Genomic DNA, 288,358 nt, shown 5'->3' on the forward strand with positions numbered 1-288,358 from the left:
ATTTAGAGAACAAGAGATGGAATAATTTTTAAATGATCTGATCTTAAGTGTGGTAACATCACAGAAAGGTTTCTAAAAAAGTGAAATAATCCTAGAGGATAGCCTGAGATGCAAAAAGAAATGGCATGTTTAAAAAAAAAGTAAACGTGGGAGAAACATAAACAAACATTTATGGATTATAACTATAACAATAAAATAATATCTAAACAATAATAACGATGCCTAAATTCAGGGGTAAAATGGCAAGAAAGAAACAAAATTTCCAATGATAATAACATATAATACTCATTGGGTTCAAAACATTTAAAGTGTCAAAAGCTCCTTGTATATGTTGAAGGAAGGCACATATAATGCTTAAAGTATGAACTATATCCAGAGAAAACGATAATTCAAAAAGATACATGCACCCCAATGTTCATTGTAGCACTCTTTACAATAGCCAGGACATGGAAGCCACCAAAGTGTCCATCGACAGATGAATGGATAAAGAATATGTATACATATGTACAATGGAATATTGCTCAGCCATAAAAAGAATGAAATAATGCCATTTGCAGCAACATAGATGGACCTAGAGATTATCATACTAAGTGAAGTAAGCCAGATGGAGAAAGATAAACATCATATGATATCACTTATATGTGGAATCTACAAGAAAATGATGCAAGTGAATTTATATAAAAAACAGAAATAGGGGCTTCCCTGGTGGCGCAGTGGTTGAGAATCTGCCTGCCAATGCGGGGGACACGGGTTCGAGCCCTGATCTGGGAAGATCCCACATGCCGTGGAGCAACTAGGCCCGTGAGCCACAACTACTGAGCCTGCGCGTCTGGAGCTTGTGCTCCGCAACGAGAGGCCGCGACAGTGAGAGGCCCGCGCACCGCGATGAAGAGTGGCCCCCGCTCGCCGCAACTAGAGAAAGCCCACGCACAGAAACGATGACCCAACACAGCCATAAATAAATAAGTAAATAAATAAATAAATAAAATTTAAAAAAAAAAAACAGAAATAGACCTACAGACATAGAAAACAAACTTATGGTTACCAAATGGGAAAGGAGAGGGATAAACTAGGAGTTTGGGATTAGCAGATATATAAAATAGATAAACAACGAGGACCTACTGTATATCACAGGGAACTATACTTAATATTTTATAATAACCTATAAGGGAAAAGAATCTGAAAAAAATAGATATATATGCATGTATAACTGAATCACTTTGCTGTACCCCTGAAACTAACACAACATTGTAAATCAACTATACTTCAATAAAAAAGAAAAAAAAAGGATAGAAAAAAAAGTACAGAATATTAAATACTTTTAAATGTTATAGGTAGGGAAGTTATCTGCTTCACACCATGAAAGAGTACCTTCCACCGTAAACAACTATAAAACTGGGTGACATATATCAGGCAACTCTTTTTAGATGTTTGACAACAGGCAGTATAGGACTGTGATCCCACAATAAAGAGGAAAAAAGGGAGCCCTGCCCTCCCCTTTGCTTTCTGCCTGAGGGAAATTTTGGGACCTTGGGTGGAGAGATGGCACCCAAGCAGAGCAAACTGGTGTTGCTGAGCTGAGGAGGCAAAGGTGGGATTTCTAGGCTGAATAAAGTGGCTGGAATTTGCGTTAGGATACCCAAGAGGAGGGTGTAATGTAAAGGGTGGTGGTTTAGAAAGTTATGAATTAACCATGAGCTTTTGGCCAAGAACTGGGCTGCACATGCATAAAAAAAGCAAAAGCAAAAGACACACCCCCGCAACAAGGCCTAAGAGAGATTGCCTGTTATGGGGATAAAACCTGAATAGAGATGCCAAATATTGTGCTAAGTGATGTTGGTGTTTTAGACCAACCAGAGTGGAGATATCTTGCTGAGCACCGTGGTTATTCATTCAAGATCCCAGAAAAGCCAAGGCCTAGGATTAAAGATCACGCCCTAGAGCGAGGGCTAGGCCCTGGACTAAGTTTATAACCAAAATAATACACCCAAAAAAGTGTAAAGCCAAGTTGGGCAGGACTAGAACAGTACCTATTAATAACTGCCTACCAGAACATGACTCAGTACTTTTTAAAGCATTCCCTACTATGTACCATCTGTGATGTTCAGCATACATTAAAAAATGACTAGACACATGACGAAGCAGAAAAAAATGAGGCCCATAGTTAAGGAAAAAAAAAAAAAAGACAGTCAATAGAAACAGAATCCACAATGACCCAGATGTAGGAATTAACAGATATAGACATTAAAGCAACTATTTTGAGTTTTTTAAAAACATAATAAAAATATGTTCACAAGGAATGATCAAACTGGGAACATCAGGAGTGAAATTAAAACCACAAAAACTAATAAATATAAAATCTAGAAGTAAAAGTATATGAAAAATTTCACCAGATAGGCTTAATCACCAGATTGGAGTCTTCAGAGGAAAGGATTATGGAATTTAAGGACAGATGAATAGAAGTAATCCCACCTCAAGAACAGAGAGAAAACAGATTGTAAACAAAATAAGCAGAGCCTCAGTGGTACGTAGAATGATGGCAAGGAAACTAACATATATAAGCACATTTGTTGCCAGCAGATCTGTTCTATAAGAAGAAGTTCTAAAAGGAAGTTCTACAGGGTGCAGGATATGAGATGGAAACTTGGATATGAAAATATAATGAGCTCCACAAATAGTAAACGTTAATTCTAAAAAATTACCCTTTTCCTAATCTTATTTTTTTAATTGAAGTATAGTTGATTTACAATATTATATTAGTTTCAGGTGTACAGCATAGTGATTCAGTACTTTTATAGATACTAATCTTATTTTTTTTAAAAATTCAACTCTCTGTTTAAATACAAAATTAATAACATTATGAGGTGGGGTTTATTACCCATGTAGTTGTAAAATATATGATAATAATTATACAAAGAATAGGAGAGGTTAAATAGAATTTTACTGTTAAAAGATTTTACATTTTACAGAGGTAGTACAATTACCACAGTAGACAGTCATAAGTTAATGAAGCATATTGTAATTCCTAGAACAAACACTTAATAAATGCAAAATAGTATAATTAATAAGGCAATAGAGAAATTAAAAGAAAAAATCAATCAATGCAGAAAAAGGGTTTCATGAAATTAGATACCCATTCATACTCAAATCAAGTGAATGTATAAAAAACCTACAACTAATATCATATTTAATGGTGAGAACTAAACACTTTTCCTTCTTTCCAGGAAGAAGACAAGGATGTCTGCTTTTATCACTTCTATTTATTATCATCCTGGAATACAAAAAGAAGAAATAAATGGTATACAGATTGGAAAGGATAAAATAAAACTATCTTTATTCTCAGATAATATGATTGTTTATGTAGAACACACCAAAGAATCCATACACACAAAAAACACCCCCACAAAACTTGTTAACTAATTAAATGAGTATAGCAAGAGTGCAGGATGTAAAGTCTATATACCAAAGTAAACTGCTTCCCTATATATAGCAATTGGAATTTAAATTTCAAAAAGCAAAACCATTTATAACAGCACCAAAAGAAATGATGTGCTTTGGTATACATCTAACAAAATATGTTATGCAGAAAACTATAGAACATCAATGAGAGAAATCAAAGAAGGTCTAAATAAATGGAGAAATATTCCATGTTCATGAATTGGAAGGATCAATATTTTTAAGGTACCCATTCTTCCCAAATTGATCCATAGATTCAATGTAATCCCAAATAAAACCTCAGCAAGCTATAGGAGAAAACTATAAAATTATAGGAAAAAAATCTATGTGACCTTAGGTTTGGTCTCTTTTAGATACACACCACAAGCTCAATCCATGGAAAAAAAACATTAATAATCTGGATCTTATTAAAATTAAACCTTTTGCTCTGCAATGAACATTGTTAAGTGAATGAAAAGACAATCCACCAATAGGGAGAAAACATTTACAAATCACATGTCTGATAAAGGACATCTAGGCAAAATATACAAAGACTATTGATATTTAAAGCTTAACATTAAGAAAACAAAAAACTGAATTTAAAAATGGGCAAAAGATCTAAACGGACACCTCACCAAACAAGATATATAGATGGTAAACAGGCATATAAAAAGAGACTTAACATCATTTGTCATTAGAAAAAGACAAATTAAAACAACAATGAAGTACCACTCTTAGAATGGCAAATTTACAAAAAATGGTTAATACCGATTGCTGGCAAGGATATAATGCAACAGGGACTCTTCTAATTTCTGGATGAGAATGCAAAATGGTACAGCCAGTTGGGAAGATAATTTGGCAAATTCTTAAAAAACTAAAATGTTTTTTAAAACATTTAAAAAAACTAAAAAACTAAATGTCATGGGTTGAATTCCCCCAGTCCCCATCTCATGCTGAAGTCCTAAACTCCAGTACCTCAGAATATGACATTATATGGAAATAGGGTCATTGCAGATATATAGTTATACTGGAGTTGTATACTGGAGCTATAATACTCCAGTATTAGTTATACTGGAGTATGATGGGCCCCTAATCCAATATGATTAGTGTTCTTGAGAAAAGGAAATTCAGAGACACGTACACAGAGACAGGCCACCATGCAGGCACGAAGGCAGAGATCAGGATCATGCTCCCACATGCCAGGGAATGCCAAAGATTGCCAGCAAACCACCAGAAGATAGGAGAGAAATAGAATAGATTCTCCCTCACAGCTCTCAGAAGGAACCAACTCTTGCCAACACTTTGATAATCAGGCTGTTAGTCTCCAGAATTGTGAGACAGTAAATGTTTATTGTTTAAGCAATTCTGTTTGTGGTTTTTGTTATGTCAGCCCTAGGAAACTAACACACTAAACATAGTCTGATCTTATGATAGTCAATCATCCTATGATAGTCAATCACATTTCTAGGTATTTATCCAATGATTTGAAACTTTATGTACACTCACACACACACACAAATCTGCACTTGAATGTTAATTACAGCTTTATTAATAATTACCCTAAGGGACTTCCCTGGCAGTCCAGTGCTAAAGAATCTGCCTTCCAATGCAGGGGATGTGGCTTCAATACCTGGTCGGGGAACTAAGATCCCACATGCCCGGGCAACTAAGCCTGCGCACCACAGCTACCAAGCTCGGATGCCTCAACGAGAGAGCCCATGTGCCGCAAACTACAGAGCCCATGCACCCTGGACCCCGTGCACCATAACTACAGAGCCCACGCACCCTGGAGACCGTGCACCACTAGAGAGAGAAAACCCGCATACCACAATTAGAGAGAAGCCTGCATGCCCCAACGAAGAGCCCACGCCCCGCAACTAAGAACCAGCACAGCCAAAACAAAAACAAAAACAGAAACAAAACCCAAAAAGTTAAAAAAAAATTACCCCAAACTGGAAGTAATCAAAATGCCCTTCAATAGATGAATGGGTAAATAAACCATGTTACATATTTGGAATGGAATAGTATTCAGCAATGAAAAGAAATAAGTTATCAAGCCATGCAAAAACATGGATGAATCTTAAAAGTATATTGCTACATGAAAGAAACCAGTCTTAAAAGGCTACATACTACATGATTCCATTTATATGACATTGTGGAAAAGACAAAACTATAATGATGATAAATGTATCCGTGGTTTCCAGGGATTTGGGAAGAGAGAGATAAATAGGTGAAGCACAGGGGAGTTTATAGGACAGAGAAACTATCCTGTATAATATTTTAATGGTAGAGATATTGAGGCAGGAGATAGATGGGCTCCAGGCTAGACAGTTACAACTGGCCTCTTGTTCACACTTCCTGGGGTGAGAAGAAGATGGGCTCCAGGCTGGACATTCATTATCAGCCCCCTGTTTACATTTCCTGAAGCAAGAGACAAACAGAGTCCGGACTACATATTTATGACCGGAATCCTGTCTGTATTTCGAGATCTGCACTTCCATTAAGAAACAACAACAGGAATAGTGTAGATAACTGGACATTTGACACTTTATGGCTGGGACAGAGAGGAGCTAAACTCTGTTAAAAGATCAAGAGGTCATACATTTCCCAACCTTGGGGCAAGAGAGACACTACACATGCACAAAAGTTTTCACGGGGTCAAAAAGGCAGGGGATGCCAGACCATAATAAGTCTTGCCATTGTCCCTCCCAGAGGCCTTTGCGATGAAATCCATCTTGACTGAGGGTTGCGTGACCACCCAGGGGAGAGTCCAGAGACAAATTAGCCATAGGGTCAAAATAATACGGTTGGCCAAGAAGAAGAAAAAGACCCAGAAGGCTGCCCCCTTATAAAGGATTTAAACTTCCCAAAGGTGCGGCTCTCTCTCTGAGTTTGCCCGTGCGTCTTTCCACATGTACTTTGCTTTTCCAATAAATGTTTACTTTTCTCTTTACCTTCGGCCTCCTCACCTGAATTCATTATTGACAAGGCAAGCAAGAACTGGGGGTTTAGGCCCTAGCAGCTGGCCTCTGTGGTCTAGCAGTTAGGACTCCCGGTCCGGGAAATAAGATCTTGCTTCCAGCTGCCGCTTACTGCTGCGTGCTTCCAAAATCAATATGACATTATGCTTTTTAAAAATCCACAGAACTTTATAGCAAGAAGAATGAGCTTCACTTGATGCAAATTTTTAAAAAATCACTTTGGGATTCAGGGGAATCCCATGATGGAATGTTGACTGTGACAAAAATATCTAACAGTATCAGAAATATCTAAATTAACCTCAGTGAAAGGGTTGAGTGAAAATGTACTGACCTAAGTAACTTTGGAAATGAATGGAGACTTAAAGGCAAAAAAGACTACACAAGCACTGTACTCCATTCAGCAAAGCACATGTACATCCCCCAAGGGTACAGGTTAAGAACAGGGAGATCAGCTCCGTGCTTTGTGACCACCTAGAGGGGTGGGATAGGGAGGGTGGGAGGGAGGGAGATGCAAGAGGGAAGAGATATGGGAACATATGTATATATATAACTGATTCACTTTGTTATAAAGCAGGAACTAACACACCATTGTAAAGCAATTATACTCCAATAAAGAGGTTAAAAAAAAAGAATTCTGAAACCTTTATAGATGCATACTGAAGTTCAACCAGTAAGTAAATAGATGTAATGGTACGAGACAGGTTTCTCACTGTAGGAGATGGGGGTTACCCACAAGCAAGGGGGAGGGGGCTAAGATGATCCACGTTGCATTATAGTTGGAGAATTCAGTGTGGACTTATATGGAGTTTAGTATGGATATAGATGGGTTTGTGCATATATACATGGGTTATATAAACATATATCTCCTTCCTCTGAAAACTCCAGAGGTCCTAGAAGCAACCTCTCCCAGTAGCAACAAGCACACCCAGGATTCAGATGTTCACTTCTAATACCATTTTCAAACAAAAGGAACTAGGGATGCTTGGAGAAATGGCTGATTCTAGGACTGGGGCCAGAAATATTACAAGTCTGGAGAATCTCGTAGCGCTAGAAAGAATGCAGGTGCTCAAAGACAACCCACAAGGGAGGGTATCAAAGCAACACAGGAGCCAACTGAAAGAGCTCGCAATGACCAAAGCTGGAAGAATATGGGCAATAAAATAAAGTCAGGGGATTAGAACCCAAAGTAGAAAGTAAATGTCCATGAATCTACACTGACATAAATGACTGAATACATAAATAAATGTGGGAAGAGACATGAATCTCCCAAGAAGAATAATTTGAGATAATTTATGTAAAGACTTTAAGGAGTATTTAAAATGTATGTAAATATTTTAGTAGATAGAGTATAACTCCCCACTCCTTCAATGTGAGCTGCACATTTTGCCATCCTTCCAAAGACCACAGGACAGTGAGGGAGGTACAAAAGAGGAACTTCAGGGTACTTCCCTGGTGGTCCAGTGGTTAAGACTCCACACTTCCACTGCAGGGGGCATGGGTTTGATCCCTGGTCAGGGAACTAAGATGCTGCATGCTGCGTGGCATGGCCCAAAATTAATATAAAATAAAATTAAAGGATACCTATACTATCTCTGACATATATCAGTTCACAATTTAAAAAAAAAGAGGAACTTCACAAAGGAGAAATCTGACAAACACTACATCAACACAATTGATCAAGGTCAACATGAGCAGTGATAAGTCATGTTAACAGTATGTACCCTTGAGATGATGTGATGAGAATGGCACTTTACCTCTGTGGTCTTCCTCCCCAAAACCCACAACCTCAGTCTAATACTGAGTAAACATCTGATAAACCCAAACTGAAGGACTTTCTACAAAATACCTGACAGGTACTCCTCAAAACTATCAAGATTATCAATAAACCGGCATGGCTGAGAATCTATCACAGCCAAGAGGAGCCCAAGGAGACATGATATCTAATGTGATGTGGTGTCCTGGATGGGATCCTGGAACAGAAAGATAGTGGGCAAAAACTAAGAAAATCTGAATAAAGTGGGGTCTTTAGTTAATAATAACGTATTCATATTCTTTCTCTAGTTGGAAAAATATAACATACTGATGTTAGATGTTAACAATAGTGGATCCTGGGTATTGGGTATACAAGAATTCTCTGTACATCTCCACAGCTTTTTTGGTAAAGCTAAAATTATTCTAAAAATAAAAATTTATTCAGAACAAAAACATGACACTTGCTGTAGGCTTTTTATAAGGCACACTTGATAAGGTTAAGATAGTTTTCTTCAAACCTAGGTTTGTTGTTTATCTTTTAGTCCTGAATGAGCATTGGATTTTACACAACACATTGAATTTTATTATGTCACTATATTTTGTTGACATGATATTTTTTATTAGCCTGTTAATGTGGTGATGAGTATTTTGCCTTCGTGGGATAAATTCTCTGTAGCATGCCATGCTGTTTAATAGCATTTTACCCACATTAGAACTTCTTTCAAAATTGGAGTCAATCCTCTCCAACCCTGCCACTGCTTTATCAACTAAGTTTATGCAACATTCTAAATCCTTTGTTGTCATTTCAACAATCTTCACAGCATCTTCACCAGGAGTAGCTTCCATCTCAAGAAACCACTTTCTTTGCTCATTCATAAGAAGCAACTCCTCATCCATTAAAGTTTTATCATGATATTGCAGCAATTCAGTCACATCTTCAGGCTCAACTTCTAAGTCTAGTTCTCTTTCTAAGTAATCTGCAGTTACTTCCCCCACTGAAGACTTGAACCCCTCAAAGTCATTCATCAGAGATGGAATCAACTTCTGCCAAATTTTTGTTAATGTTGTTATTTAGACCTATTCCCATGAATCACAAGTGTTCTTAATAGCATCTAGAATGGTGAATCCTTTCTAGAAGGTTTCAATTTACTTTGTCCAGATCCATCAGAGGAATCACTATCTATGGTAGCTGCAGCCTTGCAAAATGTATTTCTTCAATAATGACATTAAAGTTGAAAGTACTCTTTGATTCATGGGCCACAGAATGAATGTTGTGTTAGCAGGCATGAAAACAACATTAATCTCACTGTCCAGCTCCATCAGAGCTCTTGGGTGATTAGGTGCCTTGTCAATGAGCAGTAACATTTTGAAAGGGATTTTTTTTTTTTTTTTTCTGATCAGTATGTCTCAACGGAGGGCTTAAAATATTCAGTAAACCATGTTGTAAACAGATGTGTTGTCATCCAGGCTTTGTTGTTTTATTGAGAGCATAGGAAGAGCAGATTTAACATAATTCTTAGGGCCCTAGGATTTTCAGAATGGCAAATGGCATTGGCTTCAACTTCAAGTTACCAGCTGCATTAGCCCCTAACAAGACAGTCAGCCTGTTCTTTGAAGCTTGGAAGCCAGGCATTGAGTTCTCCTCTCTAGCTATGAAAGTCCTGGATGGCATCTTCTTCCAACAGAATGCTGTTTCATCTACATTGAAAATCTTCTGTATAGTGTAGCCACCTTCATTGATTGTCTTAGCAAGATCTTCTGGATAACTTGCTGCAGCTTCTACATCAGCACTTGCTGCTTCACCTTGCACCTCTGTTATGGAGATGGCTTCTTTCCCTAAACCTCATGAACCAACTTCTGCTAGCTTCAGACATTTCTTCTGCAGCTTCCTCATTTCTCTCAGCCTTCACAAAATTGAAGAGAGTTAGGGTCTTCCTCTGGGTTAGACTTTGGCTTAATGGAATGTTGTGGCTCATTTTATATTCTATACAGACCACTAAAACTTCATATCAGTAAGAAGGCTGTTTCACGTTCTTATCATCCATGTGTTGACTGGAGTAGCACTTTCAATTTCCTTCAAGAACTTTTCTTTTGAATTCACAACTTGGCTAACTGTTTGGTGCAAGAGTTCTAGTTATCGGCCTATCTTGGTTTTCGACATGTCTTCCTCACTATGCTTAATCATTTTTAGCGTTTGATTAAAATGAGATACGTACAATTCTTCCTTTCACTTGAGCACTCAGAGGCCACTGGAGGGTATTAATTGGCCTAATTTCAATACTGTTGTGTCTCGGTGAGTAGGGAGGCCCTAGGAGAGGGAGAGAGACAGGGGAACAGCCAGTCAGTGGAGCAGTCAGAACACACAACCTTTACTGATTAAGTCTGCCATCTTATATGGGTGTGGTCTGTGGTGTCCCAGAACAACTATAATAGTAACGTCAAAGATCAGCCATTGATCACCATAAAGAACATAATTTTAATGGAAAAGTTTGAAATATGAGAACTACCAAAATGTGACCCAGAGGCATGAAGTGAGCAAATTGGAAAAATGACGTCAATAAACTTGCTCACTACAGAGTTGCTGCAAACCTTCACTTTGTAAAAAAACATCATATCTGTGAAGTGCAATAAAACGAGGTCTGCTTGTATAGCCAACCTCACAGACCTACTTATCGGCACAGCACAGACTGGAATTTATTTTCCACACTTACATTGGCTCTAAATTGTCAACTGAGTGAGTGGATTATTCTTGTTGCTGCTCCAGGCACCTAGCAGAGAACAGGGCATAAACCAATACAGACGGTCCCCAATTTAAGGTGGTTCAACCTATGATTTTTTGACATCATGATGCTGTGAAAACAATATGCATTCAGAAGAAACTGTACTTCAAAGTTGGCATTTTTATCTTTTCCCAAGCTAGCAATATGTGGTACCATACTCTCGTGATGCTGTGCAGCAACTGTGAGCACAGACCCCAGTCAGCCACGTGATCACGACAAGGATAAACAACTGATACCACCATTCTGTTTTTTACTTTCAGTACAGTGTCACAATAAGTTACATGAGATATTCAACACTTCATTATAAAGTGCTTTGTCTTAGATGATTTTGCCCAACTGTAGGCTGATGCACGGCTTCTGAGCACATTCAAGGTAGGCAAGGTTAAGCTTTGATGTTTGGTAGGTTAGGTTGTATTCAGTGCATTTTCGACTTAAAATATTTTCAACTTATGATGGGTTTATCAAGATGTAACCCTGTTGTAAGTCAAGGTAGATCTGTACTTACTGACCTGTTGTCCCACTGGAAAATGCTTTAATTTGAGGTTTCTGATATTATGGGGTACAAGGGAGGCAAGGAAGTAGTTATACTTTCAGAAACGTGATCCCCATGACCATATGCACATATATGAAGTCCCTTGGCCCCTCTGGGCTCATATACCTCTAGGATGGAAGGCACGGCTTGAAGGTACCTTCAGGAAATGTGTAGAAGAGTGGGTGCTGCATTCACAGGACCAGTGGAGGTGGTGTGCCAGTGGGAATCTTCCGACTGATGCTTCTTATGTCTCCTCTATTCTGTTGTTGGGTTTTATTTTCCTTGTCTGACTCCTTTTTTGCCAGTGGCCAATACTGTGTAGTTCATTCCTTCACCATATGCCAGCTCTGTGTGTATCCAGACGGCCCCAGATGGTGTGGAACTCAGGAGCCAGATGAAGTGATGAGCATGCCTGTCTGCTCACCAGGAATCCCTACTCTGGTGTTCCCGTCTCCCGGCAAACCCCTCCTTTGAGGCAAGCCCAGGTCAGCAGTCACCTCTTCTATGAACCCTTCTCCAGAAAGAATGAATCCTTCCTTCTTCTAGGATCCTGTTGCAGTTATCAAAGCCTATACGGATTATTTATTTATATGTGCATCAGTTAACAGGTGTGAATTTGCTACAGGACACTTCATTGCAAGGCTGACATAATTCTTTGTTTTTCCATATCAAATAACTGCCTTGGTTGCCCTTTACTGCTGCTGGGGTAAATTCAAGGGCAGTCACATTTTGGTAAGCCTTTCCCTAGTTTTTGGCGCCATCCAGGAATCCTGGGCCTTATGCAGTTCAGAGATGTGGGCATTGCCTCTGCTGGTCCACAGTGATCTCAGATCCTGGTGGAGCTCAGATTCTCTGGGGCCTGATGAAAGAGAGCTGCAGAACCCCCTAAGTGGGCACAGGGATCCCCTCTGCACTCAGCCTTCTGCAACATGCTTGCTGAGAGCAAAGGGGATAGTGTCTACACATCACTTTTGAAGGCCCTCGTCAGCATTCTCTCTCCCATCCTCTTCCAGAACCATGGCCCCTCCTCAATATCTAGGATGTAACTAAGCCCCTGACCCCTTTGACTGGTGTCTGCTCTGAGCTTCCTCTTGGCAATTAATTCTCTCGGCCTCAGAAAAAAAAACAATGCCTAGATCACACCAAGTTTTGACTGTCCTTCTGGCAAGCCGTGGGGAGTTAACTTTTCAACATTTTCAATCGCCTTTAAAAGAGAACGAGATATAAAGAGGATATACACTGGGAATTCCATCACACACTTTTGCAGAGTCTCCTCCCTGTAGAACGCCTCCCTGGCGGACTTCGCCTCTCCTCTTGGCATCTCCAGAACTGGCTGAGAAGCAGGCTGGTGATGCCCAGCAAATGGATGCTGAAAGAACATCCACGACCGGCGGGAGGTAGGAGGGGCCTGTCTCAGGTCTGTCTCGTCTCCTTGGAGGGAGTCGCGAACCTGTGGGAGCCCGGTTCCCGGGCGCTGCACCCCGCCCCGGCGGGGGGTAGGAAGGGCCCTGGAGAACCGGACCCTTGAGGGTCCCGGCGTTCTCCCACCGACCCGGCGCAGCTTCTGAGAGCGTCAGCGAGCGGAGTGGGGACAAAGGACATAAGGGACCGGCAGAGCCCAGCCTTGGACAGCCTCTGGAGCGCGGGGACCGCTTGGTGGAGACAGAGGCGGGGCGCACCTCCCCGGGAGCGCTCGGGCTACTGTCCCCCACTGCGGCCGCCTAGGAGCCCGAGGGCGGGCGGGCGCGGTGGTGGGCCCGAAGGGACGGGTGGGAGGGGCGCGGGGGGGCGGGGGGGCGGGGGCGGGGCTCGTCACGTGGAGAGGCGCGCGGGGGTGGCCGGGGCGGGGGCGCGCGCTCGGCTCTTTAAAGGCGCGCGAGCCGAACCGCGAGAAGCGGCTCTGCGGCCGCAGGCGCAGGCCCGGGCCGACTTCCGAGACGCGCAGCTCCAGCCCCAAAATGCGCCGCTTACTGTGCCTGGTGCTGGCCGCGTCGCTCCTGCACGGTAAAGCCGCTGGTCTCCCCGCCCTCCACTCTTCGTCCGCGGAATCCCGGGCGCATCCCGGGTGGCTTGGGGCGCCCCGCGCCGGGCCCGGGTTTGGGGGTTCGCTCCCGCCGGGGACGGCGGGGGTCGCTGTCGGCGGTGACGGGGGAAGGCGAGCCTTGCGCGTCTGGGCTGCGCTGCTTGGGCGGCCGGGGGTGCGGGCAGGGTGCGCGGGGCGCATCCCCTCTGGCCTTCCTTGAGCAGCCCGCCCGGTTCTTCTCTCCTCTCCTGAAGTGTCCCTGCAAGGCGAGTTCCAGAGGAAGCTCTACAAGGACCTGGTCAAGAACTACAATCCTTTGGAGAGGCCCGTGGCCAACGACTCGCAGCCGCTCACCGTCTACTTTTCTCTGAGCCTTCTGCAGATCATGGACGTGGTGAGTCCCGGCCCGGCCCTGCCCGCCGCCGCGTGCCTCGGTTTCCCCGGTCGCCTGGGAGGAGCCTGGCGCGCGCCCCGGCCACCTGTGCGCGGGTACTTCAGACCCGCCTTGCCCTCGGTTTAGAAACTCAGGACGAAAGTGTCTCCGTCCCGAGCCGGGAATCCTCAAGAACAGGTCTGAATGATCACGTATTAGTACCCCTTATGGTATAAGTATTGGCATGCAGTCCGACATTTGGAGTCAATTTAGACATTTCTAGGCTTTTCTGCTGCCCGTGGTATGCACCTTCTCTGGCTAGAGGCCTGGCCCTGGGCTTTGCAGCTGGTTCATCTGTCCAGGCAAAGGGCCAACTCTGAGCATTTAGACCCCCTCCCCAATTCCAGTAATGGGCATTCTTTGCCTTCCTGGTGAGGGTAGTGCGGGTCGTCTTGCTTTGAGGATGAGCAAAGCTCCGCCGCCGGGATACACTCGTCTGCTCCTTCAGGCAGCTGCTTTCAGCCCCACGGGCTTGCGCACTTCAATTGGCAGATCTGTGTAATATCTGGGTAAGTTTGTTCTTTCGCTCTTCTAGACTGCTTTGGATATTCGGTTGTCACATATTAAATATGGATATTGGATATTCAGTTGGCACATCCTTATACGATATAAATATTTTACAAAAGTGTTTAAGTCATTATAAATGGATTTCAGTGTCTAGCTTGTACAAGGCATTCATTGGACTGTGCTCTGGAGAAGTGTACAGGTGTGACGCTGTTTCAGGGAGGGAAGAATGTGGTAGGAAGGGAGTGTGAGAATAGCTACAATAGGTAGAAAGTGCTAAGAGCCTCCAGAGGTGTGCAGATTAGAGGTGGAAAAAGACAGGTAAGATTTCATAGTCCTGAAAATAAAGAGTGCCCGTTCTCTTACACTGATGTATGTTGCATCACTTAACCTAGTTAAATTGCTGTGATGAATGGCTTGCTTTCCCACATGACACCTGTGTTAAATATGTACTTCCTTCTACAGATAGACCCTATGCTTCAAAATATTGAACGTGCGTGCGATGACGTGGGCAGGTTATCACAGAGGAGAGCTGTAAAGGCAGACAAGTGCTGTCTCGTGGGTTACCAGGGCAAAAATTCCTGTTTACAGAGCTTGGGCTTCAGGAAAGGGGAAAGGATGGAGATATGGGGTTAGGGGAAGAGGGGCTGGGAAAGCTGCCCCGGTGTTAAGCGGAGCCGTGGTGGAGAAATGGAGTTACAGGGGCTTTGGAGCAGCACAAGCCTGCGGCATTTGGGGAGGCAAGTGCTTTATGGAGCAGCTTCTCTGTTACTTCAGAGAGCTCAGGATTTGTGCTTGGGACCTTTGGTAGGTTCTGGCTCTGCTCGTTTCTGGCTGGTTGTTCTGAGGAAAGTTTCTTAAACATCCTGAGTCTGTATTTTCCAGTTAATACATTGTTCTCACTGTGGATCTAGCCGGGAATGCATTTGACTTCCCAGCCCAGCAATCCTGTGAGCTCATGGAGTGGCCTTGAGCAAATTACTTTACCTTTCTAAGCCCTGTTTCCTCATGTGTAAAATGAGAATAATAATACTCACTTCACAGGGTTTTGAGAGGATTAAATAAGAGAAAGTGCTTGCCACACACTGGTGATTCACCGAAGGTTTGCTTGATCTTCATTATGTAGCTACTCAACTCAAGGGTTGGGATGTCAGTGCCTAGAAAGGTCTTGCCCAAGGTTGGTCTCTTGCCCAGGGTTGCTCATTGGTTAGAGGCAGGGCTGTGTGGAACATCCACATTTGCCTTGCAAGCCCTTTGCATCTCCTGCCTCCTTTAGAATCTGTAACTTCTTTTGCAGAAAGAAGTCAGCTTAATTTATTTAAACTGCCTGAGTGTAACTGACTGAATGTAACTATCCTGAGATCCTGGGTGAAAAGGAAGTCTCTCTATTAGAAATAATGAAATATGCAAACATTTGTATTCCAGCAGGACTCGGCTCTGTCTGGTTTTGAAGCAGAGCCAGGGCTTTCCAGCCAGACTCTTGAGACCCTGGACAGAGATACAGTGACTCATAAGTGATTCATGTGGCAGAGCCCTAACTGTTGTCAGGTTCTGTTTACAAATTTTGTTCCAGGGGTCCTTTGCCCATTCTGACTGGGCTGTTCTAGAGAACATTTTTTCTCCCAAATCTTGTTATTGTTGCCCTTTCTGCCAGCAGAGATTTCCTGGTGGGAGTAATAGGGAGATAATGTGTGATTCTACATATCTTATTTTCATGGAAGATCATTTACCTGTTTATCAACTTATTCCACACACACTTATTGAAGGACTTGTGGACATTGCTAGGTTCTGGGAACTTATACCTGGTTAAGGGATTATTTCTACTTCTAGAATTCACAGTCTATCTAGGGAGACTGACGTGTAAATCCAAGATTACATCACGTGTAATTGAACACAAATGTCTGTAAAGTGGTACAGACACACATAGTAGGAAATATTTACTTCCAGCCAGGATGGCTAGGAATTAGATTTCTAAAGGTGAGTAGAAGTTTGCCAGTTGGAGAAAATAAGAAAGGCTTTCCAGGTGAGACGAACAGGATGAGGAAAGATGAGAGTGGGGTGAGGACAGCACACCCTCAACAAGGTGTGTTCTGTGGAACACTGGCTCCCAGTTGATCTTCGCTGCGGGTTTTGCTGAAAAACTTTTCAGAAACTTGAATGTGCTATGTGTATTGAGAATGTTTTAAAGGAGGGATATCATGCTAACAAAACTACTAACTTTCTCTTAGGTACCCTTTTGTAAGAATGATGTTCTAGAAACACACCTTGCAAGGATGGGGTTATCTTTTGGTGGGAGGCCTGAGGTGAGTTCATACTGTAGACAGAAGAGGTGTTGAATGTGAGGTGTGTCAAGTGGCTCTGCAGAGTTTACATTTTGCCCTGGACTCTCGCCTGGGTATCTCCCAGGACATGAGGCGGAGGTGGTGGTGTGCTAGAGGATTTGTGAAGCTGCAAGACCAGCTTGCCATTGCATATTTTCCTAGAAATGGAAACAGTCCAAACCATTATATTTGTATTTAATCCAACAAGTATGAATTATAGACTAGAATGAAAAAAATGTGCATAAATTTCTAAAGACAAAGCCTGTGTTTTTAGAGGGATAGTTTTACCAGGCCCCCTTGGTGAGGCACGAGGTGAAGCATGGGAAGGGGTGGTGGATTTTTAATCAAGAGGAGGGATGTTACTAGATCTGTGTTTAGATTGAGGATGCTAAGGGCAGTGTATGTGTGGGACAGATTAAAGAGAAGAGAAAGTGTAGGCAAAGGATGAAGAGGTCGAAACTAGAACGGTCACTGTGGGAATGTGGAGACGTGGACAGATTGCAGAGGCATTTTGGGTATACTATCTATGATATATAACTGTGTATGTGAACTTCATGTAGGTATATAGATAAATTTATTGAGTGAAAGTACCTAAATGCATACTCTGACTTATGGTGATTATTAATTTACCTCATGGGCTTGTATCTGGGCTGGGAATGAGATAATACCTAAGAAATCATTTTGAAGTGATGCAAGTGTAAGGTTCTTAAACTACCAACAGTTTCCATAATATTTCTCCTTTGTGCATGCCATTTAGTCATTCACCTGTACACATATATCTGAAGGCCATTCCGAGTGTTGATTTGCATAAAATAAATGTGTACAGTTATGAAAGCATGGCCAGAAGGCAAGGTATTTAAAATGAATAATAGGAATCAACACAATATTATACGGAAATGTATAACATATAATGATGCATGGATGATTTTTGTTCTTTTGTACATTTGGGATTGCAGAGTCAACTTTTTAGAAGCTTTAGTCACAAGACAGCAGAACAAAGTGGTTGTGCATTTGGGGTTTGCTACTGCAGAGGGCAGGCATGGGTGTGGAGCCCAGTGTCTGAGGGCTTGTGTGTTATCTGAAATCCCTTGGCCTCTGCTCTGGTTTGTCAGACTTATGATTTTATATTTACTGTTCACTATGTAAAATGCTACAACTCTAACTTAATATTACCAAATATTTGCTGTAAAAATTGCACACCTTGAAGACAGTTTATGAAGAAAACCCAAGGTGCAGTTATGTAATTATCCTAATAATGTTTTTATAAATGGTATTTCTTACAGCTACAGATACGTGTTTTGTGCAAGAAATCAAATTAAACAAAAAAAGGACTGCAGCGGGGAAAATCACCCAAATCACCATCACTCAAGGCCTTCTGGTGCAGTTCAGGCTGTCTTTTCTCTGTGTTTTGGGATGTTTAGAGAAATATTTAAAAATTGAAATAGCATAACACCATTATGGTGCCTTAAACAATATTAGCAGGCATTACTTTTAAAGTGACGTAAATAGGCCAAGTAATAAACTGAGTTTTAAAACAAAATTGTGTTCTTTCCCCACTATTACATAACTCTCACTATCACTGCATATTCAATCCCTGTTCCTATTTTTATTTTAGAAATCTCTCACAAAGTATTTATTGAAATGATTCATGATGTTACTTCTAAACCTGGATGCTTTTAAGTTTTATCCCAGATTTTGTATGTGAAAAATCACAGAGATAATTTGAAGATCTTGACACTACCTCCCTCTAGTTTTATGTTTGCTTCTGACCAACACACAGGCTGTAGCTACCAGCAAGCACAAATCACCTTAATCCAGTTAGTGACTGAGTAGAGGAGGACCTGGGCTTCCGTTCCTGGGAGGGCTGGTTAGTTTCTGAATTTTGCATATATGTTTTAGGGTGTGCAAATAGAGAATTTAGCAGGGTCTTTCTTTTCTGTGGACCCTGCACCCCTATTTGTCCTGCTAGCTGTTGAGTCTGCCAAGATCTGTTTAAACTTTTGGCATTGTAGGCGTTGCTTTAGAAATCATCACATGGCTCTGGAAAAATGGCCCCAGATCCTGTTATTTTCCTAAACTTCCCTTTTCTGGACCTTGGCCCTGCTGTTCATCATTGCCCTGCTAGTTATCTGGTGCCTTCATGCACATGATCATTGCATTTTTCTAATTATTCTCACCGGAGGGCTGGTGAGAACTACCTTGTTCATCATTGCTGGTAGCAGAACTGAAATTCTAAATTAAAACTTGTTTACCATGCACCTTTGTAATTGATCCAGATTTATTAAGGTAGAAATCGTATCCGTCTTAAACCTCTTTATGGCTCTGGAACATAAACGTACAAAATTCTTTTAGCTTTATAGGCTGGGGATTATGGGCACTTTTAATAAAGGAAGCTCTCTTGTAAATGTTGCCTTTCAAGTCTACCCCTGAAGATATTCCCCAGAGGCTCAGTTCTCTCAGAGCTCCTGATTCATCCTTGACATGCTGTTAAAGGAAGAGAAGTGGTCTTGTCATGGAGAGATGCCAGTGAAAATCTCTGCTCCCTTATTGATTTATCAGGATTAGGTAGTGTTTTACTTCTTAGAGAAGACGAAAGTAATTTGGAACTTTCTGATTCCCATGCTCTTTATTTCAGTGATTTCCTTATTCCCACTCTACATTAGCTATAAACTGTTTTAGCAAAAAGAGCCCTCAAAGTAAAAACCAAAACCATTGTAAAAAAGTTTGCATGTGCACATTTATTTGTATATAAACACACACACACACACACACACACACACACACCCCTATGACTCTTATCTCTACTTTTTGAATATGTTTTTGGATATCATAAGACATCACATAATATGCTTAAGTTTCCAAGAGAAAAAGCTAGAAGTTACAGCAAAAGCCATGGAGTCATAGCTCCCAGAGAGCCAAATAATTGGCTGAAACTAACATGAAATTAAGTAAGGAATTGTTTAAAATCCTGCAGGGGAGGAGGCTGTGGGAGAGGCCTGGACACAGGGCTGACTCCATGCTCTGAGTCAGGTAGTCAGGTAGTAGAAGGAGGAGCTGACCCATCCCCCCTTGTGTGTGTGTGTCTGAGCAAGAATAAATGTGTTTGTTTTATTTTGTGGAGAGAAGGCAAGTGGTCAGGTTGAGTTCCAGGTGTTTTGAAACGTCAGAATCGTAAAATGGTTTTCTACTCTACTGCAGCCGTCTTTAGAAGCTCACACATACAGTGTGTCATATGGAGGGGCTCAGATTAAGCAAATTAATCCGAGGCTGCTCACTGATTGATTAAACTCAAATTGATAACATTTACAATTGAAATCACTGTTCTGGAAACATTCTTTTATTCACTGTTTTTTCTTAAGATGTTTTATTGACATTTGCAGTAACCTTTAATATGCTGGCTAGCTCTTAGGCAGATTTCATTTTTGAAGTCATCTTCAACTTTGAATTGCAGTGTAATATGTATCCACCGTGTAGCACAATATCAAAACCAACTTGGTGAATTATCACAGTGAACCCAGGCAGGTAACCACCACCCAGGACGTCTCTTCCCCACTTTTTTCCCACTGGAAAACCATTAACATGAAATCAAGTGCAAGGGTTTAGTTTTGCCCTTCTCCAGAACTTTATACAAGTGGAATCACACAGCACACAATATGTATTCTTTTGTTTTCTTTTACTCACTTTTATTTTTGTGAGAGTCACCCAAGTTCTTGCCTGTTGCTGCAGTTTATTCATTTTTATCAAGTGGATATAACATGATTTGTTATTCTGTTGATGGAGATTTAAGTTGTTTCTAGCTTTTGTCTTATGAAGGACACTGCCATGAATATTCTAATTGCTCATGTCTTTTGATGCACATGTATTTGTATTTCTATCACGTATGTATATATATAGGAGGGCACTAGCCAGGCCATAGGATGCCATATCTTTAACTTTTCCAGATGAAGCCAAACCCTTTTCAAAATGATTATACCAATTAACATTCTCACCAGCAGCATCTGAAAAATTCTTCTTGTTCTACATAATCACCCACACTTTGGATTTTAGTCTTTTAAATTTACCATTCTGGTGGGTGGGGAGTGATACTTCCTTGTGATTTTAATTAGCAGTTTCCTGATTACCAATAAAGTCGAGGACATTTTCATTTGTTAATTTTCCACTTGGATATCATCTTCTCTTACAAAGTGTTACAAAGTGTTTATTCATATCTCTTGCCTATTTTTATCTTTGTGTGTGTTGTGTGTGTGTGTGTGTGTGTGTGGTTTTGTTTTTTCCTTATTGGTATTTGTATGAGTTTTTCTGTATTATGGACACGAGCCCTTTGTAAAATATTTTTGCAAGTATTTTCTTTGACTCTTTGGCTGGTCTTTTCACTCTTCATGTTCTTTCCCTCTTTTGTAAACTTTTAATTGAAGTAGAATATGCTTACAGATAAATGGTATCTTTTGATGAACAGAAATTCTTAATTGCCTAATTTTGTAATTCGTTTCTTCTATGTTTAGGGCTTATGTTATCTTTAGAAAGTCCTACCCTTCCTCAAGCTCATGAAGATACTTTCCTATATATTTGCTTTTACAGGCTTTTTGTTGTTGTTGTTTTACCTTCACGTGGAAATCTCGACTGATGATTATTTTGTTTTTCAAGGATAATTTAAGGGTTGTTAGTGTAATGACTGCACAATTGGTGAACTTTCTCACATTTAGACATTGTATTATCCACTGTGTCTGCCCCCAAACGGACATTTCAGTTATTTAGCGTGTGCATAATACGGAGAAAATGTAGGGGCTATGCCATTTTTAATATGACGCAAATGAACCTATCTACAAAACAGAAAGAGACTCACAGACATAGAAAACAGACTTGTGGTTGCCAAGGAGGGGGTAGGGGAGGGATGGATTGGGAGTTTGGGGTTAGCAGATGCAAAGTAGTAAAAATGAATAAAGCAGGGATTACAAACTATAGCCCACAGATTAAAAATCTGCCCACTGCCTGTTTTTGTAAATAAAGTCTTACTGGAACACACACACACACAAATAAATGTCAGCAGGGCACACACAGCATTTACAGAGCCAACAGTAAAGGATTTCTGAAAAGTCCTGGGCCCTCTCCACATTTCCCATTGCTGACCATTTCCCAAAGACCTTCAGCTGCCTCTGTTTCTGATTATGACTCCTATTTTAATACTCTGTTTATAGTCCTCTTCCTGGATTGATCAACTTTACCCATTTTCTGTGAATTCCTGTTATGACAGATATGAACTTGGCTCATTCACAGCTCTCCGCACCTCCTCTCTTAACTTCTGTTCTCACTTCTTCCACTGCTCACTTTCGCATCTTCAGAAGGGCAAAACGGGTTAAGGGCATCAACAGGATGGTGACAGATGGAAATTAACCTTCTGGTGGTGAGCATGCTGCAGTGTGTACAGAAGTTGAAATGTAATGTATAGGTCAAACTTATATGATGTTATAAACCAATATTGTGATATCAATTATATGTGAAATCTAAAATATGACACAAACATATCTAGACCGAGAAACAGACTCACAGACATAGGTTGCTAAGGGGAAGAGGGGTTGGCAGAGGGATAGATTGGGAATTTGGGATTAGCAGATGCAAACTATTACATATAGAATGGATAAATAACAAGGTCCTACTGTATAGCACAGGGAGCTATATTCAATATCCTGTGATAAACCATATGGAAAAGAATATGAAAAAGAATGTATATGTATAACTGAATCACTTTGTTGTATAGCAGAAACTAATACAACATTGTAAATCAACTCTACTTCAATAAAATAAATTTTAAAAAGTTACCTCAATAAAAAATTAAGAGTAATCTTAACTATATCTACAAACTAACTTGGTGAAAAATAAAAAAAGACAGTCTTAAAGCTTCTTGTTATTTCTGTCACCCGGAATTCAGTTTTCCTTTTCTGTAATCACTCCTGTTCTGTCCCTACTTCTCTCGAAGTCCTTCCATCTCCATGTTGGTAACATTTACATTCCATTCTTTAGCCATATTTAATTTCTTTGTAATTTAAAGTTGGCTTGATTCAACTTAAAAAGAAAAAAAAAAGCAGCCCTCACGATTCTGTGACAGTGTAAGCACTGTTCTCTGCAAAACCATTTTTCTAAGCCCCTGTTTCCTTCTGTGTGGGTTTAGTGCTGTGGCTTCCATGCCATTCAGTTGAGTGTTCCTGTTGTCAGCTGATCTGGGGTCAAGCTGAGACGCTCTCCCTTTTTATCTTCTTCACCAAACCTTATTGTACCTTCCTTTCCCGATGTCTTTGGTCACGCTGTCCGTCCTCTGTGTCTTCCTTTTGCTGTTCCCTCTGTCCTTTGTACATTTGCCCCTCTTTCTCTGAGGATACCGCTTGGAGGGTTGTCCTTTCCTTCTTTATTTTTGTAGTTCATTTGTTTTAAACCAAACAATGTTATTTCTTCTAGGGTAGGGTTACTTTTCTTCCTTTCTTTTAATTTTGCTTATTTGTCTTTCTGTTTATTTTTACTATTTGTTTGGCAAGACTTCCTAAAGTGCCTTCTGATTCTTAGTATTCTCTTCCTGTTTTTAAATTGGGAACAGAAACATTGATAGAAGTGCTATATCGGATGGGGGCTGTTACATTTTTGAGGACCCTAAATGCTCAAGGACTGAATGCTTTGCTTCAAGGCACCTCTTTTTTTTAATAGATCTTTATTGGCGTATAATTGCTTCATATTACTGTGTTAGTTTCTCTTCTTCCTTAGCTTCTTTGTTCCCTAATTCAGGGCTGTCCAATAGAAATGTAATATCAGCTCCAGATGTGATTTTAGATTTTCTGGTGGTCACATTTAAAAAGGAAAATGGTGCAGGGAACATTAATTTTAGTAAGTATCTTACTTAGCCTAGTATTCCTAAATTATTAAAGTTGCAATGGGTAGCAAACATAAAAAATATTAATGAGATAGTTAATGCTTTTAGGGGAGGGCAGAGCTAAGCTGTGGAAATCCTGTGTGTTAGGCTCACAGCACTGGCCACACATCCACGACTCGAGCCACGTTTTGGAGTGGCTACCATATTGTACTGTACAGCGCTCACTGATCAGATCAGTTTGTTTGAGTTTTCACTCCGTGGAGTGAGGAGAAACCTGGTTGCTCATTATTGTCAGAAGGGAGTTGACAAAGCTTTCTCTGAATTCACCTGTGACAGCTCCACTCCATACGCCCTGCCCTCCTCCAGACTCAGGGCACTTCTGAACTCTATGGGTTTCTACATGGCAGACCTGCTACCTCCATTCTGAAGCCCCCTCCCCAGTGTTCAGCACAGGACTTCCTTCATCTGCTTTTGCAGTTACCAAACCTCCGTCTGTGTGTGTGTTCTCTTCTTGTAGTGTATTGAAATACCTTGTCTTTTTATGGCCCCATTCCCATTCTCTTTGTTTTGGGAAGTTCATACCTGTCGACTGAAAAAAATGCACAAGCTAAAAGTTGAGAATTATGTTTTATTTGGTGGACAGGACTGAGGATTTAGGCCCGGGAGGCAGCCTCTCAGGTAGCTCTGAGCGACGTCTCGTCTCTGAAGAGGGAAGGGAGGAGCCAGGGTATATGGGAGTTTTTGCAACAAAGACCAAGTGGTCAGAACATCAGAAGATTACTGTTAATTAAAGAAAACCAGACATCTCAAGTTAAGGAATTCAGTGCTTTTCTATGTATGGGAAGATGCGAGAGTCTGGGCTCACTGAAATCATTCCTTTGATATGCACCTCAGCTCTCTGGGGCCAGTATCCTGTGCTTTCTCATCCTGAGTCCCCTCAGGGTGCATGTTTGGGGGTGGCTGCAGTGACCGACTGCTTGATGGCGGGCATCCTGTTTCCATCCCACGTTCCCTCAGGGCTCGCCACCCAGGGAGGCTGTAATATGATGGCTTGATGGCTGCAACATCCTCTGTTTCCTGATCTGGCAGGCAACATGTTTTCATTGACATACTGTTTCCCTTCTTTATTTTAATTTGAGTGGTCTTGGGGGGAAAGGGGAAATAGATCAGTATAAGCTGACATCTTAAGCTAGAAACTTAAAGGATACTCTTATCAGCAAATAAGCAAATGGGCAAAATATATGTTATTTTCTCTTTTTGATTAATTATTTGATTCACAAATCCATGTCAGTATTTCTGCAATATCATTTTGATATATTTTTTTAAATTTCTGAGATATACATTTTAAAGTAATAACTAGAATTATGACTTATAACATTATACCAAAACATATAAGATTTTTAGAGAATTCATGTGATGTCTGAAACATTTATATTAACATATTTCCATACAAATTACCCAAGGAAAGTTTAGTATTAGTTTTTTTATTTGTTTGCTTTTTTATACTGCAGGTTCTTATTAGTCATCAGTTTTATACACATTAGGGTATACATGTCAATCCCAATTGCCCAATTCAGCACACTACCATCCCCACCCCACCGCGGTTTTCCCCCCTTGGTGTCCATATGTGTGTTCTCTACATCTGTGTCTCAACTTCTGCCCTGCAAACCGGTTCATCTGTATCATTTTTCTAGGTTCCACACACATGCGTTAATATACAATATTTGTTTTTTCTCTTTCTCACTTACTTCACTTTGTATGACAGTCTCTAGATCCATCCACGTCTCAACAAATGACTCAATTTCGTTCCTTTTTATGGCTGAGTAATATTCCATTGTATATATGTACCATATCTTCTTTATCCATTCATCTGTTGATGGGCATTTAGGTTGCTTCCGTGACCTCGCTATTGTAAATAGTGCTGCAGTGAAGATCCGGGTGCATGTATGTTTTTGAATTATGGCTTTCTCTGGGTATATGCCCAGTAGTGGGATTGCTGGATCATATGGTAATTCTATTTTTAGTTTTTTAAGGAACCTCCATTCTGTTCTTCATAGTGGCTGTATCAATTTACATTCCCACCAACCCTCTCCAGCATTTGTTGTTTGTAGATTTTCTGATGATGCCCATTCTAACTGGTGTGAGGTGATACCTCATTATAGTTTTGATTTCCATTTCTCTAGTAATTAGTGATGTTGAGCAGCTTTTCATGTGTTTCTTGGCCATCTGTATGTCTTCTTTGGAGAAATGTCTATTTAGGTCTTCTGCCCATTTTTGGATTGGGTTGTTTCTTTAATATTGAGCTGCATGAGCTGTTTATATATTTTGGAGATTAATCCTTTGTCCGTTGATTTGTTTGCAAATATTTTCTCCCATTCTGAGGGCTGTCTTTTCATCTTGTTTATGGTTTCCTTTGCTGAGTAAAAGCTTTGAAGTTTCATTAGGTCCCATTTGTTTATTTTTATTTTTATTTCCATTACTCTAGGAGTTGGATCAAAAAAGATCTTGCTGTGATTTATATCAAAGAGTGTTCTTCCTATGTTTTCCTCTAAGAGTTTTATAGTGTCCAGTCTTACATTTAGGTCTCAAATCCATTTTGAGTTTATTTTTGTGTATGGTGTTAGGGAGTGTTCTAATTTCATTCTTCTACATGTAGCTGTCCAGTTTTCCCAGCACCACTTATTGAAGAGACTGTCTTTTCTCCATTGTATATCTTTGTTTCCTTTGTCATAGATTAGTTGACCATAGGTGTGTGGGTTTATCTCTGGGCTTTCTATCTTGTTCCATTGATCTATGTTTCTGTTTTTGTGCCAGTACCATATTGTCTTGATTACTGTAGCTTTGTAGTATAGTCTGCAGTCGGGGACTCTGATTCCTCCAGATCCGTTTTTTTCCCTCAAGACTGCTTTGGCTATTCCTGGTCTTTTGTGTCTCCATACAAATTTTAAGGTGATTTGTGGTAGTTCTGTAAAAAATGCCATTGGTAATTTGATAGGGATGGCATTGAATCTATAGATTGCTTTGGGTAGTATAGTCATTTTCACAATATTGATTCTTCCAATCCAAGAACATGGTATATCTCTCCATCTGTTTGTATCATCTTTAATTTCTTTCATCAGCGTCTTATAGTTTTCTGCATACAGGTCTTTTGTCACCCTAGGTAGGTTTATTCCTAGGTATTTTATTTTTTTTGTTGCAGTGGTAAATGGGAGTGTTCCCTTAATTTCCCTTTCATTTTTCATCATTAGTGAATAGGAATGTAAGAGATTTCAGTGCATTAATTTTGTATCCTGCTACTTTACCAAATTCATTGATTAGCTCTAGTAGTTTTCTGGTGGCATTTTTAGGATTCTCTATGTATAGTATCATGTCATCTGCAAACAGTGACAGTTTTACTTCTTCTTTTCCGATTTGTATTCCTTTTATTTCTTTATCTTCTCTGATTGCCGTGGCTAGGACTTCCAAAACTATGTTGAATAATAGTGGTGAGAGTGGACATCCTTATCTTGTTCCTCATCTTAGAGGAAATGCTTTTAGTTTTTCAGCATTGAGAATGATGTTTGCTGTGGGTTTGTCGTATATGGCCTTTATTATGTTGAGGTAGGTTCCCTCTATGCCCACCTTCTGGAGAGTTTTTATCATAAATGGGTGTTGAATTTTGTCAAAAGCTTTTTCTGCATCTATTGAGATGATCATATGGTTTTTATTCTTCAATTTGTTAATATGGTGTATCACATTGATTTGCGTATATTGAAGAATCCTTGCATCCCTGGGATAAATCCCACTTGATCATGGTGTATGATCCTTTTAATGTGTTGTTGGATTCTGTTTGCTAGTATTTTGTTGAGGATTTTTGCATGTATATTCATCAGTGATATTGGTCTGTAATTTTCTTTTTTTGTAGTATCTTTGTCTGGTTTTGGTATCAGGGTGATGCTGGCCTCATAAAATGAGTTAGGGGTGTTCCTTCCTCTGCAATTTTTTTGGAGGAGTTTGAGAAGGGTGGGTGTTAGCTCTTCTCAAATGTTTGATAGAATTCACCCGTGAAGCCATCTAGTCTTGGACTTTTGTTTGTTGGAAGATTTTTAAACCCAGTTTCAATTTCATTACTTGTGATTGTTCTGTTCATATTTGTTTCTTCCTGATTCAGTCTTGGGAGGTTATACCTTTCTAAGAATTTGTCCATTTCTTCCAGGTTGTCCATTTTATTGGCATAGAGTTGCTTGTAGTAGTCTCTTAGGATGCTTGTATTTCTGCAGTGTCTGTTGTAACTTCTCCTTTTTCATTTCTAATTTTATTGATTTGAGTCCTTTCCCTCTTTTTTCTTGAGGATAAACAATTTTGTTTATCTTCTCAAAGAACCGGCTTTTAGTTTTATTGATCTTTGCTATTGTGTTCTTTGTTTCTATTTCATTTATTTCTGCTCTGATCTTTATGATTTCTTTCCTTCTGCTAACTTTCGGTTTTGTTTGTTCTTCTTTCTCTAGGTCCTTTAGGTGTAAGGTTAGATTGTTTACTTGAGTTTTTTCTTGTTTCTTGAGGTAGGCTTGTATAGCCACAAACTTGCTTCTTAGAACTGCCCTTGCTGCATTCCATAGGTTTTGGATAGTCATGTTTTCATTGTCATTTGTATCTAGGTATTTTTTGATTTCCTCTTTGATTTCTTCAGTGATCTTTTGGTTATTTAGTAATGTATTGTTTAGCCTCTATGTGTTTGTGTTTTTACGTTTTTTTCCCTGTAATTCATTTCTAATCTCATAGCATTGTGGTCAGAAAAGATGCTTGATATGATTTCAATTTTCTTAAATTTACTGAGGCTGGATTTGTGACCCAAGATGTGATCTATCCTGGAGAATGTTCCATGCGCACTTGAGAAGAAAGAATCCTCTGCTGGTTTTGGATGGAATGTCCTATAAATATCAATTAAATCTATCTGGTCTATTGTGTCATTTAAAGCTTCTGTTTCCTTATTTATTTTCATTTTGGATGATCTGTCCATTGGTGTAAGTGAGGTGTTAAAGTCCCCCAATATTATTGTGTTACTGTTTGTTTCCTCTTTTATAGGTGTTAGCAGTTGCCTTATGTATTGAGGTGTTCCTATGTTGGGTGCATATATATTTATAATAGTTATATCTTTTTCTTGGATTGATCCCTTGATCATTATGTAGTGTCCTTCTTGTGTCTTGTAACATTCTTTATTTTTATGTCTATTTTATCTGATATGAGTATAGCTAGTCCATCTTTCTTTTGATTTCCACTTGCATGGAATTTCTTTTTCCATCCCCTGACTTTCAGTCTGTATGTGTTCCTAGGTCTGAAGTGGGTCTCTTGTAGACAGCATATATATGGGTCTTGTTTTTGTATCCATTCAGTAAGCCTGTGTCTTTTGGTTGGATCATTTAATCCATTCACGTTTAAGCTGATTATGGATATGTATGTTTCTATTACCATTTTCTTAATTGTTTTGGGTTTATTTTTGTAGGTCCTTTTCTTCTCTTGTGTTTCCCACTTAGAGAAGTTCCTTTAGCATTTGTTGTAGAGCTGGTTTGGTGGTGCTGAATTCTCTTAGCTTTTGCTTGTCTGTAAAGCTTTTGATTTCTCTATCCAATCTGATGAGATCCTTTCTGGGTAGAGTAATCTTGGTTGTAGGTTCTTCCCTTTCATCACTTTAAGTAGATCATGCCACTCCCTTCTGGCTTGTAGTTTCTGCTGAGAAATCTGTTGTTAACCTTACGGGAGTTCCCTTGTATGTTATTTGTCATTTTTCCCTTGCTGCTTTCAATATTTTTTCTTTGCCTTTAATTTTTGCCAGTTTGATTACTATGTGTCTCGGCATGTTTCTCCTTTGGTTTATCCTTTATGGGACTCGCTGCGCTTTCTGGACTTGGGTGGCTATTTCTTTTCCCGCGTTAGGGAAGTTTTGGACTATAATCTCTTCAAATATTTCCTCTGGTCCTTTCTCTCTCTATTCTCCTTCTGGGACCCCTGTAATGCGAATGTTCTTAAGTTTAGTGTTGTCCCAGAGGTCTCTTAGGCTGTTCTCATTTCTTTTCATTCTTTTTTCTTTATTCTGTTCCGCAGCAGTGAATTCCACCATATTGTCTTCCAGGTCACTTATCCATTCTTCTGCCTCAGTTATTCTGCTATTGATTCCTTCTAGTGTATTTTTCATTTCAGTTATTGTATTGTTCCTCTCTGTTTGTTTGTTCTTTAATTCTTCTAGGTCTTTGTTAAACATTTCTTGCATCTTCTCGGTCTTCGCTTCCATTCTTTTTCCGAGGTCCTGGAATATATTCACTATCATTATTCTGAATTCTTTTTCTGGAAGGTTGCCTATCTCCACCTTTTTTAGTTGTTTTTCTGGGGTTTTATCTTGTTCCTTCATCGGGTACATAGCCCGCTGCCTTTTCATCTTGTCTGTCTTTCTGTGGATGGGGTTTTTTTTCCACAGGCTGCAGGATTGTAGTTCTTCTTGCTTCTGCTGTTTGCCCTCTGGTGGATGAGGCTATCTAAGAGGCTTGTGTAAGTTTCCTGATGGGAGGGACTGGTGGTGGGTAGAGCTGACTGTTGCTCTGGTGGGCAGAGCTCAGTAAAACTTTAATCCACTTGACTGTTGATGGGTGGGGCTGGGTTCCCTCCCTGTTGGTTTTTTGGACTGAGGCAACCCAACACTGGAGCCTACCTGGCCGCTTTTGTGGGGCTAATGACAGACTCTGGAACGGCTCACGCCAAGGAGTACTTCCCAGAACTTCTGCTGCCCCGACTTGTCCCCATGGTGAGCCATGACCCCCCTCCTGCCTCTGCAGGAGACCCTCCAACACTAGCAGGTAGGTCTGGTTCAGTCTCCTATGGGGTCACTGCTCCTTCCCCTGGGTCCTGATGTGCACACTACTTTGTGTGTGCCTTCCAAGAGTGGAGTCTCTGTTTCCCCCAGTCCTGTCGAAGTCCTGCAATCAATTCCCAGTAGGCCTCAACGTCTGATTCTCTAGGAATTCCTCCTCCCGTTGCCGGTCCCCCAGGTTGGGAAGCCTGACGTGTGGCTCTGAACTTTCACTTCAGTGGGTGGACTTCTGTGGTATGAATGTTCTCCAGTGTGTGAGTCACCCACCCAGCAGTTATGGGATTTGATTTTGCTGTGATTGCACCCCTCCTACTGTCTCATTGTGCCTGCTCCTTTGTCTTTGGATGTGGGGTATCTTTTTTGGTGAGTTCCAGTGTCTTCCTGTCGATGATTGTCCAGCAGCTAGTTGTGATTCTGGTGTTCTCGCAAGAGGGAGTGAGAGCACGTCCTTCTACTCCGCCATCTTGGTTCCTCCCCCTCTCATTTTGATATTTAATGGGTTCCTTCAAACTGATAGTTTGGAGAAGACTTGGGCAAAATTGTGTCTGTCATTTTCTTAAATCAGTGCAGTTCCTTGGAAAGGTGTATGAGCGTGTCCTTCAAATGGTTTTTAGTGAATTGAATATATGCCTACAAGGTATTATCTAAAAAAAAATACAATTAGAAGTTGTAGTGTCCTAGTCCATGGCTACACCTTTGACTTAATCAAGAATGAGCATTTTACATACTTCTTACATTTATGATTTATTTAAATGTAAATGAATGTTTCCTTCAATGTAGCCCCTGTAGAAGGAGATGCAGTTATTCTAAGAAAGCTATTAAAATATCAAATAGTTTTGGACTCCTGTTAGGATTAAAGCCCAATTATTTGAAAATTTTTGGTAGAGATATTCTTCTTTTCAGAATGAGTTTATTTATTAGGACTGGCAGGTGTACCTCAAAGCAGGGTCTCATGATGGATGTTGATGGCTCACAAATGAGATGGAGATGGATTTTCTGTTTTTATTTTTGTTTTGGATGCTTATAATCTGACACTGGAGAAAAATAAAAATTCCCGTGTCCTAAGCAACTTAAAACAGTTCTGTACCGACTATTTTCAAAGACAGCCTTAATGAGGTAATGAACTTTTTGGTATGTTAGTTTGAAAAAATTATAGCTTATATATTAGTAAATGAAACATTTTATGGGTCTTAAAAATCAGTTGGTCCAAAACTTTAAAACTTGAGAAAACATTAAAAAACTATTTTACAAGGTTTTTTTTTTAATCCAAAAACATTACTCTTAGATTTTTTTCATTAAATGTTGTAGCTATTCAGCAAATTATGACTGAATCGTTTAGAACAATATTTTATATTTGCCTAAAATATCTGGAGATTGAGGATCAACAGAATTCCTTGATGGCAACTAAAGAATAACAGGCATGTTGATTAAAAAACAGACAAAGCCCAGAGAATCCCGATATTTGCAGACATTCAAGTGCTTCTGGCTAGTCTTCAGGGGCACATTCTATAGACAAAATTGCATGCAGCATAGATATTTAGAAATAGGAGAATATCTCCGAATCAGGCTTATCCTCTGTATTAGTGGTCTTGTGTTTTTAAGTTCCAGAGTGAATGGAAACTGCACCAGAGGCTTTTCTCTGGAAGTCTTTATACCCGGGAGCAGTCTGTACTGACATCTGGTCTCAGGAATGAGAGGCATTGAAGGCAGCTCTCTGTCCAGGAGTTGGACTGATACCCAGCTGCAGGAAGGTCCCCCTTACCTCCTTTCTTTCCCTTGGAGGGCGTCAGGCCAGTTGGACCCCTCCTCCTGTTCCATGTATGGAACAATTAATGTGATGGCCACTGCCCAGGACGCTTCTTTGTCAATAACAATTGGGCATGCATTAGAGCAACAGTGTGCAGATGGCACCTTCATTGTCGATGACAGGAAAAATTATAGGCAGTGGATTAAATTAAAAACTGAAAGGGAATGAATACTCATGACAGGAAATGTGTTTCCTTTCCAGTGGTGGTTTGCATCTGCAGGGAGCAGCTGGTCATTGATGTGTCATCACAAACCAGCTTTCCACCGGCTCCCTCCATTTTTTTTCAGATGTCACTTTAAAAGCACACAGGGGCTTCCCTGGTGGCGCAGTGGTTGAGAGTCCGCGTGCCGATGCAGGGGACACGGGTTCGTGCCCGGGTCTGGGAGGATCCCACATGCGGCGGAGCGACTGGGCCCATGAGCCATGGCTGCTGGGCCTGTGCGTCCGGAGCCTGTGCTCCGCAACGGGAGAGGCCACAGCAGTGAGAGGCCCACGTACCACACACACAAAAAAAAGCACACAGAATTAGACAGAAATACTTTTAAAGAGCTTGAAACTTAATCTCAAATAGAGGAAGGGAATAGTACGATGGGATATGTGATGTGGCTTTCTCTGGATTGGAAGGATTGCACCTATTTCAGAAAGGCTGCTCTTTTGGAGGAAAATGAGACTCTTTCTGAGTTTATCTTCATCGTTGTAGGAAATCTGGAAAGGGTGGTGGGTGTCGACCTGATCTCGGAGAGGCAGCATTGAGCGGTGGTGTGAAGAGAGATCTTAGTTCCCTGCCCAGGAATTGAACCTGGGTAGCCTGGATGAAAACCAGGAATCCTAGCCACCAGACCAGCAAGGGCTAGAGGTTAGAAGCTATTTTTTTCCCCTGGCTCTTGCCCCCAGTGAAAAATGCATTTCTCAGGGAGGCAAAAACTGTAAAAGCAGCTACAAAGTTTATTAGTAGAGACACAGCACGATGGGAGAGCACACAGAGAAACAGTTTGTTTAGTGAAGATAGGAGCAAGGCAGAGAGAGAGAAAGGGTGTGGGCGTCCTCCTTAATGAGGAGGAGCTGAGGAGGAGCACAGTGAAGAGGTGGTTAAATCATTCATATAGGGCAGTTCTTCAGGTCCTTGTTTACCTTTGGCCAATTATCTGGTTTCTTTTTCCACACTTGACCTGCCCTAGGGCCCTCCCCAACATGCGTGGGAAACTTTTTTCCTAGATGGATTCCAGCCCAGAGGCCTGTGACGCTGCTGCCTTAGCATCACATATTATGGGGTGGTGCCTCCTTCCTGTTTGACCCCAAGGAGGCTTTCTGCCCATGTGTAGTGTCTCCTTTGCTCCAAGGAAGGGAAATATATGACCTATTGATCCTTTACTCAAACAAGGTTTAGCCCCTGTCTGTTCCTGCCATGACTGTTATCTTAAGGTGTCTGCAGGAGATAAAGCCTGGCTAGCTACCCTGTTTCTGTTGTTACTTTCATTTCGGAGAGCAAACAGGAGGCTGGTTGTAAATATCTAACCTGGAGCCCACCTATCTGCTGTCTCAGGAAATGCAAACAGGAGGCTAATTGTAAGTATCTGGCCTGAAGCCCACTTTTTTCTGGCCGGAAGAAATGTAAATAGGAGGCCAGTTGTAAATGCCTAGCCTGGAGCCCATCCATCTCCTGCCTCAGACCTGGGCTGGGGGGTGTTCAGGGCCTGTTTCCCTTGCTAATAGGTAGATTTTTAGGTGTATATCAGTGTCTGTATTTGAAAAGCGCCCTAAAATGGCATCATTTCTATGCGTGTAAATTTAAAGTTTTCAGACACTTTCACACACCTAATTTTTGTCTCTTCTTTGATCCTATGAATGAGGTGTTATATTATTAGGACCATTCTTGTATAGGCAGAGAAGATTTTGGGACTTGAACCCAGGCATTCTTCATATTTTTTGTTTGGGGATATTTTTGTTTGTTTTTTAGTTTTTAAATATGTTATACAGTATTCAAGATAGCCAAATAGATGACCAATGAGATTTTATTATTATTTTGAATAATTTTGGGGGGTATTTGATGTGTCTTATTTCCTTCCAGTTATTTTTGTTTCTGATGCTCAGATTATCAAGGTGACTCCTGTCCTTTTGGTAGGGTCATTATGATCCTTGATAGCTGCTCTGCTTTCTAGAACAAAATAAAATGAGGTGTCCCAAGGCTGTCTTGTACCTCCCACGCCAGACCTGAATCTGATTTTATCAAGAAGCCTGTCAATGGGAAACTAGTTGGAAACCACGGATTGACAGCAGGCATTGGAATAAATTCTGACCTGAGCCTAGTAAGTATCTCAGAAAGAGATAACTGAGCAAATGGGAAGTAAAAATATAAATAAATGATCTTTTTAAAGAAGCTTCTAGAGTTCAAGGAAGACATGAAAACTTGGATGTAAAAGACCCACTGAGCACTTCAATTTCAGCGCACCAAGGATAAGAAAAAATAATCTTAAATTCATCCAGAACAGAGGGAAATCATTTGCCAAAGAATAATTGCCAAACTGGGTTTTGAGAAGACAGTAGGCTAGAATGTCAGAAATTGATAATTATCCCCAAATTTCTACAAAGCCAAGTAGAAAAATAAACAAAATTTTCAAATATGCAAGGATCCATCCACATTTTACCACGCACAGATTATCTGAAAGCATTGCTAGATAATGTATTCCAGTTATGCAAAAACCAAAACAAACCCTAACCAAAGTAAGTGGGGTGTAAGAAAAACTAGTCAGAGGTCAGAAAAAAATTTCCATCAAGCTTAATTGTGTCAAACAACAACCATCCCTGAAATGTTAATAGCAATCTGTAACCCAAATATGTGTATTTCTCTCTCTCTCTCTCTGTATATATATAAATGAAAATACATGTTTTCAGAATTTTTAAATAACCACTATATGAGCAGAAAGATGTTCTAATATTTTGAAATCTTGAGGGGAAACTGGAACAAAGAAACTTGAACATTCCAGTAATATTTAGAAATGGTTTTAAGAAGTACAACGAAATACTGTGGGAAAACAGCAGCACATGATGACAGAACAAGCCCAGTCTCATCCATAATCACTCTATTGTGAAATGGGTAGACACACTTACTTAAAACCAGCAGCCCCAGGTTCACTTTTAAAAAGTTCCAGATGTGTGCCACTTTCAAGAGAAGGACTTAAAAGTACTCAGAAAGGCAAAAATACGTAGACAGACAGACATACACACAGACAGTGAGTTTGGTAACACTGCAGTGAGCCCTGTCAAATGTACTGTTATTCACCTTATTCTGTTGATTGCACACCCACATTGGTGCAGTTTATGGGAGCTGTAATAGTGGGGCCACCAGGTGCTGAGAAATTGTAGATGGTTTACAGACTGTTGAGAGCTCACCAGACCCCCACATCAGGATCATGCGGTGGGTGGACTGCAGGAGCTCCATCCTTCCCCCACCCCAGACAGGAAGTCAGGTAGTGGCAGGAGAAGAGGGAGGAATATGGTCCAGGCACTTTCCCTGCCGGCAGGGAGCAGCCTGAGATGGCTCAAAGACTAGTTTAAAGGGTACTTTCTATAAAGAGATTTCCCAATCCCTGCCAATCAGAATTAATCTTTTTTACTCCTGTGATGTCAAAACACTTTACTTATTGACAGGTTGCTACTAGGAAGTTTGAGAGAGAAACACAAGATTTGGAATCATAAGAACAGAGTTTCAAACTGGATCCAACCCTCCGTAATTGTGTGAGCTCAGGAACCCCGCCACATCTCTTGGGTTCTGCCCCTTAAATTATACTGCTTCCTGTGATAACATCACAGTGCTGTTGTGGGTAGTGATACTTTTTTAAAAAGTTGTATTTTTGTTAATATGATTCTTGCACATAGGTTAAACACTGAAATAGTTATACAAGACCTATTTATACCTCTCTTTCTGTTTACATTTTCCAGAAGCATCTGATTCCAGTTCTGGGTGTTTCTTTGAAATTTGCATCTGTGTCTCTAAATAAAATGCTTATAACAACTACTGCTTTTTGGTTTAAAGTTGTGGTCAATATCTAAGGACTTCCCAATACTGAAGGTGAGGATTTAGTTGTCCTTTCACCCCACCCCCCGCCACCACCAGATAAGTAATATACTTCCTTTTTTCATTCCTTATCCTCCCAATGAAGTTATATTATCATTTTTGGTTAAATTAATTTACAGTGTATGTATTAAAATTGTTATGAAATCACTGTTCACATGAGCCAAGTAGTGGGCTATGATTGCATTTATCTTGTCGTATTACTTTTTATTTTTCTTCAGGGTTAATGCTATTTTCTTTTCCTAGTTGTTGAATTTTTCATATAACAATCATTGTTTCATCCCTAAACTTTCAAGTAGAAGTGTAAGTTGCTCTCCTTGGTTCAGACACATGTGGTTCTGTATCATCCACATTTTTAGTGACCTTATCTTTAGAAGCATTTGTCTTCGTGCTTGTAACTAAATTGGCAAACGTTGAACTGGTATTTTCCTTCACTATCGGGTTCTGTCAACAAATCTCAGACACCAACTGGTGTCTTACAGTTCAGTCCAATTCTGACCCTGACTACTCTGTTGGCATCAGACCCCACAAAGTAAAGGGCATGATTCCCAACGAGGTGCTCTTGCTTCAGACACCAGCTGCAAGTGGGGTCTTCAGGCTGTCTGCACGTCTGTCTGGCTGACTGCAAATTTGGGACTTCCCTAAATCCCAGGTTTTGATAATTCACTAGACTGACTCACACAACTCAGGAAAATGCTGTGCTTACAATGATCATTTTATTATGAAGGATGCAAATGAGCAGCCAGGTGAAGAGTATGTAGGGCAAGGTCGAGGAGGTCTCGGAGAACAGGAGCTGGTTTGTGCCACCCTCCTGGTATATGGTGCCACCCTTCCAGCCAGGAAGCTCTCCCAAGAGCTAATATAAACAAACAGAGTCAAAAATATAAGCAAGGCATAAAAGGGCTTTGAAGAAACAGACATACAGGGAGCTGATGAAAACTTCCAAAACTTAAAAAAAATAACTTCAGAAATGTAAGAGAAGCAGTTGCATCAATGTGAAAAGAACAAGGTGTATCAGGACGCAGATACTACCAAAAAGGAGCAGTCAGAGTGCAAAACAGAGTTCTTGGAAATTGGAACATTGGAATGTAGAAGACAAAGAAACAACAAAATTCCAAGGAAAGAATTCTTTAGCTTATCCCCAACCAAACTAATCATCAAGTAGAAGGGACGAAGATAAAGCCACATAAAACCTGGAAAACATATTCTTCTATGCTCCCTTTCTCAGACTGCTCCTGATGGACACCATCCACCAGAATGAGGACATACATCTTGAAAGGAAATCACATGGGTCCCTGAAAAGGATATACCTGGAGAAAAGCAACAGGAATTCTCTGCTTGAGTTGTGGTATAATAAAATATAAAAAAAACTGTAAAATATTATATATATATATTTTTTCCTTTGTCCCAAGTTCCTGACATAACACAAAGCTTCAGAAATGCTTGGAATTTCCTGATAGGAATGTCTTCATTATGCTAATAAGGTAACTTATGATGGGTTTTCCTGAATAGCTTCAGGATGGATGCTTTCATCAAAAAAACCCTAGAGGAGGTTAGAGGGCTGGAACTTTCAGCTCAGCCTTCAGTGAGAGGAGGCAGTGCTGGAAATGGAGCCCAATAATGTGGCCAATAATCTAATCAACCGTGTTTACAAAAGAGAATTTCAATAAAAACTGTAGCTGGCAAAATTTGGGAAATAACTTCTGAAGTTATGTATTTTCTTTAAGTTTTGGAAGTTTTCATTTGCTCCCTGTTGTCTGTTTCCTGTTTTTTATGTTAGAGGCTTTCTCATAATGCTAGGTGATCCCTTGATTGGAGCTGTGTGTGTGTGTGTGTCCATGTCCATGAGGGTCTCAGAGAGAGTGGTAGTGTGGGCTTCACTATAGCATGATCTGGCTGGGAAGGTATCAATATTATTTTGGAGACCTTAGTATGATTAGATCTTTTCTTTTAGGCTGATCAGTTTGCCCAGAGAAAATTTTTCTAGTTTGCCACTGGGGCAACCTGAGCCTGGCAATTGGAGTTCTGAGAGCCAAGAGGAGACAGGGGCTGGAGGAGTTGGGTATTCTTAACCCCACCTCTATTTGTAGTGTGTTACTTCCGTTGTAGCTCTGCCTGTGTCTGGTGTACAGAATCCCCTGGTCTGTCTTCTCCAGAGAGTAAGATTCTAATATCCTGCCAGGCAGGGAGGAGCAGCTGCCACTCATGCATATGAGTATATTGGGGCATTTGAATGATTCTTATAAAGACTTGATGTCAGCCCTCCTGTTTTAACGTCATCTGCACTTCTGCTTTCATGGTTACCTGCTCCCTCCAACTTGTGAGCTGTTCTGGGCTTCATCTCAGTCTCCTCCGCGTGGACTTAGACCTGTACTTGGAAGACTCCGTCAGTCATCATTTCTTGTACATTTACTTTTCAGATTCCAAGTTGTTTATGTTGTCTCCTTTCATGTTTGTTTTGGTAAGTTTGAAATTATTCCTTAATGCATTTCTTTGTCACGCATGTTTTTTTGAATTTTGGGAAGAAGAGGATGTATGCTTATGCCCAAATCACATTTTTAATAGGAATCCTCTGAATAGTGATTCTTAACCAGGACTCTGTACCAGAACCCCATGAAAAGCTTTGTCAAATATGACTGCTTGAGGGATGGAAGTGAAAATGGTGGGGTAAGGACCCCTAGAAATTCTCTCCTTCACAAAATCAAGGAGAAAACTTTTGTCAAAAATTTCCCAAACTTTTCCAAAACTTTGGAAATTAACCAAACGTATGCAGAAATCCAGGGGAACATTAATTCAAGAAAATTAGCTGACCTTTGGTAAGAACAGTGAGCTTTGTAACTTGCCCTCTATTCCATCCAGGGTACCAGCCACCACAGGGAAAAGAACTCATTGCCAGAGAAGAGTTTTCTTTGATCTGTATGATGCATCATTAGAAAACCCCACTTGCAAGGCTGTCTTTAACAGACCTAATCCAGTCCATAAAGCTTCTTCTAGTCCATAAAGCTTTTCCTGGGAGCATCTGTTGAATTTTTTCCCCACTCTGTCTCCCATTTCCATATTTCTTCTGTGTGACCATAATTTTTCTGTTTTCTCTTTTTTCTCTTTAACTTTTGACCCCCTTCACCCATTTCTTCCACCTCCCACCCTCCCTATCAGGTTTTTGTTTTGTTTTTTTAGATTCCACAGGTAAGAGAGATCATACACAGTATTTGTCTTTCTGTATCTGACTTATTTCACTTAGCATAATGCCATTGAGGTTCATCCACATTGTCACAAATGGTAAGATTTCATTCTTTTTTATGATTGATATATGTATATATATAGTGAAATATACATATCACAATTTCTTTACTCATTCATCCATCAATGGATAGTTCAATTGCTTCCATATCTTGGCTGTTATAAACAATGCTACAGTGAACATGGGGATGCATATATCTTTGAGTTAGTGTTTTTGTTTTCTTTGGGTAAATACCCAGAAGTGGAATTTCAAATGGTAGTTCTATTTTTAGTTTTTTGAATAATCTCCATGCTGTTTTCCATAGTGGCTGTACCAATTTACATTCTTACCAACTGTGTACAAGAGCTCCCTTCTGTTCATCCTTGCCACTACTTGCTATTTCTTGCTTTTTTGGTGATAGCCATTCTAACAGGTATGACGTGATATCTTATTGTGGTTTTGATTTGCATTTCCCTGATGATTAGTGATGGCACCTTTTCATGTACCTGTTGGCCATCTCTATGTCTTCTTTGGAAAAATGTGTATTTAGACCTCTGCCCACTTTTTAATTGGTGATGTATATATATTTGCTATTGTGTTGTATGTTTTTCGTGTTGAAAATTTACTTTTCCATTTTGAAAAGTAATTGCTTAAGCTTGGAGCTGCCTGAGGCAATGGATGACACTTGGGGAAAAAAGATTAAAAGGAAAAGTTGGGGAATTAGATGCCCATAGCGACTTTGAAAATATCTCCAGAAAGCATGTGTAGGCTATGCACATGTTCAGGAAAAGACCTGAGAAGACCCTCACTTCTCACCTCTGATTGACCTTGAGGCCGCACACAAGCAGGAAGTAAATGCTAAAGCAATGTAGTCAACTGCCTGGCTGAGTGCTGAGGATGTGCCCCAGCACACACAGAAAATCCCATTGACAAAGACTGGGAGCCTTGTTGGTTCCAGGCATTTAAGGAAATTTCTGCTCATTCCATCATTATCTGAAAACTAAGCTAATCAAACAGAGACTTCAGTGGCCACACACAACAAAGAATACTCTTTACAGAATTAATTCAGAAAAATGACTACATAAATAAACAACAACAAGATCAAACCTGGGTGGAGAGAGAATATGATTTCCAGAGTTGTCATGTTATAGAATTATAAATGTCCATTTTCAGCAGTGAAAGAAGAGTTTGATCCATACACAGAAATAAACAATAGAAACTATCCTGAGGAAGCCCACACATTGGATTTATTAGACAAAGACTTTAAATCAGCTATTTTATATCTTTTCAATGAATTAAAGGAGATCATCTATAAAGAACCAAAGGAAAGTTCAAGAATGATGTCTCATCAAATACAGAATATCAATAATGAGATATAAATTATAAAAAAGATATATATTCTGGCATAGAAAATTCCAAAAACTGAAAGGAAAGCTCACTAGAGTGTTTCAACAGCAGATTTGAGTAGGTGGAAGAATGAAACTGGGAACTTGATCAATCAATGGGATTATCCAGTCTGAAGAACTTAAAAAAAAAGAATGAAGAAAAAGAAATCTCAGAGACCTGTTAGACACCAACAAATGCAAAATGGGAGTTCTAGACGGAGCGGAAAGAAAGGTGAAGAAAGAATATTTGAAGATATAATGGTTGGAAACTACCAAATTTGATGAAAAACATTAACCTACACATCCAGAGTGCTCAGTGAACTACAAGTAGGATAAACTCCAAGAGATCCACATACAGATGCTCATAATTAAACTGTTGGAAGACAAGTACAGAGAGAATCTTGAAAATAGTAGGGGAGAACTGACTCATCCCATTCAAAGAATCCTCAATCAGATTAACAGCTGATCTGTGAACAGAAGCAATGAAGGATAGAAGGCAGTGGGATGACATATTCAAAATGCTGAAAGAAAAGACTTTCAACCAAGAATTCTATGTCTAGCAAAACTACCTTTTAAAAATGAAGGATGAATTAATACACAGTCAGCCCTCTGTATCTGTGGGTTTCACATCTGCAGATTCAACCATCCTCAGATTGAAAACCTCAGGTTGAAAATGAGATTGAAAATCTGAAATAAAATTTCAGAGAGTTCCAAAAAGCAAAACTTGAATTTTCTACATGCTGGCAACTATTTATATAGCATTTACATTGTATTTACAACCATCTGCATAGTATTTATGTTATATTAGATATTATAAGTATTCTAGCGATGAATTAAAGTATCTGGGAAGATGTATGTAGGTTATATGCAAATACTACACCATTTTTTATAAGAGACTTGAGCATCCTTGGATTTTGGTATCTGAGGGTGGTCCTAGAACCAGTTCCCCTGGATATCAAAGGACAACTGCATTCTCAAATTTTAAAACTCTGAGAGAATTCACGTCATATGTCATCAGGTAAATGCAAATTAAAACAACAGTGAGATACCAATAACACCTATGAAAATGGCCAAAATCCAGAACACCTACAACACCAAATACTGGCAAGGATGCGCCAACAGGAACTCTTATTCATTGCTGGTGGGAATGCAAAATGCTACAACCACTCTGGAAGACAGTTTGGTGATTTCTTATGGAACTAAACATACTCTTACCATAACATCCAGCAATCCCACTCCTTGGCATTAACTCAAAAGAATTGAAAACTTAGGTTCATACAAAAACTTGCACACAGGTGTTTAAAGCAGCCTCATTTAGTATTACTGCCAAAATTTGGAAACAACCAAAATGTCCTTCAGTCAATGAATAGATAAACTGTGGTACATCCAGTCACTGGAATGTTATTCATCACCAAACAGAAATGAGCCATTAAGCCATGAAAAGGCATAGGAACCTTACATACATATTACTAAGTGAAACGTCAATCTGAAAAGTCTTCATACTGAATGATTCCAACCATATGACTTTCTGGAAAAGGCAAAACTGTAGAGATAATAATATCAGTGGTTTCCAAGAGTCAGGGGAGGTAGTGATGAATAGGCAGAGCACAGAGACTTTTTAGGGCAGTGAAACTACTCTGAATGATACTTAAATGATAGATATGTGTCATTATACATTTGTCCAAACTCATAGAATATACAACGCCAAGAGTGAACCGTAATGTAAACTATGGACTTTGGTTGGTAATGATGTGTCTATGTAGGTTCATCGGTTGTAATGATTCTAGCACTTGGGGGGGGGGGGGCGGTGTTGATAATGAGGGAGGCTATGTGTGTGGGGGCAGGTAAATCGCTGTACCTTCCCTTCAGTTTTGCCGTGAATCTAAAACTGCTCTAAAAAATAAAGTAAAAAAAAGCTGAGATAACTCTTGCTAGTAAACTTACTGTACAAGAAATACTAAAGGGAATTCTTTAGGTGAAATGAAAGGTCAGTAGACAGTAACTTGTATCCGCATGAATAATAAAGAGCACCAGTAAGGTAACTACTTAGGTAAATATAAAAGACAGTATAAATCTTTGTTTTGTTTATCACTTTTTTCTTCCTATTTGACTTGAAAGGCAACCCAGTAAAGCAATAACTATAAATACGTGTTGATGTGCATACCATATACAAAGTTTGTGTGGTATAAAGAAAGAGGGGAGAGAAAGCAGAACTATAGAGGAGCAGAGTTTTTGTGTAATATTTATTTAAGTTAATGTCAATCCAAACAGGATTGTAATAAATTGTTAATTGTAATCCCCAGGAAAAATAGCTCAAAAAATATATGGTAAATGAAATGACGAGATTAAAACGGTAGTCTAGAAGGTTTTTTTTTTTTTTTTTTTTGGCAGTACACGGGCCTCTCAATGTTGTGGCCTCTCCTGTCGCGGAGCACAGGCTCCGGACGCGCAGGCTCAGCGGCCATGGCTCATGGGCCAAGCCGCTCCGCGGCATGTGGGATCTTCCCGGACCAGGGCACGAACCCGTGTCCCCTGCATCGTCAGGCGGACTCTCAACCACTGCGCCACCAGGGGAAGACCTGGAAGGTTTTGATTTAACACATCAGAAGGCAACAAGAGAGGGATTCAGGTAGAGGGAGCCACATAAGACATTGAAACAAATAGCAAAATGTGAACATAAATCCTCCTTTTATCAGAAATTACATTAAATTTAAATAGTTAAACATTCCAATTGAAAGACAGAGATTGACAGAATGGGTTAAAAAAAACGATCTGACTATATGTCTCTACAGGAGTTACTCTTTAGATTCCAAGATGTAAATACACTACCATTTGAATTGCTTTTGCCCTATAGATAAGGTATTGTCTTTCTCTTGCTGTTTCAAAGGTGTTTTCATTGTTTTTAGCTTCTGGAAGTTTGACTCTGATGTATCTTGGTAGGGATTTCCTTTTTTTTTTTTTTTTTTTTTTTGGTAGGGATTTCTTTAGATTTATCTTCTTTGGGGTTTGCTCACTTCTTGAATCTATAGATTGTGTCTCTTATCAAATTTGGGAAGTGTCAGCCATTATTTCTTCATGTACTTTTTTAGTTTCACCTTCTTTTTCATCTAAGACTCCAATTATACAATTATTAGATATTTTAGTCCCATAGGTCCCTGAAACTATGTTAATTTTTTAGTTTTTTTCTCTGTTTTTCAAATTGGGTAATTTCTATTGTTCTATCTCCCAGTTCACTCATTCTTTGACCATTCTGCTGTTGAGTCCCTCCATTCAGTTATTTAGGTTATTTTGTTTTTCAGTTCTAAAATTTCCATTTGATTCTCCTGTATATCTTCTATTTCTCTGCTGAGACTTCCTATTTTTTCATTTATTTCTATTATGTTTGCAGTTGCTATTTGGAGCATTTTTTGATGTCTGCTTTCAAATCTCTATCGATAATTCTAACGTCTCTTGGTCGTCATCTTGTTGACATCCATTGATTGTCTTTTTTTTTTTTAATTCAGTTTTAGATCTTCCTGGCTCTTTTTCTGGTAAGTGATTTTCAGTAGGAACCTAAACACCATACTTATTTTGTTATGAGACTCTGGGTCTTATTTAAAATCTCTGTTTAAATAGGTGGGACCTTGGGAAACTCCTCCTGAGGGCAGAGGGGTAGGTGAGACTTATGGCATGAGGTTAGTCAGGGAAGGTTAGGGAAGGTAAGGTAAGGGCAGGTAAGAAGAGGTAGAGAATGACTCATTCTGGTACTCCATGAAAGTTCTTGAACTAGATTATAAGATGTCAAGAGGGTACTTCCTTCCCCAGGAATCTCTCCTTATTTCATAACCTAAGCCTCTCTAATAACCTGTATCTATGGAATCCAGGTTAGGGCAAATGCATTACTTCATTAAACTGAACAGAAACTGGTGGTTGTTCTAGATGATAATGAATATAAAAGTAGGTGCAGATTAATTTTGATCTACAAGTGAGACTGTGATCGTCTGTAGTCTGGGGTGAGGAGGTGGGGGGTTGTGGGATAGAAATTCAGCTGTAGCTGTTGTGTAGATACAAGCACAGGCATCCCCTACATTGCATACTTTCTTCCTGTCTCCCAGCCCCCCCAGAGTTTATAATGAAATATTGTCCCTGACATGTTAAGTGGCTCACACTTAACCAAAGGAATGACTTGAGAACTTTATGTAAACTATTAAATCACCTGAATTATGAAAAAGTTCCCGAAGTAATTCCCTTCCTGATTTGGTGATAGGAACATTTTTCTTGGTAATTGTCATGTGCCTTATGGCCTGAGTCACTTCATTGTACTTCTCAGAAGCAAAGAGGTCTGTGAATAGTCTGAATTTGGGTTATTTAGCTCCTCATTGCTCCCTGTAAAACAGGAATCCGGATATGCTCTGGATTAGATGGGAAATGGACTTTGGGGCTGGGGAAGGTAGAGGTGTCGAATTTTCCTTTCTGAGTGTTAGAACTCTATGGTGATTAATTGTTGGTGAATTGCCAAATTATTTCTGGGCACCAGTAATTTATTAGCTTCCTACAAGTCTCTAAAAGATAGAGTCTAATGATCCATAGGGGACTCGTTATTTATAGATTTTACAGAAAAAAAGGATTCTATAAACCCGTTTGGGAAGCACAGGCTTAGTCAGATTCTCCAGGACCTCTTAGAGCCCTTGTGATAAATGGTGTGAGCTAGGAATCTGAGAGAGGACATGGTAGGTGCTTTCTCTTTGTTGATGTGTATTGTTTGGGCAGTACTCTTAGCCCAACAGGTTTCCAAGGTGACCCTGTCCTGATTTGACAAGGGGAGGACTTTATTTTTTTTTAATTTTATTTTATTGAAGTATAGTTGATTTACAGGGTTGTGTTGTGTTAATTTCTCCTGTACAGCAAAGTGATTGTTATAAATATATACTTCTTTTTCATATTCCTTTCCATTATGGCATATTACAGGATATTGAATATAGTTCCCTGTGCTATATGGTAGGTCCTTGTTATCTATTTTATATATAGTAGTTTGTATCTGTTAACCCCAATTTCCCAATTTATCCCCCATCCCTGCTATCCCCTTTGATAACCATAAGTTTGTTTTCTGTCTGTGAGTCTGTTTCTGCTTTGTAAATAAGTTCATTTGTATCCTATTTTAGATTCCAGATATAAGTGATATCATATGGTATTTGTCTTTCTCTTTCTGACTTCACTTAGTAGATTTGGTTTTTTAAATACATATTTTATTTTAGGACAGTTTTAGATTTAGGGGAAATTTGCAAAGATTTACTCATTTGCCCCACACCCAGTTTCCCCGGTTATTATCGTCGTACATTTGTATGCTATCTTTTATTATAATTAATGAACATATATTGATTATTTTAACTCAAGTCCATGCTTTATTAGGATTTTCTTGATTTTTTACTTATTGTCATTTTTCTGTCCTAGGATCCCATCCAGGTACCACATTCCATTTAGTCATCTCTTTAGGCTCCTCTTGGTTGTGACAGTTTCTCCGACTTTCCTTGTTTTTGATGACTTTGACAGTTTTGAAGAGTGCTGGTCAGGCATTTTGTAGAATGTCCCTCCGTTGGAATTTGTTGGATGTTTTCCTCATAGTTAGACTGAGGTAATATGTTTCGGGGAGGAGGACCACAGAGCTAAAAGTACCATCCTCATCCTGTCATATCAAGGGCATATATCGTCAATATGATTTGTCATTGTTGATGTTGACCTTCATCTTATGACTTTAGGTAGGTCAGGCCTCTCCACTGTACAGTTACGTTTTCCCCCCCGCCCGTCTATACTGTAGTTTTTGCAAGGAAGTCACTCTGTGCAGCCCACATCTAAGTAGTGGGGAGGTAAGCTCCATCTCCTTAAAAAGTGGAGTGTCTACATAAATTATTTGGAGTTCCTCTGCATGAGAGATTTGTCTGTTCTCTCCCTTTTATTTATTCAATTATTTATTTATGGCAGTGTGGACTCACGGATATTTATCTTATACTCTGGTTATACTTCAATACTACTTCATGGATTTTTGTTTCTCAAATTGTTCCAGCTTTGGCCACCTGGGTACTTGTTCTGTTTGTTCCTGTGACCCTTTGATGTACCCTCATCGTTGTGAATTTATGTATTTATTTTTTGACCACTTTCTTACTTTCTGGCACTCAAAGATGCTCCAGGTCATCTGTTTATTTCCTGCCCAACACCTGGAGTCAGCTGTTTCTGAAGGACACCTGATTCTTTTTACTGGAGAATGATTAGGAAACAAAATCTCGGTGCTTGGTGTGTGTGTTCATTGCTCCTGGGGCATGTTTCTAGGCCCTCTAAATTGACGGAGTAAGGGACAGGTGTATGTATACAGTATGTATACGAATGCATGTATATGCACATATCTATGGTATTTCTATATATAACACTGGAATCTATATTAAGCTAAATGTGAATTTTGCCTTATGTCTCCAACTCTAATCCATTACCATATAGGTAATTCTAACCTCCTCCCACCCCAGTGGTGAGAAATCTGACTCCCACGATCTTCCACCCACTTACGTAATTGTTCAATTCCAGTATACATGCAGTGGTTTTAGAATTGTTAGGCCAGACCTCTGTGGAGAACAGCTTCATCATCTAGAGTGCAGTGCTAGTGTACGGTGCCTTACAGACTCCCTTATTTTGGAATTTACTTAGGTCAGCACCCTTTTCCTCCAACTCCGTCAGGGAGGTTCATACTTTTGTGATGTATTTAGATCCATTTCTCACATTTTGCATTCCATCCTGGAGCCTCTGACTTCCTAAATGATCTTCTTTTAAATTTGCATACATTAAGGTTTACTCTTTGTGCTCTACAGTTATATGGGTTTTGACAAATGCTTTATGTCTTGTGTTCACTATTGCAATATCATACAAAATTGTTTCCCTGCTCTAAAAATCCCCTGTGCTCCATCTATTCATCCTTATAACCTCACACACAGCACAACTGATCCATCTGTTTACCATCCCTAGTTCTGCAGTGTCTTATAATTGAAATCATACGGTATGTTGCCTTTTCAGCCTGGCTTCTTTCACTTAGCAGTATATGTTTAAGGTTTATCTATATGTTTCGTGGTTTGATAGCTTATTTCATTTTATCCCTGAATAGTAGTAGTTCATTATAGGGAATGTAATGCAGTTTATCCATTCATCTACCGTAGGACATCTTGGTTGCTTCCAGGTTTTGCCAGTTATGAATAAACTGGCCATAAACATGAACAGGAAGGCTTTTGTGTGGATAAAAATTTTCAAACCATTGCGTAAATATCTAGGAGTGCATTTATCGGATAGTCTGGTGATACTATGTTTAGTTTTATGAGAAACTGCCAAACCGTCTTCCAGACTGGCACACCATTTTGCATTCCCACCAGCAGTAAATGAGAGTTCTTACTGCTCCACATCCTCTCAGCAATTGGTATTGTCAGTTTTTTAGATATTAATCATTCTAATAGGTGTGTGGCAGTATCTCGCTGTTTTAATTTGTAATTCCTTAATGACATGTTGAGCATCTTTTTGTATGCTTTTTTACCATCTGTGTATCTTTGTTGTTCAGGTGTCTGTTCACATCTTTTGCCTATTTTTTAGTTAGGTTGTTTGTTTTCTTCATGTTGACTTTTCTTCCAATATTTCAGATCCAAGTCCTTTATCAGAGATGTTATTTTGAGAAACCATCTCCCAGTCTGTGGTTTGTTTTTTCATTCTGGTAACTGTCTTTCACAGAGCAGTTTTTAAGTTTAATAAAATCCAACCTAGCAATTTTAATGACTTTATTTTTTGCGTGGATCATCGTCCCTTTGGCATTGTATCCAAAAGCTCATCACCAAGCCTCAGATCACACATACGTTATCCTATGTTTTCTTCTAGTTTTACATTTAGTCTTATGATCCATTTTGATTTTATTTCTGTGATAGGTATTAGGTCCATGTCTATTTTTCTAGCTATTTATCCTGCTTGGTGTTCCCTCACTTTCCGGGATATGTGATTTGTGTCTGTCATTAATTTTGGAAAGTTCTCAGCCATTATTACCTCAATTATTCATCTGCTCTGCTCCTTTTTATTTTGGTAACACAACTATATAGAGTTATACATTTTGAAATCATCCCAGAGTTATTAGATGGTCTATTTTTTTCATTCTTTTTCCTTTTTTGCATTTCAGTTTCAAAAGTTTCTATGACATATTTTCAAGCATATTTTCTGCCAGTGAAGGGGCTTCCTAGTGTGTGGAAACTTTTCCTCCTTCACAGCTACCTCCTAGAGGTGCAGGTCCTGTCCATATTCTTTTGTCTCTGTTTTTCCTTTTTTCTTTTGCCCTACCCAGGTACACAGGGAGTTTCTTGCCTTTTGGGAAGTCTGAGGTCTTCTGCCAGCATTCAGTAGGTGTTCTGTAGGAGTTGTTCCACATGTAGATGTATTTTTGATATATTTGTGGGGAAGAAGATGATCTCCACTTCTTACTCCTCCGCCATCTTGAAGGTTCCCCCTACCCATCTGTTCTTGCATGTTGTTTATTTCTCCTTTAGAGCCCTTTAACATATTGATCATATTATCTTAAATTTAGTGTTTGATAATTTCAACATCTGTGTCATATTACAGTCTTTTTCTGATGCTTGCTTTGTCTCTTCATACTTTTTTTCTTGTCTTTTAGTTGCCTTGTAGTGTTCTGTTATAAATCAGAAATATCCTATAAGGTAATAGAAATTGAAATAAATACACCTTTAATGTGAGAATTTATGTTAGTTTGGCTAGTAGTTGGGCTGTGATGTTTGCTGTAGCTTTCTGTGCCAGAGGTTTCAGATTCTTCTAGTGTCTGTTTTTGTCTCCCCTCTTGATTTTGGTCTTTGCTCAGTACCCCTCCTCAGAGGGAGTCTGCAGCTTTTTCAGTGGTTCCCACTGCCCTTATTCTGGAGTGTTAGTGTGGAGGGATGATGTGGGGGAGGGGAAGTGTTCTATAGGTTCTGTAGTGTTAGAGTTAAACCTCAGCCTTTCCGTGGGCCTGTCTGTGCTTATGGGCTGTGGCCTTTACAAGTGTTTCCCTCCTATGATGGCTTTCGTCCCCTCCTTCGCATGGGATAGAAAGGCTCCAGGGCACTGGTGTGGGAGGAATGGTGGAGATCAAGCTCTGGAAAGGTTGGAGAGTACCCTTTGCTATGGAGAAGGCTTTGGGTGGCCTGTTTCCTAAGTGTTACTCCTTCCTTTCCTGTGCCAGAGTTACAAGGGGATCTTTCTTGCATATTTACCTTGAGAACTTGGTGGGGCTCCTGGAGATGAAATCCATGAGAGTGTAGGGTGTCCCCAAGGTTGTGGCTCCCTGGAGGTTTCTTATTCTCACTCAAGTTTATCCTCAGCAAACAGAGACTCATCAAAATGACCATGTGGGTGTTACTGCAAGTTTATGGCTCTAGTAGCCTCTGCCCCCGGTAAGCAGATCTTGTCTATGACTCTGTGAATTCGCCTGTTTTCAGATTTCAGTGTGGCACTTTACACTGCAACATCAAGCTCTCATGGGTCCAACCAAAGTCACTGATTTTCAGTATGTTCAGGTTTTTTTTTTCTTGCTATAAGAGCTTAATTGTAAGCTCTTTACATATAGGAGCTGAAAAAAATGATTAAACTTTGATTTGTTTTTGAGTCATATTTATCTTCTTGAGTAACTTGTTGAGCTTCCTTAAACTGAGGGTTAGTTCAGCAATTCTGGAAATTTCAGTCATTATTTCTTTAAATTTTCTCCTTCTGAAGCTTTTTTATTTTATTTTTTTAAAGGTTATTTATTTATTTTTGGCTGTGTTGGGTCTTCTTTGCTGCCCGTGGGCTTTCTCTAGTTGCGGCGAGTGGGGGCTACTCTTCACTGTGGTGAGGGGGCTGCTTATTGCAGTGCCTTCTCTTGTTGTGGAGCATGGGCTCTAGGCACGTGGGCTTCAGTAGTTGTGGCACGTGGGCTCAGTAGTTGTAGCTTGCAGGCTCTAGAGCACAGGCTCAGTAGTTGTGGCTCATAGGCTTAGTTGCTCTGTGGCATGTGGGATCTTCCTGGACCAGGGATCGAACCTGTGTCCCCTGCACTGGCAGGCAGATTCTTATTCACTGCACCACCAGTGCCCCTGACAGTGTTCTTTTCGGTTTCTTTGTTTTTGAAGATTTTGTGTTTGAAGATTTCTCTTCCATTTTTGTGAGCTTCCATTTGCATTTAAGAAGATATTTCTGTGATTTTCTCCAGCATTTCTAGGTGTTTGGTAGCAGGACAGTGTTCAGGTCATGGATTTTACTGTTTTGCTAGAACCAGAAGTGTGTCTCCTATGCATGGTCCCAGGACACTTTCTGTTTCCCACGTGCATGTTCTCCATTTCAGCTCAAGTTGTGCCCTCCTTGTGGCACTTCTGTGTCCACGTCCCTAATTGACTTAATCTCTTTGTGTTTTTCCTCTACATACTGTGGTTATCTCATGCCTTGCCTTCATGCCAGTAACTCAGTTTTCAGCTGGGTCTGTTTTGTTCCTTTCTGGCTCTAAGTTATTAGCCATGTAACCGTATTGTTTTGGTTCTCAGTTCATTTGTTTAGCTCTGCAGTCTCCCTTTTATTTCATTCGGTATTTTATAATCTCATATTTGAAATCATGTTTAATTTGATCCAAGGCTTTATTGAGTTATATAGTAGAAAGAATTCATGGGAAGCATGCTTGTCTTAATTGGGCTTTTTTCCAGATTATATTTTGTATTTTAGTTGTGTTTATCTGCTTGCCTTCCTTTCTTCCTTGCATTTTAAATTATTTATGTATTCATTCATTCATTCATTGCCAAACTATGTTTGTGAATCTGTCATTCCAATTTTTTCATCTTGCCCATGCCTTATGAGGGTGTGTCTACTCATAGTTTTTAATTTTCTGTGCTATAATTTTTTTCATATATATTCTTTCCTTTTATGTGATCTTTATTTTTGCTTAATTTATTAAACCAATTAATCTACATTGCTTGTAGAAATATTATAAATGTCAAATAACAAAAAAAGAAAACATTACTGCTTTCACTTCCAGCTCCTGCCTTCTTTCATGTATCTCATCCCTTTCCCTTCCCTTCGACCTTTTGAACCCACCTTGGCACCAGTTCCACACCGAGGGCTGTGTTGAGATCCCCTATCGCTAGCTCCTGTCTTCAGAGGACCTCGTTTTGATGGGACTTCCCACAGCCAGGTTCCCAAGAGAGTTTGTTGGAGAAGCCTGGTGCTGAAGCTCCAGCACTGGTTTCCATGACCCAGGCATTTGTAGAGTCCAGCTCTTGCGTGCAGTTGCTTACCTTGAGTCCTGCCAGAGATAACTTGTTATGTGTGCTGTGTTTGTGAAGGGGATGCTTAGACACTGATTCAGTCAGGATGATGGCTTCAGAATAAAGGGAAATTTATTGTTTCTGTCCAGAGAGAGTTCAGATGAAGCTTGAGTGTTGGTTTACCAGTGTGACTGGAGTCCACCTCTTTCCCCCTCTCTCCTACATCCATAATCCCCCGGCCCCTCCACCCTTCCTCCACTTTCCAGCGCTGCTGACTCAAGATAGAGTCTCTTCTCTGGTTCTGCTCTCATGATCCATGCCCCAGGCTTCGTTCTTCCAGATTTGGGTCCTCTTGGGGGAGACAGGGAGGCTCTTCCTCTAACAGAAGTGGAAAGAAGCCCTTTCAGTCCTAGTAAAAAGTGCACTCTCGAACCCCTTGCCCCTCCCTGGGGAGGCTGGGGCAGACTTTTCACACTGTACTTCCAAAACACAGACTCTGAGCAACCCCCAAATGAGAACAGAGATGGGGCTGGGCCCCTGGGGCCAAGAACCAGGAACGCCTTGTCTTAGGAACACCAAGCCTGCACCAGTGGCTCTCAAACTTCTAAGCTTCTGGACCCCTCTACTCTCATAACAGTTATTGCAGATCCCTGTCCCCCCCCCAAGTTTTTTTTACATGGGTTACATCTATCAATATTTATTACCATGTTTGAAATAAAAACTAAGAAAACATTTTCAAGTCCATGAATTCATTCGAAATAATAACCCCGTGCCTTGTTACCATAACTAATACTTTAAGAAAAACAACTATATTTTCCCAGGAAAAACACATTTAGTGAGAAAAGTAGCACTGTTTTATATATTTGCAAATCTCCTTAATGCCCAGCTTCATAGAAGACAGCTGGATTCTCTGATCCACTTCTGCGGTCAGTTTGCTGCATCGTATGTCACGTGGTCTCTGCAAAGCTCTACCAACCGTTCATGAGTAAATGAGGGTGAAATAGGCTAATAACTTCTCATGATTGTGAAAAAGGTGTGGCTTCACTGATCCTCTGGAAGCATCTCAGAAACTCAGAGGTTCCCAGCCTGTAGTTTGAGAATGTCTGTGCTGTACAGATGGCAAAGGGAATCATTTTCTGTGACCATCACCAAAGTGTTTCCTTAGGACATTGGGAGCAGAGTCACCTGGCAGCTGAAACACTGGTGTTGAGCTATGAGATGAGAATAATAATAGTACTGACTTCGCTGTGTGGTTGTCACAAGACTGTAATGAATTTGAAAAAAAAGTGTGTGTGTGTGTGTGTGTGTGTGTGTGTGTGTATCACATTCAGAAGACTGCAAACTCTATTTAAGGTTTAGCTGTGTTATTTTCAAATATCATTTACTGTTATCCTCTGTAGTGAAAATCATGGGTTGGTTCACCTTTTGCCCATTTTTCTGTTGGATTGTCTGCCTTTTTCTTATTGACTTTTAGGCATTTATTTCTTATGCTGGATATGAGTCTTCTCTCAGCCCTAATATCTCGCTGACTCAGGGAAAATCACAGCCTCTCAATTTATTTTTCTGCCCCCGTGGGTGGCAGGGTGGCGGGGACGAGGTGGCAGGGAAGCTGTGGCAGGGGCACTGGGTGCGTGGGATCTGGCTCTGCAGACCTTGCAGGCCCTGGTCACCTGGCTTTGCCCTCAGGGGGCCAGCCCAGGGGTGGACCAGAAGGGTGGCCATCCTCTGTGCTTACAACTCAGGAACTGGTCGATAGGTCCCCTCTTTTTTTAAATGGAAAATAGATTTATTAAGCATTAAATAATGTTCAGCTAACTTGTTATCCTTGTGGATACATGTTAGGTCCCTTCTAAAGCAGCTGGACAATTGGCAGGAAGGTTCCTCCTTAGGTTGAATTGCACTCTCCTGTCCGAGGCCACAGGTCTGCCCAGGTTGCCGGCTCCCTCCCGGAGCCCCTGGGCTTGTGCAGGAGGAAGGAGGAGGGCATGGGGCAGGGCAGGCACTTGGGGGTTGAGTGGGGAGCAAGATCTAGAAGGGTAGGGATGCACACAGTGGGCGTGAGGGGTTGTGGCTTTGGTGTTGCAGGGTCATAGGAAGTAAAGGTGATGTCTTTTCCTCAGGATCCCATCCCCATCACTCTGGTGAAGTCCTTCTTCCTGTCATCCTCTGAAGGGGCTCTGTTCCTGTCCTCTGTGACTTGTCACCATTTGTAATTATAGGTGTGTCATTGTCGAATTATGTTATCCCACCCTCCACCCATATTTTATATTCCATGAGCTCAGGGACCGTGTCTGTTCAGTTCCCACTGTGCATGTCAGGCTGGCATAATGCCCCAAACAGGAAGTGCTCCAGAAATATTTGTCAAATGAGTGAATGAATGAATACGCAAATGAACACTTGGCTGGACTGTGGGTTGTACAAAGGGCTGTGTGCTGCCCTAAGGACTTGAGACTGGATTGTTTGAACAGTACAGCTGGAGGAGGGCAGAGAGCCTGTCTGGAACTGAGCAGAGTTCAGACCCTGTGAGGGCCCTGCCTTCCATCAGCTCAGCTGCTGTAGCCAAAGTACCATAGACTGAGTGGCTTAATGACACGCATTTATTTCTCACAATTCTGGATGCTGGGGAGTACAGGATCAAGGTACCTGCAGCTTTGATGTCTGGTGAGAGCCTGCTTCCTGGTTCATAGATGGCTGTTTTCTTACTGGGTCTTCACATTGCAGAAGGCATGAGGGAGCCCTCTGGGGTCCCTTTATTAAGGACAATAATCCTGGTCATGAGGGTGAACCCACCCTCATGACCTAAACACCTTCCAAAGGCCCCATCTCCTAATACCATCCCCATGCAGGGTAGGTTTCAACATAGGAAATTTGGGCAACACAGACATTCAGTCTTTGGGGGGAAGGACATTCTTCACAGGGGGGTGGGAAGGAGGTGGGACACCTTGTCACCATGCAGACTGAGAGCTGAGACTCAGCCAGTGGGTGGCCCTGGGATGGGGGTGGTGTGAGGGGCCCACCTTGGGAACACAGACAGTAGCCTCTCTGCTCTGCTGGTCCTGCAGGGTTTTCCCGCATCTCCGTGGAGGCTCCCCCACCCGCATTGCTGCTCCTTCCGTTGGAGGCTGGCTGCTGCTTTGCGTTGATTACAGTTTGAAATGCCTCCTCAGTCCCATGCTGCCACACACCACAGAAATCTCATTTCCCTCTAATGAGGTTTCAGCTAACATGTTGGAAAGAAGAAAGCCTTTTAATTAGATTGGTCGTAATTGAGCTCCCAAACCACAGAAGCCTTTCTCTCAGAAGATAAAGACATGGATGCAATTAAAAGAAAGCCACGTGAATGGAACACTGGCTAATTTTAAGTTGATTAAAAACAACTCCTTAATAAGTTGAGGCAAGGGACATATGTCCTATAAGAGTTTATCAGTGCTTTCAAATAGTACTGGAGACTGGACTGGAACTAGAGCCCTCTTGCAATTCAGATGCATGGCTCTGTCAGCGACTGTTATCTCTGCACAGAGGATGGAGAGAGGTTAGCTCCACAGCTTTTTCTACCAAAACCCCTGGCATGTGTTATTTTGAAAAAGGGGATGTATTTTTCTTGTACAGAATTGGCAGCTTCTTCTGGACACAGCCCCTGGCCTTGGACCCTTGGGACTTGGTCCCCTGTCTTTCCCTAGGCAGCCTGATCCCCTCTGTGAGATTTACACCCACCTTCCTGCCTCCAACTCTCACCTCTCAGAGGCACCCAGGGTGAGCTACTGGGACAGGGGCATTGATGCATCAAAGAATCTCTGCCAGCTTCTTACGCATTCAGCACATTGGTATTTGAAGGAGAAGCAGCATCCATTTCTCACTTGTGTCCCTGCCCTGAGACCATGCCCCAGTAGATGGTGTTCTTTCTGCCACTGGGTCTGTTTTTGTGACTGCCATCAGGGAGCCAGGCCAGGTAGTTCCTGCTGGAGGGGCTTATGGCCTCAGCCTCTGGGTATCTCAGCATTAATAAGTACTTTCTCCTGGAGAGGGTGAAAATTGCTAATTTACAGAGTCTTTTAGGTGGGAATTGAACACGAAATAGTGAACAGCAGTCTCAGCAGAACTATTGCATGAAATGGGCTTGTTTGTCTCCGTGTGCACCGTGGCTTTTGCTAGGCCCTTTTGGGCTTTTCCAGCCATGCTAAAAAACCGGTTGCATCCCAGGTGGAAAGGCCCCATGTTGACTAGCATCTTCTTTGGGTGTCCAGTGCAGGGGCAAAGCCGCGGTCAATCTGCTCTCTGGAGCTTCCTGAAAAAAATGCAGACTTTGGCGCCCAGCTTGGAACCCACTCTCAGTTTGGAAATGTGGAAAGAGGGGCTGTTGACTCAGATCCAAGTGTGAATGGTTCCTTCATAAAGGAACCACCTTTCTGACCCTTAGTTTGCTCACCTAGACAGGATGTACCCTGCAGGTGTGTGTCGAGGGCCTGGGTGCTGCCAGGCTGATGGAGGATGGGAGGAAAGGCAGGCAGACCCTTGGGGCTCAGGGAGAAATGGGGCCCACGCAGCACTGTTAGCACAGGTGCCGCAGCTGTCACGGGGCGGGGCGGGGACTCCCTTCCCCGGGGGAGGGAAGCCTATTTCAATTTGCTTAAAACTCTATCTATTCTGCTAATAAACTTGACTTTAAAAGATTGGAATCTGCATCCAGTCTTATTTTTTAAGTATACAAATGATAAATAATGTGTAAGGAAAAATAAGATAAACGATTAGCAGGTATCATCTCGGGATGGTGGGGTTGCAGGGTTTTAATTTTCTTCTCTATACTTTTCCATCTTTTGTAAGAGCTCTGTAATGAATGTGTATTACTTCAGCATAAATAGAAAAGCTGTGCTCTGGGGAAATGCTGGAGTATATTTGGAAGTGCTCCATGAATTCTATTTTCCACACATGCCGACCGTCCCAACCATCAGATTGGTATATGAATAAGGGTATCATTTCTTCTTATGTAAATCATATAAACCGTATTTTTGACTTTTTTTTTTTTTCCTTTAAAGGATGAGAAGAACCAAGTGTTGACCACCAACATTTGGCTGCAAATGGTAAGTTGCGACCATGGCTTCCTGCTCTTGCTTCCACGATGCCTGTGCTGGAATCACAGTGAAGGTCCCGTAGGACAAGCCAGGACTGTCCTCCCACCTTCATGCATGCAGTGAACCAGACCACCCCGCCTTTGCATGTCCTGCACTACACCCTGCAAGGCAGAAATATGCATAAGTTATAAGATGCAGGTCTGCATGTGCATGTCCACAGTCTGTACCCTAACTGGTCCCTAGGGCTAGGGAGTGTGTGCCCTGCTCCCCCTGGCTCCAGCCATGCACGTCTGAATGCGACAGAGTGACACCTAAGCCAGAGGCCTTCACACTTCCTGCTCCAGTGACACCCACAAGAATTTTGAGAAGCTGTATTTTTTCATTCATGTATTTTAACCTTGACATCTAAAGTTCTAACCTCAGACTAATTAACTACAAATTATGTTACTTCCATCCAATTGTAAAATGGACATTTAAAAATAAAACTGTCAGTCTCTATTTTAAATTGAATCTATTTAAATGCCATATAATTTGACGCCCATATCATTAATTAAAAAAAATATACACACAAGCCCTTCTTTAACTGGTTGATATTTTACATAGTCCCATTTTCTCTCTGCACTTATATTTCTATTCCACTTTCCACACAGAATTTTATCCAAATGTGATATAACTTTATGTTTGAAACTCTATTATTAATCATTCTGCCTTGGTTTTCTCAAATGTAAATATTTACATAAAAATTATTCCTTCAGAAAATAAGTGTTAAGAATTTTTCGTCTGGATCGATTTAGGATTATAGTGATTAATGCTACATAATTCCTCAAGGTGACACTTAATTACAAATTTTAATAAATAATTATTAAACATAAAAAATTGGAAATCTACCTCTCTACAAAAGATGGGGCTTTGGAAGAGATTGGTTCAAGGTGGCGGAGTAGAAGGATGTGCTCTCACTCCTTCTTGTGAGAACACCAAAAGCACAACTAACTGCTGAACAATCATCGACAGGAAGACACTGGAACTCACAAAAAAAGATACCCCACATCCAAAGACAAAGGAGAAGCCACAATGAGATGGTAGGAGGGGCACAATCAAAATAAAATCAAATCCCATAACTGCTGGTTGGGTGACTCACAAACTGGAGAACACTTATACCACAGAAGTCCACCCACTGGAGTGAAGGTTCTGAGCCTCACTTCAGGCTTCCAAACCTGGGCGTCTGGCAAGGGAGGAGGAATTCCTAGAGAATCAGACTTTGAAGGCTAGCAGGATTTGATTGCAGGACTTCAACAGGACTGGGGGAAACAGAGACTCCACCCTTGGGGGGCACACACAAAGTAGTGTGTGCGTCGGGACCCACGGAAAGGAGCAGTGACCCCGTAGGAGACTGAACCAGACCTACCTGCTGGTGTTGGAGGGTCTCCTGCAGAGGCAGGGGGGTGGCTCTGTCTCACCATTAGGACAAGGACACAGGCAGCAGAAGTTCTGGGAAGTACTCCTTGGTGTGCAACCTCCCAGAGTCTGCCATTAGCCCCACCAAAGAGCCCGGGTAGGCTCCAGTGTTGGGTCGCCTCAGGCCAAACAACCAGCAAGGAGGGAACCCAGCCCCACCCATCAGAAGACAAGTAGATTAAAGTTCTACTGAGCTCTTCCCACCAGAGAAACAGCCAGCTCTACCCACCACCAGTTCTTCCCATCAGGAAACTTGCACAGGCCTCTTAGGTAGCCTCATCCACCAGAGGGCAGACAGCAGAAGCAAGAAGAACTACAGTCCTGCAACCTGTGGAATAAAAACCACATTCACAGAAAGACAGACAAGATAAAAAGGCAGAGGGCTATGTACCCGATGAAGGAACAAGATAAAGCCCCAGGAAAACAACTAAATGAAGTGGAGATAGGCAACCTTCCAGAAAAAGAATACAGAGTAATGATAGTGAATATGATCCAGGACCTCGGAAAAAGAATGGAGGCAAAGATCGAGAAGATGCAAAAAATATTTAACAAAGATCTAGAAGAATTAAAGAACAAACAAACAGAGATGAACAATTAAATAACTGAAATGAAAAATACACTAGAAGGAATCAATAGCAAAATAACTGAGGCAGAAGAACGGATAAGTGACCTGGAAGACAAAATGGTGGAATTCACTGTTACAGAACAGTATAAAGAAAAAAGAATGAAAAGAAATAAAGACGGCCTAAGAGACATCTGGGACAACATTAAACGCAACAACATTCACGTTATAGCAGTTGCAGAAGGAGGAGAGAGAGAGAAAGGACCCGAGAAAATATTTGAAGAGATTATAGTCGAAAACTTCCCTAACATGGGAAAGGAAATAGCCACCCAAGTCCAGGAAGCGCAGCGAGTCCCATACAGGATAAACTGAAGGAGAAACACAGCGAGACACATAGTAATCAGATTGGCAAAAATAAAAGGCAAAGAAAAATTATTGAAAGCAGCTAGGGAAAAACAACAAATAACATACATGGGAACTCCCATAAGGTTAACAGCTGATTTCTCAGCAGAAACTCTACAAGCCAGAAGGGAGTGGCATGATCTACTTAAAGTGATGAAAGAGAAGAACCTACAACCAAGATTATTCTACCAGGCAAGGATCTCATTCAGATTCTATGAAGAAATCAAAAGCTTTACAGACAAGCAAAAGCTAAGAGAATTCACCACCAAACCAGCTCTACAACAAATGCTAAAGGAACTTCTCTAAATGGGAAACACAGAGAAGAAAAGGGCCTAAGAAGCCAAACCCAACACAATTAAGAAAATGGTAATAGGAACATACATATTGATAATTACCTTAAACGTGAATGGATTAAATGCTCCAACCAAAAGACACAGGCTTGCTAAATAGATACAAAAACAAGACCCATATATATGCTGTTTACAAGAGACCCACTTCAGACCTAGGAACACATACAGACTGAAAGTCAGGGGTTGGAAAAAGATATTCCATGCAAGTGGAAATCAAAAGAAAGCTGGAGTAGCTATACTCATATCAGATAAAATAGACTTAAAAATAAAGAATGTTACAAGAGACAAGGAAGGGCACTACATAATGATCAAGGGATCAATCCAAGAAGAAGATAGAACTTATAAATGTATATGCACCCAACATAAGAGCACCTCAATACGTAAGACAACTGCTAACAGCTCTAAAAGAGGGAACCGACAATAACACACTAATAGTGGGAGACTTTAAAACCTCACTTAAACCAATGGACAGATCATCCAAACAGAAAATTAATAAGGAAACAGAAGCTTTAAATGACACAATAGACCAGATAGATTTAATTGATATTTATAGGACATTCCATCCAAAAACGGCAGACTACACTTTCTTCTCAAGTGCGCATGGAACATTCTCCAGGATAGATCACATCTTGGGTCACAAATCCAGCCTCAGTAAATTTAAGAAAATTGAAATCATGTCAAGCATCTTTTCTGACCACTACGCTATGAGATTAGAAATAAATTACAGGGAAAAAAACGTAAAAAACACAAACACATAGAGGCTAAATAATACATTACTAAATAACCAAGAGATCACTGAAGAAATCAAAGAGGAAATCAAAAAATACCTAGAGACAAATGACAATGAAAACATGACTATCGAAAACCTATGGGATGCAGCAAAAGCAGTTCAAAGAGGGAAGTTTATAACTATACAAGCCTACCTTAGGAAACAAAATTTTCAAATACTCTAACTTTCCATCTAAAGGAACTAGAGAAGGAAGAACAAACAAAACTCAAAGTTAGCAGAAGGAAAGAAATCATAAAGATCAGAGCAGAAATAAATGAAGTAGAAACAAAGAAAATAGCAAAGATCAATAAAAGTAAAAGCTGGTTCTTTGAGAAGATAAACAAAATTGATAAACCATTAGCCAGACTCATTAAGAAAAAGAGGGAGAGGACTCAAATCAATAAACTTAGAAATGAAAAAGGAGAAGTTACAGCAGACACTGCAGAAATACAAAGCATCCAAAGAGACTACTACAAGCAACCCTATGCCAATAAAATGGACAACCTGGAAGAAATGGATAAATTCTTAGAGAAGTATATCCTTCCAAGACTGAATGAGGAAGAAATAGAAAATATGAACAGACCAAACACAAGTAATGAAGTTGAAACTGTGGTTAAAAATCTTCCAACAAACAAAAGTCCAGGACCAGATGGCTTCACAGGTGAATTCTATCAAACATTTAGAGAAGAGCTAACACCCATCCTTCTCAAACTCTTCCAAAAAATTGCAGAAGAAGGAGCACTCCCAAACTCATTCTATGAGGCCAGCATCACCCTGATACCAAAACCAGGCAAAGATACTACAAAAAAAGAAAATTACAGACCAATATCACTGATGAATATAGATGCAAAAATCCTCAAAAAAATACTAACAGAATCCAACAACACATTAAAAGGATCATACACCATGGTCAAGTGGGATTTATCCCAGGGATGCAAGGATTTTTCAATATACTCAAGTCAATCAATGTGATACACCATATTAACAAATTGAAGAATAAAAACCATATGATCATCTCAATAGACACAGAAAAAGCTTTTAACAAAATTCAACACCTGTTTATGATAAAAGCTCTCCAGAAAGTGGGCATAGAGGGAACCTACTTCAACATAATAAAGGCCATATATGACAGATCCATAGCAAACATCATTATCAATGGTGAAAAACTAAAAGCATTTCCTGTAAGATCAGGAACAAGACAAGGGTGTCCACTCTCACCACTATTATTCAACATAGTTTCTGGAAGTCGTAGCCATGGCAATCAGAGAAGAAAAAGAAATAAAAGGAATACAAATTGGAAAAGAAGTAAAACTGTCACTGTTTTCAGATGACATGGTACTATACATAGAGAATCCTAAAGATGCCACCAGAAAACTACTAGAGCTAATCAATGAATTTGGTAAAGTAGCAGGATACAAAATTAATGCACAGAAGTCTCTTGTATTCCTATACACTAATGATGAAAAATCTGAAAGAGAAATTAAGGGAACACTCCCATTTACCACTGCAACAAAAAAAATAAAATACCTAGGAGTAAACCTACCTAGGGTGACAAAAGACCTGTACGCAGAAAACTATAAGATGCTGATGAAAGAAATTAAAGATGATACAAACAGCTGGAGAGATATACCATATTCTTGGATTGGAAGAATCAATATTGTGATAATGACTATACTACCCAAAGCAATCTGCAGATTCAATGCCACCCCTATCAAATTACCAATGGCATTTTTTTACTGAACTAGAACAAAAAATCTTTAAATTTGTATGGAGACACAAAAGACCCCGAATAGCCAAAGCACTCTTGAGGGAAAAAAACGGATCTGGAGGAATCAGAGTCCCTGACTTCAGACTATACCACAAAGCTACAGTAATCAAGACAATATGGTACTGGCACAGAAACAGAAATATAGATCAGTGGAACAAGATAGAAAGCCCAGAGATAAACCCAGGCACCTATGGTCAACTAATCTATGACAAAGGAGGCAAAGATATACAATGACGAAAAGACAGTCTCTTCAATAAGTGGTGCAGGGAAAACTGGACAGCTACATGTGGAGGACTGAAATTAGAACACTCCCTAACACCATACACCAAAATAAACTCAAAATGGATTTGAGACCTAAATGTAAGACTGGACACTATAAAACTCTTAGAGGAAAACACAGGAAGAACACTCTTTGATATAAATCACAGCAAGATCTTTTTTGATCCACCTCTTAGAGTAATGGAAATAAAAACAAAAATAAACAAATGGTATCTAATGAAACTTCAAAGCTTTTGCACAGCAAAGGAAACCATAAACAAGATGAAAAGACAACCCTCAGAATGGGAGAAAATATTTGCAAACGAATCAACGGAGATAGGATTTATCTCCAAAATATATAAACAACTCATACAGCTCAATGTTAAAGAAATAAACAACCCAATCCAAAAATGGGCAGAAAACCTAAATAGACTTTTCTTCAAAGAATACAAACTGTTGGCCAAAAAGCACATGAAAAGCTGCTCAGCATCACTAATTATTAGAGAAATGCAAATCAAAACTACAATGAGGTATCACCTCACAGCAGTTAGAATGGGCATCATCAGAAAATCTACAAACAAGAAATGCTGGAGAGGGTGTGGAGAAAAGGGAAGCCTTTTGTACTGTTTGTGGGAATGTAAATTGATATAGCCACTATGCAGAATAGTATTGAGGTTCCTTAAAAAACTAAAAATAGAATTACCGTATGACCCAGCAATCCCACTACTGGGCATATACCCAGAGAAAACCATAATTCAAAGAGACACATGCCCCCCAATGTTTATTGCAGCTCTATTTACAATAGCCAGTTCATGGAAGCAACCTCAATGCCCATCGACAGATGAATGGATAAAGGAGAAGTGGTACATATGTACAATGGAGTATTACTCAGCCATAAAAGGGAACGAAATTGGGTCATTTGTAGAGACGTGGATGGATCTAGAGACTGTCATACAGAGTGAAGTAAGTCAGAAAGAGAAAAACAAATATCGTATATTAATGCATATATGTGGAACCTAGAAAAGTAGTACAGATGAACTGGTTTGCAGGGCAGAAACTGAGACACAGATGTAGAGAACAAACGTATGGACACCAACGGGGGAAAGTGGTGTGGTGGTGGTGGTGGTGATGTGATGAATTGGGAGATTGGGATTGACGTGTATATACTGATGTGTATAAAATGGTTGACTAATAAGAGCCTGCTGTATAAAAAAAGAAAAAAAAAGAAAAAAAGATGGGGCTTTATTTTAAATTCATTAATGTATTCATAGATGACATTTTTATTGCTAAAACTGAGACATCGATACAGATTTCACTATCAATTCTATAACTTTTAAAAATAGATGTAGTAACGTATAGTTCAGAATGAAAGGTACTTTGTAACAACAGGTTTATTCAGTTCCTTGAACTTCTTACAGATTACATGCCAAAAATAATGAGTTTTCATCAACGTGTATCAGTGGACAACTTGATTAGTTTCTCCTTCAATTTTGCTGAAAACAAAGAATTTAAAGAATTAAAATGCATCTGACCTTTGAAAGTATTTGTCACCCAAATTTTTAACAAAATTGACATAGACACTGGTATTTTGAATGGACTTTTTCTTGCTTCTTGGGTCAGTGTCCCTAGGTAAGAGTTGAGAAAAGGGAAATAGGTCTTTATTTGTGAAGTGGGAGGGGGATACTTCAACATGGAGGCAAAGGATGCTCCCAGGCAATTCTTGGGCAGGTGAGTTTTAGTTGGCTACAAGTGGATATTGAGGGATAGAAAACAGAAAATGGATTTACTTCACACTGTCTGCTGTTTGTCCCAGGGGTACCCTTAGCTACGTCTCAGACCCCTTGCAGAACTTTCCTGTAGTGAATAAAGTAGGAACCTTTGAGAGTCTCCCCTGCAGGATTTAAAGCAACGTTCTTCAGTGTGTGGATCCCACCTGCACACCTGTGCCCGCCGACTCCAGCTTCCCTCCTTTTGCCAGGGGTACAGGGTCTGTGTTCCCCTGGAAGCCAGCCCTTCCTCAGTGGGCTTGGCTCTGTCTCCTGGCACCTGCTGAGAGCTGGGCTTTCACAACTGCCCCTATCGCCTGGAGCATCATAATAGTGTCTGTGAGCCACTCATTAGCATACAGACATGATGCAGTCTGTCCCCATAAATCCGCCCGGTGACTTCCTGCTTCCTCTTAACCTTTATGGCAAGGCTCCCCTGAGCAGTGACCCCTGCCCTACTGTCCTCAATCTCTCCACTTGCATTCTCACTTAAACTCACCTTCATCTGGCTGTGTGTAAGCAAAGCACTAACCCCCAGGTTACTACATATTATGAGTAATGTCTTTAACCCAGTTTATTTTGATGAGAATTTTCAACTATACCAAGAAGTTGAATTTATAGCACGCACCCATATACCTGCCTCCTGGATTCTATAATTAGCATTTTACTATACTTGCTTTATCCCATATCTGGGAATCTATTCATCTAGTTTATTTTTAAATGCAGCTCAAAGTAGAATAGGGGACAGTGGTGCCCTTTCACCCACATATTTCATGGAGATCTCAAGAGTTCAGAGGGTTTTTTTTCTTTCTTTCAAGGTAAAGTATTTGCATACAATGCAATGCACAGATTCTAAGAGTGTATCTGTCAATAAATTGCCAGTAATGCCTTCAGGTCTGCAGCCCCCGCCCCCATCCCCTGCATTCAGGACCGTCATGTAAGGTATAGCTCTGGGAATCCTGGGGCATAATGCAAATGTTTCCTTTTTTACATAAAACTGCTTGTTTCCCAAGCCCTCTAAAGTGCAGAGCTGCTGTGGACAATTTTCTCATGGAGAGAGAGAGACACTGAATTTGCCCCTGGCATGTGAGGTCATGTTTCCCTGAGTCTCTGTTTCTTAGCCCTCAGTAAGTGATTGATCTTCAGCAATGTATATTATTTGGTGATTTTTACAAGGGTGTTGGTTTCCAGGAAAAATGTAACTGGATTATTACTTACTGCATTGAGTTCAGGTTCTCCATAAATAAACATCCTTGCTTTGGAGGATGTCACCAGAGGCCTCTAAATTTCTTTCAAGCACAGTGTATTTCTAATTAAGACTTGCATTTGCAGAGGCACCTGCAGCTTCATTTGTTTTAAAACTCACTTTTTAATCTCATGTACCTATTCAACTAATCTTTTCAAGCACCTGCTTTGTGGAAAGCATTGAACTAGGCCATGTAAGGGGGGCCCAGAAAAGGATGAGACCCAGTTTCTACTTGCAAACCATTTCCAATCCGGCTGTGTAATTTACGCTCTAAAGAAGATTCAAATATCAAGACCAAGTACCTCCCTAGAGAATTGGCAGGAGGCAGGCTAGCTGTGTAGACCGTGGAGTTGGCAGGTGGGAGAAATCTCTGCTTTACAGAAATGGGAGGGAGAGGAGGAAAGGCACAAACTCTTCTGAATGTGATGATCAGGGAGCCCGAGTGTCTCTAGGTGTGACCTTGCTAATTAGTGCTTCTTTTCCAGGTGGAAAACAAGTTGGGTGCCTTCGTAGCGCATGTCCTTATAAAGCTGGGTGGCACATTTATCTGGCACCTGTAGCTCATGGAGCAGTTGTAACAGTAGCTCCCAGCTGAATTTTAAGGAATCACAAGTATCTTGGATTTAGAGCAGACCTTAAAAGTTATCTAACCTCTGCCCTACCCAGTGTTTCCATCTGGAAAGCCACGGCATTCCTATTGTGGCCATAGCATGGCCAATGGGGAACTCAGATGTCACCCCGACAAGGCTTGGGAGCTGCCCCAGAGCCATGTGTAAGACGACCACCTTGATTCCTGCTCTTTGTGTTCTCCCAACTGGTGACCAGCCTCGCCTGCCCCAGCTATGGGGACAGACAAGAAGTGAGGCTCCATGCTGAAGACGGTCAAGGCCAGAGTCCCCAGGGAAGGAGGGCAGAAATGTGGACAGGAGGGGACAGAGGACCCAGGAAATTGCTCTCAGCAACTGGTTTTTCTCTCCTCTCATTTCATGTTGCTGAATTCCTGTTCTGAAAACCTGAATCCACATAATCTTTTCTCTAGGTATTTCAACTCTGAGGTCAATATTATACAAATGATGGATTTTCTATACATTCAAAAAGAGAAACAGAGAAAACGTTCTCTTTGACCTACAGTTTGTTGATTGTGTTTTCCTTTCTCTTACCTGCCCTTGATTTGTAGGACTTTCCAGTTATTTAGATAACCTGAAGGAAGAGAACGTGTCTGATCTTTCTGTTTACCTCTATCTTCACAGGACGAGGAAGCAGTTAGTGTATTTTCTCGGCAGATTAGTTTTATCATTTGGGGAGGCCTGTCAGACATAATCTGATTTAATCTACGAGAAGCCATTTCAGTTTCTAAAGAGACATTTGAGCCATCCAGAGACTTGTAGTTGCTTTAAAAAAAATCTGTTGTCTTTAATTTTGGAATTTTGACCATTCTTCTGGTTTCAGGTTTCCCATCCTTCTTATGCTTATCTTTTACCTCCTAATTCTAATGATGGATTAGATTCTAAACCATATTTATTTCTAAAATGCTTACTTCTTCATTTCTGCATTCTTTATCACTTTTCTCTGACAAATAGAAATGCCATACGTTATTCTCATAGATGAGATGTCGGTGGCTTGCTTAGGGCCATAAGAGTAACCCACAGGTAAGGGTGGTGTTTCAATCACTGTGTCCCACTGAAAGAAGAAAGTTTTAGGGCAGAAGGAAGGAGGAGGCCCACTCTCTTCCTCTGATCAAAACAGTTGACGGAAAGAATGTTCAGAGCATGTGTGTGTGAGGTGTTTCCTGACACCAGGCACTTGGCGTCTGCCCATCCAATAGCTGGTTCTGTGATTCTCGGGACTCGACCTTGGTGTCCAGCAGTTCAGTTTTATTCTGAGTTAGCGTGCAGTCCCTCGAGGTAAGGGCTCAGTCCCACAAACCGTCCCCACTTGAGACACAAACTGCAGATGGGGGAGCCAGGCAACCCACACTTCTGTCCAGCTGAGTTCAAATTGGACGTTCCCACCACACCCCGCTTGGGTACAGTATTTTCCTAGAACAGCTCCTGGAACTCAAGAGAAACCTTCATCTATGTTTCCAATTTATTATAAAGGATGCAGCTCATGCACAGCTGAAGGAGGAGATGCCAGGGCAGGTATGAGGCGAGAAGTAGAACTTCTGTCTCCCCTCCCCAGCCACTGTGTCCCTGCACCTTAATGTGGTCACCAGCCTTGTTTTTTGTTTTTTTTTTCCTGCTCCAACAGCATCATTTGTTTATTTATTTATTATTAATTTTTATTGGAGTATAGTTGCTTTACAATGTCAGCCTTATTGTTCAGAGTTTCATAACCCAGTCTCCAGCCTCTCTTCTCTTCCCAGAGATAGGGGTGGGGTGGGGATAAGGGTTCCCACCCTCTAATGCAGGGTTGATCTTTCCGGTGACCAGAGGCATTCTGCTGGCCTGAGGCTGACTAGGGGCCCCACCCTAAGCCAACTCATTAGTATAAAAAATATGCTTAAAAGACATCTGATCACTCAGGAAGTTCCCAGGGTTTTAGGAGCTCTGTGCCAGGAACCAAGGAAAAAGACCAAATATATTTCTTCTTATACCATACTGTATTTTTTTTTAATGAAGTAAACTTTCCCTTTCTTCTCTTTCATTCACTTGCTCTCACTCTTTGCTTTCTTTCTTTCTTGCATTAAATATTTCCATGCAAGTGTGCACACACACATTTAAAAAGAGTTTCCTGTGGGCCCAAGGCAGGTTGTAATAGGGCCAGTTCTCAGACCCCTGAAAGAGTGGGATTCTTACTGTGCATCTTAGATCAAGGCCCCCTTCCTCCCCTGCGTTTCCCCTTAAGCATCCCATGTAATCGTATCTTGATGACAATGAGAAGGAATCACACAGAAATAGGGAGAGAATGCAAAGTGCAGCCTCTTCTGACGGGAAGCTCTGGGAGGGTTGGCGTTTCTAGGTTCATGCCTGTTTCCAGGTGCCCATGTGTGGAAGCCGTGCCAGCTGCTGTCTGTTTGCTCAGTGCCTCTGCCTTGCCGGGCCTTGCAATCTGAGTGGACAGTCAGTACTTTGGAGGATAGAAACTCCCCCCCACCCCACTTGTTTATGGGCCCCTTTCTACATCCATTCTTTTTTTTTTTTTTTCTTTTTCTTTTGTGGTATGCGGACCTCTCACTGTTGTGGCCTCTCCCATTGCGGAGCACAGGCTCCAGACACACAGGCCCAGTGGCCATGGCTCACAGGCCCAGCCACTCCGCGGCACGTGGGATCTTCCCGGACTGGGGCACGAACCCGTGTTCCCTGCATCGGCAGGCGGACCCTCAACCACTGCACCACCAGGGAAGCCCCTCCACATCCATTCTTAAGAAATCTTCATGCAAATCCAGGACAACGCAGCACCAAGGTTCCTGCTCCATCCACCTCCTGACACTGAGCTGGCCCTTGCTCTCTCCACCTTTGGCTGCAGCTCAGTTATTACAGTTCTCATGTCCTCTGAGATTTTGTGAAAGGGAGGGTTCCCTCTTCCTTTTAAAGCCATCATGTATCACGTGCCTCCCAGGGCCATGTGACTTACCTGCTGTGACACTATCTCATTGCATCCTTACAGAGCCTGATGAGGTGTGACACATATGAGCAAACTGCAGCACAGAGAGGGTGGTTTACCTGCTAGAGCTCAGTTCTTCTCTGCCGGAACCTTGGTACAAACCCGCCTGTCTGATTCCAAAGCTCCCGGTAGCCCCCCTTTCTGCCGTGAGGGTGGGAGAGACCCAGCTTGGCTTTGGACTAAGGAAGAGCCCCAGAAGGGCAGTGCCTTCAGGGATGATGAGCAGCCCACCTTGTTGGGGTGCAGAATCTGCCTGTGCAGACAGATTGGATGGGAAGAACCAACCACGGTAGAGCCCAGGAGTCACCCAGCTTGAAGTCAAATAATGCCGTTCTGAATCCTGATCCAGTGACCAACAAAAAATATATCACTTCTCTGGGCCTCAGATTTCTCTTGTAAATAGGGATAGTAATGCTGGCATCCTGGCATCCTGGTGAGCATGGTACACATAGCAGACACTGAGTGAGCAGGATGGCCGGGATACATGCCCTGGGGCACAGGGAGCTGGGGAGACAGGAGGGGTGAGGAATTGCCAGGGAGGCTTCCTGCAGCTCAGATCAGGTACCCTTAGGAGAGGTTTGAGTTTGACCAACAGAGTGCTCCCTCTTCCCTGCTTCCCCTTGCCCTGTGGCCATCATTTCAGCAGGCAGAGGAGATGGGTGTCTGCCTGTCACACCTACCTTCCTGGGCAGTTCTTGGGGCACTGGGGCCCTGAGCAGCATGGTGGGGAAGGTGACAGTGTAAGGCTCTGTGATAATCAGCTGCCAGAGAAGCATCCCAGGGCTGGATATGAGGACTTGGTCAGGAAAGCACAGATGTTGGGCACATAAAGGCTTATGCCCAGAGCAAGGGAGAGGAAAGAAGGGAGCGCTGGGCAAATGGGGCAGAGTTGGAGCTGCTGGAGTGGACACAGCATGGCTGGTACCCAGGCCTTCCTGCAAAACCGCTCGAACAGGTTTGGCTCTTTCTGGGTGCTGCGCTGTCCTGTCACAGCAGGGTGAGGGTGGGAGAGACCCTCCCCAGCTGCACATGTCTAATTAGAAACATCAGCCTGGTGGATCTCTATCCTAAATGCCCCAGATGATACTTCAGCACGTTAGGTAGCAATACACCCTCCTTTCCATGGTCCATGGCTGTGAAATGCTGTTACTTGCCTGCATATTCCTTCTTGCCTGACTTCAGGTAGGCCCAGAACTGGGATGCTTGCCTGCCCTTTCCAGAGGATGGTGGGATCTCTGGGACATGCCCTTTGACCCCTGCTGCAAGTTTCAGTAGCTCTAGACCCACAGCCCCTTGGCTGCAATTCTCAAATCTCAGCAACTCTGAACGTGACAGGATTTTTGGTTTGTTTTTGTTTTTATAACTTTACATCAAACTGATATTGATATGCATTTATTTTCTCAGTAAAAATATGCATGTTTTGCTGCAGAAATAATGATTGATTATAGGGAGCTGTCCCTGGACCAGCTTGGGGTGTTGCATCACATACCTTTTTAATCTGAGAAAGTTTGAGCTCCAGAGCAGGTGGCCCCAGGGGGACTGAATACAGGATGGGGGCCTTTACTGGGTCTGCTCTGATTATGCACACCTGTAGGAGCTGATGAGTCCAAACCCAGCAGCCCTGCGGTCCTGGCTGGGTGGTGCTGGTTGTCCAGCAGTGCAGGTGGGGTCCTACCTGGGCAGTCTTTACAGAGCTAGTGGACCCCAGGTAGCTCTGGGGTGCACAGTCCTGGCGCGGAGGACCCCAGACATGGGCCTTCATCTCACAAAGATCCCTCAAGAGCCAATTTCAGGCCTAGCCCCAAAGAGATGCACCTGTGTTCACGTGTTTATAAATATTTCCTGTACCCTCATGTGCTGATTCATTGTTTTACTGCCAGCACCCATGTTTGCATTTTTGAGTTGTGGTGTCAGAAGCACTATTCCTACATGAAAATAATAATTCAAATCCAAAAACAGTGCCTTAGAAATTTCTGAGAGGTACCCCCGCAGCTGCACGAAGTTGTTTCATGGAAATAAATATTCTTCATTTTTCCAGCTTGGTTCTTGTTCTAATTGCAATAATGAATTTATTTGTCCAAAGTGTCTTTACAATGGAAAACTTTGAAGGCAAAACAGTTCTTCATTTGGCTAGGAAAAAACCCATCTGCTATGGGAGGGGAAGGCTCGGGGGCATTCAGTGAACTGGAATTAACTTTAATGCTACCCTCTGACTGTGGTCATGGTGACAGCAGGATCTTAAATGTGATTTTTTTGCTATTCATGGTCATTTTGTAAGGGGTTATTTAATTCCCAGTTTCCATATATTTTACAGATAGCAACTCAATTATGTAAATAAGTGTCTGGAACTCTTTTTGGTTTTGAACTTATCTAATAATCTCTTATAAGATATATTAGCAGGCAAGGAAGCAAAGTGCTGCTAATGCCGCCCTCTGTGTTTGTCAGTCTTGGATGGATCACTATTTACAGTGGAATATGTCAGAGTATCCAGGCGTGAAGACGGTTCGTTTCCCAGATGGCCAGATTTGGAAGCCAGACATTCTCCTCTACAACAGGTAAGCACGGTGGACAAAGCAGAAAAATGAGTTTATTTTTGGACGTGTTTAACAATCAAACATATTTGAGTATTTTATAGCAATGCCAGTACATTATCTGTAACTTGGGACTGTGGATCCCCACGAGGCTTTGTAGGAAGCAGCTCTGTCCCACGTCCAGCGTTCTCTGTCCTGGCACGCAGGCCTGCAGCACCCAGCACACTGCCCCCGACGGCCATGTCCACAGGGCTGTGCATTACAGGTGTGTAGGTACTTGTGTGCATGTTGGCACTGAGACATTTTTGCTTGTGGCCATACCTTTGCCCCTGAATGACAGCAGTTACAGTCACAGCATGAGAAGTTGCTGGTCAACGGGACGCATGGCTGGAGTCCACTTTCTGGGACCCAGGTCCTCATTTGATGCAGTGTCCTTTGGGCATTGGGAGAGCCCTGTGGGGCAGCTGAGCACAGGAGACTGTCATCTCTAGCCACACTCAGAAGCTTGTACCTGACAGAAGACAGACAGATAGCAGTCATGTTCTAATAAATGTAGTCCTTCTCCTGAGGTCAGGAAAGGAAGGATTCATTAGTCATCCAAAGCTGTCTGATTTGTAGAGTGGAAGCCCAGAAGGCAGATATCCAGGTAGGGTAAATTTCTAGAAGCATTAAATTATTTGCTAAACTGCATAGTCACAAAAGGGAACCCAGCGCCTTTCTTTCTAATAAGGCTTAGGATGGGATAACCAGCTTAATATACAAAAAAGATATTTCCTAGTGATGGCTGCTGCCTCTGGTCCCACCTGGACAAGAAGGAAGCCAAGTACCCTCCTGACTCAGGAAACAGTGCTGCCATTGGCCACTGCCCACGGTCACCCCCCCCGGGACCAGCTGATGTGTTTGTCCTGCACTGGCTCCTTCCAGAAGGCTGGGTATTCCGAGTCTTGTTTTCCCTTTTAATTGTTTTTCTTTCTTATTGACATCACATTTCATTTGAATCCTTGGGCCTGTCTCTAGAAGACTACACCTCTTCTGATTTGCTGCCACTCTTCAGTTTCTTAAATTAGTTCAGGCAGCTGAGCTTTGAAAGATGTCTCAGGTCAGAGTAAGTGATCCCAACTGAGTAGAAGCACAGGAGTCCCCATGCCTTCTCCTTGGCTCATCTGTTTCCTGGGGGTGGCTATGTTAGTTGCCCAGGGCTGCTAGAACAAAATACCGCAGACTGGTTGACTTAAACAACAGAAATTTATTTTCTCAGAGAAATTTATTTTCTCTTGGAGGCTGGAAGTCCCAGATCCAGGTGTCTGCAGGGTTGGTTTCTCCTGAGGCCTCTCTCCTTGGCTTGCAGATGGCCACCTTCTCCCTATGTCCTCACAAGGTCTTCCCTCTGTGTGTGTCTGTGTCCTCATCTCTTCTTATAAAGACATTAATCATGTTGGATTAGGGCCTATTCTAGTGACCTCATTTTAACTTAGTTACCTCTTTAAAGACTATCTCCAAATACAGTTTCGCTCAGAGATACTTGGGCATGTGGATTAGGACTTCAACCGATGACTTTTGGGGGAACACAATTCAGCCTATTACAGGGGCATTGCCGTTGACTGCTTAAGGACAAAGGGTTAGGATTGAACAAGTCTGGGTGTAAATCTTAACCATAATGTTTACTATGTCTGTAAGTCTCAGATTCCTCCTTTGCCCGGTGGGGGAAATGCCAGCCTCGCAGAGTTTGGAAGGATGACTGCAGATGTACATGGCATGCTTGGGTGGTACTTGGCAAAGAGTAAACATTCACTAATGGCAGTCATGTGCTCACAGGCCTGATGATGAGGATTTCTGCTTCAAGTAAGACGGGTTTGACAATTTAAAAAGAAATACCAATAATGTTTTCCATTATTCTCAATTCAGTTTTTTTATCTGAAATCAAGAATAAATACTATAATATGGTAGAATCTTAAGAATGAGGCTTTAAGAGATGGGTCTTATGGCTTATCTGTAAGACCTTAGACACCAATAAATAAAATGTTTGGAGTTCTGGGGCTTCCCTGGTGGCGCAGTGGTTGAGAGTCCGCCTGCCGATGCAGGGGACACGGGTTCATGCCCCGGTCCGGGAAGACCCCACATGCCGCAGAGCGGCTGGGCCCGTGAGTCATGGCCGCTGAGCCTGCGTGTCCAGAGCCTGTGCTCCGCAATGGGAGAGGCCACAGCAGTGAGAGGCCCGCGTACCAAAAAAAAAAAAAAATGTTTGGAGTTCCTAATATTTTGGCTAATGAAGAGTTACCGAGTATTCTATACATACCTGAATTTCAAGGAGCAAAGATACAGCGGTCTCCGTCTGATGGATGACACCTGGGACCCGGCCCCCAGGAGTAATGCTTCCCCTTCTTCCTCTCCTGTATCCCCTGAAGCTCCAAATAGCCATCTTCCTCCTGCCTCTCAGTCCCGTATCCCTATTGAATGAGTCTGCCAGCCTCTGCCACGGGATCTGTAGAGGCTGCCTCCTCTTCTGCGTTAGTTTTCTTCTGAGAAATGAGATACAGGATTTTTTACCTGAAGTAACTGCTAACTATATGGCTGCGCGTCCACGTGAGCGCAGCGAGGGCTAAGCAGGTTACGGAAGCTATTGAAGCCAGTCGTAGACACGGCGCCAGTTATCTTTTGCTGCTTAACAAATTAACACATGACCCTGAGCTTAGTGGCTTAAGGAAGAAACACAGCGCAGATAATTTCTCGCCATGCTGTGGGCTGGCTGGGCCCGCGTGGCTGCTTGTCTGCTCCGTGAGATGCGGCGGAAGGCAACGGGCCGGGGCTCAGATGAGCTGGGATGTGGGGAAGCACTGCCAGGGCTGGCAGTGGTGGTGATGGTGCCGTGGGTGGGGGCTCAGCCGGGGCTGCACCTGTGCCAGCTCGGCTGTCTCCTCCCTCCCCGAAGGTCTTCCACGTGCCTGGCAACACAGGAGAGGCAGGAAGTGGGGGCTCCAGGGCCCTTAGGGACTGAGCGTGAGAAACCAGTCAGCCCTTTACCTGGTGGTCCTGTTGGGCAGAGTAGATCTGGGCGCAGCCTGGAGGAGGGAGGAGAAATCAGCTGTCCCCTTATCCAGGGCACCAGGGAGGGAGGCGGGGAGGCTGCCCTGGGGAGACCAGCTGTCCAGGCTGAGAGGGGACAGTGATGACACAGGAAGGTCAGAGTAAAGACTGGGAGGAGTGGAAGGACCAAAACAGATGCGCATAATGAAGGAGCACTCAGCTCAGGGCGCCCTGTGGGGCTAGGAGGAGGGGGAGACGCAGGGTGACACCGTTATCCCTGCCTCCATGGGCTAGCCTCCCTCCGCTGCCACTCCTCCTGCCACAGTTGTGTGTGGGCCCCCCGCCACCCCCCACCCCGCAGCCTCCTCTTCCACCTGCTGTCCGTCAGCTCAGGGATGTGCCCCGACTCCCACTGTTTACACGTGCCCCCTCTCGGCATGGGACAGTCACCCTTCTCTCTGCCCCCAGACCTCAACTCGACACCCCTTTGGCTCCAGACACCTCTCTCTGTCACCTGATCTCCTAGAAGGGCGTTCCTGTGCCCAGTAGCACGCAGGTTCTGCCCCCTCTCCTGGGCACCTGGAAAGCACCTGACTAATATTTGTGCACAGATGAGATGGAAGCACGGAGGGAGGGCCCAGGTGTGAGGAGGAGCAAAGGGGATGATCTTTGTGATGCCAGTGCCGCTAAGGACAGCAAAGGGAAGAAAGGAAGGAGAGAAATCATATTGGCAGCCTGGAAAATGTGAGACTGGGTGACTGAGTCCAGAAACTGACACAGGAAGTAGCAAAAACAGGCCTGAATTCAGTAAGATCCTAACCTTCCGATACTATTCTGTTATGGAGGATTTTGAGAGATGTTGAACTTGATGCTTTCCACCAGCCAGAGGGTCTCAGAATAGTACGTTTCCTCAGTGGGTGCATGTGATAGTTCATTATGTGTGTGTGATGGGGCTGGGCATGCTTCCTTGAGGAGGGGACGTGCCGTCCTTCTGTGTGAGCCGTGATTTGGAAGGGAGCATTGATTCAGGTCAGGGGGAAACATCACCAACATGTATGTTACATTTCTGCTTCTATTCCAGCTCAATTTTGTAGTCCAAGTGCGAGCCCCACGTGGTTCTTGAGATAGAATACATTTCCTGTGCTTTGAAGAGGCTGGGTCACTGCAAAACAGCCATCTCTGCATCATTTCTGGGATGCACTGCTTTAGTTCCCTGAGGGATGGTGAACAAGTTACCACTGCTGGCCAGCTGGCTGGGTGGCTCTGAGGAGAGGATGGGCACTGATAAAACCATCCCTGCTAGATGCTGAGCCCAGTGGTTTCTTGGTTACTTTGTTCTGCTTTACTTTAAGCTTGCAGTTCAAGGATTTGTCTGAACACAGTCTTGCTCAAAGTGAGTAGCAACTGTGGATGGCTTGTTACGATTTCCTCCCCTTTTTTGGTTTTTATCTTCTGTATGATTACGCTTATTGATGTTCTAGAATAGGGGATACAAATCAATAAAATGGTTGCCTCTGGGAGGGACATTTGACTGGAAAGGGGCATGAGGGAACTTTCTGAGATAATGGGAGTGTCTGTATCTTGACTTCATGGCGATTATGGTCACATGAATGTAATCTGCATCAAAATTCAATGAACCAGGACCTCCCTGGCAGCGCAGTGGTTAAGAATCCGCCTGCCAGTGCAGGGGACATTGATTCGATCCCTGGGCCAGGAATGTCCCACATGCCGCAGAACATCTAAGCCTGTGTGCCACAACTACTGAGCCTGCACTCTAGAGCCTGCGAGCCACAACTGCTGAAGCCTGCGTGCCTAGAGCCCATGCTCTGCAACAAGAGAAACCACCGCAATGAGAAGCCTGTGCACTGCAACGAAGAGTAGCCGCCACTCGTCACAACTAGGGAAAGCCCACGCACAGCAACGAAGACCCAATACAGCCAAAAAAAAAAAAAAACAAAAAATAAAATTCAATGAACCACACACCAAAAATCTGTGCTCTCTTCTTGTAAATTATAGATCAATTTGAAACGTGTAATAGGTTGAATAGCAGATGGTTCACAAATAAAGAGAAGATCAGTGAACTGGAAGGCACATTTAAGTCATTTACACAGAATGTAGGAAAGGGATGCAAAAAGATGAAAAATAAGAGAAATGTCGCGACTTGGAGAATAGAGTGAGATGTCCTTAAAATGTTTAATTGAAGTCCAAGATAGAACTAATAGAGAAAATGAGGGAAAAGCAGTGTTTAAAGAAATAATGGCTGGGAATTCTCCAGAAATTATAAAAAATACGAACCATCAGGTAAAGGAACCCCAACCAATCCTAACTGGGACAAATGGTGTTTATTGCAGTTCCTGTCTTTGCAGAACAAATCATTCCAAAATTTAAAATAAGAATCCTTGTGACTTCCCCCCCTCACTGTGGGTCAGGGATCTGGGGAGGGGTCCAGCCCGGTACTCTGACTCCAGGTCTCGTGAAGTTTCAGCCCAGTGCTGGCTGGGGCAGCAGTCAGCGAGGAGCCTGACTGGGGCATCCCAACAACCAAGATGGCTGGCAAATTGATTTTGGCCCTCAGTTGGGAGCCTTAATTCTTATGCACATGGGCTTCTTAATGGACTGCATGTCCTCCTGGTGTGGTGGCTGGCTTCCCTCAGAATGAGTCATGCAAGAGACTGACCAAGGGAAAAGCTACAATGCCTTTGGGCGGAATGAAAGGCCTGGCTGGTATCAGCATCGCTTTTCAGAGGAAAGCCTGAGCTCCAGCAACGTCTTGGCCACCCCTGCACTGTGCAACCATGGGCGGCTGCCTCAGCCTCTCCAGGCTTCTCAGTTCTTGAGCTGTTTCTTCAGAAAATCCCATGACAATAATGGAATCTTTGTTGATGAAGGTAATTTGCTGATGTTTTTGTTGGCTCTGTATTTTTAGGACAGCGAGGGGTGTCAACCATCTCTTTCTCACAGGCTGTGCAAAACCACATTTGCACGTCTGCAGGCACCTGTCTGGCTCTGAGGCTGCAGGCTTCTGGCTCCAGCCCTCTTTCTGTCACATGTTCCCTGACCCTGTGGCTGATGGCAGACCCTGGGGAGAGGGCAGTGCATGCAGTGTGATCCAGCCCAAGAGGGCTTGTAATTGTGCTGATCAGTGAGTCACCAGTGAAATAGAATTTATTCTCTTCCCAAGTGTCTTAAATTCCCTTAGAAATCAAGACAAGGATTCAAGTGCACATTGTCTGAGAGAGGACGTGAGACCAGGGAGGGAGGGAAACCAATATAGGATGCGTCAAAAAGCTACTACTGTGGGCAACAGGGCCCATTCCCACTGGGGACGTCCAGGATGTTTATCTGCCAACTGCCTTCTGTCCTAGATTGACAGCTGCTTCCAGGGGTATCATTCTGTTTGCCTGTCCCATGCACAAACCAGAGCCTCGGTCAGGGCTGCCGATTCTTGGCATGGGCAGCTGTCAGGGCCTCAGGCACGGGCAGGACAGCTGTCAGCATCGTCAGCTCAGTGCAGGTGAGTGGCCCACTGAAGTTCTAGTTGTCTTCACCTTGGCCTGATTGGAGGTCCAATCCCAGCTCCTGGGGGAAGGGCAGCAGTGATGTGAGTGATGGGAAAGCATCTTGGGACTCAGGCAAAGTGGAGGAGGCAGGCAGGTGGCAAAGGTAACATAGACCAGCTGGGACCTGCATCCTTGTGAGTGGAAGTTGCTCCCCTGGGCAGCATGCGTTGTCATGGTATCACAGTGGTCCACGTGTGGGATGGGATCTTGGGGAGTGAATCCCTTAGACTCAGTGCTGTTGCTGCTATTGGCTTCACAAGGAAGTTCCCAGGTTGATGCTCCCAGGCCCATCACACAGCCGTGGCTGGTCTGGGGGTGGGGATCAGGGCAGGAGGCATCACTGAAAGGACGTCAGTGGCAGCTCTTGTTACGGCAGGAAACTCCAGTTGAGCAAAGGTAATTTTCAGCTTTGGATCTTAGAGAAGGAGGCTTTAGGGTGTGCTGTGATAGCATCTGCATTATCAGATCTTCTGACCTAACCTGGAGGGAGGCTGTTTGTAGATAAGGTGAGGTGAGAAGAGGGCGGAGCAGTTTTTAGGAAGTGAGTGGAACCTGCCAACTTTGTCCATCCAAACCTCCCCCTTCTCACCCCTGCCACTGTTGATGTTTGTTTTTCGTTTGTCTCTTCACTCAACCAATATTTAATGAAGGCTTACATGCTGTTATCACCCAGTGTTCTAGGATCTGAGGACATCGCAGCGATCAAGATGGACAGCCCTCTAGGAGAAGGGAGAGAGGGAGGGGAGAGCATGCATCATGCTCTCATGATCAGCCCCAGGTTTTTGGGGCTTTGATAATTGGGGAGAGAGCCTCACATGTGCTGGAGCCAGAGGTGGGGTGTGAGACCAGCAGAATGGCTAGAGGGAGGCTGTGGAAGAAGTCAGAGCATCAGGGAGGCAAATGCTCTTGGTAGAAAGAACAGGTGCACAGGCCTGTCAGGAAAGGTTGTGAAAGGCTTTGAAATGCAAAACATCTTCATCATAAAATAAATAAAATGGTGAAGGAGAGAAAGATGAGTAGGAGTCTATGACATCTCCGTGTGAGGTCACCTGCACCCTCTAGGTTAGCAGATGCTCTAGTAGACTCAGTAGGTCATGGTCTTTGACTTACCTTTCACCTTTGTAAGTTCTAGAACCTGTAGTGGTGGAGATAATTCCAGTCCATAGAGAAGCAAATGGATTCTGTCTGGTGGACTCTTCTGTGAATAGACGGAATCAGCATTCCTGGTCACCAGTGTCCATGTCTGCTCTTTGGTTGCTCCTTAGAATTGGTCTTTGATGCCGTGCTGTTGCCCTCATTACCTAATGACTGAAAAAAAAAATCTTTGACACATGTTCATTTTATATTTGTGTAAGTATCATGATTTTATCTTTTTAAAATGTATCTTTTTTTGATCAACCTGAGGCGGGAACGTGTCATCTAGATCTGTCCTCGGAGCAGAAGGGGCCAGGGTGGCAGGAGTGGCAGGGGAGAGGCTCAGAGACACTGGAGGTGCCGCCCAAGTCTCCCAGGTCTTGGCTTTACTTTGAATGAGACAGGAGAGCCTCTGAGCCTCTTGGTAGAATTGCATTTCCTTTTTTGCTCTGAATAACTGTCAAAATCCTAATTCATATTCTCCTTTTGACTTGCTAGCAGCTGATTCCCATCCCATGGTTATTTGTCTGGAAATTATTATCTGTTCTTCTCTGCTTGCACACTCTTCCCAGCTTACGGCAGTGGACGTGTTTGACCTCTGTCATTTCCTCCAGCATCTTGGTAAAATCAGGGGACGGAGGGCACGTGGACGTGCGTCCTCATTCAGCTGCTGGGATCTCAGAGACCCGGCTGCCTCATACTGACTTGGAGCCCAGCCTTTCTGCACAGCATGGACTGTCACTAGCCGACCTTTAGTGCCCCTGCTTTGCTCCACTCTTTCTGCAAAGGGCTGGGTGGCTTCAAAGTCTGTGTTAGCATCCACGTTTCTCAGGGCAGGAAACTGGTGCCTGGAGAGGTTCAGCCACTTGCCCGAGGTTACCCAGCAGGGCATGCTTGACTCTGGAGTGTGATGTACTTGCCTCTAGCTGTGCTTTTAGAGCTCTTGTGTTTTATTTTTCTACAAGTTAGACAAAGTGGAATCACTCCTCTCGCTTCCTGAGAATTAACTCCACTTTCAGACCTTCTCTGGCCACTCTGTCTCAGCCTTTTTTTCTTGCACTCTGGAAGGCGTGAGCCTGTCTCCTCCCAGTTTCAGAGCCGCTGGGGGATTTTCATACATCGCTTCTTGCTGATCTTTCCTCAGCATCCGACAACCGAATTTTCCTGGATCAAATCCCTTGCCAGCCAGCGTGGAATGACAAAATGCAAACTGCTGGGTGAGAGTTAGAGTAGAATTTCAAACAGAGAGCCGGGCGCTGCAGCCAGCTGGGTTTTCTAGGGATAGCTTTGTATCCAGGGCTGCCCCGGCAAGACTCTCTTCCTACCTGTGGCGCCAGGCCAGCCCGTGGAGTCCCCCACCCCCTGCACCCTGAGGGCTGCAAGACCCATCCAGCCCAAGAGCCTGGCTTTGGGAGTTGAGCTTATTGATCTTCGTGATATCAGACATGGAGCCAACTCAGCTGTAAGGGTCTGTGTAGTAAGTGAGACAGGAATTCAATGAGGAGTTCAGTCATCCTCAGGAGCCTCCTGAGGGAAGGGAGAGGCCAAGGTCAGCCCTCACGCTGCCTCCCTCTCAGCCTGCTGTGGGGTCCCTGTGGGATCTCCACTGCCTACCCAGGCTGTGGGCCATCTGTACAGAGGAAGGAGAGCATAGGAAGTGGTGACTGACAGGGACAAGACATGGGGGCAGGGTGCTGGTCCTCCCCCGAAGCCCGGGACTTCAGCTGTGCAGGGGCTGGGTCAAGCTGAGTGTGCCTATGGTGTGTGTCAAAATCTGGAGGAACTGGGCTGTGGGGCAGGGTCTCTGGGCGGTGTGTAGCCGATGCTGTCTGTGCAGCTCAGGGGAATCTTCTGAGGACACACCTTCACTGCCCTTGAGTCGTTTGTAATCAGTTACACATTACTTCATCCTGGTGGGCTGATCTGATCTGATTCCTGATTGCAGTGAAGCCATGTGGAATTACTCTCCCTCACTCGCAATTAAGGAAACTGTTTCTGAGACACAGGACCAAGGCCTTGACTCCCAAACCTTTGACTTTTCCCGGCACTTGACAGTCTTGTCATGGGTGTAAGACAGGGGCTCAGAAGATCATCTTACAGAACAGATGATGTGAGTCAGGGGTCGGGCAAGATCTGGAGGAGAGAGACCCTCATCCAGTGGCGGGGGAAGAAGTTGTTCCTGGGAAGGGGGCCAGACTGGACCTGTCTGCCAGGGGCAGTCCTGGCGCAGCTGTTAACTGTGCCTCTTTCACTTCTAAGAGTGGCCCAGCTTAGATAATAATGTATGTGGTCCTCTCACTTAGGACAAGTGGCTACAGGGAGACAACAGTTAAATGAAGACCTGGAAGCCAACAGGATAGGGCACCTCAGGGGGAAACACTAGGTGAGGCCATGGCACGGAGCTCTTAGCGGGGGACCGTGGGTGACAGTCTTGAAAGGGAACAAATGTTGCAGGACCCCCAAAACATTGCTTTTATTTAATTCAAGGGAGGGGATAAAGAACAGGATAATAGGCCAAGATGAAGTACAGTAAGGCATTCAGACCAGTCCAGCTGGGCTTCTCCTCCAGGACCCTGCCCTTGATGTCCAGTGCAGTTGTTGCCTCTGGGATGCTGTGGGCCTCAGAGGACTTGGTGTTTCTCAGCGTTACATCACGTGCAAATCCAGTTTAACACTCAGGTTCCTCCCCTCTGGCCAGCGAGCTCTGTCAAAAGAACCACGTACTATTCACATCTTTGATTCCTAAAAGTAAATGTGGCAAACAGCACATGGAAGGCATCAAATTAGAGCGAGTGGATGCAGTGTTGGGGGCTGTGACCCTGGTACAGTAGGGAATCACTGGAGGCCTTAGTGTTTGGCACTCGCAGCTCTGGATTAAGAGATCCATTCCCAACAGCAATAAACAAAAAATAAGTGAACTCTGGTTGTTTGGGGCAGGGGTGAGGGGTATGGGTCATAAAATGCAAATATCTAGAGTTTATCATTCTCTTATCTCCTTCACTTTCCCTATCAATCTATCATGAAGGATCATCCAATTTAAACTACTCAAGTTATCTTTTAGCATGATTTATGGTGTTTTATTGAAGATAGACTATACCTTCTTAATCAGATCTTTTTGTTACTCTCATTATGTATCACTGCGGCTTTGGGTTCCATACTGGAAGATTACACATGCATTCTATTCTAGTTTTTTCTCATGCTTTTTGCTTTTCTAATGCTTTTTGCTTTTCATTTTGTGGGTTTTTTTTTTTTTACTTAAATTTTTTTAATGGTGCAAGGTAAGGGTCTAACTTTACTTTTCTTTAAAGGGTAGAAAATGGTTCTAACATGATGTCCTAAACATTCTGTCTTTTTCCTCCTGAATTGAAATGGGATACTTGTATTCCTCTATTCAGTATCAGTAGCCTACTTAGTGCTAAGGAGAGAAACAAAAAGAGACATATATTTTGAATATCATGCTGAAATATTAAAATATCCAAAATACAGGGAAAACCTTTAGAATCCCTCAAAGTGAAAAATTACAGTAACAAGAAACAAATTTGGGCTAAGTTAATAAGGTCTTCCTCAAATATTAGAGGGAAATTATTATTATTTTTTAACATCTTTATTGGAGTATAATTGCTTTACATTGTTGTGTTAGTTGCTGCTGTATAACAAAGTGAATCAACTATACGTATACATATATCCTCATATCCCCTGCCTCTTGCGTCTCCCTCCCACCCTCCCTATCCCAGCCTTCTAGGTGGAAACAAAGCACCCAGCTGATCTCCTTGTACTGTGCGGCTGCTTCCCACTAGCTATCTGTTTTACATTTGATAGTGTATATATGTCAATGCTACTCTCTCACTTCATCCCAGCTTCCCCTACCCCCTCCCCATGTCCTCAAGTCCATTCTCTTCCTCTGCGTCTTTATTCCTGTCCTGCCCCTAGGTTCTTCATAACCATTTTTTTTTTTTTTAGATTCCATATATATGTGTTAGCATACGGTATTTGTTTTTCTCTTTCTGACTTACTTCACTCGTATGACAGACTCTAGATCCATCCACCTCACTACAAAATAACTCAATTTTGTTTCTTTTTATGGCTGAATAATATTCTATTGTATATATGTGCCACATCTTCTTTATCCATTCATCTGTCAATGGACACTTAGGTTGCTTCCATGTCCCGGCTATTGTAAATAGTGCTACAGTGAACATTGTGGTATATGTCTCTTTATGAATTTTGTTTTTTTCAGGGTATATGCCCAGTAGTGGGATTTCTGGGTCATATGGTAGTTATGTATTTAGTTTTTTAAGGAAATTCCATACTGTTCTCCATAGTGGCTGTATCAATTTACATTCCCACCAACAGTGCAAGAGGGTTCCCTCTTCTCCACACCCTTTCCAGCATTTATTGTTTCTAGATTTTTTGATGATGGCCATTCTGACCAGTGTGAGGTGATACCTCATTGTAGTTTTGATTTGCATTTCTCTAATGGTTAGTGATGTTGAGCATCCTTTCATGTGTTTGTTGGCAATCTGTATATCTTCTTTGGAGAAATGTCCATTTAGGTCTTCTGCCCATTTTTGGATTGGGTTGTTTGTTTTTTGGATATTGAGCTGCATGAGCTGTTTGTATATTTTGGAGATTAATCCTTTGTCAGTTGCTTCCTTTGCAAATGTTTTCTCCCATCCTGAGGGTTGTCCTTTCGTCTTGTTTATGGTTTCCTTTGCTGTGCAAAAGCTTTTAAGTTTCCTTAGGTCCCATTAGTTTTATTTTTGTTTTTATTTCCATTTCTTTAGGAGGTGGGTCAAAAAGGATCTTGCTGTGATTTATATCATAGAGTGTTCTGCCTATGTTTTCCTCTAAGAGTTTTGATAGTGTCTGGCCTTACATTTAGGTCTTTAATCCATTTTGAGTTTATTTTTGTGTATGGTGTTAGGGAGTGTTCTAATTTCATTCTTTTACATGTAGCTGTCCAGCTTTCCCAGCACCACTTATTGAAGAGGCTGTCTTTTCTCCATTGTATATTCTTGTCTCCTTTATCAAAGATAAGGTGAGCATATGTGCGTGGGTTTATTTCTGGGCTTTCTATCCTGTTCCATTGATCTATATTTCTGTTCTTGTGCCAGTACCATACTGTCTTTTTTTTTTTTTTTAATTAATTAATTTATTTATTTTTGGCTGTGTTGAGTCTTTGTTTCTGTGCGAGGGCTTTCTCTAGTTGCGGCAAGTAGGGACCACTCTTCATTGCGGTGTGCAGGCCTCTCACTATAGCGACCTCTCTTGTTGCAGAGCACAAGCTCCAGACGCGCAGACTCAGTAGTTGTGGTGCACGGACCCAGTAGCTCCGCGGCCTGTGAGATCTTCCCAGACCAGGGCTCGAACCCGTGTCCCCTGCATTGGCAGACAGATTCTCAACCACTGCGCCACCAGGGAAACCCCATACTGTCTTGATTACTTTAGCTTTGCAGTATAGTATGAAGTCTGGGAGCCAAATTCCTCCAGCTCCATTTTTCTTTCTCAAGATTGCTTTGGCTATTCAGGGCCTTTCGTGTTTCCATACAAATTGTGAAATATTTTGTTCTAGTTCTGTGAAAAATGCCAGTGGTAGTTTGATAGGGATGGCATTGAATCTGTAGATTGCTTTGGTTAGTATAGTCATTTTCACGATGTTCATTCTTCCAATCCAAGAACATGGTATATCTCTCCATCTGTTTGTATCATCTTTAATTTCTTTCATCAGTGTCTTATAGTTTTCTGCATACAGGTCTTTTGTCCCCTTAGGTAGGTTTATTCCTAGGTATTTTATTCCTTTTGCTGCAGTGGTAAATGGGAGTCTTTCCTTAATTTCTCTTTCAGAGTTTTCATCATCATTAGTGTACAGAAATGCAAGAAATTTCTGTGCATTAATTTTGTATCCTGCTACTTTACCAAATTCATTGATTAGCTCTAGTAGTTTTCTGGTAGCGTCTTTAGGATTCTCTATGTATAGTATCATGTCATCTGCAAACAGTGACAGCTTTACTTCTTTTCCGATTTGGATTCCTTGTATTTCTTTTTCACGTCTGATTGCCGTGGCTAAAACTTCCAAAACTATGTTGAATAATAGTGGTGAGAGTGGGCAACATTGTCTTGTTCCTGACCTTAGTGGAAATGTTTGCAGTTTTTCAGCATTGAGAATGATGTTGGCTGTGGGTTTGTCATATATGGCCTTTATTATGTTGAGTTAAGTTCCCTCTATGCCTACTTTCTGGAGAGTTTTTATCATAAATGGGTGTTGAACTTCGTTAAAAGCTTTTTCTGCATCTATTGAGATTATCATATGGTTTTTCTCCTTCAGTTTGTTAATATGGTATATCACATTGATTGTTTTGCATATATTGAAGAATCCTTGCATTCCTGAGATAAACCCCAGTTGGTCATGGTGTGTGATCCTTTCAATGTGCTGCTGGAATCTGTTTGCTAGTATTTTGTTGAGGATTTTTGCATCTATGTTTATCAGTGATATTGGCCTGTAGTTTTCTTTTTTGGTGACATTTCTGTCTGGTTTTGGTATCAGGGTGATGGTGGCCTCATAGAATGAGTTTGGGAATACTCCTCCCTTTGCTATATTTTGGAAGAGTTTGATAAGGATAGGTGTTAGCTCTTCTCTAAATGTTTGATAGAATTCGCCTGTGATGCCATCTGGTCCTGGGCTTTTGTTTGTTGGAAGATTTTTAATCACAGTTTCAATTTCAGTGCTTGTGATTGGTCTGTTCATATTTTCTATTTCTTCCTAGTTCAGTCTTGGCAGGTTGTGCATTTCTAAGAATTTGTCCATTTCTTCCAGGTTGTCCATTTTATTGGCATAGAGTTGCTTGTAGTAATCGCTCATGATGCTTTGTATTTCTGCAGTGTCAGTTGTTACTTCTCCTTTTTCATTTCTAATTCTATTGATTTCAGTCTTCTCCCTTTCTTTCTTGATGAGTCTGGCTAATGGTTTATCAGTTTTGTTTATCTTCTCAAAGAACCAGCTTTTAGTTTTATTGATCTTTGCTATCGTTTCCTTCATTTCTTTTTCATTTATTTCTGATCTGATCTTTATGATTTCTTTCCTTCTGCTAACTTTGGGTTTTTTGTTCTTCTCTCTCTTAAGTGCTTTAGGTGTAAGGTTAGGTTGTTTATTTGAGATATTTCTTGTTTCTTGAGGTAGGATTGTATTGCTGTAAACTCCTCTCTTAGAACTGCTTGTGCTGCATCACATAGGTTTTGGGCCGTCGTGTTTTTATTGTCATTTGTTTCCAGGTATTATTTGATTTCCTCTTTGATATCTTCAGTGATCGCTTGCTTATTAAGTAGTGTATTGTTTAGGCTCCATGTGTTTGTATTTTTTACAGTTTTTTTCCTGTAATTGATATCTAGTTTCATAGTGTTGTGGTTGGAAAAGATACTTGATACGATTTCAATTTTTTTTAATTTGCTGAGGCTTGTTTTGTGACCCTAGGTATGATCTATTCTGGAGAATGTTCCATGAACACTTGAGAAGAAAGTGTATTCTATTGTTTTTGGATGGAATGTCCTATAAATATCAATTAAGTTCATCTTGTTCAATGTATCATTTAAATCTTGTGTTTCCTTATTTATCTTCATTTTAGTTGATCTGTCCGTTGGGGAAAGTGGGGTGTTAAAGTCCCCTACTATGAATGTGTTACTGTCGATTTCCCCTTTTATGGCTGTTAGCATTTGCCTTATGTATTGAGGTGCTCTTATGTTGGGTGCATAAATATTTACAATTGTTATATCTTCTTCTTGGATTGATCCCTTGATCATTATGTAGTGTCCTTCTTTGTCTCTTGTAATAGTCTTTATTTTAAAGTTTATTTTGTCTGATATGAGAATTGCTACTCCAGCTTTCTTTTGATTTCCGTTTGCATGGAATATGTTTTTCCATCCCCTCACTTTCAGTCTGTATGTGTCCCTGGGTCTGAAGTGGGTCCCTTGTAGGCAGCATATATACGGTTCCTGTTTTTGTATCCATTCAGACAGTCTATGTCTTTTGGTTGGAGCATTTAGTCCATTTACATTTAAGGTAATTATCGATATGTATTTTCCTATTAGCATTTTCTTAATTGTTTTGGGTTTGTTATTGTAGGTCTTCTCCTTCTCTTGTGTTTCCTGCCTAGAGAAGTTCCTTTAGCATTTGTCATAAAGCTGCTTTGGTGGTGATGAATTCTCTTAAACAGTTATGCACCCAGCACAGGAGCACCTCAATACATAAGGCAAATAATAATATCTAGTGTATTCCAAAATGTAGATATCACATGGCTTCTGTTCTCTCATCACAAAGCTCTAAAAGTGGAATTTATCAACAAAGCAATAGTAATACAGTAATATGTATATATGTATGTATAATGTCCACTTAATTTTTTTAAGAAAACACTCTTAAATTAATCTTGGCTATAGGAACTTTTAAGAAGTGTCTTTTAAAGAATGAATAACAATGAGTATGAACATGTCAAGACCAGAGACAGATGCCAAAGTCGTGTCTAAAGATAAAAAAACAAGGAAGTTTGAAATTTGATTAATTAATCCTATACCTCAAAAAGTTAGCAAATGCATATCAGAAGAAACTGGAAGAAACTAGGATGAATTAGTAAAGACATACCAGAAATGATTTTTAAAAGGCATAAAACAAACACACATTTAAAAAAAAGAAAATTCAAAACTAAAATCTAGTTCTTTGAAAACGTCAAAAAAGTGAATGAATGAAAGAACATATGTATAAATTGAACATCTGGTTGAAATGGGTGCTTTTTGAGGGAAATAAAAATTACTAAATATACCTAAAAAGTAGAAAATCAGAATAGACATAAAAATACATAAAAATGGAAAAGGTAGGCAAATATATACATTTAAAAGTTACATTTTTACATTTGAATTTTACATCTTCAAAGAATAGATAAATATACATTACATAAATTGTTCTAGAACATGATAAAAGATAGAAGATTTATAAAGCTAACAGATATCAAACATGACAAAGACATCTGAATAGAACTATTGACAAATCTTAAGTGTAAATATGAATGCAGATACCCTAAAAGAATACCGACAGATGAATTCCAGCAGTGCACTAAGTGAAAAATACCAAATAATTTTTATCCCAGGTAGGCAAGGATGGATTAACTTGGTAGAATTACTAATGCAAGTCATGTTAATTTGTATCCATGTTAAAGAAGGAAACAAATTAACGGACAGAAAAAATATTAAATTCAGCTCTAATTCTTGATTTAACACATTATAAACCAAGACTAGAAGAAAACTTTCATAATTGGATAAATACAATCCACAAGAAAACTGCAGTAAACATAAACTAATAGTTGAGAAGTTAGGTCCACATCCAAGTCAGACATAAGGCAAAGATGCCAGATATCCCTCCTGTCAGCAGTCTGCTGGAGGGTGTAGCCAGAGCACGACAAGAAAAAATTGAAAATAAGAGATCTAAATATAGCAGGAAGACACAACACTGCTGTAACTTCTAGTTGATTATTGACTTAAAAATAGAATCTGCTGACAAACTTGGAGCTAAATAGAGTTGAGCAAGGAAGACGAGATAATAGCTGAGCTACACATCAGTGACTAACAGAGAAGCAAAATGGAAAACAGGATCTCATTTACAATAGTGAGCATAACCGTGAAATACTAAGGGACAAATCTGGGACAAATGCACCAGCCCGTGAGAGCTGAATTTAACAATTATTCTGTCTCTGTTAAGATTATGTCTTTGCTTCCTTGTCTAACATGGATATGTAGTGAATTGCATTAGTAAGTCTACCGGTTTCATCCACCTTTGCCTATCCAGGATAAAAACTCACCAAAGCATCTGAAAGAGTGTGCAACCAGAAGTACCATTGCTGTGGGGGACCAGGTTTCGGGACCAGGGTCTAGATCCGCTCTGCCCCCATGTAAGCCATGTCTGCAGTCCTTCTGCACCAGGTCAGAGTGTTCATGAGGAGACATTCAATGGGCTTTAAAAACTCCCAGGCTGCTCAGAGGTTTCTTTGGTATGGTCCTCTGAGTCCTTGCAAACCATGTGGGTACTCTCAATCTTCCGGCTCATTTTGACTTTTCTGATTTGATTTTCTGGCTTCTGCTCTGCTTAAGAAACTCCCAAGTACTTGTTAGCAATGGGGGCTTCATCTCTACCTCCCTCAGGGTGCGATACAGCAGGTTTGGAGTACAGCTGAGGAATCTGCTACAAGTGGTCTATGGACCAAACTTTGAAAGACTCTGACCTGCTGGGCACAAATACCAACTTACATATCTTTAATTAGGTGGAAACTAGGAGGAATTTGGGGGGGGGGTTGATGTCATGAATTTCAGCCCATACAATAACCTTAATTAAATTCTTGTCTCCCTCTTGCTGTCCAGAGAGAGAGACCAACTGAATGATGAAGGATGCTCACGACATTGGTGGCCTATGGCAAAAGAACAAATGGGAACTTGATTCTAACCATCTGAGTGCTTCTCCCTGGTACTTACCTAGGTATTCTCATTTTCCCAGGGTGCATTAATGCTTTAGGGAATTATTACAGGATTCCTTATGCATTTTGTAATCAACAGGCAGGATATGTTATGGCTGTAACATAGGTCCTTTGATGTTCTCAGTAAGCAGAACATAGGATGGGTTCCATTTTATAGACTTCCAGTGGGTGCCTCTAAAGGCTTGTGGCAGGTGGCATCTGGGTTTGAAGGTGATAGTTCTTCCTGACCTTCCAGTGGACATTGTCACATTCTTTTTATCTTGGCTTTGTTGACCCTTTAACCTCATTTATTGTGAAAGCCAACTTCAGATTGAGAGCAAAAAAAAAAAGTCTTCATGGTTCAAAAGAGCAGTATCATTGGCCATTACAAAGTCAAATTGCTTCATTTCTATCCTCCCTTCCCTAAACAGCTAAATGTCATTTTATATATCTGTCAGTCCATCCATTTAATACATTTTGATGTGGTTATAATGACTGCATTTTTCAGTAATTATAAACATTTTCTATGTTTCTATGGGCACTTCCTAATTATAATTTTCATGGTAACATAAGATTCCATTGAGATGATATATTTTAATTGACCATTATTGGATATTTGGTGTCTTAATTTTTTTAAAAAAAATTCTAAAATGGATGACTAATAACCTGCTGTATAAAAAAGTAAATAAAATAAAATTCAAAAAAATAAAGTGCTTATTAAGAATATTAAAAAACAAAAAAATAATTCTACTTTTTATTTTGAAATAATTATAGATTCACAAAAAAACAGAGAAAAATGTACAGGGAGGTACATCTTCCTATCCTTCCCAGTCTTCCCCAGTGGTAACATTTTAAATAAGTCCAGTAAAATGTCATAACTGAGAAATTGACATTGGTACAATCCACAGAGTTTATTCAGGTTTCACCCATTTTACATATGTGCATTTGTGTGTGTGCATAATTCTAAGCAATTTCATCACATGTGTAGATTTGTGTAACTCCTCCTACAGTTAAGCTCTGGCACATACTCATAGGATATCCATCTCTAGAATTATGGCATTTCAGTAATATTATGTAAATGGATCCATACAGTATGTAACCTCTTGAGAGTGGCTGAATAACATTCCATGGTATAGATGTACAACATTTGTTTAAATATTTATCGATTGAAGGACATTTGGGGAGTTTACAGTTTTTAGGTATTATAAATCTACCATGAAGATGCATGTACAGGTTTTTAGGTGAACATAAGTTTTTATTTTTCTGGTGTAAATTACACAAGAGTATAATTGCTGGGTTGTATAATACATAGATGTTTAGTTTTCTAAAAACACTGTCATACCCTTTTTCAGAGCACCTGTACCATTTACGTTCTCCTCAGAAATACGTGACTCAAATTACACTGCCTCTTCACAAGGATTTGATGTTTCCATTATTTATTACTTTGGTCATTCTGTTAGGTATGTAGTAATATCGCATTGTGGTTTTGCATTTCCACAAGGGCTAATGATGTTGAACATTTTCCATGTACTTATGCATATCCTCTTTAATCAAGTATCTGATCATTTCTTTTGCCTTTTTTCTAATTTGATTGTTGCTGGGTTTTGTTATTATTTATTTTTTACTATTAGTTTTGAGAGTTCTTTATATATTCTGAGTCTTTCTTCAGATATGTGTTGAAAATATTTTTTATCCTTCTATAGCTTGTCTTTCCATATTATTTTTGTTTTTGAATTTTATTTTATTTATTTTTTATATGGCATCTTTTCATATTCTTAACTGGATTTTTCACAAAGCAAATTTTTTAAAAAAATTATATACATGAAATCTACTTGATGGATTGTGTTTAGGTGTCAAGTCTAAGAAATCTTAGCCTACACCTATGTCCTGAAGATTTTCTCCTGTTTTCTTCTGAGTTTTATAGTTTTAAGAGTTACATTTAAGTCTGTGATTCATTCTGAGTTAACTTTTGTGAATTCTTGTATAATATGTGAGGCTTAGGTCAAAGTTCTTTTCACCTATGGTTTTCCAATTGCTCCAACTCCATTCTTTAAGAAGGCTATATTTCTCCTTTGAATTGCCTCAAATCCTTGATAAAGTCAGTTGCGCAGATCTGTGTGGGTTTACTCTTGGGTTCTCTGTTCTGTTCTATCGATCTGTGTCTGTCCCTCTACCAATGCAATACTGCCCTGTTTGCTTTAGCTTTAAGTAAGGCTTAACATTAAATAGAGTTTTTCCTCTTACTTTATTCTTCTTTTACAAAATTGTTTTAGATCGTTTAGTTTCTTTGCCTGTCTCTATAAATTGAGAATGACCTTGTCCATGTCTACAAAAATCTTACTGGAATTTTGATAGGAACTTTGTTAAACCTACAGATTATTTTGGGGAGAATTGACATACTATGTTGACTCTCCCAACGTGTGATTGTGTTTATCTCTTGTTTAAATCTTCTATGATTTCTTTCATGGGTATTTTGTAATTTTCAGCATACAGGTCCTGTTCATGTTTTGTTAGATTTATATTTAGGAGTTTCATTTTTTTAGCAATTATAAATGGTATTGAATATTCAGTTTCCATAGTTCCATTCAGTTTCCATAGTTACTAGTATATAGACATACTATATACTATATGTGTTTATTATATAAATTTTGGGTGTACATTATAATCTGACATCTGTATACACTTCAAAGTGATCACCACTACAAGTCTAGTTACCATCCATCGCCATACAGCTGACCCACTTCACTCATTTTGCCCATTCCCCAAGCCCCCTTTCCCTCTGGTAACCGCTAATCTGATCTCTGTACCTTTGAATTTGTTTTTGCTTTATTTTGTTTGTTTATTTATTTACTTTTTAGATTCCACACATGAGTGTAATCATACAGTATTTGTCTTTCTTTGTCTGACTTATTTCACTTAGCATAATACCTTCAAGGTCCATCCATGTTGTTGCAAATGGCAGGATTTCATTCTTTTTTAATGGCTGAGTAGTATTCCATTTTGTGTGTGTGTGTGTGTGTGTGTGTGTCTTCTTTATCCATTCATCCAGTGATGGACACTTAGGTTGTTAGGATATCTTGGCTATTGTAAATTATGCTGCAATGAACGTAGAAGTGCATGTATCTAATCAGATTAGTGTTCTTGTGTTATTTGAATAAATAACCAGAAGTGGAATAGCTGGACCATATGATGGTTCTAGTCTTAAGTTTTTAAAGAGTCTCCTTACTGTTTTCCATAGTGGTTGTACCAATTTATAGTCCCACCAACAGTGTACAAAGATTGCCTTTCATCCACATCCTCTCCAACGTTAGTTATTTCTTGTCTTTTCAATGATGGCCATTCTGGCAGGTGTGAGATGATATGTCACTGTGGTTTTGATTTGCATTTCCCTAATAATTAGTGATGTTGAACATTTTTTCCATGTGCCTGTTGGCCATCCCTATGTTTTCCTTGGAAAAATGTCCATTCAGATCCACTGCCTATTTTTAATTGGGCTGTTTTGTTGTTGTTGATTTGTGTGAGTTCTTCGTATATTTTTTGATATTAACCCCTTATCAGATATATGATTTGCAAATATCTTTTCCCATTCAGGAGGTTGCCTTTTTTATTTTGATGATGCTTTTCTTTGCTCTTCAGAAGCTTATTAGTTTGATGTAGTCCCATTTGTTTATTTTCACTTTTGTTCCTCTGGTCTTTGGAGTCAGATCCACAGAAACATCACTAAGACCAATGTTAATGAGGTTACCACCTATGTTTTTTGTTTGTTTTTAGGAATTTTATGGTTTCAGGTCCTACATTGAAGTCCTTAATCCATTTGAGTTAATTTTTGTTATGATGTAAGATAGTGGTCTAGTTTTATTGTTTTGCATGTGGCTGCTCAGGTTTTCCACCATTTATTGAAGAGACTATCATTTCTCCATTATATGTTCTTTGCTCCTCTGTTGTAAATCAATGGTCCATATATGTGTGAGTTTATTTTGGGGCTCTCAATTCAAGTTCCATTGACTTGTGTGTCTGTTTATGTACCAGTACCATACTGTTTTGATTACTATAGCTTTGTAGTATAGTTTGAAATCAGGGCTCATGATATCTCCAGCTTTCTTCTTCTTTCTCAAGATTGTTTTGGTTATTCATGATCTTTTGTGGTTCCATACAAATTTTAGAATTCTTTTTTCTAGTTCTGTGAAATATATTAGAATTTTGATAAAGATTGCATTGAATCTGTACATTGCTTTAGGTAATATGGACATTTAAACAATATTAATTTCTCCAATCCATGAACATGGAATAACTTTCCATTTATTTGTGTCTTCTTCAGTTTCTTTCATCAGTGTCTTATAGTTTTCAGTGTACAGGTTTTCATCTGCTTAGTTAAATTTATTCCTAGGTATATTATTCTTTTTGATGCAGTTGTAAATGGGGTTGTTCTTAATTTCTCTTTCTGGTAGTTTGTTATTAGTGTATAGAAATATCATGGATTTCTGTATATTGATTTTGTATCCTGTGACTTTACTAAATTCATTTATTAGTTCTAACAGTATTTTGGTGGGAACTTTAGAATTCTCTCTATATAGTGTCATGTCATCTTCAAACAGTGACATTCTGATTTGGATGCCATCCATTCTGATTTGGACGCCTTTTATTTCTTTTTCTTGCCTAATTGCTCTAGGCTAGGACATCTGATACTATGTTGAATAAAAGTGGCAAGAGTGGGCATCCTTGTCTTATTACTGATCTTAGGGGAAAAGCTTTCAGCTTTTCACCATTGAGTATGATGTTACTTGTGGGTTTGTCATATGTGGCCTTTATTAGGTTGAGGTACACTCTCTCTATAGGCACTTTTTTGAGAATTTTTATCATAAATGGATGTTGAATTATATCAGATGCTTTTTTCTGCATCTATTGAGGTGATCATATGATTTTTATTCTTCATTTTGTTAATATGATGTATCACATTGATTGATACATGGATTTGAACCATCCTTGCATCCCTGGAATAAATCCTGCTTGATCATGATATATGATCTTTTTAATGTATTGTTGGATTAAATTTGCTAATATTTTGTTGAGGATATTTACATCTATCTTCATCAAGTATATTGACCTGTATTTTTCCTTCTTTTTCTTTTTAAAAATTTTTTTCTCTGTCATGCCCTTATCTGGTTTTGGTATCAGGGTAATGCTGACTTTGTAAAATATATTTGGAAAGTTTCCCTTCTCTTCAGTTTTTGGAAGAGTTTGAGAAAGATGGGTATTAAATTTTCTTTAAATATTATATGCAATTCACCAGTGAAGCCATCTGGTCCTGGGATTTTGTTAGATTTTTGATTACTGTTTTAGTCTCTTTACTATTGATTGGTCTATTCAGATGTTCTATTTCTTCATGATTCAGTCTTAGAAGTTTGTATGTTTCTAGGAATTTATCCATTTCTTCTAGGTTATCCAATTTATTGGTGCATAATTGTTTGTAATAATCTCTTATGATCCTTTGTATTTCTGTGGTATTAGTGTAACTTTTCCTCTTTCATTTCTGATTTTATTTATTTGAGTCCTCTCTTTTTTTTCTGGTTAGTCTAGCTAAAGGTTTGTTAATTTTGTCTTTTCAATGAGCCATCTCTTAGATTTGTTGCTCTTTTCTATAGCTTTTTGTCTCTATTTCATTTATTTCTGCCTTAAGTTTTATTATTTCCTTTCTTCTACTAATTTTGGGCTTTGTTTATTCTTCTTTTTCTAGTTCTTTTAGGTGTAAAGTTACATTTTTTTGGGGGGGAATTTTCACGTTTTATGAGGTAGGCCTGTATTGATAAGAACTTTTCTCTTAAAGCCACTTTACTGTATCCCATAGATTTTGGTATGTCATATTTCTGTTTCATTCCTCTCTAGGTAATTTTTGATTTCTCCTTTGATTTCGTTGATGACCCATTGGTTTTCAGTAGCATGTTATTTAATATCCACATGTTGTGGGGTTTTTCCCCCATTTTTTTCTTGTGATTAATTTCTAATGACCCCATTATTATATAATACCTGTCTTTGTTTTTTATTTCACTGTTAGATTTAAATTCTGTTTTGTCTCATACGAGTATGGCTACTTCAGCTTTCTTTTCATTTCCCTTTGCATGGAATATCTTTTTCCATCTCTTCACTTTTAGTCTGTGCCTGTCCTTTCTTCTGAAGTGAGTCTCTTGTAGGCAACCTACTTACAAGTCTTGGGTTTTTTGTCCATGCATCTACTCTGTGTATTCTGATTGGCAAATTTAGTCCATTTACATTTAAAGTAAGTATTGATAGGTATGTATTGCCATTTTATTAATTGTTTTCTAGCTATTTTTGTAGTTCCTCTCTGTTTTATTCCTCTTCTCTTTTTCTCTTCCCTTGTGTTTTGTGGTTTTCTTTAGTGTTATGTTTAGGTTCCTTTCTTATTTTCTTTTGTGTATTTACTATAATTTTTTTCCTTTTGGCTACTGTGAGGTTCACATATCACATCCTGTGTAAGTAGTAGCCTGTTTTAAGTTAGTAGCAACTTAGGTTTGAACACATTCCAAAACTTTATCTTTTTAATACCACCCATGTTTTATACTTTTGATGACACATTTTATCTCTTTATTTTATGCATCCCTTAAGTAATTAAGTATTATAATTTTAGTTAATTTTATTGCTTTTATCTTTTAACCTTCATGCTTGTTTTATGTGATTAAGTTACTATATTTATTATTCACCTTTCCAGTGAGATTTTTACTTTTGTATGTTTTCTTATTATTAGTTAGTGCCATTTCTTTTCAGCTTAAAGAAGTCCCTTTAACATTTCTTATTGGGTCAGTTTAGTGGTGATGAACTCCTTTAGCTTTTACTTATCTTGGAATATCTTGATCTCTTCTTCAATTCTGAATGATAACCTTGCTGGGTAGAGAATTATTGGCTGGAAATTTTTTGGGTTTTTTTTCTTTCAGCACTTTGAATATGTCATGCCACTGCCCCTGGGCTGTACAGTTTCTGCTGAGAAATCTACTGATAGCCTTAGGGGTTTACCTTGTACATAACAAGTTGTTTTTCTCTTTCTGCTTTTAGGATTCTCTCTTTATCCTTAACTTTTATTATTTTAATTATAATATGTCTTGGTGTGTGACTCTATAGGTTCCTCTTATTTGGAACTTGCTGCACTTCCTGGACCTGGAAGTCTGTTTCCTTCCCCAGACTAGGGAAGTTTTCAGCCACTGTTTCTTCAAATAATTTTTCTGACCCTTTTTCTTTCTCCTCTTCTTCTGGAACCCCTATAATGCAAATGTAATGTTGTCCCAAAGGTCCCTTTAGGTATCTTTGCTTTTTAAGTTCTTTTTCATTTTACTGCCCTGTCTGGATGAGTTCCATTTTGTCTTCCAGCTTGTTGATTTGTTCTTCTATCTCATCCAGTCTGATGTTCAGCTCTTCTAGTGTATTTTTCAGTTTAGTTGTAACTTCTGTTTGGTACTTTCTTATATTTTCTGTCTTTGTTGAAGTTCTCACTGTGTCCATCCATTCTTCTCCTGAGCTTGGTGAGCATCTATATAACCATTACTTTTAACTCTTTGTCAGGTAGATTGCTTATCTCCATTTCATTTAGTTATTTTTCTGAGGTTTTGACTTGTTCTTCCAATTGGAGCATATTCCTCTGTCTCCTCATTTTTCTTAATTCTTTGATTCTATGTATTAGGTGAATCAGCTATCCTTCCCAGTCTTGAAGGAGTGGCCTTATTTAGGAAATGTCTTGTGGGGCTCAGAGGTGCAATTCTGCCTGGACACTAGAGCCAGGCATTCAAGGGTTGTCCCCTATTGGGGCTGCATGCACCCTCCTCTATGGTGGGGCCACAGCTGCTTCTGTGGCATGCTGGTGGGCTGGGCTTCCCTCCAGGATGGCTGAGGGGCATAGCTACAGCTGCTGTGGTGTGCTGATGAGTGAGGCAGCCCCCCAGACTGGCTTGGAGGTCTACCTGTGATGGCTGCACTGACTGGTAGGTGGGGCTGATGTGGCAGGAGTGGGTGGGGCTCTCAGTGGGGCACACTGGTGCTAACAAGTTAGAGCAAGAATTTCAAAGTGGTGCCCACCAGCACCAGTATTAGCAAGGTAGTCTGAAATGGCAAAAAATGGTTCTTGGCACTGTCTTGCATTCCCCAGGAAGCATCTGAAATGGTTCTTGCCTCTCTGGTGATGCTTCAAGGTTAGTAAGTGGGTCCCCTTGACCTACAGTCTATATGCTTTTCAATCTGGTATTTTTATGCTGGCTTTTGGGTTGAGTGAGTCTGCATGTGGGCCCTTTAAGAATGAATTTTCTCTTCTCTCAGTTCTGTGGTTGCCCTGGATGTATTCCCTTTTGGTTTTTCTTATTACTGAAGTATAGTTGATTTACAATGTTGTGTTAATTTCAGGTGTATAGCAAAGTGATGCAGTTATATAAAATATATATATATTTTATTTTTCAGATTCTTTTCCATTATAGGTTATTACAAGATATTCAGTATAGTTCCCTGTGCTATACAGTAGGTTCTTGTTTATCTGTTTTATATATAATAGTGTGTATATGTTAATCCCAAACTTCTAATTTATCCCCTCCCTCCCCTTTTGGTAGCCATAAAACTGTTTTCTATGTCTGTGAGTATATTTCTGTTTTGTAAATAAGTGCAAAAACTATGGAATGCTTCACAAGTTTGTGCATCATCCTCATGCAGGGGCCCTGCTAATCTTCTCTGTATTGCTCCAATTTTAGTATATGTGCTGCCAAAGTGAGCACTCTCTTTTGGCTTTTAAAATCAGGTGTTTTGGGGGCTTGTCTTTCCTGTGCAGGATCTAAGGGTCAGGGTGCCCGGTGTGGAGCTTGAATCCCTCACTCCTCAGAGAAGAGGTCTGGGCCTTTGTGATCCCTCCCGATTGTGGATCACCGCAGCCAGGGTGTGGTTTCCTCCTTGGTGACACATCTCTCTGCCTCTCCTCACCGTCTCAGTGTTGTCCTTTTACTCTTTGTTGTAGAGATTCTGTTCCTCCAGCTTTCGGGTTCTTTATGAGGGGATTATCCCATATGTAGTTGTGGATCTGCTGTGTCTGTGGAAGGAGGTGAGTTCAGGATCATCCTATGCCACCATCTTGAACCCTCCTTCACAATTTTTTTTAAATGTTAACCTTGTATCCTCTGACCTTGCTCCACTCATGTATTAGTTTTAGGAGTTGTTGTGGGGTTTTGTTGTTGTTGTTGTTAGAGATTTCTTGGGGTTTTCTACATAGTCATGCAAATGATTTCTATCATCACGTCAACTGCAAATAAGACAGTTTTTTTTCCTTCTGATCTCTATGCCTTTATTTCTTCTGCTTTCCTGGTGAGGACTCCAGTATTATGTTGAATAAGGGTGTTGAAAGATCAGGAATAAGATCTGCCTTGTTCCTGATCTTAGAGGGAAGGCATTCAGTCTTTTTACCATTATGTATGATACTAGCTGTGGTTTCTTTGGTAGATGTTCTTTATCAGGCTGAGGAAGTTCCCCTCTATTCCAGTGTTCTGAAAGTTTTTATTCTGCATGAGTGTTGAATATTATCAGTGTCTTTTTCTGCACCAATTGGTATAAGCATCTGCTTTTTATTCTTCAGCCTCTTAATATGGTTGATTCATTGATCAGTTTTGAAATACTCCAACCAATGTTGTACTCATGGAATAAACCCCACTTGGTTATGTGTATAATTCTTTATATATGCTGCCAAATTGTATTTGCTAATTTTTTATTAAGGATTTTTGTGTCTATGAGGGAATGTACTCTATACGTTTCTATTTTTTTTCTTATTCTGTTTTTTTCAGTACTATCCTTGTGGTTTTGGTTTCAGAATAATATTAGCTTCTTAAAATGAGTTGATAGATATTCTCTCATCCTCTATTTTCTGGGAGAGAGTTATAGAATTGGTATTAATTCTTCTTAATTGTTGGTAGAATTTTCTAGTGAAACCATCAGGACCTAGAGGGTTCTTTTCAGGAATTTTAAAATTAGTAATTCAATTTGTTTAATAATTCTGTGACTATTTAGCTTATTTATATCCTCTTGTTTAAGTTTTAGTAGGTTGTGCTTTCCAAGGAACCAAGGAATTGGTGTATTTCATCTAAACTGTCAAATTTATATGTGAAGAGTTGTTTGTGACATCCTTTTGTCATTCTTTTGATGTGTGCAGGGCTTGTAGTGATATATTCAAATTCATTCCTGATATTGGCTTGTCAATTTTTTTTTCCCCTCTTTTTTTTGTGGTATGTGGGCCTCTCACTGTTGTGGCCTCTCTCGTTGCGGAGCACAGGCTCTGGACGCACAGGCTCAGCAGCCATGGCTCACGGACCCAGCCGCTCCACGGCATGTGGGATTTTCCCGGACCGGGGCACGAACCCATGTCCCCTGCATTGGCAGGCGGACTCTCAACCACTGTGCCACCAGGTAAGCCCCGGCTTGTCAATTTAATTGATCTTTTCAAAGAAGTAGATTTTTGTTTCATTGATTTTCCCTACTGTTTTTCTTTTCTCACTTTCATTGATTTTTCTTCCTATATTTATTATTTCCCTCTCTCTACCTGTTATGAGTTTATTTTTCTCTTCATTTTTTTTTGTTACATGAGGAGTCAGCATAGAGTTACAGACTTGAGACTTTTTTCTAATGTAAGCATTTACTACTATACATCTCTTTCTCAGCACTCTACCTGTACCTCACAAATTTTGATAAGCTGTATTTTTAGTTTTTTCAGTTCACTTTATCTTTTGAGTTTCCAACCATAGACTTTCTCTTTGACTCATAGATTATTTAGAAATTTAGTGTTTAGATTCCAAGTGTTTGGAAATTCTCATGTTGTCTCCTTTTTACTTGTTTTTAATTTGATTCCATTGTGGAAAATCACACTCCACATGGTTTAAATTCTTTTAATATTGTTGAGGTTTTTATGGCACAGTTTGTGGTCTGTCTTAGTATATGCTCCATGGGGACTTGAAAACAATGTGTTTTTGCTGTGTTGGGGAAAGGGTTTTATGTCAGTTAGGCCATATTGGTTGATGGTGTGTGAAGTTCTGTGACTTTCCTGATTTTCCGTCTAGTTGTCCTCTCATCAAGTGTTGAGAGAGGAGTGTTGAAGAATGTAGATTTGTATATTTCTTTCTTTCTTTTTCTTTTTTTTTTTACTTCCTTCTGATTTTATTCACATACTTTTCAGCTTTTCAGCTCGTTTGGGAAAGAATGTATGATTGTTGTGTCTTCTTGGTATGTGGAGTCTTTATCAGTATGTAAATTTATATCTGCCCTTTGTAATTTTCTTTCCTCTAAAGTCTAGTTTATCTGGTAATAATATAGTTGATCTTGCTTGTTTTGATAATATTTTCTTGGAATATGTAATTTGGTTGGTAGCCTACTAGGCCTCACCTCTCTGCTGATGGTTCCTTTGATGTTTAGCTGAGGTAGGACTATTACTTAAAAGTTTTCTGTCTCCCTGGCTGCCCTTTCCTGGTCATTTTGCTTTTCTCAGGACATTTTTGTTGTTGTTGTTTTTCTCTGCACCTGTTGATGCTTCTCCAGTACTCAGTTTGGAATATAAGAGACAAATGGAAAACCCAGGGACTGTGTCAGTCCTTCTGCCTTCTCTTCATTTTCACAGTGGTCCTATGTTTATTTATATTTTATGTTAAGAGTTTTAGGCATAGTTAATGGAAGTAATAGTGCTGCAAAACACTAATAACAAAATACCATACTCTGGGCATTTTTTTCCACTAAAGTAAATATTTATTTGGGGAAGAATCCCCAGGCCATTACATTTTATTTCTTATTTATTTATATACTGTGTTATTCCCAAGAAACTCTTAAAGTGACTGTAATGGGTACATAAAAATGGAGACGTTTATTTCTGCCAGCCAATTCGGTTCCTGGTGAACGATCCCATCCTGGCCCGTAGATGCCTGCCTTCACACTGTGTCATGGAAAAGAGAGAGAGAGAATATGAATATTAATTTCTTCCTATTCTTATAAGGCTACCAGTCCTATTGGATTACGGCCCCATCCTTATGGCTGCATGTAACCTTAATTACCTCCTTAAAGGTTCTGTTTCCAAATATATTCACATTGGGGGTTAGGACTTCAACATATGAATTGGGGGAGGTGCAGTTCAGTCCATGCAAATAGGTAAACCTGTCTATTCTCTCCCTAACTGAAAGTCTGAGCTCTAATTTTTGTTTTATTGAAATTGGTAATAAACATATTTGTGACTATAATTATTTTAACCTTATTTTCCAAGAATTTCTTAATTCCAAGAAACATGGAATTTTTAAGCTTCTTAAATCCTCTAATTACATTTTGTGAAATTTCTTTCCAAACACGTTATACCAGCTTGGTTCACTTGAAGCACTTCTTGCTTCAGTGTTTTGGTGGAAATACTTAATATAATTTTAGGCAGGAAATATTTAGATTAACTTCTTGAAGATAAAAACAATATTTCTGTTTTGTCATTTTTAGATTTTATTTATACTGTCATAGCAAGTGCATATGCTTAGTTTACTTAGATTTCATATTGATCAATTTCTTTACTATCTTCAATGTAAAGGGAAAAGCTCCCCTTCAGAAGATTAGTCTGGTCACTTTTCAGCCAGTTACTGGGGAACTTCAGGCATGGATTTGGTGGCCCCACTTATGTGGGAAGTTCCCATGGTGGCATACATGCCAGGTCAGAGGTCACTGAAACACAGGTGGGCAGAGTGCAAAGTCAGCACCTTTCCCTCTGTGTTTTCTACTCACCTTCTCTCACGTTTGAATTTCCACACCTGATTCACAGTCCTTGTGTGAAAAGTAACCAAGGGCACCAGTGGCAGAAATTCTCCCCTCCCCAGCAGGGGTGGCTAGCTTTCTTTTGTCCTCTTTGTTTCATGGCTCTGGAGAGAAAGGGCATCACAGGTTACACAGCTCAGAAGTGGAAAACTCACTTTTACTTCATGGACTCATTCACATCCATGAAGTAGGCTGCCTGACCTCTGTGTTGGAGGGACTGCAGGGGCTCTGAGCAGCCCGGGAGGATGGAGGCCAGTGCTTTCCCCACATGGAGCCCTGGGAGCTCAGGCAGTTATCCTGGGTCCTGGGTCACCAAACAACTCGCCTAGGGAGGCAAGGGTGACACCTGGGCCCTACCCTCTTGCCCAGACCAGGTGGGCTGGAACCGACTGCTGTGGAAACACTGCCCTATCTGAGAAGGGGGCTGGAGGAGTATCTCCTTCTCAGTGCAGGAAGATGAAGCTTGCCTGTTTCTGGCTGTGTGGAGGAAGCTCCATGTCACAATCAGGGGGCTCGGAGGCTGAAGATTCATTCCATTTTTGGTGTCTGGAAGCTGAGGTGTGCCCTGTCCAAGCTCCATGGTGGTGCATCAGTGTTTGAACCCTGAGTTTTCTGCCACCTGACAAACAGCACAAACTACAGTGGTTGGTGTCCAGGAGTGGGGGCTGGAAAGCTGTGAGGCGACAGCCATAGGGCTCTGCTCTTCTACCCCCTCCCCCTTGTCATTTCGCTTCCACCAACACCGTGGCTGCATCTGTGTCCCCTGAGCTCTTGCTCTATATCACCCTTCATTAGATTTTATAGCAAACGTTACAAAGACTGTTTGTTAAAGGCAAACAAACATATGCAAATAGATGAGTTGAAAATTAAACTTACAAAAGATACATAAATAAATAGCACCTCCCTTGGAGCAAATATTATCAGACATAACAAACTGCAGATCTCGATCTAAACTTTAGATAATAGGAACTAATAAATAATGTTTAAATAATTAAACACAATTAATTGAAAATGCAAGAAAAACGCAAAGCACTCTTTAAAAAACAGCTTTGAAAAAAAGACATAAAATTAATAGAGATGAGAAATATAGGCATCAAAATTAAAAACTCACCTTATCTACAAAACAGAAATAAATCCACAGACATAAAAAACAAACTTATGGTTACCAAAGGGGAAGGGTGAGGGAGGGATAAATTAGGAGATTGGGATTAACATATACACACTACAGTAGATAAAATAGATAAACAAGGACCCACTGTATAGCACAGGGAACTATACTCAATATTTTGTGATAACCTAAAAGGGAAAAGAATCTGAAAAAGAATATATATATATATATATATGTATAACTGAATCAGTGTGCTGTACACCTGAAGCTAACACAACATTGTAAATCTAACAACATTGTAAAACTAACACAACATTGTAAAACTAACACAGCATTTCAATGAAATAAAAAATTAAAAACTCAGTAGAAGCATTGGGTGTCAGGTGAGACACGGTCAAAGGAGTAGAGGTAATTTCCTAGATGAACTATAGCCAGCTAAATAGGTGGAAAATATGAAAGAATGGTGAATGGATGCATTGGTGAATGGTGCTTCGATGTACCAGGTCCTGGTCCAAATGTTTTACATATATTTACAACCTTTTTGAGAAGGGTACTGTTATTATTTTGCAAATAAGTCAAAAATAGGAAGAGTCATCAAAATAATAGCACAGTGTGTCTGAGGTCATGCAGAAAACAGATGTGGATGCATGAACCCCATCCTGGATTGACCCCACATGTAACCTTGTGAGACAGGGCATATGAGTTCCTCTCTTGCGTAGGTGCTCCCACACGTGGTGGTTGGTATTGTAGAAGGAAATAATAGAAAGAACGTGGGAGAAGTGTTAGGAGATGATTTTTCAGAGGAAAGGTAAAATTGTGACCCATATACAGATATAAAAAACGAACACATGCTAAAGAATTTATTTTACTCACAAGACATGAGGGAACAAGGCAGATGTTAGATCCAATTAAAGGAAAAGTCAAACCAGGACAAATGTATATGAAGTAAAGGAATGTTGAGATGAATTGTAAGTGGACATAAAATGTGTTTATTTACAGGGCGCAGGAAGTCAAATCACCACCAGTGAAATCACTCCCAGACAACACATAATTTATGCATCTATCCTCTGCTTGCAGCTTCCAAAGAGCTTCCAAAGAGCTCAGACGTAGTCCCATGCCTTGCTCAGAGCTGTATGCTTTTAGAGGATGCAGTTTTCCGGTGAAATACGACTTTTTCCTCCAGAAGCCATGTTCCAAAAGAATGGCTGAGAATTTAATAATATTGATGAAAAACATAAATCCTCAGTTTCAGGAGATACAAGAAGTCTGAGAAAAGATAGATAATAAGAAACGGGCACCTAGACAACTTTCCTAAAAGCGGCAGAACGCCCAAAGCTAAGAAGATACTGGAAAAAATGAAAGAAAAAAAGATAGTTTGCTACAAAGGGATGATGATTAGACTGACTGCAGGCCTTTTAGAGGCAACAGTAGAAGACAGAAAAAAATAAGAGTAACTTTAAATTTTGAGAGAAAATAATCATCAATGTAGAATTCTGTCCTGGCTAAACCCTTCTTTACATGAGGGGCAAATTCAGGACATTTTCAGGAAAACAAAGACTAAAGTTACCATGAAGAGGTAAACTGCCATGATGAAATACCAGAAATACACGTATTAAAGAAACTACCAGAATATACATTTAGGAACAGGATATGAGAAGGAACGCAATTGTTAAAAATTCAGGTAAATATAAATAGTTTTGAACATATATAATAATAATGATGAACTTGAGGGTGAAAAACAAAGAGAGATTAAAATGATGGAAAATAGTAACATGAAAGGCAGTATTTGGATGGTACTTGTAGGTAAAGCACTTAGTTGGACTTAAGTTGCTCTGGCAGAACATAGAGCTGTCAACTCTGAGTAAAGTATACACGTTAAAAATGTAAAAATTGAAACTGTCTATGATGCATTGCTAAAGTGGGGAAAAAAAGCAAATTCTAAAGAGTATTGTATGTAAGATCTAAAATTTTGTTTAAAATATCTGTATGTATGCATGTGCATTATATACAACCGATGTATCCACATGCATAGAAAAAGGTCAGAAAAAAATGTTGAAGAGGTTACCTCTGAGTTACAGAATTGTGGGTAGTTTTAATTTTTGTTCCTTCAGTCACCTCATAATTATTGCGTCCCTACCAAGTGTTTTCTGTATTTCCCTTTTTGTGAATATGTTTTATTTCTGTAATTAGAAAAGAACAATAAATGTTTGTTTTAAAGGGATTAAAAAAATGTAAGAATAACCATCAGAAGCATAAGAATAATTTTTTAAACTTCCAGACAGGTAAGAAGTGAGTAGGGAAAGAATAAAGAAAATGTGAGAAGCCTATAGAAATGAGGGAAATGCAATCAAAGGACGGTGAAATAAAAAGCACAAAATTAAATAGTAGGAATAAAACCAAACATTGTAACAGACAAGATAAAGGATTAGGCAGCTAGTTAAAAAGACAGAGATCCCCCAACTATATATTTTTAAAAAATCCAACTGTACACCATTTGTGTGTGTATATATATATACACACACATATATATGTGTGTGTGTGTATATATACACACACACACACACCATTTGGATATATATTTGAACTAAAGCATAAGTACACAAGAGACAAAAAAAAAAGGAAAAAGATATACTGGGCCAACAAGAATAAGATAAAATTAGAATGGCTATGTTTATAACAGGAAAATGTACACACACACGCACTCTCATGTGCACGCACACACGCTATAAGAAAAAAGGTGCAATTAAGGTTAAAGATCAAGTCATAATGATAAAAAAGAAACAATTTCTGAGAATATTTAACAAATTTCACATGTATGCACCTAATAAAATAGCTTTGAAACAAATGAAGAAAAATTGGCAGATAAATCCATAATTGTGGTAGAAGATTTTAATGTACTGTTTTTTTTTAGTAATTGATAGTTCAAGAAGGAAAAAATGTGTCAGGATATAGAACTTCATAATTAACAAGCCTCATCTAATGTAGAGAAATAGATACAGATAGACACATATAGAAAAACAGATGTGTCCTTGTTCTACTAAAAATACATATCTGGAGAACTAAGTACCCAAATGTGAATTAAATAAAAAAAACTTTAGTGTGTGTGAATGTGTGTGTGCATGTGTGTATATATGTAGGGAGAAATCCATAGCCTTAAATGCTTACATTAGGCAAGATTTTAAAACTAAAATTTGTGAATTAATTACCAATCCCAAGAAGTTAGGAAAAAAATAATATTAAGTAAAGAGAAGGAAGAATAAAGAAAAGAGTAGAAATTTATTAAATGAGAAAAATAAGATAGAAATCAAGAAGGAATAAGTTGCTTTTAAAAAGAACTAATAAAATGAACACAACTTAGGGAATAATTATCAAGAAAGTAAAGAAGAGAGAATGTTATGGACAACTTTATGCCACTGAATATGGAAACTTAGCCAGAAATTATTTTTTCTAGAAAAATATAAGCTGGTTCTAGACAAAATAGAAAAATAGACAAGATAATTGGATCTCTCTACCTATCTACCTATCTATCATCTATCTATCTTTAAAATATGCTTTATTTTTTAGAGCAGTTTTAGATCCCCAGCATAGTTGAGAAGGTTCAGAGATTTCCCACATAGCCCTGCCCCCACAATGCACTGCCTCCCCGATTATGAACACCCTCACCAGAGTGGTATGTTTGTTACAATCGATGAGCCAACATTGACAAATAACGATCACCCAAAGTCCATAGTTTACACTAAGGGTTTGCTTTTTATGTTGTACATTCTATGGATGTGGACAAATGTATAATGACATGTATCCACCATTATAGTACATACTAGCTTCACTGCCCTAAAAATCCTCTGTGCTCCTCCCATTTATCCCTCTCTCCCCCTAACTCCTGGAAACCACTGAGCTTTACTATCTCCATAGTTTTGCCTGGTCCAGAATGTCATATAGTTGGAATCATACAGTATGTAGCCCTCGGACTGGCTTCTTTCACTTAGTAGTATGCATTTAAGCTTCCTCCAGGTCTTTCATGGCTTAATAGCTCATTTCATTTTAAGACTAAATAACATTTCATTGTCTGGATATACCACAGTTTATTTATTTATTCATTCACCTACTCAAGAACATCTTGATTGCTTCAAAGTTTTGGCAATTATGAATAAAGCTGCTTTAAGCATCCATGTGCAGATTTCTGTCTGGACATAAGTTTTCAACTCCTTTTAGTAAACACCAAGGAGTGTGATTGGTGGATTGTATGGTAAGAGGATGTTTAGTTTTGTAAGAAGCTGCCAAAGTGTCTTTCAAAGTGGCTGTTCCATTTTGCGTACCCATCAGTAATGAATGAAAGCTCCTGTTGCTCTACATCCTTGCCAGATGTGGTGTTCTCATTGTTCTGCATTTTGACCATTTACTAGGTGTGTGGTGGTATCTGGTTGTTTAAATTTGCAATTCCCTGATAACTTCTTTGTTGAGGTGTCTGTTCAAGGTTTTTTTGATTGGGTTGTTTTCTTACTGTTAAGTGTCATTTGTATATTTTGGATAGCAGTCTTTATCATGTATATCTTTTTTCAAATATTTTCTACCAGTCTGAAGCTTGCCTTTTCATTCTCTTGATTGATATGTTTTTAAAAAGAAATTCGAAAAAGTGGGTTTTGCAGGCAAGTTCCATCTAGCATACAGTATCACTTATGAGCATGTATGTATGCATCTTAACTAGAGTATTAACTCACTAAATCTAGCAATAATTTTAAAAACATCATAACAAATTTAGTTTTCTAATGAAAAATAAGTTTTGTTTAACTTTAGAAAAATTCATTTATATAATTCATTCTATCAATATTAACAGAATGAAGGAGAAAAATCACACGATCATCTTGGTAGCTGGGGAAAAATCAGTTGACGGTATTTAATACCTATTTGTGAAATAGAAGAAAACTTGTGTAACCTGATGTAAGGTGTTTACCAAAAGTTCATTTAATGCTGAAACATTACAAGTTTCTGTATGTGGAACAAAATAAAGATACCTATTGTCATCACTTAAAAAATATCTTAAGAATGATAAGAATCTTAAATAACAAGAAAAGTAAAAGAATGAAATATTCAAGATTAGAAAGGAATAAACTAAATTACCATCATTCATCAACTATATGACTTTTTTCCAGTATTTGCAGGTGTTAAAAAGTATCAATAAATAAATCTAAGACCAAAATAAATGGTGAGTTATATATTTATTTCTGGGAAAACTCAGTATCATAAAGATGTCAGAATTTCCCAAACTAGTCTGTAAATTTAATGTGATTCCAACTAAAGTCTCAGCTGGGTCTTCATGGGACTGGACAAGTAGATCCTAGAACTTAATGATGAGTAAAGGGCCAGGGGTAGGTAAGATAATTTTTAAACAAAAGAACAAAGTTGTCGGAGACTTGCCCTGCCAAATACCAACATTTCCACTAAGTTGTAGTGATTAAGATGATGTTGTACTGGATCAGGAACAGTCCTATTGATCAAGGAACAATATTGGGAGCCCAGAAACTTGACACAGGCTTTGATAACATTATCCCATATTATTTATAACATTGTTATAATTCATCCAATGTTACATCCAATTGTTATAATCCATGTTATATGCCATTTAACATATAAATTGGTGGGTAAAGAAAGGATCTTGAATAGATTCTTCTGGAAGCCTCCTGCTGATACCTGGATGTCTGCCTCCTGGGATCTCTGAAAGGTAGAAACGACCATGAAATTTCAGTTCTGCTCAAGACTTTTTGGTCATGGTCTGTGACAAGCCACCTTGCTATCATTTTAACATGTCCTTAACACTTTAGAATAAAATACATAACAAAATCAAAATATCCAGAGAAAGGACTTACTACTCTTTTTTGAAATAAAATTAATCTATCCTCTACAGACTTTTTTCCTCTGAAATCTGGGCATCAGCGGTATCTTAACATGTAATTGGTAGCTTTTTTTTTTTTTTTGCTGTTACCAATGTATTGTTTTTATTTTTATTTTTTTAACACCTTTATTGGAGTATAATTGCTTTACAATGGTGTGTTAGTTTCTGCTTTATAACAAAGTGAACCAACTATACATATACATATATCCCCACATCCCCTCCCTCTTGCGTCTCCCTCCCACACTCCCTATCCCACCCCTCTAGGTGGTCACAAAGCACCGAGCTGATCTCCCTGTGCTATGCGGCTGCTTCCCACTATCTATTTTACATGTGGTAGTATATATAAGTCCATGCTTTTGTCTCCTTAGGTAGGTTTATTCCTAGGTATTTTATTCTTTTTGTTGCAATGGTAAATTTTTGTCTGGTTTTGGTATCGGGGAGATGGTGGCCTTGTAGAATGAGTTTGGGAGTGTTCTTCCCTCTGCTATATTTTGGAAGAGTTTGAGAAGGATAGGTGTTAGCCCTTCTGTAAATGTTTGATAGAATTCGCCTATGAAGCCATCTGGTCCTGGGCTTTTGTTTGTTGGAAGATTTTTTTTTTTTTTTTTTTCTGTACGCGGGCCTCTCACCGATGCGGCCTCTCCCGTTGCAGAGCACAGGCTCCGGACGCGCAGGCCCAGCGGCCATGGCTCACGGGTCCAGCCGCCCCGTGACATGTGGGATCCTCCCCGACCGGGGCACGAACCCACGTCCCCTGCATTGGCAGGCGGACTCTCAACCACTGCGCTACCAGGGAAGCCCTGTTGGAAGATTTTTAATCACAGTCTCAACTTCAGTGCTTTTGATTAGTCTGTTTACATTTTCTATTTCTTCCTGGTTCAGTCTTGGAAGGTTGTGCTTTTCTAAGAATTTGTCCATTTCTTCCAGGTTGTCCATTTTATTGGCATATAGTTGCTTGTAGTAATCTCTCGTGGTCCTTTTTATCTCTGCAGTGTCAGTTGTTACTTCTCCTTTTTCATTTCTAATTCTATTGATTTGAGTCTTCTCCCTTTTCTTCTTGATGAGTCTGGCTAATGGTTTATCAATTTTGTTTATCTTCACCAAGAACCAGCTTTTAGTTTTATTGATCTTATCTTTGATCCATGGCAGCTTTTATTCCTTAAAAGATTTAAGATAAATGGCACCTTAGATTGACAGTCTTTTGAGATAGATGGGTTTCCTCTTTCTTATTCATTTACTTTTTTTCTTACAATATTTTAAATTTTATTTTATTATTTTTATTGAGATACAATTGAGATATATATATACAACATTTTATGTTTACCGTGTACATTGTGTTGATTTGAAATACATATATATTGCAATATGATTACCATTGTAGCATTAGCTGACACCCCTATCCTCATCACATAATCATTATTTCTTTTTTGTGGTAGAGCAGTTAAGATCATTTTCACCTTTTCTGCTCTTCCCTCTCTCTCTTTTGAGGACCATGTGAGCTCAGAGGGAATGGGTCTGATGGCGCCTGAGACCCTATTCATTACAGTCCTCACCTCATGAGCCCACAGTGTGCTCTCGACAGCAGTGCAGTGTACCTGGGGTTTTTTGCTCAGAGATGGGGGTCAGTGTTGCGGGGCAAGATGAGCAGGGGCTGCACCAAGCTGGGATCAGAGGGCTCTGCTTCCAGGGCCAGGAGCCCTTTGCAGGGCTGGGATCAGGCACTGTGTCAGACCCTGTGGATGGGGAGCAGGAAATAGTCTTAACCCAGACCACCAGGGTTCACCTGTGTCCCTTGGGCTCTGCCTGCCTGTGCTGCCATTGACGTCTGGAAGCACAGTTTGTAATCCTCCCCTAAGGATGGGCCCTTGGGTCCTGTAGGCATAGCCACCAGTGGTTAGCCCTCAAGCCCCTGTATTAGCCTTGCTGCTTGGGACAACATCTCATTCACCCCTGCTCCAGGCAAACCTCACCTTCATGAAGCTTCCCTCAGTCCAGCCTACCTCCAGGTGTGTGATCAGACTACGCTGTCTTCTGGGGACACGCCCACCTTTCCTGGTAGGCTCACAGAACCTGTGAGCCTTCTGCCCATCCTTAGAGCCTGTCCAGATGTCCTCTGCTCCTGACTACTTGACAGATGACGTAGGACCTGCACCTTCAATATTGGGGTTAAATATCCCTCCTCTCCATGGGCACTTCTCAGTGGGAGTGCCCAGAGCTCCCCTCACACCAAGTGCAGGCTCATCTGTCCATTACTACCTGGACGAGGACCAAGGCTGCTGGAGGGAAGAGGTTTTGAGGGGAGTGAAGGGCCACGTGCCAGGGTCATCAAAAGTTCTGAGGGTGTATCCTGTCCTCTAGTAGTCAAGAAAAAATATGTATGTTTGACTGTTTTCTAACAGTTTAATACAGAAAGTTTCAGGTGCACACCAGCACAGAGGGAAGAGTGAGCTGAGTTCTGTGAACCCACCCAGCCTCCAGGGTGACCAGAATCTGCTGGCTGCAAGGCTGTGATACCATGTGGCCTCAAGGTCACTGTCAGCTGGCACCCAATGGACATCACTGATATTGTCGCCTGGCAGGTCCTTGCAGTGGTTTTGGTCACTCATGTTTCACAGGGACTTCATCCCCTCCGTGTTTTCAGACTCAGATTTTAGCAACAGAACCCTTTTTCAAACAAACCTTATCTCCAGCCCTAATGGTCAAAACAGATGAAGTGGTATTAGCACATAATTATGACCAGAGTTTACTTTTATATCATTTACGTATAAAATCAATTTGCCCCTGGGGAAGAACCCTAAAACTTCCACAGTGAGTATTAAGATTTTGATAATGATGACAGTGGTACATTTATCTCAATATTCTATTTTGGTTGAACGGTATTCAGAAATCACTGAGTCACACAGCCATTAGCAACAGATTTTTATCTTGTTTTTACCCATTTGCCTTGTGATCTCAAGAGTCTTTTCAATTAAATTGCTCCAAATCCATGGAGAAAGAGCTGTATGAATTTTATTTTCTTTCGGAATTGAATCATTAACAGATGCCCACAGCCTTTATTATAAATATAAAAATCAGCCAGGATGACACCCAAGCTTAAAATAAGCAAAGCTATGGAAGCATCACACAGTGCTTTCTGCTGTTGCTGCTGCGGGGTTGGGGGTGGGGGAAGAGGTGCCAAGGCAGATGCAGGTTCTGTGCTGGAATTGTAGATTCAAATGTGAATTTTTTTTTAAAGAACAATCATGCAAAACTGAAATCTTACTGGGTGACTCATTTTCAAGAGTTTCAAATACATGCAGTATTCATGGCAAGAGGAGTTTTAGTTTCACGTCCACCAGAAAAGAAGTTAAACGGGCCACATGAATTAATACATTGGTAGTGTCTGAAGAGTTAAAATTTTGCAAACAATTATTTGAGTGTTTTTGGACTTTTATTAGCAGTTTTTTACATCTTTATTGGAGTATAATTGCTTTACAATGGTGTGTTAGTTTCTGCTTTATAACAAAGTGAATCAGTTATACATATACATATGTCGCCATATCTCTTCCCTCTTGCGTCTTCCTTCCTCCCACCCTCCCTATCCCACCACTCCAGGCGGTCACAAAGCACCAAGCTGATCTCCCTGTGCTATGCAGCTGCTTCCCACTAGCTAGCTACCTTACGTTTGGTAGTGTATACATGTCCATGCCTCTCTCTCGCTTTGTCACAGCTTACCCTTCCCCCTCCCCATATCCTCAAGTCCATTCTCTAGTAGGTCTGTGTCTTTATTCCTGTCTTACCCCTAGGTTCTTCATGATATTTTTTTTCTTAAATTCCATATATATGTGTTAGCCTATGGTATTTGTCTTTCTCTTTCTGACTTACTTCACTCTGTATGACAGACTCTAGGTCTATCCACCTCACTACAAATAGTTCAATTTTGTTTCTTTTTATGGCTGAGTAATATTCCATTGTATATGTGTGCCACATCTTCTTTATCCATTCATCTGATGATGCATTTTGAAACACAAGGAAAAGAAAATACTGGAATCAAACATTTGCAGAAATCTGAAGCACCTCCACAGAATCTTGGGGTTCCAGAGAACCTAATTTAAAAAGCAGGGTAAAATCCAGGGTGAGTTTGTGAAGATCCACATCCTCAGATATTTGGTTCTCAGTCACTGTTTGTGTGTCATTAAGACAGTCAGGTACAGACTGCAGTGAAGCAAAGAATATTTACATCTTGAGCCTTCCTCCTCCTCTCTCTCCCTGAGTGTGTTTGGAAGTCAGGGGGTGGATGTGTCCTTTTTCATCTCAGAGGATTATCTTTTTATTGTAGCTTAGTCTTCCTCCCTTCCTTCTTTCTTTAAGCTTCATCACATTTTTGTTTCATATTCAAACCTTGGCTTTCTTGTACAGTTTTTTCCTGAAGTTTCTGGTGGCTTTTTTTAATTAAAGATTTTTGAAAACAATGTGCCCTTAGTCAAATCCACGGTGTTTTCCACCTTGTTGTTTCTTCTCTTCATCACTCTGAATCCACTTTACTCTCTTCAGAGACCCCTTATATCTTGCTGTAATTTGGACCCCGCCCCTTTTTCTAGACCCACTACACAGCTCATCATGAAAATTCCTTTTCCAGATCTTTAGGTTTGGTCTGAAAGTTTATTTCTTCTTCCTTAGTATTCACCCTCATTCTTCTGGAGCTGATGCTCAAGTCCATGACCAAGAAAATATACATAAGAAACAAGCTCTCTGGCAACTTAATGTTCTTAAAAACACCTTTCTTTGCCTTCACGTTGGAGGGGTTTCTTTCAGCTCTACAATTTCTCTGTGTGATTTCTCTCCCTCCCACTACCCACCCCCGCCCCCATGTCTCTTCCGCTTCCTTGGCCTTTACTCTGAGGCCCTCATCCTTTCGGTCTTACATTTCATCTCAGTGATTCTTATCAGCCAAACCTCCCACCTATTTATAAAGGTGTATTTCATAGATCATGTTTTAACTTCCATATTGCCATTTGTTTTTCTAAATGCAATATCCTCTTGAATTTTTGTGAGGATATTACTTTTATAAGAGGTAATTTTTCATTCCTTTCATTGACTGTTTCTTCTTGGATCTTTCTTGTTTCTGTCCTTGTCTCTCACAGTGAAGGCTGTTCTCAGATATCTCATGACGGTGAGTTTCCCCTTTAGAGGATTTTGGGAACAGAAAAGGCTGCAGAGCCTCTGTAGACGTGGGCAACCCTTAGCAGAGGTTCTCCAGTTGCTAAAATGAGGGAAACTTAACTCGAGGTGCTGGCATCTTGACTGGCTGCCTACGTTTTCTTGAGGCTGTTTACTTTTTTATTCACCTGTAGGGCGACTTTTTTTTTTTTAACATCTTTATTGGAGTATAATTGCTTTACAATAGTGTGTTAGTTTCTGCTTTATAACAAAGTGAATCAGTTATACATATACATATGTTCCCATATCTCTTCCCTCTTGCATCTCCCTCCCTCCCACCCTCCCTATCCCAGCCCTCTAGGTGGTCACAAAGCACCGAGCTGATCTCCCTGTGCTATGTGGCCGCTTCCCACTAGCTAGCTATTTTACATTTGGTAGAGTATATATGTCCATGCCACCTTCTCATGTCATCCCAGCTTACCCTTCCCACTCCCCGTGTCCTCAAGTCCATTCACTACATCTGACATTTTAAGGATATGTTTTAATCAGGCATGGTAAAATGCAGACACAGAAATGACTGTCAGGAAGGAAGGAAGTTTATCTTACAGTTCCCTGGAAACAGGAGGCATGCTCGCCATACAGGGCCACACAGGGAAGCACTAGGGACAGTCAGGAGGCAGAGGGCGTGAGGGGAAAATGTGGTCAAAAGCCTTTATTGTGGTTTCCATGGAATGGAACTGGTGAGGCAGGGTAAGCAGGGCTAGGACCCGGAATGCCTTCAGCAGGCTTGGGTACATATGGCCTGTCCCTGTTTGTCTGGTACCTGGTCCTGGGGTGATTAGGGCAGGTGGATGGTGGCCAGGAGGGTGAGATCTCCATGAAAGAGATGGTGGGGGTGTGGGCTCTGGATTGGTTCCTTTCCATTTGAGCGAGTTGTTTGCTATCTCTAGGAATTGGCTGACCTGGGATGCGGGTGGGGGTGGAGTAGTCCCTCCAGGATCAGCAAGGCCCCAGATGTCAAAGTGTCAGAACACAGAAAATGAAAGACCTGGATAATAAGGGCTGTTGGTCTTAATTGTTTTTCCTTTCCGTTTTGTGTGCCCCCTTTAACCGGGTTGGTAACTCCTGGCTGTAGGAGGTTCTGACCATGGGCAGGGGGTGGGGCTGGAGTGCATTCTTCTACACTTGAACCTAATTCTTCTGTCTACACCTGTGCTCCTTCCTGTCATCACTAAGCCTGGAGCCCCGTACTCCTTGGGGCTGCCCAGCTCCCCCATGCACCTGCAGCCTCAGTCACTCAAACTGGATTTCTCAAGCACCAACCGAGCTTTGGACCCATTCAAGGGGCTGGAACTAGGGCCTTGAACACAGTGGGTCCAAATCCCACCCTTAAGGGCTGATAGAGGGGCGCTGTGCTTCCCCCCACTCTTTATCTCCTGCAGATGGATTGAAATGTCTCATCTGCCAATGTCCTCCTAAGTTGTCTTCAGGTTTCATTTTTGCTAAGAGCTTTGTTTTATATACATATGGAAAAAATAGGCATCCCTATGAAATGGAGGTGGGCACTGGTCTCTTCCCCCTGTGCTCTGGGAAGACCTTCCAGGTCAGCCACAGGTGGGGCTCTCAGACCGCTGCTGGCTGTCCCAACTGCAAGCAGCAGCCCCTCTCAGAGCTGCTCGGACTGCAGGAACAACTGCCCTAAGGGCATGGGGAACCCATTGCCCAGCTGGGCTGGCTCACGGATCCTTCTCCTGTTTCCAGTGCTGATGAGCGGTTTGACGCCACGTTCCACACCAACGTGTTAGTGAATTCTTCTGGGCACTGCCAGTACCTCCCTCCAGGTAAGTGCCGCTCCCTTTGTCCCCTGCAGTTAGACAGCGTGAAGGAGGTTGGGGTGCCCGACGGTGCCCGCAGGGGCAGCGGCTGGCTCTGAGCTCTGAGCATCCTTAGCCTCCACGCACGCCCAGCCCTCCTGACTTCTTCTCCTCTGTGCTTGCATGTATTCCCTGAGCGTGGCAATGCTGTCTTCCTCTTGGGATCATGGCTTAAGCTGTCTTTGCCAACACATGTCCTCTGTCCGTATTGTCTGTCCTGTGTTCTTTAAAGTTCATCCACAACTAAAACAAGTCTCCGTTGTCAGGTCATTTCTGTTCTCCTTATAGCCTGCAACCAACCTCCAGGTCATTTCCTCCTCACAGCCTGCGTTTTCCTTCCCACTGCACTGGGTACCTGGGTATGTGCTGCCCTCCAGTGTCGGGGTGAGACGGTGACCTTGCTGGGCTGGCTTCTTGAGTGCGTGCATTAAAGCCCACCTGCTTGTTAGAGGTGAGAACAGGTGGTTTCCAAGGGACTCATCAGTGATTTCTTCCTGAAAGAGCGTCTCTCCTTCTCAGGCAGCTGATGGGTAACTGCTGGGGTTGAATCTCCTCCCATCATTCCTGTCAGTTCACAGGGCCTTGGGCTGCTTGTGAGTGATCCATGCCATGGGAAACCCAGGCTTCGTGCCCTCAAGATATTAGCAGATTTCTTTAAATCTTCTAGATGATTTTTCACATGTTATTTTCCAGGGTTATTTCCCCCACTGCAACTGTTTGTTTAACTTTCTGTTCCCAGGCAGCCTGCAGCCACCTCCCTCCTCACCACCAACACCTACACCACACACACACACACACACACACACGTGCACACACACACACGTGCACACGTCACCCACTAACGCCATACATACACACCACACATATAGACACATCACACAAAAAACATACCACACACTATGCTCACACACACCACACACCCTCACAGACACACACACACACACACACACCCTCCAGCAGTCAGCCCCATCTTGTGCCCTTGGATCCATCTCACAGCTCACAGCAAAGCTGGCTTTGCCTCCTGGGTGGTGGTTTACATTCTCTTTCTCATTAGCAGAGGATAAGAGTCCCAAGGGCAGGATCTGTGTTTATTCCCGTTAGAACCACCCTCATCAACCAGCGGCCTGGCCCACATGTAGGTAAACGAACGCGTCAGGGATTGAACCTGTCACAGGCAGATACCATCCATTATTGTCTGAGGAGATGGAAGGACTCCAGACTTTCAGGTTTTCTGTCTTAAACCTTGTGCTTCCTTGCTTCTTCCTCAGCCCCTCCTCTCCTCCCCCAGGGACGCAAGCCTTCCTCCTAACAAAGACAAAGGGATGGGTCTTCTATCACTGGTACACTCTTTTACACCAGGCCTAGAAGTTGCAGCTTCTAGCATGAGAACTATTTTGGAAAATGACCTCCAGCAGTCATCAGCGTAGAAGAATACTGGGCTGCGGGTTGTTCTGAAGGCTGAGGCTATTTTCAGCCACGGGAGCAGTCCTCCTGACCCCCAAGCCCTCTGTGCAGCAGCCCCTTTGGGGCCAGTTCCTACATCCCAGCCTGCGTGGCCCCCGGAGTCTGTCAGGAGGGCACATGGAGCTTTGATTGTGGGAGTCTCCCCTACTCTGGACTAGAGAGTGTGGGGTTGTCTGGTTCAGGGCAGCAAGACTGTGCCTGGGGTCGTGTAGACCTGAACTGGGAAGCTGCTCTGCTCCAGCAACTCAACAGGCAAAAAGTGCTTCAGATGCAAGCTTTGAAATAGACTTGGTTATTAGGAAATGACTTCTTTCCCATGTCATATTTTTATTTTTTAACAGCATTATTGAAGTGTAAGTTACGTATTATACAATTGGCCCATCTTAAGTGCACAATTCAATGATTTTTAGTAAATTCACAGAGTTGTACGACCACGACTGCAATCTAGTTCTAGAACATTTTCCATCACCCCCCAAAGATCCCTTTTGCCTGTTTGCAGTTAGTCCCCACCCTCACTGCCGGCCCGCGGCAACAACCACTGACCTCCTTTCTGCCTCTAGAGAGTCTCTTTTTCTGGTCATTTGATAGAAATGGAATAATACAGTTACAGTTTCATTTTCTACCAGCAGTGAGAGTTTTGGGGGATTCAGCCCATTAATGGGAGGGTAGTGTCTGTAATGACTTCCAGATTCCTGTGGACATTGGATGTAATGCTGCAAATCCTGTTTAAAGGGACTTGAGGAGACAGGAAGTTTATTATCCTTTCCCAGTTTGACTGTGGGTGGGTGGGGGGGTCCCTGTTAGCAAGTTGAGTCCCTCCATTCCTTTTTTTTAAATTTGGAAGCAGAAATTTACAGAGCGTCTGCCTTGTCCCTGTGAGCACTGGGACCCTTAGCTATTTGTGCCATCACTGCCTTCTGGTCTTTCTCTGGGCAGCAAGGAGCACATGGGCATAAATGGCCGGTGTGGAATTATCTCAGTGACCTGTTGGTAAATTTACTCCCAATTTGTCCTGTCCCTCTTTTCAGTGGAAACTCTAGCTTTTGTCCAAACACTACCTCTTCAACTAAAACCTATTAGGTTTTGTTCTGTTTATAATCTAGAATTCAGGCTAGTTAAAATTATCTTCCATATATATTTCTAGATAACCAAGTATGTTCTCAATTTTTAACCTAAAGAAAATGTTTTTCCTGCTCCTCACCAAACACAGTCACACAGACGCACACAGACCTTTCAGATTCTGTTTCTAAGCTCTTCATCATTTTTATCAGCTTCTATAGGATTTTTTTTACATTCTTTACATCTCTCTTACTGTTTAGAATTTGGAGATGCACATGCATGGCAAGAGCAAGTTTACAGAATGTTGAATTCTTTGCTCAGAACAGAAAATGTCGGTGTAGCCTTTGAAATGTAAAAGACAGTAAAGCTTCAACTGAACTCTTTTCTAGAAATTTTTCCAGAAAGACTCAGCTTGTCCTGGACAGGTCTAGTTTGGACGGGCAGGATGGGCTGAAGCCTCTCTGGTCACACCCAGGTGAGGGGCCCCGGTACTCACACTGCCTCCTCCTGAAGGGATCTCAAATGGTCCAGGGGATGTGTGCACAGCATTGATCATGAGACATGCAGAGCATCAGAAATGATGCATCGTTTAACCGGCCGATGCTTGATCAGGATAGCAAGCTTTTCACTCCATGAAGAGTAGGCTTTGTGTGTTACAAATAGTGTATGGGATGGAGACCAAGGGATTGCTGTGCATTTATTTTTATTTTTAATATTTTTTCCAGCATTACTGAGGTGTAGTTGACAAATGAAATTGTAATATATATATACACATACACATATATATGTATAATATATGTATGTATATACGTGATATATATGCATATGCATGTGTAGATATATATATACACACACACACGCACACACACACACACATGCATATGCATATATATTGTGAAATCATTTATTTCCACAATCAGGTTAATTAACACACCCATCACCTCACATAGTAAATTTCAAATATAAAATATTATTAACTGTAGTCACGATGCTGTACGTTAGATCCTCAAAATGAATCCACCTTATAACTGAAAGTTTGTTCCCTTTTTGATCAACCTCTCTCCCATTTCCCCCACCCTCCAGCCCTTGGCAACCACCATTCTACTCTGTTTCTATGAGTTAAACTTTTTTTAAAAAAATTCTTCATGTAAGTGATATTATACAGGATCTGTCTTTCTGTGTGTGGCTTATTTCACTTAGCATAAAGCCCTCCAGTTTCATCCATGTTGTTGCAAATGGCAGGATTTTCATCTTTTTAAAGGCTGAATAATATTCCATATAATCCACATAAATTTGATTTTATGTATATACACACACACACACACACACACACATATATATATATATAATATTTTATCTGTTTATCCATCAACAGAAACTTAGGTTGTTTCCATGTCTTGGCTATTGTGAGTAATGCTGCAGTGGGGTACAAATATCTTTGTGAGATACTGATTTTGTTTCCTTTCCATGTATACCCAGGAGTGGGATCGCTGGATCATTTTTAGTTCTTTTTGTAATTTTTTGAGGAGCCCCCGTACTGTTCCCATAGTGGCTGCACCAATTTACATTCCTACCAACTGTGTGAGACTGCTGTGTGTTTAAAGCAGGTCTCAGCCAGCTTTCATCTTGGTTTGTCTCATTGCCCATGTAGGCATCTTCAAGAGCTCCTGCTACATTGATGTGCGATGGTTCCCCTTTGATGTGCAGCAGTGCAAACTGAAGTTTGGGTCCTGGTCTTACGGAGGGTGGTCCTTGGATCTGCAGATGCAGGAGGCAGACATCAGCGGCTATATCCCAAATGGAGAATGGGACCTTGTGGGTAAGCCCAGCAAAGACGTGATACTGGCAACATAGAAGGAAGCTGCTTTATTACTGTGCTGGCTTAAAAAGTTTGGGATTTTCCACTCTGCTTTTCAGCATGAGCAGTTATTGAACCCTGCAGCATTCTCCATGATTTACTGAGAGCTCTAGGATGAGAAACAAAAAACAATGAGAAAATTCAGTGCTTTCCATAAGGAACTTGCAGTTATGGTAAGGTCAGTGCTAGTATGGGCATCTCTACATTATTCAAATCTGCTTTATCCCTAAAATCAGGTGGAACAGCAAATTGCAGTTGATGGGAACCTATATTTGATGATTTTAAATAGAAAACAATAATTACATTTATAATGGTGTCGAGTTTACAGTGTATTATTTATAATCATGGTGTCTTAGTCCGTTCAGGCTGCTATAACAGAATGCCATAGACTGGGTAGCTTATAAACAACAGACAGTTATTTCTCATAGTTTGGAGGCTGGGAGTCCAAGATCAAGGTGCTGGCAGACTCAGCGTCTGGTGAGGACCTGCTTCCTGGTTCACAGACAGCTGTCTTCAGGCCGTGTCCTCACATGGCAGCAGGAATAGGGGAGCTCTCTGGGGTCCCTTTTATAAGGGCACTAATTCCATTCCCAAGGGCTCCCCCTCATGACCTAATCACCTCCCAAAGGCCTCACCTCCAAATAACCATCACTGTGGAGGTTAGGATTTCAACATATGAACCTTGCAGGGGACACATTCAGTCTAGAGCACATGTAATTTGAATACATAAAAAACCTGCCAATTTGTTCAAATATCACTAAGATACCCTTAAATAAATCTATAATAAACCTAAAGCATTTTTTCAGACAACAATTAGCCAGTGTTTTGCACTTAACAAATTCCATGGCTCTGTGTGTGTGTTATAACCCCTTAAAATAAACTGCATCCTTTTATTCAACGGTGGTTCCTTTCTTCCCCTGGAACCGAAGGGATCCCTGGCAAGCGGAGTGAGAAGTTCTATGAGTGCTGCAAAGAGCCGTACCCAGATGTGACCTTCACTGTCACCATCCGCCGCAGGACCCTCTACTATGGCCTCAACCTTCTCATTCCCTGTGTGCTCATCTCTGCCCTGGCCCTCCTCGTGTTCTTGCTCCCTGCAGACTCTGGGGAGAAAATCTCCCTGGGTGAGTACCGGGTCTGAGCTGGGATGGGAGGGCCCTGCCTTGAGGATGGCAGTCTGGGCTCTAGGTACAGAGATGTCCAGGGCCCACTCCATGCATCCCAGCCCAGGGTGGCTCCCTGATACCACAGCCCGCTGTGCAGGATGGCCAGGCCCCCTTGAGATTCCACAGGCTCCTCTGATCCTGAAGAGAGGATGGGGATGCCCAGGGAAGAACCAATTCTTCCCTGAGGGGCCTGTACTTTCTCCGCTTCTGCCACCCCACCCCACCCCTTGGTGGCAACCAGCTGGAATTCATTGTGGACAGGACACAGTTTAGTTTAATATAGTATCAGCTTGCATCTATATATGGCCACACACGGTGTAATTCCTGATTATCCTCCAATAGGAAGATAAGAAAACTATGATTTAGATTGGTGAAATGAGCTCCTCAGCATCTCAGAGAGTTACTAAAGATCCTATTTGGTACACATAGAAATCATTCTCAAACCTAGAACTTCTGACTGTGAGTGTCAACTGAAAAAAAATGTTCAACCGAAAAGTTAAGAATTATGTTTTATTTGGTGGACTTTCTGAGGACTTCAAGCCTGAGACATAGCATCTCAGATAGTTCTAGGGACGGCTCTGAAGAGGGAAGGGAGGAGCCAGGGTATATGGGAGTTTCTGCCACAAAGACCAGGTAGTCAAAACATCAAAAGATTACTGTTGATTAAAGAAAACCAAAGGGCTTCCCTGGTGGCGCAGTGATTGAGAGTCCGCCTGCCGATGCAGGGGACGTGGGTTCGTGCCCTGGTCTGGGAGGATCCCACATGCCATGGAGCGGCTGGGCCAGTGGGCCACGGCTGCTGAGCCTGCACGTCTGGAGCCTGTGCTCCGGGATGGGAGAGGCCACAACAGTGAGAGGTCCATGTACCACAAAAAAAAAAAAAAAAAAGAAAACCAAACACCTCAAGTTAATGAATTTAGTGCTTTTCTGTGTATGGGAAGATGCAAGAGTCTTGGCTCACTGAAATCACTCCTTTGATATGCACCTCAGCTCTCTGGGGCCAGTATCCTGTGTTTTCTCATCCTGAGTCCCCTCAGGGTGCCCCACTGGGGAGGCTGTAATGTGATGGCTTGATGGCTGCAACATCCTTTGTTTACTGATATGGCAGGTGATATTTTTCATTCATACAAGAGCCTCAGGCACATTAAATGACCTATCCAAGGTCACACAGCTAGTAAGTAGAAGGGTCAAGAACAAAAGCCAGGTCTTCAAACTGTATGTTTTCTTTTTCCTGCTACATGAAACTACCTCTCGATACTAATGTAATAAAGAAAATGAGAGATACATGTGCTGAGGTCAATGATTTATTTTGAATTGTTCTTCTAAAGTTCTGGCTCCTAAGTTTGTTTTCCCAGGGACTCCTCTGGGACTCCAGTAAATGGCACAGACTGTCCCCAGAAAGATGCCCATTCCCATCAATATAGAAAACCGTGCATTTGGTTTCAGGAATGTCATGGCCGCCACCATCCCTCCCTCCACACCTCCTTTGACTCTTGGGCTGGATGGAGTTCAGGCCTTACCATCTGTTCTGTCTCAGGGACCAGTGTATGTCTCTGTTCCAGGGATCACAGTTTTACTCTCTCTTACCGTCTTCATGCTGCTGGTGGCTGAGATCATGCCTGCGACCTCTGACTCAGTGCCCTTGATAGGTAAGCAAGCATCCAGCTCCTCTAAAGACATGGGCTTAGAGAGTGCCTGGGATTTTGCAGCACAGGCAGGGAGCAGAAACGTGTCCCGCAGGAGACTGGAGAGCTGCATGGCCCCCCTTTTCTGCTGTGAGGAGATGACTTGCTGTAACTACTCAGAGTTGACCCATGGCCTCTGCTTACGTGGCACATAGAAGGGGAGGGGGAGTCTGGCTTCGTGGTTTGGCCTTGAGATGCAGAAATGCCCCCTTTTCTCCCACAATGCCCCCCTCACACTTGTTATGGAGCCAGAGATTTTTACCATTAAAGATGCATTATTTTAGCTTGAGTCACTGTTTTTCCACAAATTATTTGTTACACGTTAACTCTCAGCCATTGTTTCTTGAGATAACGCGATGTCTCTGTAGAAAGTTAATGATTGTGAGGGAAGGTGAACAGGACAAATACGTTTTGGCCACATGTTGGGCTGCAACTCGCAGGCCTGCAAGCCCTATACTTGCCCAGACTCAAGACTGAAGAAAGAGTCCAGAGACAGGACATCAGTTGTTTGGTAGATGGGAGATCTTACGCATCTGAAGCAAAAGGGTCCTGGAGTGACACCCCACCAGTTATCTAGGGGAATTGAAGTCAGATTGGCCCATCGGTTACCAGGGAAACCAGCAGAGGGGCACAGCCCTCTTAGCCCCTTGGGCTAAGTACCTTCAAGGGGCGGAGGTCTTCCCTTTGTTAAACTATCAAAGGGGAGCCATTCTGAACTAAAGATTAAACAATCACTAGCTTCGGGGCAGCGGGACAAGGATGTAGGTATTTACTCTTTAGGCTCTGCAATTAGCAGGGAAAGTCAGTCATGTGAGTAGGGTGTAGGTGAAGCAGGGACTGGTCCAGCAGGGGATGCACAAACCACACACAAAGGCAGGTGTAAGGATGACCTTCTGCCCAAGGAAGGATGACAGAGACAGGAGGCAGCATCACCTGTTGCTGTGAACCTCCCTGGACTGGACTGGAATTAGCAGGAGTGTGCCGAGGGGTGCTCAGTGGCCCAGAGGTTAGGACCCAGTACCCTGGCCACTGCAGCCAGGGTTCTATTCCTGGTCAGGGAACCAGACCTCCAAGCCAGTTGTGAGGACAGGAAGCAAACATTCTGCCAATAGATATTAGTTTTAATGAGAGTCCCCACTCCCATTTGGCGGTGGAGGTCAGAAACAGGAAAGCAGTATACGGGTGGCAATCCTGTGTGGTTAACCAGGGGTAAGTAGGAGTGGGGTGCCTTACATGATATCGCCAGGCTTCACGAATTAAGAAGCCAAGGCCCTTCTTATTGGAGGTTTCTGGATGTGTAATATTTTGACCAGACAGACTGTTGGTATAAAAAGCCTCTGAGGGTGTCATATTTCTCTCCGTACCATCCTGGAAGCAAGGAACCTTCTTTCAACCTGACATTCTGACCCCATCCTTTCTACCTTCTAGCACAATGCTTTCAATAGAGACCTGCAGCAGAAACCACCCTTAAAGGGGCAGTCGGCAGACCCTGTTGTGTCTGATGAACCCACAGGCTTGGTTGGTGCATAGCCCACGTCTAGAAGGATGGGATGCTGTTGGCCTTTGACCTCTGTTGTTGAGATTTCAGCTGTGGGATCCAGTCAGCCTGGATCCCTCCATAGGTCATTGTATTAGTCTGCTAAGGCTACCACAATAAAATTCCACAGACTGGGTGCCTTACACAGGAAAAATTTATGTGCTCACAGTTTTGGAGGCTGGAACCTCCAACCGGCAGGGTTGGTTTCTCCTGAGGTCTCTTTCTTTTTCTTGCAGATGGGCACCCTCTGCTGTGTCCCCACATGGTCTTTCCTTTGTATCTTCACATCCCTGTGCCTCCTTGTGTGTCCAAATTTCCCCTTCTTATAATAAGGACACCAGTCAGATTGGACCAGGTGCCACACTAACAATCTCATTTTAACTTAATTCCCTCTTTAAATGCCCTCTCTTCAAACACAGTCACATTCTAAGGTACTTGGGGTTTACAGCTTCAACATATAAATTTTAGGGGGACAGAGTATGCAGCCCATAACAGTCACAGTTTGGTTCCCCCTCCCTTCCCTCCCCAGAGGTCCCTGATGCTGATGATAAGTCTGGTAGCTCCTTGTAGGTTCCTCTTGGTCTCCCTGGGAGAGCAATGAGTTCCTGCCTGCCTGGAGGGCAGGAGGTGTTTTTAACCAAGTGTGTGGCTGCACACTTAGCCTCGTACCAAGATGCTTTCTTTAAGGGCCCAGCCCCTTGGTGGTTGGCCACACTGAGGCTTTGTTTGTTTGTTTGCATTTATGTTAGGATAATTTATTCTGTGGCTTAGAGAGGCATTGTGTGTATATATATTTTGTTTTGTTATTTTTTAATACTCTTTTTATACTTGAATCCATCTTTGCTTCTAATCCCTTTTTATTTTATTTATTTATTTTATTGATTTACAATGTTGTGTTGGTTTCAGGTGTACAGCCTGATTCTTTTCCCTTATAGGTTTTTACAAATAACCTACAATTATTACAAAATATTGAGTATTGTTTCCTGTATAATACAGTAGGTCCTTGTTAGTTATCTATTTTATATATAGTCGTGTGTATGTTAATCCCAACCTCCTAATTTATGCCTCCCCCACACTGAAGGTTTACTAATCAGAGTTGGAAATTAAGGAATGCCCACCCATGCCAGCTTTCTCCTATACCCTTGGCCCATAAAATTGCTAATCCTTGTGCAAACCCTGCAGAGAAGGCATTTCCATCCCTGTTATACTGGTGAAGAAGCTGAGGCCCAGAGAGGCTGAGTGGTCTGTCCAGGCTCACAGACGGCCGCCAGTGGACTGGGGGGGAAACTCCATGCTGCTTCTCACCTGGTCCAAGGTGGAGAAATGCATCCTTGCCCATCAGAGCTGAAGCTGATGTTCTCAGCCTGAAAAGACACTGCAGCTGACCTCTTCTTCCGGCTGCACAGCTGGCACTCCCCACCCCTGTGGCTCTCAGTAAGTAGATGGGGGCAGACTCTATCATTAGTAGAGTCATTTTCCAGGTCTGATAAGTCAGCCAGTGGCACCCGGGTCTGCCCTTGCTAGATCCCCGAAGCCTGTCCGTGGCCTGCCGTCATCACAGTGGTGATCACACCCTCTGTGCCAGGTGGTTTCAGTTCTGACAATGGTGTTTTCTCATCGGACAACCTTATCACCATCCTGTGAGGTGCAGTTAGCTTTCACTGAAGGATGAGGCAGGCAGGGTTCCCAGCAGTGCAGTCAGCTGGTGAGGCCGCTCAGCAGGGTGGGAGGAGGAGGTCTGTGCGCTCTGGATTGGCATCTGCCCACCAGGAATGTGCGTGGTGGGCTACAGGCCTGGAGGAGGTCCTGCTCTGCTCTTGGGCATTGCTCCCCAGCCCCTGGTGGTCAAGACACAGTCTGGGTCCCCTGCACTGTGCCATGGTGACACGCTGTGACCTAGGCCCCAGGTCTCCCCTGCATCTGCTCTCTCTGCAGCCCAGTACTTCGCTAGCACCATGATCATCGTGGGCCTCTCCGTGGTCGTCACAGTGATCGTGCTACAGTACCACCACCACGACCCCGACGGTGGCAAGATGCCCAAGTGGGTGAGTTCCTCCCCAGCTCCTCCACCAGAGGGGGGGTCAGGGCCCCTCCCCAGAGGAGGCTCCGAGGATGACTTATCTATTTTAAAAATCCCACAAACAGCTAGCATTCCTGAACAAAAAGCTGCAATTTCTTACCTGTCTGCATATCTCTGCTTCCAGGGCAGTATGGTGAATGCTCTTAGGGTCCCATGGGGCTGTCCTTACAATCTGATATCCCAGAGCAGGGCTCAGGTCGAACACTCTGCACCTTTCACTGGACAGTGTTTCTAAACCTCCTTTTTGCACGTACACTGTTAGAAGCAACACACAAGATGAGCACACAGCTGCTGGTTGGATCTTCAAAACAGAACGGGGAGGGAAAAGAGTAAGAAATAGAGTGAACAGTGTACAAATATATACAATCAGTTGTCAATGAAAATAATCAATAAACTATCAATAAGAAGAATAGAAAAGAGTTTTATTTGAGTCAAACTGAGGACTAGCCTGGAAGCCGGCTTCCCAGATTAATCTCTGCTCTGGAGAAGCAGGGTTTTCAGCACAGTTTTATATCCTGTCAGAACAAAGAACATGAAATGAGTCGGGGTTACATTTCTTCAAGGTAAACAAAACAAAACAAAACAAAAACACAGATTAGCACGTACATGGCAAGTCGGCATGGCCTTGGCGCCTGAGAAGGGAGTCTTATCATTGGAGGACCAGCATTGGTGTTCCAGGAAGAGAGGCATTTAATCTTTATTTTTATTATGGACATTCTTTACTTCTGGTCAATGTGCCTTTTCTCTAATAATTAAAGCAGATGTCTGTTTGATAGGCCACAAACAAGCTCTTTTAGTTAGCATCAAATTCAAGTTAACTCATGTATAAGCCAGAATGACTTCCCTATATCTCAGTATGTGAAACTTTCTTTTATCACAATACACATAGGAAAGTGATTTAGCCAAAAGCCTATAAAATAAATGTGTAAGTAGTTAACAGTGGGGAAGGAGGATGCGATAAAAGGAAATGGATGGATGGGACTTCCCTGGTGGTCCAATGGATAAGACTCTGTGCTCCCAGTGCAGGGGCCCGGGTTTGATCCCTGCTCAGGGAACTAGATCCCACATGCCGCAACTAAGAGTTCGCATGCCACAACTCAAGATCCCACACACGGCAAAGAATATCCTGAGTGCCGCAACTATGACCTGGCGCAGCTAAATAAATAAATAAATATTAAAAAATAAAAAGGAAATGGATGGTAAATAAATGTTTGTCATCTGAGCCCAGGTCAGGCCACATGGTCCCAGTGCCTCCCAGCACTGATGTGTTGTGACGTGTGCTGATGCTTCCCCAGCCATGGGCCGTGCTCCACTGGAGTCCAATGTCCAAAGCTCTACACCACCCTCGCCGGGCTCTTGGGAAACCTTGCCTGGGGGACAAGCAGGGCCTGGACTTTCCCCGCCTCACTTGGTGTGACCAAACCCCCGGCAGGGCAGAGCTGCCCCCCCACCCCTCACCCCACTTCTTACTTGGGCCCCACAAACCCTCCAGTCTTCCCATCGAGAGAGCATGGCTTAGGGACAGTTGGGAGCTAAAGAAGTCCTCTCATGCCAAAACAAGCCTGTCTTTGCAGACCCATAAATCTTGCCTCCACGTTCAGAGTCAATTTAGGACTCACCAGTGCACTAAATGTAACTGCAAGATGTAAGATGCATTCCCTTAATCTCCAGGAGCAGGGAGTTCCTGGCCCTTCTGAAAATATCCATTGTGCAATAATTTACAGTTACCCAAAAATTAAGTTAGGCAAGACCACTTTTTTTTTAAGAAATTGGCTTTACAGAGTGACTGCCCTTGAATTCTTTTCCACAGCAAATCCTTACACTTAATAATTCTCTCGTGTTAGCATACAGTACTGGTCTTTCTCTTTCTGATTTACTTCACTCTGTATATATGGAATTTAAGAAAAAAAAATGTCATGAAGAACCTAGGGGTAAGACAGGAATAAAGACACAGACCTACTAGAGAATGGACTTGAGGATATGGGGAGGGGGAAGGGTAAGCTGTGACAAAGCGAGAGAGAGGCATGGACTTATATACACTCCCAAGCGTAAAGTGGATAGGTAGTTGGGAAGCAGCCGCGTAGCACAGGGAGATCAGCTAGGTGGTTTGTGACCACCTAGAGGGGTGGGATAGGGAGGGTGGGAGGGAGACGCAAGAGGGAAGAGATATGGGAACATATGTATATGTATAACTGATTCACTTTGTTATAAAGCAGAAACTAACACACCATTGTAAAGCAATTATACTGCAATAAAGATGTAAAAAAATAATAGTAATAATAATTCTCTCGTGGCATCAGCAGTGGGCTCCCCAAAATGGTGCCACCTCCCACATGGGTCACATCACCACAGTCTGTGGGCTTGTTTTGAGAAGTCCCTCCCCCCTCAAAAAAAGAAGCTGAGACACGTTTGCACACGTTCACCTACATTCTCATCTGACTTCTCTATAACTCTAATATACTTTCTTGTCTATCCACCCATTTGTTTGAAATAACATTTACATGTTTCAGAAGTCAAAATCAAAGAATTATTCATGGGCTTCCCTGGTGGCGCAGTGGTTGAGAGTCCGCCTGCCGATGTAGGGGACACACGTTCGTGCCCCGGTCCGGGAGGATCCCACATGCCGCGGAGCGGCTGGGCCCGTGAGCCATGGCCGCTGAGCCTGCGTGTCCGGAGCCTGTGCTCCGCAACAGGAGAGGCCACGAGAGTGAGAGGCCTGCGTACCGCAAAAAAAAAAAAAAAGAATTATACATAAGGAACTCCTGCTCCCATTCCTGCCTCCCCCCTACTTCCACCACCAATTGATAACCATTTCAATTAATTTCTTTTTCCTTCCAGTGTTTATGCAGATGCCAAAATATAAACACATATTCTTATTTCTTCTGTTTTGACTGATGTAAAGACAAGGGGATTAAGGCAGTAAGATACAAAACCATTTTTAATGACCTGGTAGCACTTTACTGTTCCAGAAAAATCTGAATTAAGAGCATATGCTGATTTTTCACCTTTCAGTGCAAGAGCATGTTAAAGCCAATGGTGCAAAGCAGATATGAAACTTGTATTTCTCTTTCAGTTTATATAACACACTGCATTTTTTTTTCTTTCCAAGTGTATATGAAACATAAACAGCCTCCGAGGGGCTTTCATTGTGATCTGTTGCCATGAAGAAGACCCTGCTGGTGCGGTGGCATTATGTGACATTCACACAGCCAGAAACCAAACCATAACCTAACAGCAGAGGTCACAAGCACAGTCTGAGACATGCCAAGAGGATAATCTCATCTTCTGAGATGCTTTAGCCTTGAAAGCTAATGATTTAGGCCATGAAATTCAAAATAGATTTAGCTTGAGCTATGCCCCAGGGGATGTGCAGACCCCCGCTTGGCAGGCACAGCCCTAGAGCTGAGGCTCAACTCTCCCTTCCAGACTGCCTCTGGGTTTGGACACACTTACTGCCCCATGTGCTCCCTCGAGCTCTGGCCCCAACTTTCTGGTGCCTTCTGAGTGGGGGTTTGGCTAAAGTCACAGGGGGCTTGCAGAGAACCTAGCTGACCCTTTTATAGATGAGGCTGCGGAAGTCTGAACACATTAGGTGACTCAAACTCACTGTGTGACCTTGACCCAATTTATTTGCCTCTTTGAGCCTCAGATTCTTTTTTTTTAATTTATTTTATTCAAGTATAGTTGATTTACAATGTTGTGTTAGTTTCTAGTGTACAGCAAAGTGATTCAGTTATACATATATATTCTTTTTCAGATTCTTTTCCATTATGGTTTATTACAGGATATTCAATACAGTTCCTTGTGCTATACAGTAGGACCTTGTTGTTTAACCATTCTATGTATAATGATTTGCATCTGCTCACCCCAAACTCCCCACCGCCTCCCCCTGAGCCTCAGCTTCTTTATCTGTAAAATGGGGGAATTATACTCACTTCACTGAACCCTGAGATGCCCAGGTGAGATGGCTTGTCTTGAGCCTCGTGTCCACGTGGGGCTGTGTGTTTCTGCTCCTTACTGATCCTGGAAAACAGGGTCTGCAGGCTGGCTCTTCCAGGCTCTGGAAGTATGTCCATAGGGTGTGGGCAGGATAAAAATTGCCGCCTATGATGGACAGAGGGTGATCTTTACAGCTGCTGCAAAACTGCTCTTACGCCTTATTGTTCTTTTCATTGCTGTCTCCAGACCAGATAACTGCAGTTATCTTTGATAAGTGTCATAAAAATGGTTACCAAAAGAAGAGTGGCAGACACGAATTTCACAACTTGCTGCCTGCACTTACAGATGGGAAGCATACCTGCTACGCTGCTGATGGAATTTGCCTACAATCATAAACCAAAATTCAAATCAGTATCTGGATCATTTCAGGGAAAGGGCTCACTTTTCTTGCACTTGTCTAAATAGGCTTGCAAGAATTTTTTAAAAGCTGGATTGAGGTTTCACAAGGCTCCCTTCTTTCTATTAGAAGGGAGAAACAAATCTCTCCAGCATCTTCTATGCATGCAGGTAATGTATGTTTATAAAACACTTTAGGCCAGAGGTCGGCGAACTATGGCCCTGGTGGCCAAATCCAACCTGCCAACTGCTTTTGCAAATAAAATTTTATTAGGAAAAAAAGCCTCTTTGCTCTTTTGCATGTATGGCTGATTTTGCACTATATCAGCAAAGCTAAAATATTTACTGTCTGGCCCTTTAAAGAAAGTCTGCCAACCCCAGCTTCAGACTTTTCACAGCATTTTGTCTCATATCATCTCCTTCAGTCTTCACTGCAGCCTAATGAGTTAGGTTAGAGGTTCCTAAACTCCCATGGTTCACAGCACCTTTCATGTCTCAGGGTTTTGGTGGGTTTTTTTTCCCCCACAGAGCACCTAGGACAAGAGGAATACCTAACGGTTCTATTATTTAAACAGGTCAAAACAACTTACTAAGTACTTATACCCCGACAGCTTAGCACCTGTTGGCACAGCAAACTTCTCTCATCTTGGGAGCTGCTACCCTCCTTGTCTGTTCCACGATGACTTTCTTGGCACTTGCCTTTTATCAGGACAAGTTCCAAAATCTACTTTGCAAGGATAGGACATCATGCAAGGAATGCAGTGATCTAATGTGACAGTCTGAACTGCTTCAGGCTAGGGGTGTCTGACACATGCCACAGGGTTGCCCTTGAAACTTTAACATCTCCAGGGGTGCCCTTGTGAGTTTGTCACCGCACACTGGCGTACCTCACAGGGAGTTAGAGTTGGTGGTCCCTAGTTCCAGATGAGGAAGGACCGGAGAGGGTGACTTGCTCTGTTCCCCAGCTCAGGGCTCTCTTTAGAAGACAGCCCTCTCCTCCCACACAGGCTGTCCTCCTTGAGATGGCAGTGTGCGTATAGTTCCTTCCCAGGGTGATTTTCTGTATTGCTTTGTCATTGTCTCACATTCGATTCAACCATTGTACCGCGTTGGCACTGCTTGCCTGTGTAAACTCGCCTGGGAAGGCCTGGGGACCTGTCACCCCTAGGGTCCACCCCCACGAAGTCTAGCTGGTATCACAGCATCCCCTTGGATGGATCAGCCGTGCGCCCTTCCCGGCCACCCTAACGGTGTGCTGTCTCTGCAGACGAGAGTCATCCTCCTGAACTGGTGTGCCTGGTTCCTGCGCATGAAGAGACCGGGGGAGGACAAGGTGCGGCCGGCCTGCCAGCACAAGCAGCGCCGCTGCAGCCTGGCCAGCGTGGAGATGAGCGCCATGGCGGGGCCGCCGGCTACCAACGGCAACCTGCTGTACATCGGCTTCCGTGGCCTGGACAGCGTGCACTGCGCGCCCACCCCTGACTCAGGGGTCGTGTGCGGCCGCGTGGCCTGCTCGCCCACGCACGACGAGCACCTGCTGCACTGCGGCCAGCCCTCGGAGGGGGACCCGGACCTGGCCAAGATTCTGGAGGAGGTACGCTACATCGCCCACCGCTTCCGCTGCCAGGACGAGAGCGAGGCCGTGTGCAGCGAGTGGAAGTTCGCGGCCTGTGTGGTGGACCGCCTGTGCCTCATGGCCTTCTCGGTCTTCACCATCCTCTGCACCATCGGCATCCTGATGTCGGCGCCCAACTTCGTCGAGGCTGTGTCCAAAGACTTCGCTTGACTCCGTCCTGGCTCCCAGCATGTAGGAAACGCAGAGATGGGCGATGACGTTGGCTTAGGGAGAACTTTGGGGTGCTGATTCCACAGCACCGTTAAACCCGAGGACGCAGATGTACCCTATCGCTGTCATGTCGGTTTCAGTTTACTTGTTACTTTCAGTAATAGGATCTCAGCACGTTTCTGTTTAACCCTCTTTGATGGGCCACTCGATATCCTCCGAGCATCCTTACACTCAGCAGGACCCTGGAGAGGTCGTTTTGCCCATTCTCCACTGCCTGGTGTGCCCTTCAAAGAGGTTCGGGTAGCTCAGGGCTGACTGCCAGGTGAGGCCTGGGTAGCTGGTCTGCATGCCTGCATGTCACTTGCTGTGAGGGCTTACATGAAAATTCATATCTGCTTTGCCTGTGTACAAATCTAGATTGAAGCTAATCATCGTAATAAACCACACTCAGTAAATCCATCAGATAATTGGCTGACGAAACAAAACTAAACTAAAACTTAAAACCCAACTGCTTGGTTTTTCTTCAATTCAGACTTTAATTTTCTCTACCAAAGACAGTTGGTAGAGAGAAACAGTTTTATGCTGTGTCTACATTTAAAAAAAGAGACAGTAATAGTTCGTCTTGTAAATTACACTTTTTGCCAGCCTACCCTGTGAGGGGAACCAGGAGGGACACAGGTGTGTGTTGATTCTGAACCAGGGCCAGACCCAGTCAAGTTAAGGGGATTTCTGTAGATCCCAGGCACTCCCAAGCTTTCTGTGCTGCCCCCAGACACTGGCAGGTTGAGTCGGTCTGTTCTAGTTGACAAAGCCCAAAGGACAAGTAGAATTCTATTAGAATTACCACCCAATGTAATAGTAGCTGAAGCTGATTTAAACCATCTATGTGTTTGTTTGTTTTTTTAATGTAAGTAATAGCTGAAGCTAAATTAAACCATATGTGTTTTTTTTTTTTAAATAATGCATTAGACACTTCACATGTATTGGAGTTGATTAGCCTTACAAATTTGTGGATCCATACAGATGCACAACATGAAGTCACCAAAGTATTCTATGCCTTTTCTCCATGTGTCAGGGCCAAGGGGCAGGGGTTTGGGCCTCTTCTGGCTCCCTCTGTGGCAGGAACTGGGGAGGGGGTGGCATGGCTGATGGCTTTCCTGAATGGCAGGCCAGTGGTGGTTAGCAGGAGGGGCTTACAGACTAACAGTGGCTGCACACCCAGTAATTCCAGTTTCTGGTTTGGGGGGATCTGCTTTCCCACAGTTCACACACACAGCTTCAGCCCAGAGAGCTGGCTGAATGGGTGGATTCATTGGAGATGTGTGCTTTGAAAGCTTGGGAAATTTTTATTTTAAATCCAGGTGGTGATGCAGTTCTCCACTGAGATTGTCTAGCTGACAATCATCCCTTTGCTTCTCCCATCCTTACTGTTTAATGTGATCAGAGGAAGACATAAGACACTCTCTCCTGTTCTGTTGTTTCATCTAGTAACTCTCAAAGCTCAAAACTGCAGAAGGCGTCTGAGCTCCTGGGGATCTTTAATTTGCTTCTAACCCCTGAAATGGATACATCATGAGGGAAGATTTGATTTTCAGAGCAAAAGAAATGGCATGCACTTCTTCAGCCATTTATTTCGCTCATTTCTGGGTGGATCTGTGTGCACTGAAGAAGATGGAGGCTTGTGTATGGTGTGTGTGTATGTGTGAGAACACGTGTGTGTGAGCACCTTCAGAAAAGGCCCCTGGTTTACAGCAAGAAGGCTGATAAATAAGGGCATTCCAGCAACATACCATTTGGAGCAGGGTCGTCCTCAGAGTACACTCATTCTATGTGAAGTGGACAAAAAATGCACAATCATTTTTTTTTTTTTTGTCTATTAAAGTGTCTTTAGAAACAACTAGAAGTGTTTTGGTATATAAAGAGAGTGCTTCATTTCTTATTGCTATTCGAAGTTGATCCCTACTACATTTTCCTTTAATAAAAAACCTTTTTGGTTTTGTATTTTATACAGAAAAACGTAAAAGGGCAAACAAAAGGGGTTTGTATTTTGACTGCCCAAATAACTACTCTGCGATTTAAAAAGTAGTAATAAGGAAAAGATGCACACATAGGAAGACAAGTGTGAAAGGCTGAAAATAAGCCCCCACCCACCCCAGCCCCTGCCGTCTCTCCTCACAGGGGACCATCAGTGAGCTTCTGGGGAGGGATGGGCATTTCCAGAAAAAAAGGAAGGGAGAGAGGCTGAGCAGGGACGAAGAGGATGTGGAGAGACACCTTCCTTTTTTGTCTGTTTCTAGCGCCCTGCACTTTGCTTTTTTCACTTGGTGTTAAGAGATCTTTCCATAACAACATATAAAGATCTACCTCATTCTTAATAGCTGCTTAGTGTTCCATTGTCCCCGTGCACTATAATTTCTTTGATTAGTCTTTTATTAGTGAACCTATAGAGTATTTCCTGCCTTTATTTTTATACACAGATCTAAAATTAGCATCCTTGTACTTATATCATGGCATACTTTTGTGACTGTATCTTGATATCAATTCCAACTTGAAAATGGAGTTGCTGGATTTAAGGTTATGTGCATTTAACACTTTTGTCAATATTGCCAGATTATTCTTCAAAAATTGACCCGTGGCTACACTTAAGAGTATAATGAAAAGGTCGATTTCTCAGTTTTCTGGAACAATTTTTTTTTTCCAGTCTGGTGAAAAATGATATTACAGTATCATTCTGATTTAGTTCACTTTATTAGGAGTGAAGTTGAACATCTTTTCAAATGTTTCCTGGTAATTTTTTGGTAAATTTATGTCCTTTACACAATTTTGGCTTTTTCTTAATTAATTTGGCTGTGTATTTTGAAACCTTTCTGTCTTATGTCTTGAAATATTTTTGTCTTTTGACGTTCTCTATTGATTTGCTTATTAATGGTCATATATATATGTATATATATATATATATATATAAAGTTTAAAGTTTTATGTTGTCAACTTACCCATATTTTCCTTGTTAGATGCCAGAATTTGTTTCCAGTTCTAAAAGACCTTTCTCATTCTGAGATTATAAATAAATGTACTCATATTTTCTTCTAAATTCTTATGGTTTCATCTGTTTATATTTACATCTTCTAACTCCCAGAAATTCATTTATTGCAGGAAATGGAGGTAAAGATGTGTTTTTATTCCCTCGAAATGGTTGGTCAGTTGTGCCAGCAAAATACATGACAGTGCATTCTGGTATGTAATTGTTTTTTCCCCATTTGTTCAAAATGACACCTTATCTGTAAACTAAATTCCTCCAAGTGTTTGGGTCTACTTCTGTTTTATTGATTTGTCTCCCTATGAATTCCTTGAATTTCTGAGGCTTCATTCCAATTAATATAAAATATTCATATTATTTCATAATTCATAAAATTACATATTAATGTAAACATTTCAATCAAGGCTCTTCTCTACACTCTCTCCCTCTCTTCCTCTCTCTCTTTTTTTCTGTAACTCTTTCTTTCTCATAAACACACACACAACTTTTTAAAGAATTGGGATCACAATGAATTTCTAGATTGTCCTCCTATCGAAGAATACTGCAATCCAGGCTTGTATTCAAATCTAATTTTATATCACTTGTAGAGTTTTATGGTTTCAGATAGGTCCTACGAATTTGTTATTGTCTATTTCTACATGTCATTTGGCTACCATTTTTAATGCAATGAGTTTTTACATTTTGTATTCTCACTGAATATATAGGAAAGTAGTCGATTTTGCATATCAGTGTTATAATCAAACACCTAACTATGATTTCTTACTGTTTCTAAGATTTTCTTTTGCCTCCCCCTTTCCACTAATTTCCCTTATTTCTTTCTCGTAGCCAACTGCATTTGAGAACAGTGTTAAATAATAGTGACTCAGGTGGCATACCTGTCTTGTTCCTGACATCAATGGGATGGTTTAATGTCTCACTGTTTAACTTGTATGAAGACATGTATTTTCCTTGTCATAATAAAAAGTATCTGTGTATTCTCAAACTATTAAGGCTTTCTGGGGAAATGTAGATGTTAGTTTTTTGTCACAGCCTTCTCAGTATCCATGGAGATAATCAGAAGGGTTTCCGCTTTGCTCTAGTAGTATGTTGTATATTAATAGATTGCTTCAGACCAAACTACTATTATGTTCCTGAGATGATCTCTACTTACGATTTTTGCTATCAATTTCATATATGAGATGAATCATTCTGCAGCTTGCTTTGTGTGCAAAACCAAAAGAAACCAAAGAACGCTCTATATTCTGCAACCATTTACTTGGTTTTAGAATCATCTTCTACTTAAGTATCAAATGTCTCACCAGGGCTGGGGGCTGTCTGGGAATACACTGGGGTGCTTCTGAATTTCTCCCACTGGGCACATTAGGTCCTAGCGCACTTCTGGAGTCAATTTTAGTTACATATTTTTTAAGAAAATTAATTTTAATCCAATTTTCAGTATATTTATGTAGTTTTGCAATATGGGAACTTAGGATTTTAAAATTTCCTCTATATTCATGATTATGTCTCCATTTTTCATTTCTAATTGTGTGCATTTCTCCATTTGTCTTTATTGATTTGACTCACCAAGGATTTTATTTTTCTATATTTTCAGACACTGAAACCTTAGACTTATTCATCAGTTCGGGGACCTGGCTGCAGACCCTGTTGCCCCTGGGCTGATGCAACCCTTCCTGGGATAGCAGGCAAGCAGTACAGGGGGAGCCACAGCAGGGCTCCGGCACCAGGACTGCAGCTTCCCTTGGCAATGAGAGCCAGAGGGTCAAACCAGGCCAGGCAGTGGGGATGTGTCCGACGAGGCTGGTCATGTCACCCCTGTGATCACAGTTAGTTGGAGAACAGACCCACCGAAGCTTTAACCAGAAGCTGTCTTGAGGCTCTGGACTCCTGGAAGCAATCCTTTCTCACATAATAATTTCTGTTCCCTGGTTACTTTGTTCTTTCTGGCCCAAACCTTCCTTTCCAGCCCAATCCTTCTTAGACCTGACCTTACTGCTCCTGGCTCCTTTTCAAATTATCACTTACTTCATTTGCATGTGGGTTTGTCTTTTTAATATCAGAGCTTATCATGCGATGGGGACTGTCTGCAGTTTCAGGCTTTCTGAACTCTTGTGGTCAAATCTTGCTGAGTCCGCAGTACACCCCACTTGGGGAATCACAGGAATGCAAAACATTCTAGCATTCTGCCCTGTTCTTTGCCCTTTCTAGTCTGTCTCTCCAATGTCTCATTTAAAAATTTACATTCTTTCCTAATTTTTTTCTTGCTAGAGCCTTATTGCCAGTCTCTCCTCTGCTGTGTTAGACTTCTGTAATTGTACCTTCTGACAAATACTGCCCATCAACAAATTCTGCTGTTGTATTTCTTAAATTTCTGCCTTGATTTTTAATATTTCAGTCCTCCTCTACTCTTATTTTTGTATTTTTTATTTTTAAGGCTTTATTTTTTAGAGCAGTTATAGATCCACAGCAAAATTGAGGAAGGTATGGAGATTTCCCAGGTACTCCCTGTCCCCCGCATGCCTACCCTCCCTCATGATGGACATTTGTTACAAGTGATGAACCTACACATAGTTATCAACCAAAGTCCATAGTTTACACAAGGGTTCACTCTTGATGTTGTGCATTCCGTGAGTTTGGACAAATGTATAAAGATGTGTACCCAGCGTTATAGTATCATACAGAGTAGTTTCACTGCCCTAAAAATCATCTGTGCTCCCATCTATTCATTCCCCAGCCCCTGGCAATGATGGATCTTGTCACTGTCTCCATAGTTTTGTCTTGTCTGGAAAGTCATATAGTTGGAATCACAAAGTATATGGCCTTTTCAGATTGACTTCTTTCACTTAATAATATGCATTTAAGGTTCCCCAGTGTCTTTTCATGGCTTGATAGCTCATTTTTTTTTTTAGCACTGAGTAACAGTTCATTATCTGAATCATCTATTTCATGATACGGATCTTTGCTCCTTTTCTAATTATTATTTACTATATTTACATGTGGGTTTGACTTTTTAATATCAGAGCTTATCATAAACATCTGCTATAAACATCTGCATGCAGATTTTTGTCTGGATATAAGTTTTCAACCCCTTTTAGTAAATACCAAGGGGTGTGATTACTAGATTGTATGGTAAAACTATGTTTAGTTTTTAAAGTAACTGTCTTCCAAAGTGGCTGTACCATTTTGCATTCCCACTGGTAATAAAAGACAGTTCCTGTTTCTTCCCTTCCTTGCCAGTATTTGGGGTTGTCCATCTAACAGATTTTGGCCATCTAATAGGTATGTACTAGTATCTCGTTGTTTTAATTTTAATTTCCCTGATGGCATATGATGTAGAGCATCTTTTCATATGCTTATTTGCCATCTATATATCTTCTTTGACAGGGTGTTTGTTAAGGTCTTTGGCCCATCTTTTAAATCAGGTTGTTTGTTTTCTTATTGTTGGGTTTTAAGAGTTCTTTGTATATATTGGATAACAATCCTTTATCAGATGTGTCTTTTTCAAATATTTTCTCCTAATCTGTGACTTGTCTTTTCATTTTCTTGGTATTGTCTTTCAAAGAGCAGAAGTTTTGCCTTTAAATAAAGTCTAGTCTATTATTTCTTTCTTTCACGGACATGCCTTTGCTGTTGTATCTAAAAAGTCATCTCCATACCCAAGGTCATCTAGACTTTCTCTTGTTATCTCCCAGGAGTTACATAATTCTGTGTTTTAGAGTTAGGTCTGTGATCCACTTTGAGTTAATTTTTTGGACAGTATATACTCTGTGTCTAGATTTATTTATTTATTTTTGCATGTGGATGTTTAGTTGCTCCAGCATTATTTGTTGAATAAATTATCCTTTCTCCATTGAACTGACTTTGCTTCTTTTCAAGAATCAGTTGACTATATTTATGTGAGTCTATTTCCGGGCTCTTTATTGTCTCCCATCGGGTACCATCTGGGTTCTCTATTCTGCTCTATTTGTCTATTCTTTTGTTAATACTACATTGTCATGATTACTATAGATCTATAGTAAGTCTTGAAGTCAAACCCCTATTTAAAAATATGTTATATATGTTTTTGAGTTGTGGTAAAATATACAGAACATAAAATTTACCATCTTTAAGTGTACAGTTTGGTGGCATTAATTGCATTCACATTTTTGTACAACCATCACCACCGTCCATCACCAGAACTCTTTTCATCTTGCAAAATTGAACTCTGTATGCATTAAACACTAATTCCCCATTTCCCATCCCCCAGACCCTGGCAACCACAATTCTACTCTGTCTCTATGAATTTGATTACTCCAGGTACCTCACATCAGTGGAATCATGCAGGATATATCATTCTGTGATTGGCTTATTTCACTTTGCATAAGGCCCTCAAGCTTCATCCAAGTGGGTGCTCCTCTTCTGCTTTTACTGTTTACTTTATTGTTGTTGTGGTTCTAACTTATGCAGTTGATACCTAGTTCATTTATCTCCATTTATTCTGATTTAATCGTATAAGTACTTTTGACTCTGAATTTTCTTCTCATTAGAGCTTTAACGGCAACCTATATGTTTTGATATGTAGCGTTTTTATCTTCACTTTCTAAATATTCTATAAATTCAGTTTTGAAATATTCTTTGAACTGATATTTTTTGAATATTTGAAAATTTCCCAAATTTTTAAAAGTTAAAAATTAATTTCCTATTGTATTACGTTGTGCTTTGAGCACCATGTATTCTGTACTACTTCTAATATTTATAATTTATTGATGTATATTTTGAGTTTTTTAATATAATCATTTTGTGCAAATGAGCACTTCCCAGAGTATGGCCTGGAGTTCTGGCCTTTGAGACTGACCAGTGGGAGCCAGGCAGGAGGGACTACACTCCTTACTAGCAGTATTTCTCCTTTAGTTTTCCTTCCTTTTACTATATGACATTTAACAATTGATATCATTTGTTGATTCTATATTTTCCTTGAATTCACACTTTAAAATCAGGGCCCCAGATTTTTTTTCTGAGCTTATGCCTAGTATATCCTTAACCATAATTTTATTTTTAACCTTTTTTGAGTCACTTTGTGATAAGTTTGTCTTGAATATGCATTTACATTTTAATATAACTGCTATGTTTGGTTCTAATATCATTTTTCCTTAAATAATTTCTGGGTATGAAGTTCATATTTCTTTTGCATCTTATGTTTTCGGTTTTCTTTCTTTTTCCTCCTTTGGTGTATATGTATTCCTTTTGTTAAAATGGAAGACATTATAGGTATGTGTTTCAAGTGGTCACCTATATACTTTTACATAATATAATCAAACCTTTATTTCATGATTAATCAACCTGAACCTGTTCTCAGTGTTTCCACATGTTCTGAAATGGTGAGTTTTTGGTCCACTGTTTGTTTCCAAAGCTCTGCAACTTACCACTTATTTTATTTGTCCATCCTGTCTTTTAGCACTTATTTTATATAAATCAAGTTCTCGTTCTCATACAACATTTTGGAGAATTTTCTTCTGTTTGTTTAGTTCTTCCTTTGCAGAAGGGGAACTTCCCATCTCTGCCACATGCCAGGGTCCACACTTTCTCTTCTGTTCTCCCGTGGTGTGTTTGAGTGAATGCCTTCCCATTTATGTTCATCTTGCTTCTGCTTATTGGGCAGCTCTGTGCGGACCTTCTTTTTCCTCTAAGAGAAGGTCTCTGAACCTCTTCCCAAATTCTCTATCCTCCCATTCAAGCTGGAGATGAAGACTCAGACCTCCCTCTTCTTTCTGCTCTTTTGCCCTGAGGTTCTGGAAGGAAGGTTGGAGGATTTGGGTTTGTATGTTTTTACTCTTTTGCTGCAGTTGTTGGTCTGTTAAGTGCCCCTAACACTCAGGTAGAGGAGACCTGCATTGGCATTTATTTCTCTAATTTAGCATGAAACCCTGGGGCCTCCCATCAGCTGGTTATTTTAGCTTCATCTCCCCAGCAGCATTGCCAACCCCTATCCTTAACCCACCTCCAGTCAGGACAGAAAGAAGGTAACCATGGATTGGGCACTGTGCTGGCAGTTTGTAGGATGGGGGAGCGTTATCTTTTGCTCTGATTGTGCCTTGGAAGTGGTTACAGTCATATCCCCATTTCTTTCTGTCCATCCGGGAAAGAAAGCACGAAGACCTTGGGTGGGTTTCCTGCTTCTGTGGAGACCCTTCAGGGCTCCATAGGGGATTCTGCACTCGTGAGATTTTTATAAACTTTCCCCTCCAGATTACAGCTTCCCTTCCCAGTCACCTCACTCCACATTGGCGGGGATGGGGTGGGGACAACGCAACCAGGTCCTTCAGTAGAATGTGTATGTAGGGGTGCCTCCCTGAGGCAGGGTTTTCCCCACCACGATTGACTCTCTTTTCTTGGCTGCAGCATTTTGAAGAGTGTGGCATGTGGCTCTGTCAAGTCACTTATTTCGCTGCTGCTGGTTAGTAGTTTTGTTGTTCGGGGCTGGAGCATCTCTGGCCCTGATTTCCTCCACCCATGATTTTTAAGGCCCTTGACCTATGTTAAAAAGGATGAGTATCAGTGGACAGTGATATACTCAAGCACCAAGGCTAGTGGTAAATTATATTATCAATAATTTGAGAGTATCATGGCAGATGTTTTCAACTTTATGTTGAAGCTGTTGATCTTTATGTTGAAGGAGCCTCTGTAGTTGTGAGCTTAGGATTTCTCCACCTATATTTGTCCATTTTTGTCTCTATGGTAGGTGAAAGTAACCAAGCATCAGCCATTTCTTTGTAGTACATATTTTTATGAATACTATCTGCATAGCTGTTTTCTAAAGCATGTTGCTTTGAACTATCACTTAAGATAAGGATAGTCTGGCAGAAATACATACTTTAGAGTTAAAATGAGTGTTATGTTTCTGCCTGTGCATTTTGGTAGTAACTATACATTAGGAACTGCTGTTACATTTTTCAAACATGATAAGGCTCAGAAAATTGCCACCCACTTGAAATGACAATCTGAGCTAGTCCCATCCATACTGCAGTGTGCTCCCTATATACTGTCATCCTCAGGCTCTGGCTCCTATGTGACAGTATTATATTCCCTTTAGCACCCTTATTTACAGAGCCCTGCATACTGAGACAGGCTGGGACCTGGGACCCTTTGCTGCAGTGCTTGCACCTGGACAAAGGTCTCCTCGAGCAACAGAATACAAAGAAACTATAATGGACTAAAAATTACTGCACACATGCGCAATTAGGGAAAATTATGAACAAGGTACAAAAAGACCAAAAATCCAACTGTCACTTCTGAAGAGCCAGGAACAAAAACAGGGGGTCGGGAGCAACAGCAGGGTGCTGCGCATGCCCCCTGCACACACCACCACCAAGGGGATGGGCAGATCACCTAAGCCACCCCTCTGGCCCGACCCCTGGACACACCCCCACCCTCACCCCATATAAGGAATCAGCTCACCCCTCCCCTCAGGGAGCAAACAGGGGAATCTCTTACTTGTTTTAGCTCCCCCCTGCTGCAGCAGTAGTCCCAATAAAGCCTTGCCTGAATTTCTTGTCTGGTCTCTTATCAATTTCTATTGATTAAGGAGGCCAAGGATCCTGGTCGGTAACAATGCTGTTTACAGAGGGAGGCCTGGTGACTCATTTGAGGAGGCAGTGCCTCAAACCCTTCATGGATAGGGGCAAGTTCACTATATTCAATTAGATTCATAATTTCCAAAATAGACAAAAGCTTAGAGCTCATCTCTGCCATCCATTTCCAAACTTAAAAAAAAGAAGAGGGAAAGGGCTATTTCTTCAAACTGAAGAGAACAGACTCTCAGTTCCAGAGTGGGAGTCTGGGGGGCCTGGTTTGCCCCTAAAGAGAAGCTGTGAAGGAAACATTTTGAAAAGGGTCTTAGTAAACATTGGGGCATCAGCCAAAGCAATGTGGGCTCAGGAGGCGGTGGACCAGTGAGGGGTCACGGGGTCACTTCCAACTGCGTCTGTGTTTGGGGGAGGTGGGGACCCCACTCTCAGGATGGAGCAGTGGTGGTAGCCAACATTTGGTGCTTTGCTTCAAGGAGGCTTCCTGAACTCTCCTGAGGGTCCTCCAGACTCCTAGAAATAAACGGGCAGAGGAGAGCCAAAGCCACTGGCTGAGACTAACCTACCACTTAAATTCAGATTTCGTGACCCCACGGGAACCGTAGGCTGAGATTTAATACATTCACTTAAAGTACGTTGGGCCGTGTTACAGGCTGAATTGTGTCCCTCCACCCCACCAAATCCATATGTCGACGTCCTAACCACCCCAGTACCTCAGAACGTGACTGTATTTGAAGATGAGGCCTTTAAAGAAGTGATTAAGTTAAATGAGGTCATATGGGTGGGGCCTAATCCAATATGACTGGTGTCCTTACAAGAAGAGATTAGGACACAGATGTGCACAGAAGGAAGACCCCGTGAGGACACAGGGAGAGGATGGCTATTTGCAAACCAAGGAAAGCGGCCCCAGTCAAAAACTAACCCTGCTGACATCTTGATCTCAGATTTCCAGCCTCCAGAACTGTGAGCAAATAAACGTGTGTTTTTTAAATCACCCAGCCTGTGGGACTTTATCGGCTGCCCTCGCAGACTAATGCACCGCCTACAACAGGGCATCCCCTCCACCAGGCACTGGGTGGGGTGCAGATACAGTCCCCTGAAAAAGAATGACTCCTCAGCTGCAATGAGCTCTTTCTCAGTAAGAGGCTTAGATATGTAAATAGACAAGGGCCACCCAGTGAGGAATCCCAGCCTTGAGAAATCCTGGCCAGCCTCCCAGAGATGGTGGTGCTTCAGCTAGAACCAGACAGCAGGATTGAGGCCCACACCAGCAGCTTGCTCCGTCTCTCACACATGGCTGTTTTTGAATGAGGATGAGAAAATGTCCCGACAGTGCTCTCATTTACTTCCAACATGTCTGCCCTCCAAACCCCTGTGGCAGTGGCAGGGAACTGCACGTGGAATCCTTAAATGATCAGGAATGAAAGGGAAACTGGAGAGGCTGCCTTGTTCACCCCAGCTTTGCTTTCATGCAAAATATTGTTTTTGTCACTGGTATGTGCTGTCTTCATTAGCTGTGAATGAAATTTTTGGCCAAAACAATTTTTCTTTGAAAGTTAATATTTCAATCCCATGATGGTGGAAGACACTTATGGTCCCTAAAACTGCCTTTAGCTGGGGCCTGGGCGGGGTGTGGGGGTGGGGGGGCAGGTGAGAATGAATGTCCTGAGGACCAGGCAGTGAGAACTTCCTGAGCGTTTCAGGGCCCTGTGAACACATCACAAAGGAATAAGCTTGGAAAGGATGTATATATATGTATAACTGAATCACTTTGCTGTACAGCAGAAATTAACATTATAAATTAACATTATAAATTATATAACATAATTTATAAATGTTATAAATTAACATTATAAATGTTAATTTCTGTACAGCAGAAATTAACATTATAAATCAATGACACTTCAATAAAATAAATTTAAAAAGAAAAGAATAAGCTTGGGTGGGCAGTGATTAAGAAAACCTCTCCAAGATTTTCTTTAAGGTTGGCAAGTCTGTTCCCTCCACACACCTTCCCTCCTTTCTCTAGTGCAGAGATGAAAACTGGCCGCCCCAGGTTGGCTGCCACACCTGCAAACCCATTTCTGCCCCTACTGACCTCCAGCATGCTCCTCACCTTATCCAAACCTCAGTTTCCCCATCTTTTAAGAGCAAACAACTAATACTAGTACCCACTGAGGCAGGAGCCTGGAACAGCCCGGAACACGGGAAACACTCAGAAAATGTCGTTAAGTTCATTTCCATCAGGATCAAACCTCAGCCTTCCCACACAGGGAACACACTATTCTTGTCTTAAAAGGCTTTATGACAAACAGGCTGCCTGGTCCTGTCACAAGTGTCCCTTTCAAGTTTAGCAAACTCTTCCTACCACTGTTGGCAATGACATCAAGCAGCAAGTTCTCTGGTGAGAAAAAGGAAAGCTTAGAGAGACACTGTCAACTGTATCTTTCTAGGGATATTTTCTGGGACCCCAAACTGAAAAGCACAAGTCAAAAATGAAGAAAGGGGCTTTGGCAGTGAGTCCTGGGAGAATCTGGTGGAGTCCTTAGGGAGGGGCCATTACACTTGGAAACCAGCAGAGACCCTTCACAGAATGGCTGTCTATTGAATGCCTTCTACATGCCTGGCATGTTCCCAAGATAAATGGGGAGAGACGCTTATCCACATGGAGCTGGAGTCTGATAGAGAGGGTGGTAAATTAATAAACAGACATGGACACGAATGTGACAGCATGAGTGATGGGGTGAAGACCTGGGAGCAGGGGAATGGGTTCAGGCCAGCTTCCCCTGCAGGCAATGTGTGCAGCAGACAGTGAGAACTGATTAGAAGTTACCCAGCAGGAAGATTTGGAAGGGCAAGAGCAGCAGCCAGTTTCCCTGCCACTGTTCCTTCCTCCCTAGGGTCTCAAGCCAGCCCTCTGTCCTCCAGCCAGCTTTCAGAGTCCTCTGATTGCTGCTGGTGTTATTCGAGGTGTCCAGCTGTGCTTAGAGCAGCAGGCAGGGGTTCCCCTATCTTGCTGGGATGGACCAATGGTGAGATGGAGGCAGCTTTCATCTTTGTCATAGACTGTCCTTGAGGTGGGAGGATGCACTGCCAGGGGCAGCTGAGAAACACTCCAGAGTAAAGGAGGGTTACGTGGTGCACAGATATGTGTGGGGCTGTGGACAGAGAGACAGCAGAAGTGAGGGGGCTGCCTGCTGTGAGGAAAATGAGGGAGGTGCCTGGTCCGATGCGGACAGACTCGGCCTCCGTTGTCTCCTGGGGTTTGGTTTAGTGGCTGCCACAAGACCATTGCATCTTTGTATATGGCAATTCGGCTGTCTTTAGCCCAAGGCCTTTCTGTTACTTTTCCTTTCTGCATCCCATGATTTGAAATAGCATATCTACCCCATTAATGACTCTATTCCAGTGTTTCTAAAGAAAGGAATATGACGAAACATTATTCCATTATAACCCTGCAGTAAACAACGACAAAGCGAGTGCTAAACTTGGTCTTATTTTGCAGTGGTTATTATTGCTTCATAATGAGAAAGGGGAGAGCTGCCCCGACCAACCGGCCGAGCTGGCCTGGCGCTCACAGCTTGGTGTCTCCTGATGAACCTAAACAACTTCACAGAACATCATCAGGCAAGGCCACCCAGTGAAGGTGAGAGGTCAGAATGAGAGCAAGGTCACAATGTCATCACGTCTGAACACAGACGAAGCAGGAAGCCACACAAAGGGCCGAACATCCACCTTGCCGCAGGTAAAGGGAGAGGGGCTGCTTCTATACAGTGAAGACTGCCGCCTCGCTTTCATCTGCACGTCTTCTAGACATGATTTATTAAGATGTCCAAGCATAGGATTCCCCTCTTCCTGACAGCATCACAGCATCCAATCCAGAGCAAAGCCCAGCTTCCTGGACCCCTCTCCCCGAATCACCCAACACAAGCCTATAATGAGTCCCTTCTGGCTCCCTTTTACTGGGATGCCCCTGGCTCCCCCTCGGGTGACTTGTGTGTAGTCTCTCTTGCTCTGGCAAATAATAAGCCCAACTCGCTCAACTGCAGGGCTGTTCCTAGGGGTCTTCAGTTGGAGGACATTTCACATAGAATGGCATTCACGGGCTAATTTCCATGAGAGCTTTTGAAACACATAAAACATCTTATATATTCCACCCACAACTGGCCACCAACTCCATGATAGTATAATTTTTACTAAACCCTAGGATTCTGGAACACAGGATATTAAGTCTGAGCTGAGCACATCCTTGCATTTTTTTGTGGTGTCTAAATGACACCAGGAGTAACTTCATGAAAGTGGAGATCATATTTTCTACATTCATTCATCTAATGAGTCTACTAGTGACTAATGGGAACCACCCAGGCCTTTAAACTCTTCTTCCCAGCTCCCCTGCTGTCTGTTCCTTAGACGCACACTCTATTTGTTTTCAATGACTGTGTATCTGCTTTCAAAGAACATCTTTCAGAAAACCAAAAGAGACATTATAATGGATGTTTAGCACCAGTGTAGTTCATTGAATGGCATGAAAATTAACTTCTCACACAGTAACGTAAAGACATAAAAAATAAATGACTACAATCTACTTAAAGATTCTGGTTACAGACTTTTAGCAAAATGGCACTCAAAGTATATTCAAAGTCAGGGAGGCTTTGCATATAATACGGAGCCTTTGACCATACATCTGAGCGGCTTACGCGTCTCTTTGTCTGGAGTTGACGATGGAGTTTGGGAAGCTTCAAGGAGACATCTTGCTGAGATCTGCATAGCAATTCTTTTCACCCCTTTCAGGAGTATAAGACATGGCAGAGACGTATGATCTGAACCCATGCAATTCACACCATTGGATGACCCTGCCTTCATGGAATTCATGGTGTGGCCTGGCCCCCTAAATAGTTGCCACGTTATTCCACTTTCCACGTCAATTTCAACAAATGAAAATCTTTTAATCAGGTTTTACTTATACTATACAATCTTGATAGGATTTTGGACAGTAGCTCCTTGGGTTCTGGGGAAAGGGAGTGGGGGAAGGTAGGGCTAGTATATTTATGAAATAAAAATAGAGAATGAAATAAATATTACATGAGACCTACTTCTACTCCCCAAAAGTTGTTTATCTGAAATTCAAATTTAACTGGGCATCCTGTGTTTTATCTCACCACCCCAGGGGGAAGGAGAGTGGGAAGGACATCACAAAAATTAAAGACTGGGTAGGTTGAAGCGGAGTTCTAAATTAAGAGAGGCTTGGTCTGGGATGGGATTCAAGGCATGCTCTGCCAATGACCTAGGGGCTTTGGGCATCTGTCTTAGGGACTGGGAACTTAGTGGATGGCCAAAAGAGGACTTGGGGACTGTGTGGGTAGCAGAGGATTGATGCTGTTGGGTTGTGGAGAAGTGCTGACTACAGAAGGTCTAGTTACAGACCAGAGCCTAGACCAGCCCCAGGAGGCTGGGCTACATGCTGGTCTCAACTGAGTCAAGTTCCCTGCCTGGGAAAGGAGCTGGCTCTGGTCCAAGTGATGTTCTAGGAGGAAGGGAATGAGGAAACCCATGTCCTTTTTCTCTACCCATCACTTCCCCAAGAGGGCTCTCTGCTCAGCCCTCAGGGCTTCTGGAAGGCTCTCCTGGAAACCGAAGACAGCCACAGGCTTGCATACTCCATGTGAACAAGAGAAGATGCGGGCCCCCACCTGCCCTTACTCTCCCTGCCTGACTGTGGTCCCACTCTGGGTGACAGTGCCACTGTCTGGTTGGAACTTGCCTGTTCCAACAGATACCCAGTCTCAAGTCAGCAATGCTGCTTTGAATGCAGGAGTGTCCTGCTGTGGCTGATAAATTATATGATCATCCTATTCTTAGCCCAGGGGCCTCTGTGCATTGAACTGGCTTCATCTGCTTTGTTTTAACCACAGAACCCAGCTTTACAATCGGTTGGCAATAGGATTTTGGCAGACAGAGTGAGGATGAGGAAAAATGGAACAAAAAGGACACAGATTGAGAGAGCTAGCAGAGAAAATGATAGGGGTGGGGAGGAAAAAACCCTACCCTTCCTGCTGGGCCTTCTGACCTGGGCAGACCCCCTAAGGAACAGGAATGGACCCGAGAAAAGGATTACAGGAAGCTGTATCTGAAGACACTGCGACCCACCTCTGGGGGAGACTGAGCCTGCCTGGCTCTATCCTAGATCTGCATTTGGGATTCTTCCCAGAGATGCTTCGGGGTGAGGGGTGAAGGAAATGGGGACACACACGACCTTAGATTGTGTCAGACTGATATTGAGCTGCTCTGTGCCAGGCCCTTAGCGTGTGCCCTGTCAGTGCTGGTGGAGTAATGGATACGAGTCCAAACCACCTTATTAGAGTTTCAGATACTTCTGTATAAATTACTAAAGGATTTCCCTTACTTTCTTAGAAATATTTTTATTTAAAAACCCACCTGTATTAGTTTTCTATGGCTGATATAACAAAATACCATCAACGTGGGGACTTAAAACAATATGCATTATTCCCTTATAGTTCTAGTGGTCAGAAGTCTGCAATGAGTCTCATGGAGACAACACCAAGGTGTAGGTAGGACCCCAATGTTCATAGCAGCACTATTCACAATAGCCAAGACATGGAAGCAACCTAAATGTCCATCGACAGGTGAATGGATAAAGAAGCTGTGGTATATATATATAACTGAATATTATCCAGCCATAAAAAGAATGATATAATGTCATTTACAACAACAAGGATGGACCTAGAGGTGATCATACTAAGTGGAGTAAGTCAGAAGAGAAAGACAAATGCCATATGATATCACTTATATGTGGAATCTAAAATATGACACAAATGGACTTATTTATGAAACAGAAATAGACTCACAGACATAGAACACAAACTTATGGTTACCAAAGGGAAAAGGGTAGCGATGAATTAGGAGTTTGGGATTAGCAGATACAAACTACTATACATAAAATAGATAAACAACAAGGTCCTACTGTATAGCACAGGGATATATACTCAATATTTTGTAATAATCTATAAAGGAAAAGAATCTGAAAAAGAAAAAAATATATATATCACTTGGCCATACACCTGAAACTAACAAAACATTGTAAATCAACTATACTTTAAAAAAAAAAAAAGGTATAAGCAGGATTTGTTCCTTCTGGAGGCTCTAAGAGAGGAGCTGTTTCCTTGCCTTTTCTGGCTTCTGGAAGCTGCCTACATTGTTTGGATCTGATCCCTTCCTTGCACACATGGCTTTTTCGTCCCCTACTTCCTTGTCATATTGCCTCTGTCCTTTCATAGTCAAATCTCCTCTGCATCTCTCTTACAAGGACATTTATGATTACATTTAGGGCCCACCTGGATAATCCAAGATAACCTCCCCATCTCAAAATTTTTAATCCCATCTGCAAAGTCCCTTTTGCTGTGTGAGGTAACATACTTACAGGTTCCAGGGATTAGGACATGGACATCCTAGGGGCCCATTATTTGTCCAGTCGCACAACTCTTCTCTCAGACTGAACTGGTGGCCTTGTCTGTTCCTCTTTCAAGGCAGGGAAAGGAATTCAGGGCCCCCGCTCTTCACAATGCTATCTGTAGAGAGTATCTTTAACGTGCATCTAACGTGATCTTCAAAACAACCCACAAGCCAGGGAGTGCTGTCATCATCTTGCAGGTAGGAAATTGGGAAGGGAGCTAACATGTACTGAGTTAAATCCAATATCAATGGAGCATCACCGTATACAAGATCCTGTACTTTCATCACTTCATTTAATCCTCTTGCAATCTGGGAAGCAATTTTTTTTTTCTGTGTTTACTCTCATTTTACAGGTAGAGAACTTGAAATTAGAGTGGTTAAGTGGTTAAGTGGTTAAGTAACTAAGACTGCAAAATCAGAAATGGAGGCACTGAACTTGAACCCAGATCCGTGATTTCCAGCCCTCACGTCTTCCCCAGCCCTATTGCACCCTGTGTGTTCTCCTGACCACAGTCCTGTGATGGTCTGAGGATGGGGTGGCTGATGGCTGCAGGGGACCCTATGGGTGCTCCTTTGTGGTGTACACTGACATCTTTAGATGTTTCCAAAGCCACAGAACATTAGGGCAGAGATGAGTCTCAGTGCAAACCTACCCCAAATGATTCTCAAAGTATAATACAGTGTGTACAGAACTATCTGGAATTTTATTAAAACGTAAAATTTCCTGATCCTCATTCTGGGAGATTTTAATTAGCAGGTCCGGGGTGAAGACCAGGAATCCAGCTTTTAATGTACACAGAAGCTGATTCTGATGCAATTGGGCAGAAAAGAAAGATACCTGGATGAGCAGGGTAATACATTTTCTCTGGATTGTAGGATTAGCCTTTCTTTCGGTGGGGCAGGGGGGTGGGGGTAGGTTTGTGCGTTAGGAAGCCAATCATGGTGGCCACACCATTAGAAAATGCCAAAGGATTCTTAACAGATTTCTGGTTCTTTCAGTAGATTTGGTCAGGTGAAGAATTTTGGTTCACTCTGGGCTCTGATTTGAGTGAGAGAAACAGTGAAAGGTGGATTCCATGCTGTGAAATGTAACATTTGGAGATGCCTACAGTCTCAGCTTGTGCATTTGCCAGAAAGAAATCCAGAGTGGTCCCTGTTATGTCTGTGTTACAATCTGTCTAACTGGATTTTCCAGAATATGGGATCTACTAACTACTAAGAAATATTCCAAATCCGGAAGTAGATGGGCAGCATGCATTCACCAGAGACGTTAACGCAGACTTAACTGAGGTTTGTTATTGCTTAGAATATTGAGAAATGGAGCATCAGAACGTATCATCAGCTGGGGGAGAGCATATTCAGACCAGGTGCCTGGACATCTGGTGGTCTCGGGCACATTTACCCCATAGGCCCCTGCTTTCTTCAGATTTATAAACTTAGCAAGTTGCCTGTTACGCTGTGTTACATTTCCCAAGCCAAATTACCAGGGACAGACGCACGGTGAATTTGCTTGTCTGGCATATTTGTCACATTACAAACAAAATGCTGCCTGAGTGATGATTCACAGCTTATCACAGATAATATAAGTGTTATCACACTGGGGTCTGGACTTTGCAGTTCACTTGGGCTTATTACCAGCTGATTTCCTAAAAGAGCTCAGATTCCTGGCTCAGCATGCCTTTGCTAGAAGAGTGTGCTCTGAATGGAAGAGAAGCAATAATTACACATTTCTCTCAGTGGGTCACTTCTATAAAGTGAAGTCAGAGTTTTAACCAGGGTTCAGTGTCTCCCTTTAAAATCCCCCACTCTCCATTTTTCAGTGTGAAAGGATCCAGGCCCTGTTTTCTGCAGACAGTATTTTTTGATGGCATGGTCAGCAAATTGTGCTAAGTGTGTGTCCTGTGATCTCCATAAAAGGGAATCATTGAATTTTCTGTCCACTTAGTGATATCTTTTGTTAATCATAGGCAGGGGACTTGCATTACTTATGGGGCATTCGGACAACTCAGCAGTTTATGGAGTATAGTATATGAAGAAAGGGAGCTCTTTACCATCTAATAAAATGCTGCATTAGAACCTCAGTATTGAACTTCTCTAAAATAATTAATTAATTAATTATTATTATTAATATCTTTATTGGAGTATAATTGCTTTACAATGTGTGTTAGTTTCTGCTTTATAACAAAGTGAATCAGTTATACATATACATATATTCCCATATCTCTTCCCTCTTGCGTCTCCCTCCCTCCCACCCTCCCTATCCCACCCCTCTAGGTGGTCACAAAGCACCTAGCTGATCTCCCTGTGCTATGCGGCTGCTTCCCACTAGCTATCTATTTTACGTTTGGTAGTGTATACATGTCCATGCCTCTCTCTCACTTTGTCACAGGAATCCTGGATTATTGTGTGCACAAGTTACAAAGGACATACTTTCGTCTCACATTCAAGCTAACCTACAACCTTTGTGACTCTATGTGTCTGCTGGCACAAGTGAGGTATTACTTCAAAGATAAGGAGATTTATTATAGATTCTTCCCAAAGCAAAGAGCCATCTTATTAAAATGCTGTAAGTTCATCCATGTGGGATTTGGGTGAAGGCAATTTTGGACAAGCCACTGTGTACCAGTAACGAAAACAGAAATGAATTCAACCTTCTAATGGGAAAGTGAAAAATAAATAAATTAGTCTCCAGGTTTTCCAACTTTAGAAAATTATCTAAGGTAAAATATGACCAAAAATTGAAATAGCAAGTTAAAATTGTTTCCAGGTTTCTGATGGATAATTTGTAATTTAAAATGATTGGGGCAGGGGTGCCCAGGGCAAATCTGAATATCAAGATTTGCCCCCAGCCTCTCTGATTGCTGCTTCTTACACTTTTACTGAACCTCTTCCTTTTCTACTTCCTCTTAAGTGTGGGAAGAATTCACATGTATCTTTTACCAGCATAAAGTAACATACTGTGCTTGCTGTCTGACACTGGCCAGAGAATGCCTTTGTTTTGTCTTTTACACCTCTGCTTAACCACAGGAAAAATAGATATTGTGTGTTTAGTCCAGGAAATGTGACTAGCATTAAGTTATATCTTAAGGAAAGGGACGGGGAACAGCCAGTCCTGGGCACAGTTAAGAACTCTCTTTTGCCTTTAGAATGGAGTTTCCTTGAAGAACTAAAAAAAATGGAGCTACCATATGATCCTGCAGTCCTACTCCTGGGCATATGGTTTCTGGAGAAAACGATAATTTGAAAAGATACATGCACCCCAATGTTCATAATAGCACTATTTACAGTAGCCAAGACATGGAAGTAACATAAATGTCCATTGACAGATGAATGGATAAAGAAGATGTGGTACATATATACAATAGAATATTCCTCAGCCATAAAAAAATGAAATAATGCCATTTGCAGCAACACAGATGGACCTGGAGATTATCATACTAAGTGAAGTAAGTCAGACAGAGAAAGACAAATATTATATGATATCACTTATATGTGGAATCTAAAAAATAATACAAATGAATCTATTTACATAGTAGAAACAGACTCATAGGCATTGAAAACAAACTTATGGTTACTGAAAGGGAAGCAAGGGGAAGGATAAATTAGGAGTATGGGATTAATAGAAGCACATACTGTATATAAAATAGCTAAACAACAAGGATGTACTGTATAACACAGGGAACAATATTCAATATCTTGTAATAACCTATAATGGAAAATAATCTGAAATATATATATGTGTATATATGTAATATAACTGAATCATTTTGCTGTACACCTGAAACTAATACAATATTGTAAAGCAACTATACTTCAATAAAAAAAAGAGCTCTCTTTTGCCTTGGTGCTCTCATACCTTTCTCTCTCCCATAATGTGTTGTTCTCCTGCCCTAAGATTCTGAGACACTCATGGTATCTTCTAGCTCTAAAAAGTCCTTCCCCAAGTCTCTCTTTCCTCAATGTGCAGCATGCCCCAGAATTGGAGCTTGACCCTCCTGCCCCGTACTCAGTCCTACTTCCTCATATAAGGCAGGCTTGTCAGAATGCCAGCCTCTCTGCACACCCTGGAGTGCTGGCTTCTACAAGTAGCATTATTGCTCTGGCCTTCATGACAACATGAAGACAAGCACATAGAAAGGAGATGGATGTGGGGCTCCTGTAGGTCCCCAGCTCTTGCTCCAGAGCCGTGGCCCAATAAGCCATGTGAGGTCCTAGTTCTTAACTCAGGGGCTCAGCCCAGAATTTGTGTCTGGAGCTGGGCAGCTGAGACAAGGGTGAGCCAGGACTGAGCTTCGTTTTAAGATCCTTAAATCTCCCTCTTCCTGGCAATCTACAGCTTTAATGCAATCCTTATTAAAATACCAGTGGCATTTATTGAAGAGGCTTTCTTTTTCCCATTGTATATTCTCGCCTCCTTTATCGTAGATTAATTGACCATACAACTGTGGGTTCATTTCTGGGCTGTCTATCCTGTTCCATGAGCTATGTGTCTGTTTTTGTGCCAGTACCATACTGTTTGCAGTACCATAGCTTGGTGATGTAGTTTGAAATAAGGGAGCTTGATAACTCCAACTTTGTCCTTTGTTTTCAAGATTGTTTTGGCTATTCAGGGTGTTTTGTGTTCCCATAAAAATTTTAGAATTATTTGTTCTAGTTCTGTGAAAAAATGTCAAATGCTATATATGTATATGTCTATCATCTATCTATCTATCTAGAGATGGGGGAGGGGAAGAGAGAAGATATTTAAAATATAAGAAGATACTATATAAAATTATACCAACACATTTAAATGTCTAGGGAAAATGGACATTTTTTGAAGATGCGATCTATGAATTATCAGTTCTAAGTCACAAAGAGACAAAATCCAAACAAACAAAGCATCAAAACCAAAACTGAAAGGGTAATAAAAAGAAAGAAAAATCTATCCATAAGAATGACACCAGGTTCAGATAGTTTCTTGAGTGAATTTTACTAAACCTTAATTGATAGATGATCATTGTATTATGGACACACTTGCATAGCATAGAGTGTGCGAGAAGCCTAATGCATATCAAATGGCATCTGTGTTACATTGCGCAGTTTTGATTGTACACAACCATATTTATACCAAACCATTTGATTACCCTCAGAAACCAACAATGCAGCTTCTGAGTCCTGCAGGAGTGATAAGATAGTTACCTCTACAGAAGGTTGTGGCTTACTGTCACCAGGTTCTGAACGTGACTGAACATGGGCAACCAACCCAGGGGAACTGCTGGCCAGCATCCCTGTGCCAGGGTTTTGGGATGACATACAACCCATTGCCCTCACCCCCAGCAGCACCCCTGGGCCCAGCACCCTGGGCACTACAGGTGGACATGGCCCATGGTCCTTAGGCTCAGCCCCTCCTCAAGAGGCACCACTGACAATGTCACAGATGCTGTAGCTGCCCTTCCAACCAAATGTGTGTTTACTGTGGGCTATATAACTTCTGGTTCCTTTAGTCAAGATGCTTAATCCAACTTTTATTTCTCCAATTAATCCAATGTATAAATCCAACATTGCATGGCTCGTGCATAACTATTCTAAAGAATCTTATTTTATGTACTATATGTATCAGAATAGTGTACATTGCCATGTAATGTGAAAAGAAAAGTCTACATAAATAATGTGGCCAACTATCCAAGTGTCCTACCAGCTAAAATACCAACTAAACCTTGAACGGTGAAAAAACAAAACCAAACAAGAAAACCCCATTGTTTAACCACTTTGGACTGCCCTCCAGGGGCCATGCACAGGCAATGAAACCACCGGGGCCCAGGTCCCCCAGAGTGCTACACGCACATGCTGTTGGTCATAGAGGAGAAGGGCAAAGACATCCGGCCCTCTTGTGCCGACAGTAAGGGTGCCAGGGAGCCCCTGAAGGGAGGCATCATCACCACTCGGACCCTGGCTGGAGTGGAGAGTGCCTGGCAGACACGGTGCAGACGCCCTCCCCACCCCTGCAACAGGATGCACCTAGGCCTCAGCCACTGCAGAGCCCTTGCTTCCCCTGGCAACCACCCCAAGTTACACTTCCCATCCTGCGCTTCCTGGCCTGTGTCCCTCCAGGAACCAGGGGGCGACTCTCACTCCAGTCTGCAGCACTAACTGACACCCCCACCCCCCGAAGCAATAATTAGCAGTGAGATGACTGTGAGTCCCACCCATGACCTGACATCAGTGTGGATCCATCTGGACCTTTCTCCTCTCTGTGCCCCTCCCGACTCTGCTCTTACTCGGTACTGCTTCTCACTTTGTCCCAGCTCTCTCCTCCCCTAGCAGGGCCTCCAAACACTTGTCACCTCCCTGCCTTGTCTCCTGGACCATAGTGACTCTTATTTCAGTGTGCCTTTTGCTAAATATGCCCTTTTTTCTATAAATAAAAGAGAATTCCATGAGGCTAATATAATACTAACTCCCACACTATACAAGTCTGACGACAGAAATCTAAAAACTATCAACCAATCACACTAATACACAGATATGGACAAATTAAATACAAACTATCTCAGCAGATTTTACTCAGTAATGAATTTTGTGACTCACATATCAAGTCAAAACAATACTTAGAGTGCAAATGTGATTCAGTAGTTTCAAAATCTATTAATTCTCTGTATCTACAAATTAAAGTAGGAAAAGAAGATAATCTCAATAAATATTAAGAAAACATTTCTAAAATTCAACATCTATTTGTGATAAAAATATAAATAAAATAACACAGTAAAGTTAGAAATAAAGGTTTAACTTGATATAAAAAGTATCTCCTAGAAAACTGAAGCAAACATAATAGCTAATGGTGAAATATCAGAAGTACTCATATTAAAATCATAAACAAGAAAAAGACTCCGACTATTGTCATTTTTACTTACATTATTACATTATTGAATGTTTTGAATAGAAAATCTTAGTAATAAATTAAAAGAAAAAAGAAGTATAAGAAACGAAACTGAGTTATTTGTAGTGAGGTGGATGGACCTAGAGTCTGTCATACATAGTGAAGTTAGTCAGAAAGAGAAAAACAAATACGGTATGCTAACACACATATATGGAATTAAAAAAAAAAAAAGTTCTGAAGAGCCTAGGGGCAAGACGGGAAAAAAGACACAGACCTACTAGAGAATGGACTTGAGGATACGGGGAGGGGGAAGGGTAACCTGGGACGAAGTGAGAGAGTGGCATGGACATATATACACTACCAAACATAAAATAGATAGCTAGTGGGAAGCAGCCCCATAGCACAGGGAGATCAGCTCGGTGCTTTGTGACCACCTAGAGGGGTGGGATAGGGAGGGTGGGAGGGAGGGAGATGCAAGAGGGAAGAGATATGGGGACATATGTATATGTATAACTGATTCACTTTGTTATAAAGCAGAAACTAACACACCATTGTAAAGCAATTATACTCCAATAAAGAAGTTAAAAAAATAAAATAATGGAATAAAAGAGACAAACCTGCCATTTAAAAAACTTTTATCTGATAATCTACCCCAAAACTCCAGAGAATTAATTGATAAAAAATATTAACTAAAAAGATCGTCTTGAAATGAAGCAGGACCCTATGGTCCTTCCCCCCCATGTCCTCTGCCTGCCTTTTGTCTGTGGAAAAACTTTAGCCAAAGAATAAGTTTAATCAGAGAAGTGAGAAAATGCAGAAGCAAAAAAAAAAAAAAAGCAGTCAAACAGGACAAAACAATAATAGGTTAGTCAGTAAGCAAAGTCAAGGACTTTTAGTTCCTCCTCAGGGGCTATAGATAATATTCTGAGCCATGTCCTGTGAGCTGTGTTATAGATACTGAAACCCCCACCAGGTAGAAGAAGTTAACTACATGATGACCAGACTGTAGCCACGACATAAGCTGCCACAATTCCAACAACTGGCCTCAAGAAAATGGGAACAAACTGACCCTGGAACTGAAGACTAAGTGTACCTAAAACAATCAAGATGTTGCTGGTCAGACCACTGCATGACAGATTTCAAGATGACTGTCAGAGCTGACTGTGTTGTTTCTGCATGTAGCTCCCTCCCTCTGCCTATAAAAACTCTTGCCCCCTGATTGTTAGAGGGGAGTCAGCCTTTGGACAGGCATCTGCCCTCTACGCTGGTTGCCGGCAGCCAAAATAAAGCAAACTTTCCATTCCACCAACCTGGCCTCTTTATTGGCTCTTGAGCGGCGAGCAGCCAGATCCCACTTTCGGTTAGAATCTGATGTACAGTAAACATTTAAAACATACTTACCAATAATAACCAATCAGAAAATGCAATGGAAAAAAATGGATTCCATTATCAGTTGTTTAAGTTAACACAAAACACCATGAAATAAACTACATTTTCTGGGCGGGCCACAGGGCAGCCTTAACTAGGCCCAGATACCTAAAGTCTCACTTGAAAACGTGAGGTGGTTCCAGGGAAGTGCGGAGGTTCTGCTGCACCAGACATCCTGGTGCACAGGTAACCGTGACTCTGCTGTCTTCCACACCTGGCTTCCAAGCTGGCCGGAAGAGGAGAGGAGCACAGAAGAGTGTGCACTGGAGTGCTTTATGAGCTGGGCTGAAAGTGGCATTCACTCTCCAGCAGCCAGTGCTCAACCACACAGCCACGTGTGAGTGCAAGGTAGCCTGGGTAAGGAAGAGGAGGCACAGATTTTTAGGAACCTCTGCATTAATCCTGTCATGAAAATCTGTCTGCACCCTTCTTCCCACATACAGAACTCATTCAAGCCCTTCCCCAGGGGACCAACCCCAAGCTTCATCCAGCTCAGTCTGGGATCTGGGTGAAGTCTTCTCTTCTCCATCCATCTGGATGTGGCTCGCCATCATCCAGCTGCCTGTAAACTAAATGCTGTGGTGGAGCAGGCAGAGAGTAACCCCAATGCAACTGCCCTTAAAAGGGGGACGTACAGGGGGAGATACCAGAAGACGTACAGCAATCACCATCCCCAGCAAGAGTGGACTCCTACCGGGCCAGCATCTTGGAAGAAGGGCCTTGATTAGACGTTGGATTTGGGCTCCAGGAGAATCTCCTTTGCCCCTGGCTCTACCCTTTGGCAAGGTTTATTTTTTCCTTCCATTTTCTTTCATGACTATATTTGAAGTAGGCATTGGAAAATATGCCACCCTTGGGGTAGGGGTGTGTGTACAGTTTTTGTAGCAGTTTTCTTGCTGGTGCCCATTGGGGGCCCAAATTTATTTTACATTTCCAAGTTTGATTTTTTTTTAAGCTCATGGTTTCTTTGGTAATATAACTTCCTCAGAAATTTTGTAGACTTCTAATCTTCTGTCAGTCAATTTCACATGCCAGTAACCACATCCATACTTCCATGAAGTCTTATTCATTGTTTACCTGAAATTTAAATCTAACAGGGTGTCCTATATTTTTATTTGGTAAATCTGGAAAGCCTAAAGTTAGCAGAAAGAGTTGGACCAAATGCCCACCACTGCTGGCTGGGGCCTCTCTCTTTCCGGATCTTCCTGTGCCCAACACCCAAGCACTAAGTTAGGCCATGAATTTCAATCCTTGTCTATGGCACTGACCCTCTTCAAGGTGGAGATTTCTATACTGATTATACAAGATTTAGCTGTGGTAACAGACTTAAACATCTAACAGTTCTACCCAAGAGAAGTTCATTTCTCACACATTTAGCAGCCCCAGGCAGCAACCCATGTGCTCCATTCCATCACTCCGGGCCCCAGGGATCCCCTGACAGGGTTTTGCCATCCTCATCAATTTCTTCTAAGGACCCTCTGGGGATTACTATTCCAGGCAGGCAGGAGAGGGAGAGAGCTTAGGGGAAAGTGGGGGTGTGTTTTAGGGGTCTGGCTTGGAAGCAACACCCATTACTTCTGTTCACCTTCCAGTGGCTAAGACCTGAGTTATATGACCCAACCTAACTACAAAGATTGCTTTAAGTTTAGCTGCTTGCCCAAGAAGAAAAGTCAACTAGATTTTGAAGAACTGCTAGCAAATTCTGCCCCAGACCTAACAAAGAATGTACAAGCCTTATGTGAATAAAACTTCAAACTTTGTTAAAGGACATTAAAAAAAAAAAACTAAATAAAAGGAGAGACATATTATGTCCTGATATGGGAAGATATAGGCATGTAAAAATGTTAATTCTCCCCCACATTAATCTAAAAATTGCATAAAATCTTAGTCAAAATCGGAATGTTTCATGGAAGCTGATAAAATGATTTTAAATTTCAAGTGGTAGAGAATATCTAATTTTTTAAAGAGAACAGTATAGTGTGATTATCACTACAGATCAATTATAATTAAAACATGGTGGTATTGGTACAAAAGTAGATCAATAGAAGAGATAAACAAACTAGAGAATTCAGGAAATATTCTTCATAGTATTCAACCTTAAGAAAAAAAGGAAATCCTGTCACATGCTACAGCATGGATGAATCTTGAGGACATTAAGTGAAATTAGCTAGTCACACACACAAATACCATATGACACTGCTTGTATGAGGTACCTAGAGGAGTCAAATTTATAGAGACAGAAAGTAGATGGTGGTTGCCAGGGGCTTTGGGAGGAGGATGGGGAGTTGTTTAAGGAGGTACAGAGTTTCAGTTTTTCAAGATGAAGAAGTTTTGGAAATCTTTCCCACAACAATGTGAATATACTTAACACTACTGGACTCTACACTTAAAATGGTTTATGTTATTTTTTAACCACAATTGAAAATTTATTAAGTTAAAAAATATTTATATTATTGTATTAATAGGATAGTAGCTTATTAAAATTAAAAAAAATCAAGTTTCAAGTGTTTCAAGTCAGCGGTAAAGGATAGCGCATTCAAGAAATAATTTCCTTCTGGAAAAAAATAAGTTTCCTTACATTATAAAAACAATAAAATTTTGATAAAAAGCAGGACTGTGAACTTAGAAAAAATGTTAGAGTGTTTTCCTAATATTGAGGTGTTGCAAAGGCCAAATAAAAATCAAAATTGTACACTTAGAAAATATAGAGTTGCCTCATTATATTGGAATGGTGTAAAAGTATTTCTAAGCAAAGTGTAAAACTCAGAATCCATAAATAAATCTAATGAAATGTTTGCCTTCATATAATCTGAAATCACCTTTAGAAAAAGAAAGTCACCATAAAGTTAAAAGGCAAGTAAGTGACTAGTAGAAGATATTGCAACATATTTAATCAATGAAGAGTTAATAACTAGAATATGTAAAGAGATCTAAAAATTAATAAGAAAGGAAAACATTTTAATAGAAAAATTTAAACTATGAACATGACCCTCACAGAAGAATGGAACATAGCCAATAAACATATGAAACAAGGTTAATTCTTACTCAAAATCAAGAAGTAGCAAAATAAAACCATACTGAAATTATTTTTCCTCATTTATTAGTTTGGGATTAATTTAAACGCTGCAGAATAGTGGATGTTCTCATTCATCACTCTTGGGAATTGCATGTTCTTTCTAGTTTTTCAGAAAAACTGGATGCATTTGTCAAAATTGTAAATGTGTATGTATTTTTACTCATGAACTCTCCACTAGGAATCTATCTTAAATATTCCCATATGTGAAAAGGGATGCATATATAAAAGTATTCACTGCAGCATTGTTGATTTGAGGAAAGAGCGGAAGTTAAATATTCATCAACAGGGTTTGGCTAAATAAATTGTATTACATCCATACCATGGAATACTATGTAGCCCTTACAAAGAATACTGTTGGCTTATAGGTACTGACACTGGAGGAACCCTAAGACATATCATTAAAAAACAAAAACAAAAACAATGCATCCCACGTAATCAATTCTGTAGGTGCCTGATAAAATCATGGGAAAGATGCATACTGCCTTGGTTAGATATTGCCACAATTCTGTTGTGTCACAAACTCAGTGAACCTGAACAACCATCTCTTATTGTGATGACTCTCTGGGTCATGGAGCAGCTCTGCCTCAACATGTAAGCCGTGTTCTAGTCTCTTCTGCATGCTTCTCACCCTCCTTGGATCAGCAGGCTGGCCAGGACATGCAGTTCTCATGCTGGGGGCAGACCCTCAAGAGCCTAAACAGAAACATGTAAGACTTCTTAACGCCTGTCCTGGAACTGGAACACAATTGCTTCTGCCCTCTGCCCTTGGCCAAGGCAGGTCCCACAGCCCAGCCCAAAGTCAAGACACTCCGGCCAAAAGTCCATGCACAAAGGAGTGGACGGCTGAATAGTTATTCCTCAGGAGAAGATTTTGCATGATCATTTTATGCATTTATTTGTTAAATATTGACTAACCTTTACTAATTACGAAGCTCTGTTCTTGGCACTGGACCATGAGCAGTAAACAAAAGACACCACCCCAACAAACACCATTCCTGCATGGACCTTACATTCTAGTAGAGGAGACACCTTAAAGGAGGTAAATAAGGAAAACATGTAGTGTGTTAGATAGTGAAAAATGCTAAAGAGGAAAATAAAACAGAGAAAGGAGACATACATTTGGTCTGTAGGGAGAGGGAATATAAACATTCAGATCACGTGTCAGGGAAATCCACCAACTGAGAAGATGACTTTTAAGTGAAACTCTGAAGGAAGTGAGGAAATGAGCCATCTGGTTATTGGGGAAGGGCCTTCCAAGGGATGGAGAAACAGCAAGTGCAAAGCCCTGAGACAGGAGCATGACCAGCAAGTTCAAAACAGAAGGGACCATAGTGGTTGGGGCAGAATGAACAAGGGAAGGAGGAGAAGGTTTTCTCCAGAGAGGCCACAGAACCCAGTCATGTCCCTGACAGGTGCCTCCCTAGGGACTGCAGACACCAGCCCAAGACCCACACCAAGTGAGTACTTGCCTGCTTTCCTGCTTTGGATTTTCAGAAACTCACTTCCTGTTCCTATGCTCTGGCACTTTTTCATGCCGGCTGAGCTGGACTTCTTCCAATGACAGGAGACCCCTCAGAACCATCTCCTGGGTTCCGTGGGTCTCTTGTCCCAGTTCCTGGCCCCATCCAACAGCCTCTTCTCCAGTTAACCAAAGTATGACAGACAGATCAAGAGCTCTGTGGAATATGCAATGACTGGCAAGGGGATGGGTCAAGGATCAGGAAAATTATGATCAAGATGATGCCTGAAAGGCCCAGTTAATTATAAAATGGATAGACAGTTTAAGTATCCCAGCCATGGCTCCCAATTCTAGACCTTGGAAGCCCCTTTCAGAGGACACAGAGGGATTGAACCCAAATAAGAAGAGCCATTAAATCTATTGGGCACAGAATGGTACCTGTTATTTTCAATATCACAGAAATAGCCAGAAAACCAAAACCACTGGTGGAGCACATATCATGGAAAAAAATGAAGCTCTCTTGCTATAGAATTCAAACAAATTAAATTATATAGAAAATTACACACACACACACACACACACACACACACACACATACACACACACACACACACACCACATGGTCCAATGTAAAATATTTTTTCTCACTCTCTTAAGTATCAAAGAATTGGGAGTCAGTGGGGACAAGTTCCCTAAAAGACAAAATGTTTTCCCATTGCATTAATGATAGTGCATTTCAGCTAATTCCTTTAGTTACTATTGATGCAATAAATGGAGAAATCTATTAAGTCCTTGAATTTTAATAACCTTGATGTTACAAGTCACAGTAACAAATTAAGATTGCTTCTCTGAGCTAACACATTAATCAGGTTTGCCATTTTGGACCTCACACAGACCACAGGCTGCATCCAGCCAATATCATTAGGTAAGGACCCTGAAGATTAGACGTAGACAGGTTCCCAATACACAGCCACGAGCCCACAGGTGATGTGGTTGTGGTGTAGCCAGCCCTCTGGGTTACTTCCAGGATGTATGCTTCAAAGACGAGATGGGGATGAAGTCAAAAGAGCACTAATAAGTATTAATGATGAGTTTGTATGGCTGTGTACTTAGTAGTTATTGTCAGGAAGTCTACAATGACCAAAACATACCCCTACCCGTATCCAGGAAGTAGTATTTAAATACCTATTTTTTGAAGTTTAAAAATAAGCATGGACCCCATTAGCAATGGGGCTCCTCCCCCAGAGATGTCCCCCAGCCACCTGACTTTTTTAGGAGTGAAAAATATGTATAAAATACAGCCTGTTACTAATGTCTGATGTGGGATTTCAGGACTGATTTGATGATGTCCTTCACCTTGAATGCAATGCTGAGTAGAAAATGGGGTTCCAATAATCCACAGTGTGCAGTGGCATTAGGATTCAATTACCACCTGGGGTTGCTAAGGAAGCAATGCCTATTGATGCGAGTGCCTTGGGTGCTGTACTTGACATTCACAGTGGTGACAACAATGACAAGGCCGGCAGGGAGGCATGGGAAAGCCACATGTGACTGCACAGGAGGGCAGTCACAAGCCGGCATGACTGACTGACACGCTTTCAGTACTTTAACCCCTTGGCTCCTGTCACGATCAGAGAATCAGACAGCTTCTGCAGTGACACTCAAGACAAAATAAGATAAAACATTTTCTTTTCTTAAAGCAACAGGGCAGATATGGCTGTAACACAGACTCAGAATGTAACCGAGTAGGTGGTATCACTACAATGTAACTTGCCAATGCCCTTGTATACAAGTGAGGCTGGATTGTGGTGCAGGGGCACCCTGAGATTTGGAATAGGGACATGTGTGGATTCTGGAAAAGCTGGGAATTTTGAATTCTCCAAAATGAGAGAATTCTCCAAAATGAGAGAATTCAACCCTTGCTGGAAGAAGTGGCCCATGCACCCTGTGTGAAGAACCTTCCCTTATCTGAAGATCCGTTAATAACTTTTATGGGAGAGTCCCCTCACAAGGTGATGTTTATGATCCTCCAGCCCACCCCCTCAACTGATACTGCCTTGAGACTCATAATTAGGGTCGCAACTATCAAGTAGGGTTCACAGGGACGAATGCAAAATCTGATCCATGAAGAGATTTTTACACTTAGTGAGGGTGAGGGAGAGAGAGAGAGGGAGGGAGGGAGGGAGGGAGGGAGGGAGAGAGAGAGGGAGGGAGAGAGGGAGGGAGGGAGAGAGGGAGGGAGGGAGAGAGAGAGAGAAAGGGGAAGGGAAAAGATAAAAAGGGAAAGATTTGCTAATTCAAACCATCAGACACAGGTAAAATGGGCATGGATTTTAAGAAGGTTAAACCATGAAGTGCAGAATTCAGTACTAGATAAGGCTGAATTTACCCAGGCGAGGGCCCTTCCAGAGTGATAAAAGAAATGTTCACAATTGAGATATAGGGAAGTCATTCTGGCTTATACGTGAGTTAACTTGAATTTGATGCTAGCTAAAATAGACTCTTTGTAGCCTATCAAACATACATTGTACACCTGCTTTAATTATGAAAGAAAAGGGCACATTGGCCAGAAGTGAAGAATATCCACGTTAGAAATAAAAAGATTAAATGTCTCTCTTCCTGGGATATCAATGTTGGTCCTCCTTTGATGATAAGACTCCCTTCCCAGGTGCCAAAGCCATGCTGACTCACTGTTTACATGCTCGGCTGTTCTTTTTTTTTTTTGAAACCTTGAAGAAATGTAATCCTGACTTGTTTAATGTTCTTTGTTCTGACAAGATGTAAAACTGTGCTGAAAACCCTGCTTCTCAGGAGCAGTTTCTCAGAGTCATATGGGAAGTGGGTTTCTGGGCTAGTCCTCAGTTTGACTCAAATAAAACTCTTTTCTATTTTTCTTATTGATTGTTTAGTGATTATTTTCATTGACAAGAGATTCAGGCCGAGTGGCTTAATGGAGCTCCTTAGGGGAGCTCTCAGCTTGCTTGGTTGCTGGGGTGAAATCCAAACTGGACGTTGGCCCATATCTGTTAAGGCTGTCTCTGCTCTCTGTGATGGGCTGTTTGCAGAAATCTTTGCATTCTACAGAAGACCATGCTCATCCACTACACCCATGATATCAAGATGATTGAACCTGGTGAGCAGGAACAGCAAGAGCTTTAAATGTCGTATTGAGACACGTGTGTGGCAGAGGGTGAGCAAGAAACCCCATGAAACTACAGGGCCCAGACGGTGGGGAGGTTTCCAAGGGCCAGGTGGTCTGAAGCATGTTGGAACATTCCTTCCAAAGTGAAAGAAAAGTTGCTATTTCTTCGATTGCCTACTGCTCAAAAATAGACAGTTTTGGGTGGGTCTCTTTGGAGGCAACGTATGCCATATTTGAAAGGGCTGCCCCAATCCATTTACTGAAAATCTTCAAAGCTCCAGATTTTGAGTGGGGCCTGGATGAGGTGTCTTGGGCCTTGTGCATCACGGTAATTGAAATGTCTGTTTCCCACAGGGATACTGTATATAACGATGAAAATATCTAGGTTTGGGGTGCAACGTTATTATTATTATTTATTATTATTATTTTTTTGCGGTACGTGGGCCTCTCACTGCTGTGGCCTCTCCCGTTGCGGAGCACAGGCTCCGGACGCGCAGGTTTAGCGGCCATGGCTCACGGGCCCAGCCACTCTGCTGCATGTGGGATCTTCCCGGACCGGGGCACGAACCCGTGTCCCCTGCATCGGCAGGCAGACTCTCAACCACTGCGCCACCAGGGGAGCCCCAAAGTTATTATTTTAAGAATCAGCTCTTGCTATGCAACTGAACTTTGTAGCAGAATGGGGATTCAGTGACCCTGTGACTGAAGCTGATCACCATGAATTGGCTATGCTCTGACACACAGAACCACAGTGCAGGAGTTGTTTGTAAGAGAACAGGTTTGCAAGTCTGGGAAGCACAAGTATATTTCATGAGCAGGTGGCTCAGCCCCCTATCACATCTTCTGCTTCTCCATCTTCTTTCCCCACGATTTACATGTATGACCTCATGGGGAATTCCTTATGACAGGCTGGTTCACAGATGGTTCTGCCTGAGATGCTGGCACCAACTAACTCTAAGTGGACTGCTGGACCACAACAGCCTCACTCAAGGGAGTCCCTAAAGAACAGGTCAAGGGATATCCTCCAAGTGGGTAAAACCTTGAGCAGGACATTTAGTTTTTCACTTTGTCTGGAATGCCACATTTGCCATGGTGTTATTTCATACAATACTGCTTCTGATCAAGGCATTCACTTCACAATCAAAGGAACAGGGTAATAAGCTCATGAAATTCACACATCCTACTCTATTCTCTGTTACCCAGAAGCAGTGGTCATTATATGTTTGTAGGATGGCCTGAGAAGACTCCATTACGGTACCCATTGGGAGGCAGCACCCTATATGTGGTATATGCTTTGAACCAGCAAGCAATCATCAGAATACATGAGTCTAGAAATCAAAGAAGCATAATTGGAAACGTTTTTTCTCACTAGTATGCCTAATATCTCTTCTGCAGAATTGTTGCTTCCCATCCCTAGAACTGTGTGCTTTGCTGGTTTGGAGGTCCTAGTTCTAAGGGGAGGGATACTTCTGCCAGAGAACTCAACGATGTGTCCATTGGATTGGAAGCCGAGGCTGTATCCTGTCACGTGGGACTCTTTATTACACTGTAAAGAGGAGAGTTACTGTCCTGGCTGGGGCAAATGATTCTGATTACTACAGAGAAACTGGGTTTCTGCTACACAAAGGAGGTAGGGAGGACATACCTGGAAGATGCACTGGAGTGCCTCTCACATGCCTCTCCTATGTCCAATAGGAAATGTTAGTGGACAATCTTGTGGGTTAAATTGTGTCCCCCCAAAAGATCTGTTTAAGTCCTAAACTCTAGTACTTGTGAATGTGATCTTATTTGGAAATAGGGTCCTTGCAGTTGTAATCAAGTTAAGATTAGGTCACATTGGATTAGGGTGGGGGATCAATATGACCTCCAATATGACAGGTGCCCTTATAAGAAGTAGAGAAGAGACACAAACACACAGAGGAAGAATGCCACCTGACGACAGAGGCAGAGATTGGAGTTATGTAGGAACAAAGCAAGTAATGACGAGGTTTACAGCCACCACCAGAAGATAGTGTTACCGAATTAATACCTATGGATCCTAGCTTGGCTGAGGCCCTCTACCCTGGTGGGGGAGGGCTCTTTTCCCATTTGGGTTTGAATAGGTGAATAACAAAACTGAAGCTAATTTTAAACAGTAGAGACAAACGGAGGAGGAGTGAGGCTAATGATGGAAAAGCATATGCATTAGTCTACTGGGAAAGGAACATTTGAGGGAGTGGGAGGGTCACCCCCTTTTCATCCTCTTTTTGTCCTTAATGTTCAGTCATAGCCATTGGTTGGTGTGTCATTTAATATACTCATATGGCAAAATCAATGTATAATGAGACTCAGGGTCTGTTGGAGGTCCAATCCGTTGCCATCTTAGACCAGGATGGTGCCATCTGGGTTTTTGTTTGTTTGTTTGTAGCTTCCTTTTTTATCTCTGGACGCTTTTTTTAGTTTTCTCAGAAATGGGATTTATTTTAGATAGAGAAGTTCTATTGTCTTTTTATTTTTTAACATTTTTATTGGAGTATAATTGCTGTACAATGGTGCATTACTTTCTGCTTTATAACAAAATGAATCAGTTATACATGCACGTATATCCTCATATCTCTTGCCTCTTGCACCTCCCTCCCTCTCAGCCTCCCTATCACACCCTTCTAGCTGGTCACATGGCACTGGGCTGATCTCTCTGTGCTATGCGACTGCTTCTCACTAGCTATTTTACATTTGGTAGTGTACATATGTCCACTACCACTCTCTCACTTTGTCCCAGCTTACCCTTCCCCCTCCCCATATCCTCAAGTCCATTCTCTAGTAGGTCTGCATCTTTTTTCCCATCTTGCCCCTAGGTTCTTCATGACCTTTTTTTTTTTTTTAGATTCCATATATATGTGTTAACATACGGTATTTGTTTTTCTCTTTCTGACTTACTTCACTCTGTGTGACAGACTTAGATCCATCCATCTTACCACAAATAACTCAATTTTGTTTCTTTTTATGGCTGAGTAATATTCCATTGTATATATGTGCCACATCTTCTTTATCCATTCATCTGTTGATGGACACTTAGGTTGCTTCCATGTCCTGGCTATTGTAAATAGAGCTGCAATGAACATTGTGGTACATGACTCTTTTTGAATTATGGTTTTCTCAGGGTATATGCCCAGTAGTGGGATTGCTGGGTCGTATGGCAGTTCTATTTTTCATTTTTTAAGGAAGCTCCATACTGTTCTCCACGGTGGATGTATCAATTTACATTCCCACCAACAGTGTATGAGGGTTCTCTTTTCTCCACACCCTCTCCAGCATTTATTGTTTGTAGATTTTTTGATGATGGCCATTCTGACCGGTGTGAGGTGATATCTCATTGTAGTTTTGATTTGCATTTCTCTAATGATTAATGATGTTGAGCATTCTTTCATGTGTTTGTTGGCAATCTGTATATCTTCTTTGGAGAAATGTCTATTTAGGTCTTCTGTCCATTTTTGGATTGGGTTGTTTGTTTTTTGGATATTGAGCTGCATGAGCTGCTGGTAAATTTTGGAGATTAATCCTTTGTCAGTTGCTTCATTTGCAAATTTTCTCTCCCATTCTGAGGGTTGTCTTTTCGTCGTGTTTATGGTTTCCTTTGCTGTGCAAAAGCTTTGAAGTTTCATTAGGTCCCATTAGTTTATTTTTGTTTCTATTTCCATTTCCCTAGGAGTTGGGTCAAAAAGGATCTTACTGTGATTTATGTCATAGGTGTGTTCTGGCTATGTTTTCCTCTAAGAGTTTAATAGTGCCTGGCCTTACATTTAGATCTTTAATCCATTATGAGTTTATTTTTGTGTATGGTGTTAGGGAGTATTCTAATTTCATTCTTTTACATGTAGCTGTCCAATTTTCCCAGCAGCAGTTATTGAAGAAGCTGTCTTTTCTCCATTGTATATTCTTGCATTCTTTGTTAAAGATAAGGTGACCATATGTGCGTGGGTTTATCTCTGGGCTTTCTATCCTGTTCCATTGATCTATATTTCTGTTCTTGTGCCAGTGCCATACTGTCTTGATTACTGTAGCTTTGTAGTATAGTGTGAAGTCCAGGAGCCTGATTCCTCCAATTCCCATTTTCTTTCTCAAGATTGCTTTGGCTATTTGGGGTCTTTTGTGTTTCCATACAAATTGTGAAAGTTTTTGTTCTAGTTCTGTGAAAAATGCCAGTGGTAGTTTGATAGGGATGGCATTCAATCTGTAGATTGCTTTGGGTAGTAGAGTCATTATCACAATGTTGATTCTTCCAATACAAGAACATGGTATATCTCTCCATCTATTTGTATCATCTTTAATTTCTTTCATCAGTGTCTTATAATTTTCTGCATACAGGTCTTTTTTCTCCTTAGGTAGGTTTATACCTGGATATTTTATTCTTTTTTTGCAATGGTAAATGGGAGTGTTTTCTTAATTTCTCTTTCAGATTTTTCATCATTAGTGTATAAGAATGCAAGAGATTTCTGAGCATTAATTTTGTATCCTGCTACATTTCCAAATTCATTGTTTAACTCTAGTAGTTTTCTGGTAGCATCTTTAGGATTCTCTATGTATAGTGTCATGTCATCTGCAAACAATGACAGCTTTACTTCTTCTCTTCTGATTTGGATTCCTTTTATTTCTTTTTCTTCTCTGATTGCTGTGGCTAAAACTTCCAAAACTATGTTGAATAAGAGTGGTGAGAGTGGGCAACCTTGTCTTGTTCCTGATCTTAGTGGAAATGTTTTCAGTTTTTCACCATTGAGGACAATGTTGGCTGAGGGTTTGTCATATATGGCTTTTATTATGTTGAGGAAAGTTCCCGCTATGCCTACTTTCTGCAGGGTTTTTATCATAAATGGGTGTTGAATTTTGTCAAAAGCTTTCTCTGCATCTATTGAGATGATCATATGGTTATTCTCCTTCAATTTGTTAATATGGTGTATCACATTGATTTGCATATATTGAAGAATCCTTGCATTCCTGGAATAAACCCCACTTGATCATGGTGTATGATCCTTTTAATGTGCTGTTGGATTCTTTTTGCTAGTATTTTGTTCAGGATTTTTGCATCTATGTTTATCAGTGATATCGGCCTGTAGTTTTCTTTTTCTGTGACACCTTTGTCTGGTTTTGGTATCAGGGTAATGGTGGCCTCGTAGAATGAATTTGGGAGTGTTCCTCCCTCTGCTATATTTTGGAAGAGTTTGAGAATGATAGGTGTTAGCTCTTCTCTAAATGTTTGATAGAATTCGCCTGGGAAACCATCTGGTCCTGGGCTTTTGTTTTCTGGAAGATTTTTAATTACAGTTTCCATTTCAGTGCTTGTGATTGGTCTTTTCATATTTTCTATTTCTTCCTGGTTCAGTCTCAGAAGGTTGTGCTTTTCTAAGAATTTGTCCGTTTCTTCCAGGTTGTCCGTTTTATTGGCATAGAGTTCCTTGTAGTAATCTCTCATGATCTTTTGTATTTCTTCAGTGTCAGTTGTTACTTCTCCTTTTTCATTTCTAATTTTATTGATTTCAGTCTTCTTCCTTTTTTTCTTGTTGAGTCTGGCTAATGGTTTATCAATTTTGTTTATCTTCTCAAAGAACCAGCTTTTCGTTTTATTGATCTTTGCTATCATTTCCTTCATTTCTCTTTCATTTATTTCTGAGCTGATCTTTATGATTTCTTTCCTTCTGCTAACTTTGGGTTTTTTTTTTTTCTTTCTCTAGTTGCTTTAGGTGTAAGGTTAGCTTGTTTATTTAAGATGTTTCTTGTTTCTTAAGGTAGGATTGTATTGCTATAAACTTCCATCTTAGAACTGTTTTGCTGCACTCCATAGGTTTCGGGTCATAGCGTTTTCATTATCATATTTTTCTAAGTATTATTTGATGTCCTTTTTGATTTCTTCACTGATCTCTTGGTTATTAAGTAGTGTATTGTTTAGGCTCCATGTGTTTGTATTTTTTACAGACTTTTTTCCTGTAATTGATATCTAGTCTCATAGCGTTGTGTTCAGAAAAGATGCTTGATATGATTTCAATTTTCTTAAATTTACGAAGGCTTGATTTGTGACCCAAGCTATGATCTATCCTGGAGAATGTTCCATGAGCACTTGAGAAGAAAGTGTATTCTGTTGTTTTTGGATGGAATGTCCTGTAAATATCAATTAACTTCATCTTGCTTAATGTATCATTTAATGCTCGTGTTTCCTTATTTATTTTTCATTTTGGATGATCTGTCCTTTGGTTAACGTGGGGTGTTAAAGTCCACTACTATGATTGTGTTACAGTTGATTTTCCCTTTTATGGCTGTTAGTATTTGCCTTATGTATTGAGGTGCTCCTATGTTGGGTGCATAAATATTTATAATTCTTATATCTTCTTCTTGGAATGATCCCTTGATCATTATGTAGTGTCCTTCTTTGTCTCTTTTAATAGTCTTTGTTTTCAAGTCTATTTTGCCTGATTTGAGAATTGCTACTCCAGCTTTCCTTTGTGTTCCATTTGCATGGAATATCTTTTTCCATCCCCTCACTTTCAGTCTGTATGTGTCCCTAGGTCTGAAGTGGGTCTCTTGTAGACAGCATATATATGGGTCTTGTTTTTGTATCCATTCAGCCACTCTGTGTCTTTTGGCGGGAGCATTTAGTCCATTTACATTTCAGGTAATTATCGATATGTATGTTCCTATTTCCATTTTCTTAATTGTTTTGGGCTTATTATTGTAGGTCTTTTCCTTCTCTTGTGTTTCTTGCCTAGAGAAGTTCCTTTAGCATTTGTTGTAAAGCTGGTTTGGTGGTGCTGAATTCTCTTAGATTTTGCTTGTCTGTAAAGCTTTTAATTTCTCTGTCAAATCTGAATGAAATCCTTGCTGGGTACAGTAATCTTGGTTGTAGGTTTTTCTCCTTCATCACTTTAAATATGTCATGCCACTCCCTTCTGGCTTGCAGAGTTTCTGCTGATAGATCAGCTGTTAACCTTATGGGGATTCCCTTGTGTGTTATTTGTTGTTTTTTCCTTGCTGCTTTTAATATTTGTTCTTTGTATTTAATTTTTGATAGTTTGATTAATATGTGTCTTGGCATGTTTCTCCTTCCATTTATCCTGTATGGGACTCTCTGTTCTTCCTGGACTTGATTACCTATTTCCTTTCCCATATTAGGGAAGTTTTCAACTATAATCTCTTCAAATATTTTCTCAGTCCTTTTCTTTTTCTTGTCTTCTTCTGGGACCCATATAATTTGAATGTTGGTGCTTTTAATGTTGTCCCAGAAGTCTCTGAGACTATTCTCAATTCTTTTCATTCTTGTTTCTTTATTCTACTGTGCAATAGTTATTTCCACTATTTTATCTTGCAGGTCACTTATCCGTTCTTCTGCCTCAGTTATTCTGCTACTGATCCCTTCTAGAAAATTTTAAATTTCATTTATTGTGTTATTTGTCACTGTTTCTTTGCTCTTTATTTCTTCTAGGTCTTTGTGAAACGTTTCTTGTATTTTCTCCATTCTATTTCCACGATTTTGGATCATCTTTACTATCATTATTCTCAATTCTTTTTCAGGTAGACTGCCTATTTCCTCCTCATTTGTTAGGTGTGGTGAGTTTTTACCTTGCTCCTTCATCTGCTGTGTTTTCTCTGTCTTCTCATTTTGCTCAACTTATTGTGTTACGGGTCTCCTTTTCACAGCCTGCATGTTCGTAGTTTCTGTTGTTTTTGGTGTCTGCCCCCAGTGGCTAAAGTTGGTTCAGTGGGTTGTGTAGGCTTCCTGGTGGAGGGGACTAGTGCCTGTGTTCTGGTGGATGAAGCTGGATCTTGTCTTTCTGGTGGGCAGGTCCACGTCTGGTGGTGTGTTTGGGGTCTCTGTGGACTTATTATGATTTTAGGCAGCCTTTCTGCTAATAGGTGGGTTATGTTCCTGTCTTGCTAGTTGTTTAGCATAGGGTGTCCAGTACTTTAGCTTGCTGATCGTTGAGTGGAGCTGGGTGTTGGCGTTGAGACGGAGATCTCTGGGAGATTTTCACCATTTGATATTATGTGGAGCTGGGAGGTGTCTGGTGGACCAGTGTTATGACTTGGCTCTCCCATCTCAGAGGCACAGCCCTGATACCTGGTTGGAGCACCAAAACCCTGTCATCCACACGGCTCTGAATAAAAGGGAGAAAAAAAGAAAGAAAGGAAAACAAGATAAAATTAAATTAAATTAAACTTATTAAAATAAAAACCAAAAAATAATTGTTAAAAATTTTTTAATAATTTAAAAAAAATGAAATAAGGAAGATAGAGAGCAACCAAACGAAAAAAAACAAATCCACCAATGATAACAAGAGCTGAAAACTATACTAAAAAAAAAAAAAAAAAAACAGAGAAAACGGACAGACAGAACCCTAGGACAAATGGTAAAAGCAAAGCTATACAGACAAAATCACACACAGAAGCATATGCATACACACTCACAAAAAAGAGAAAAAGGGGAAAAAAAAATATATATATATATATCATTGCTCCCAAAGTCCACCTCCTCAATTTGGGATGATTCGTTGTGCATTCAGGCATTCCACAGATGCATGTACATCAAGTTGATTGTGGAGATTTAATCCGCTGCTCCTGACTGAGGCCGCTGGGAGAGATTTCCTGTTCTCTTCTTTGTTCGCACAGCTCCTGGGATTCAGCTTTGGATTTGGCCCTGCCTCTGCATGTAGGTCACCTGAGGGCATCTGTTCTTCCCTCAGACAGGACAGGGTTAAAGGAGCAGCTGATTCGGGAGCTCTGGCTCACTCAGGCCTGGGGGAGGGAGGGGTGGATGCAGGGCGAGCCTGCGGCGGCAGAGGCCGGCGGGACGTTGCATCAGCTTGAGGCTCGCCGTGCGTTCTCCTGGGGAAGTTGTTCCTGCATCATGGGATCCTGGCAGTGGCAGGCTGCACAGGCTCCCAGGAGGGGAGGTGTGGAGAGGGACCTGTGCTTGCACACAGACTTCTTGGTGGCTGCAGCAGCAGCCTTAGCGTCTCATGCCCATCTCTGGGGTTCACGCTGATAGCCGCAGCTCGTGCCCATCTCTGGAGCTCCTTTAAGCAGCACTCTTAATCCCCTCTCCTCACGCACTATGAAACAGAGGCAAGAAAATGTCTCTTGCCTCTTTGGCAGTTCCAGACCTTTTCCCGGACTCCCTCCTGGCTAGCTGTGGTGCACAGCCCTTCAGGCTGTGTTCATGCAGCTAACCCCAGTCCTCTCCCTGGGATCTGACCTCCGAAGCCCGAAGCCCGAGCCTCAGCTTCCAACCCCCACCCGCCCCGGCAGGTGAGCAGACACGTCCCGGCGGGTGAGTAGACAAGCCTCTCGGGCAGGTGAGTGCTGGTCAGCACCTATCCTCTGTGCGGGAATCTGTCCACTTTGCCCTCTGTTGCTGTGCTCTCCTCCGTGGCTCCGAAGCTGCCCCCCTCCACCACCCACAGTCTATGCCCACGAAGGGGCTTCCTAGTGTGTGGAAACCTTTTCTCCTTCACAGCTCCCTCCCAGAGGTGCAGGTCCCGTCCCTATTCTTTTGTCTCTCTTTTTTCTTTTGCCCTACCCAGGTATGTGGGGAGTTTCTTGCCTTTTGGGAGGTCTGAAGTCTTCTGCCAACTTTCAGTAGGTGTTCTGTAGGAGTTTTTCCATGTGTAGATGTATTTCTGATGTACTTGTGGGGAGAAAGGTGATCTCCATGTCTTACTCTTCGGCCATCTTGAAGCTCCTCTATCTCTGAACACTTTAACTTAAAGATTATGTTAACTCTTATGGAATTCCTTGGTGTCCAGTGGTTAGAGCTCTGCGCTTCCACTGCAAGGGGCATGGGTTTGATGCCTGGCCAGAGAACTAAGCTCATGTGGCTTAATATCATAAAAACAGACAACCCAATCAAAAGATGGGCAGAAGGCCTAAATAGACATTTCTCCAAAGAAGACATACAGATGGCCAAGATGCACATGAAAAGATCCCAACATCACTAATTATTAGAGAAATGGAAATCAAAACTACAATGAGATATCACTTCACACCAGTCAGAATGGTTATCATCAAAAAATCCACAAACAATAAATACTGGAGAGGGTGTGGATAGAAGGGAGCTATCCTACACTGTTGGTGGGAATGCAAATTGGTACAGCCACTGTGGAGAAACAATATGGAGGTTCCTTAAAAAACTAAAAATAGAGCTACCATATGATCCTGCAATCCCTCTCCTGGACATATACCTGGAGAAAAACATGGTCTGAAAGGATACATGCACCACAACGTTCATAGCAGCACTATTGACAATAGCCAAGACAAGGAAGCAACGTAAATGTCTATCTACAGATGAATGGATAAAGAATATGTGATACGTATATATAATGGAATATTACTCAGCCATAAAAAAACACAAAATAATGCCATTTGCAGCAACATGAATGGACCTAGAGATTATCATACTAAGTGAAGTAAGTCAGACAGAGAAAAACAAATATCTTATGATATCATATTGCTTATATGTGGAATCTAAAAAATGATACAAATGACCTTATTTACAAAACAGAAACAGACTCATAGACTTAGAGAACGAACTTTTGGTTACTGGGGAGGGAGGGATAGTTAGGGAGTTTGGGATTGACATGTACACACTGCTCTATTTAAAATGGATAACCAGCAAGGGCCTATTGTATAGCACGGGGAACTCTGCTCAATATTATGTAACAACCTAAATGGGAAAAGAATTTGAAAAAGGATAGATACATGTATATGTATAATTGAATCACTTTGCTGTACACTTGAAACTAACACAACATTGTTAATCAACTATAGTCCAATATAAAATTAAAAACTTAAAAAAAATATTATGTTAACTCTTGCTAAAGGTAGAGGTTGGAGGGTGTTGAGCAAAGACCTGGAGCAGCCCTGGCAACACCAGGAAAGTGGCATGAGATGGATTCTCCCTCAGAACTTCCAGAAGAAACCGACCCTGCTGATGCATTGATTTCAGACTTCTGGCCTCCAGAACTGTGACAAAATAATTTTTTGTTGTTTTTAAGCCACCTGGTTTGTGGTAATTTGTTCCAGCAGCCCTTGGAAATGAAAAGAAATGACAATAGCAATTCCATAAAGGCAAGACAGCTAAGGACTCAGACCCTTCAGGAATTAAAGTTTGGGTCACCTCTTCCTTAGGGGCATGTATGTTTGTGTGTCCATTTAAACTTTTGGATGGAAGTGTGTTAGTGTTTAGTATGAGAATGTGGCATATGTTCAGTGTGAAGGTGACATGAATTACCATCAATTTTACCAGAAGGTGCCCACCCAACAGGGACCTAAAGAGAGAATCTCTGCCATTTCCATTGAGTCACTTGCTTGCCCTCTCATAGCAGATGCCGGGTGAGACCACTGCCTCCACTCACTCAGTCCCAAACTCAGTGGCAGAGTTCTCAACTCACTCAGAATGGGGTCCACATTCTTTCAGAAGGACAGAACCAGTCCCACCTCTTCACAGCCCTCCATACATTCCCCATAAAGAAGCTCCCGTGAGCTCCTTTCATCTTCTCACTGATCTCAATTACAAGCTGTCTTCCTCCCATTGCATGAACTCCTCCAGTCCCATGAATTCTGTGATCATCACAGCTTTGATCCTAGCCACATCTTTCCTCCCCCAATACTACCTTCCACTTACCTAGAAACCCACCAATTTCCAAAATGCTCTATTCATGTACCATACCTCCTGTGACATCCTCACATGGCTCTAACTCACTAGTATTGTGTAATGTGTGTTTAATTCCTCTCCATTCAGTTTATGAGCTTTTGTTTTGTCAATGAAAAGATATTGCCTGCCATATCAGTAAACAAAGAATGTTGCAGCCATCAAGCCATCACATTACAGCCACTCAGATGAATGGTGAGCCCTGAGGGAACTCAGGATGGAAGAGGACGCCCACCACCAAACCATCAGACACTGCAGCCACCCCCAATGGTGCACCCTGAGGAGACTCAGGATGAGAAAGCACAGGATACTGGCCCCAGAAAGCTGAGGTGCATATCAAAGGAATGATTTCAGTGAGCCCAGACTCTTGCATCTCCCCATACATAGAAAAGCACTAAATTCATTAACTTGAGATGTCTGCTTTTCTTTAATTAACAGTAATCTTTTGACCACCTGGTCTTTGCTGCAAAAACTCCTATATGTCCTGGCTCCTCCCTTACCTCTTTGGAGCAGTCCCTCAGAGTTACCTGAGAGGCTGTGTCCCAGGCTTAAGTCTTCAGTTTTGTCTGGAAAATAAAACATATTTCTCAACTTTTAGGTTGCGCATTTTTTTTTAGTCGACAGTTTCATTACCTCATGCTCCCAAATTCCTTAAGATTTCTTCCACCTGGCTTGAAATTCTTCCAATTGTCTCCTTTGCCTGCTAAAGTTGATAGGTCACTAAGTTATCTTTACTCTTTTTTTATTGTTGTCTGCTCTACTCTTACTGGTGTTGTCAGCACTAGTTCTACAATTACAAGAGCAATAATTGTAAAGATGATGACATACAGTAAGTGTTCACTGTCCTCCAGCACTGTGTGGAGTACTCTCCCTGGATCATCTCATAATCCTCACCCTAACCTCATGAAATAGGTGTTATCATTATTTTCAGTTTACTTATAAGGAAACTGAGGCTTTTGGAGGTTAAGCAATTTGCCCAAAGTCACAAAGCACAGAAAACTCTAATTCATTTGTGACAGAAAGAGCTTTAAACAGAGACCATCCACACCGAAGATATTTTGGGAGGTCCAAGGGTCCTAACTAAGGGTGTAGGATGTCCAAGCTCCAGAATCACTGAACTCATTGAATTCACTCACTGGTTCTTAAAGGAAGTTTGCTTTTTGACAAATTTAATCCCACCAAATTGAAGTAGTGTCCCATTTCCTTCAAGAGAATTTGGCCTCAGGCAGCACTGATTCATGTAAACGTCCACATTTTCAGATTTGCCAGCAAGCTGGTTGGTGGGAACAGGTCTTTGACTTTGTTTTTTTAAGATTATTTATTTATTTATTTATGGCTGTGTTGGGTCTTGGTTGCAGCACGTGGGATCTTTTGTTGTGGCGCACAGGGCTCTTTATTGCGGCGTGTGGGCTCTGTAGTTGTGGCACGCAGGTTCCAGGGCACGTGTGCTCTTTAGTTGTGGCGAGCGTGTTCCAGAGCACATGGGCTCTGTAGTTTGTGGCACATGGGCTCTAGTGGAGACATTAGAGCTCAGTAGTTGTGGCGTGAGGGCTTAGTTACCTCTCTGCGTGTGGGATCTTAGTTCCATGACCAGGGATCTAACCCACATCCTCTTCACTGTAAGGCAGATTCTTTACCACTGGACCACCAGGGAAGTCCCCAGGCCTTTGACTTGGAATCATAAAACCTAGTGGCTTTAAAGCAGAGCTGGGTGGTGCCCAAGAGTTTTGTGATGGTGCCCAGGTGTCACCATGAAGGCCAGACTGGGAGGCAGGGGGGTAGAGACTGAGCTTCAACAACCACAGCTGCACTTTTGTATATGTATATGCATGTGTCTGTGTATATGTACATGTGTGTATGTGATATGATATGCACATGTGCATACACATAGGATATGTATATCCTATGTATATGTATATGGCTATGTATATGACATAGTGTATATGGCTACATGTACTTACATATGAAATGTACATGATATGCACGTGTATGTGTGCATTTATATGAATATACATGTGTATACGTAAATGTGTGTGTATATACTGGGTTAATTTTCACCTGGAAACAGCATTCAGATGCCTTAGAGACATAGTTTGAGATCCACAGCTTTAGGACTACCTACTCATTGTAACAGAAGACGACAATAAAAAAACAAAGAACTGAGGGTCAGAGAGATTAAATCTATAGCAAAAGAAACATGAATATTTAGTGACAACTACTAAAATGTTTCCCCATTGTGATCAGATGATTGTTCCCTAGGGTCTTCTCTCTCAAAGGCCAAGAGTAGGAACTCCTTGAGGATAAGGATGAGTCATTGACACCCTTCAGGCCTGGGGCTGCCTGTGGCTCTTAGTCTGGGGCTCAAGAACTCGGAACTCATCAGCCAGTGAGGAGTGACCACAAGGCATGGAAAAGGTCAGAGCAGTGCTTCCTGATGCAGTGACTTTTCATACCCCCTCACTGGGGCAGGTGGGGGCTTGTACTATTTTTGTTGCTGATCTCCAGCTAGCCTGGGGATCACAGTGTCTAGGGACTTGATTGTATGATGTACCTTTTATCCTCTGGATAATTTTTATGATCCTGCTTGTTACTTTATAGGGTGAGTTCAGTGGCCCCTGTGAACCCAGCCATGATCTGCAACTTTACTCTTAAATGATGATCTTATTAAGGGACAGGTACCACAGAACTAGCATAAGGATAACAGAAGCCATTATTTCAAATTAGTAAATGTTTAGTTTTTTTCCTCTCACCAAAATTTACCTCTCACAGACCCCAAGAGAAGAGAAAAAAAGAAATATGAAAAGATGCACCCAGCAATGAAAATTATTCTCTGACTTCAAATTATGCCTAGGATAATTTGACCTTTAGCTAGAAATGGCCAGTTCCATCTTCATTTAGGCTCAGAGAACCAAAAGGCAGGGGCTTCATGTGGGGAGGGAGGTGGGTGAACCTTGCCAAGGCTTGCCATCCCATCCAGGACTATGGGAGGTTCTGCCCTATGCTACAAATTAGCACACTGAGCTCCTGGATTCACTTGATTCTTCCTAGATTGAAGCATGCCAAGTGGTGTCCATAAAATGACACTCAGGCAATATGGCTTCCTTCACACTGTGGACAAAGAATGTCAGTAAACAAATAGCACTATGGCCATGGAGTTATCAGCTACTGCAGCTGCCCCCTAAGGTGCACCCTGAGAATTCAGGATGGAGAAAAACAGGATACTGGCCCTAGATAGTTACGATGCATATCAAAGGAATAATTTCAATGAACCCAGAAACTTGCATCTTGTCATATGTAGAAAAGCACTAAAATCATTAATTTGAGATGTCTGAGGTTTTTTGTGATTAACAGTAATCTTTTGATATTAGACTACATGATTTTTTTTTTTTCAGCAAAAACATTTTTTGTTTTTTTTTGTGGTTCGCGGGCCTATCACTGTTGTGGCCTCTCCCGTTGTGGAGCATAGGCTCCAGACGTGCAGGTTCAGCGGCCATGGCTCATGGGCCCAGCTGCTCTGCGGCATGTGGGATCTTCCCAGACCGGGGCACAAACCCATGTCCCCTGCATCGGCAGGCAGACTCTCAACCACTGCGCCACCAGGGAAGCCCTCAGCAAAAACTTCTTTATGGCTCCTCCCTGACCTCTCTGTAACAGTTCCTCAGAGCTATCTGAGAGGCTGCCTTCCTGGGCTGTTGTCCTCAGTACTGTCCTCAAATAAAACATGATTCTCAACTTTCCGGTTGTACAGTTTTTTCAGTCAACAAGACTCAAAAGAGCAAACACAAATTAAAAGGCTAGTGCAGCTTTCTTTTTAGCCGATTACTAACAGAGACTTATGTTCTTTGCAAAGATTTATTTAAAAAAAAAATCTTGTTCTAGTCCTGATCTGGAACAGAACTTTTTGTGTGACATAATGCATAAATCTTATCCTAGGAAGAAATTAGCATTTTTACAAAGGATTTTAATGGACTAAGAATTCTTCCAAAATATGACATAAATGAACCTATCTACAAAAACAGAAACAGACTCACAGACATAGAGAACAGACTTGTGGTTTCCAAGGGGGAGGGAGGGTGGGGGAGGGATGGAGTGGGAGATTGGAATTAGTGGATGCAAACTGGTATATACAGAATGGATGAACAACAAGGTCCTACTGTATAGCACAGGGAACTGTATTCGATATCCTGTGATAAACCATAATGGAAAAGAGTATGAAAAATAACTTATATATGTATAACTGAATCACTAGGCTATACAGCAGAAATTAACACTACATTGTAAATCAACTATGCTTCAATAAAATTAAAAAAAAAGAATTCTTCTAGACATTAGCTGCACACCTGCTCTGCTGACCATCAGCTTTGAGAGGGATTGACAACTCTGACTGTGTTCCTAGGACTGGACAAAGACTCCACTCTGCCTTCAGCAGGTGTGCTGTTCCTTGCATCCACACCTTCAACCATTTAGCCATTATTTTCTATAAAATTTCTTACCAAAAGTCAGCCTTTGAATTGGCTTGCAGGAAGTCTTATCCCTTGTAGCATGCCTAACTAAAGTTATAAGAAATGTATGACATACTGAAAGGTGAGTGGAAGGCATAGTAGATGTAGATTACTTTTTCCCTGATGTTTTCAATTATTTGCATATGCCCATTCTCTCCTTTGACAGCATCCATGTATGGTAGGCATCACTGGCCCCATTTTAGGGGTGAGGAAGTATAGAGTTAAGAAGGTGAAGGTGAAGGGATCGGCCATAAAGCTCATGACAAAGAAAGGTTCAGGTTTTACTTAGACCCCCATTTGGCTTTTAACTGTGATGTTCTTGGGTCTTTCCTTGACACCAGAAGTGCATTCAGAAGGATGCTTATAAATCACCATTGACTGCTGGAGTGGAAAGAAGGGAGTGCAAAGACCAACATACAGATTTATGGGGAATCAAACTTGCCTGGAATATACAAACCTGCCCTGGAACTCTCTTTTTGCTCATGAGCCAAGGACAGACGCCAAGGCATCTCTGTGCCTATGGACACACAGCACCTGAAAGACACGTGATGTTGTGGGAATTTGAAAGTGAAAAGTCAAAGTGATTTTTCCAAAGCTTCCTTTGTTTTCCATCAGCAATAGTCATGAGGGTGCAATCGGGTTTGTCTTCTCTCCTCTCCCAGCAATCCCTCCATCTGCGGCCGCCCGCCTACCTCCTTATGGAAAAGAACTTGCAAAGGGTTGTAACCGAGCAGGACCCTATGAGGCCTTCCCAGAATAGACCCCCACCTCTTCCTGCCTTTTGTCTGTAGAAAAACTTTAGTCAAAGAATAAATTTAATCAGAGAAGTGAGAAAATGCAGAAAGAAAGGAATACAGTCAAGCAAAACAAAATAATAATACTTTAGCCATTAAACAAAGTCAAGGACCTTTAATTCCTCCTCAAGGACTACAGATAATATTCTGAGCCATGTCCTTTGAGCTGTTTTGCAGATACTGAAGCCCCCACCAGGTGGAAGAAGTAAACCGTATGCTGCTGACAAGCATGTAGACCTCAGACAAACTGGAGCCAGAAGGTTGATGATACTGACTCTGGATTACCTCACCACCAACCAATCAGAAGAATGTCCACAAGCTGACCACGCCCAGCTCCTTGAACACTGTTAGATGCCTCACTACCCCCTCCAGGGTGGGTCACACAGTCTTGAGGACATTAGCCCCCTGTAGCCCCCTTTGCCTGGCAAAGCAATAAAGCTATTCTTTTCTACTTCACTCAAAACTCTGTCTCTGCGTTTCTATTTGGCACTGTTGAACAGCGGCTGAATTTCAGCAACAGGGTTGCAGACTTTTTACTCTTTTTGTTAGTAGATGTATTAATAGCACATAATTTCTGAAGAATTGGCTCTGGAAATTCCAGAATAAGAGCACAGATACAATTAAGAAACTAAGTCTTCCAAACAAAATACTCTAAGAGATTTTTAACAGAGGAGAAAGACGTTGAGTCACCCTTTTCAAGGCTTTTCAATTTGTGCTTTGAACTTTATGCTGGTGGTGGAAAGGAGCACAATCTGCTAGAGAGGCAGAGTGAGCATATCTGATTCCCTTCCACAGACTTGGAAACTGAGAAGAAATGAACCAGACTTTGGAGACGCGATGTAATTGCAGTTTTCTGAGAACCATTTTTATATCCCCATCGTTTGTGTGCAGCCAAAGGGTGACAGCAGCAGGAAGGGCCTTTAAGGACCTTGATATTCAGGCTGGCCAACTTCATAGTAAGAATGCTGAATGAGGCAAAACTTCCTTGGAAAAGTGTTGAATCAGTGAATTTCAATGAAATGGCCTTCAGAAGCATAATATTTAATGATTTCAGCCTGCATTATTTATTGACTTGTGGGGAGTTTGTGGGTTTAACATTTTATTAATATGGCACCAGGTCATCTGAGAAAGTTGTAACCACTGGGAAATCTCCCCAGAAACACACTTTCATATTATCCACAGTGCACTTTGAGAACAGAACAGAAGCTCTTGTATGTCTCTGGGGACAGATATAAAGTGTCAGGTCTTCTATAAGCCTTCTCTTCTCCAAGGAAATCAAATGGGAGTGAGGAAAATTCACACCTACTTTTTCTCTCTTGATGACATTGTGATTCTTTATTTTGTGCCTTCGAACCCATTAGGGCTGGGGAAGCTGCAATCTCTATCACCTAAGGTACCTTTGGCATCTAAGTGAGTCCTTTCTGTTATCATTCATTTAATGACCCCAGGGTATCAGGCATTATATAAAGCTTTCAGCATTGAGAATATAGCATCAAGAACAAACACAATCCATGTACAAGGGAATCTGAGAAGGGAGTCAATCTATAGCATGAGATTTAAATGAGGAACAATTCATTAATTTTCAGAACAAAAGGAAGACTCAATATTCAGAACTGTTCCCTCCGATATTACATTACATACTACTTTAAGAAAGTGACAAATACAGAACAAACCACTATCAGATATTCTCCCTAAAGAGACTTTTAGAGATGTGCTTTAGATATTTCATTGAATCTCCTCAACTGTTAACATTTCTATAAATTTATATTGATTAATAATACAACATTCTAAAATGCCATTTAAGCGATCAAGTGAGAAGTAAAGTTGTTAAGAGTGGTGAGAGTGGTTTTCTGTTTAATTAGTTAACATTTTTATACATATACATATTTAAACATATATATGTATGTATGTATATATATGGCTGCCAGAGCTAACACTGTGCCTGAAACACAGTAAGTGTTAAATGTGTATTTGTTATTATTTTCCTGTGTTCATGTGTTTATTAATTCTTTTTTGGACCTCAAGTGCAAAAATATCATATAGCTCACATCAGTACCCTTAGAGAACAGCATCTCTTTTGTTTTATACCCTTTATCCCCATCCCCTACTCCATTCCATCTGCCTACTGCAGGCCCCATTTTAATTACTCCCTTGTATGTGCTATTGTAAAACATGTAAACCTATTTTGTGTGCATATATTTTAAATCACATAAATGGGATGTTGCTATATATCCCATTCAGCTTCTCACTTTTTCCCTCCGATATGTGTCCTTACAGTATCCTTGTTGATATGTGCACATCTTTTCTGTAGCATGCATCTAACATATTTTTAACATATCTATTACTGCAGTTGTTGTTGATTGAATTGTGTCTCCCCCAGAAGATATGCTGTACCATGACTAGACCTTATTTAGAAGTAGGGTCTTTGCTGATGTAATCAAGCTAAGATTAGGTCAAACTGGATTAAGGTAGACCCTACTTCCAATGACTAGCATCCTTATTAGGAGAGAGATTTGAAGACACACACATACACAGGAAAAAATTATATGTGAAGACAGAGGCAGAGAATGGAGTCCTAGTGTCACAAAACAAAGAATGCCAAGGATTGCTGGCAACTACCAGAAGCTACAAGGGGCAAGAAAGTATTCTTTTCTAGAGGCTTTAGAGGAAGCATTGCCCTGCTGACACCTTGATTTCAGACTTCTGGGTGCCACAACTGTGAAAAATTAAATGTATGTTGTTTTAGCCACCCAGTTTGTGGTAATTTGTTACAGCAGCCATAGAAAACTAGTACAATTGTCTATTTCTTCCTTTAATTCTGTAAATGTTTGTTTCATACATTTTGGGACGCTGTTGTTTGACACATATTATGCTTATAATTGTCATATCATCTTGATGAATTGAAAATTCATACTTAAAAGTCTGTTCCTCTAGAACTGCTATCAGTACCAAAATCCATATTAGAGTTATCCAGAGAAACACAACCAATAAACGTGTGTATAGATTGAAAAAGTTTTATTATAAGGAATTGGCTCTCATTATTGTGGTGATTAGAATCCAAATCTGCAGTGTGGGCTGGTAGGCTCAAGACCCAGCAGAGCTGATGCTGCTGTTCTGGTCCTGAGGCGGGCAGACTGGAGATCCAGGATAACTGATGGCTCAACTGAAGTCTTAAGGCAATATACTGTAGAATTCTCTCTTACTCTGGGGCAGATTGGTCTTTTTATGTTAAGGCCTTCAACTGACTGGATGTGGTCCACCCACACTACAGAGGGCAGTCTGCTGCACTCTACTGTACCCTATTTTACTGATTAAAATGATAATCTCATCCAAATACACTTTGCAGAAACACCTAGTACAATGTTTGACCAAACGTCTGGGCATCCTATGGCCCGGTGTGTTTCGTACATAAAATTAACCATCACATCACTCTTGCCGAGTCACCATGTCAGGATGCTGCCACTTCAGCTGCCAGCTCTAGGAGCACATGATGTAATAATGATGCTTCAGGGACTTCTAGTTTTAGCCTCAACATGTAAAGAGATTGGAAGTCAACAAAATTTACAATAAGGAAAAAGCTGAACAAACTTAAATTCAAAGACTTTTTTTGAACCCAAGAGAGAATTGAAGTCATGGGGAAAATTGTTCCCTGAAATCTAGAAATACAGGTGAATACAGAGAAAAAGAGTGCAGATAAATTTGCGAGGAACAAAAGTTTCTGGAAGCATAAACTGGTAGAATCTCATAAATAGTAATTTTGATTAATTTCTAGAGAATGAGTATACAGTAGCTTGAGAGCAAGAAGCTTCTGGGGGCCACAGTCTTAGAGGGTTTCCACACTTTTGTGAATTTTACCTCCAGGTACCTCATCAGGTTCTTATCATAAGGAGCCAAGAAAAATCACCTCATTGCCTAGGCAGGGAGAGGGGAAAAGTAACCATTTTGAAATATGCCCAGAATATTCTCTATAACAAAGATCTACTCTCCACAGAAAAAGACTTTATCTCACTTAGGTGGAAGGGCGATTATCCAATTCCAGCCCCCTCTAACCTTCCTGTCTCACTTAAAATAAATTACATTAAAGTTACTGCCAAGAGACTGAGGACCACTAAAAAAAAAAAAAAAAAAACACTTGAGATTGAATCATAAGCTTATAGAACACTTCCCTGCCTGTCTTACCACTATGTCAACAGGGCTCCAATAAGTTAACAGTGGATTACAGCTAAAAGAGCTGCAAGGCTCAGACTCTACTTAAGAAGTTCTTAGAGAAACTCAGACAACAGCAGAGACAAAAACAAGAAAACTAGAGGAATTTGAAGCCCCTGGCACCTACACCTACAATAAGCATTAAACACTTCTAGCCAGATTAGTATAATACCTCAGAGTAAAGGCAAATTTATATCAGTTTTTATTAACCTATCATGTTCAGATATCAAGAAAAATAACATTATAAGGCATGTTAAAGGCAGGATAAAACAGAATGTGAAGCAAAGCAAATATCGGAACAAAACTCACATATGTCACATATTTTGGACTTATTAGAGAGGAAATTTAAGACAATTTTGATTAATTTGTTAGGAAATCTAATGAAAAGAAGTAAAATATGAAAGAATAGATGGATAGTTAAGAGGTGAAAGCTCTAAGAAAATTAAAAGAAAATGATAGAAATAAACATACACACAAACTGTTAACAAAATGAAAAATGCCTTTGATCGATTGATGAATAGACTGGATGAAAACAACCAAGGAAAGAATCAGTAAGCTTGAAGCTATGTCAGCAGAACCTTCCCAAATTGAAATGCAAAAAAAAAAAAAAAAAAAAAAAGGGAAAAAAGAACAGTATATCCAAGAAAGAACTTTGAGAACTTTGGGACAATTTCAAAAGGTGTAACACATGTATGCAAAATGGAATACCAGTAAGAGAAAAAAGAAAGAATGGAGCAGAATAAATATTTGAAGTAATCATCACTAAAAGCCTTCCAGAGTTGATGATGGCCACCAAACCACAGATCTAAGAAGCTCAGAGAACACAAAGCAGGATAAATAACAAAGAATCTGCACCCAGGCATACCATAATATTCAAACTATTGAATGAAAACCCCCCCACAAATATAAAATTCTATATCCAAAAAAATGAACCTATTTGTAGGGCAAGAATGATATTGAGAACAGACATGTGGACACGGTGGGGAAGGGGAGGGTGGGGCTAATTGGGAGATTAGGTTTGACATAAATACACTACCATGTGTAAAAAGATAGCTAGTGGGAACCTACTGTATAACACAGGGAGCTCAGCTCGGTGTTCTGTGATGACCTAGATTGGGGGGAAGGGGGAAGGGAGGTCCAAGATGGAGGGGATATAGGTATACATATAGCTGATTCACTTCATTGTACAGCAGAAACTAACACAACATTGTAAAGCAATTTTACTCCAATAAAAAAAAGGAAAAAAAACCCCACAAATATAAAATTCTATATCCAAAAAAAATTTTTCAAAAGAGAATATAAAGAATTTTTCAGATGAACAAAAACTGAATGAATTCATCCCCCCACAAGAAATGTTAAAAGAAGTTCTTCAAGGGAAGGAAAATGATAGAACAGAAACTTGGGTCTATATTTTTAAAATAAAAGGGAAACATTGGAGATGGAATAAATTAAGGTAAAATAAAATCTTTTAAAAAGTTCTTATTGATTCAATAGATACAAATTTGTTCAAAGCCATAATAGTAACAATGCATTATGTAATTATATAAAATAGACAAGTGAAATAAAACACAGCAATTTTATAAGAGGAGACAGGGAGAGATTGGGAATATTCTGTTACAAGCTACCTGTACTACCAATGAAGTGGTATCATGTTATTTGAAAGTAGACTTAGATTAGTTATAAATGTATATAGAAAACTCTAGAGCAACCACTAAACATTTTTAAAGCATAATTGATATGCTAAGAAAGAAGAAAAATATAATTATATTTTGTGCTACAGTAGAACCAGAGAAGATAGAAAAAGAGGGGAAAAAAGAAGGAAGTGTATGAATAGAAAAACTGTTACAAATGTGGTAAATATTAGTCCAACTATATCAATAATCGCATTATATGTAAAACTTTTAAATATACCAATTAAAGGGCATATATTGTCAGAATGGATGAAAGAAACAAGATCTAACTGTATGTTGTCTACAACTTACTCACTTTGAATACAAAGACACAGACACATTAATAGTAAATGGGTGGAGGAAGATGACAGAGAAGGAAGCATCAGGAAACTGTCTTCCCAACTAGACAACAATTGCACTGGCAGAATCTGTCCAATATAACTATTTTGGACCCCGGGAGTCTATTAAATGTTTGCAACAACCAGGAGAAGAGTTGAACAGTAAATTGCAGTTAACTTCAGATGATTTCAGCTTTCATCAGATTAGCAGCTACCCATCTCCTAACCCTTGTCCCATGCAGGCAGCTGTATACATGTTTCACCAGATATCTGCACATAATTTACAGGAACAAGAGTGGAAGAAAATAACACTGTTCTTCAAGTATAAGGAATCTGTGTTCTGATTGTTGCTTCTGATCACAGAAGTGCAGACAAAGAGGCAGGTGGCCACTGTTGTTGCACCTGCCCCATGTGTTGCAATCCCCTCCCCTTCTGGCTGAAATAACTTTCAGGGGATTTAAAGAGCTGACACCCTTTCCCCTTCCTATTAATTTTTTTTCTCCTTTTGGGACCCAAGTATTAAAGACTAGAACATTAAAAAACAAACAAACAACAAAACAACAACAATAAAACAACAACAACAACAACAAAAACTTCATAAATACAGAAAATTAAAAGGTAGATGCACTTGCCCAGGGAAAGATGCAGGCTTAGAAAAGATCTGACAAGACCTTAAGTCTACACCTCAGGCTGATCTTTAACACAGAGACAGACTTCAACAATTAAAAAAAATAAACAACAGCAATAATAAAACCCAGTGAACCCTGGGAAAGGGGGAGAATCTCATTTTCAGTGTTACCACATTATTAGATTCAAACGTCCATTTCTCAACCACAACAAATCATGAGGCATGCAAAGTTACAGGAATTTATAGCCCATCCAAAGGGAAAAAAATAAATCAATGAAAACTATCCTTGAAAAACACCTGATGGCAAATCTACTAGACAAAGAATGTAAAACAACTGTATGCAAGATGCTCAGAGTACTAAAGAAAGATGTGAAGAAAGTCAAGAAAATGATGTATGAACAAAATGGAAATATCAATAAAGAGACAGAAAACCTAAAAAGAAACAAAATTTCTGAGCCACAAAGTACAATAAATGAAATGAAAAATACACTAGAGGAATTAAAAGGCAGATGTGAGCAAGCAGAAGAAAGAAACAGTACCTTAGAAGACAGAACTATGGGAATTGTCCAGTCTAATGGACAGAAAGAAAAAAAAATAATTGAAGAAAAGTGAACAGAGCCTAAGGGACCTGTGGGACATCATGAAGCAGATCAACATATGCATTATGGGAGTCCCAGAAGGAGAAGAGGGAGCTAAAGGGGCTGAGAGATTATTTGAAGAAATAATGACTGAAAACTTCCTAAATTTTATGAAAGACATGAATATAAACATCTAAGAAACAACAAACTTCATGTAATATGCAAAAGCAGTACTAAAAGGGAAGTTTATAGCAATACACAGGCCTATCTTGAGGAACAAGAAAAATATCAAATAAACGGTCTAACCTTACATCTAAAGGAACTAGAAAAAGAATAACAAATGAAGTCCAAATCAGTAGAAGGAAGGAAATTATAAAGATCAGAGATGAAATAAATAAAATAGAGACTAAAAAGACAATAGAAAAGGTCAATAAAACTAACAGCTGGTTGTTTGAAAAGATAAACAAAATTGACAAACCTTTAGCTAGACTAAGAAAAAAAGAGACAAGGCTCAGATAAATAAAATAATAAGTGAAAGAGGAGAAATAATAATGGACACCACAGAAATGCAAAGGATTATAAGAGAATAAATATTGATACTATGAAAACTATATACCAACAAATTGGACAACCTAGAAGAAGCAAATAAATTCTTAGAATCAAGGCAAACTTCTAAGACTTAATCCTTGAAAGAATTGATAAGTTGGACTTTATTAAAATTAAACACTCTGCTCTTCAAAATACATTGTTCAGAGAATGAGAAGACAAACCACAGACTGGGAGAAAACATTTGCAAAACACATATCTGATAAAGGACTTATATTCAAAATATACAATTAACTTTATAATGCAACAGTAAGAAATCAATCAACCAAATAAAACAAAATTGGATAAAAGATCTGAACATAAATTTCATCAAAGAAAATATACTGATGGCAATATGAAATAATGTAAAAATGATTTTGTCAATTGCAAATTAAAACAACAATGAGATACTACTATACCTATATTAGAATAGCTGAGATTTATAAAAGTGATACTACCAGTTGCTGGAGAAGATGTGGAATCAGGAACTCACATCGTTGCTGGTGAGAGTAAAAAATGGTACAGCCACTTTGGAAGGCAGTTTGACATTTTCTTATGAAGCTAAAAATAGTCTCACCATAAACCCAGCAATCACATCCCTCAGTAATAGCTGATTTGAAAATTTATGCTCACACAAAAGCCTACATGCAAGTGTTTTTAGCAGTTTTATTTATTAACACAAAAACCTGGAAGCAACTTAGATGTCCTTCAATAGGTGAATGGATAAAGAAACTGTAGAACATCCAGACAATGGAATATTATTTTGGCAATAAAAGAAATGAACCATCAAGCCAAGAGAGGCCATGGATGAATTTCAAATGCATATTGCTATGTGAAAGAAATCAATTTGAAAAGGTTAAATATTGTATGATTCTAATTGCATGGCATTCTCAAAAATGCACAATCAGAGTGGGTAAAAAGATCAGTGGTTGCCAGGGGCTGAGGATTGTGGGAAGGTTGACTAGGTGAAGCACAGGGGGATTTTAAAGTGGTGAAATTTTTGGTGTGCTTAAATCCCCAGTACTTAAGTGTGAGCTGAACATAGTGACTACATTACTAAAACTAAAGTATGGAAAGCAGGGGAAAAAAAGAGTAACTTGATAGTGAAGAACCCTGACAAACACTACTCCAGCCAGGTGGTCAAAGTCAACATTGACAGTGATTAGTGATGTTGGTAGAAATTACCCTTGATATGATGAGGTGAAAATGGCACTTTACCTCTGGGGTCCTTGTCCCCAAAACCTATAACCCCACTCCAATCATGAGAAAAATTTCAGACAAATTCTATTTGGGATGTATCCTACAAAATACTTGACCTCTACTCTTAGATATGTCGAGATTGTCAAAAACAAAGAATCTGTCACAGCCAAGAGGAGCCTAGGAGACATAACAAGTAAATATAATGGGACCCTGGATGAGATCCTGGAGCAGAAAAAGACATTCTGTAAAAACTAAGAAGATCTGAGTAAACTAAGGATTTTAGTTAACAATAATGATAGTAAAAAATCTTATTGGTTTATTCATTTTAACAAATGTTAAATGTTAAGATGGTAAAAATAGGGAAAGCTGAGTATGTAAGTATTATGGGAGCTCTCTGTATTAGCTTCTCAATTTTTCTGTAAATATATTTCTGTAATGTAAAATTTTTAGAACAGAATTCTGTTCTAAAAGTTAAAATATTTTACTTAAAAAATGATGTTTTATGCTGCCTCTATCTCCTTTAACAGACATCCAAAGCCAAATCATACATGAGAGCTTCTAATTGGTGAACCTAAGTCATGTTTGTAACCAAAGGAGCCTAGAAAAATAAAGTTTCCAGATCTTCAGCCCCTGAAGTACAGGGAAACATACAAGAGGAACGTTGAAAATGATACTGACTGAGCCCGTCCACAGGAATGACCTACAGGTGGTTGTATTAACATTCATTAACCATCCTCTTATTGGTGGACCTCTGAGCCTTATCCAGTTTTTCTCTTTTATCAATAGTGCATCTAAGTAAAGGTTTCTAGAAGGTAAATAGAAGGCAATTAGAGGTCACAGGCTATGCATAGTTATCATCCAAAAAAACATCGATTTATATTTTCATCCAAACTATTGCCAACACTGGTTATTATTAGTTATTCATAATTTTGTGACTCTGTTGGGTAAAAATATTCCATATTATTGTTGTTTCACTTACTGTTTCTCTGATAGCCAATGAAGTGACGGTTCTGATCACCTCTTATGTTGGTGAGGGAGAGATCTCTTGCCCTAAATACAATGAGACACGTGACACCTGACACTGGGATGGCAAGATGTGCAGAAGTTTATTACTCACCAATGCTCACAATCTCGGGGAGGAGGACATGGCACACACACAGGTCCACACCGGAATTGCGCTTGGGAACAGAGTGAACAAACAGGGTCTGTGGGAGGCAGGCTTTGCAGTATCAAGGAGTTGGGGTGCCTCCCATCCCCACTGGAGGATGTGATTGGCTTGCTTGAATAACTTCATGGGCTGGCAGGGAAATCAAGCCGTTTAGGGTGAGAACCAGGTGGAATGCAGCTGGTCCTGCTGATAGGGGACTAGTAGGCAGTGGGGAGACTTTCCCACTAGGTGGGGGCATATCTGGAAGGCAGGAGAACTCATGCTTAGACCTAGGAGCCTGTGAGGCTCGAAGATGTCAAGATGGCACATTCAATTTTAGGCTTACAGTATGTTGACCATCTTTTCAATGTTTATCAGTCAATTATATCTCCTTTTCCTCTAAATTGCCTATTTATGTTTTCTAACCAATTTTATTTGTTTTGTTTTCAGGATTTTAAAAAAATTTCTGCTTACCAGTTCTGTTTTTTGTGATACTCACATTACCAGTATTTTTGCCCCATCTGCTGTTGTTTTCATTAAGAATGCCCTTAAAATTTTTTCTGCTCTCCCTTTTCCTTTCTTTCTTTAAAAAAAAATTTACTGAAATACAGTTAATTTACAATGTTGTGTTAGTTTCAGGTGTAAAACACAGTGATTCAGTTATATATATATATATAATATATATGTATGTATGTATATATATATAAATAATATATATGTATGTGTGTGTGTATATATATATATATATTCTGTTTTACATTCCTTTCCATTATAGGTTATTACAAGATATTGAGTATAGTTCCCTGTGCTATATAGTAGGCTCTTGTTGGTTATCTATTTTATATACATTAGTTTGTATCTGTTAATCCCAAACTCCTAATTTATCCCTCACCCCTTTAGTAACCATAAGTTTGTTTTCTATGTCTGTGAGTCTATCTCTTTTTGTAAATAAGTTTATAGCATTTTTCTAGATTCCATGTATGAGTGAAATCATATGGTATTTATCTTTCTCTGTCTGACTTCACTTCGTATGATAATCTCTAGGTCCATCTATGTTGCTGCAAATGGAATTATTTCATTCTTTTTATGGCTGAGTAATATTCTATTGTATATATGTACCACATCTTCTTTATCCATTCATCTGTCAGTGGATATTTAGGTTGTTTCTATGTCTTGGGAATTGTAAATAATGTCCTTTAAAATTTTTAAATCTGACATTGTCACTGTGCTGGTTAGAACACTTCAATGACTTTTTAAGCAAATTCCAGAATTTGTGCTGTAGTAGTGTATCCTGCGTGAGCTCCCTTATTATCTGTTGCTTATGCTCTTTCTGTCTTTACTTCTTCCCATGCTCCAACCAGCTTCCTCTGCTCTTCACAGATTGGATTCTTCCACCTTGGGGCCCCTTGCTGGAGATTCTCTTCTCTTCCTGCATTGACATGAAAGACTCATGGACACACAGTGAAGAAGAAAGAGTAGCAGTTGCAGTAGAGCTAAGATGGTCGTAAACCCAAGTATTGTGGGACTTTACCATGTTTCTTTTCTTCTCCACTTAATTCTGAAATAGCCATTTAATTTATTAATTTTAAACTGGAAATACACATGCATGGTACAAAATTCAAAAGAATAGAGAATCTGTAGTGAAAAGAAAGTCATCCTTCCTCCCTGTGTTCCAGGCATTTCTTTTTCCAGGGGGCAACCTCTGTGATTGGTTTCTTGGTTCTTCAGGCTTACATCATGCTTACACCAGATACATTGTCTTCCACCTCATCACTTTGCGGTTTTCACTTGTTTCATTCTTTTGTGGTGTATGTAGAGCTTTCTCCTTCTTTTCTTTTGCTGTATAATATTAAATTTCATGGATCCTTTGCAATTCGAGTCAACATCTCTCTAATGATGGATATTTATGCATTTCCAACATATTGCTGTTACAAACAATGTTGCTATAAGTAATTTTGTTCACACCTCATGTAGTCCAGTGTGAGTTTGTGAAAAGTAGATGTGTAATTTTATGTGAGATTATGTGAACTTTTAATTTCTGGTAAGACAGGACCTTACTGTTTCTTATAGTGGTTGCACCAAAGATCACTTCCACCAGCAATGTATGAACTATATCTTCTCCAATCACTTATCAAATCTGATAAGTAAAAACTATACTATTGGTTTTAGTCTGCATCTTTAAATGAAGAAAGGGGCATGACAGTTGTTCTTGTGTGCTTTTCTTATGCACTAAAATGTTTTCTTATCTTTTGCAGGTTTTTATTGGGGGTTTGGTCATTTTTCTCATTGATTTATAGATACTCTTTACATAGTATGGGAATATATAATCACTTTTTTAAATCACATAAGTTGCAAATATTTCATTTCTGTTTTTCATTTCTCTTTTGACTTTATTTTTTCAAGCAGAATTTATCATATTCATATAGTTAATTTCTCAATACTTTCATGGCTTTGGGTTTTGTGTAATAGTTTAAAATGAAGCCTTCCCCATTCCACTTGCTAATAAAAATGTCATTGCTTTTCTAATATTTTTATGGTTTTCTCTTAGAATTTGAGACTTCAATTGTTTAGGATTTATTTTGTGTGCCATTTCAGCTAGCGTTCCAACAATCATTTCAGATGGACACAAATTGTCAACATCATATTTTGAATAACCTAAAATGTTACCACAATAACTAACTGTCAAAAGTTCAGAAATAATGGAAGTAAAACAAATGAATCACTGAAGCAGTAAAAGTTTATTGTGTTCACACCAAAAAAAGGCAGTTCACAAACAAGGAGTCCTCAAACCAAAACATGGAATGAAGCTCAGGGGAATATTGTTATAAGGCAGCTTATATAGTGAGAAAGCAGTGACTGTTTATTCATCACAGTAGTTGGTTACAATATTAGAATTTTCTTAAATGATAGGGAATTGGTTAGTGGTTATGTCATATCAATTTTGGGAAACAGGTTAAATTTTGTTTATGTTTTCCAGAAGCATAAATGAGAAATGACCCAGGTCAAGTTAGTTTTACAAAATAAGCTAAATTAAGCAGATAAATCTGGTTTCATCTGCTCAGGGAATTTTTACAGTTGGTCTCCATTTGTTTTTATTTTTAACATACCTGTTATTTTTATTTTTAACAATGTCTTTATATATATATATTGTGTGTATATATAAAAAGTATATATATATATATACTATATAGAATATATAGTATTCTATTTATGGACTTTTCATTCTGTTTTGTTGATTTCTTGATTTTGTACCAGTACCACAACCTTGTATTCAGTGTACATTTATAGTATAGTTTAATATCTGAATGGGCTTCCCACCCTCATTATTCTTCACATGCAGAATTTTCCAAACTACTTTCCTTTTGTGCTTTTCTCTTTAGAATCTAAAATCAACTTATCTGGTTCCAAAGGGGGAAGAAAAAAAAAAGATAAATCCTATTGGCACTTTTATTGGATCTCAAATACAGGTTAATGTAATTGACATCTAATTACTCTCATTCAATCCAAGAGTATTGTATGGTTTTCCATTTGTTTAAGCCTTTTTTAGATAAAAGTCTCTCAATAATATTTTATAGTTTTCCTAAAGGTCTTACAGATTTCTTACTTAAATCCAGGGTAATTCTTTTTTTTTCATTCCTGTTGCTATCACTTCTGATTGTTGCATGCAAGTTGATGGCTTTTATATATTATTATTCTTTACACAGTCCCTTTACTGAATTCTTTCACTTGTCTTATATCAGTTGATTCTCCTGGTTTATCCAGGTATACAATCATATTAACTGCAATCAAATATAACTTTACCTCTTCACTTCCAGTTTCCATATGTCTTACTTCTTCCTAAAATTTTCAGCTAGTACCACTATAGCAATGCTCAATGGTAATAATGATACTAGTCTGGTCCCTGCCTTTAATGGCAATGCTTCTGGTTTTCTTCCATCAAGCATAAGAATGGATTTGGGGTCAAGATATGTATATTCTCTCAGTCACAGATTTAATAAGTCTATTATTCAAACCAAGAATGGATATTGAAGGTTATTAAAATATCTTTTCTGTATTTGTAAAAGTGATTCTTTTTTTTCCATTTTTTACTTAATATAATGTGTCATGTGAATATATAATGAACTAGATAAATAGGTTTTGCAATATTAAACCACCCTGGTATTACTGAGAAAATGCTACACTGCTGCCTTCTGTGTCTAAGGTGAACTTGTTTTCTCTTAGACCAGAGCCACGGCAGCCAGGGCGTTGATCAGTGTGGATGTGAAGCATGTCATGAAAGTGTCAGAGTGAAAACGCTGAGATCCCCTGGGGAATGCCATCCCGCGTGCTGTGTGGTCAGTGAGAGCAAGCGCGAGGTCAAAGGGGACTTGCCGATAACCACTGAACTGTGGGATTTAAAGGGGAAGGAAATTTAGAGATGAGTTGTTGTCACTGCAGCTGCTGAAGGCATGTGAATCAGAATTCATGAGGGAGGTTTCACAGAGAGAACTACACAAGAAAATATTTGGATAAAGCAAAGGATATTATATATCTGGCAGGGAGAGCAGGGAGGATGATTGCAGTCAAACAGCTTAACCCAAGGAAAGGTACAAAGTGATGGCGATGGGCCAGCATTTTCTTGCCCTGCCAAGGCCAGCGGTGTGAACGGTTAGGCTGGGGGTAGGGGTTAAAAGCAGCGGGGTGAGAGTTGTGTTACCCTTGCACGCCTGCCTCTCTGCCAACTTTTTTATAAACATATATTTTTAAATTCTCTAGTTCTTCTTAATACTTAAAAGATTTCCCCCATATCTGTCAATACTTAATTGTAGCATCTGCCTTTTTCCCCCTTCATATAGATTTTTCATTTCTGCAGTGTGCTTCCTCTTTTCCATTTTCTCCTGGACCCTGGCAGCTCTGCTCACATCCTTCCCCTTTGTCATATAGCCTCTTCTTTGAAAATCCTAACTCTCACGTGAGCTCTTGTTGCAGGGGTGGAATGCTGTCTGCTATATATATCTTTTGGCAGCAGTGAAGAATGATTGGTCACAATTCCCGTTCCCTTGAATAGTGCCTCTTGTGACATATGCCCTTGACTTGTCTTCTTGTCTTTCCTGCCTCCACTTGACTGCTTGATGGCAGTGGTTTTTGTTTTTTTTAAATTTTATTGGAGTATAGTTGATTTACAACCTTGTGTTAGTTTCAGGTGTACAGCAAAGTGATTCAGTTATACACATACATGTATTCATCTTTTTCAGATTCTTTTCTTATATATAGGTTATCACAGAATATTGAGTAGAGTTCCCTATGGTATACAGTAGGTCCATGTTGGTTATATATCTTATATATTGCTATATTTATATAGTGTGTGTGTATGTTAATCCCATAACCCTGATTTATCCTTCCCCCAACCACATTTCCCTGTGGTAACCATAAGTTTGTAAGTCTGTTTTTGTTTTGTAAATAATTTGTATCTTTTTGCAGTGTTTACACTTAGGGCCAGGCTCTTTATTTCTGCATGACTCATTTTTGAAGGGGCCAGTGAGTAGCCCCATTCTGTTAGTGGGAGGATGGGGTGGAAGTGGGAAAGTGGCAGGAAGTGGGTAAGGGATCCTGTCTCCCACTTCCACATGCATTTTTCCTTCGAGGTCCTCCAATAAAATCTGCTTTTTTTTTGCCCTGAGGATCTTCCTCCCTGCAGGCATATCCTTTCAAGCCCTTTACAGGATGTCCACTTGATGCTGGCAATAGCTGTCACCGCCTTTGTGTCCTGTACACTTCTGACACTCTTCCAGTAGTGAAAACAGCTGGGGCAGGAACAGGCAGATGGACCATAGACGATGGACCCTCCCTTTTAGGAGCACCTCTGAGCTGGCCTCAGGTTCAGGTGGCAGAGGTTAACTTTTTATGTGATCTGTAACTCCTGTCAAGATGTCACAACTTTTCTTTTGAGATTGTGGCCATAATCTTATTTTATATGACGGATAGATCGTTTTCCCTATTTAAGATGGATATATCTTTTTCTCTATTTTTCTTTTATTGTTGTTGTTGTTTATATATTTTTGGGTGGACTTTGAGGGAGACTGAGAGCAAGGAGAGTCATCTGTAAACAGAAGTCAATTTATGCTTTTTAATGAGTAAATTCTTTTTTTAAAAAAATCTTTATTGGAGTATAATTGCTTTACAATGGTACGTTAGTTTCTGCTTTATAAAAAGGTGAATCAATTATACATATACATATGTTCCCACACCTCCTCCCTCTTGTGTCTCCCTCCCTCCCAACCTCCCTATCCCACCCGTCTAGGTGGTCACAAAGCACCGAGCTGATCTCCCTGTGCTACGCGGCTGCTTCCCACTAGCTATCTATTTTACGTTTGGTAGTGTATGTATGTCCATGCCACTCTCTCACTTTGTCACAGCTTATTCTTCCCCCTCCCCATATCCTCAAGTCCATTCTCTAGTAGGTCTGTGTCTTTATTCCCGTCTTGCCCCTATGTTATTCATGACAATTTTTTTCTCTTAAATTCCATATATATGTGTTAGCATATGGCATTTGTTTTTCTCTTTCTGACTGACTTCACTCTGTATGACAGACTCTAGGTCCATCCACCTCACTACAAATAACTCAATTTCCTTTTTTATGGCTGAGTAATATTCCATTGTATATATGTGCCACATCTTCTTTATCCATTCATCTGTTCATGGACACTTAGGTTGCTTCCATGTCCTGGCTATTGTAAATAGAGCTGCAATGAACATTTTGGTACATGACACTTTTTGAATTATGGTTTTCTCAGGGTATATGCCCAGTAGTGGGATTGCTGGGTCATATGGTAGTTCTATTTGTAGTTTCTTAAGGACCTCCATACTGTTCTCCGCAGTGCCTGTACCAATTCACATTCCCACCAGCAGTGCAACAGTGTTCCCTTTTTTCCACACCCTCTCCAGCATTTATTGTTTCTAGATTTTTTGATGATGGCCATACTGACTGGTGTGAGATGATATCTCATTGTGGTTTTGATTTGCATTTCTCTAATGATTAATGATGTTGAGCATTCTTTCATGTGTTTGTTGGCAATCTGTATATCTTCTCTGGAGAAATGTCTATTTAGGTCTTCTGCCCATTTTTGAATTGGGTTGTTTGTTTTTTTGTTATTGAGCTGCAAGAGCCGCTTGTAAATTTTGGAGATTAATCCTTTGTCAGTTGCTTCATTTGAAAATATTTTCTCCCATTCTGAGGGGTGCCTTTTGGTCTTTTTTATGGATTCCTTTGCTGTGCAAAAGCTTTGAAGTTTCATTAGGTCTCATTTGTTTATTTTTGTTTTTATTTCCATTTGTCTAGGAGGTGGGTCAAAAAGGACCTTGCTGTGATTTATGTCATAGAGTGTTCTGCCTATGTTTTCCTCTAAGAGTTCGATAGTTTTCTACCTTACATTTAGTTCTTTAATCCATTTTGAGCTTATTTTTGTGTATGGTGTTAGGGAGTGTTCTAATCTCATACTTTTACATGTACCTGTCCAGTTTTCCCAGCACCACTTATTGAAGAAGCTGTCCTTTCTCCATTGTACATTCCTGCTTCCTTTATCAAAGATAAGGTGACCATATGTGCATGGGTTTACCTCTGGGCTTTCTATCCTGTTCCATTGATCTGTATTTCTGTTTTTGTGCCAGTACAATAATTTCTTGATTACTGTAGCTTTGTAATATAGTCTGAAGTCAGGGAGCCTGATTCCTCCAGCTCCATTTTTCTTTCTCAAGATTGCTTTGGCTATTCGGGGTCTTTTGTGTTTCCATACAAATTGTGAAAGTTTTTGTTCTAGTTCTGTGAATAATGCCATTGGTAGTTTGATAGGGATGGCATTGAATCTGTAGATTGCTTTGGGTAGTAGAGTCATTTTCAAATTGTTGATTCTTCCAATACAAGAACATGGTATATCTCTCCATCTATTTGCATCATCTTTAATTTCTTTCATGAGTGTCTTATAATTTTATGCATACAGGTCTTTTGTCTCCTTAGGTAGGCTTATTCCTAGATATTTTATTCTTTTTGTTGCAATGGTAAATGGGAGTGTTTTCTTGATTTCACTTTTAAATTTTTCATCATTAGTAAATAGGAATGCCAGAGATTTCTGTGCATTAATTTTGTATCCTGCTACTTTTCCAAATTCATTGATTAACTCTAGTAGTTTTCTGGTAGCATCTTTAGGATTCTCTATATATAGTATCATGTCATCTGCAAACAGTGACAGCTTTACTTCTTTTCCGATTTGGATTCCTTGTATTTCTTTTTCACGTCTGATTGCCGTGGCTAAAACTTCCAAAACTGTGTTGAATAATAGTGGTGAGAGTGGGCAACATTGTCTTGTTCCTGACCTTAGTGGAAATGTTTGCAGTTTTTCAGCATTGAGAATGATGTTGGCTGTGGGTTTGTCATATATGGCCTTTATTATGTTGAGTTAAGTTCCCTCTATGCCTACTTTCTGGAGAGTTTTTATCATAAATGGGTGTTGAACTTTGTTAAAAGCTTTTTCTGCATCTATTGAGATTATCATATGGTTTTTCTCCTTCAGTTTGTTAATATGGTATATCACATTGATTGTTTTGCATATATTGAAGAATCCTTGCATTCCTGGGATAAACCCCAGTTGGTCATGGTGTGTGATCCTTTCAATGTGCTGCTGGAATCTGTTTGCTAGTATTTTGTTGAGGATTTATGCATCAATGTTTCAGTGATATTGGCCTGTATTTTTCTTTCTTTGTGACATCCTTGTCTGGTTTTGGTATCAGGGTGATGGTGGCCTCATAGAATGAGTTTGGGAGTGTTCCTCTCTCTGCTATATTTTGGAAGAATTTGAGAAGGATAGGTGTTAGCTCTTCTCTAAATGTTTGATAGAATTCGCCTGTGTAGCCATCTGGTCCTGGGCTTTTGTTTGTTGGAAGATTTTTAATCACAGTTTCAATTTCAGTGCTTGTGATTCATCTGTTCATATTTTCTATTTCTTCCTGATTCAGTCTTGGCAGGTTGTGCATTTCTAAGAATTTGTCCATTTCTTCCAGGTTGTCCATTTTATTGTCCTAGAGTTGCTTGTAGTAATCTCTCATGATCTTTTTTATTTCTGCAGTGTCAGTTGTTACTTCTCCTTTTTCATTTCTAGATGTATTGATTTGAGTCTTCTCCCTTTTTTTCTTGATGAGTCTGGCTAATGGCTTATCAATTTTGTTTATCTTCTCAAAGAACCAGCTTTTAGTTTTATTGATCTTTGCTATTGTTTCCTTCATTTCTTTTTCATTTATTTCTGATATGATCTTTATGATTTGTTTCCTACTGCTAACTTTGGGACACTACATAATGATCAAGGGATCGATCCAAGAAGAAGATATAACAATTGTAAATAGTTATGCACCCAACATAGGAGCACCTCAATACATAAGGCAAATACTAACAGCCATAAAAGGGGGAATCGAAAGTAACACATTCATAGTATGGGACTTTAACACCCTACTTTCACCTATGGACAGATCATCCAAAATGAAAATAAATAAGGAAACACAAGCTTTAAATTATACATTAAACAGGATGGACTTAATTGATATTTATAGGACATTCCATCCAAAAACAACAGAATACACATTTTTCTCAAGTGCTCATGGAACATTCTCCAGGATAGATCATATCTTGGTTCACAAATCAAGCCTTGGTAAATTTAAGAAAATTGAAATTGTATCAAGTATCTTTTCTGACCACAATGCTAGGAGACTAGATATCAATTACAGGAAAAGATCTGTATAAAATACAAACGCATGGAGGCTATACAATACACTACTTAATAACGAAGTGATCACTGAAGAAATCAAAGAGGAAATAAAAAAATACCTAGAAACAAATGACAATGGAGACACGACGAACCAAAACCTATGGGATGCAGCAAAAGCAGTTCTAAGAGGGAAGTTTATAGCAATACAATCCTACCTTAAGAAACCGGAAACATCTCGAATAAACAACCTAACCTTCCACCTAAAGCAACTAGAGAAATAAGAGCAAAAAAACCCCAACATTTAGTGAGTAAATTCTTATCCTCATCCCTGAATTTTCCTTCCATGAAATGGAGGGGGGATAAGATTGAAAGAAATCAGAGACACTCAAGTATCTTTACCCACTTTTAAAGGAGAATTTAAAGTTTATTTTTTAGGACATTACCTGTTTTGGGAAGAACTTAGGACCTGTCAAGGACCTTTAGCTCAACATTCATGATCTATTAGAAATCTGAGTGACTTTTCAGATAGGTTTTACCCTCTGGGGCTACCTCATTGGGCAGGGAGATGATAAGGATAGAAGGAAATTGCCAGATTGGGAGAGAAACAGGGGTCAGAGTTCAGGAAAGGAGCTTAGGTATAAGTAGAGATAATAAGATGATCAAATTCATGGTTTTCCACTGGCAAAGTTATGAATTGCATTTATGACCTGCAACCTTCCTTTACTTTTTCTACTTAAACACAACAAGGGCTTCCTTGGTGGCACAGTGGTTGGGAATCTGCCTGCTAATGTAGGGGACACAGGTTTGAGCCCTGGTCTGGGAGGATCCCACCTGCTGCGGAGCAACTAGGCCCGTGAGACACAACTACTGAGCCTGCGTGTCTGCAGCCTGTGCTCTGCAACAAGAGAGGCCGCGATAGTGAGAGACCCGTGCACTGTGATGAAGGGTGGCCCCCGCTTGCCACAACTAGAGAAAGCCCTCACATAGAAATGAAGACCCAACACAGCATAAATAAATAAATTAATTAATAAACTCCTACCCCCCCAACATCTTCTTTAAAAACAAAAAAACAAAAAATCCCACAACAATGGGGATGGAATATTTTGTCATGACGATGATTATCAGAATAATGGCTCCGTAGTCATTAGGTAGTCAATATCAAGCTCTGGCTCCCTAGTTCAATTACAAGATATGATCCACCAGCTCCAGCACCTCATGGATGATAAAGCCCACGGATGATTTGTTGTTGTTCATTTGTTTCCTATAATGAGAACAAACTCTCTGCCACATTTAAATAAAAGCCCAATTATATTTCCATAGCTACAAATGCTATTATCTCTTTGTCTGGCTATAAAAGTTAACAAGTTTCCTATTGCTTTGCTTTGTAAAGTTTAGAAATAAAATGCTTCAGATGCATAACATGAGATTCACTCTACTTTGCTCTTTTGTTTTTGGAGGTGGGGAGAGAAGCAAAGCCTCAATTACTTTACCCTTTACTGCTTTCTATTTTAGAATATGGCCTGCTTTGCATTATTTTTCCTACTTTTTGAACATAAGTATAAAAAAGACATAACCAAATGGCACTGAAGGAAATTGCATCAAATCAGCTGAAGAGAACTGGAGTATGTTTTTATGATCTACATGTTTTTGGAGGAGATACACAAGGCTGACAGCCTAAAAAAGTTTTTAATAGTGTGTGCTCACCCACTTCTGTGGGCTCTCAAGGTCTTCTGCAACAAGGATGGGCCTGGGAACTTGAAGGCCAGACTCTCAACTATTAATCACCAACTAACCTCTGTGTGTTATCAGTCTCACTGACATGAACCTGAGTTTGGTTTTATTTCTCTGTGCAGAGCTAGATTTTTAAGAATTCAGTTATTCTAGGGGTGGAGAGCCAAAATAATTGTCTACAAACCTTGAGAATTTTTTTTTCATATTTTGAGACTCATTCTAAAAGTGAGATAGAGTTTATGTTTTTTCCTCACTGCATTTGGTGAAGTCAGTTCACTTTACAGAATAGGAAGCTGAAGCCTAGAACCAATGCCAGGTTCCCAGGTGCAGGTCTGGGCACTGCACCATAGTGGCACCTCCCATGGACATCTGGAAGAATGGACTTGAACCTCACTGTGGAAAATGAGTCCACTTTCAGCGGACGTGTGCATCCAAAAACAAACAGGGCTTTGTCCTGGTTAAATGAGGGGCAAAAACACAATGCTTTTCACATGCAATGTTTCCTGACTCTCATGAAGGAACAGGCACAATTGCAGGGGTGGGAAGTTCAGAAACAAAGACTTTGACCCACTGTCCAGGGCCTCCCCTTCCAGAGATGGGCAGTGGAAGTCAAAAGCAACAAGTGAACTTCTAAGACCAAGATAAGGAGTGGAACTTCCAGGAATCCCTCCTGGGGGCTTATGGCTGAGGAGAGATTTGAGGCTGAGTTGACAGTGGTGGGTGGGTGAGAGGGCAGGAGCCAGGAACAGGCTCACCGAGCTCCGTGCACAGCAGCTGGAGGGCCAGCTGCTGACTAGATGTCCTATGTGAGTCTGTGTCAGGGTGACAGCTGGTAAGGCCCAAGGCCAGACAAGTGGGCAAGGCACATTCATCAGCCTACATTTCTGGGTTTTGATGGTGTCTCATAGGGAATGGAGAGATGGGGAGGAATTTTAGTGGTGGGATCATGTAATTTGATTTACATTTTATCATCATCACCCTGACTGCAATTAGCAGAAAGATTGAAATATTTTAAGATGGAAAGCAGAAGACCTGGGAGGAATAAGCCAGACAAAAGTCTATGAGGTCATAGCAGAGAGGCTGGGAGAGAGAGAGATCGTTGTTAGGGAGCCTTTCTCTAGGTGTGCTGAGGTCATTGCTCTGCCCCCATCCTTGGTCAGGAACAGTGAGCCTCTAAGGACCAGCCATCTCCTTGACCTAGGTGCCCTCTCATTCTGCAATCAGGGCTGAGCCCAGGAATGCTCCTTTGCCATTTCCATCAGCTTCCCCATCACCTCCTGCCTTGCTTAGGCTCACCTGTGCAGAGACTGGTGAAAAGATAAACTTACCCTTAGTGAGAAGTCCCAGAGTCCACACCTAAAGCCTCTCCTCAGTGGTATGCACCCTGGCGCCAACCTCACACCTACCTCTGGGTCCTGGAGACCTTCCTTTAGGTGAAATGGAAATTTATCATGCAAATATTTACTGAAAACACACTCATGCACGTAAATCCTACTTCTGTCTCAAGACTGTTTTTCTCTATAAAAATTCAGTTTCCTCTAGACCTTTCTGAGTGATTGATCAAAAGATCATTTTATAATACTGTGGGGAAATCTGAGTTCAAGATTATTTTAAGTGTATGGGTTGGCATCAATGTCCTTTCTTTTTTAAAATTATTTTTAATTGTGGTAGAATACACATAACATAAAATTTACCATCATAACCATCTGTAAGTGTCCTGCAAAGTTCTGCAGTATTAAGTACATTCACATTGTTGATCCCATTCCTACCACCCATCTCTAAAACCCTGTCATCCTAGCACATTGAAACTCTGTCCTCATTAAACAGTAATCCCCCCACCCCTTACCCCAGGGGACCACCATTCTACTTTCTGTCACAATGAATTGAGATACTCAAGAACTCATATAAGTGGAGTCATACGGTATTTGTCCTTTGGTGAATGGCTTATTTCACTTAGCATGATGTCCTCAAGGTTATCAATGTTGTAGTTTGTGTCAGAATGTCCTCCCTTTTAAAGACTGATCAATATTGTATGGACAGACCACACTTCCACACTTGGCTTATCCATTCATTCATGGATGGACACGTGGGTTGCTTCCTTCTTTTGGCTGTTGTAAACAGTGCTGGTGTGAAGGAGGACTACCCTTCCTTTTCAAACACGGGTGTTGGTCCTCATCCTGGAGACTCATGAAATCCGTCTTCCTTATGTTTTTCTAGCACCTGTCCCTTTCTCTGTCCTTACCAGGAGTGGTATTTTGTCTCTGCTAAATAAGAAAGAATATTGGATATATTTCATTTAATGAAATGATAAACACAAACCTTGAGCAAAACACTTAATTTATTTACAGTATAGTCTTCTCATCTATAAAACAGAAATGCCATCACCTACTTCCTAGGTTTATGGGAGGATAAAAGGAGACAATATCTGTGGAGAGCTTACCACACAGCCTGTTACATAGTGAGTGCCCAGCACACGGAGGCTGGTACTTCCTTCCTTGCAGTTAGAGGCAGAAGGCAAGGCAGAACTCGTACATGTGGGGCAGGGGGAAAGGCCAGGGACACATGACCAGAGTCAGAGATACTGTAAGGGCCGGTGCATGCTTATAGATCCTCATGCAGAAAGACTAGCCTTTATCACTGGGTGCTGGGGGTCCCTGATGAATTGCAAAATTTATAGGGGGTATGTATAGCAAGAGAGAAATCCCAAGCTTGGCAAAAAAGTCCATGATTCCTCAGCTTCCTTAGCCCTGGTACCCTTCCTGGGATGGTTATGGGTAGCTCAGCCCCCAGAAGGGAATCCACTCTGTTATAGGTTGACTTTATACGTACCCCCACTCCAACTTCTTGTGTTAAAGTCTTAACTCCCTGTACCTCAGAATGTGACCTTATTTGGAGATGGGAGTGGAAAATGAGAACATTAGGAAGGACCTAATACAAATGGCTGTTGTCCTTAGAAAAAGGGACAATTTGGACACAGAAATACACACAAAGAGAGAAAGCAATGTGCAGAGATGCAGAGAGAAGATGGGCATCTACCATCTACCAGGCAAGAGAATCACAGTCCTCAGAAAGAAACCAAACCTGCTGCAACTTGATCTCAGACTTCCAGCCTCCATAACTGTGAGACAATAAATTTTTGTTGGTTAAGCCACCCAGTCTGTGGTACAACAGTCCTAGGAAACCAATACATATCCCAAAATCCTTTCAGGAACAACAAAGGAAAACTCTGCTGAAAGAAACATCGAAGTCAGCAGAACTAAGGAGGCAAATTGACTGATATCAAGGACAGCTTAACGCTTGTTTGACCTACAAGTAAATATGAAATTTTGGGGGAGGGGGAAAAAGCATTTTATTAAACTAAGTATGTGATTTGCAAATGGTTTTATAAGAAATTTTAAAAGCAGAGTTATAAAAAGTTCTCAATAAAACTGTACAGACCTGACAGCAAAATTACTTTGTCTTTATTGTACAAATAAAAACATTTTGTTTCTCATATGCTGGCTGAAAGTTTTGTAATATATTCTCCACAAGATACCTGCAATATTGCATTTTAATGAGTAGCCTCACAGTTAATTCAATCATTATTAAAAACGGGTTCACCATTTGAACCAGAAGAATCACTCAGTATAAAAAGAAAGATAAAAAAATTTGTCATATATAACGTGAAGTCATAAAGGGCTCTTCTGCATGCAGATGCATTCTGGCCCTGTTTCTTTACTAAATTCTTCATGCTTCTAAGTCAAGGATGTTTCTTTACTTTAGCAGGACTTTCCAGCAGCCTGGTCTAATTTCAGAGAGCCTGAAGCTGTGGTTGTAGATGTTTAACAGCGGCTGGCTTCCTGCCATCAACTATGCCCTGGCTGTTTTCCTTGGTCCATAATCACAGAGAGGCAAGACATACGAACATTCTCTTAAATTCTTCAGTGTGTGCTGTAATTCTGTCATCCAGTGTTCTCTAGCTTTGTCGCCATGCAGCCCATGGAGGTCTGGAACATTCTGTGTCAGCTGGGAGGAACGTCTTCTGAAAAATCTCTGCATTGGCAATGCAGCTGGCTTCATTCGTCTGCTCATGGACACTTCCCTGTGGGGCACAAAACATGGCAACACTCCCACCCCCCATTGGATGGGCTTCTTTGCCTTGTTGAAACCTTGCATCCTCTTCTGCTTGCAGCCATCCTACTCAGGGGAATGGACCACTTTGTTTATCTCCAGTCTTTCCTTTGTTTCTCTTTAGACTTCTACGCAGTAGAAGTGATGCTCACTTTTTAGTGAAGAACTCTTGTGCAACAACAGTTTTTTGGGGGTCTCCTTTAAGAACACAGTTTAAATGTGTGTCCCAAGAGATGGCTGTGGTCCTTGAAAATCTCCACGAGAGAATTTTGGGAATATCTTGGAGAGCTGAAGCTTCTTTAATTCAGTGACACAATCTTTTACAAACATTATGTGGCTCCCTTTTCAAATCATGTTCTTCCTGTGAGGCAATTTCTTCCGACATTATTTCTCTGAGTGATACTTTTTAAGTTTGAGTATTCCCTACAGATGACCAACAGGCACATGAAAAATGCTCAACATCACTAATTATTAGAGAAATTCAAATCCAAACTACAATAAAATATCACCTCACTCTGGTCAGAATGACCATCATCAAAAAGTCTACAGATAATAAATGCTGGAGAGGGTGTGGTGAAAAGGGAACCTTCCTACACTGTTGGTGGGAATGTAAATTGGTGCAGCCACTATGGAAAACAGTATGGAGGTTCCTTAAAATACTAGAGTTACCATATGATCCAGCAATCCTACTCCTGGGCATATATCCAGACAAAACTCTAATTCAAAAAGATACATGCATCCCTATGTTTATAGCAGAAATATTTACAATGGCCAAGACATGGAAACAACCTAAGAGTCCATTGATGGATGAATGGATAAAGAAGGTATGGTACATATATATATACAATGGAATATTACTCAGCCATAAAAAAGAATGAAATAATGCCAATTTCAGCAACATGGATGGACTTAGTGATTATCATACTATGTGAAGTAAGCCAGACAGAGAAAGACAAATGTCATATGATATCACCTATATGTGAAATCTAAAAAAAAAGATACAAATGAACTTATTTATAAAACAAAAATAGAGCACAGATATAGAAAACAAACACATGGTTAGCAAAGGGGAAATGGGGGGGAAGGATATATAAGGAGTTTGGGATTAACATATACACACTACTATATATAAAATAGATAACCAACAAGGACCTACTACTGTACAGCACAGGGAACTCTACTCAGTATTTTGTAGTAGCCTATAAGGGAAAAGAATCTGAAAAAGAATATATATATATATATATATATATATATATATATATATATACACACACACACACACATATATACCACACATATATATAAAACTGAATCACTGTGCTAAATATATATATATATATATATATATATATATATATATATATATATATAACTGAATCACTGTACTGTACACTGGAAACTAACATAACATTGTAAATCAACTATACTTCAAAAAAAAGTTTGAGTATTCCAAAGATCCAATAAGAGTAGCACATCAGGGGCTGCTAAATTCTTCAATAATTTTTGGTTTTCTGTTCTCTGAGATGATGTTTGTTCAGGATTATCAGGATCAATATCCCCAACAAGGGGAGGGTCTCAAATTAGCATTTTACAGGACACTTCCTGTCCTTGATGCTTTTAAACACAAATCATGGGCAAGAAATTGGCAAAGCAGGGGTGCATTGGTAAATGCATTTATATTACTTTTGTCCAGAAATGATTTTGCCTTGTATAATTGTAGTCAAATTATTTGTAGTTAATCTAAATAAATAAATAAAGCTATATAAAAAAATTATAAAGTATGGCTGCATCCATATAATTTCTCCACTTACAGAGCTCTTCTGCTGCATCTTTTAAAAACTGATTTTAAAACTTAACTGGTGAAGATGGTGGAAGAGTAAGTCGTGGAGATCACCTTCCTCACCACAGTACATCAGAAATACATCTACATGTGGAACAACTCCTACAGAACACCTACTGACCGCAGGCAGAAGACCTCAGACCCCCCAAAAGGCAATAAACTCCCCACGTACCTGGGTAGGGCAAAAAAAGGAAAAAAGAAAAAAACAGAGACAAAAGAATAGGGACGGGACCTGCACCAGTGGGAGGGAGCTGTGAAGGAGGAAAGGTTTCCACACACTAGGAAGCCCCTTCACAGGTGGAGGCTGTGGGTGGCAGAGGGGGGAAGCTTTGGAGCCACAGAGGAGAGTGCAGCAACAGGGGTGCAGAGGGCAATGTGGAGAGATTCCCGCAGAGAAGATCGGTGCCGACCAGCACTCACCAGCCCAAGAGGCTTGTCTGCTCACCCTCCGCGGCGGGTGGGGGCTGGGAAATGAGGCTGGGGCTTCAGAGGTCAGACCCCAGGGAGAGGACTGGGGTTGGCTGCATGAACACAGCCTGACGGGGGCTAGTGCACCACAGCTAGCCGGGAGGGAGTCCGGGAAAGAGTCTGGAGCTACTGAAGAGGCAAGAGACTTTTTCTTACCCCTTTGTTTCCTGGTGTGCAAGGAGAGGGGATTAAGAGTGATGCTTATAGGACCTCCAGAGATGGGCACGAGCTGTGGCTATCAGCGCGGACCCCAGAGATGGGCATGGGATGCTAAGGCTTCTGCTGCCGCCACCAAGAAGCCTGTGTGCAAGCATAGGTCACCATCCACACCTCCCCACCTGGGAGCCTGTGCAGCCCACCACAGCTAGAGTCCCGCAATCCAGGGACAACTTCCCTGGGAGAACGCACTGTGCGCCTCAGGCTGGTGCAACGTCACGCTGGCCTCTGCTGCCACAGGCTCACCCCGCACTCCGTGCCCCTCGCTCGCCCCCACCCAAGTGAGCCAGAGCCCCCAAATCAGCCGCAGACACCCTCAGGCAAGCTACACACAGAGGCAGGGCCAAATCCAAAGCTGAACCCCAGGAGCTATGCGAACAAAAAAGAGAAAGGAAAATTTCTCCCAGCAACCTCAGGAGCAGCGGATTAAATCTCCACAATCAACTTGATGTTGACATGCATCTGTGGAATACCTGAATAGACAACTAATCATCCCAAATTGAGGAGGTAGACTTAGGGACCACCGATATATATTTTCTTCCCTCTTTTACACTTTTGTGAGAGTGTATATGTATGCTTCTGTGTGTGATTTAGTCTGTATAGCTTTGTTTTTACCATTTGTCCAAGGGTTCTGTCTGTCTGGTTTTTTTTTTTTAGTATACTTTTTAGAACTTCTTATATTGGTGGATATGTTTTCTGGTTTGGTTGCTCTCTTCTTTCCTTCCTTCCTTCTTTTTATATATTATTTAAAAAATGTTTTTAATACTTTTTATTTTCATAACTTTTAATTTTATTTTATTTCATCATCTTCTTTCTTTCTTTCTTTCATTTTCTGCCTTTTATTCAGAGCCGTGTGGATGACAGGCTCTTGCTGCTCCAGGCAGGCGTCAAGGCTGTGCCTCAGAGGTGGGAGAGCCAAGTCCAGGACATTGGTCCACAAGAGACCTCCCAACTCCACATAATATCAAACAGCAAAAATCTCCCAGAGATCTCCATCTCAACACCAAACCCAGCTCCACTCAATGACCAGCAAGCTACAGTGCTGGACACCCTAGGACAAACAACTAGCAAGAGAGGAACAAAACCCCACCCATTAGCAGAGAGGCTGCCTAAAATCATAATAAGTCCACAGACACCCCAAAACACACCACCAGACGTGGACCTGCCCACCAGAAAGACAAGATCCAACTTCATCCACCAGAACACAGGCACCACTCCCCTCCACCTGAAAGCCTACACAATCCACTGAACCAACTTTAGCCACTGGGGACAGACACCAACAACAATGGGAACTACAAACCTGCAGCCTGCAAAAAGGAGACCCCAAACACAGTAAGATAAGCAAAATGAGAAGACAGAAAAACACACAGCAGATGAAGGAGCAAAATAAAAACCCACCAGACCTAAAAATTGAAGAGGAAATAGGCAGTCTACCTGAAGAAGAATTCAGAATAATGATAGTAAAGATGATCCAAAATCTTGGAAATAGAGTAGAGGAAATGCAAGAAACATTTAACAAGGACCTAGAAGAAATAAACATGAAACAAGCAACGATGAACAACACAATAAATGAAATTAAAAATACTCTAGAAGGAATCAATAGCAGAATGACTGAGGCAGAGGAACGGATAAGTGACTTGGAAGATAAAATAGTAGAAATAACTACTGCAGAGCAGATTAAAGAAAAAAGAATGAAAAGAACTGAGGACAGGCTCAGAGAACTCTGGGACAACATTAAACGCACCAACATTCGAATTATAGGGGTTCCAGAAGAAGAAGAGAAAAAGAAAGGGACTGAGAAAATATTGGAAGTGATTATAGTTAAAAACTTCCCTAATATGGGAAGGGAAATAGTTAATTAAGTCCAGAAAGCACAGAGAGTCCCATAAAGGATATATCCAAGGAGAAACATGCCAAGACACATATTAATCAAACTGTCAAAAATTAAATACAAAGAAAACATATTAAAAGCAACAAGGGTAAAATAACACACAAGGGAATCCCCATAAGGTTAACAGCTGATCTTTCAGCAGAAATTCTGCAAGCCAGAAGGGACTGGCAGGATATATATAAAGTGATGAAGGAGAAAAACCTACAACCAAGATTACTCTACCCAGTAGGGATCTCATTCAGATTTGATGGAGAAATTAAAACCCATACAGACAAACAAAAGCTGAGAGAGTTCAGCACCACCAAACCAGCTTTACAACAAATGCTAAAGGATCTTCTCTAGGCAAGAAACACAAGAGAAGGAAAAGACCTATAATAACAAACCCAGAACAATTAAGACAATGGGAATAGGGACATACATATCGATAATTACCTTAAATGTAAATGGATTAAATGCTCCCACCAAAAGACACAGAATGGCTGAATGGATACAAAAACAAGACCCATATATATGCTGTCTACAAGAGACACACTTCAGACCTAGAGACACATACAGACTGAAAGTGATGGGATGGAAAATGATATTCCATGCAAATGGAAACCAAAAGAAAGCTGGAGTAGAATTCTCATATCAGACAAAATAGACTTGAAAATAAAGACTCTTAGAAGAGACAAAGAAGGACACTACATAATGATCAAGGGATTGATCCAAGAAGAAGATATAACAATTGTAAATGTTTATGCACCTAACATAGGAGCACCTCAGTACATAAGGCAAATACTAACAGCCATAAAAGGGGAAATCGACAGTAACACAATCAGAGTAGGGGACTTTAACACCCTACTTTCACCAATGGACAGATCATCCAAAATGAAAATAAATAAGGAAACACAAGCTTTAAATGATACATTAAACAAGATGGACTTAATTGATATTTATAGGACATTCCATCCAAAAACACCAGAATACACATTTTTCTCAAGTGCTCATGGAACATTCTCCAGGATAGATCATATCTTGGGTCACAAATCAAGCATTGGAAAATTTAAGAAAATTGAAATCATATCAAGTATCTTTTCCGACCACAATGCTATGAGACTAAATATCAATTACAGAAAAATATCTGTAAAAAATACAAACACATAGAGTCTAAACAATACACTATTTAATAATGAAGTGATCCCTGAAGAAATCAAAGTGGAAATCAAAAAATACCTAGAAACAAATGACAATGGAGAAACGACGACCCAAAACCTATGGGATGCAGCAAAAGCAGTCCTTAGAGGGAAGTTTACAGCAATACAATCCTACCTTAAGAAACAGGAAACATCTCAAATAAACAACCTAACCTTGCACTTAAAGCAATTAGAGAAAAAAGAACAAAAATACCCCAAAGTTAGCAGATGGAAAGATATCTTAAAGATCAGATCAGAAATAAATGAAAAAGAAATTAAAGAAATGATAGCAAAGATCAATAAAACTAAAAGCTGGTTCTTTGAGAAGATAAACAAAATTGATAAACCATTAGCCAGACTCATCAAGAAAAAAATGGAGAAGACTCAAATCACTAGAATTAGAAATGAAAAAGGAGAAGTAACAACTGACACTGCAGAAATACAAAACATCATGAGAGATTACTATAAGTAACTCTATGCCAATAAAATGGACAACCTGGAGGAAATGGACAAATTCTTAGAAATGCACAACCTGCCAAGACTGAATCAGGAAGAAATAGAAAATATGAACAGACCAATCACAAGCACTGAAATTGAAACGGTGATTAAGAATTACCAACAAACAAAAGTCCAGGACAAGATTGCTTCACAGGCAAACTCTATCAAACATTTAGAAAAGAGCTAACAGCTATCCTTCTCAAACTCTTCCAGACTATAGCAGAGAGAGGAACACTCCCAAACTCATTCTATGAGGCCACCATCACCCTGATACCAAAACCAGACAAGGATGTCACAAGGAAAGAAAACTGCAGGCCAATATCACTGATGAACATAGATGCAAAAATCCTCAACAAAATACTAGAAAACAGAATCCAACAGCGCATTAAAAGGATCATACACCATGATCATGTGGGGTTTATTCCATGGATGCAAGGATTCCTCAATATACGCAAATCAATCAATGTGATACACCTTATTAACAATTAAAGGAGAAAAACCATATGGTCTTCTCAATAGGTGCAGAGAAAGTTTTTGACAAAATTCAACACCCATTTATGATAAATACACAGCAGAAAATAAGCATAGAGGGAAATTTCCTCAACATAATAAAGGCCATATATGACAAACCCACAACCAACATCGTCCTCAATGGTGAAAAACTGAAAGCATTTCCACTAAGATCAGGAAGAAGACAAGGTTGCCCACTCACACCACTCTTATTCAACAGAGTTTTGGAAGTTTTAGCCACTGCAATCAGAGAAGAAAGGAAATAAAAGGAATCCAAATCGGAAAAGAAGAAGTAAAACTGTCACTGTTTGCAGATGACATGATACTATAAATAGAGAATCCTAAAGATGCTACCAGAAAACTACTAGAGCTATTCAATGAATTTGGTAAAGTAGCAGGATATAAAATTAATGCACAGAAATCTCTGGCATTCCTATACACTAATGATGAAAAATCTGAAAGTGAAATCAAGAAAACACTCCCATTTACCATTGTAAGAAAAAGAATAAAATATCCAGGAGTAAACCTACCTAAGGAGAAAAAAGACCTGTATGTAGAAAATTATAAGACACTGATGAAAGAAATTAAGTATGATACAAATAGGTGGAGAGATATACCATGTTCTTGTATTGGAAGAATCAACAATTTGAAAATGACTCTACTACCTAAAGCAATCTACAGATTCAATGCAATCCCTATCAAACTACCACTGGCATTTTTCACAGAACTAGAACAAAAAATGTCACAGTTTGTATGGAAACACAAAAGACCCCGAATAACCAAAGCAATCTTGAGAATGAAATATTCTCCTTCAGGGAGCTGGATGAATCATGCTCCCTGACTTCAGACTATACTACAAAGCTACAGTAATCAAGATAGTATGGTACTGGCACAAAAACAGAAATATAGATCAATGGAACAGGATAGAAAGCCCAGAGATAAACCCACGCACATATGGTCACCTTATCTTTGATAAAGGAGGCAGGAATGTACAGTGGAGAAAGGACAGACTCTTCAATAAGTGGTACTGGGAAAACTGGACAGGTACATGTAAAAGTATGATATTAGATCACTCCCTAACACCATACAGAGAAATATGCTCAAAATGGATTAAAGAACTAAATGTAAGTTCAGAAACTATCAAACTCTTAGAGGAAAATATAAGCAGAACTCTATGACATAAATCACAGCAAGATCCTTTTTGACCCACCTCATAGAGAAATGGAAATAAAAACAAACAAACAAAAAAACAAGTGGAGGAGGAATTTCAAGATGGCAGTAGAGTAAGACGCAGAGATCACCTTCCTCCCCACCAATCCATGAGAAATACATCTACACGTGGAAAAACTCCTACAGAACACCTACTGAATGCTGACAGAAGACCTCAGCCCTCCAAAAGGCAAGAAACTCCCCACATACCTGAGTAGGGCAAAAGAAAAAAGAAAAAGCAGAGACAAAAGAATAGGGACGGGACCTGCACCAGTGGGAGGGAGCTGTGAAGGAGGAAAGGTTTCCACACACTAGGAATCTCCTTCTAGGGCGGAGACTGCGGGTGGCGGAGGGGGAAACTTCGGAGCCACGGAAGAAAGTGCAGCAACAGGGTTGCGGAGGGCAAAGCCAAGAGATTCCTGCACAGAGGACTGGTGCCAACCAGCACTCACCAACCCGAGAGGCTTGTCTGCTCAACCACTGGGGCGTGTGGGGGCTGGGGAGCTGAGACTCAGGCTTCGGAGGTCGGATGCCAGGGAGAGGCCAGGGGTTGGCTACATGAACACAGCCTAAAGGGGGCTAGTGCACCACAGCTAGATGGGAGGGAGTCCGGGAAAAGGTCTAGAGCTGCCGAAGAGACAAGAGACTTTTTCTTGCCTCTTTGTTTCCTTGTGCACGAGGAGAGGGGATTAAGAGTGCCACTTAAAGAGCTCCAGAGATGGATACGAGCCGCAGCTATCAGCGCAGACCCCTGAGACAGACATGAGACGCTAAGGCTGCTGCTGCCGCCACCGCATAGCCTGTGTGCAAGAACAGGTCTCTATCCACACCGTCCCTCCTTGGAGCCTGTGCAGCACACCTCTGCCAGGGTCCCGTGATCAAAGGACAACTTCCCCGGGAGAACGCACCTTGCGCATCAGGCTGGTGCAATGTAAATTTGGTGTCTGCGGCCGCAGGCTCACCCCGGATTCCATACCCCTCCCTCCACCCGGCCTGAGTGAGCCAGAGCCCCCAATCAGCTGCTACTTTAACCCCATGCTGTCTGAGCGAGGAACAGGCGCCCTCAGGCAACCTACAGGCAGAGCCGGGGCCAAATCCGAAGGTGAACCGCAGGAGCTGTGAGAACAAAGAAGAAGAAGGGAAAATTCTCCCAGCGGCCTCAGGAGCAGCGGATTAATCTCCACAATCAACTTGCTGTAAACTGCATGTATGGAATATCTGAATAGACAACGAACCATCCCAAATTGAAGAGGTGAACTTTGGGAGAAACTATATATATATTTCCCTTATTTTCTTTCTGTGAGTGTGTATGTGTATGCTTCTGTGTGTGATTTTGTCAGTATAGCTTTGCTTTTACAATTTGTCTTAGAGCTCTCTCTGTCCGTTTTTTTTTTTTCATTACTTAACAAAAATTTTTTCTTAATTATTTTTTATATTTTATTTTAATAACTTCATTTTATTTTATCTTCTTCTTTCTTTCTTTCTTTTATCCCTTTTATTCTAAGCTCTGTGGAAGATAGGCTCTTGGTGCTCCAGCCAGGAATCAGGACTGTGCCACTGAGGTGGGAGAGCCAAGTTCAGCACACTGGTCCACAGGAGACCTCCCAGCTCCACGTAATTTCAAATGGCAAAAATCTCCCAGAGATCTCTATCTCAATCCCAAGACCCAGGTCCACTCAATGACCAGCAAGCTGGACACCCTAGGCCAAACATCTAGCAAGACAGGAACACAACCACATCTAATAGCACAGAGGCTGCCTAAATTCATAATAAGGCCACAGAAACCCTAAAACACACCACAAGATGTGCACCTGCACACCAGAAAAGAATATCCAGCCTCATCCACCAGAACACAGGCACTAGTCCCCTCCACCAGGAAGCCTACACAACCCACTGAACAAACCTTAGCCACTGGGGAAAAACACCAAAAACAACGGGAACTATGAACCTGCAGCCTGCAAAAAGGAAACCCCAAACACAGTAAGATAAGCAAAATGAGAAGACAGAAAAACACACAGAAGATGAAGGAGCAAGGCAAAACCCACCAGACCAAACAAATGAAGAGGAAATAGGCAGTCTACCTGAAGAAGAATTCAGAATAATGATAGTAAAGATGATCCAAAATCTTGGAAATAGAATGGAGAAAATACAAGAAACGTTTAACAAGGACCTAGAAGAACTAAGGAGCAAAGAAACTGTGATGAACAACACAATAAATGAAATTTAAAATTCTCTAGAAGGAATCAATAGCAGAATAACTGAGGCAGAAGAACGGATAAGTGACCTGGAAGATAAAATAGTGGAAATAATTACTGCAGAGCAGAATAAAGAAAAAAGAAAGAAAAGAACTAAGGACAGTCTCAGAGACCTCTGGGACAACATTAAACACACCAACATTCGAATTATAGGGGTCCCAAAAGAAGAAGAGAAAAAGAAAGGGACTGATAAAATATTTGAAGAGATTATAGTTGAAAATTTTCCTAATATGGGAAAGAAAATAGTTAATCAAGCTCAGGAAGCACAGGAGACCCATACAGGATAAATCTAAGGAGAATCAGGCCAAGACACATATTAATCAAACTATCAAAAATCAAATACAAAGAACAAATATTAAAAGCAGCAAGGGAAAAACAACAAATAACACTAAGGGAATCCCCATAAGGATAAGAGCTGATCCTTCAGAAGAAACTCTGCAAGATACAAGAGAGTGGCAGGACATTTTTAAAGTGATGAAGGAGAAAAGCCTACAACCAAGATTACTCTACCCAGCAAGTATCTCATTCAGATTTGACAGAGAAATTAAAAGCTTTACAGACAAGCAAAAGCTAAGAGAATTCAGCACCACCAAACCAGCTTTACAACAAATACTAAGGGAACTTCTCCAGACAGGAAACACAGAGAAGGAAAAGACCTACAATAATAAACCTCAAACAATTAAGTAAATAGTAATAGGATCATACATATCGATAATTACCTTAAATGTAAACAGATTAAATGCTCCAACCAAAAGACATAGATTGGCTGTATAGATACAAAAACAAGACTCGAATACATGCTGTCTACAAGAGACCAGCTTCAGACCTAGGGACACATACAGACTGAAAGTGAGGGGATGGAAAAAGATATTGCATGCAAATGGAACACAAAGGAAAGCTGGAGTAGCAATTCTCATATCAGACAAAGTAGATGTTAAAACAAAGACTATTACAAGAGACAAAGAAGGACACTACATAATGATCAAGGGATTGATCCAAGAAGAAGATATAACAATTGTAAATATTTATGCATCCAACATAGGAACAACTCAATACATAAGGCAAATACTAACAGCCATAAAAGGGGAAATCGACAGTAACACAATCATAGTAGGGGACTTTAACACCACACTTTCACCAAAAAAACTTTTTTTTTTTTTTAGCCTCAAAAAATATCAACAATCACATTTGGTTCTATCACCAATTATATTATTCGGCCAATCTGGAAATAATCTAAAAAGTTTTAACAGGGACTATTATAGTTTATACATAAATTATATTTCAAAAACAAACAAATAAACAAACAAACTCAAAGAAAAAGACATGGGGTTTGTGCTTACCAGAGGTGGGGTTGGAAGAGGGGGAAATGGATGAAGCCAGTTGAAAAGTAACTTTTAGTTATAAGATAAATAAATACTTGGGATATAAGGTACAACATAATAAATGTGATTAACACTGCTCTATGTTATTTATGAAAGTAGTTAAGAGAGTAAATCCTAAGAATTCTCATCCCAAGGACAAAATATTTTTTATTTCTTTAGTGTATCTATATGAGATGATGGATGTTCACCAAACTTATTGTGATAATCATTTCATGACGTATGTAAGTCAAATCAGTATGCTGTACACCTTACACTTATACAGTGCTGTATGCCAATTATATCTCAATGTAACTGGAAGAAAAATAAGTTAAAAACAGCTGAAAAGAGGAGGAAAAATCAGCAACCTGTTAACCGGTAAAAGTTAATTCTCTCTCAAAATCAAATTCAATGGAATTGTAGTATATAATGTGGTAGATTTTGTTCAAGAAGGAAGGTGACGAAACAGACACAAAAGGAGTTCTTCATAAAAAGAAGCCTGCTAACCATCACATATTCTTTTAATTTTTTTATGAATCACTTTTTTCCAAACTCAGATCGATATGAAGCACATTCTCCTCAACTGTTAAAGACCCTGAATCAATGCCAACAGAGCCAAATACTTCATTATGCTGAAAAGCCATTTCAGCGGGTAATGGCAATTCCAGACAGTCTCTGATGAGAGACTGGCCATACCTGTCATGACAGTCAACATCACACTTCATCTTTTTTGCTTACTCCAGATGACAAAGCACTCCAGGCCATTAGAATAGTCTCCATTTCTTGTTCATCTTCATTCATAAATTATTCTGTGTTTATCTGAAATCTCACATAATCCTTTGGAAGATTTTTCTTTATTTCAAAAGGGTCAGTAAAATTAATTGTCTCATTTAGTTCAAGATATGTAGGAATTGATACAGGGTTTTCAAACATCAGACAAATTCGAAAATTATATACCAACTCCAGTGTCTATTGCTACTAGATTTTTTTCTCTATTTCATACTTGTCTTTAGCTGTTGTTGTAGCTTTCAGATAACTAGGAAAGATTGCTTGATGCTATGTAGAACTGAAAGTTCTGCCTAACTTTTAGGAAGTGGTTTGTTCGTATTCTTTACCTACACCTGTATTCTAGATCTACAGCAGTATCAGGGAATACATGTGCTATTAATTCAGGTTTTTCAGGAGTTACAGCTCTTGTTTCTGCCTGCTGAGTTTTCCCTGTTTGCATCATAGGTAGGCTGTGCACATATTAGTATTATTCAGTCAAAACTGAATGTAACTTAAGAAATTTAAATTTAATGAAGAGGCAGAACTTTCTAAATTTTCATTGTTCTAATCCATATTTTTTTGTAGAAAGAATGGGAGCCATAATACATGCTTGCTTGAGTCACTTAAATTATTAATATTCATAAAGGCAAAAATGAATTTATGTGGTCATTGGAAAAGTTCGATTGCTTAAAGACATTCTGTATTAAGGACTCCAATTTTTCAGTTAGCTACATGTCCAAAAATGAAACCATTTTTGAATCTTCACGCTCTTCTTAAGAAAGATACTTTCCATTATTTCACTTCTGATGCAATTTCTTGGTTCTCAAAATCACCTAAACTCTTGGAGAAGACTCTTCTTTCCAACAATCCCAATAGAAACTCCATTACATTTTCAACTCAGAGGATTGTTGTGAGTATTAAATGAGATAATCCATGGAAAAATGCTGTGCACAAGGCCTGGCATTTAGTAAGCACCCAGCTCTGTTCCCCATGAAATCATATTCAGAAAGCATCGGGTGCTCTATATCCAGGTCCAGGTCAGAAAATGTCTGTGAGACTGGTGAAGAGCTCCAGCTGACTGATTTCGTCTTGTCCATCCTAGGTTTTAGAAAGACTAGAGGTGGTTGCCTCCTCGTCACTAGCAAAACCTGCTTGATGACTTCCTTGGAGTTTGCAGTCTTCTAATAAGACTTTCTCCAAGATTCTTCCTTCTCTTTGGCATTCTGACTTCCAAAACCTAAAATGCTTCTCCCTTACTTATCTTTTCTTTTAACTGAAATATAGTTGATTTACAATGTTGTGTTAATTTCTGCTGTACAGCAAAGTGATTCAGTAATACATATATATTCTTTTTTTTAATATTATTTTCCATAGCGGTTTATCACAGGATCACTGTGTCCTTTCTTTCTTATGATGTTTCATACTGAAGACATACCTGAAAGAAAATAGATTTATATTGCTTTACAACCCAATGGTATTAGGACTTTTTAATTAAATGTGCTGCATCATATCTCTTTCCACCTTCTGAAACAGCAGTGTCTAATATGGTAACCATTAGCCAGATGTGCCTTTATGGGAAAACATTCAGAAAATAATAAAATTCTACCTTCTCTCTGACATTGATGCCCTCAACATGCTAAATGAGACCACAGTGGTATCTGTAAATGTTACGATCCTTCCTGTTACACAACATAATATTTTTCTGTACCTGGAACACTCAGGTCTATATACAAGGAATCTTTTTTCCCATAAATAAAGTACCATGTGTCAGACACAGACATGATCTCATTTAATCTTCCCTTAAGCAAAACTGTTTTGTAGCAACAGGATACCATATCCTGGAATCATAGACTCCTAGAGACAGACAGGACCTTAGCAGCATCCTCAGTTTTCACAGTCAGTGGAGGAATTCCATCATGACCTCTCTGGCAGGTTTCCACCCAGAAGTGGAATTCCCACCTCAGTGACAGACAGCTCCACCTCTTGAAGTATTTCTTTCCCCTCTGCATGGTTCTTCTACTCTCCAACTTTCACATTATGTAATTTTCAAACATGGAGAAAAGTTGGAAGAATAGTACCTTGACAAACTCTATATTAGTTAATCATTAGAATCAACAATTGTGATTTTCTTATGTTTTCTTGTATTTTTATCTTGCTGAGCTATTCAATGATCTCAATCACATAATCTCATAACCAAACAAAATTCAAAGTAATTCACTAATATCATCTAATACACAATCCATACTCAAATTTTTCAGTTGCTTTAAAAATGACTTTTACAAATTTTATTAAAAGTGTCCATCAACAGATGAATGGATAAAGAAGATGTGGCACATATATACAATGGAATATTACTCAGCCATAAAAAGAAACGAAATTGAGTTATTTGTAGTGAGGTGGATGGACCTAGAGTCTGTCATGCAGAGTGAAGTAAGTCAGAAAGAGAAAAACAAATACCGTATACTAACACATATATATGGAATCTAAGGGAAAAAAAGGTCATGAAGTACCTAGGGGTAAGATGGGAATAAAGACACAGACCTACTAGAGCATGGACTTGAGGATATGGGGAGGGGGAAGGGTAAGCTGTGACAAAGTGAGAGAATGGCATGGACATATATACACTACCAAATATAAAATAGATAGCTAGTGGGAAGCAGCCGCATAGCACAGGGAAATCAGCTAGGTGGTTTGTGACCACCTTAGAGGGGTGGGATAGGGAGGGTGGGAGGGAGGGAGATGCAAGAGGGAAGAGATATGGGAACATATGCATATGTATAACTGATTTACTTTGTTATAAAGCAGAAACTAACACACCATTGTAAAGCAATTATACTCCAATAAAGGTGTTAAAAAAAACCCAGAAAACAATATATGTTCATGTATTACATTTTGTTATTACATCTCTTTAATATAGAGTGTGCTTCCTTTTCTCTTTTTCAGTTTTCCTTTTAATTTTTTCTAGCTTTATTGAGGTATAAATGACAAATAAAATTGTATATATTTAAAGGGTACACTGTCATTATTTGGTATATGAATACATAGAGAAATGATAATCACAATCAAATTAACACATCAATCACCTCACATAGTTACTTTCTTTCACCCCCCCACCCCGTGGTGAGAATGCTTAAGATCTACTCTTAGCAAATTTTGACTACACAATACAGCATTATTAATTGTAGTCACCATGCTGTATATTTGATCCTCAGAACTAATTCTGAAAGTCTGTGCTCCTTGACCAATATCCCACTATTTCTCCCGCCATCCAATCCATGGCAACCAACATTCAACACTCTGTTTCTATGAGTTTGAAGGGTTTTTTGTTTTTTAGATTCCACATGTAACTGATAACAGGCAGTATTTGTCTTTGACATATTTTGCTTAGCATAATGAACTCAGTGTTCACCCATGTTTTCACAAATGGCAGATTTTCTTCTTTTGTATTGCTGAATAATATTCCATTCTTATATGAATCACACACATATATAGATAATGATATATAAAATATATATAACATTTTCTTTATCCATTCATCTGTCCACAAACACTTAGGTTATTTCTATATCTTGGCTATTGTAAATAATACTGCAATAAATATGGGAGTGAAGATATCTCTTTGAGATACCGATTTCATTTCCTTCAGTTATACACCCAGAAGTGGGTTTGCTAGATCATATGATAGTTACATATTTAATTTTCTAATAAACCTCCATACCATTTTTCATAGTGGCATTACCAATTTTATTTTTATGCAGTTGTTAATGGGATATTTTCTTAATTTCTCTTTCTTTGTTATTAGTGTATAGAAATGCAGAAAGAATAGTCATTAATAATAGTGATGAGTCGATTGGAGATTCATGCAAAAAAATGAAAATTGATGCTTATTTCATGCCTTATATAGAAACACACACATGCAGACACTAATAATGCCCCATGTGGAATTTAAATCTATGTGTGAAAGGTAAACAGTAAACATTTTAGAATACATTCTAATGGAGTATATAATGACATAGGTGTAGAAAAAGACTTCTTAAATACTATACAAAAAGCTTTGAACATAAAAAAGATTGAAGAATCAGATTACACTAAAGCTGTGAACATATCTTCAATGAAATATAGCACTAAAATAATGAAAATGTGAGTCACAATATGGGAGAAAGTATGTTAGGCACACACAACAGAGAAAGGCCCCCCCTCTAGATTATATAATGTGCTTCTACAAATCAATAAGAAAAAAACTCATTTAAAAAATTGGGAAGATGGGCTTCCCTGGTGGCACAGTGGTTGAGAGTCCACCTGCCGATGCAGGGGACACGGGTTCGTGCCCTGGTCCGGGAGGATCCCACATGCCGCGGAGCGGCTGGGCCCGTGGGCCATGGCCGCTGAGCCTGCGCGTCCGGAGCCAGTGCTCTGCAATGGGAGAGGCCACAACAGTGAGAGGTCCGCGTACCAAAAAAAAAAAAGAAAAATTGGGAAGACATTTGTGCAAGCACTTCTCAAAAGGGAGGTTTTCGAATGGTTGATGTTTATATAAAAAGTTGCTCAACATCATTGGTCATCAGGAAATGTACATTTAAACAACCAAGAGACAACACTACATACCCATCATGATGGCTAAAATTTCAAGGCTGTCAGGAACTGCATTCTATTGCTGGTGCAAGTATAATTGGCACCACCATTTTGGAAAACTATTTTGCAGTATGCTGAGTTTAAACAAAAGTACATCCCTACGACCTGGCAATTTCAGCTCCAGGTCATGGGTACCAAAAGCCATATACAAGTTTTATTTCATTCACACCTGAAGATGTGGATTAAAAGTCAAATCTGCTACACAAAATTAGTAGTCAGAACGTTTCTTGGTGAGTCAAGAAGCAAAGCAGTGTGTCATCTTTCATTCCTCAGCAGTCTTGGATCAGTTGCCTCTGGAGGATGAGGCCGGTCAGCCAGTAGCTGAGAGGGGGCAGCTAAGAGGGCACAAGAGCAGTGGTCCAGCTGTCACTGCTGGAGGAATTCCAGTCTACTGAGCAGAACATCCTTTATCCAGAGAGAAATCAATATGTGGTAGCCTAACACTGTGATGGAGTACTGAGTTGGGGAGAGGATCTGATACCCCTTTATAGGGTTTCTCCAAAAGCAGTTGGAGCCTGGGATAAGCAATTAGGATGTTGAAAGGCTCAGCACTCCAGGCAAGAAGTCTGCATGGGGATGTCAGCCAGAAGAGAGGCTATGGAGGAGCGGTTGGAGTCTCTGAGCTTAGGGTCAGAGGTTCAGAACTCTTGACAGGAACTTGGCAAGAGAACAGCAACATTTACCAGAGAGGAATTAGGATTCCAAGAGAGAAACTCTGCCACATCTTTCAAATTGGGACCACTGGGTGAGGATTCGTTCAGAGAGAAAGTGGCCTCAAGCTGTGGTGGACTTTGTCATCATTCTCAGCTCTCCTCCCCATTCTCAGCTCAGGTCATCATCCCCACAAGTGGGAACAGTTGCCTGCCCCATAACGCCTACCTGCTGATAAAATGAGAAGAGCAGGGGCAGAGTGCCAGGTATACATAAAGCTTTCCCTCTCCCAGCAGCATGGCATTTCCCAGGAGGAGGCATCTCCTCCAGCCTGGATCCTGGAGCCCAGGAGACACATGGGTCAGACCTGTAGCCAACATGTAGGCATCATATAACATGAGCAGGAATTACTGTTTGTTGGTGGAAGCCACTGAGATTTTAGGGCTGTCAGTTCCCACAGCAAAGCTGACTACACAACGCTGAATTCTTGCATGAGTGGGTGGACTGCCCCAACAGAACTGCCCTGAAAGTGCAGGGAAGCCTGGAGCACACGGTAGAGGGTGGAGGGCAGGTGACTGGGTTGGGGGGGGCCCTGGACACAGCGAGGTCCCGGGGAATTGTCTGCTTTCAGCACGTTCCGAGTGGATCATAACAATCTGGAAAATTATCCCAGATCCATGTGGGTACAGAGAACAAGACTACTGGCAAATCTTGCTACCCAATTTCTATTTAATAAGTGTCAAATGCAACTTAATATCACAGTTGATTTTTATATTGGTAATGTTTTCCTGAGGTGGCTCTTTTCATATACTTGAGAGACCTCTAGTTTCATATCGTCTTTGTATTTGTGTAGATTACCTAACGATGCTGATGGTTTATTCCATTTTTATATTCCAAATCCTTCCTATCCTTTAAGGACCGGATCCAATGTCATTATCTTTGATAAAACCTCCTTCAGTATCCCTGGTTGGATGGAGAAAGTCTCTCTCCTTGAGTTCTAGTGCTACTAATTTCCTCCTTGCTTGAGGGTCTTGTGTTATAGGGATTTATGCCATCAACTTTTTAGGGGTATATGCATTTTATTATGCCCCTTCTTAGCTGGTATTATGTTTAGCTTTCTGTAGTAATCATTTAAGAATTATTTGTTTGTATTTTATAGGTCCTATAAAATATTTTTTGAGGGAAAATTCTCTCAACCTTGTTTACAAGTTCTGTTTGACTGTCAGGACTCTATTGCTCTCTGAGCCTGTAACATGAAACTGACTCTAAATAAAGTATGTTTCTTGAGATACTGCCAGGGTTTTTATTAAAATTATTTTTGCCCAAACAAAAATGAGTAGCAAAAACTGAGTAGTTCAAACCTTAAAAAAACAAGTAAAGGAGTTGTGGTAACTCAACTTCCCTCAAATTGATAGGAAATATATTTTGTCATAGGAAGAAAAAACACACTAATTACTGGATACACTGTTCTTTTTTCATTTACCAACCACAAAATTCATCTATTGCTACCAAAATTGAGAATTATCTATACAAATTAAGGAAAGCAGAATCTAAAACATTGTTAGAAGCCTCAGGCCATTTACACATTCCACAAGTTGCACTGATAGCAAGGAACACAGAAGTTGTCCAAATATTCCAATAGTTAGCCGAATTAACTTTGTAAATAAAAAAAAAATTTGGAATTGAGGTAGAGAGTCTTTCTCATGGGAAAGCACTCCCAGACAATAATATTTACCAGTGTCATACCCTTTAGTGTGATTGACCCCTTTATCATTATGTAATGCCCCTCTTTGTCTCTTATTACAGTCTTAGTTTTAGAGTTTATTTGTCTGATGTAAGTGTAGCTACCCCGGCTTTCTTTTGGTTTCCGTCTGCATGGAATATGTTTTTCCATCTCTTTACTGTCAGTGTGTGACCTTACATCTGGAGTGAGTCTTTTATAGGTAACATGTAGATGTTCTTGTTTTTTATCCATTCAGTCACTCTGTCTTTTGATTTGAGAATTTAGTCCATTTACATTCAAAGTAATTATTGATAGGCATGTACTTGTTGCCATTTTGTTAATTGTTTTCTGGCTGTTTTGTAATTTCTCTGGTCCTTTCTTCTCCTGCTCTAAACTTTTTTCAAGTTTTGAAGACTTTCTCTTTATGCTTAGATACTTTCTTATTATCATGTGTGCATCTACTTTAGGTTTTCATTTTGTGGTTACCATGAGGCTCACATATAACAGCCTATATATATAAAAGTCTATTTTATGTCGATAACAACTTGAGTTTTAACACTTTCTAAAGGTCGACATTTTTACCCTCCCCCACCATACATTTTATGTTTTTCATGTCAATTTTTACTTTTTTTATCTTGTGTATCTCTTGATTAACTACTGTAGTTATATTTATTTTACTACTTTTGTCTTAACCTTCATGCTAGCTTTTTAAGTGATTAATCCTCTACCTGTAAAATATGTATTTACCTTTACCAGTGAGATTTATTTTTTTGTACGTTTTCTTGCTACTAATTACTGCCCTTTCCTTTCCACTTAAAGAAGTCTCTTTAACATTTCCTGTAAAGCCAGTTTAGTGGTGATTAACTCTTTTAATTTTAGCTCATCAGGAAAACTCTACCGCTCCTTCAATTCTTCAACCTTGCTGGCTAGAGTATCCTTGGCTGGATTTCTTTTTCTTTCAACACTTTGAATATATCATGCCACCCCCTTCTGGCCTGCAAAGTTTCCGCTGAAAAATCTGTTGATATTCTTATGGGGGTTCCCTTGTAAGTAACAAGTTGTTTTTCTTTTGCTGCTATTAAGATTCTCTCCTTGTTTTTAACTTTCAGCATTTTAATTATTATGTGTCCTGATGTGTGTCTCTTTGAGTTCATCTTATTTGAAACTCTCTGAATCTACATGTTTGTTTCCTTCTCTAGGTTATGGATGTGTTCACCCATTCTTTCAAGGTTGGTGAGCATCTTTATAACCATGACTTTGAACACTTTATCAGGTGAATTACTTCTCTCTGTTTCAAGGCTTTTCCCCAAGGTTTATCGTCTTCTTTCATTTGGTATTTATTAATCTGTTTCTTCACTTTGCTTGACTCTGAATTTGATTCTATGTATTAGATGAAATGCCACCTCTCCTAGTCTTGCAGGAGTTGCCTCATGTTGGAGATGATCCTTATAATTCAACCCTGTCCTAGCTTTTGGTTGTCTCTCAGACCTTTGTGCTTCTCCAAGCAGCCTATTTTATTTTTAATGGCTCCCAATAGCTGAGGGTGTGCCGAGACCTGTCAGTGTCCCAAAGGGGCAGATCTCAGTCAGCACCTAGATTCAGATTTATTGGAAGCCAAACCCTCAAAGAGCAGCTTTTAAAGTATGCAAATATGTACAGTCCTGTGGGACTGCAAATGTAAGCCATGCTGGGCACCAGACCAGGCAATCTGGAGCTGTCCCCTAGGTGGCGATCACAAATATTGAGGCTCCAGATGAGTGTGTAATCTCCTTTCTGGGTGAACTGTAGTGAGGCAGAGGGAGAGAGCAAAGATGGCATCCCCTGGCCCATGTTCCATGAGAGCATCTCTATAGGCCTCTAGGTATGTGCAGACCTGAATCCTACCCCTCAGGCTGAAGCTGCAGGACAAGCACACAGGCCTCTTCTACAGAGAGTCTTGGGGTGTGTCTGTGCAGTACCCTCGGTGTGGTAGCCTGCTGAGAACTGTCTCTCTGATTGTTAGAGTCCTGTGGGAATCAGGAACACAAGCCCCGCCTGCCACCAGAGCCAGGCATTCAAGGGTCATCCCCTGGGTGACAGCTGCCAAAACCCGAACACGAGGCATAAAAACCAGGGCACCAGACATATGCAAAAGGAACCCCTGAGAGATATTGGTGCTCTGGACCACTACAGAAGGAGAGCATGAATATAGCACCCATCTTCTGAGGTGTCTGATAGAATTTACAGTAAGCCCTTAAATGTGTTATTTAACTAGAACCCTGCCCCTCAGGCTGCAGCTACAATGATGAGCTAATAGCCCTCTTTCCCAGAAAGACTGACTTCCTGGGTCAACAGATCCTCTTGCTCTGCCCTGAGAGTGGTAGCTGTTTGAGAACTCTTCTCTGTTGGTTACAGTTTTGTGGGACCTACAGGTGTAAGCCCAACTGGGCACTAGAACCGGACAACGTACCAGTGTCTCCTGATAGTAGCTGCAAAAAAAAAGCACACAAGGGTATAAGCTCCATTCTGGTAAATACCAGTGAGCTGGAGTGAGTCAGAGAGAGAGCTCAAAGATTGTGTCCACTGACCTCTGTTCCCTGAGAATCCCTCAGTAGGGATTTTTTCTTTCTTCCTGATATGATTTTTTCATGATAGTGATTTATTTTCTTTTTTTATGATATTGATCTATTGAAGAAACTGAGCTTATGGAATATTCCATATTCTGGATTTGTATGGTTGATTCTTCTATTTTCCATATTTCATGCAATTTGGAAATTAGACTTAGACTAAAGATTTTTAGCAAGAATACAGCTTCTGTGTATTTTATATCATATCATATCAGGAGGCATATAATGTTAGGAAGTCTCTGTTAGTGATGCTAATTTGATCACATAGCTAAGTGTAACGACCTGCGTGTTCCAACACAAAGGTATGCTTTTCTCTTTCTAATTAGCAAGCACTCTATGGGGTGATGTTTTGGACCTGCAGGACTGTGTCTTTCCTCATGTTTCTTCTAGTGCTTTTCAGCCTCCCTCAATGATCCTTGTCTGAATCACTTAGTTTACTAAAGTTTACAAAATGGTGATTTTTCTAATATGTTCTTTCCTTCTTTCTTTCTTGCTTGCTTGCTTGCTTTTTCTTTCTTTTCTTACTTTTTTTTTCATCTCTCTTTTTTCCCTCCTTATGACAGCTACTGAAATGCAGCTATTAAAATGTCAACTATCAAAATCTTTTAAACCTGAACTTTTCCACCCCAGGTTTGCTTTCCTGCACCCTAACAGTGAGTTTATGGGATAATCCATGTCCATGAGCATGGCTCTGTACACAGAAGCCTGGCTATGCTTCTAAACCTTGGTTCCAGAGACAACTTCTAAGTCACCACCCAATTTTAGTGGCAGTCTTGGACCCAGAATATAATGAATTTATATATTTTTTAACTTATTACTTTGAGATACTTATAGATTCATGTGCAGGCCTAAGAAATAATAAGGATTCTGTATATCCTTCACCAAATTCCTCAGTGATAACTTCTTGTTAACTTATGATGTCACAAGCAGGAGATTGGCATTTATGCAATCCAGAAAACTTGTTCAGATTTTATCTATTTTACATGCACTTACTTGTCTATGTGTGGATATTTAGTTCTACATAATTTTACCTTATTTATTTATAGATTTGTGTGACCATGGCCAAGATACAAAACAGGTCTATCTTGTTCAGAGTTTGTTAGCCTTTGTAGCCACAGCCCTCTCCCTCTCTTCCTAGCCAATGGCAACCACTAATCTGTTATCTGTGATTTTGTCATTTCAAGGATGCTGTATTAGTGGAATCATATAGTATATAGCCTTTTGAGATTGCTTCTTTTCTTTTCTTTTTTCATTCAACACAATCTCCTTGAGATTCAACCAAGGTTTTTAGTATAAGAATAGTTTTTTCTTCTTTATTGCTAAAAGTATTCCATGGTATGGGTGGACTATAGTTTAACCTTTCACCTCCCGAGGGATATGTGAGTGATTTCTAGTGCTAGTAATTATTAATACAACTACTGTGAATATTTATATACAGGTTTTTCTGCCAACATATGTTTTTATTTCTCTGGGATAAGTGTCCAAGAGTGTAATTGCTGGGTTGTATAATAAGTATATTGTAAATGTTTTGTTAAGAAGCTTCTATACTCTTTTCCAGAGTGACTGTGCCATTGTAAATTTTTACATTTCCACCAGCAATGTATGAGTGATCCAATTACTCTGCATTCTTGCCAGAATTTGGTGTTATCACTGCTTTAGTTTGCATATTTGTTTGTTTTTGTTTTCACACCATTCTGATAAGTATGTAGTTATACTACATTGTGATTTGTATTTACATTTCCTTAATGGTTAATGATAATAATATCTTTGCAGGCACTTATTTGTCTTCTGAATATCCTCTTTAGTAAAATGTCTTTTGCCCTTTTTCTCATTGGATTGTTTTTGTCGCTCTTGAGTTTCGAGGATTCTTTATATATTATAAACACAAGTCATTTGATGGATATGTGGATTATGTATATGTTCTACCAGCTTTTCATCCTCTTCTTATGGGCTTTCACGAAGCAATAGTTTTGATGATGTCCAACTTATCAATTTTTATTTTTATAAATCATGCTTTTGATACCAAATCTTAGAAATCTTTGCCTAAACATATATCCTGATTTTCTCTTATGTACTATATATATATAAACACTCACACATACAAATGTATATATATTGCAGATATATTGAATTTATGGCTGTGATCCATTTTGAATTAGTTTTTGTATAAGCTGTGAGGTTTAAGTCAAATTCTTTTTGTGGGGGGGCTATGGATGTACAATTGCTCCGACACCGTTTGTTGAAAAGACTGTCTTTCCTCCATTGAATTGATCCAGCACCTTTTTCAAAACTCAGTCGGGCTTATTTGTGTGAGTCTATTTTGGGACCTCTATTCTGTTCCATTGATGTATGTGTCTATTCCTCTGTCAATACCATCATGTCGCTATATAATATTTCCTAACATATTGTGTGGTATAACAAAAGCATATATATTTGATATTTGTCCCCACTTCCTGGCAAAGGACCCCTAAAATCCTTGCAATTTCCTGAATGATAGAGTGTCTTTTGTTTTTCACAATGAACTTCTTTCAACCATACGTGAGACCTGAGTTTACACTAATGAGGTGATTCTTGGTCAGAGTTGGGGGTGATGGTAGTTTTGGGGTGGGGGTTGGTTGACAGAGGAACCAAACACTTGATTTAGGGGTTAGAACTATTAGCCCCATCTCTTGACTTCATGGAGAGGAGAGGAACTCAGCTTGAGTTCAATTCCCAATGGCCAATTATTTCATCAATTATTCCTGCATAACAAAACTTCAATAACAATTCTTGAACAGCAAGATTTGGGTAGCTTCTGGGTTGGTGAATACATCAATGTGTTGGGAAGGTGGTGCACCCAGAGCAGGCACGACTGTTAGCTTTATGCCAACCTTCCCCCTTGCATAACTTGTCTTACACATCTCTTCCATTTAGCTGTTCCTGAGTTGAATACATATATATATATATTTATATATGAATATATATATGAATATGTATATTCAAATACAGATTTATGGAAAGTTTGAACAACTAATCATTTTAGAGAAGACTGGTTTTTCTTAAATACTTTTTTGAAAAAAATACTATTTCATCAGGAAATAGCAAGTCCATTGTTCCACTCTCTCTTAGTTATTTCTCTTTAAAACTACCTTAAAGGCTATAACTACAAGAAATTAAAAGCTCACTTGAAAATATTATTCAGCTGAGATACTTGCCTAAGGAAATCATTTTGTAAAACAAACAATAATCTCATTGTTTTATATCATCTTTAAATATGCCCAATCATTTCTTTTCCCAGGAAACTTCCAACAACAAAATATATGGTCAACTCAATTTTACTTGCTAAAAATAATCAAGGAACAGACACAATTAGAAACCAAAACAACTTCCCAAGTCCCCAAGACATTAACTCCCCGCCCCCAAACTTTTTGCTGCTTATTGCAGGCCAAGTCCAGGTGAAAGGATGCTACCAGAGGGAAATGTGGGTACCCATCCCAGACTGGCACTGTCCACAGAAGCCCTGAGTTGTGCCAAGCGTTTCAGGGGCTGCTGCCTCTCTTGCCACATCAAAACTTGATTTTCTCCAAAATCAGTCTCATAACTGAAGAAAACCCACAAAAACACACAGACAGGAAATCAATAAACAAAAGAAAATAATTATTCATTTTATAATAAAAACACACTAACTACCACAGAACTGCATGTTTATTCATTTTTATTGCAGCATAGTAAATTTACAATGTCGTGTTAGTTTCAGGTGTACATCAATGGAAAATCCATGCTGGACTCTCTCCTGAGTGACACATTATTCCTTCAGTGGATTGATACTATTGACTGGAATGCAGTGGTGTCTTGTTCTTGCCTGGAACTGGTCTTTTCCTTTAGTGTAACTTTGCATACTCATTCCTTAAGAGTGTAATTAATTAAACTTGCAAAACTCTGGGCTGCCTTTCTTTTATTTTTACTTATACTTGCTTCAGGTATGCTAAAAAAATCACATAATAATACATTTTCACTCTGTGTTCATTTTTGCTTTTATAATCTGGAAGAACTAATGGCACAAAATGAAAAGTAGGAAGTAGAAGAGTAGAGGTGCTAACGACTTGGCCAAGTGGTGGTAATTTCCTCATCAGGGCTATGATGTCCAAATTCTTTGATGGGAATGGAGGTACGTTTAATAACAATAGATTTAAAATATCTAAAATGGTCAGGCTGTCCTCATGTCACTGGTATCATGTGCTCTAAGCCCTGTCAGAATAACTTTCTGATCAGCTTGTTAAGTGTCTCACCTCTTCCCACTTGGATTCATATCTTGAGATTGACTGCAGCTGCAGAATGAGTCTTGAAGAACTCCTGTGGCTATAACTCTCAGATTATTCCCTGTCTGATGAAGGCTGAGTCCTTGCCCTGTCTTTCAGTTCTAGTGGAATATCCAGTTCCTGCCCAGTCCTTGCATTGGTGGTCCAGCTATGTCCCTTTAGCCAGTTGTGTTAAGGTTAGATTTAAACTGAGTGTCATAGATTCTAATCATGTCTTTTTATTGTACCTGCTTTATTTAGCTCCTAGATAGTATTTTTAATCTCATCTGCTCTGCTCCTCCTGTGTATTAGTCGGCTCGGGCTGCCATAATAAAATACCACAGACTAGGTGGCTTAAAGAACAGAAATTTATTTTCTCATGGTTCTGGAGGCTAGAAGTCCAAGGCTAGGTGTTGGCAAGGTTGATTTCTAAAGCCATCTCATGCATCTTTTGTGAAAAAATTACTCCTGATGATGTACTACAGTAAGACTAATATAAATCCAGGATAGAAGAAGGCATAGAACTTGAGAGAGGGGAGCCCCATCCTGGAGACAAAGAAGGATGGTCTTAGATGACAGCTGAACAGCAGGCTTGGAGAGCAACTGGTCTACCAAAGAGCAAGGCTGGGAGTGCTGGGGAGAAATATTTTAAGAAGAAAGCAGATTCATGAAATAAAAAGCATGATGATATTGATGGAAAATGTCAGTGATAAGTTGTAGTCAGGTTCCAAATGCAAAATGAGAAAGACCGTCAGTAACTCCAAGAAAATCCCAAATATATACAAGAGGGTGATGCTCTAGTGCAAAGCAGCAACCATGTGGCTTGGACCAACATCATCAAGGAGTGCCACCTGGGAACTTGTTAGAAATTCAGATCCTCAGACCCACCCCAGAACTGCTGAATCAGAAACTATGGGGGTGGCAAACCTCCCAGGGGATTCTGAAGCTCATTAAAATTAGAGGACCACTGCTTTAAACCAGGGATTGGCTGTGGCTAGTTTTAGATGACATTTTTTGTTTTCAGTATTTTGGACACAGCCACCCACATTTTATCGTGTAGTTTCTATGACACCTTCTGTGCTGCAACAGCAGAGGGTAGCAGCTCTGACAGAGACTACATAGCTTGCAAAGCCTAAATAGTTATTGTTTGGCTCTTTACAGAAAAACATTTGCTAAACTTTGCTTTAGAGCATTGAATAAGCTACACATTTTTTTGAGACTTCATTTGACCTTGCTTTTTGGTATGTACTTCCCAGATTTATAAATTCAGGAATCCTAGTTCCTTTTCTCTGCATCTAGCTGCACTGCTCATGTTTGCACTGACAGCCATTAAGGTCCCTCTGATATTGTGAAAGCTGCTTCTGAGTTTTTTGTCAACATCTAGAGCAAACACAGATTCAGGACTAAGAAACAGAAGTATAAGTGTGAAAGTGTTGTAAACGTGAAAGTCATGTACAGCAGCAGAAGTTAGAGGTGGGAGGGAAGTGCAGGGATAAATATTTCTTCATCTCAGATGAAAGGGAGACCAATTGATGTGATCAGAAAAATAGGCTCACATAACTTACAAAGTTATAAAGGTAACCAGCAGGAGAACTAAAAACCATACCATTACTATGAAGAATAGGGAGAAAGTGGAAGGAGAGAATAGGTGAGGAGTCATAGGAAGTGCTTAAATCAAGAAATGTGGGATAATCAGATCCTTCAGAGGAATAAAATAAGGAGTAAATAATAGCTGCCTTTGGGCAGGTGTCCCGGAAGTTGGATAGATGTGGGGCAGACTTTTACTTTCACTTCATTCCTTTCTGCTGTATTTAATTTTTGGTGTAAATGTACATTTTACTTCAGAAATTATATATATATATATATATATATATAAAGTTGAGGAAAAAGCATTTGGGAGAATGTGGCCCACAGAATTAGGGGAACCTTGGTCCTCACCATCCTGCCCACCTTCCTCACAAGGCCCCTTTGGGTGAGCTTCCTCCTGTGGGCCTTTCCCCTTATTGTCTGCCCAGGTGTAGTTTTTTCCTGACCCCAGGGCTCAGCTGGCACTGTGATTCTGTGTGTGGACACTCTGCTGCCCTGCATCTCATCCACCCCATGCCCGGCACGATCCACACATTCCGAGGCTGTCTTTGTAGCTATGGCTCCCACGAAGCCCACACTGTCCCCAAAGGTTCCCTCTTAATTTCCCCATCACCTACTGTTCTCAATTTCACTGTAGTAAGAAAACAAAATAAAACCATGTGTGCCTACTCCAAAGCCTTACCCACGGCTGCACAGCTACCTGCCCATTCCACAGGGCCTCTGCTCCTGCCACCCAGCTTTCCATTTTCCAGTTACAAGTTTGCCCCACAGCAGGGACCAGTGCCCAGGGCTGTGCTCTCTGGCTGGCTCAGGTCCATCTCTCCCAGTACCATCTAAAATCTCACTTCCCTTAGATACCCTTTCTGGATACCCCACTTCCACCCCAGTCCAGGAAAATATCCTGGAATCTATTTTATTATAACACACACTTCTCTTTCCTGGTACTTATCACAAGTGTAGCTATTAATGACTTATGCCGTTATGTACTGAGTGGTCTCTAATGTAGCGAGACTGAAGACTAGGACCTGGGTCTGGCTCTGAGCCCCTGTACCTGCCATGCTTGTCCAATGCCTGTCGTCAAGTGAATGATCAATCAAAACTTGTTACAGGAATGAGTGAAACCTGATGGCAGGTATCCACAAAGCCCCTGCCCTTCTCCTCTGCTGCAGGCTCAGTACCTGCACGGAAGCTCAGGGAGAGAGGTGGTCAGAGTGTTTGGGGGAAGATGATCTTTGAATGTCAGGATTAGCTTGTCAGGATTGCTAATAACTATGGCTGAGGAAAGGGGGGCTGCCGGCTGGCCTAACAAGGCTGGGTCTGTCTGCCTTCCTAGTAACATCTGCAGATGCCTCCTGTCACACCCTCCACATGGGCTGGGGAAACTGTAGTTTCCAGGGACATGCCAGAGGTGCTGTTTTGTAATTTAGTGAAAATTATCTCTGAGCTCCAATGCTGAGTTGAGAAATAATTTGACAAATATCAATGAGGACCAATGTGTCAGTGCTTCAATGACAAGTTAGATGGATCCCTGGAGCCTTAAAAGAAGAAGCAGCTGGGATGGGCCACACCAGCCCCCTGCTGTGCAGTGTGAATGCTGGGTGGTCCTAGTAAACAACACCTTAGCCTCATTTTAGAGATCTACTTGGGTAAAATTATGAAGGGAATGAGCTGGGAAGCTGCATAGACTTTCATTATGCAAACAGCATACGCAAACAGACCTTCCAACTCTATGCAGCATTGGTTACTGTTCTCATGCAGAGCTTTCTGCACACAGAGAGTTCAAACAAGGTTGCTGAAATGGCTTAGGAAAGACCAGTATCAAGCAGAAAAATTGATTTGAGGGTCACATGCAGAGGGAGGCGAGATTTAAGCCAGGAGAGAAGAAAAACTCTCAGAGAGAAAGGGGAGACAGAACCTTGAAAACTCCACCTGTGATCCTGGAGAGCAGCAGCTCACCACATGTCCCAGACTGCTGAACACAAACCCCGGAACAAGGAAATGACAGTTTTTCTCAAATCACAGTGACTGCGAGGTTGAGGGTCCACCTTTCCTTAGACAGAAGAGCACACTCCACCTTCCCGCTTCTGAAATGTAATGATTGATGATCCCAGGTAGGACTTAGCTCATCCTTTGGGCCTCACAATTTGACTGAAAGAGGTCGTAAAGCTAAAAAAAACCCAAAATTTCTTCAGCCTTTACAAACCTCCAAATCTTGCACTCAATCCAGCAAAGATAGGAACAAAAAAGTGAGAATTTGTGAGCGACTTTCTAAATCTGCTCAGTCAACCTCATAGCAAATTAACTGAATTCAAAATGGAAAAATGAGAAAGAGGTTCTCCCACATGACTCATAGATGCAGATTTTAAATGTGACTTTTAAAAAATTCGTAGAGAACTTCAAATGTTCTTTCTCACTTCTGTCAGCCACAGGTCTTTCAACACCAACTGACCTAATGCCACTTGATTTTTACAAGTCTGATCTCACATTTTTGGCAAATCCTGTGCCTTTGATGGATTTCTGATAAGTTTACTGTCCCTATGGTGACAAGAAAACTAAGATTCTTATGGGATTTTAAAGGAATGCCATTTGGAGGATATTTTGATTACCAAATATATTGTCATTGTAGAATGCCCTGATTGAAAAATAGCAAGCATGATCCCATGGTGACTAGAGCTAACCTCCTTAGCCACCAAAGGGAGGAGGTTGGAGAAGGAAGCACCTCTGTCCAAGTTAGCCCTTAAGCATAAACAATCCTTTAAAGCAATTGAAGTAAACAAAATTAAATATTTTAGGTTGTTTTCTCCAACAGATGGTACTGTTTGGGTAAAATAAACAGACAAACCAATACAGTGAAACCACAGCAACCTCACCCTCACTGTGAAATCTATTCCCTTTCTGATGTTTTGCCCTTTCAGCAGTTCTGAGAGCCTCCTCTGGACCAGACAGGAACAGAGGTTTTAGGAATAAAGAGCTTGGTTGGGGTTAAGCTTTGCAGACAGGAGTGGCAGTGGGGAGTGCTCTCTGGTAGCAGCCACTGATGGTTCTGAGGTTGAGTGAACAGGGGAAATTGATCAAAGAAGCCTAGAAACTTCTTCCTTCCACCTCATCTTTTCAAGACAAAAGTAAAAGACGCATCACAATAGCACTGATAATCGGATCTGACACTTAGTAAGCACTACCACTGCCTACTTATTAAAAGACTGAGATTCCCTGGGACCCTCTGGTCTACCTGGCTTGCTTCAAGACCCCTCCTGACTAGACCCCACCCCAGTGGTCCAGAAGGGGTCCCTGGGACCTGGTTGGTGCCCTTTTTGATGTTGAGATTGGTGCATGTTCCATATGGTTAAGGACTTGGGGAGCTAGTCTGTTGGGGAGCTGGTGTTCAGATAAACTGAAGAGGAGGAGGTAAGGAAGGGAGGACAGAAGCATTAACAAGTAGAAAGGGATGGAATAGAAAAGTAAATGAGTTGAGAGCTCTGCAGGTTGAGTCGTTTGAGACCTGGACTCAGTCTTTGGTGCCAGCTTGTGCTTGCAGCCAAGGATGGTGAGGCCAGCAGAGGAGAAACTTGTTTTGTTGTTCTCCAGAAAACATCCATCTATCCCACTTGTCTATGGTATAGCCCACATTGGGGTGGGGTATATCTATTTCTTTTTAAATTGAAGTATAGTTGATTTACAATATTCTGTTAGTTTCTGGTGTACAGCAAATTGATTCAGATATATAGATATATTCTTTTTCTTGTTCTTTTCCATAATGATTTTTTAAAAATAAATTTATTTATTTTATTTATTTATTTTTGGCCATGTTGGGTCTTTGTTGCGATGTGTGGGCTTTCTCTAATTGTAGCGAGTGGGGGCTACTCTTCATTGTGGTGCATGGGCTTCAGTAGTTGTGGCTCTAGGGCTCTGTAGCTGTGGTGCATGGGCTTAGTTGCTCCGCGGCATGTGGGATCTTCTCAGACCAGGGATTGAACCCGTGTCTCCTGCATTGGCAGGCAGATTCTTAACCACTGTGCTACCAGAGAAGCCCTCCATTATGTTTTATTACAGGATATTGAATATAGTTCCCTGTGCTATACAGTAGAACCTTATTGTTTATCTATTTTACATATAGTAGTCCAAACCACCTAATTTATTCCTCCCCCACCTTCTTTCTCCTCTGGTAACCATAAGTTTGTGTTCTATGTCTGTGAGACTATTTCTGTTTCAGAAATAAGTTCATTTGTGTCATATTTCAGATTCCACATATAAGTGATATCATACGATTTTTATCTTTGACTTACTTCACTTAGTATGATAATCTCTAGGTCCATTCATGTTGCTGAAAATGGCATTATTTCATTCTTTTTTATAGCTGAGTAATATTCCGTTGTATATATGTACCATATCTTCTTTATCCATTCCTCTGTCAATGGATATTTAGGTTCCTTCTGTGTCTTGGCTATTGTAAAATGCTGCTATGAACATAGGGGTGCATGTATCTTTTCAAATTATGGTTTTGTATGGGTATATGCCCAGGAAATGGATTGTTGGATCATATGGCAACTCTATTTTTAGCTTTTTAAGGAACTTCTATACTGTTTTCCATAGTGGCTTCACCAATTTACATTTGAGGCTGGATATATATATCTAAATGTCTCCAAGTTACTGTATGCACAGCAGGTTCTCATGAAACCATCTGTAGGAAGGAATATGAGCTTCCTTCAAGATAGCTCCCCAGGGAGATAGGGAGACCCTGCCTGAACAGCACAAGACAGTGCAAGTGTGGAAATAACCTGAAAACACATAGATGCACAGGAAAGGTTCTCTCTACTGGGTTGTGTTGGGTAAACCTGTCAATGTCTGTGTCCATAGGCCTCTGTCTCCCACAATGAGGAGAAAGCTGCTAGGAGGGGAAGAGGAATGAGGAGAAAAGGCAATGACAGAAAAAGAAAACAGATTCTAGACAGAGGGACCTGAGGCATGGCCTTCTGGAATAGGAATGAGAACAAGTGCTAAGGAGGCTAAGGAAGGAAGGGGCATGATGTAGAAATGCAGGTGGGGTGGGGAGGTGGGAGAGAGAAACCTTAAAACTAGAATGGTGATTTTAACCACATGTTAAACTGTCCATCAGGTAGACAGCCCTAAATCTGTCTGTATCTGGGACACAGGAAAGACAGCCAGCATTTTGACAGAAGAAATTAAGTGAGGGAGCAGAAGCAAGTGCTGGGAAAAAGCACTGGATAGGGAGGTGAGGTTTGAGGGGAGCTCATGTTCACCTCTGCCTCTGACTAGAATCTTGCCTTGCTCCTGTCACATGGCTGTGGGCAGAATCACAGGAGACGTAGAAAAACAGTTCTTGCAAACAAATTGCTTATTATTATTTCCAACGTAGATTTTCCCAAATATATAAAAATCTCTGGATTCCTGGAATGTCATTTCTGTGATTCTACTACCCTTCCCCAAACATAACTCTCTCCTCCCTGTCAGGTTGAAGACCAGCATGTGACAGCTGCTAGCAGAGGCCACAGTTGCCCCTGGAGTACTAGCCACTTCTCCCAGGATGCTGTCTGAAAATGTTAGAAGAGCCATCATGGGGAAGGCAACTGTTTATTCTGGCAACTCCAGAGGCTGGGGCTAGGAGCCACGGGTCGAAATCACAGGGAGGAAATCTTTAGCTCCACACAGGCACAGCTTTGATTCTTGGAATTTTCCAGTCCTGGACAAGGAGGTCTCTGTAACTGATGAGCCCCATCTCAGGAGGGGTGTCACTTAGAGGATGCACAAGTCTATGGCCTGAGTTTCGTGTTCACACCATCAACAACAAAAGCTGATGGTAAGGTTTAGTGTTGGGGTGGTGGAAAAGAAATTTTCTGCACTTTCACCAATATTGTAAATGGTATTTTTTTTTTCAACAGAAGAAGGCTGACACGAATACTTCAAGACTGGGAAATAGAGTCTGGTTAATAATAGGGCCAAGGCAGTAGTGGGTGTGCAGGAACCAAGAGCTGCATTTGACTGCCTATTGTTCACCATCTGGGAGGCAATTGCAGGACATTTTGCTACATTCACTCTGGGTTTCTCATAACATGGGGTTCAAACAGCTTAATTTACAACGTTATTATAAGCTCAATTAAGATTATGCTTGCAAAAGCCCTAAGTAAATAATATAAAAGCTAAGTGTGCTTCATTTACCACCCAGTGCTCCTAGGATATGGAATATGCATACTGCATACTCACTTACAAAGGTCTCCTGATTAATGATTTTTATCAACTTGAGGTGATTCTCCTCTACTCTTAACCTACTGAAACTTTTTATCATGAATGGGTGTTACATCTTGTCAAAAGCTTTTTCTGCATCAATGGAAACAATCATACGATTTTTCTTTTTTAGCTTGGTGATATGGTGGATTATATTAATTTGATTTTCAAATGTTGGAACAGTCTTGCACACCTGGAACTAATCCTACATGATGATAGTATATAATCCATTTTACTCATTGTTGGATTCAGATTGCTAATATTTTGTTAAGAACTTTTATCTCTAATTTCATGAGAGATATTGGTGTTGGAGTTTTCTGTTTTTGTCCTGTCTTTGTTTGGTTGTAGTATCAGGGTAATACAGGTCACACAAAGGGTTTCAGGAAGTAGTCCCGCCTTTCCTATTTCCTGAAAGAGGTTGTAGAAAATTGGTGTTAATTCTTTTTCAATTGTTTGGTAGAATTCATCAGTGAAAATATCCGGGCTTAGACATTTCCTACTTATGAGCTTTTAAGTTATGAAATCATTTCTGTATGATCATTAGGGTTATTAAGATTTTTGATCTCATTTTGGCTCTTTAGGAATTAGTCCATTTCTTTGAAGTTGTTGAATTTAAGAGAGTAAAATCATTAGTAGAATTTCCTTAGTATTCATTTATTATCCTTTTGATGGCTTCAGGATCTATGGTAACATTCCTATTGCATTTCTGATATCAGTGCTGTGACTTTCCTTTTTTACTTTTGTCAGTCTTTCTAGGGTTTTATCATTTAAAAATTTTTTGAAGGACCAACTTTTTGCTTTATTTATTTTTCTATTGTTTTCTCATTTTAAATTTTATTTATTTATCTATTATTTTTCCTTATGATTTCTTCTGATGTATTTTGTTTTTCTTTTTAAAAATTTATTGAGGAAGAAAGACAGATTAATGATTTGAGACCTTCACTCTTTTCTAGTATAAGCATTTAGTGCTATAAACCTCCCTTCAGCAATTCTTTAACTGAATCCCACATAATTTGATATGTTGTATTTTCATTTCCATTCATTTATATGTAATTTTTAATTTCCTTTTATACTTCCTCTTTAACTCATGGATTCTATGGAAGCATATTATTTAATTTCCACATGTTTAGATAGGCTACTGTCTTTCTGCTATTGACTTTATTCGATTTCATTATGGTCAAAGGACACTCTATAATGGTATGTAGAGAATTATATTCTATCTGATTTCAATTCATTTACATTCTTTCAGGTGTGTTTTATGGCCCAGGATATGGTTTACCTTGTAAATGTTCCATGATCACTTGGGAAAAAAATGTATTCTTCTCTTATTTGGTGAAGTGTTTTATATATTTCAGTTAGATCTTACTGATTGTTTTTGTTTGTTTATTTGTTTGTTTGTTTTGTGGTACACGGGTCTCACTGTTGTGGCTTCTCCCATTGTGGAGCACAGGCTCCGGATGCGCAGGCTCAGCGGCCATGGCTCACAGGCCCAGCCACTCCGTGGCATATGGGATCTTCCCAGATCGGGGCACGAACCCATGTCCCCTGCATTGGCACGTGGACTCGCAACCACTGTGCCACCAGGGAAACCCTGATTGTGTTGTTTTGATTTTCAGTGTCCTTGTTGATTTTATGTCTAGTAGTTCTGAGCTTCTGAGACAGAGTTGTTAATGTCTCCAATAATAATAATGAAATTATCTATTCATATATTTTAATCTATACCAATTCTTCTTTCTTTGTTTTGAGGTTCTGTTGCTTTTTGCACACATATTTAAGCTCACTATGTCTTCCTGGTGGATTGATTCTTTTATCATTATATAATATCCCTCTTTTGACTCAAGTTTATTTGTTCTGAAGTCATATATTAATATTTCTACTCATACTTTTATTGATTAAAATTTTCCTGGCACATATTTTGCCAAGCTTTACTTTTAATTGTCTATGTTGTTGACTTTGGAGTTTCTTGTAAGAAGTACATGGTTGGATTGTGTGTGTGTGTTTTAGTTCTCTCTGCCAACCTCTGACTTTAAAAATTGAGATATAATTCATATATCATAAAATTCACCCTATTAAAATGTACTTTAAAAAAATAAATCCAGGAGGTTTTGCATCCATCACCACTGTATAATTCTGGAACACCCTATTTTGGGGTTTCTAATCCCCAAAAGAAGCATCACATCCCTTAATCAGTTAACAGCCCCTCTCCCAGACCCTGACAATTACTAATCTATTTTCTGTCTCTATGGATTTGACTATTATGGACTTGTCATGTACATAGCTTATGGACATATAAAAGGAATCAGACAATGTGTGGCCTTTGTTCATTGTAAGATGTCCTTCTATGTCTCTATTCACAATTTTTGTATTAGAGTCTATTTTCTTTTCTTATATTAGTTACCTGCTCCAACTCTTTTTCAGGTACTGTTTACCTAATATACATATATGTAGATATATATAGATAGATAGATAGATAGATATAGATATAGATAGATAGATATATAGCTGCTCCAACTCTTTTTCAGGTACTGTTTACCTAATATAGATATAGATAGATAGATAGATATAGATATAGATAGATAGATATAGATATCCTTTTATTTTCAACTTATTTGTTTTTTGATATGAAAGTGTGTTTCTTCTACACAAAATTTCATTGGCTCCTGTTTTTATAAAATCTATTTTACCAATTTCTGCTTTTTAACTGGAATTCTTAATCCTTAATGTAATTACTGTTAAGATAGGTTTGACATCTGTCATTCTGTTGATTTCTCTACATGTTTCTCTTATGTCTTAAGTGGTTTTTGTTCCTCTATTCCCCCATTACTGTTGTTCATTTTACTACACTTTTTGAGCTATAGTCATAGTGGTTATCCTGAGGATTGCAATTAACATCTTAACTTAAAAACATCTAGTTTGGGTTTTTTTCTTAAATTCCATATATATGTGTTAGCATATGGTATTTGTCTTTCTCTTTCTGACTTACTTCACTCTGTATGACAGACTCTAGGTCTATCCACCTCATTACAAATAGCTCAGTTTCATTTCTTTTTATGGCTGAGTAATATTTCATTGTATATATGTGCCACATCTTCTTTATCCATTCATCTGGTGATGGACACTTAGGTTGTTTCCATCTCCAGGTTATTGTAAATAGAGCTGAAATGAATATTTTGGTACATGACTCTTTTTGAATTATGGTTTTCTCAGGGTATGTGCCCAGTAGTGGGATTGCTGGGTCATATGGTAGTTCTATTTGTAGTTTCTTAAGGAACCTCCATACTGTTCTCCATAGTGGCTATACCAATTCACATTCCCACCAGCAGTGCAAGAGTGTTCCCTTTTCTCCACACCTTCTCCAGCATTTATTGTTTCTAGATTTTTAGATGATGGCCATTCTGACTGGTGTGAGATGATATCTCATTGTAGTTTTGATTTGCATTTCTCTAATGATTAATGATGTTGAGCATTCTTTCATGTGTTTGTTGGCAGTCTGTATATCTTCTTTGGAGAAATGTCTATTTAGGTCTTCTGCTCAAAATGTCATGAAGAACCTAGGGGTAAAACAGGAATAAAGACACAGACCTACTAGAGAATGGACTTGAGGATACGGGGAGGGGGAAGGGTAAGCTGTGACAAAGCAAGAGAGAGGCATGGACATATATACACTACCAAACGTAAGGTAGATAGCTAGTGGGAAGCAGCTGCATAGCACAGGGAGATTAGCTCAGTGCTTTGTGACCACCTGGAGGGGTGGGATAGGAAGGGTGGGAAGGAGGGAGATGCAAGAGGGAAGAGATATGGGAACATATGTATATGTATAACTGATTCACTTTTTTATAAAGCAGAAACTAACACACAATTGTAAAGCAATTATACTCCAATAAAGATGTAAAAATTAAATAAAATAAATACAGCTCAAAAAAAATTTAGTTTGAACAGTACCAACTTAATTTCAATAGTAATCTAAAACATTCTTTCTATATAGTCCCATTCCTTCTCCCCTATTTTTTTTTTTGCTGTTACTGTCATAAAAATTACATTTTTGTACATCGTGTATCCATCAACATAGATATTATTCATTGTTTTGTGCAACTGTCTTTTAAATTATATATGAGAATAAATGGGTTACAAACAAAACTTAATTTACATTACTAATATTTTATCATGCACTTACCTTTACCAGTGTTCTTTAATTTTCATGTTAATTAAACTTACTGCCTAGTGTCCTTTCATTTCAAACTTCTAGTATTGCTTGTAGGATAGGTCTGCTTGTGATACATTCTCTTAGTTTTTCTTCATTTGGAGATATATTTCCCCCTCATTTATTGAAGTGTAATTCTGTTGGATATCAAATTCTTGGTTAATAATTATTTTCTGTGAGATATTTGAATATGTCATCTGGCCTCCATTGTTTGGGAGAGAAATCAGCTGTAAACCTTATTGATATTCTCTTGTGTGTGACAGCCACTTCTCTCTTGTTGCTTTTTACAATTTGATTTTAAGGTGTTCATGTGAGGATCTCTGAGTTTATACTCCTAGGAGTTTGTTGAGTTTCTTGGATGTATAGATTATTTCTTCACTGAGTAGTTCTTCAAATATTCTTTCTCCCTCTTTCTCTCTTTCCTCTTCTAGGGCTCTCAATATGTGTATATTGGTATGCTTGCTTGGTAATGTTCTACAAGTCTTTGATCTCAGTTATGTTTTCTTCCTTTTTTTTCTTCTCAGTTCATCAACTGGATGGTATCAATTGACCTATCTTTACATTTACTGATTCTTTTTTGTGACTGTTCAAATCTTCTGTCAAGCCACCCCAGAGAATTTTTTAGTTCCATTTTTGTACTTTCAAACTCTAAAATTTCTGTTTGGTTTTTTTAAGATGTTGGGGGTAGGAGTTTTTATTAATTAATTAATTAATTTTTGCTGTGTTGGGTCTTCGTTTCTGTGCAAGGGCTTTCTCTAGTTGTGGCAAGCGGGGGCCACTCTTCATCGCAGTGCGCAGGCCTCTCACTATCATGGCCTCTCTTGTTGCAGAGCACAGGCTCCAGACGCGCAGGCTCAGTAGTTGTGGTTCACGGACCTAGTTGCTCCATGGCATGTGGGATCCTCCCAGACCAGGGCTCGAACCCATGTCCCCTGCATTATCAGGCAGATTCTCAACCACTGCATCACCAGGGAAGCCCTCTGTTTGGTTTTTTTTTAAAAAAAATAATATCTGGCTCTTTACTGATATTGTGTATTTTGTGAGATGTCATTCTCATACTTTCCTTAGGTCTTAAGACATGGTTTCCTTTCATTCTTTTAACATGTTTTAAAATAGCTGATTTGAATTCTTTGTCTAATAAGTCTAACTTCTGGGCTTCCTCTGGGCAGTTTCCATTAATCACATTTTTTTTCCTGTGTATGGGCAAGGCTACTTTTTTTGTATGTCTCATTTTTTTTGTTGTTGTTGAAAATTCGGCGTTTAAAATAATATAATGTGGCAATCCTGAAAATCATATCCTTCACCCTCCCCAAGGTTTGTTGTTTTTGCTGTTTGTTATTTTTGTTTGTTGGATTTATTTTTATGACCTCATTCTGTAATATTTGTTCACTGAAGTTGCTGCTCAGTTAGCTTAGTGGTCTGCTAATAATTGAATGGAGATTTCCTTAGATGCCTGGAACCAATACATCTCTTAGTCTTTACAAAGAGACTCTGTAAAGATTGGGACATATCTTAAACACTTAGCCAGGCAGTTGACAATTCTGCTTTAGCTTTCACTTCCTACTTGCAGACATCCTCAAGGCCAGCCAGAGATGAAAGTTTAGAACATTTGCAGGACTTTCCTGAGCATGTACATAACCCTGGGCATGCACAGAGTTCTATACATGCATATGGTCATCTAGATTCCTAGGTATATGTCAGAGATTCAAAGTCAGTAGAGAAATCTCACTACTTAGTTTTTCCTTTTAGGTATTTTAGTTAGACTATTGTTTTCCCCAAATGTTATCCTCTGCCTCAGGCATTCAAGAAGTTAAACTATTTTCTCTAATTATTTTCAACAATAACCCCTGGGAAAATGTTTTTCCCACTTTGTGAACTCCAGGTTAAGTCAAATAGAAACATCCTTGTGAATACAGTCTTCTGGGGAACCACTGGACAGGTCACATAAGGACAAATTCTCTGAGAACAGGGCTTTGAAGGCACTCCATCCACCTTTTATTCTTTTTTTTTTTTTTTTTTGTCCATGCCTCTTTATCGCTTTGTCACTGTTTACCCTTCCCCCTCCCCATAGCCTCAAGTCCATTCTCTAGTAAGTCTGTGTCTTTATTCCTGTTTCACCCCTAGGTTTTTCATGACATTTTTTTTTCTTAAATTCCATATATATGTGTTAGCATACGGTATTTGTCTCTCTCTTTCTGACTTACTTCACTCTGTATGACAGACTCTAGGTCTATCCACCTCATTACAAATAGCTCAATTTCGTTTCTTTTTATGGCTGAGTAATATTCCATTGTATATATGTGCCACATCTTCTTTATCCATTCATCCGATGATGGACACTTAGGTTGTTTCCATCTCTGGGCTATTGTAAATAGAGCTGCAATGAACATTTTGGTACATGACTCTTTTTGAATTTCGGTTTTCTCAGGGTATATGCCCAGTAGTGGGATTGCTGGGTCATATGGTAGTTCTATTTGTAGTTTTTTAAGGAACCTCCATACTGTTCTCCACAGTGGCTGTATCAATTTACATTCCCACCAACAGTGTAAGAGGGTTCCCTTTTCTCCACACCCTCTCCAGCATTTATTGTTTCTAGATTTTTAGATGATGGCCATTCTGACTGGTGTGAGATGATATCTCATTGTAGTTTTGATTTGCATTTCTCTAATGATTAGTGATATTGAGCATTCTTTCATGTGTTTGTAGGCACTCAGTATATCTTCTTTGGAGAAATGTCTATTTAGGTCTTCTGCCCATTTTTGGATTGGGTTGTTTGTTTTTTTGTTATTAAGCTGCATGAGCTGCTTATAAATTTTGGAGATTAATCCTTTGTCAGTTGCTTCATTTGCAAATATTTTCTCCCATTCTGAGGGTTGTCTTTTGGTCTTCTTTATGGTTTCTTTTGCTGCGCAAAAGCTTTTAAGTTTCATTAGGTCCCATTTGTTTACTTTTGTTTTTATTTCCATTTCTCTAGGAGGTGGGTCAAAAAGGACCTTGCTGTGATTTATGTCATAGAGTGTTCTGCCTATGTTTTCCTCTAAGAGTTTGATAGTTTCTGGCCTTATATTTAGGTCTTTAATCCATTTTGAGCTTATTTTTGTGTATGGTGTTAGGGAGTGATCTAATCTCATACTTTTACATGTAGCTGTCCAGTTTTCCCAGCACCACTTATTGAATGGCTGTCCTTTCTCCACTGTACATTTCTGCCTCCTTTGTCAAAGATAAGGTGACCATATGTGCGTGGGTTTATCTCTGGGCTTTCTATCCTGTTCCATTGATCCATATTTCTGTTTTTGTGCCAGTACCATACTGTCTTGATTACTGTAGCTTTGTATTATAGTCTGAAGTCAGGAAGCCTGATTCCTCCAGCTTCATTTTTCGTTCTCAAGATTGCTTTGGCTATTCGGGGTCTTTTGTGTTTCCATACAAACTGTGACATTTTTTGTTCTAGTTCTGTGAAAAATGCCAGTGGTAGTTTGATAGGGATTGCACTGAATCTGTAGATTGCTTTGGGTAGTAGAGTCATTTTCACAATGTTGATTCTTCCAATCCAAGAACATGGTATATCTCTCCATCTATTTGTATCATCTTTAATTTCTTTCATGAGTGTCTTATAATTTTATGCATACAGGTCTTTTGTCTCCTTAGGTAGGTTTATTCCTAGATATTTTATTCTTTTTGTTGCAATGGTAAATGGGAGTGTTTTCTTGATTTCACTTCCAGATTGTTCATCCTTAGTGTATAGGAATGCCAGAGATTTCTGTGCATTAATTTTGTATCCTGCTACTTTACCAAATTCATTGATTAGCTCTAGTAGTTTTCTGGTAGCATCTTTAGGATTCTCTATGTATAGGATCATGTCATCTGCAAACAGTGACAGCTTTACTTCTTCTTTTCCGATTTGGATTCCTTTTATTTCCTTTTCTTCTCTGATTGCTGGGGCTAAAACTTCCAAAACTATGTTGAATAAGAGTTGTGAGAGTGGGCAACCTTGTCTTGTTCCTGATCTTAGTGGAAATGCTTTCAGTTTTTCACCATTGAGGACAATGTTGGCTGTGGGTTTGTCATATATGGCCTTTATTATGTTGAGGAAAGTTCCCTCTATGCCTACTTTCTGCAGGGTTTTTTATCATAAATGGGTGTTGAATTTTGTCAAAAGCTTTCTCTGCATCTATTGAGATGATCATATGGTTATTCTCCTTCAATTTGTTAATATGGTGTATCACGTTGATTGATTTGCGTATATTGAAGAATCCTTGCATTCCTGGAATAAACCCCACTTGACCATGGTGTATGATCCGTTTAATGTGCTGTTGGATTCTGTTTGCTAGTATTTTGTTGAGTATCTTTGCATCTATGTTCATCAGTGATATTGGCCTGTAGTTTTCTTTCTTTGTGACATCCTTGTCTGGTTTTGGTATCAGGGTGATGGTGGCCTCGTAGAATGAGTTGGGGAGTGTTCCTCCCTTGCTATATTATGGAAGAGTCTGAGAAGGATAGGTGATAGCTCTTCTCTAAATGTTTGATAGAATTCGCCTGTGAAGCCATCTGGTCCTGGGCTTTTGCTTGTTGGAAGATTTTTAATCACAGTTTCAATTTCAGTGCTTGTGATTGGTCTGTTCATATTTTCTATTTCTTCCTGATTCAGTCTTGGCAGGTTGTGCCTTTCTAAGAATTTGTCCATTTCTTCCAGGTTGTCCATTTTATTGGCATAGAGTTGCTTGTAGTAATCTCTCATGATCTTTTGTATTTCTGCAGTGTCAGTTGTTACTTCTCCTTTTTCATTTCTAATTCTAGTGATTTGAGTCTTCTCCCTTTTTTTCTTGATGAGTCTGGCTAATGGTTTATCAATTTTGTTTATCCTTTCAAAGAACCAGCTTTTAGTTTTATTGATCTTTGTTATTGTTTCCTTCATTTCTTTTTCATTTATTTCTGATCTGATTTTTATGATTTCTTTCCTCCTGCTAACTTTGGGGTTTTTTTGTTCTTCTTTCTCTAATTGCTTGAGGTGCAAGGTTAGGTTGTTTATTCGAGATGTTTCCTGTTTCTTAAGGTAAGATTGTATTGCTATAAACTTCCCTCTTAGAACTGCTTTTGCTGCATCCCATAGATTTTGAGTCATCGTGTCTCCATTGTCATTTGTTCCTAGGTATTTTTTGATTTCCTCTTTGATTTCTTCAGTGATCACTTCGTTATTAAGTAGTGTATTGTTTAGCCTCCATGTGTTTGTATTTTTTACAGATCTTCTCCTGTAATTGATATCGAGTCTCATAGCGTTGTGGTCGGAAAAGATACTTGATACAATTTCAATTTTCTTAAATTTACCAAGGCTTGATTTGTGAACCAAGATATGATCTATCCTGGAGAATGTTCCATGAGCACTTGAGAAAAATTTGTATTCTGTTGTTTTTGGATGGAATGTCCTATAAATATCAATTAACTCCATCTCGTTTAATGTATCATTTAAAGCTTGTGTTTCCTTATTTATTTTCATTTTGGATGATGTGTCCATTGGTGAAAGTGGGCTGTTAAAGTCCCCTACTATGAATGTGTTACTGTCGATTTCCCCTTTTATGGTTGTCAGTATTTGCCTTATGTATTGAGGTGCACCTATGTTGGGTGCATAAATATTTACAATTGTTATATCTTCCTCTTGGATGGATCCCTTGATCATTATGTAGTGTCCTTCTTTGTCTCTTCTAATAGTCTTTGTTTTAAAGTCTATTTTGTCTGATATGAGAATTGCTACTCCAGCTTTCTTTTGGTTTCCATTTGCATGAAATACCTTTTTCCATCCCCTTACTTTCAGTCTGTATGTGTCTCTAGGTCTGAAGTGTGTCTCTTGTAGACAGCAAATATATGGGTCTTGTTTTTGTATCCATTCAGCCAATCTGTGTCTTTTGGTGGGAGCATTTAGTCCATTTACATTTAAGGTAATTATTGGTATGTGTGTTCCCATTCCCTTTTTCTTAATTGTTTTGGGTTTGTTATTGTAGGTCTTTTCCTTCTTTTGTGTTTCTTGCCTAGAGAAGTTCCTTTAGCAGTTGTTGTAGAGCTGGTTTGGTGGTGCTGAACTCTCTCAGCTTTTGTTTGTCTGTATGGGTTTTAATTTCTCCATCAAATCTGAATGAGATCCTTGCTGGGTAGAGTAATCTTGGTTGCAGGTTCTTCTCCTTCAACACTCTCAATATGTCCTGCCACTCCCTTCTGGCTTGCAGAGTTTCTGCTGAAAGATCAGCTGTTAACCTTATGGGGAGTCCTTTGTGTGTTATTTGTTGTTTTTCCCTTGCTGCTTTTAATATGTTTTCTTTGTATTTAATTTTTGACAGTTTGATTAATATGTGTCTTGGCGTATTTCTCCTTGTATTTATCCTGTATGGGACTCTCTGTGCTTCCTGGACTTGATTAACTATTTCCTTTCCCATATTAGGGAAGTTTTCAACTATAATCTCTTCAAATATTTTCTCAGTCCCTTTCTTTTTCTCTTCTTCTTCTGGAACCCCTATAATTCGAATGTTGGTGCGTTTAATGTTGTCCCAGAGGTCTCTGAGACTGTCCTCAGTTCTTTTCATTCTTTTTTCTTCATTCTGCTCTGCAGTAGTTATTTCCACTATTTTATCTTCCAGGTCACTTATCCGTTCTTCTGCCTCAGTTATTCTGCTATTGATCCCATCTAGAGTATTTTTAATTTCATTTATTGTGTTGTTCATCATTGCTTGTTTCATCTTTAGTTCTTCTAGGTCCTTGTTAACTGATTCTTGCATTTTGTCCATTCTATTGTCCATTCTATCTCCAAGATTTCGGATCAACCTTACTATCATTATTCTGAATTCTTTTTCAGGTAGACTGCCTATTTCCTCTTCATTTGTTAGGTCTGGTGCATTTTTATCTTGCTCCTTTATCTGCTGTGTGTTTTTCTGTCTTTTCATTTTGCTTATCTTACTGTGTTTGGGGTCTCCTTTTTTGCAGGCTGAAGGTTCGTAGTTCCTGTTGTTTTTTGTGTCTGTCCCCAGTGGCTAAGGTTGGTTCAGTGGGTTGTGTAGGCTTCCTGGTGGAGGGTACTGGTGCCTGTGTTCTGGTGGATGAGGCTGGATCTTGTCTTTCTGGTGGGCAGGTCCACGTCTGGTGGTGTGTTTTGGGGTGTCTGTAGACTTATTATGATTTGGGGCAGCCTCTCTGCTAATGGGTGGGGTTGTGTTCCTGTCTTGCTAGTTGTTTGGCATAGGATGTCCAGCACTGTAGCTTGCTGGTCGTTGAGTGAAGCTGGGTGCTGGCGTTGAGGTGGAGATCTCTGGGAGACTTTTGCTGTTTGATATTATGTGCAGCTGGGAGGCCTCTTGTGGACCAGTGTCCTGAAGTTGGCTCTCCCACCTCAGAGGCACAGCACTGACTCCTGGCTGCAGCACCAAGAGCCTTTCATCCACAGGGCTCCTTAATTTGGGATGATTCGTTGTCTATTCAGGTATTCCACAGATGCAGGGTATATCAAGTTGATTGTGGAGCTTTAATCCGCTGCTTCTGAGGCTGCTGGGAGAGATTTCCCTTTCTCTTCTTTGTTCTCACAGTTCCCAGGGGCTCAGCTTTGGATTTGGCCCCACCTGTGCGTGTAGGTCGCCGGAGGGCGTCTGTTCTTTGCTCAGACAGGACGGGGTTAAAGGAGCCGCTGATTCGGAGGCTCTGGCTCACTCAGGCCGGGGGGTAGGGAGGGTCACGGAGTGTGGGGTGGGCCTGCGGTGGTAGAGGCCGGCGTGACGTTGCAGCCTGAGGCGCGCCGTGTGTTCTCCCGGGGGAGTTGTCCCCGGATCCCGGGACCCTGGCAGTGGCGGGCTGCACAGGCTGCACAGGCTCCCCGGAAGGGCGTGTGGCTAGTTCGCACACAGGCCTCCTGGTGGCGGCAGCAGCGGCCTTAGCGTCTCATGTCTGTCTCTGGGCTCCGCACTTTTAGCCGCGGCTCGCGCCCGTCCCTGGAGCTCTCTCAAGCAGCGTTCTTAATCCCCTCTCCTCGTGCACCAGGAAACAAAGAGGGACGTAAAAGTCTCTTGCCTCTTCGGCAGGTCCAGACTTTTCCCCGGACTCTCTCCCGGCTAACCGCGGTGCACTAACGCCCTGCAGGCTGTGTTCACGCCGCCAACCTCGGTCCTCTCCCAGCGCTCCGACAAAAGCCGGAGCCTCAGCTCCCAGTCCCGCCCGCCCCGGCGGGCGAGCAGACATGCCTCTCGGCTGGTGAGTTCCGGTCGGCCCGATCCTCTGCGCTGGAATCTGTCCGCTTTGCCCTCCGCACCCCTGTTGCTGTGCTCTCTTCCGCGGCTCCCAAGCTCCCCCACTCTGCCTCCCGAAGTCTCCACCCGCGAAGGTGCTTCCTAGTGTGTGGACACTTTTCCTCCTTCACAGCTCTCTCCCGCTGGTGCAGGACCCGTCCCTATCCTTTTGTCTCTGTTTAGTTTTTTCTTTTGCCCTAACCAGGTACGTGGGGGGTTCCTTGCCTTTTGGGAGGTCTGAGGTCTTCTGCCAGCGTTCAGTAGGTGCTCCGTAGGAGTTGTTCCACGCGTAGATGTATTTCTGGTGTATCTGTGGGGAGGAAGGTGATCTCCGCGTCTTACTCTTCCGCCATCTTCCTGGAAGTCTCCCACCTTTTATTCTTACAGCAGTGCTGCCAAGCTGCTGCTTTTCATTGTGATTGTGGGCCATTTATTGTCAAGGCTACCACAAAGCTAGATAAGGTCAGAATGGGAATAGTACAAGTTAAAATACCACAAAACTCACTTTTCTTACTAATATTCATCTAATTTTCTTGAATAAACACTCCCCTAATTGGTTCAAGCATTTGACTAATTTCCAGAGTCCTGAAAAAGATGACTCTGACAAGTTTAATCTGTTTTCTCTTATTTTTATAAAGGAGAGAATTTTCAGAAGTCCTATTCCATTGTTTTTATTACTGTCACTCTAACTTCTACCCTTTGGTTGGTCAATTAAACACTTAATATTTAAGGTAAATATTGATATATTAAGTCTTAAGTTTTCCATTTTACTCTTTGTTTTCTGTTTTTTTCTCTTCTTGTTATTCCCTGTTTCTCTCTTCTTCCTGTGAGTTATTTGAAATCTCATTAGGATTTTTATCTTGATGTATTTATAGTATGTTTGAATGTATCTCTTTGTATACAGTTGATATTTTTTAAAATTATTGATCTGAGCATTACAGTATAGAAATGTGACTTTTTACAGCCTATGGTATTAACTCTGACCATTTCCAGGGAAGTATAGAAATCCACTTCCATTTAAGGCTCTTTACCTCCCACTTTTAAATGTTATTGTCTTGAGTATCAGATGATTTTATAATTTACTCTTCAATCATCAAACATAATTTTAAAACTCATGAGGAAATAGTCTTTTGTATATACTCATATTTCTTCCTTTTTGTGTTCTTTTTTCCTCCCTTCTTGATGCTCTGAGGTTTCTTCCTTCATCAGTTCCTGTTTGACAAGCATCCTTAGCCAAACTTTAAGGTAAGTTTGCAAGTAACAACCTCCTTTAGGTTCCTTTACTGAGGGTATCTTTATTTCTCCTTTATTTCTGAAGAATAATTTTGCCATATATAGAATATATGTTTGATAGTTTTACTTTGAGCACTTGAAAAATATTGTGCTACTTCCTTCATGGTTTCATATGATAAACCTGCTGTTATATAAATTTGTGTTTTACTATAGGTAAACTGGTGGCTTTCACAATTTTTAATTTTCTTTATTTTTCAAAAGTTTAACTATAATGTGTCTTGGTGTGGATTTCTTTGGGTTTATTCTATTTGAATTTCATTAAGTTTCTTGGACTTAATGACTTGTATATTTTGATATACTTGTATCTTTTGCCAAATTTAAAAAGCTCTCAGCCATGATTTTAACTCTATTCTTTCTACCTTACTCTCTCCTCTCACTTTGGGGATCTAATTATATGAATTTTGAATCTTTTGCACTTACTGCAAGTTCATGAAGCTCTGTTAGATATTTTTCAGTGTTCTTAGAAAGAAAATTTTTTCTCTCTGTTGTTTACTTTCAGTGAATGTTATTGATCCATCCTCAAGTTCACTCCGTCATCTCCATTCAACTATTGGGCCCATTTGACAAGTTTTCTTTCTTTTTATATTTCAGTTTTATAATATCCACTTTTAAAATAACTTCTATTTCTTTTATTTGTTTTCAGGGAATCTGTAATTATTGTTGAAGCTTAATTTATGAGATGCCTTGAAAATCCTTACTGGTGTCAGTTAATACATTTTTTTTTTCATTTTGTATATTTCTTGGTTTTGGCTGATGGGTAAATTTTATCATGTCCTTTATATTTTGTCTGTTATGCTAGGAGTTTCTGGGTCCTGTGTATATCTTTCATTTTAGCAGGTAGTCATCCTGTGTCGGTTCAGAATGCAGGACTGTCTACTTATGTGGGATATGGTTCTAGTGGAAGTCTAATTTTCTTAAAAATGCCTGTATACATCGAATATTTATTGAGCACTAAAATTATAAGAGAGTAAATTTCCTGTCACAATAGGGATTCAACTGAAACAAAACAACCACTTGTCAGGGATACTATTAAAATTCTTCACACTTCAGCCAGGAATTAGCTCTAGGGGACTTTTAAATCCTCAGTCATACTGAGATTCTATGTTTGAAACATATTTTCTTTATCAAAGATGGAACCAATGAAAAAGCAATCACTTTTTGAAGAATCTCAGAACACCCCATCAGCTCTCTTTTAGTAGAGTCCTAAAAGGTGGTGTGAGCCTGTTTGGTCTGAGAGCTCTGACTGTCTTGTGCATGAAGAGGAATAAGATATTAGTGGGTGTAAAGGACATCATATTTCCTGGACAAAAGCAGCAACAATGACTGGGACCCAAAGATGATCCCCAACAGACCTACCTACAAGTTTGCTAACTGCCATGTTTTCAAAAGAGCCCCACTGGAAAGGCACACCAATGGTTGGATAGTATTTCCTGATCTTTAGCATCCAGTGGAATGAAACCCAACTCGTTTTGAATTGGAGGACAGAGCTAGACAGGAAGGGATGGGGCAGGGAGAAAAAGGAGGGTGGTTTGTTTCATGTACAATTTATTTATAATGCATCTGTGTGTATGGGAGTCCCTATGCTTTTCCAATAAAAGTTGGAGGAATACAAAAGTATAATTTCAGGCTGCTTGGAATGACTAGGCTAGTATTACAAAATTAATTGGATGTAATTATACTGTCTTCACAGCAACAATCACATGCATAGGATTTGGCAAGGTGCAAAGCACTTCCATGTGTATTCTTTCATTTTACCTTCACTACCACCTTAGGGAGTAAGCTTAATTATGATTAGTTGTTATTATCTTCATATTAATGTCCAGGAAAGTGAGACATCAAGAGGTTAGCCGATTGGGTCATCTCGAAAGTGGAGGAGCATAGACTGCAGCTCCAAAAACAAAAAGCATGTATATTCTATTTCACAATTAACCATGTGAATCTTAACAATAAAAAATTTAAAATTTATTACTATACAGTAAGACCAACACCCTGAGATGTGGTCCTTGCCTCTAATTCTTCTCCATGTACTTCCCAGCACAAACTGCAAGGAGGTACCCTGACACCAATATCCTCAATATAAATTTTGGTCTAGTGTCAATTGTTTTTCTTGTAATTCCTTTGTACTCCTCCCATTGGTGCCATTTTTCTCATGTTGGCCATTTTCCTAGTACATATTTAATCCCTTTCTAAAACTTTTGGAGAATCACCTAATCTCTTCTCTCTCCATATTCTCAGAGAATTTATTTTTTAACCACTTTATTGGAGTATAATTGCTTTACAATTGTATGTTAATTTCTGCTGTATAACAGAGTGAATCAGCTATACATAAACATATATCCCCATATCACCTCCCTCTTGCGTCTCCCTCCCACCCTCCCTATCCCACCCCTCGAGGTGGACACAAAGCACTAAGCTGATCTCCCTCTGCTATGTGGCTGCTTCCCACTAGCTATCCATTTTACATTTGGTAGTGTATATATGTCCATGCCACTCTCTCACTTCATCCCAGCTTACACTCCCCCCCCCATATCCTCAAGTCCATTCTCTACATCTGTGTTTTTATTCCTGTCCTGCCCCTAGGTCCTAGAGAATCATTTTTTTTCTTTTTTTAGATTCCAAGTATATGTGTTAGCCTACGGTATTTATTTTTCTCTTTCTGACTTACTTCACTCTGTATGACAGACTTTAGGTCCAACCACCTCACTACAAATAACTCAGTTTCCTTTGTTTTTATGGAAGAGTAATATTCCATTGTACATATGTGCCACACCTTCTTTATCCATTCATCTGTTGATGGACACATAGGTTGCTTCTATGTCCTGGTTATTGTAACTAGAGCTGCAATGAACATTGTGGTACATGACACTTTTTGAAATATGGTTTGCTCAGTGTATATGCCCAGTAGTGGGATGGCTGGGTAATATGGTAGTTCTATTTTTAGTTCTTTAAGGAACCTCCATACTGTTCTCCATAGTGGCCATATCAATTTACATTCCCACCAGAAGTGCAAGAGGGCTCCCTTTTCTCCACACCCTCTCCAGCATTTATTGTTTGTAAATTTTTTGATGATCACCATTCTGACTGGTGTGAAGTGATACTTCATTGGAGTTTTGATTGGCATTTCTCTAATGACTTGTGATGCTGAGCATCCTTTCATGTGTTTGTTGGCAATCTGTATATCTTCTTTGGAGAAATGTCTATTTAGGTCTTCTGCCCATTTTTGGATTGGGTTGTTTGCTTTTTGATATTGAGCTTCAAGAGCTGCTTGTACATATTGGGAGATTAATCCTTTGTCAGTAGCTTCATTTGCAAATATTTTCTCCCATTCTGAGGGTTGTCTTTTCATCTTGTTTATGGTTTCCTTTACCATGCAAAAGCTTTTAAGTTTCATTAGGTCCCATTAATTTATTTTTGTTTTTATTTTCATTTCTCTAGGAGGTGGGTCAAAAGGCACCTCTAGGAGGTGCTGTGATGTATGTCATAGAGTGTTCTGCCTATGTTTTCCTCTAAGAGTTTGATAGATTCGGGCCTTACATTTAGGTCTTTAATCCATTTTGAGCTTATTTTTGTGTATGGTGTTAGGGAGTGATCTAATCTCATACTTTTACATGTAGCTGTCCAGTTTTCCCAGCACCACTTATTGAAGAGGCTGTCCTTTCTCCACTGTACATTCCTGCCTCCTTTATCAAAGATAAGGTGACCATATGTGCGTGGGTTTATCTCTGGGCTTTCTATCCTGTTCCATTGATCTATATTTCTGTTTTTGTGCCAGTACCATACTGTCTTGATTACTGTAACTTTGTAGTATAGTCTGAAGTCAGGGAGCCTGATTCCTCCAGCTTCGTTTTTCGTTCTCAAGATTGCTTTGGCTACTTGGAGTCTTTTGTGTTTCATACAAATTGTGAAATATTTTGTTCTAGTTCTGTGAAAAATGCCAGTGGTAGTTTGATAGGGATTGCACTGAATCTGTAGATTGCTTTGGGTAGTAGATTCATTTTCACAATGTTGATTCTTCATATCCAAGAACATGGTATATCTCTCCACCTATTTGTATCATTCTTAATTTCTTTCATCAGTGCCTTATAATTTTCTGCACACAGGTCTTTTGTCTCCTTAGGTAGTTTTATTCCTAGATATTTTATTCTTTTTGTTGCAATGGTAAATGGGAGTGTTTTCTTGATTTCACTTCCAGATTGTTCATCATTAGTGTATAGGAATGCAAAAGATTAATGTGCATTAATTTTGTATCCTGCTACTTTACCAAATTCATTGATTAGCTCTAGTAGTTTTCTGGTAGCATCTTTAGGTTTCTCTATGTATAGGATCATGTCATCTGCAAACAGTGACAGCTTTACTTCTTCTTTTCTGATTTGGATTCCTTTTATTTCCTTTTCTTCTCTGATTGCTGGGGCTAAAACTTCCAAAACTATGTTGAATAAGAGTTGTGAGAGTGGGCAACCTTGTCTTGTTCCTGATCTTAGTGGAAATGCTTTCAGTTTTTCACCATTGAGGATGATGTTGGCTGTGGGTTTGTCATATATGGCCTTTATTATACTGAGGAAAGTTCCCTCTAGGCCTACTTTCTGCAGAGTTTTTATCATAAATGGGTGTTGAATTTTGTCAAAAGTTTTCTCTGCATCTATTGAGATGACCATAAGGTTTTCCTCCTTCAATTTCTTAATATGGTGTATCACATTGATTGATTTGCGTATATTGAAGAATCCATGCATTCCTGGAATAAACCCCACTTGATCATGGTATATGATCCTTTTCATGTGCTCTTGGATTCTGTTTGCTAGTATTTTGTTGAGGATTTTTGCATCTATGTTCATCAGTGTTATTGGCCTGTAGTTTTCTTTCTTTGTGACATCCTTGTCTGGTTTTGGTATCAAGGTGATGGTGGCCTTGTAGAATGAGTTTGGGAGTGTTCCTCCCTCTGCTATATTTTGGAAGAGTTTGAGAAGGATAGGTGATAGCTCTCCTCTAAAAGTTTGATGGAATTCGCCTGTGAAGCCATCTGGTCCTGGGCTTTTGCTTGTTGGAAGATTTTTAATCACAGTTTCAATTTCAGTGCTTGTGATTGGTCTGTTCATATTTTCTATTTCTTCCTGATTCAGTCTTGGCAGTTGTACATTTCTAAGAATTTGTCCATTTCTTCCAGGTTGTCCATTTTATTGGCATAGAGTTGCTTGTAGTAATCTCTCATGATCTTTTGTATTTCTGCAGTGTCAGTTGTTACTTCTCCTTTTTCATTTCTAATTCTAGTGATTTGAGTCTTCTCCTTTTTTTTCTTGATGAGTCTGGCTAATAGTTTATCAATTTTGTTTATCTTCTCAAAGAACCAGCTTTTAGTGTTATTGACCTTTGCTATCATTTCCTTCATTTCTTTTTCATTTATTTCTGATCTGATCTTTATGATTTCTTTCCTTCTGCTAACTTTGGGTTTTTTTGTTCTTCTTTCTCTAATTGCTTTAGGTGCAAGCTTGTTTATTCGAGATGTTTCCTATTTCTTAAGGTAGGATAGTATTGCTATAAACTTCCCTCTTAGAGCTGCTTTTTCTGCATCCCATAGGTTTTGGGTCGTTGTGTCTCCATTGTCATTTGTTTCTAGGTATTTTTTTTATATCCCCTTTGATTTCTTCAGTGATCATTTCGTTATTAAGTAGTGTATTGTTTAGCCTCCATGTGTTTGTATTTTTTACAGATCTTTTCCTGTAATTGATATCTAGTCTCCTAGCATTGTGGTCAGAAAAGATACTTGATACAATTTCAATTTTCTTAAATTTACTAAGGCTTGATTTGTGACCCAAGATATGATCTATCCTGGAGAATGTTCCATGAGCACTTGAGAAAAATTTGTATTCTGTTATTTTTGGATGGAATGTCCTATAAACATCAATTAATCCATCTTGTTTAATGTATCATTTAAAGCCTGTGTTTCCTTATTTATTATCATTTTGGATGATATGTCCATTGGTGAAAGTGGGGTGTTAAAGTCCCCTATACTATGAATGTGTTACTGTCAATTTCCCCTTTTATGGCTGTGAGTATTTGACTTATGTATTGAGGTGCTCCTATGTAGGTGCATAAATATTTACAATAGTTATATCTTCTTCTTGGATGGATCCCTTGATCATTATGTAGTGTCCTTCTTTGTCTCTTCTAATAGTCTTTGTTTTAAAGTCTCTTTTGTCTGTTACGAGAATTGTTACTCCAGCTTTCTTTTGGTTTCCATTTGCATGAAATATCTTTTTCCATCCCCTTACTTTCAGTCTGTAGGTGTCTCTAGGTGTGAAGTGGGTCTCTTGTAGACAGCATATATATGGGTCTTGTTTTGGTATCCATTCAGCCATTCTGTGTCTTTTGGTGGAAGCATTTAATCCATTTACATTAAGGTAATTATTGTATTGTATTATTGTATGTTCCTATTCCCATTTTCTTAATTGTTCTGCTTTGATATTATACGTATTTTCCTTCTCTTGTGTTTCTTGCCTAGAGAAGATCCTTTAGCATTTGTTGTAAAGCTGTTTTGGTGCTGCTGAACTCTCTCAGCTTTTGCTTGTCTGTAAAGGTTTTAATTTCTCCATCAAATCTGAATGAGATCCTTGCTGTATAGAGTAATTTTGGTTGTAGGTTTTTCTCCTTCTTCACTTTAAATATGTCCTGCCAGTCCCTTCTGGCTTGCAGAGTTTCTGCTGAAAGATCAGCTGTTAACCTTATGGGGATTCCCTTGTGTGTTATTTGTTGTTTTTCCCTTGCTGCTTTTAATATGTTTTCTTTGTATTTAATTTTTGACAGGTTGATTAATCTGTGTCTTGGCTTGTTTCTCCTTGGATTTATCCTGTATGGGACTCTCTGTGCTTCCTGGACTTGATTAACTATTTCCTTTCCCATATTAGGGAAGTTTTCAACTATCATCTCTTCAAATATTTTCTCAGTCCCTTTCCTTTTCTCTTTTTCTTCTGGAATCCCTGTAATTCGAATGTTGGTGCATTTAATGTTGTCCCAGAGTTCTCTGAGACTACCCTCAGTTCTTTTCATTCTTTTTTTTCTTTATTCTGCTCTGCAATAGTTATTTCCACTACTTTATCTTCCAGGTCACTTATCCGTTCTTCTGCCTCAGTTATTCTGCGATTGATCCCTTCTAGAGTATTTTTAATTTTATTTATTGTGTTGTTGATCATTGCTTGTTTCATGTTTAGTTCTTCTAGATCCTTGTTAAATGTTTCTTGCATTTTGTCTATTCTATTTCCAAGATTTTGGATCATCTTTCCTATCATTATTCTGAATTATTTTTCAGGTAGGCTGCCTATTTCCTCTTCACTTGTTAGGTCTGGTGGGTTTTTGTCTTGCTCCTTCAGCTGCTGTGTGTTTTTCTGTCTTCTCATTTTGCTTATCTTACTGTGTTTGGGGTCTCCTTTTTGCAGGCTGCAGGTTCGTAGTGCCTGTTGTTTTTGGTGTCTGTCCCCAGTGGTAAAATTGGTTCAGTGGGTTTTGTAGGCTTTCTGGTGGAGGGGACTAGTGCCTGTGTTCTAGTGAATGAGGCTGGATCTTGTCTTTTTGGTGGGCAGGTCCACGTCTTTTGCTGTGTTTTGGGGTGTGTGGACTTATTATAATTTTAGGCAGCCTCTCTGCTAATGGTTGGGGTTGTGTTCCTGTGTTGCTAGTTGTTTGGCATAGGGTGTCCAGCTCTGTAGCTTGCTGGTCATTGAGTGAAGCTGGGTGTTGGTGTTGAGATGGAGATCTCTGGGAGATTTTTGCCATTTGATATTATGTGGAGCTGGGAGGTCTCTTGTGGACCCATGTCCTGAAGTTGGCTCTCCCAACTCAGAGGCACAGCACTGACTGCTGGCTGCAGCATCAAGAGTGTTTCATCCACATGGCTCAGAATAAAAGGGAGAAAAAGTAGAAAGAAAGAAAGAGGGTAAAAGAAAATAAATAAAGTAAGGTAAAATAAAGTTATTAAAATAAAAAATAATTATTAAGAAAAAAAAAATTTTTTAAAGTAAAAAAAAAAGGACGGATATTTCCCTAGGACAAATGGTGAAAGCAAAGCTATACAGACAAAATCTCTCACAGCAGCATACACATACACACTCACAAAAAGAGGAAAAGGGGAAAAAATAATAAATCTTGCTCTCAAAGTCCACCTCCTCATTTTGGGATGATTCGTTGTCTATTCATGTATTCCACAGATGCAGGGTACATCAAGTTGATTGTGGATATTTAATCCACTGCTCCTGAGGCTCCTGGGAGAGATTTCCCTTTCTATTCTTTGTTTGCACAGCTCCTGGGGTTCATCTTTGGATTTGGCCCCGGCTCTGTGTGTAGGTCGCTGGAGGGTGTTTGTTCTTCGCTCAGACAGGACGAGGTTAAAGGAGTCGCTTATTCAGGGCCTCCGGCTCACTCTGGCCGGGGAGAGGGAGGGTTATGGAGTGCGGGGTGAGCCTGCAGCAGCAGAGGCCGGCGGGACGTTGCACCAGCCTGAGGCGTGCCGTGCGTTCTCCCGGGAAGTTGTCCCTGGATCCCGGGACCCTGGCAGTGGTGGGCTGCACAGGCTCCCTGGAAGGGAGGTGTGGAGAGAGTGACCTGTGCTCACACACAGGCTTCTTGGTGGTGGCAGCAGCAGCCTTAGCGTCTCATGCCTGTCTCTGGGGTCCGTGCTGTTAGCCGTCTCTGCAGCTCCTTTAAGCAGTGCTCTTAATTCCCTCTCCTCACGCACCAGGAAACAAAGAGGGACGAAAAAGTCTCTTGCCTCTTCGGCAGGTCCAGACTTTTCCCCAGACTGCCTCCTGGCTAGCCGTGTTGCACTAACCCCTTCAGGCTGTGTTCATGCCGCCAGTCCTCTCCCTGCGCTCCAACGGAAGCCGAGCCTTAGCTCCCAGCCCCGCCCGCCCCGGTGGGTGAGCAGACAAGCCTCTCGGGCTGGTGAGTGCTGGTCGGCACCTATCCTCTGTGCGAATCTCTCCGCTTTGCCCTCCACACTCCTGTGCCTGCACTCTCCTCCGTGGCTCCGAAGCTCCCCCTGTCCACCTCCCGGAGTCCTCACCCACGAAGAGGCTTCTAGTGTGTGGAAACCTTTCCTCCTTCACGGCTCCCTCCCACTGTTGCAGGTCCCATCCCTATTCTTTTGCCTCTGTTTATTCTTCTTTCTTTTGCCCTACCCAGGTACGTGGGGAGTTTCTTGCCTTTTGGGAGGTCTGAGGTCTTCTGCCAGCGTTCAGTAGGTGTTCTGTAGGAGTTGTTCCACGTGTAGATGTATTTCTGATGTATCTGTGGGGAGGAAGGTGATCTCTGCCTCTTCCATCTCTTCCGCCATCTTCCCCCTCTCCCATGACTCTTTTTGAATTATGATTTTCTCAGGGTATATGCCCAGGGGTGGGATTGCTGGGTCATATGATAGTTCTAGTTTTAGTTTTTTAAGGAACCTCCATACTGTTCTCCACAGTGGCTGTATCAATTTACATTTCCAACAGTGCAGTAGGGTTCTATTTTCTCCACACCCTCTCCAGCATTTATTTTTTGTTAATTTTTTGATGGTGACCATTCTGACTGATGTGAGGTGATACCTCATTGTAGTTTTGATTTGCATTTCTCTAATGATTACTGATGTTTAGCATCCTTTCATGTGTTTGTTGGCAATCTGTATATCTTCTTTGGATAAATGTCTATTTAGGTCTTCTGCCCATTTTAGGATTGGGTTGTTTGTTTTTTTGATATTGAGCTGCATGAGCTGCTTGTAAATTTTGGAGATCAATCCTTTGTCAGTTTCTTCAATTGCAACTATTTTCTCCCATTCTGAGGGTTGTCTTTTTGTCTTCTTTATGTTTTCCTTTGCTGTGCAAAAGCTTTTAAATTTCATTAGGTCCCATTTGTTTATTTTTGATATTATTTCTATTTCTCTAGGAGTTGGGTCAAACAGGATCTTGCTGTGATTTATGTCATACAGTGTTCTGCTTATCATTCCCTCTAAGAGTTTTATAGTGTCTGGTCTTACACTTAGGTCTTTAATCCATTTTGAGTTTATTTTCATGTATGGTGTTAGGGAGTATTCTAATTTCATTCTTCTACATATAGCTGTCCTGTTTTTCAGGCAGCACTTATTGAAGAGGATGTCTTTTCTCCATTGTATATTGTTGTCTCCTTTATCAAAGATAGGGTGACCATATGTGCATGGGTTTATCTCTGGGCTTTCTATCCTGTTCCATTGATCTATATTTCTGTTCTGTGTCAGAACCACAGTGCCTTGATTAAGGTAGCTTTGTAGTTTAATCTGAAGTCCGGGAGCCTGATTCCTCTAGCTCCGTTTTTTGTTTTTTTTTAAATTAAGGCTACTTTAATTAATTAATTTACTTTTGGCTGTGTTGCATCTTCGTTTCTCTGCAAGGGCTTTCTCTAGTTGTGGCAAGTGTGGGCCACTCTTCATCGTGGTGTGTGGGCCTCTTGCTGTCATGGTCTCTCTTGCTGTGGAGCACAGGATCCAGACGCACAGGCTTAGTAGTTGTGGCTCACGGGCCTAGTTGCTCCATGGTATGTGAGATCTTCCCAGACCAGGGCTCGAACTCGTGTCCCCTGCATTAGCAGGCAGATTCTCAACCACTGAGCCGCCAGGGAAGCCTCTCCAGCTCCCTTTATAATTCTCAAGATTGCTTTGGCTATTGGGGGTCTTTTGTGTTTCCATACAAATTGTGAATTTTTTTGTTCTACTTCTGTGAAAAATGCCAGTGGTAGTTTGATATGGATTGCATTGAATCTGTAGATTGCTTTGTGTAGTATAGTCATTTGCACAATGTTGATTCTTTCATCCAAGAACATGGTATATCTCTCCATCTGTTTGTACCATCTTTATTTCATCACTGTGTTATAGTTTTCATACAGGTCTTTTGCCTCCTTAGGTAAGTTTATTCCTAGGTATTTTATTCTTTTTGTTGCAATGGTAAATGGGAGTGTTTCCTAATTTCACTTTCAGATTTTTCACCATTAGTGTATAGGAATGCAAGAGATTTCTGTGTATTAATTTTGTATCCTGCTACTTTACCAAATTCATTGCTTAGCTCTAATAGTTTTCTGGTAGCATCTTTAGAATTCTCTATGTATAGTATCATGTCATCTGCAAAGAGTGAGAGCTTTTATTCTTCTTTTCTGATTTGGAGTCCTTTTATTTCTTTTTCTTCTCTGATTGCTGTGGCTAAAACTTCCAAAACTCTGTTAAATAATAGTGGTGAGAGTGGGCAACCTTGTCTTGTTCCTGATCTTAGAGTAAATGGTTTCAGTTTTTCACCATTGAGGACGATGTTGTCTGTGGGTTTGTCATATATGGCCTTTATTATGTAGAGGTAAGTTCCCTCTATGTCTACTTACTAGAGGGTTTTCATCATTCATGGCTGTTGAATTTGTCGAAAGCTTTTTCTGTCTGTACTGATATGATCATATGGTATTTCTCCTTCAATTTGTTAATATGGTTTATCACATTGATTGATTTGTGTATATTGAAGAATCCTCACATTCCTGGGATAAACCCCACATGATCATGATGTATGATCCTTTTAATGTGCTGTTAGATTCTGCTCGCTAGTATTTTGTTGGGGATTTTTACATCTATGTTCATCAGCGATATTGGTCTGTAGTTTTCTTTCTTTGTGACATCTTTGTCTGGTTTTGATATCAGGGTTATGGTGGCCTCATAAAATGAGTTGGGGAGAGTTCCTCCCACTGTTATATTTTGGAAGCGTTTGGGAAGGAAAGCTGTTAGCTCTTCTCTAAATGTTTGGTAGAATTTGCCTGTGAATCTATCTGCTTCTGGGCTTTTGTTTGTTGGAGGATTTTTAATCACAGTCTCAATTTCAGTGCTTGTGATTCATTTGTTTATATTTTCTATTTCTTCCTGGTTCAGTCTTGGAAGGTTGTGCTTTTCTAAGAATTTGTCCATTTCTTCCAGGTTGTGCATTTCATTGGCATATGGTTACTTGCAGTAATCTCCCATGATCCTTTGTATTTCTGTAGTGTCAGTTGTTACTTCTCCTTTCTCATTTCTAATTCTATTGATTTGAGTCTTCTCCCTTTTTTTTTTAACAAACACACACTGTATTTTATTTTTACAAGAGATAAATAAACTGACACCAAACATTGTAAATGGATGACCACAACAAAAGCAACAATGATTGCAATTATGAAACATGAAACACACTCATACTATGTCATAATATTGACATTCAGTCCAGTAATCCTCCACTGTAACAGATCCTTTACTTTGCAGTGAAAATTGATTTGTATATTTTTTGCCTCTGAGTCCTTGAGGGACTTTTTTTTTATTCAAACAGAAAGTCACACAAATTATAATCATCCTCATCCGTTCACTCAGTCCCATGTCATTAATATTTTTTTCATCTTGATCTTTTGTTAGCACTTTTATGAATTCATCAGTTTTCCATTAGAGTTCTGAAAATGCTTATTCATTCAGTTCAGCAGTATAGTCAGTTACCAGAAACCTGTACTTGTTAGAGTCTGTTCCATGAATTCCTTGAAGGTGAAACCCTTTTATAGGGACATTTTTGCAAAAGCATCAGAGTACACCCAGAACTGTCTGTAAATGACAAAAGACTTAAAAATGACCACGGTTAAATATTTGATGAAAGTTCATAATAATACAATAGACAAGGAAATTTAGTTATTTCTGAGATATACATTATTTTTCTTTTTGCCGAACATGGGCCTCTAACTGTTGTGGCCTCTTCCGTTGTGGAGCACAGGCTCTGGACGTGCAGGCTCAGTGGCCATGGCTCACAGGCCCAGCCACTCTGCGTCATGTGGGATCTTCCGGGACTGGGACACGAACCCGTGTCCCCTGTATCAGCAGGCGGACTCCCAACCACTGCGCCACCAGGGAAGCCCTCTGAGATATATATTTTAAAGTAATAACTAGAATTATGACTTATAACATTATACCAGAACATATAAGGTTTTTAGAAATTTCTTGTAATGCCTGAAACATTTATATTAACATATTTCCATACAAATAACCCAAAGAAAGTTTAGTATTACTTGTTTGTTTGTTTGTTTATACTGCAGGTTCTTATTAGTCATCAATTTTATACACATCAGTGTATACATGTACATTCCAATCGCCCAATTCAGCACACCACCATCCCCACCCCACCGTGGTTTTCCCACCTTGGTGTCCATAAGTTTGATCTCTACATCTGTGTCTCAACTTCTGCCCAGCAAACTGGTTCATCTGTACCATTTTTCAAGGTTCCACATACATGCATTAATATACGATATTTGTTTTTCTCTTTCTGACTTACTTCACTCTCTATGACAGTCTCTAGATCCATCCAGGTCTCAACAAATGACACAATTTCATTTTTCTTTATGGCTGAGTAATATTCCATTGCTATATATGTACCACAACTTCTTTATCCATTCGTCTGTCGATGGGCATTTAGCTTGCTTTCCTGACCTGGCTATTGTAAAGAGTGCTGCCATGAACATTGGGGTGCATGTGCCTTTTTGAATTATGGTATTCTTTGTGTCGATGCGCAGTAGTGGGATTGCTGGGTCATATGGTAATTCTATTTTTAGTTTTTTAAGGAATCTTCATACTGTTCTCCATAGTGGGGGTATCAATTTACATTCCCACCAACAGTGCAAGAGGGTTCCCTTTTCTCCACACCCTCTCCAGCATTTGTTGTTTGTAGATTTTCTAATGCCCATTCTAACTAGTGTGAGGTGATACCTCATTGTAGTTTTGATTCGCATTTCTCTAATAATTAGTGATGTTGAGCAGCTTTTCGTGTGCTTCTTGGCCATATTTTTGTCTTCTTTAGAGACATGTGTATTTAGGTCTTCTGTCCATTTTTGGATTGGGTTGTTTGTTTCTTTACTTTATTTTTTTAACATATTTATTGGAGTATAATTGCTTTATAATGGTGTCTTAGTTTCTGCTTTATAACAAAGTGAATCAATTATACATATATGTATGTTCCCATATCTCTTCCCGCTTGCATCTCCCTCCCTCAAACCCTCCCTATCCCACCCCTCTAGGTGGTCACAAAGCACTGAGCTGATCTCCCTGTGCTATGGGCCTGCTTCCCACTAGCTATCTATTTTACGTTTCGTAGTGTATATATGTCCATGCCACTCTCTCACTTTGTCACAGCTTACCATTCCCCCTCCCCATAGCCTCAAGTCCATTGTCTAGTAGGTCTGTGTCTTTATTCCCATCTTACCCCTATGTTCTTCATGACTTTTTTCTTCTTAAATTCCATATATATGTGTTAGCATACGGTATTTGTTTTTCTCTTTCTGACTTACTTCACTCTGTATGACAGACTCTACGTCCATCCATCTCACTACAAATAACTCAATTTCTTTTCTTTTTATGGCTGAGTAATATTCCATTGTATATATGTGCCACATCTTCTTTATCCATTCATCCGATGATGGACACTTAGGTTGCTTCCATCTCCTGGCTATTGTAAATAGAGCTGCAATGAACATTTTGGTACATGACTCTTTTTGAATTATGGTTTTCTCAGGGTATATGCCCAGTAGTTGGATTGCTGGGTCGTATGGTAGTTCTATTTGTAGTTTTTTAAGGAACCTCCATACTGTTGTCCATAGTAGCTGCATCAATTTTCATTCCAACCAGCAGTGCAAGAGTGTTCCCTTTTCTCCACACCCTCTCCAGCATTTATTGTTTCTAGATATTTTGATGATGTTTCTTTAATATTGAGCTGCCTGAGCTGTGTATAGTTTTGGAGACTAATCCTTGGTCCGTTGATTCATTTGCAAATATATAATCCCATTCTGAGGGTTGTCTTTTCATCTTGTTTTTGGTTTCCTTTGCTGTGGAAAAACTTTTCAGTTTCATTATGTCCCATTTGTTTATTTTTATTTCCATTACTCTAGGAGGTGGATCAAAAAAGATCTTGCTGTGATTTACATCAAAGGGTCTTCTTCCTATGTTTTCCTCTAAGAGTTTTGTCGTATCTGGTCTTAAATTTAGGTCTCGAATCCATTTTGAGTTTATTTTTGTGTATGGTGTTAGGGAGTGTTTTAATTTCATTCTTTTGCATGTAGCTCTCCAGTTTTCCCAGCACCACTTATTAAAGAGACTGTCTTTTCTCCATGTATATCTTTGCCTCCTTTGTCATCATTTAGTTGACCATACATGTGTGTGTTTCTGGGCTTTCAACCTTGTTCCATTGATCTATATTTCTGTGTTTGTGCCAGTACCATATTGTCTTGGTTACTGTAGCTTTGTAGTATAGTCTGAAGTCAGGGAGTCTGATTGCTCCAGCTCCCTTTTTCTCCCTCAAGACTGCTTTAGGTATTCAGGGTCTTTTGTATCTACATACAGATTTTAAGATGGTTTGTTCTAGTTCTGTAAAAAATGCCATTGGTAACTTGACAGGGATTGCATTGAATGTGTAGATTGCTTTGGGTAGTATAGTCATTTTCACAATATTGATTCTTCCAATCCAAGAACATGGTATATCTCTCTATCAGTTGTTATCATCTTTAATTTCTTTCATCAGCGTCATATAGTTTTCTGCATACAGGTCTTTTGTCTCCTTAGGTAGGTTTATTCCTAGGTATTTTTTTTTGTTGTTGTTGAAATGGTAAAAGGGAGTGTTTCCATAATTTCTCTTTCCAATTTTTCATCATTAGTGTATAGAAATGCAAGAGATTTCTGTGTATTAATTTTGTATCCTGCAACTTTACCAAGTTCATTGATTAGCTCTAGTAGATTTCTGGAGGCATTTTTAGGATTCTCTATTTATAGTATCATGTCATCTGCAAACAGTGACAGTTTTACTTCTTCTTTTCCAGTTTGTATTCCTTTTATTTCTTTTTCTTCTCTGATTCCCATGGCTAGGACTTCCAAAATTCTGTTGAATAATAGTGGTGAGAGTGAACATCCTTGTCTCCTTCCTGATCTTAGAGGAAATGCTTTCAGTTTTTCACCATTGAGAATGATGTTTGCTGTGGGTTTGTCATATATGGCCTTTATTATGTTGAGGTAGGTTCCCTCTATGCCCACTTTCTGGAGTGTTTTTATCATAAATGGTGTTGAATTTTGTCAAAAGCTTTTTCTGCATCTGTTGAGATGATCATATGGTTTTTATTCTTCAATTTGTTAATAAGGTGTATCACATTCATTGTTTTGTTTATAGTGAAGAATCCTTGCATTCTTGGGATAAATCCCAATTTATCATGATATGCGATCCTTTTAATATGTTGTTGGATTCTGTTTGCTAGTATTTTATTGAGGATTTTTGCATCTATATTCATCAATGATATTGGTCTATAATTTTATTGTTTTGTAGTATCTTTTTCTGGTTTTGGTGTCAGGTTAATGGTGGTCTCATGGAATGAGTTTGAGAGTGATCCTTCCTCTGCAGTTTTTTGGAAGAGTTTGAGAAGGATGGGTGTTAGCTCTTCTCTAAATGTTTGATAGAATTCACCTGTGAAGCCATCTGGTCCCGGACTTTTGTTTGTTGGAAGATTTTTAATCCCAGTTTCAATTTCATTACTTGTGATTGGTCTGTTCATATTTTCTGTTTCTTCCTGGTTCAGTCTTGGAAGGTTATACCGTTCTAAGAATTTGTCCATTTCTTTTAGATTGTCCATTTTATTGGCATAGAGTTGCTTGTAGTAGTCTCTTAGGATGCTTTGTATTTCTGCGGTGTCTGTTGTAACTTCTTCTTTTTCATTTCTAATTTTATTGATTTGAGTCCTGTCCCTCTTTTTCTTGATGAGTCTGGCAAATGGTTTATCAATTTTGTTTATCTTCTCAAAGAACCAGCTTTAAATTTTATTGATCTTTGCTATTATTTTCTTTGTTTCTATTTCATTTATTTCTGCTCTGATCATTATGATTTCTTTTCTTCTGCTAACATTGGGTTTTGTTTGTTCTTCTTTCTCTAATTCCTTTAGGGGTAAGTTTAAATTGTTTACTTGAGATTTTTCTTGTTTCTTGAGTTAGGCTTGTATAGCTATAAACTTCTCTCTTAGAACTGCTTTTTCTGCATCCCATAGGTTTTGCATCATCGTGTTTTCATTTTCATTTGTCACTAGGTATTTTTTGATTTCCTCTTTGATTTCTTCAGTGATCTCTTGGATATTTAGTAACATATTTTTTAGCCTCCATGTGATTGTGTTTTTTAAGTATTTTTCCCTGTAATTCATTTCTCATCTCATAGCATTGTGGTCAGCAGAGATGCTTGATATGATTTCAATTTTCTTAAATTTACTGAGGCTGGATTTGTGACCCAAGATGTGATCTATCATGGAGAATTTTCTGGGTGCACTTGGGAAGAAAGTGTAATCTGCTGTTTTTGATGGAATATCCTATAAATATCAATTAAATCTGTCTGGTCTTTTGTGTCATTTAAAGCTTCTGTTTCCTTATTTATTTCCTTTTGGATGATCTGTCCATTGGTGTAAGTGAGGTGTTAAAGTCCCCCACTATTATTGTGTTACTGTTGATTTCCTCTTTTAGAGCTGTTAGCAGTTGTCTTATGTATTGAGGTGCTCCTATGTTGGGTGCATATATAATTATAATTGTTATATCTTCTTCTTGGATTGATTCCTTGATCATTATGTAGTGTCCTTCCTTGTCTCTTGTAACATTCTTTATTTTAAAGGTTATTTTATCTGATATGAGTATAGCTACTCCAGCTTTCTTTTGATTTCAATTTGCATAGTATATCTTTTTCCATCCCCTCACTTTCAGTCTGTATGTGTCCCTACATCTGAAGTGGGTCTCTTGTAGACAGCATATGTATGGGTCTTGTTTTTGTATCCATTCAGCAAGCCTGTGTCTTTTGGTTGGAGCATTTAATCCATTCACGTTTAAAGTAATTATTGATATGTATGTTTCTATGACCATTTTCTTAATTGTTCTGGGTTTGATTTTGTAGATCCTTTTCTTCTCTTTTGTTTCCCACTTAGAGAAGTTCCTTAGTGTTTTTTGTAGAGCTGGTTTGGTGGTGCTGAATTAGTATTTCTTCTCTGTAAAGCTTTTGATTTCTCCATCAAATCTGAATAAGATCTTTGCCAGGATCTTGTAGAGTAATCTTAGTTGTAGTTTCTTCCCTTTCATCACTTTAAGTAGATCATGCCACTCCCTTCTGGCTTGAAGAGTTTCTGCTGAGAAATCAGCTGTTAACCTTGTGGGAGTTCCCTTGTATATTATTTGTCATTTTTCCCTTGCTGTTTTCACTAATTTTTCTTTGTCTTTAATGTTTGCCAATTTGATTACTATGTGTCTTGGCATGTTTCTCCTTGGGTTTATCCTGTATATGACTTGCTGCACTTCCTGGACTTGGGTGACTATTTCCTTTCCCATGTTAGGGAAGTTTTTGACTGTAATCTCTTCAAATATTTTCTTGGGTCCTTTCTCTCTCTCTCTTCTCCTTCTGGGACCCTTATAATGTGAATATTGTTGTGTTTAATGTTGTCCCAGAGGTCTCTTAGGCTGTCTTCATTTCTTTTCATTCTTTTTTCTTTATTGTGTTCCACAGCAGTGAATTCCACCATTCTGTCTTCCAGGTCACTTATATGTTCTTCTTCCTCAGTTATTCTGCTATTAATTCCTTCTACTGTAATTTTCATTTCAGTTATTGTATTGTTCATCTCTGTTTGTTTGTTCTTTAAGTCTTCTAGGTCTTTGTTAAATATTTCTTGCATCTTCTCGATCTTTGCCTCCATTCTTTTTCTGAGATCCTGGATCATCTTCACTACCATTATTCTGAATTCTTTTTCTGGAAGGTTGCTTATCTCCATTCCATTTAGTTGTTTTTCTGGCATTTTATCTTGTTCCTTCATCTGATACATAGCCCTCTGCCTTTTCATCTTGTCTATCTCTCTGTGAATGTGATTTTTGTTCCACAGGCTGCAGGATTGCAGTTCTTCTTGCTTCTACTGTCTGCCCTCTGGTGGATGACACTATCTAAGAGGGTTGTGTAAGTTTCCTGATGGAGGGTCTGGTTGTGAGTAGAGCTGATTGTTTCTCTGGTGGGCAGAGTTCAGTAAAACTTTAATCCACTTGACTGTTGGTGGGTGGGGCTGGGTTCCCTCCCTGTTGGTTGTTTCGCCTGAGGCAACCCAACACTGGTGCCTACCTGGGCTCTTTTGTGGGGCTAATGACAGACTCTGGGACGGCTCACCCCAAGGAGTACTTCCCAGAACTTCTGATGCTAGTGTCCTTGTCCCCATGGTGAGCCAAACTCCCACCCCCACCCCTGCAGGAGACCCCCCAACAAAGCAGTTAGGTCTAGTTCAGTCTCCCCTGGGGTCACTGCTCCTTCCCCTGGGTCCCAATGAGCACCCTACTTTGTGTGTGCCCTCCAAGAGTGGAGTGTCTGTTTCCCCCAGTCCTGTCGATGTCCTGCAATCAATTCCCACTAGGCTTCAAGGTCTGATTCTCTAGGAATTCCTCCTCCTGTTTTCGGACCCCCAGGTTGGTAAACCTGATGTAGGGCTTAGAACCTTCACTCCAGTGGGTGGACTTCTGTGGTATAAGTGTTCTCCAGACTGTGAGTCACCCACCCAGCAGTTATGGCATTTGATTTTATTGTGATTGTGCCCCTCCTACTGTCTCATGTGGTTTCTCCTTTGTCTTTGGATGTGGAGTATCTTTTCTGGTGAGTTCTAGTGTCTTCTGTGGATGATTGTCCAGTAGCTAGTTGTGATTCTGGTGTTCTCACAAGAGGGAGTGAGAGCATGTCCTTTTACTCTGCCATCATGGTTCCTCCCCTCTTCTCCCTTTTTTTCTTCCTGTGTCTGGCTAATGGTTTATCAATTTGATATGCCTTCTCCAAGAACCAGGTTTTAGTTTTATTGATCTTTGTTATTGTTTCCTTCATCTCCTTTTCATTTATTACTGATCTGATCTTTATGATTTCTTCCCTTGTGCTAACTTTAAGGTTTTTTTGTTCTTCTTTCTCTAATTGGTTTAGGTGTAAGGTTAGCTTGTTTATTTGAGATGTTTCTTGTTTCTTAAGGTAGGACTGTATTGCTATAAACTTCCCTCTTAGACCTGCTTTTGCTGCATCCCATAATGTTTGGGTCATTTTGGTTTCATTGTCATTTGTTTCCCGGTATTTTTTTATTTCCTCTTTGATTTCTTCAGTGATCTCTTGTTTATTTAGTAGTGAATTGTTTAGCTTTCATGTGTTTGTATTTTTTACAGTTTTTTCCCTGTAATTGATAATTAGTCTCATAGCATTGTGGTTGGAAAAGATACTTGATAAGATTTCAATTTTTTTCAATTTACCAAGGCTTGATTTGTGACCCAAGATATGATCTATCCTGGAGAATGTTCCATGAGCACTTGAGAAGAAAGTGTATTCTGTTGTTTTTGGATGGAATGTCCTGTAAATATCAATTAAGTCCATCTTGTTTAATGCATCATTTAAAGGTTGTTTTTCCTTATTTTCATTTTGGATGATCTTTCCATTAGGGAAAGTGGGGTGTTAAAGTCCCCTACTATGATTGTGTTACAGTTGATTTCCCATTTTATGACTGTTATCCTTTGCCTTATGTATTGAGGTGCTCCTATGTTGGGTGCATTAATATTGACAATTGTTATATCTTCTTGGATTGATCCCTTGATCATTATGTAGTGTCCTTCTTTGTCTCTTGTAATAGTATTTATTTTAAAGTCTATTTTGTCTGATATGAGGATTGCTACTCCAGCTTTCTTTTGATTTCCATGGAATATCTTTTTCCATCCCCTCACTTTCAGTCTATATGTGTCCCCAGGTGTGAAGTGGGTCTGTTGTAGACAGCATATATACAAGGCTTGTTTTTGTACCCATTCAGCCAGTCTATGTCTTTTCATTGGAGCATTTAGTCCATTTACATTTAAGGTAATTATCGATATGTATGTTCCTATGACCATTTTCTTAATTGTTTTGCTTTTGTTATTGTAGGTGTTTTCCTTCTCTTGTGTTTCCTGCCTAGAGAAGTTCCTTTCACATTTGTTGTAAAGCTGGTTTTGTGGTGCTGAATTTTCTTGGCTTTTGCTTGTCTGTAAAGTTTTAATTTCTCAGTCAAATCTGAATGATATCCTTGCTGGGTAGAATAATCTTGGTTGTAGGTTTTTCTCTTTCATCACTTTAAATGTATCCGGTCACTCCCTTCTGGCTTGCAGAATTGCTGCTGAAAGCTCAGCTGTTAACCTTATGGGGATTCCCTTGTTTGTTATTTGTTGCTTTTCCCTTGTTGTTTAAATATTTTTTTATATTTAATTTTTGATAGTTTGATTAATATGTGTCTTGGCATGTTTCTCCTTGGATTTATCCTGGACTTGACTGACTATTTCCTTCCCATTATAGGGAAGTTTTCAACTATAATCTCTTCAAATATTTTCTCAGTCCCTTTCTTTTTCTCTTCATTTTCTGGGACCCCTATAATTCGAATGTTGGTGCATTTAATGTTGTCCCAGATGTCTCTGAGAAAGTCCCCAATTCTTTTCATTCTTTTTTCTTTATTCTGCTCTGCAGTAGTTATTTCCACTATTTTATCTTCCCGGTTACTTATCCATTCTTCTGACTCAGTTACTCTCCTCTTGATTCCCTCTGGAGAATTTTAAATTTCATTTATTGTGTTGTTCATCATTGTTTCTTTGCTCTTTAGTTCTTCTAGGCACTTGGTAAACATTTATTTATTTTTTCTCCATTCCACTTTCAACATTTTATATCATCTTTACTATCATTACTCTGAATTCTTTTTCAGGTAGACTGCCTATTTCCTCTTCATTTGTTTGGTCTGGTGAGATTTTAACTTGCTCCTTCAACTGCTGTGTGTTTCCCTGTCTTCTCATTTTGCTTAACTTACTGTGTTTGGGGTCGCCTTTTCACAGGGTGTGCACTCGTAATTCCCGTTGTTTTTGGTGTCTGCTCCCAATGGCTAAGGTTGGTTCAGTGGTTTTGTAGGCTTCCAGGTGGAGGGGACTGGTACCTGTGTTCTGATTAATGAGGCTGGATATTGTTTTACTGGTGGGCAGGACTGCATCCATTGGTGTGTTTTGGGGTGTCTGTGAACTTATTATGATTTTAGGCAGCCTCTCTGCTAATGGATTCAGTTGTGTACCTGTCATGCTAGTTGTTTGGAATAGGGTGTCCAGTACTGTAGCTTGCTGGTCACCTAGTGGAGCTGGGTCTTAGTGTTGAGATGGAGATCTCTAGGAGAGCTTTAGCCATTTGATATTATGTGGAGCCAGGAGGTCTCTGCGTGGACCAATGGTCTGAACTTGGCTTTCACTCCTCAGAGGCACAGGCCTGACATGCGGCCGGAGGACCAAGACCCTATCAGCCACACAGCTCTGATGGAAAGGGAGAAAAGAAGAAAGAAAGAAAGACAATAAAATAAAGTTATTAAAATAACAAATATTAAAAATAAACACATTTTTAAAGTAAGAAAAAAAAAGGAGAGAAGAGATCAACCAAACCAAAAAACAAATCCACCAATGATACCAATCACTAAAAATTATACAAAAAAAACCCCCCAAAACAACAACAACAGACAGAGAGAACCCTAGGACAAATGGTAAAAGCAAAGCTATACAGACAAAGTCATACAAAGAAGCACACACAAACACAAAAAGGTTATATATATATATATATATATATATATGAAAAAAGGAAGCGAGCAACCAAATCAGTAAACAAATCTACCAATGATAATAAACTCTAAATACTAAACTAAGATAAACATAAAACCAGAAAAAAATTAGATGCAGAAAGCAAACCCCCAAGTCTATAGTTGTTCCCAAAGTCCACTGCCTCAATTTGAGATGATTTGTTGTCTATTCAGGTATTCCTCAGATGCAGGGTACATCAAGTTGACTGTGGAGATTTAATTCGCTGCTCCTGAGGCTGCATGGAGAAATTTCCTTTTCTTTTCTTTGTTAGCACAGCTCCTGGGTTTCAGCTTTGGATTTGGCCACGCCTCTGCGTATATGTCGCCTGAGGTCATCTGTTCTTTGCTCAGACAGGACAGGGTTAAGTTAACAGCTGATTAGGGTGCTCTGGTTCACTCAGGCCAGGAGAAGGGAGGGGTACAGAATGCGGGGTGAGCCTGTGCAGCACAGGCCATCATGACGTTGCAACAGCCTGAGGCACGCCATGTGTTCTCCCAGGGAAGTTGTCCGCGGGTCACGGGACCCTGGCAGTGTCAGGCTGCAAGGGCTCCTGGGTGGGGCGGTGTGGATAGTGACCTGTGCTGCACACAGGCTTCTTGGTGGCTGCAGTAGCAGCCTTAGCATTTCATGCCTGTCTCTGTGGTCCACACTGATAGCCGCGGCTCGTGCCCATCTCTGGAGCTCGTTTAAGCTGTGCTCTGAATCCCCTCTCCTCGCGCACCCTGAAACAATGGTCTCTTGCTTCTTAGCCAGTTCCAGACTTTTTCCAGGACTCCCTCCAGGCTAGCTGTGGTGCACTAGCCCCCTTCAGGCTGTGTTCACGCAGCCAGCCCCAGTCCTCTCTCTGGGATCTGACCTGCAAAGCCAGAGCCTCAGCTCCCAGACCCCCTGGCCTTGCAGGTGAGCAGAGAAGCCTCTCAGGCTGGTGAGTGCTGGTGAGCACTGATCCTCTGTGCAGGAATCTCTCTGCATTGCCCTCTGCACTCCTATTTCTGAGCTCTCATCTGTGGCTCTGAAGCTTCCCCCCACCATCCCCCATCTCCGCCAGTGAAGGGGCTTCCTAGTGTGTGGAAACTTATCCTCCTTCACAGCTCCCTCCCAGAGGTGCAGGTCCTGTCCCTATTCTTTTGCCTCTGTTTTTTCTTTTGCCCTACTCAAGTACATGGGGGGTTTCTTGCCTTTTCTGATGTCTTCTGCCAGAATTCAGTAGGTGTTTTGTAGGAGTTTTTCCACATGTAGATGTATTTCTAATGTATTTGTGGGGAGGAAGGTGATCTCCTCGTCTTACTCCTCCTCCATCTTGAAGGTCTCCTCAATATTGCCTACTTCTGATGAGTTGTATACTTGCCCCTCATGTAGTGAATTTATTTATTCCTAATAATGCTTTTTACCTTATGATTTATTTTGCTGAATGTTAACATCAATGCAGGGGCTTTCTTTTGGTTTGAAAATATCTGCTGTATATTTCCCACTTTTGTGACCTTAATATTTTTGTTTCTTTATATTATATGCACATTTACTCTTGACAAGATTTTGTTCTGCCATAAAATATTCGAGTCTAAATAGCTCTGTCTTTTTATTATCTCTGTTTCATGCACTTTCTCTTCCTTCATCAGTGAGGGAGAGATTCCTGCCCTTGTTATGGAAATGGCCAAACTCCTGATGGCTGCACTCCAGAACAGAGTGGAAGTATGTTTGCTGCAGTAACCAGCACTTCTAAATATTTTACACTAGTGAGATACTAAATAATATGAACTTTTGTTTAGATATTGTTGTCTTCTGAGTTTAGTTTGCAAGAATCATCCTTTCAGAGGTCTAGCTTTTTATGAACTTTTGCAATGAGGGTCCATACCTGAAAAGCATGGAACCTCAGGCCCTGTAGCCATGGAAACTTCTCCAAATACAGAGACACCATTGTTGATAGTGCCTGAGCAGCTAATATGCACATCATAAAAATATCTGTTTAACTGAACACATTATCTACTAAAGAACTCAAGTCCTTGGGTCCATTTGATTAAGGAAGTCCTTGTAGACTGTACATCTTTTTTTTACCCTCTTTAATTCTAGAACCTGGCTCAAGGCCTGGAGCCCCTGAGGGCTCAGCATATATATATACATATATATAATATGTATATATATGTATATATATACATATATATTTTATATATTTTAAAAAATTCATTTTTATTGGAGTATAGTTGATTTACAATGTTGTGTTAGTTTCTGCTGCACAGCAAAGTGATTCAGTTATACATATACATATATTCATTCTTTTTTAGTTTCTATTCCCATATAGATCATTACAGAGTATTGAGTAGAGTTCCCTGTACTATATAGTAGGCTCTTATTAGTTATCTATTTTATATATAGTAGTGTGAATATTTCAATCCCAATCTCCCCATTTATCCCTCCCCCCTTCCCCCTTGGTAACCGTAACTTTGTTTTCTACATCTGTGAGTCTATTTCTATTTTGTAAAGAGGTTCATTTGTACCATTTTTCTGAGATTCTACATATAAGTGATATCATATGATATTTGTATTTCTCTGTCTGACTTACTTCACTCAATATGCCAATCTAAGATGTGGTACATATATACAATGGAATATTACTCAGCCATACAAAAGAATGAAATAATGCCATTTGCAGTGACATGGATAGACCTAGAGATTGTGAACATATATTTTTGATGAATTTTAAAAAGTGATTTTTCTGATTCTGTAATGTCTTCCAAAGAGTGAAGAGAAAATGACATTACTGCATTTATTGGAATAATGACTATGATAGATACAGTTTTTCCACCATATAAAAGAGTAGGAGCACCACAGCCAGCATCAGGGTGTTACAGCTGACAGGCTTTACTGTTATCAGTGGAGGAATTTCAACCCTTGCAAACAGGAGAGCACCACAACTCAGACCTGCTTCTGTCAGAGTCTTGGGGCAGCACAGAATCTCTGAGTGACATTTCTCAAATAAACCCTAGAACATTTTTCTTTAATTTTACAAAGGCTCGGAAATCATTTCTCTGGAATTACTGCACTGCACAATTAATGCCTTTCTCCACTAGCTAAAGAATGTCTTTGCACTAAAGGATTTCATTTTGCCCTCACAGATTATTTTGCACTGAGGAATCATATTGGAGTGAATGTAAATGCTTAGCCTAGATGGAGATGTGCTAACTTTAAGATAAGAGGCTCATATTTTAAAAATAAAACTTCCACTTTCTTTTAAGGAGTGATGCATAGTCCTCTCCATCTGTTCTTCAAAGAAGATTAGCAGGCGAATAGTACATCTCTTCAAGCTGGAATAATCCTTTAAGGTCATTGAAGGGAAACTCCAACTTTATAGGAATAGTGGCATTATAATAGATGGGAAAGAATGAGCCTTGGAGGAGGAAGACATGGATTATCTGAAACCAGGGCCATCCCTCAAACTTGTCTTTGTCCTTGGCCCAACTCTACCATCAATAATTCTCTCTTTTCTTCCTGCCAACAAGATATTCCTGACCTGTCCTGTGCTGCATTTTCTCAGTTCTTTACCAGGTGACATAGTGCTTTGTTCTAAATTGTTAATGGCTGATAATGCCTTGATATGATACCACTTCCCTGAAGAATGTTCAAGTGATATCTGGACATACAATCTTCTATCAAAAATAAACGAATTGGAAATAGAGAATTTGGGGGACAATGTGTCCATAGGATGGAAGCAGATGCTTTGGTTTTATGTTCTTTTCAATGCTCCTAAGGTCAGTCTACCTGTAAGTCCCAATGTGGACCATAGATGGATTACCCCATGGCTGATATCCTGGAAGGTCTTTGTTTCATGTCACCCACCAGTTATTTGAATCTCCCTCAATCTTTGTTTGGAGAGTGAGCATCGCTAATGAGCACAAAGTCATTTGTATTGAACACAAACAGCCTAAATGAGCATTTAAAAATCTGATCTTGGCAATGTCGGTAATTTTAGAAATAATGCTGTTATTTATAAATTATGAAATTACCTTGAATTTATCAGATTGACTTGCTTTTTATTATAGGATTCTAGAAAACTGGCTGGATCAAGGCTTTTTCTCTGGCAAAATCTACCAAATTTTAGGAGAGGGATTATATAAATGCAAAATGAAAACACAAACCATAAATTACCATGAAATTGGAGGGGCCAGTGCCATTGGGGGTCTATGCTGTCACCTTGACACATCTGCACTCTGTCCCTCTTCTTTTCTTTCCTCCTCCATGTCTCCCTTGGGTGATAGCATAGCGTAAGAACCTGTTCCTTTGTTCTGTCCCCTCCTGCTTCTGGTCCTGAGGCTGGTCCCTCTCAGCCTTCATATACATGGCCCTGCTCTCTTTGTCTTGTCTAGCTCCCTCACATGTCATTTAAGTACCTGTTTCAATTTTCCCCCTTAGTTCTTGGAACCTGGATTTCACAGATATCTCTAATGCAATGGTCACTATTATTTCTTCCAGAAAAACCAAGCTACACAGTGACCCCTATTTAACCTGATTCCCTCTGGAGACCCTCTCCTCACTCTGTTATCCTGGCACATCCTCTACTTCTGAAAAAATTTACCTTTTTTACATTTTCAGACTACCCTTTCACCTCCCACTGGATAAAAGAGGATTCCTCCAATCCTTCCTTCTCTGAAGCATCCTCCTGACATGGGACCTTCTGTGTTCCCCCCTCCTCCTACTGGTTTCCAGTAGGAGTCACAGGATGACACATTTTAATCTTGTTCTCTAGCCACAAATTTTCATCCACGTTTGAGTCTGGCTTCTGACATTTTGTCATTCATCCTGTCCTCACTTCTAAGTCTACATGTCCACAACAAAGCTGTCCCTAAAATTATTTCCTCTTAACATTCTCTTCATACATTTTAATATTATTCTCCTAAAACAATTTTTAAATTAACATTTTTAGTTAAATCCTATTATTCTGGTACAAATTTTGGATTTTTATTGTTACTTTGATGCAATAAGTTATTGATGAGAATCACAATTTTACCATATACTAAACATCTACTCTTAGGCAGGTTGCTTGACCTTGGTCTCATATTTCTCATCTATAGAACAAGTATTCAGAATTGCTACAGACCAGTGGTTCTTTGTGCCTTCCAATATCTCCCTTTTTGAGAAGGAGTGTCTGTAGGCTGTTGCAGTTATTTTTATTCTGTCCCATAACTGTATGTTGAGTGTATGTGTGTGGGATACCTTGTTTCTTTACTTTCTTGATCTGCAGATCAAGAAAAACTGTATTTGAGAAATTACACCCAAGGACCTTCATCCACACTTGGGATAGGTTTAGAAAATGAGATCCTGGGCTTTGAGCCTATTCTGTAATAGGGTGAGACTCTGGGGGACTTTGGGAAGAGGTCAGTATTATTGTTCATGAAGGAGGGACACAAATCCCAGGCACCTGAGAGTGGATTGTGGTAATCATCCTCTCTGGTGGTTTCTCAAGACACTAATCACCTCTGGGGCAATTGTGAGTCACTGTGGCCTTGATGTAAGCTTCTTGCTGAAAAAGACATTAGTTGAGTGCAATAGGAATCTAGATGTACCTTTACAACAGATTAATTGCATCAGTAGCCCTAATTCTTTACCTCTCTATTTATTTTTTTAAAAGAAATTTTTAGCTGCCTTCTGCATTTTTAATTTTTTTATTTTTTATTGAAGTATAGTTGATTTACAATGTTGTGTTAGTTTCAGGTGTACAGCAAAGTGATTAATATATATATGAATATATATATATATTCTTTTTCAGATTCTTTTCTCATATAGGTTATTACAAAATATTGAGTATAGTTCCCTGTGCTATACAGCAGGTCCTAGTTAATTTGTACTTACTTTTGATGCTTAACAACAGCTGTGCTTGTCTTTATATGAAGCAAAATATCTTTACAATAGTATTCTGCATTCATGCCAAAACCCGGCACTGCCCAGTGATTGCTGCAGACTCTAAATGAAGAAACATTGAATGTCAAGCTTGCAAATGCAGTGTTAGGAAATATCAACATTGTGGCAGCCATCACCATTCTCTTAGGTCTCAACCTTGAAATTTGGAGCTTGGCATGGATCCTCCCCCATCATTCTTTTCAAACATCTAATTGAATAAATTCATCAAGATTTTTTCTAAGCAGTTATTGGAATTTGTTTTTCTTAATGATAGTTATCACTAGACCCTCATCACCTGAACTCAAGTCCAAAAAAAAAATCCTTGAGCACCTGTCGAGTACAAGGCAGCACAACTGGTGTTTATAGAGGCACAGGCGGAGGGGTCCCTCCCTTTGTGGCTTGGGTAAGTGGCCACAAATCAGGGATGAGACACTAGACAAACACATCTAACACAAAGAAGAAGATGTCAAATGCCACCGAGAGATACCAATGAAGTGACATGAGATGTGAAACCAGAGAGACTTCAGAGCTGGTCAAGAGGATCAGAGAAGGATTCTCCTGGGGCCATGTCTTCTTTCTGGCTGACTCCCATTACAGCCAGTTGGCCTCAGGGTTCCCTTTCACCTGTCTGGCCAAAATCCTCACATGGGCATGAAGTTCTAGTTCCCTAGTCCTTTGGGACCTGGTCATATTCCATTCCCCACATAAGGTGTTGTGCTCAGTCACGGTGGGACCTGCAGTCCGCACTTGCCAAACCAGCCTCAGCTGGTTTCCCAGTCTTGGGTTGTGTGTTTATTCAGGAAGGCAGTTCAGACAGAGGTGACATTTGTGATGGGTCTTGAAGCATAATGGACATGGTGGGAGGCAGTATAAAGGGAGGTGCTCAACAACACAGGAGTATATATGTCAGGTATACAGCTTAAAACTTGCAGGTCCAAATAGTTTGGTTTACTCAATTGTCCTTGTGATTGGAGCTTTTTATAATGGATAATATTTGTCTCTAGGAGAAGGTCTAAAGGAATTTACCTCTATTACTAATTTTATTCTTTATAATTTAGGGGAAACATCAGGGGTAATTGAAGAATGCATGTTTTCACTGGCTTTTTATACAAAATCTACAAAACTTAGGAATTTGATGCATGCTATAAAGCAAAGAGGGGTCTTACTATGGCCTATAATGTAGGGGGCAAGAAAAGATGAGAAAAATACCTGAATTTTCCCTCTTGACCTCTAAGTAAATTCACTCCTTTGTAATGTAGGTTGTCGTGG

General features: G+C 40.4%; 1 protein-coding gene and 1 non-coding gene across 6 annotated transcripts; one reads left to right on the forward strand and one right to left on the reverse strand.

Annotated features, from left to right (window-relative positions):
- The first annotated feature begins 12,810 nt into the window (after positions 1–12,810).
- Positions 12,811–137,063, forward strand: LOC137232806 (neuronal acetylcholine receptor subunit alpha-7). 5 transcript variants are annotated; one of them, XM_067755621.1, is made up of 10 exons: positions 12,811–12,877; positions 13,758–13,897; positions 57,243–57,287; positions 71,906–72,015; positions 116,890–116,969; positions 121,177–121,344; positions 122,313–122,507; positions 124,112–124,198; positions 127,707–127,816; positions 133,454–137,063. In XM_067755621.1, exons 1-10 carry the CDS (start codon positions 12,832–12,834, stop codon positions 133,970–133,972), a joined length of 1,500 nt encoding a protein of 499 aa, XP_067611722.1. In that variant the 5' UTR covers positions 12,811–12,831; the 3' UTR covers positions 133,973–137,063. The 5 variants fall into 5 exon arrangements, with proteins under 5 accessions (XP_067611722.1, XP_067611711.1, XP_067611738.1 ...); XM_067755610.1 differs by lacking the exon at positions 12,811–12,877 and adding an exon at positions 13,336–13,484; XM_067755637.1 differs by lacking the exon at positions 12,811–12,877 and having other exon boundaries at positions 13,670–13,897; positions 71,849–72,015.
- On the reverse strand, positions 98,852–98,958 carry LOC137207187 (U6 spliceosomal RNA). Its single transcript, XR_010934975.1, has one exon. It is a non-coding gene; the product is annotated as a U6 spliceosomal RNA (small nuclear RNA).
- Positions 137,064–288,358: the final 151,295 nt, after the last annotated feature.

The sequence above is a fragment of the Pseudorca crassidens genome, chromosome 1 (assembly GCF_039906515.1).
Source record: "Pseudorca crassidens isolate mPseCra1 chromosome 1, mPseCra1.hap1, whole genome shotgun sequence".
Taxonomy (NCBI): domain Eukaryota; kingdom Metazoa; phylum Chordata; class Mammalia; order Artiodactyla; family Delphinidae; genus Pseudorca; species Pseudorca crassidens.

What these genes read in the sequence shown, in the direction of transcription:
- LOC137232806 (XM_067755621.1), top strand. Translation starts at nt 12,832, where the DNA reads ATGCCCAGCAAATGGATGCTGAAAGAACATCCACGACCGGCGGGAG. An exon ending in CCAACATTTGGCTGCAAATG is followed by an intron (nt 57,288 to 71,905) that starts GTAAGTTGCGAC and finishes TGTGTTTGTCAG; the next exon opens with TCTTGGATGGATCACTATTT. An exon ending in GTGGCAAGATGCCCAAGTGG is followed by an intron (nt 127,817 to 133,453) that starts GTGAGTTCCTCC and finishes CTGTCTCTGCAG; the next exon opens with ACGAGAGTCATCCTCCTGAA.